Source organism: Microchirus variegatus (assembly GCF_963457635.1).
Source record: "Microchirus variegatus genome assembly, chromosome: 19".
NCBI classification, from domain to species: domain Eukaryota; kingdom Metazoa; phylum Chordata; class Actinopteri; order Pleuronectiformes; family Soleidae; genus Microchirus; species Microchirus variegatus.
This window is the reverse complement of record NC_139820.1, coordinates 5,333,348-5,572,428: the sequence shown is the minus strand read 5'-3', so window position 1 is coordinate 5,572,428 and position 239,081 is coordinate 5,333,348. Positions and strand designations below refer to the sequence as shown.

At 42.1% G+C, this 239,081-nt stretch overlaps 16 protein-coding genes across 22 annotated transcripts in view; 7 read left to right on the top strand and 9 right to left on the bottom strand.

The window, feature by feature from the left end:
• Positions 1-38,543: 38,543 nt before the first annotated feature.
• On the bottom strand, positions 38,544-42,162 carry rps15a (ribosomal protein S15a). The gene is made up of 5 exons (XM_083905860.1): positions 42,127-42,162; positions 41,129-41,266; positions 40,945-41,024; positions 40,045-40,130; positions 38,544-38,671 (listed from the first exon to the last, which is right to left on the bottom strand). The coding sequence occupies exons 2-5, from the start codon at positions 41,259-41,261 to the stop codon at positions 38,578-38,580; spliced, it is 393 nt and encodes a 130-aa protein (XP_083761986.1). The 5' UTR covers positions 41,262-41,266; positions 42,127-42,162; the 3' UTR covers positions 38,544-38,577.
• Positions 42,163-43,146: 984 nt separating this feature from the next.
• Positions 43,147-49,187, bottom strand: notum2 (notum pectinacetylesterase 2; the record flags this gene model as incomplete). The annotated part of the gene is made up of 12 exons (XM_083906454.1): positions 43,147-44,242; positions 44,493-44,540; positions 45,073-45,220; positions 45,305-45,405; positions 45,488-45,676; positions 46,007-46,109; positions 46,609-46,724; positions 47,022-47,082; positions 47,191-47,286; positions 47,735-47,787; positions 47,893-48,032; positions 49,002-49,187. The coding sequence occupies 12 exons, from the start codon at positions 49,185-49,187 to the stop codon at positions 43,933-43,935; spliced, it is 1,551 nt and encodes a 516-aa protein (XP_083762580.1). The 3' UTR covers positions 43,147-43,932.
• An 8,473-nt stretch (positions 49,188-57,660) lies between these two features.
• On the bottom strand, positions 57,661-61,277 carry coq7 (coenzyme Q7 homolog, ubiquinone (yeast)). Of its 2 annotated transcripts, none has more exons than XM_083906410.1 (6): positions 61,127-61,277; positions 59,914-60,092; positions 59,634-59,748; positions 59,344-59,483; positions 58,949-59,017; positions 57,661-58,711 (listed from the first exon to the last, which is right to left on the bottom strand). In XM_083906410.1, the coding sequence occupies exons 1-6, from the start codon at positions 61,209-61,211 to the stop codon at positions 58,634-58,636; spliced, it is 666 nt and encodes a 221-aa protein (XP_083762536.1). In that variant the 5' UTR covers positions 61,212-61,277; the 3' UTR covers positions 57,661-58,633. The 2 variants fall into 2 exon arrangements, with proteins under 2 accessions (XP_083762536.1, XP_083762537.1); XM_083906411.1 differs by lacking the exon at positions 61,127-61,277 and adding an exon at positions 60,691-60,823.
• Positions 61,278-78,645: 17,368 nt separating this feature from the next.
• abcc6a (ATP-binding cassette, sub-family C (CFTR/MRP), member 6a) lies at positions 78,646-108,990 on the top strand (the record flags this gene model as incomplete). The annotated part of the gene is made up of 31 exons (XM_083906331.1): positions 78,646-78,687; positions 83,313-83,489; positions 83,591-83,716; positions 88,009-88,146; positions 91,230-91,352; positions 92,765-92,826; positions 92,963-93,094; positions 94,484-94,690; positions 97,023-97,200; positions 97,425-97,586; positions 97,674-97,766; positions 98,270-98,473; positions 98,756-98,902; positions 99,533-99,620; positions 100,178-100,247; positions 100,330-100,456; positions 100,544-100,720; positions 101,667-101,834; positions 102,066-102,249; positions 102,338-102,422; positions 102,525-102,642; positions 103,540-103,747; positions 104,560-104,870; positions 105,136-105,335; positions 105,504-105,630; positions 106,479-106,580; positions 106,688-106,834; positions 106,915-107,073; positions 107,344-107,510; positions 107,613-107,807; positions 108,868-108,990. The coding sequence occupies 31 exons, from the start codon at positions 78,646-78,648 to the stop codon at positions 108,974-108,976; spliced, it is 4,533 nt and encodes a 1,510-aa protein (XP_083762457.1). The 3' UTR covers positions 108,977-108,990.
• A 1,508-nt stretch (positions 108,991-110,498) lies between these two features.
• On the top strand, positions 110,499-112,105 carry cep20 (centrosomal protein 20; the record flags this gene model as incomplete). The annotated part of the gene is made up of 4 exons (XM_083905642.1): positions 110,499-110,526; positions 111,217-111,414; positions 111,630-111,714; positions 111,970-112,105. The coding sequence occupies 4 exons, from the start codon at positions 110,499-110,501 to the stop codon at positions 112,103-112,105; spliced, it is 447 nt and encodes a 148-aa protein (XP_083761768.1).
• Positions 112,106-117,289: 5,184 nt separating this feature from the next.
• LOC310941178 (myosin-11-like) lies at positions 117,290-143,483 on the top strand. Its single transcript, XM_083906302.1, has 41 exons — positions 117,290-117,399; positions 121,187-121,551; positions 122,027-122,183; positions 125,489-125,516; positions 129,130-129,229; positions 131,529-131,621; positions 131,726-131,789; positions 132,324-132,422; positions 132,533-132,676; positions 132,764-132,859; positions 132,946-133,064; positions 133,222-133,374; positions 133,460-133,633; positions 133,758-133,931; positions 134,261-134,375; positions 134,524-134,717; positions 135,118-135,239; positions 135,326-135,395; positions 135,493-135,653; positions 135,798-135,906; positions 136,015-136,146; positions 136,235-136,441; positions 136,590-136,727; positions 136,851-136,974; positions 137,088-137,259; positions 137,388-137,600; positions 137,702-137,846; positions 137,944-138,150; positions 138,256-138,360; positions 138,452-138,604; positions 138,689-138,937; positions 139,107-139,319; positions 139,399-139,611; positions 139,715-139,876; positions 140,059-140,187; positions 140,269-140,357; positions 140,436-140,559; positions 140,644-140,852; positions 141,070-141,178; positions 141,494-141,666; positions 142,597-143,483. The coding sequence occupies exons 2-41, from the start codon at positions 121,210-121,212 to the stop codon at positions 142,724-142,726; spliced, it is 5,910 nt and encodes a 1,969-aa protein (XP_083762428.1). The 5' UTR covers positions 117,290-117,399; positions 121,187-121,209; the 3' UTR covers positions 142,727-143,483.
• A 1,213-nt stretch (positions 143,484-144,696) lies between these two features.
• LOC310941192 (nuclear distribution protein nudE homolog 1-like) lies at positions 144,697-148,352 on the bottom strand (the record flags this gene model as incomplete). The annotated part of the gene is made up of 8 exons (XM_083906318.1): positions 144,697-145,685; positions 145,793-145,947; positions 146,496-146,581; positions 146,670-146,846; positions 147,059-147,195; positions 147,290-147,438; positions 147,808-147,961; positions 148,267-148,352. The coding sequence occupies 8 exons, from the start codon at positions 148,350-148,352 to the stop codon at positions 145,592-145,594; spliced, it is 1,038 nt and encodes a 345-aa protein (XP_083762444.1). The 3' UTR covers positions 144,697-145,591.
• A 1,845-nt stretch (positions 148,353-150,197) lies between these two features.
• On the bottom strand, positions 150,198-153,957 carry LOC310941194 (pannexin-1-like; the record flags this gene model as incomplete). The annotated part of the gene is made up of 5 exons (XM_083906320.1): positions 150,198-150,347; positions 151,075-151,576; positions 152,112-152,305; positions 152,407-152,528; positions 153,777-153,957. The coding sequence occupies 5 exons, from the start codon at positions 153,955-153,957 to the stop codon at positions 150,198-150,200; spliced, it is 1,149 nt and encodes a 382-aa protein (XP_083762446.1).
• A 931-nt stretch (positions 153,958-154,888) lies between these two features.
• marf1 (meiosis regulator and mRNA stability factor 1) lies at positions 154,889-169,529 on the top strand. Its single transcript, XM_083906469.1, has 27 exons — positions 154,889-154,983; positions 155,440-155,650; positions 156,076-156,951; positions 157,166-157,319; positions 157,473-157,687; positions 157,767-157,884; positions 157,976-158,148; positions 158,437-158,952; positions 159,789-159,943; positions 160,031-160,192; positions 160,364-160,550; positions 160,708-160,886; positions 161,021-161,101; positions 161,275-161,514; positions 161,661-161,780; positions 161,951-162,129; positions 162,391-162,611; positions 162,698-162,840; positions 162,936-163,069; positions 163,165-163,367; positions 163,637-163,864; positions 164,496-164,735; positions 164,822-165,058; positions 165,182-165,242; positions 165,342-165,446; positions 165,908-166,075; positions 166,963-169,529. Exons 2-27 carry the CDS (start codon positions 155,495-155,497, stop codon positions 167,160-167,162), a joined length of 5,451 nt encoding a protein of 1,816 aa, XP_083762595.1. The 5' UTR covers positions 154,889-154,983; positions 155,440-155,494; the 3' UTR covers positions 167,163-169,529.
• A 1,537-nt stretch (positions 169,530-171,066) lies between these two features.
• On the bottom strand, positions 171,067-181,594 carry bmerb1 (bMERB domain containing 1; the record flags this gene model as incomplete). Its single annotated transcript, XM_083905773.1, has 6 exons — positions 181,485-181,594; positions 176,070-176,190; positions 173,981-174,054; positions 171,843-171,957; positions 171,274-171,356; positions 171,067-171,185 (listed from the first exon to the last, which is right to left on the bottom strand). Exons 1-6 carry the CDS (start codon positions 181,570-181,572, stop codon positions 171,067-171,069), a joined length of 600 nt encoding a protein of 199 aa, XP_083761899.1. The 5' UTR covers positions 181,573-181,594.
• A 2,691-nt stretch (positions 181,595-184,285) lies between these two features.
• On the bottom strand, positions 184,286-186,226 carry LOC310940650 (mpv17-like protein; the record flags this gene model as incomplete). Its single annotated transcript, XM_083905639.1, has 4 exons — positions 184,286-184,525; positions 184,668-184,697; positions 185,209-185,279; positions 185,935-186,226. 4 exons carry the CDS (start codon positions 186,224-186,226, stop codon positions 184,286-184,288), a joined length of 633 nt encoding a protein of 210 aa, XP_083761765.1.
• A 1,796-nt stretch (positions 186,227-188,022) lies between these two features.
• On the top strand, positions 188,023-208,054 carry LOC310940948 (uncharacterized protein). Of its 6 annotated transcripts, XM_083906010.1 has the most exons (26): positions 188,023-188,156; positions 189,464-189,586; positions 196,276-197,965; positions 199,520-199,581; positions 199,783-199,812; positions 199,898-200,094; positions 200,484-200,564; positions 200,884-201,068; positions 201,277-201,489; positions 201,655-201,753; positions 202,183-202,214; positions 202,324-202,370; positions 202,558-202,589; positions 202,704-202,823; positions 202,924-203,055; positions 203,178-203,219; positions 203,443-203,580; positions 203,808-203,972; positions 204,100-204,771; positions 204,874-205,329; positions 205,422-205,622; positions 206,051-206,309; positions 206,559-206,849; positions 206,988-207,101; positions 207,196-207,317; positions 207,787-208,054. In XM_083906010.1, the coding sequence occupies exons 2-26, from the start codon at positions 189,519-189,521 to the stop codon at positions 207,850-207,852; spliced, it is 5,514 nt and encodes a 1,837-aa protein (XP_083762136.1). In that variant the 5' UTR covers positions 188,023-188,156; positions 189,464-189,518; the 3' UTR covers positions 207,853-208,054. The 6 variants fall into 6 exon arrangements, 5 of the variants coding, with proteins under 5 accessions (XP_083762136.1, XP_083762137.1, XP_083762135.1 ...); XR_014593081.1 differs by lacking the exon at positions 188,023-188,156 and having other exon boundaries at positions 189,349-189,586; positions 207,196-207,666; XM_083906011.1 differs by lacking the exon at positions 188,023-188,156 and having other exon boundaries at positions 189,349-189,586; positions 206,565-206,849.
• A 3,894-nt stretch (positions 208,055-211,948) lies between these two features.
• On the top strand, positions 211,949-217,524 carry LOC310940649 (E3 ubiquitin-protein ligase TRIM21-like; the record flags this gene model as incomplete). The annotated part of the gene is made up of 10 exons (XM_083905638.1): positions 211,949-212,394; positions 213,178-213,358; positions 214,252-214,347; positions 214,932-215,021; positions 215,130-215,273; positions 215,365-215,512; positions 215,861-215,905; positions 215,994-216,020; positions 216,122-216,297; positions 217,037-217,524. The coding sequence occupies 10 exons, from the start codon at positions 211,949-211,951 to the stop codon at positions 217,403-217,405; spliced, it is 1,722 nt and encodes a 573-aa protein (XP_083761764.1). The 3' UTR covers positions 217,406-217,524.
• A 5,401-nt stretch (positions 217,525-222,925) lies between these two features.
• LOC310940648 (adipose-secreted signaling protein-like) lies at positions 222,926-225,328 on the bottom strand (the record flags this gene model as incomplete). Its single annotated transcript, XM_083905637.1, has 5 exons — positions 222,926-223,011; positions 223,227-223,349; positions 224,538-224,691; positions 224,773-224,909; positions 225,310-225,328. The coding sequence occupies 5 exons, from the start codon at positions 225,326-225,328 to the stop codon at positions 222,926-222,928; spliced, it is 519 nt and encodes a 172-aa protein (XP_083761763.1).
• Positions 225,329-229,985: 4,657 nt separating this feature from the next.
• Positions 229,986-235,296, bottom strand: tesk1a (testis associated actin remodelling kinase 1a; the record flags this gene model as incomplete). The annotated part of the gene is made up of 10 exons (XM_083905735.1): positions 229,986-231,157; positions 232,317-232,413; positions 232,546-232,632; positions 232,922-233,005; positions 233,127-233,217; positions 233,416-233,498; positions 233,700-233,846; positions 233,973-234,021; positions 234,338-234,459; positions 235,087-235,296. The coding sequence occupies 10 exons, from the start codon at positions 235,294-235,296 to the stop codon at positions 229,986-229,988; spliced, it is 2,142 nt and encodes a 713-aa protein (XP_083761861.1).
• A 3,698-nt stretch (positions 235,297-238,994) lies between these two features.
• tmx2b (thioredoxin-related transmembrane protein 2b) overlaps positions 238,995-239,081 on the top strand; it is a gene marked incomplete at both ends in the record, with an annotated part of 2,009 nt that continues 1,922 nt past the window's right edge. Inside the window, one exon of the mRNA XM_083906209.1 lies at positions 238,995-239,081. This exon is cut by the window's right edge and continues 102 nt beyond it. Coding sequence (XP_083762335.1) covers positions 238,995-239,081 — 87 coding nt within the window.

Sequence of the window (239,081 nt, the reverse complement as noted above, 5' to 3'; positions counted from 1 at the left end):
TCACTGTATTTATTGTTTTTCTTATCGTGGCTGAGTTTTACTGTGATCAAATTCTTTCGAACATCTATTTTGCTGCCGAATTAATTATAAAAGTCAGCTTTTAAAGCCCCTGCGCGCGGGGGGGCAGCAGAGAGCAAGATCTGCTGCATTAAGGCCTTAGCTGGAAGACGCGACTTTGACTTTTTTACGTCGACAAAGAACAAAATGAGCTGATATCTGTGTGTTCACGTGAATCCTGACAGTCGGATAGAAACGTTGTTTTGATACTTCTCAAATACGCTGAGAAACAACAACAATCGCAGTGTTATTAAAGCCACTTTTCTTCAAATATCCAGAGTTTCCTGATAGGTCACTGACTCCGTTTGTAAATTAGTCGAACTAAATCAGTAACAGCACAACTTCATTGAGTTCAGTCAGTAACAGATTGCGACGCGTCGCCATCTGCTGCCCGTCACGTGTCGTAAATGTGGGAAAAGAAGAAGGAAAATGCAAAATACAGAGGCCTTGTTTTCCAGCGTCATTACAAATATTTAGATAATAACAGAAAACTAAGTCACATTCATTGTCCTAGAGTCAGTATTTTAAGACGTAAAAAACATAGCTTAGTTTTCTTTTATCGAACCCAGATGTTGCGACAGGCGATTTAAAAGACAAAGATAGAACAGCTTTTTATTTTTCTTGGTTTGTTTGTTTGTTTGTTTGCTTGTTTTTTTTTTACCAAACTGCCTCAAACTTGAAACATCAATCTCAAGCTGACCTTAAAATTCCCATCCTTGAATTCAGTGTCATTTTTTTTTTTTATTATTATTATTATTATTTACCTTTTTCTTTATGTTGTACATAATTCTACAAGAAGTCTCAAAAAAAAAAAAAAAAAAGTACGGTATGAATGGAGTCCACGAGTCGCTATTTATTTCTAAGTTTATATTAATACTGATATTTTTAGTCAGTGACTAAATAACTGCGACGCTGCTTTGGCAGCATGATAAATATTTTTTTGTAACGAGAAGCCGCCTTTATTTACAAAGGCCAACAAAACCCCAAACTTATAACACACCTTTCTATGGCGCCGCACCTACGTGTTTGTCAGTGTCGTCCTGTCTGAATAGATGAGGTTTCTTACACGGAAGCCGCTCTGTCCTGAGGTCAGAGGTCAGATACAGAAAAAAACAAACAAGACAATGTTGGAATTGAAGGAGAATCTGTGTGGTTTTTTTTTTTATTATTATTATTTTTCCGATCTTTTTTTGTTGTTGTTTTTTCAGTTCCCGTTTGAGAATGATAAGTGGTCGTGATCTTCATGCTGTGACAATAATGTATAAATAAAAGTGAGTATTATTATATTGTGACTTGACTGCTAAAATACATCGGGTTTTTTTTTTTCTGCCATCAAGACAATCTGTGGACATTTCGAGTGCGTGCGTACGCGTTGGACATTTTGTCTTTGGGTTTTGAAATAAGGTTTATCCAAAGCCAATTAGGACTTCAATCTGCGATCGTCAACATTGTTTATCCATCACTCCGGCTGAGTGGCTGGTTTTTTTTTTTTTTTCGGGCTAATTAGGAGACATTACTGCTCATTAATGTCAAGTTCACCTTCCCTCTCTGTCGGATGTGTCCATTATAAACACTATCACTCATCGCCTCGGGGAAAGAAATCACTGTTTCCTGGGCCGAGGCTGTAAAGGACCATGTTGTTGTTTTTTGAAAAAACTTTTAACTTAAAGTGCCACCGTGCTCTCGATAATTACTTCGGTGACAGTTCAGAAAAAAACAAAAATAAATAAATGTAACTCAATGTGAAAGTCATATTTTGTAACTAAATGGTTAACAAATGAAGATGTACATAGGTATTTTGTATTGAGATATTGTTTAAAAAAGGTATTGTACGTGTAAATACAGACGTGGAAACAAAAAAAATAATGAATTATGAAGAGTTTTTAAAAATGTCAACGATTTGGGCACAAAATGAATCGATGGTTGTGTGTTTTCTAATCAAAGTGCATAAACCTGTTTTAGTGTTTTTTCCGGACGACGAGCCGTCGTCCCGTTTGCCTCAGAGAGAATCACACGCCAGATTGTTGTTGTTCTTGCTGGAATGTATTGTTGAGCAACTGTTGCACAAGTTTCTCTGACTGATGTTACCCCCCATCACCCCCCCATCACCATCACCACCCCTTCATTATCTCTCTTTTCTTTTCTGGGGAGGCTCTGTGTGCCTTAGATGACTTTTAGAACCTTCTCTGCCCATTAAAGAAAAAGAAGAAAAGACTTATTTTGTAACTTGTTTTGACATTACGTGAAGAATACCGCGAGTCTGTCAAGTGATTCACTGGTACCCGCAACACCAAAAAGATGTCTGCTGTTGTGTATATATATCATCAGGCCTTTTGTTGTTATCGGCTTTTATGTTTTGTTTTTTTTTGTTGTTGTTTTTTCATCCCTTTGTGGGATTTGTTTTGTTGTACTTGACTGGCTTGTTTTTCTTCTCTTCTCTGACTGCTTTTTTTGGAAATAAAATGACATGGAAAAACTGCTCATGTCGACTCGTGTCTTGTGCGGCAGTTATGAAGGTTGTCATTATGCTGTTGCTGCTTATTGAAATACAAGTGGCAGGGCAGATAATTACATTTTATGCTTTCAGTATGGGACACATTTGCATTCACTCTTCTTACTTTATCATTATAGTTCCGTTTTGCCAACTTTGTCTCACAATAACGAGTGTGAATCCAATGCAGGGCCCAAGAACCACCAGAGAGGAAGAGTGCCAGGCTGGCTACAAGGCACTACCAGGTTGGAAGAATTAAAAAGTCCTACAGCCTGAGTACCAGGGGCACCAGGTTGGAGAAAATGACACAGTCCTACAGCTTAGGTACCAGGGGCAAGAAGTTGGAAAAATAACCAATTCCTACAGCCTGAGTACCAGGGGCACCAGGTTGGGAAAATGACAGCATCCTACAGCCTGGGAACCAGGAGCAAGAAGTTGGAAAAATGACAAATTCCTACAGCATGACTACCAGGGGCACCAGGTTGGAAACATTACAGAGTCCTACAGCCTGGATACCAGGGTCTCCAGGTTGGGAAGATGACAGAGTCCTGCAGCCCGAGTACCAGGTTAGGAAAATGAAAAAGTCCTACAGCCTGAGTACCAGGGGCACCAGGTTGGGAAAATGACAGCATCCTACAGCCTGGGAACCAGGGGCAAGAAGTTGGAAAAATGACAGTTCTACAGCTTGGATACCAGGGGCACCAGGTTGGAAAAATGAAAAAGTCCTACAGCCTGAGTACCAGGGGCACCAGGTTGGAAACATGACAGCATCCTACAGCCTGGGAACCAGGGGCAAGAAGTTGGAAAAATTACAGAGTCCTACAGCCTGGATACCAGGGGAACCAGGTTGGACTTGTTCCCTTGATATAAATTACTACATTTTAAGCTGAAGACATGTTTTAAAGTTAGGTTGAGGTTAGAATTAGGATTAGGCCAGTCATAATTATGGTTACAGTTGGGGTAAGTCTCCAGGAAATGAATGTAAGTCAATGCAATGTCCTCTGAAGTCATGGAAACCAGGTTTGTGTGTGTTTCAGGCAGCATTATAGTGTTTGGCAGACCTTAATTAAAGGAGCACCATGGTGCCAACAGATTTACTGTCCCCTAAGACTTGTAACATGCAACCTAATCAGTCCTGGCTTACAGTGTTCATTTATGTGTGTGTGCATTACAGTATGTTTCCTGAATAAGCAAACATGAGAATCACTCGGTGAGAAAACGACATGCAGGTTTTACGCTAACACACGTGGGAACAGTATGTGTATAAAGGTGGTTGACGGGGAGAAATGTGCAGCCATGTGCTGCTCAATTTCCCATTAGCGGATATATTGTGTTTGTTCAACCACAGTGCGACGTAAAAAAAATAAAAAAATAAAAAAAATAATGATAATTGAAAGCCATCCCGCTGTTGTTGTGACTCAAATTAATGGCACATGAAACACTCGTATGATTATTTTCAGCCTTTTAATTCTCACTCTCTGACACACATGCGACTTCATTAATTAACACGTTTGAAACAAAGGCTAAAACAGCGCTGATCGTGTGCCTCGCTTCATCAACTGTAAGAACAGCGATTTTCCTTTTTTAACCATTGATTGCGTTATCAGCCTCATTATAGCCAACTAATCACTTTCTGTTTGGCGACCTGCACGATTTACACCTACATTACATAATTGCAGTATGTATTTACATTACTGTTAATGGGTGACTCTAAAATAATAATAACGATCAAGTGACATCGAGTAACTCCCTAACTTTCAGATTTTCAAGGTGTTTTCTATTCAAGTGAATTCTCCCCACTCACTCTTGGATGAAACCAAAGCTGGAGTTACAGATTACTGTTCTACTGATGCCAGACATCAGCTAATTCAATTTATGCATTCATGATAATAGCAAAGAGGTTGATTTTAAGGCTTTGGAGGATGCAGCTAACAGAACTTAGCTCTGTTCTGCACATGGAGAAAATCTGATATATGATATGAACGATATTAGGAACCAGACTTGGCTGGCATTTTTATACCATCTTGCCCAGTTTAATGTGGACCCTGTGCAGTGATGAGATCCATAGTGGGCCACCCACCTCTTCCTGGAGAATAGGAGATTGTGTTTAAATTTAGAACACTTGTGTTGTCAGCAGTATATCTATATCTCTTGGACTATAGGCCCTTGTTTGTTTTGCATTGGTTTTATTTTCACTTGTACTGTTATCTCGTATGTTACTGTACTACTTTGGAAAAAGACTTCTGTAGCACACAAATGTGTATGTTTTGGTGTTTCAATAGGATTTGTTGCCGAAAGTACAAACTATCACCGCTTGAAAGGTTAATTCAAGACTATTGAAGAAATCCAGTTATTAAAGGTCCAATGTAATGCCAATTTAATGCTTAATATCCCTCACTTCACCCACCCTTTACCCTTCCAAGTGTGTTGGAAGACCTATGAAACATTCCATTATAGCACCAAAAACAAAACTTGTAATAATGAGCTGACCCTCTGAGTAAACCCGAATGCCGTTTAAAACAACACAATATCCAAAGCCTGTGGTTGAGATTTGAGCTGTGCTTGATAATCGATACTTGACGATAGTTTGCATTGAGAGAAAACAGGGATGACTTTCACTTGTTATCCAAAAGGCTCAAAGTGAAGTGTCAATTCAAAAAAGCGTAAAACGTCCATCTGGCCGCTAACGCCAGGCAGCTTTCCAACGCACAGGTGGTCGATTTTTGATGTTTGTCCACGTTTGATGCGTCAGTTACCCGTTCCTGGGTCCAAACCATCTTCAATAAAAACTATTTTGGGACATAATTACATCTACTGGATGGTTTTTGCTCATTATTTGATGACAGTAACATACTGTAAATACATGAAGAACAGCTCCAAACTCCAATCTTGAATTCCTGTCTCAGTTTCCAAAAACAGGCAAAAAAACGGAACTGATGCACAGGCGTTTTTCCCCATTTTCTCCCTCCCTGGTGATAAAGACGCTGATTCGCCAGCTTTGTGCATATTTTGCATAAACACTGAAGTTTCCGCTTCACGAAATGAAGTTCACTCCAGTTAACTGTTGACTCAATCTATACTATACTATACTTTGTCATCAATAATTGGGCAAACAACATCATACTATACTATATTCTCCAACCTTTTTTGAAAAAAGAAATTTAGTCCAAAATTTGACAAAAACGCCATATTATACTATGTCGTCCAAAATCTGACAATTTTTTTGAAAACCATTTTTTTGGTCCAAAACTTGACAAAAACATCATACTATACCATGTAGTACATCACACTATACTATACTATGTCGTCCAAAATCTGACAATTTTTTTGAAAAAGAAATTGGTCCAAAATTTGACAAAAAACGTCATACTATACTATGCCGTCCAAAATCTGAAAAATTTTTTGAAAAACATTTTTTTGGTCCAAAACTTGACAAAAACGTCATACTATACTATGTAGTACATCATACTATACTATACTATGTCGTCCAAAATGTGACCATTTTTTGAAAAACATTTTTTGGTCCAAAACTTGACAAAAACATCATACTATGCTATGTAGTACGTCATACTATACTATGTCTCCAAAATGTGACCATTTAAAAAGAAAAAAATTTGGTCCAAAATTTGACAAAAACGACATCCTATACTATGTCGTCCAAAATCTGACAATTTTTTTGAAAAACGTTTTTTTGGTCCAAAACTTGACAAAAACGTCGTACTATACTATGTAGTACATCATACTATACTATGTCTCCAAAATGTGGCCATTTTTGGAGAAAAAAAATGTGGTCCAAAATTTGACAAAAACGACATACTATACTATGTCGTCCAAAATCTGACAATTTTTTTGAAAAACTTTTTTTGGTCCAAAACTTGACAAAAACGTCATACTATACTATGTAGTATGTCATACTATACTATGTCTTCAAAATGTGGCAATTTTTGGAGAAAAATAAATTGGTCCAAAATTTGACAAAAACGATATACTATACTATGTCTTTAAAATGTGGCAATTTTTGGAGAAAAAAAGAATTTGGTCCAAAATTTGACAAAAACGACATACTATACTATGTCGTCCAAAATATGACAATTTTTTTGAAAAACGTTTTTTGGTCCAAAACTGGACATAAACGTCATACTATACTATGTAGTATGTCATACTATACTATGTCTTCAAAATGTGGCAATTTTTGGAGAAAAAAATTTGGTCCAAAATTTGACAAAAACGACATACTATACTATGTCGTCCAAAATCTGACAATTTTTTTGAAAAACGTTTTTTTGGTCCAAAACTGGACATAAACGTCATACCATACTATGTAGTACGTCATACTATACTATGTCTCCAAAATGTGGCCAATTTTGGAGAATAAAATTTGGTCCAAAATTTGACAAAAACGACATACTATACTATGTCGTCCAAAATCTTACAATTTTTTTGAAAAACATTTTTTGGTCCAAAACTTGACAAAAACGTCGTGCTATACTATGTAGTACGTCACACTATACTATGTCTCCAACATGTGGCCATTTTCGGAGAAAAAAAATGTGGTCCAAAATTTGACAAAAACGACATACTATACTATGTTGTCCAAAATCTGACAAATTTTTGGAAAAACGTTTTTTTGGTCCAAAACTTGACAAAAACGTTGTACTATACTATGTAGTACATCATACTATACTATTTCTCCAAAATGTGGCCATTTTTGGAGAAAAAAAATGTGGTCCAAAATTTGACAAAAACGACATACTATACTATGTCGTCCAAAATCGGACAATTTTTTTGAAAAACGTTTTTTTGTCCAAAACTTGACAAAAACGTCATACTATACTATGCAGTACGTCATACTATACTATGTCTCCAACATGTGGCCATTTTTGGAGAAAAAAAATATGTTCCAAAATTTGACAAAAACTACATACTATACTATGTCGTCCAAAATCTGAAATTTTTTTTGAAAAACGTTTTTTTGGTCCAAAACTTGACAAAAACGTCATACTATACTATGTAGTACGTCATACTATACTATGTCTCCAAAATGTGACCATTTAAAAAGAAAAAAAATTGGTCCAAAATTTGACAAAAACGTCATACTATACTATGTCGTCCAAAATCTGACAATTTTTTTGAAAAACATTTGTTTGGTCCAAAACTTGACAAAAATGACATACTATACTATGTCTTTGACCTCAATGTCATACTACACTATTTCGTCACAAATCTGACCATTTTTTTGAAAAAGAAATGTTGGTCCAAAATTTGACAAAAACGACATACTATACTATATCCTCCAAAATTGGGGAATATATTTTTTGGGCGTTTTTGACTTTTTAATGGATAGTACAGTGGAGAGAGACAGGAAGCAGAGAGGTGGGGAATTACATACAGTAAAGAACGCCTGGTGTGGGATTTGAACCAGGGTCACCTGCAGTGAGGACTACAGCCTCAAAACCGAAGATGGTTGGGTGCTCTACCATCTGAGCTAAACACAAATTCAGCCTATGTCATCGACCTCATACTCAAACTACACGACACACAAAATGTTACCATTTTTAAAAAAAAAAAATGTTGGTCCAAAATTTGACAAAAACAACATACTATACTATGTCGTCCAAAATCTGAAAAATTTTTTGAAAAACATTTTTTTGGTCCAAAACTTGACAAAAACGTCATACTATACTATGTAGTACATCATACTATACTATACTATGTCGTCCAAAATGTGACCATTTTTTGAAAAACATTTTTTGGTCCAAAACTTGACAAAAACATCATACTATGCTATGTAGTACGTCATACTATACTATGTCTCCAAAATGTGACCATTTAAAAAGAAAAAAATTTGGTCCAAAATTTGACAAAAACGACATCCTATACTATGTCGTCCAAAATCTGACAATTTTTTTGAAAAACGTTTTTTTGGTCCAAAACTTGACAAAAACGTCGTACTATACTATGTAGTACATCATACTATACTATGTCTCCAAAATGTGGCCATTTTTGGAGAAAAAAAATGTGGTCCAAAATTTGACAAAAACGACATACTATACTATGTCGTCCAAAATCTGACAATTTTTTTGAAAAACTTTTTTTGGTCCAAAACTTGACAAAAACGTCATACTATACTATGTAGTATGTCATACTATACTATGTCTTCAAAATGTGGCAATTTTTGGAGAAAAATAAATTGGTCCAAAATTTGACAAAAACGATATACTATACTATGTCTTTAAAATGTGGCAATTTTTGGAGAAAAAAAGAATTTGGTCCAAAATTTGACAAAAACGACATACTATACTATGTCGTCCAAAATATGACAATTTTTTTGAAAAACGTTTTTTGGTCCAAAACTGGACATAAACGTCATACTATACTATGTAGTATGTCATACTATACTATGTCTTCAAAATGTGGCAATTTTTGGAGAAAAAAATTTGGTCCAAAATTTGACAAAAACGACATACTATACTATGTCGTCCAAAATCTGACAATTTTTTTGAAAAACGTTTTTTTGGTCCAAAACTGGACATAAACGTCATACCATACTATGTAGTACGTCATACTATACTATGTCTCCAAAATGTGGCCAATTTTGGAGAATAAAATTTGGTCCAAAATTTGACAAAAACGACATACTATACTATGTCGTCCAAAATCTGACAATTTTTTTGAAAAACATTTTTTGGTCCAAAACTTGACAAAAACGTCGTGCTATACTATGTAGTACGTCACACTATACTATGTCTCCAACATGTGGCCATTTTCGGAGAAAAAAAATGTGGTCCAAAATTTGACAAAAACGACATACTATACTATGTTGTCCAAAATCTGACAAATTTTTGGAAAAACGTTTTTTTGGTCCAAAACTTGACAAAAACGTTGTACTATACTATGTAGTACATCATACTATACTATTTCTCCAAAATGTGGCCATTTTTGGAGAAAAAAAATGTGGTCCAAAATTTGACAAAAACGACATACTATACTATGTCGTCCAAAATCGGACAATTTTTTTGAAAAACGTTTTTTTGTCCAAAACTTGACAAAAACGTCATACTATACTATGCAGTACGTCATACTATACTATGTCTCCAACATGTGGCCATTTTTGGAGAAAAAAAATATGTTCCAAAATTTGACAAAAACTACATACTATACTATGTCGTCCAAAATCTGAAATTTTTTTTGAAAAACGTTTTTTTGGTCCAAAACTTGACAAAAACGTCATACTATACTATGTAGTACGTCATACTATACTATGTCTCCAAAATGTGACCATTTAAAAAGAAAAAAAATTGGTCCAAAATTTGACAAAAACGTCATACTATACTATGTCGTCCAAAATCTGACAATTTTTTTGAAAAACATTTGTTTGGTCCAAAACTTGACAAAAATGACATACTATACTATGTCTTTGACCTCAATGTCATACTACACTATTTCGTCACAAATCTGACCATTTTTTTGAAAAAGAAATGTTGGTCCAAAATTTGACAAAAACGACATACTATACTATATCCTCCAAAATTGGGGAATATATTTTTTGGGCGTTTTTGACTTTTTAATGGATAGTACAGTGGAGAGAGACAGGAAGCAGAGAGGTGGGGAATTACATACAGTAAAGAACGCCTGGTGTGGGATTTGAACCAGGGTCACCTGCAGTGAGGACTACAGCCTCAAAACCGAAGATGGTTGGGTGCTCTACCATCTGAGCTAAACACAAATTCAGCCTATGTCATCGACCTCATACTCAAACTACACGACACACAAAATGTTACCATTTTTAAAAAAAAAAAATGTTGGTCCAAAATTTGACAAAAACAACATACTATACTATGTCGTCCAAAATCTGAAACATTTTTTGAAAAACATATTTTTGGTCCAAAACGTGACAAAAACGTCATACTATACTATGTAGTACATCATACTATACCATGTCATCCAAAAACTGACAATTTTTTGAAAAAAAAATGTTGGTCCAAAATTTGACAAAAACGTCATACTATACTATGTCGTCCAAAATCAGAAAATTTGAAAAAATAAAAATAAAAATTTGCCCAAACTGTGAACAAAACGTCATACTATACTATGTCGTTGACCTCAATGTCATACTACACTATTTCATCCAAAATGTGACCATTTTTTGAAAAAAAAAATTTGGTCCAAAATTTCACAAAAACAACATACTATACTATGTCTTCCAAAATCTGAAACATTTTTTGAAAATCAATTTTTTGTGACACACCAGGGCCAACGAAACGCTCAGGCGGAGATGAGAATCGATCTAGTTGGCGGGAGGGGAAACTACCATTTGAAGCCACTCAAAGATTTAAATGAAATGGAAATTGCTGGACTTCGATCACCAGCTGGCTTATAATGACACTTAACTCTCCCATCATCTGTCCAGAGGGCAGAATAATGCCGTCATCCTTCAAGGCCAGCGTGATCCTGCTACTGTGTGGAGAGTGGCACGTCAGCCCTGGACGCGAGGAAAAACATCCATAAAAGTCAAATACGATTTGAAGAACGTCCGCTCTCCGATGCAACCTCTACTCCCAAGCCAGTATTTTTCTAGCCAGGCACATGATGCTTGTTAGCTGGAGTAGGTGCTAAATATTTCAGTAACAGAGCACAGACAGTGACATGAGAGGAGCGAATGCAGCAGGGGCTCGGTGTGAGATGTTGTGGGAGCTGCAATGGGGGGTGACAGGTCTGTGCAGGTGTTACATGAGGAAGTGTCTGAAAACATCAGCAAGCGGACAGATAGCAACGCCGGGAAAACTTTGAGCGCGAGAAGTGGAGCCAAGGCCGAGTGATAATAGAGGCTGAGGGGGAAAGGCGTCCGTCGAGCCTCCACTCACACACCTGCTCGTACAAGGTGAACGTGAGCAGGAGCGAGGCAGGAAGAGACAACTTGACCACGGGCGAAAAATAACCAGCTGAGAATGGTCTAAGTTCACACACACACACACACACATACACCGTGTTCATACATTTATGTATGAAGAGGAAGAAGAAAAGGAATGGCAAGTGTCTGCAGAGATCTGCCTTGCATCAAGCAGACATGAAATACATATAAGAAAAACAGGAGGGCATAAAAAAAAAGAAGGAAACACAAGCAACTGCTATTTGATATCATGCAGGCCAGTCGTGCATTTCAAAATCAGGGAAAATCCAGTGGGAAAAACCAACTGGCAGTTAAGTTTGCTCAGGCGGAATCTTTCACCTGTGGCAGGGCTGCATGCACCAGAAATCTGTCCCACGTGGAGTAAAGTTCACATATTGTCACATGTAGAAAAAGAAACTGAACAAAATCCACCGCACAATATACTGTCATACTGACAAACGAGCTGTTGGCATTGAACCCACAACCAGCTCATTTTTAACTTTTTTTAACAGTGTCACCATAGGGATTATTAAGCTGAGAAATGTCAGTAAACATATTCGACAGAGGTGGAAATAGTACTGAAATATTCTACTCAAGTAAAAGTACAACTATTTTGATCACATTTCCTTATTACATTACCCGTCATTCACCTGTCCTCACCATTCACCTGTCCACATCATTCACCTGTCCTCGTCGTTCACCTGTCCTCACCGTTCACCTCAGTCACCTGTCCTCTTCATTCACCTGTCCACATCATTCACCTGTCCTCGTCGTTCACCTGTCCTCACCGTTCACCTCAGTCACCTGTCCTCTTCATTCACCTGTCCACATCATTCACCTGTCCTCATCATTCACCTGTCCTCATCATTCACCTGTCCTCATCATTCACCTGTCCACATCATTCACCTGTCCACATCATTCACCTGTCCTCATCATTCACCTCATTCACTCGTCCACATAATTCACCTGTCCTCATCATTCACCTGTCCTCCTCATTCACCTGTCCACATCATTCACCTGTCCACATCATTCACCTATCACTCACTGCCAAATTTCCCGGTGTGTGAATTTAAAAATGTTTTATGTCCAAGTGTTACCGTCAGTGTTACGAGAGTTATATCAGTTTTCTTGGGTTTGGTTCTTGTGGGAGAACTCTCTCTGGGAGAACTCTCAGCCTCGTCCTCTGTTCAAAGTGAGTCACAGAAACGTCTCCGTTTGAAGGGCTAAATTATGGGGGCAATGAGTGAAATGGGATTGAGCCATGGACGCTCGGAAATGACTAAGCATTTGACAGCGAGTGCGTGGCACGGTGCCTCTTAAGTCGTTTCCGGATCACGGTGTTGTTACAGTCTCCAGATTTGAAGAGGGGGGGGTGTGTTCTCACCAAATTGTTGTTTCTGTTGACTTAAATGATCAAGGTGAAAAGACTTATGTCAAGTATGTGTTTGGATTAGTCACATTTTTCAGCCCGGAGGTTGCACATGTAGAGCTTGTTGTTTCTCACAGAGATGAGAATGGAATTGGCGGAAAGCAGAAGAAAAATGCTACGTGAAATAGTCCTTTAAGTCGAAACTGGTTAAAGAGTTAGAGTCAGTATCTGAAAGACAAGAAGTATCACACAGTTCTTAAAGGAAAACATGACAGCAGTCTTTCAGGGTCATGATTCATCTTTTCCTTAAGTCTGAATGTCCAGTCGTAATTACTGATTAATTTGCTTTTTTAACAAGTCTTACCTCATGTAGCCTAAATTACAGTGTGGCACATTAGAGGCTCTAAATCAGAGACAGCAGCTGTGGCTGGAGGCTTTGCGTCTCTGTTTGTCTGGTTGTCTGATTCTTTCCTTTGAAACTTGGTTAACCCTTTAACACCGAGCGCATCGAAGACGGCTTGTTTGCGTTACCGTAATTACGCGACGGTTTATGCTATCGTAAAAATTCAAACAATTTCTGAAAGCTGAGAAGTTGGAAGTCAAAGTCAACGTGTGGTTATTACGGTAATTACACTCACGCCGTTGCAAGAAGCTGGCGAATCAGCGTCTTTGTCACCAGAGAGGAGAGTTTCCAGTTTTTGTCCTGTTTTTGGACATTGAGACAAAAACCCAAACAAATGTCATTTTTAAATGTTTTATGTACTAATTTAACACTCAAAATCTGATGTTTTTCTTCATTTAAATTGTTAAGACACTATTTTAACATGCAGTACATTGTAAATAACTGCCAGATATTGAGAGTTATTCTGGAAAAATGGGGCAGAAGCACATTTTAAGGCTTAAGTGTTGAAGGGTTAACATTCACATGGACTTAAGGGTGAACTGGTGGTCAAAGGTCAAAGATATAGGCCACATATAAGGTCAAGGTTTCTTATCCCACTTAACACTGCATATGGTGATGTCTTTCCAATGTGTTTCACAACACACCAAAATGTAGACATTATAGTACGTCCATCTGTTGCTAAAAGGCACCTAAATTAAATGTATATATACACCTGTTACGGAGACAAACAACAGGATTTATCTCAAAAACAAAACAGTCTTTTTTTCCCCCTTTGCTCTGTTGAATTAACATAGTGGGATTATTCAGTCTCGGCCTAACACGGCCATTGATCCACTCAAGGCAAAGAGCCCGAGGTCGATTTTAAAATGCTGATCAGCTGTGTGTTTGAGTTAAGATGTGCAAGTGGAAATAAGTCAGGAGCGAGCGAACGGACGGAGACTGAGAAGGAGACAAAGGACAGTGTGTGTGTGTGTATGTGTGTGTGTGTGTGTGTGTGTGTGTGTAGGAGCTGAGAAAGAGACAGAGACAAGGAGACAGCTCCCAGCAGAACTCTAAAACAACAGCATGTCTCGCTGACGGATGGTGCGCAGAGGCCGAATGTCCAGCCATGCAAGCAGCCCATTCCCTCCTGAACAGCCTCTGAATAGGATCCCCATCAGTGGTGCAAGAAAGAAAAGAAGGCTTGGAGGGGGGGGTGGGGGTGAAGGACAGCCAACGAGGAGAGAAAAGGGTACTAGAGGAATAGGTGAGTGAAGAGATGGCATGATAGAGAAGGCGTAGATCAGCGAGGAAGAAAGGCGAGAGGGAAGGAGGCGAGGTGAATCAGAGAGGAGGCTGTAGGGAGATTTGAAAAGGGCAGTTAAGCCGACTTCCTCAATTATTCATTTAGGAATCAATGCAACCCCCGTGCAGCAGCGAGGGAGGTAAAAGACAGAGGAGGAGGAGGAGGGGAACGGGGATGGTAAAATTGGGAGTGATTTGGTTTTTAATTTGTGATCACTTATTCAGGATTAGGATGCTACTAAATGATGTGCTTTTACTGTATTTAGACCTGAGGGTATGATGAGGCAGAAGGACGTGGATGTTGTGTCCTCAGAGGTCGGACTGTCCTCGCTACTGTTTTTACTACAAAGATGACGAGAATTAAGACTGTAGTTGTGCAGTCATTGACAAACTGAGTGACTTTGAAATCTGAAAAGTCATCTGAGGTCAACACCCAAACATTAAATCACCAATATATTCTTGTTTTCACTTCGCGTGCAAATGCTGAAACATTAGGCCTTTGTTCGCCGACACGTTGACATGACATACTCACACTAGGCCCACCTGCAGTACCATCACAGAACCACTAGGGGCCACAGGCTACACTTTGGGGATAAAAACCATCGGCGAATTAGTTCCCACAATGCTACGATCTCCATTCTCTCTGATTTTCAAAATGGGTTGTGTTCAGATCTCGTGTCACCTGGTGACATTCCCGCACTGCACACAGGAAGTGAGAGGCAACATTGTGCCTATAAAGCGGGAAAGCTGCAAACAGATTTTGACACAAACACAAAGAAGCGCCCACGAAAAATGCATCAAGAAACCCAGTCTTGCAACAGTTGCTGCTGCTGCTGATAGTATTGCTTGACAGAGCCAAATATATGTAGTTTGCAGCGTACAAATGATGCTTCATCCTTTCTGTTCACAAAGACTAAAAAAGAGGCGGAATAATAACAGGAATAGCAAACGACAGAAGTTGCAGACGGCAGCTTTAACCCTTTAAGGTACTACTTAACCGTTTGGTCGAAACACACTTTAAGTCACTATATCTCATTGAAAAATGCATCAAGCTGAATGTTGTACTTAATGAATTACGCAAACCAGGTTTATTATGAACAGACGTCTCAACCGTTTGGTAGAGGCCTGTGTCTGAAATACTGTAGGGTGTAATTTAAACATAAATAAGTAAATAAAATAAAATAATAAAAAATGCAAAGAAATCATTTTTCCTTTTCCCTTGGTGCGTACCCTAAAGGGTTAAAGTGACAGCGTGGACCTCACATGAGCAAATGCCTTCTGTGGATTAGGGAGAGAATAAAGAAGAAATAAAAGCAGCTGTAAAAATAACAATAAATACACATCGCGGATTTATCTTCCAGGAGTGAGCTTGTTTTTCAAGTGCAGCTGTTAAACTGCAAGGCTAGGAGAAAATCTGACTGACATGGCAAGAAAAAAAAAAAAAATGCACATAAGTGAGGGGCGAGGGCTTTTTGTTTGTGATCAGATCTGCCCATTAAACCTGCCTGACTTATCCTCCTCTCCCCTCCAAACTTTTCCTTTATGTGCCAGGGCCGGCGGGAGCGAGGGATAGATTCTCTTAAATGTCACGAAGACTGATGGTGGGTGTGTCAAAGTGTGGTGACATTACTGCCTCCACTCTCCCTCTTCCTAAGTCAGGCTTGTCTGCCTCCTGCACTGACATTTCACCAGCCGTGTTTACGCGGGACTCGCCGGCCGAAATGTCACTCGGAGATTTATGGCGGTGAACACCGGCTGCTCGAGCGGAGAGAAGCCGCGTGTGCGACCAGGTAGAGGAAAGCGTCGCGCACATGAATTTGAGCGCTCATCGGCTTTCCATCTTCTCACTTTACTTCTTTTTTCCACATCTCCCTCTTTCCCCTGATTTCTACTGTCATCTTCTCTCTACTGTGAAATGCCTTTCCTTTATTTCTTTTTTTCAAAGACACCGATTCTCTCTTCCATTTTTCGTTTACATGTGCTCCTCCTCTCTCGTCTGCTGCCTATTTAATTATTCAAACTTGACGGAAAAATTTGCATTCCCGCGTTAATTCCCCTAATTAAGAGATAAGGCTGGAAATATTCTTTATTTTTTTTCTTATTACAACAGAATCCCATAAAAAGGCTTTTAGTGCTTTCAAATCTCCCATCTCGGCTTCTTTTTATGTCTTTGTTTATGTCTTGCACGTGCACACCGACAAGCACGTGCACGTGCATCTTCCTCCTGATCCAGTGAGATAAATGATCCTCTTTATGGAGAAAATAGGGTTAAATAAAACATACACATGCTAAAGCAGATTCCTGTGGTTGCTTTTGGTTCACCAGTATTAATTAATACACTTAGAACACAGAGCTGCTTTTTCCACTACTATGTTAAAAGGTCCAGTATATAGAGAGACTATAAGAATATTGCAATATATAGTGGATTATATTTTTCATTTTCACCAGCTATATAAACAGACCCAAGCAAAAAGTACTTTTAATGTTTAAAATTGGATTGAATTTGTGAAATAAAATTTAAAAAATACATCTAGTGCTGGAGACGGTTAGCGCACGTTAACGCACGGCGTGTTTCCATGACGACTGACTGGAAAAAGACGCGTGTGACGTTATGTTTACGTGTTGCGACACCAGAGTCCAGGTACCGTTTACCAGTTAGCTCCGTTAGCTGCATTAGCTCCTTTTAGCGAGCCTACAGTCGAACTGGAGCGGTCTGATTATTAAAGGAAAAGAGCAGAGCTACAAATAGCCAACGTATCTGTGTACTGCTTATGTGTGCCTATGTTTTTAAAGTTTAGCGTTACTTTAGAGACTCATTTTAACAATTTGGAGTCACGTAAAAAAAAGAAAAAGACTTGTGTGACGTCATGTTTACATGCCGTGGCAGCGGAGTCCAGGCACCGCTTACCAATTGGCTCCGTTGGCTCCGTTAGCTGCGTTAGCTGCGTTAGCTCCTTTAGCACCGTTAGCTAGCCTGCAGTCTAACTGGAGCGCTACAAATAACCAGCGTACCTGTGTACTGCGTATGCAAAAAAAATAAAAAATATGTTTTAAAGCCTGAATATGTGACCTTTAAACACACACCCCAGGATGTCCATATAAGGAGTGCATGTGCATTATTCACACTGCAATTAACCACGGGTGCAGCTGTGTGCACTAAGGGTTAAATTCACTGATCGTGAGAAGTTTCTCTCAATTTAAATTCTTCAATTGAGTCATTGTTGACTTGAGAAAGCACAGATCGTCGCCAAGAAAAAGAGTTATTCTGCTCACAAACCGACAGATAAACATATGCTGAAAACATAGCGGGGGCTACAAATCTGTCTCCTCCGTTTCATATTTTTTCACTTCCTTTTTTTTTTTTTTTTTTTACATCGTTAACCTATTCCTGTATTTTCCAGCTTCCTCTCGTCTCTGCCTTGTTTTGAGTAATGAAAGTAAAGCTGTGACAACAGCTTATCTCGCATCACAGTTACCCGGTAGGTTTGATTTATTCCCCCTGGGGGGAGAAACACAAACCATATGACAGCGGAATCTAAAGCTCGCGCGTGCAATACATCTTCACTTTCTGTTTTTAAACCTCCTCCTCTTCAAAAGGCTCTGTGTGCAAAATGAGATGCCGTGAGCAGCAGCCAGAGGGGAGGGAGGGGGGGGGGGGGGGAGGCATAAGAGAACACACAAGTGCACAACTTTTCACATGGTTCAATGTCATGGACGTTTACCGCCATAAGTCTGCGCGGTGATTTCCTGCAGGACACCAAATCACATCTCAAGGGTATTGTTTTTATGGGTTTTATGGGTCGAATGAAAAACGTCCTCTCCACCCTGCTGCACCCCCCCCCACCCCCATGCATGTCATGTGTGACCCACATAACAGTTAAAAGGCACAACAGCCGCAGCGCCGCCCCCTGCGAGCTCAGTGTTTGTACACACATCATATGTCATGACACAGTGAGTGTCATCGTCGCACGGCGGGGACATTAACTCCCCTCTGCCGCAGCAGCGCCGCTGTATAATGTGTGGGATGTATAATTCCTCAGCCTCCCGCGCCAAACGCCAACCTCCGCGCGATCTCTCAGTGTGAACGAGTGATCTGTCAGGCTGGCAGGGTGGCGAAAAAAAAACTAAAAAAAAAAAAGGGCAGTTATGATGTAATGAGCGGCGTCTCAGCGACAACGAACGTGTGACTCAGCTTTCACCTTTAAAAAGGAGCTGGGAATGAACCTTGACTTTGTGATTTCGTTCAATTGTTGATAGTCCTGCAGTAGCCAATTAGCTATTCTTAGCGTTATACAGTAAAATAAAAGGCAACTGCAGCTGTGAAAACACTGTGCACCAGCCTGCTGCCTGGATGTGCACACCAATCATATGCTAAATGAGTCTAATGGATATTGGCTTTAATTGATTATCTGTAATAGTGCTTCCCAACTTGTGGGCTGCGGCCCACTGCTGGGCCTTAGAGGTACTGCAACAGAATTATTAGTCATCGTTACAAATACACTACCATTGTAGTGTATTCAACTGTACAATTTATTTGGCGTTTTCCATTAAAAGTCAGACTTTTATTCATCAAAAAAGTTGCAAAATGAATAGAAAATATAGTCAAGACATTGACAAGATCAGAAATAATGATTTTTTATGCAAAATAATAATTTTGCTTTTTCGTCAAAGAACCAGCAAAACTGTTTTCAGCTTTGTTAACATAATCGCACAAGGGTTTTCGAAGAGAAACACTGGAAATGGGCCTCTATACGCCTATGTACATATTCCATTAAAAACCAGACGTTTGCAGCTAGAATAGTCGTTTACCACATTAACAATGTATAGAGTGTATTTCTGATTCATTTAATGTTATATTCATTGAAAAAAAAAGTGTTTTTCCTTCAAAAAGAAGGACATTCCTAAGTGCCCACAAATTTTTAAACGGTAGTGTATGTAGTGGGGTAAAGGATGTGAGTCACTGTTACCGTCATCTCGTCAGTTTAATCATTTGGTCGCTAAGAAATCTCAAATGGCACAGATGGTGCCAAAACTGTGCCAAATAGGAAAACGCCTCTGCATCTCTTTACTAAAACCTCTGTAATTTTGCTCTGCTTTACTTAAGCAGCATCAGACTTTGCATAGATAATGCCCACGTGCTGTTACACGATTTCCTTGAGTTTTTAAGCTCTTACTGCATATTTTTAAAGGTGATATTTACTTTAAAATGCAATGTTTTTTTAGGCGAGGAAAAAAATATTTTATTTATGCTGGGTTCCATCTGCATTTATCTTTATTTTGATACCAAGATAATTCACACAGAGTTTGCAGAGATAGGGTCAGGGATGAAGCGGTGAATAGGGATGTTTAAGTGTCAGACTGAAGTCTTTTATTGCCAAAATGACCCTACAGCTGACTTGCAGTGTATTTTTTTTTCTAAAAAGCTCCATCACCAGGTCATCTCTGTACAAACTTCATATCTTCATTCAGCCCTGTGAGACCTCCTCCTCTTCCCTCCCTGTCAAGCCTGGCTCCACCAGTCTTAAAGTCGCCGCTGCTCCCCAGGCTCACAGGCCCAGTCACTTGTGATGAATGTGGAACAGGACCGAGCCCAGGCTCCTGCCATTACCCTGTGACAATTTATTACCCTTTATCTGCGGGCACAATTAACCCAGGCCCAGGAAATGGGGACTTATCAGTCCTTCATTACCAGGACCTGCACATGTTCCCATCCCTCTCTGTCACCTGGCATGTGTGCGTGCACACCCACACACACACACACATATGCTTTAACTTCTATGTTTATGAGGACACTTGTTCACTCATTGACTTAATTCAATTCCTATTGCTCACCATCGAATCCTACCTTCAATGTCTACATTGTCAACCAAGTAAAACAGCGGAAAAGGGGATCAGGAAAATGATAAAATATTACTTTTAGCATCAATTAGTAGAGCAAAAACAATCCTAGGTTCCAGCTGAGGATAATAATAATAATAATAATCATTAAGAGTTCAAATTTTGCTTTAAAAGAAAATAATATAGCAGTCATTTAGGAATAGAGGCAAATATAAGATACTATAGAATGTTGACTTCATGCTTCCACCTTCAGGTGTCCACATCACGGCAGTGACATGATCTGTAGGAGCACCTCTGTGTGAATAATAGGACTAATCTGTCCGCATTATCCAAGCATGTCTGAGGTAAAGCCTCCTTATGTGCATCCCATCATCAACACAATAGCCCAGTATGTACACCACAGGCCAGGTTCCCATTCAGGCTTATTCAAAGTTAATCAGTGCCAGCCCTATGAGCAATTGTCGCTGGCACCGGCAGCACCTGGCAACCGCTGACATTTGAAACTGTGCTGCTGCAATGCAAACATGGAGGATCAGTGTCTAAAAAAAAAAAAATAGCTACAGTCAATCAGGTCCGAGGTGAGCGAGCTCTCCTGCAGCCTTGGCCCCGGCCGGGGCCTCAGTGGAAGGCCAGGTCTCTGCAGTCACATAAACTGCTGCTAGTAAATATTATATAAGAGTATGAAGGTGGCTAATGAATGCAGGCTGTGTACAGTCGAGCGAGAGCTGCAGGACGATGACAGCCAGGCTTAATGGCACAGACATTTAAGCAGCGCTGTTGTGTATTGGTGAGAGTGGGTGTAAGTTTTGGGAGGAATTCTTCATTTTGCAGCCTTTCAGGCTCACAAATTCAGAACTGAATGTGTTACATAAACAAGAAAAGTTTGAAATAAAATCAGTCTGCCCTTTGCTCTCAGAATATTTCAGTATTTTTGACATCGGCCACAAACTTCTCCCTATATCCATCCTGAAATCTGTAGCTCTATCTCCAATTTTTACAAGTCCTCTCAAAAAGAGTTGGAGCTGAACCTTACTTTGTAACAAGTTAAAGTTTAAGACTACTTTTTATCGTTTGGCTTGATTTAATCATTGCTTTCCTTCTTCTTTCATTCAAATTGGTGAAAATTGGTTTAAAGTCAGTACTAAAATAAGGGAAAAAACATAAAAGTGATGCAAAATGGCTCAGTAGGTGTACTTGCGGCATACTGAGGACAAGCGAGATTTGTTAACCAACAAAGTGAGGTCATTTTCACGGAGTGAGGACATTTTGGCCGGTCCTCACTTTGAAATCACTTCCTTAGGTTGCTATACTCGATTTGTCAAAAAAAAAAAAATCTGATTTTGGACGACATAGTATATAGTATGACGTTTTTGTCAAATTTTGGACCAAAAATTTTGGCTAATTTTTTTTTTTCAAATTTTGGGTAATTTTTTTCTTTCAAATTCTGGGTCAAATTTTTTTTTCACATTTTGGGAAAAAACTTTTTCAAATTTTGGGTCAAAATTTTTTTTTTCAAATTTTGGACGACAGTATATATGATGTTTTTGTCAAATTTTGGACCAAAAATTTTGGGTCAAATTATTTTGGTCAAATTTTGGACGACATAGTATAGTAGTTTTTGTCAAATTTTGGACCAAAATTTATTTGTCAAATTTTGGACCAAAATTTATTTGTCAATGATTTTTTCAAATTTTGGACGACAAAGTATAGTATGACGTTTTTTTTGTCAAATTTTGGACCAAAAATTACAAAAAAAGTTTTCCAGCCCTTTTTGCTCTGGGGCTCCACCTGCAGACATTTTGCGGTACTGCACCCAGTAGTTCTTTATAGATATCATTCATGAAGTAGATATTTGTAATTGTGTTGATTTATAAAGTGGAAATGCTGGTCCTCAGTATGCAGCAAGTACAAGTATGTGTGTGTGTGTGTGTGTGTGTGTGTGTGTGTGTGTGTGTGTGTGTGTGTGTGTGTGTGTGTGCGAGCCGACTCTGGAGATGCAGTCACTGGAAGCAGAGAAGAATCGGGGAAAAGCCAAAAGACTCCTGCTGCTGCTGCTGCAGTCAGATAACAACTGAAACAAATAGAGCCGCTTACACGTCCCTCCTGAGTTTCCCCTCTGTGTCGCATATTCAGCCGTACACAAAAATCTACAAATGTTTCACCTGATGCCTCAAATTGACCACATGTCTTCTTCCCTTAAAAAAAGGGAATAATCAATCCAGTGAAAACGGTGCCACGGGGTTTTCCTGCTCGTATCTGTTGGCTGCAGACAGACAAGGATCTAAGAGAGCAGAGCAGGCAGTCGTTTTGGATTAAAGGGACGAATTCAACAAGGAGTGCGTTCATCCCCCTAAAGGAGCTGCTGCAGCATGTTATTCTAACACATATGTTTTCTCAAAGACTCCGTGTGTGAATGTAAGTTCTGAGCACACAGAGAAAAAACGCCTTCATAATAGAAAACGCGCCGTTCCCCCCATCCACAGCACGCTTTGACAATCTGGTGTCTTGACGAAACACAAAAGCAAGGATCTTAAAGCTCGTAACTCCATCTCCCAGAGGCGCGCCACTAAAACTGCAACAGCTTGTGTGTAACTTGGTTGTCTTGCCAGGAGAAGAGAAGGTAAAAAAAAAAAAAAGAAGGGGGGGGATCAAGGCGCGCCGGAGGCAAAGTGCCCAAACAAACGTCCACTGGCAGGCGACGCTTTCTTTACAACCTACAAACTGCATCTTTAAGCAAAGATTAGTTTAAGGATTACAGGGCCGGATGCTTTTAGCTCCTTGAGAGAGCGCTCAGCCTCTCTCCTCAGAGAGCTCTCCTCACTCCCTCTTCACTCATCCTTTCTGCTCATTAAAAGGAATGGAGATGTGTGATAGAGCAGGATGGGACAGAAGGCGAGAGAGGGTGACAGAGAGAGAATTAGATTCTCTGACACCCCGCTAATTGAGTGATCGCCTCTGTGCTTGGCCCAGCCTGCCAAGTTTTAATTAGCAACTAATCAAATCAATACGGAGGCCGCCAAGCAAGAGGGGAAGGCACCTAGACTGTGGGACGGCTGCCTGGATCACAGCTGCCCGCTGACCTTTTGGACGCAGTGGTGGGGTTTTTCAAAGCTGTAAGCGATGAGGGTCAGCGGTGCTGATGGTGGGCAGATCTTTAAGAGAGAGGAGGGATGAAGGGATTCTGAGACGGACGAGGTACTGATGTACCTGGGACCATGTGACCTGTGCTCACCTGGTGACTCCCACGTGCGGACATAAATACCGAAGGGACTTTATAGAGAGAGTTTTGTCGGAAAAACAAACAAACTCCTGCTTGAAGCCTTCAGAATTGCAATTTCAGTGACGCCATGATGATGATTTTTGAGATTGGAAATGGCCACGTTTTCTCATCTATTTTCTTCTAAATGGGAATGTCAATTATAAAAGTGACAACGCGTGCTACTGAAGAAGGCCTGAAACTATTGATTGATACCATTAAAGCTCACATAGAGTGGTCCTATCGCACATATAACTCATATAACTCACATATTATGTGAGTTATAGAGGTCTACTTGCATACATTAAAGGTGCACTATGTAATAAATCTAAAGCAACTGATCGTAAAATCCTCCTAATACGTCACAGAGACTCAGGAATAATGTTCATATAACAAACTGAACTCACCAACAACAACAGTACAGACAAAATATTTGCATTAAAAAAATATATTGCAGACTGCAAATCATGTTTATGTTTTGAAATCATGTTTTGGCATGTGGCGCCACCTACTGCCGTCTACCAATCATTGCAGTCAGTAGAGTCTCAGCTGCCGAGCAACCACGGGTTGCCAGTTACAGTGCGTCTAAACTACAATGGAGGAGAAAACGAAACCTAAAAGACCTCAGTATTTTGAATTTGAGTGTAGTAACCCGTTTTGGCCACATTCTTACATATGATGCCTTTAACTTGTTTTTATAGTCAAAAATCTCCTTGTTGCTGCAATCGAGCCGATAGAAATCTCTCCTCACTGAAGCTCTCATCAGCCGCGTCGTTTCAGACCGAAATCTCACCCCCTGAACACAGAACTATGTTGTGATTGGCGCAGCTCCCCCCTCTGGATCGGAGGATGCACTGCTACTCATTATCAAAACATGTTTTAAAATGGCTTCGTCACGACTCCCCGCCACAGTTACGACATTTGACCCAACGTCTTCCAATGTTAGAAACCAAGTGAGAAGTAGACTCATTTTCCCCGTTTTACTCAAACTGAGCTTTGTCTTCAAAAAAACAGCAGTCGCCCCCTGGTGGCTAACATCCTACTTCCTGGAACTTCACTTTTCAAACCGGAAGACCGTGTCCATTTTTATATACAATCAATAGTCATTTGAAAAATAATTAGTTTGACATGGAGAGGCGGGGGAAAGTAATTATTAACAGAGCGTCTTAGCGATTTTATGCAGATGATACGCGTGTAAATATTCCGTCATATCCTGTTTACAAGTAGTTTTACGTGGATTTTTAACCACAACTATTCGATGAATCTCTACATAGTCAAAACTGCCAGTATCTCAGTGACTATTTAATTCAATGTTAAAGTTGAAATATCGCAGTAAAAAGACCTTTGCCAATAAAGTGTCTCATTGTTATGTACATTAATGACATGTGCAAACACACACACACACACCTTCCGCCCCTCCCACAGACACACACCTACCCTCCAGCAAGCCCTTGAAAAGTGTTAATTACAGAGAAACCTGATGTGATGTGACATTTTCACACACACACACACACACACACACACGCTGCAGATGAAAGGCAGAGCCACGTCTGCGCTCTCATCTGCCGTCGCGAAAGCTGTCGACACATATTCTGACCTTCCCTGGAGGCGTCCAGCTGGGTCTGACGTCTTCTAGAGAGCCCCAGGTCCCCCTCAGCTCCTGCAGATGCTTCTTCTCTGGCTCTGTGTCTACACACACACACACACACACACACACACAAAACATAAACACTCAAATGCACACTCTTAAAGAAAAAAAACTCAAACATTTACATTTGCCCCAGAACTACTTTGAGTAACATCCTCTGGTTTTTTTCCCCACTTTTGTGTACACATGATGTCAACACGGGCCCTCGGGCCACGAGTGTGGTCCGCTCACGTTAAAGCACCACTATGTAAGTTCTGTCGCCAAAACTCTAGCTAGCATAAATAACCGCCTTCACCCTCTTTAATAAGTGAGGAGCGCACAGGACGGGCTGATAGTTTTAAAGCCGTTACAAAAAGAAGAACAAGAACAAGTGAGTGACAGAGAGGCTGTCTGCACGAGAATGCATTTTTTTTTTATAGGTGCTTCATGGTATTTTCAGTCAAGGAGGCGGGGAAGTGACACCAGGCTTATCCTACTCCTCAGATTAGCCTGAAGAGCTACTGTTTAACATTGTCTCACTGTCTCTCTTTGCTAGCGTAGCCACCGTCTTCCCTCTTTGTACATTTTGTGACACGATGAAAGTGCTGGCTACGTCGAAAGTCGTTAAACACAAATAACGGGCATTTCTTGTTAGCATCTGCATCTCTTGTGGAAACATCTTCGAGGAAGAAACCGTCGTTGGACACAACGCTAACGACGAAAACCGAAGTTAGCGCTGAAACTCGCCAAGTTGCGTACGACGTGTCGCGAAACCCACACAAGAAGACGGTTTCTCTTCTCTGTAGACGTACAGCTCCACTCGCGAGTGTCCACGCACAAAAAAGTCTGGTCGCTGGTAAGTAACGTGACGTCATTCGGAGAATCGACGCTGATTGGCCGTCGTCGCGTCAGCGACATTGTGCAATTTGTGCTCAATTTTGTCACGTCGCTGCACCCCAATCGTGTCGATCCAGGCCTGGCTAACGCGAATATCGCGCCTGTGTATGCAAAGTTGTCGCGCGACAAACACAAAACCGTACCGAGAAGCACAGACGATGAGAGCACTGCACGTAAAGTCGTATAAACTCGTCGCATGAAAAGTTACGCACTACAGCTTTAAATTTGAGCTAGGCACTAGGTTAACGCACGTTAACCTATGACCATGACGACTGACCCGGAAAAAGACACACGCGACACCATGTTTACGTGCCGACACCGGAGTCCAGGCACCGTTTACCAGTTAGCTCCGTTAGCTGCATTAGCACATTTAGCGCCGTTAGCGCGCCTACAGTCGAACTGGAGCGGTCTGTCTATTAAACGAAAAGAGCAGCGCTACAAATAACCAGCGTACCTGTGTATGTGTGCCTCTGTTTTTAAAGTGTAGCGTTACTTTAGAGACTCATTTTAACAATCGAAAGTCACGTAAACATGACGTCACACGCATCTTTTTCAGGTCAGTCGTCATGGAAACGCGTCATGCATTAACGTCATCTCGCCCAGCACTACTTTAGATACAAAGTAGAGTATCGAAAAGTCTCGTCCTTGAACACCAAAATCAATGTCACTGCAGGATTACGCTTAAATAAAAGCATCGAGGAGTTTGAAAAGGATGCGACGAGCACAAAGTTAAAACCCAAGATAACAGCGAGGTAACACAAGCTCAAAAATAATTCCCTTTTGGAAAACAAAAGGTGCAGAATATTCTTCTGCCGTGGCTCTGAATCATCATCATCGCTTGGAGCTATGCTGAAACTATTTCCATATTTAGTAAATATATACAGTATATATATATATATATATATACATATACATATATATACTGATTTACTTCGATAAATATTCCCATCATCTTTGCAAAGAAAAAAAAATAAAGCTATTTTCAGGGGGGCATAATAGAAAGTGCATTATTTTCCCACATGCAGAGAGGACGCAGCCTTAAAGAGGAAGATTCACCACCTGTAAACGATAAACTGACTCGCGTGTGGGCAGATGGAGCCTGAAGAGTGTTTGTGAATTATACGACGCAGGGAGAAGGAGCTGCAGGGAACAACTGGAACTCTGTGTATTTCTTTTTTATTTACGATTATCGAATCAGATGTGACGCACGGACACGTGAATCCGTCCTGATACACAGAGGCGATTCTAGAGTCTGTAGGGGCCCCTAAGCAAAAATTCCAAAGGGGCCTTTCCAACCAAATTAATGAAATAACATGGAAAAACCTTGTAATTAAAAAGTATGTGAAAATATACATGTAAAGAACAATAAAATACTGTAAATAGCTTTTAAAAAACTATATAAACTTGGTAAAAAAAAAAAATACACTGTAAAGAACCCACATTATAAAACAATATAAATATATAGAACAATAAAATACTATAAATAACTGAAGAAAAAAGACAAGATATGCATTACACTGTAAATAATCCTCTTCATTTTCCAACTTGCAGAACGATAACTTCACACAGGTTAAAGTGAGGTTTTCTTTAGGGAGGTTTTCCTACTGAGATGTCATTGCAAATCGCCTATTGTTTTTTAAGGGGGACGGGGAGGCGGCTGCTCACTGTACATTTCAGTAAAAACAGCCCTCAGGCCCCGATTGTTGGGGCCCCCCTATCAGCTCTGGGCCCCCAAGCAGTTGCCTGCCTTGCCTGTTCACTATAGCTGCGCCTCTGCTGACACAATAGAAATGATGAGGTTTTAGCTCAAGAATATCTCTGCATTTAGCACCGTCCATCTTTCCCTCAACTCTGACCAGTTTTCCCAGTCCTGGCTGCAGTAAAACAACAATTTTAGCACCTTGCTCCATACATTTTGGGAGCCTTTTTCTCAAAACACTCTAAACCAGGGTTACCTTAGCTGCTTCTCTGATGAACGCCGCCGCCCTCCTCCTCCTCGCGCGGTCCGTGAGTTTTGGTAGACGTCCGTCTCTTGGCAGGTTTGCCGTTGTGCCATGTTTCTTCCCATTTAGGTGCTTTCCTGGCTTCTCGACAACATTGTTCCTTCCTTGTCACAGTGTTTGGTTAGTGGTTAGTGGAGCCTGGAGCTGCTGCTGCTGCTGCTGCAGCCTCTGGGAGCCTGTTCCAAAACAGGTGTGCATCACGTCGACACTCAGATTGCACACACAGGTGGACGTCATTTCGCTAATTGTTCGACTGCTGGAGGGAATTGGTTGCACCAATGATGACAGATGCAGATGCAAATCTTCATTTTTTTATTTCTAAAAGATAGTTTTATGTATATATTTTCTCTCATCCATCACAGATTTTTAAAAAACATTGAATTAAAGGCTGTAATGTAACAAAATAGATTTGAAAAAAGAAGAAAAGTACTTGTATATACAGACGTTTGTCTTATCTCCTTTTTTCAACACAACCTATAGACAATCTGATGAAAAATATATGTATTTTTTTTTTTTTCATTTTCACCAACTATATAAACACACCTGAGCAAAATGAGTACTCAAATAGTTTAAAAATCAGATTGGATTTGGGAAATACGCAACTTTATATCGCTGCTAAAAATGCGATATAAAAATTAATCATGACTTTGACTCAACAAACACATCAGAAGACGAAGGAATAACATCATATAAAGCCTGAATATGTGACTCTATGAACACACACACACACACACACACACACACACAGGAGGCTGTGCTAAGGGTTAATGACAAAAAAAAGACTAATATAGATAATAAAATGATACCTTTTTGTGTTTAAATGTTAAATGCACATTAGCATCATCACATTAGAGCTTAATTGGCTTAAATCTGGTGGCAGGATGGATTTTACCCTTTAAGGTACGCACCAAGAAAAAAGCAAAGGAAAAATTATTTTTATTTTTTATTATTTTATTTACTTATGATAACAATAACAACAATCAATATATATATATATATATATATATATATTTTATTTTATTTTTTTAATTAGCCCCTACTGTATTTCAGATACAGGCCTCTACCAAACGGTTGAGACGTCTGTTCATAATAAACCTGGTTTGCATAATTCATAAAGTACAACATTCACAACAACATTATAATTTAGTGTTTATTGAGTTCAGCTTGATGCATTTTTCAATGAGATATAGTGACTTAAAGTGTGCTCGACCAAACGGTTGAGTTGCACCTTAAAGGGTTAATCTGTTCATTTCTTTATATTTATTATCGGACTGTTTTAACCTTAAGTAGCGCTACATGCTCGCTCATTGTTAATTATTCAGGCCTGAGCGGTAATCACAATCTTTCGCTGTGATTTCCAGCGTGGGGGCAGACCGTACATCATCGTCCACATCAGGGACCCGAACGGCGCCATAATGTTCAAGGTGATCTATAGCGGACAAATGAGAGGCCTAATTAATAACGGCGGCCTCTCGCCGGCGCCTCGTGGCCTCCCCCTGTTATTGTATGTGCTTTAGCAGCTTGCGTTCATCGCCTGCTAATTAACCCGTTGCTTAACATACAGATGGAGGAGGAGGAGGAGGGAGGGGGGTCGACGATGGAAGCGATGGCGACTGAGACCCCCAAGGAAGAGTGGTGTCCTTGGGGGACAGCTGGGGCGACTGCCCGGGCCAGAATGGGCTGGACCATAAATTCGCCGCCTCCTAACTATCTCATTCATCACACACACACACACACACACACACACATATAACAGACTCATGTGCACCACTGCTCCTGTACCTCGCCGGGTTTTTTTTTCGTCCTAGTAAATAAAGCGTGCAGACAGAGATAGGACAGAGAGTGCAAAAAACATGAGATAAGTGTATCAGTGAAATGACCGTATGACAATGCACAGCCCTCTATTTCTCCTTGGAATGGGTGAATTCATTTGTACAACAGGGTGAGGACAATAGTTCCTCTCTCTCTCTCTTTCTTCAAAAGATGCATTTCCACATCGTCCTCTCTCTCTCTCTCTCTCTCTCAGCTGGTCACCATTAATTTCAGGATTTCCTCTGGTCTTTGTAGATACGGGGGTCTGCTGGAGCCGGGGGTTTGGTTTGGTTCGGGTGGTGGAATAAATCACACGGCTGCTGCTGCAATGCAGAATATGATCTCATGCAACGGCCCGGCATGGCGACATAAACAACATGTGTTAGTGTTGTAGCAGAGACTTGCAGTTATACACTGATGCACAGCACGGGGGGGGGGGGGGGGGGGTTTGTTCCTGGACGTCCCCCAAAAAGACATTTCTTCACATTATGGGAAAAACGTTACATGAGTACATTCTGTACTGAGTGCATCAAAGAACTATGGTGGCCTTTGCATACTTTAAAGCAGTCAAACATTCTTCCTCCTCCTTAGTCGGGTTTCTGTGGATGGAGATTGAGTTGTAAAGCTTTCGCCTCGAAATGGGAAACACATGTGGAACTAGATATATAAAGGGCTTTTTTTTTAGGGTCTATGAAAACCAATCAATGTGTCGTTGAAAGCTATAATACACAAATGTATGGACAGTATTTTTCATTTCGGACAATAAAGCCTCCTTTTTTGAGTGTTTTTACAGAAAAAATTATATATTTTTTTTTAGCTCAAACCAGTCGCTTTTTGTGGCTAAAACTAACCCACATTCATAACCAGGAAATGGTTCATCAACCTCACTTCAGCCAGAAGAACATGAACCTTGAGAGCTGTGACGGTTCAGTGCAGTAAACAATAAAACAAGTTATGGCTTCTCATTTTTTTTTCTTTCTTCTTTCTTGTCTTTACACACCTGTTGATTTGCACCTTTTTTCCTGTTTCCATTCCAAGCTAAATGTTGTTTGTAGCTGTCATCACGTTTATTTTTGGAGACAGTGGCGCCATCTAAATGACAGGAGGAGGAGGAGGAGGAGGAGGAGGAGGTGGAGGTGTCAGAGCTGAAGATGCTGAGATGTTCTTTGGCTGCGACCAGCGAAAAAAGCTCAAGGTTGAACGGTTTTGGAGCTGCCGGACGGGAGGAGGAAGAGGAAGAGGAAGACCACCAGAGAAGGTTCATGGGTGTTGCGATGGAGGACATGAGGACAGATGGTGTAACTGAAGAGGACACACGGGACAGGGCAAGATGGAGGCTGATTTTTTTCCACGATATGAAGGGAACTCCTTAATTTTTTTCATAAAGCTTTCTCTTTTTTTCACCTATAACTTCAAATTAAAGTTCTCTCAAGTATTTATGTTGTATACAGTAATGGTATATTCAATTTCTCTGTCTCAGAGCTACAGCTGCACATCACCCTATACCTGCCCAACACAGAATACCAGGTCCTTTTGTGTGTTATGTATTTGTATATTGTGTATTGAAAACACCGCCTGGAAAGGAAGACACTTTGTCTATTGGAGGAATGCGAAAGGGGAGTTGCTCAGGTATAAATGTGGAGGGCTCGCGATGCTTCACTCCTCTGAAGATTCACCTTTTCCGAAACGAAAATAAAAACTTGTCGGCCGGCAGAAGTCCTCTATTTCACTCTTCACCGCAGCAGCAGAGAATTTCCACAACAACACGTGCACACGTCACGTCCGTAACCTCCAAAAAACAACTCTCCAGGTCCGTTGTCCGAGCAGACTTGCTTCAGAGAACCTGATGTGTACATTTAACTTTCATTCATTTTTTACACATCTCCGCTCAATTTTCTAATCGTTCCTTTGCGTGTGTGGGTTTTTTTTTTTTATTGCCCTCATTTAGCTCTGACCCGTTAAGTGATTTCAGAGACAGAGGACGAGCAAAAAAAAAAAAAAAAGAAATATCTTTCTTTTGAATGAATCTTCAAAAAAAACATTTTTTTTACTTCTTCTGCTGCATTTCCAATATTAATTCTGTTATCTGTGAATCAATCATAATTAGTCCTGCTGCAAGCCAAACGACCTGGACTGAATGCAATATGAGGAGGAAGGAGGAGGAGGAGGAGGAGGGAGTGGCATATAGACATGTTTCTACTGCCCTCAAGTGTTCACAACAGGAACAACAACACGTCCATTTCCACAAAGAGCCACTTGTTAATTGATTTTTTCTCTGTTTCTCTGTTATTTAATACATTTAAATGAAAACATAATAATGTTTAAATGACTTATATGACATTAAAATGCCTAAATAGTTACACAGTAACTGTGTAACTACATGTAGAGACAAACAACCATCAGCTCACACCAATATGGGCAATTTTAGGGAGGAAACAGAGATTTAAGGAAGCTAAATGGAACTCAGCCTTTATGAATTTGACTATTAACGTGGGATTTCCCTACTGTGTGACCTGTCACATTGGCTGCTATGCAAAGGGTCCATTTAGTGACTGATGTGTGCGTGGACATTTTAAGGTGGTTTCCTGTGGGGGTGACCAAGTCTGAAGAGTTTTTTTTATGATTGAATTATGAATATACAACCGTCTGCTACATTAGCATTAGTCCCAGACTGATCAGCGTTGGATAAATTGTCTTATATTGTACTGTGTATGTAAGCGTTTAATGAAGTGGACACTTAATGTAGTGTAAATGTCACTGGTGATAACTCTTTTCACGCGGGGTGGGTACAAAGCTGCTTCAGAGTTGTAAAAGAAGAATCTGCTCGGCTCCAAAACAAGTTATATATACACGTTACGGAGGCAAAAGCAACACTGCGCTAGTAAAGCCAGATGGTTTTAAACAGGTCGGACTATGACGGAAAACACAAAGTGAATTGTACTGCCTCAAAAACCTGGTTATATGGCAGTTTGACAGGATAAAAGCCTCTTCTAGTCCCCACCCGTACCTGCCCTGCCCCGCTCAGTCAGGTCTGATAGTTTTGCTTGACAGAGCTTGTTTCAAGGACACAGCGGCTTTAAATACATGAAAACAAAAAAAAAAACTTGTTCTCAGGCTATGGAAACCAAACATGTTTTGATTTTAAATCTATTACACTCATACATAATTCAATTTATGCAAATTAGGCGTCTGCTAGGCTCCAAAACAAGTTATATATACGTACGGAGGCAAAAGCAACACCGCGCTAGTAAAGCCAGACGGTTGTTAACAGGTCGGACTATGACTGAAAACACAAAGTGAATTGTACTGCACCCAAAAAATGGTTTTATGTGTGACAGGATAAAATTCTCTACAAACACCCGCTCAGGCAGGTCTGATAGTTTTGCTTGACAGAGCTTGTTTCAAGGACACAGCAGCTTATAATACATAAAAAAAAATTCTCAGGCTATGGATTTTTCTATTTTTGATTTTAAATCGATTATACGCATACTTGAACAGACTCACACACTGAGTCAGGTCTGATAGTTTTGCTTGACAGAGCTCATTTCAAGCAGCTTTCAATGCATTAAAAAAAAACATTGTCTCAGGCTATGGATTTTTCTCTCTTTTTTTCATTTTAAATCGATTATACGCATACTTGAGGGGAAGTTAATTCAATTTATGCTAATTAGACCCCTTAAATGTCACACACTGAATCTATAAGAGCAGGATCTGTATTTATTTCATCAGCTAAGTAGAAATATTGGTTGTGGAATGTCATGTTGTCGTCGCTGTCTGTCAAAAACTAACTGAACTGATTCTAAACACAGAGTTAAGACACATCTATTCATTTCTCTCTCTCTCTCTGCGCCTCTGGCTCTCTCTGTCATGGCGGGCCAAACAGCGGCGTCTTTTTCGCTTCAGTATTAATGAATTCTGTTTGTTTTTTTTCTGGGGAGCAGCGGAGGGGAGCGTCTCCTCTTCCCCGCCACAGTTGGGGCTTTCAAAGTCTTCGGGGAGGATCCAGCATCCAGCAGCTGACATATGGTGTGAGCTGGAGGAGGAACATGTTTGGAGGCCGCGAAAGGCTGCGGACGACCGCGCGTGTGTTGTGTCTTCAAGTCTTCAAACAGACTGAGAGAAAGAGGTGTGGACGGGCCACGGTGGCCTTGCACATCCTCCTCCAGACATTTTTCCAGTCTAATGGCAGATTGACGCAGAAGTCGGGTTTAATAATCAACCCTTAAAGCTCACACGGCACGGATCTGTGCCGCAGGTGCACCCCTGGTAAACTGCTGCGGGAATAATACACAACTCCTTATATGGACATCCTGGGGGTGGGTGTCCTTATAGGTCACATATTCAGGCTTTTAGTCATTATATAAAGTAGCAACAATTGTGTAGAAGTCACAAAATTAGTTTTTCTTTTCTTTTTGTTGATAAAACGAAGCCGAGTGAGCTTTGAATTGCGCCGTATTTCCGTATTTCACAAATTCAACCCGTGTACTCTTTGCTCAGGTGTGTTGGTGAAAACGAAAGACATTTTCCTCAGATTGCGGAGGTTGTGCTGAAAAAAAAGGATATAAACAGTGGTGTAGTCTACGTGATATGCAGTTACATGGCGTATACCCACTACAAAAAGCTCGGGATTTCGGTATAACCACTTAAAAATGGGCATTCATACGTATCAACTCTGTTTTTTTGACAGAAATTATACTCATGGTATTTGTTTTTGCAAATAAAGACCAGAGATGAGAGACGTTTTTCATTAAAAACACTAAATATAGTCAAATTCATCATGTGCATGCTCTTTTTGTAGGTTATTGCACATACTATATACCCACTACAGTAGACCACACTACACCACTGCATATAAGACACTCTATATTACACATTCTTATAGCCTATATATATATATATATAATGTACATTTTAACACAGAAATTGAAAAAAGCAGCTGAAACACCATAAGTCAAATATCATAAGCTGCTTAAACACCAAATAAGAACTCTCTCTGCTTCTGCAGTTCCTGCAGGAGTTTTACATTTTTCAATAAATATCACACAGTAAAAGCGTTGTTTTTCTTTTTTTTTACACCAAATACTTTCAAGCTTGACTACTTTTTCCCATTTGGGCGCTCGGACGCCGACGTATTAGATTCCCTTTATGTTGTCGAGCGGGTGATATTTAACTCACTTTGGTCATAGGTTTACGGGGAAATGGGAACATTTGAGAATTAGTGACATTTTATGGTGAGGCCGCAGGGTGCCATCAGGGAAATCTGGTGGCCTTCAAGTACCAGAAAAGAAGTAAAACGCTCTTTTTCAAGTCTTCCAATATCTGTGCTAGGCTCAAAATGCCAACTTTGTCCGGGCTGAAGGATATCTGCATCCCGTAAAGCAATGACCTTGCCTAAATAAAGCTGTCTTGCATAACTTTTAAAAGTAAATAATTGTCTATTACATTCATACAATGCTGATTAAGCACGACTCTCTCTGTGTTTCTCAGTATCGCTATGTTTAGATGTTGTCGGAGGCAAAAGGCAACACTGCGCTAGTAAAGCCAGACGGCTGTAAACAGGTCGGAGTATGACTGAGAACACAAAGTGAATCGTACTGCCTCAAAAATCTGGTTCTATGGCAGTTTGACAGGATAAAAGCCTCTTCTAGTCCCCACCCGTCCCTGCCCCGCTCAGTCAGGACTGATAGTTTTGCTTGACAGAGCTCGTTTTAACGACACAGCGCCTCTCAGGTTATGGAAATCAAACATGTTTTGATTTTAAATCGATTATAAGCATACAAAATTTAATTTATGCAAATAAGGCATCTGTTGGGCTCCAAAACATACGTTATATATACGTAGACGGCTGTAAACGGGTCGGACTATGACTTGTATTGCCCCAAAAATTGGTTTGACAGATTAAAATCCTCTATAAACACACACTCAGTCAGGTCTGATAGTTTTGCTTGACAGAGCTTGTTTCAAGGACACAATGGCTTTAAATGAATACAAAAAAAAGCATTTTCTCAGGCTATGGAAACCAAACATGTTTTGATTTTAAATTGATTATACACATACATAACTCAATGTATGCAAATAAGGCATCTGCTGGGCTCCAAAACGTACGCTATATATACGTACGGAGGCAAAAGCAACAATGCGCTAGTAAAGCCAGACGGCTGTTAACGGGTCGGACTATGACTTAAAACACAACGTGAATTGTACTGTCCCAAAAACTGGTTTTATGGCAGTTCAGTCACACACTCAGTCAGGTCTGATAGTTTTGCTTGACAGAGCTTGTTTCAAGGACACAGCGGCTTTAAATGCATAAAAAAATGAATTTTCTCAGGCTATGGAAACCAAGCATGTTTTGATTATAAATCGATTAAAAGCATACTTGAGGGGATGTTAATTCAATTTATGCAAATTAGGCGAGCTTAAATGTCACACACTGAATCTATAAGAGCAGGATCTTTATTTCTTTCATCAACTAAGTAGAAATATTAGTTGTGGTTCCCTCCATCAGGAATTGTCATGTTGTCGAAAACGAACTGAACTGATTCTAAGCGCAGTGTTTTGTTCGATTTCTTCTTCTAAACGCGCTCCTCTTCTCTTCTCTTTTCACGTCACAGTTTTGAAGAGCAGTGAAATTGAATTTACCGGATTAACCCAAACAAAAACAACAACAACAACAACAACAAAAAAGTCGACGTATTGATCGTTCTGCATTCCTGCCCTGACATTTCAAAGTTTCTTGTGGCATTTCATACCTGAATGTTTAAAAAACAAAAACGGAGTAACCCACTTATCCAGATTAGCCGTAAGAAATGCAATCACTTATCTTACCCTTGAAGGAGTTTTTAAATGCCACCAACACCAGGAATTCGACCTGAAAAGGTGATTTTCATACATTTTCTCCTCAGGGCTGAGTTTTCCTCCTGTAGTCTAATCACACGTCAGCTCAAGTCTTCTTTTAAATCACTTTTTTCCACATTTGGAGAATCATAAGTGGCAAAAAAGACAAAGTGGTAGATATGCAAGTTGCTGAGATGCAAGTATCGCTCTTTTGGAGGCACAAGTAATGTCAAACTGTTTACACGCCTTTTGCTTTTAATGGTCAAAAGACTTTCTACAAGAAAGTTGAAAGTTACAATCCTGCAGCCTCTCGGTGTTCTGGCCTCTCTCTCGCTCGCTGTACTTCATAATACAACAGCACCATAAGAGTTTTGCTTCTTCCTTTACAAGGCGTTGCTTAAGTGCTGTGAAGCCATGAGGGAAGCAATCAGTCTGAGCCTCCGGGGGGGGGGGGGGGGGTGGGCCCGAGGAGCACTTGGACAGAGCTATTGCATTAGCAGACTGTTACCTCCCCCTCTTCAGAGTCTGAGCAAGGTCAGGAGCCGGACTCCAGAGAGGGACGTGGACTCAGCAAAACAACACTCAGGAGCACAGGAAAGGTCACAGTGCTGAGAAGATTGCAGCAGCAGAAAGCGCCGGCTTTTTACAAGCACCGGGACGTCATGTAGCAGGCTCTTAATAGCCACCGGGGACACAGCGAGAACGCGGATGAGCATCTTTGAGGTTTGTCTGAGGTTAGAGCACAGCGTTTGTGCACCGTCAGGTAGACAATCTGGAACTCGTGATTTCATTTTAACGGTGCCGCCGTTGAGGTTATGCTTACAAATGGCTGCCAATCACGGGTCCACTCCTGTGTGACGTGCTCTATCGTCAATTTCCCTCTAAATGGGAACATAATGGGCATCTTCTTCTGTTGAAGAAGAGCTGAAATGAGTGAGACAAAATGCATTTAAACCATCCTTTAGGAGGAAGTTATGGCTAAAAACTACATCTTTACCTTAACATGAGACATAATTCTGTTTTTTGCTGCACCTTTCCCTCATTAGCATCGATCTCTAAATCCAGACCTGGGCTGATGATCGGACACCCTTGGCTGTCCCTGTCCGGCTCACTTAAGGTTAACTGGAAATGAGAAAATTAACGTAATTCAGTTGCATGCTTTTATTTTGAAGGCGACTTTTCTTTTTTCTTGTAGTTTTACCTGAGAAAAACAGCAAGTGGATGAAGACCGATGGCTCTCTTCAGTTTCACACGAAACTTTTCCTTTCCAGCCAACACGATTACATCATTTGTGCAGATCTGTCAGCCGCTCGCCCTCGCCTGCCAATCACCCGTTCCATCACATGCTTTTAGCTTTTCCCCCTTTTCTCACATCTGGTGATGGAGCTGAACTGAACTCGCTGAACTGTCACGTTTATTATAGACCACTTTGCTTCATGATACGGAGGATGATCACCATGGAAACAGCCCAGACACTGGCGAACTGCGCAGGAACGAATGGGTTGATTGATATTATGGGCTTTACATGTGTCAAGACACCACGATCGCATCATTAGACACCAACAACCAGGATAGGACAACACACCTCACAGTTGGAAACACTGTTCATAAAGAGGCTTTTCTGCTCAGGACAGTTGAAAAGAGTAACAGTAGGCTTTTTAAAATCAGATTTCCCCCCACACTAGACATGTAAACCCCATGAAATCAGCTCTTTTAAAAAGCAATGTTGCTACAGGCACATGTCGATGTGAAATAAGTAAACAGCAGACAGGCAGCTTTCCCTCTGGTTGATTTTTTATTTGCAGTTCTTTACATTTTAGAAAAAGAATCCAAGGATTTTGCCTCCTGTATGTTTCCGTCTGGCCTCTTCGTGGTCCATGATGCCAGCTGAGGTGGTCAGCACAATGTATCTGCGGAGAGAGAGAGAGAGATCAATGCATTACACTTACAGCTCAGTGCATCGCTATTCATGACAGCATCAATAGTGCAGCACAGGAACGGACAAAAGAAAAACTTTAGAGCAAAACTCTACAAAGTAAAGCGTGAACAAAGACGAGACATTAATGACCAAGCAAATTCCATTATGCCAAGCAGTGATGGACTCGACCTTTACGTGGCCTTACCAGCTTTCTCTGCTACAAGCTACAAAATCAAAAACTGCTCTTTATGAATACAAATTATACTTTAGAAAAAGGATTCACACACAAACAAGTGAAATATTTCACCACAACAAACTTCTTCATTCCAAACCTTTTTGATAACAGAAAGTGGCCATGTTCAGTTTCAGAACGGACATTTAAATACAAGGTTCAAGTCGACTTAAATGTTGATAAATTACTATTAATCTGAACCACATAATGATTCTTCAAACCACAATTATGCTACTGTGCATCCTCAATGTTTTACAAAACCAAACCATAGTGTTTCTATTAACAGTATGTTCTCCACAGACAAAAACATACAGAAATCCGTTATAAAGCTCATGCTTTGTCAAATAAGCCTGGACTATGGACGATAAAGCTCATCGTAATACAAATATCCACATCAGCAATGCAAATTACCAGCGACAGCTGTCATAAATGTCAGAATGTTGATTTTCTTTTTTTAAAAGTTGTAATAAGGATTTTAAACTACACTAATCTAAAAATTAAAAAATTCAACACAATCAGAATATCAGATTTCAAACAGTGTTTCAGCAACACACTAAAAGATTGATATAATGAACTTGTATCGTAATATATCACAAATATTAGTTGTTGAATTACTGCCCAGCCCTAATAAATCAAACCCTCCTGTACGCGGCAGTGGTCTTGTGTTCAGCTTCAGAAAAACCACAGATTCCATCTGTCTCTCAAACTTTAACAAGGAGCCCATTTGTATTCAAGTGAACCAAGCAGACACTCAATATTTTATCTAAGACAACGTGAAGGCGAGGAGAGAATCATAACTTATCAGAAGATGGCTTTGTCCAGCACATCAACACCACTGCACCACCAAGACACAAAACTGCAAATGTTAAATCTCATCAGCTCACCATTTTACACAACTCTCCTGATTAAAAATAAATGAATATTGATCAGGTTTCCCACATCAACCATACTGGAGGCCTAAGCAATAAAAGCTGATCATACCCTCTCTCGCAGAAGAAAGCTTCAAAACACTAGACTTGTAGTCTATTTAAAACCAGAGCCCACAAGCTTCACTGTAGGCCTTTATCTCAATTCTCATTAGTATCACAGTGACATTTCAGCTTCATTACAGATCTGGTGGACAAGATTCTCACCCAAACTGTCTTGAGGGCAACAGGTTGTTCTGCCACTTCTCCAGGTCCTTGAGCTGGAGATCAAAACGTGGACTGATCACACCACACTAAAGGAGGGAGAGGAAAAAAAGAGACTGGTTTATGCTTCAGAATTATACACAAGGCACCAAACAGACATGGGATGAATGATATAAAACGTGCAGTTGGCTTTGAAATATCCCCTTAAATTCACTCAGCATAAATGCATTTACAAGCATGTACAAATGTATTCACATCAGTCCTCAGTGATCTGATCACAGCCAGATCATGACAAGCACAGGTCTGAATATTGAGTCATTTGCAGTCGGGCTGAAACATTTAACAGGTTTGAATGTTTTCTGATTTTTCAGCTTGTTAAATGAGAATATTTATTAAAACTGAATAATTTAGATTTGAGGACAAAGGATGTGTGAGAACATCCTTTTCAGGTTTGATGTTCAGATTTGAGCTCCTGTTTACTTTTCATCTCCCTCACATGCAGATGCACACCGACACAACACCCCAAAAGCAGACCCCATCATTACTTAAAAACATAACTTCTTTCTCACAGACAGAGCATAGAAAAGCATACTCAGGACCTACTTCAGAAAGACTACTTTATTAATCCCTTTAAGGGGTTCCCTTGGGTAGGTAAAAATTCAATGCTGGGTTCCAACAGGTCTACTTGGCCCATTTGGAGGATGGATTTTAATGCCAGGGTTTTCCCAACTAGGCTTTAAATTTGACATTTCCACAGAAACGGGGGTGTGCAGCTCATGCTGTAGAGTACTAGCATTTAATGGTGTATACAAGCAGATAAATAACATGGTACAAGTGCACAGACACAGCCATCATCATGCTTTGCACATGCATCATACAGCAGGTTGTTTGGCGGGACCTTACCTTGTTCAGCCTGCCTGTGAGATTGACGACAATTTTTCCGGCTCTGTGGTCATCGATGATCTCAAACTCACCAATGTAACCTGAGGGGTGCAAGTGAAACACAAGATGAATCAATAATCTGGATTTGATGCCACATCACTTCTCAAGCACATGGGGACATATTATCCCACTTGTGGCAACTTACCGTGCTTCATCATGACGGTGAGGAAGCGCACAATAACCTTGGAGCAGGGCCTGATGAGGACCTGGCGTTTCCCACGCTTCTCAGCATTGTTGATGCATTTCAGAGCATCTGCGAGAACGTTCATGCGCACCATGATGCCTGTGGACACGAAGACACGAGCATTAAGTGTCAATGTGTGGTATATAGACCATTAGACCATAAGCCGACAGAGAATTAACCAGCTTTTAATTAATTTCAGCATACATCACAGATCATCTGAACTATCACACCTAAACATTACGACACTTGTGACCATAACAATTTATACCTGAGAACAGCTAACTCCGGGTAGGACCCAAGTTTAAAACATAATGACCAACACAGTGGAGATAAAGGCGCATAGACTAGGGCACAACCTAGTCAGTTAGCACACATCAAGCTAGCATTCATACAATTCGCCAGGTTATCATATAACACAAACAATGGTTAGCAACATAGCATACAATATAGCACGTAGGTTAAAAATTCTGACGATACAAGCGAACAGTACACACAGCAGACGGCGCTGCTTTACTCGAGTTTCCCCCACAAAAAGCATGGTCCACAGGAGAGTAGCTACCTAGCATAGCCGGCTGTATTAGCACAGTGTACGTATTCAACGGTAGAAACCATGGTAGAAACTGGACCGAGTGCGACAAAATGTGTAGCTCACGAACATTAACTGAGATTTTAGAGTTTGTATTTTTTTATTACGGTGAAAACTAGGTTCCCGTGTATGTGAAGCTAACGGCACATCAACGCGCCTCGAAAGCACAGACTCCCAGGGCCGGACACAGGGATCGTCCGGTGGGCTTTCAGACTAACCTGTGCCCAATATCTTCCACAAACCGAGACGATACTCGTCTCAAAATGTTACTATGGTGTTTCGCTTCAAGATGACCACATAAACGGGACATTTGACAGTTAGATGCTTCAGATACTTTAAAGATTGAAGGTGGCAGCAGAAAGAGACATCTTACCGGTTCTGCAATATGGCGGAAAGAGGAAGTAGAAAAAAGCTGCAATGCAATATGGGTAAAAAAAAATCGAAGATCTTTTCACGTAAGGATGGCCCACGCCTGCGCGAAAACAATGTCATTTATATCCTGCAAAATAACACCATTGTTGTGCCAATGTAAATGTACACTGATAGTATTTAATTAGCGTGTTTGTTTGGCTTTTATCAGACAGTTAATGTTAAGATATAGTTAAAATATGCGCTTTTATTCAAGCACATTTATGGATACTGTGTTGTTAGGTCACTTTTAAAGAATATCTTATTTTAACAACATACTATAACATACATTATTCACAATCCTACTGTCATACTATACACTAATCTCAGTCCAAAAGGAGTCATTTATATATATATTGAATTATATATACTACATTATGCATGAGCTTCATAATAACAGCCATAATAATATGGTACATTTGTCACAAAAGAACCAAAGAAAAGGTTTCAATTGATTTAAATCTAAGAAGTGGAAGTCTTATATTAATAATAAAAGTCAAGCCGGATAATGTTTGTCTTCATCATCAATAAACCTTTTTAAAAAATTACAAGCATAATAGTTTCATGAGGAATAAGAAAGCAAATTCCAAGAGATGGAGATGGAAAGGAAGGAGAATAAATAATAGATTCACTCTAAAAGAGAGCAGTTAATGAAACTTAACACAAACAAAATCATTGTTTCATAATAAAGAAAGGCCAGGACAATAATCAGACTTGTCATATTTTTATTTCCCATTTTTTTCAACATGTGCACCAACTCAATATTAGTTAAATATGTATTATACGACATAGTTATTACAGTAGATGGAAGAAATAAAGATATACAGTAGCTGTACCTGACAAAATATGACCAAAAGCTGGATTTAAATGCTAATAAAGAGGAATTGCAATACATATAGTCTGTATCATGTCTTCTTGTGTCACTAGAGACACAAATCATAACAGCTGAGTGGTGAATTACCACAGGGTTTTTGTAAAAAAAAAAAAAAAAAAGGTAATACTGGCAGTTTCTTAATAAATGTATTTGTCATATATTGTCCTGTGCAAGTTATTTTAACGGGACAGAGATCATCTACTGGTTTAGACAACAATACATCAAATATATTAATCACAAGTGTGACAGATTAGTGTGCATGCATGTGTGTGTGCAAAATATATACTGTATATACTGTAATTAGCATCAGAAGCTAAAGACTAAAACTTATTCATAATCAGTGTCTTTTGGAGCATGTGTGCAAAGGTTAGTGTTTTCGCTATCGTATCAAAATAATGCAGTTTAGGTACAAAGAATAAACTATCTTCCTTGAAAGCCATTTTAAATACTAACAGCTGTAGTGTATCGTGTACAACTGTGGCATCTTGCACAAGCAGCAACAGTCATAACTCTGCTACTGTGATCTGAAGTTGAATTTTCATGTTGATGAAAAGATGGCGATGGACAGTGTCCAGCCACGCCGACTAAAATGTAAACCTCTTCCACCCGGTACAACTGAAACAGATTTACTCTGGGACCAAATCTCTTTCCTCCGGTGTCCAGCAGAGGGAGCGCAAAACCACTCGGAACACAGACACAGTGACACACCCACCAGCCACCAATTGAACAGACACATGGAGCATAATGGAATGCTGAGCAGCACGAGACATAGTAACCAGATTCCTGTACTATTTCTATGGTTACATCAAAATTTCAACACACTCTTTTCCCCTCGGTTAAGCCTGCACGTGGCTTCCTCTAAAGCTGCTCGCCACTTCTTTCTTTTTTTCCCCTGCTTTAGCCACCGTTGCTGACAATGCTGACAAGAGAATCTTCATCTTCATCTCCCTGGTGATCCAAGCCCAGCCTCTGCGGGTCAAGGCCCATGGCTACAAGCATCTGGAGCAATGTAAGCTTCTGCTGGGTGGCCTGGTCCACCAAGGCCGGGCAGGTGGGGTTGCACTGGGGCCACTGGCAGGTGTCGACCAGGTGGAAAGGGCAACCTTTGGCGGGGGTCCTGTTGTTGCGCGTCGCCTCCAGACTCCGGTCCCAGCAGTGCAGCGCCCGTGGCAGAGAGGTGCCTTTCACTTGAAAGGTCATCCAGTTACTGGAAGAACAAAAAAGACGGACCAAGTCATTGTAATCAGCCATGTCAAAGTCTGAAAACAAGGTCTGTACTTTGTTTTGGACATTTTTTGGGGTGTCAGCTCCCAAAACTACAACAGTAAAATCAGTAAATACACTTATACAATGATCTATTAATGTCCACGTGTGCAGAAAAAGAATGAGTATGTTCAAGGGGTACCGAGGGGTTAGGTTAGGGAAAGTGTGAACTAGTATTTGGTATCAGTTCTTACCTTTTAGTCAACACAGTGTGGGAGAGGCAAGATGGAGCGAATACAGCCCTGCAAAAAGACACACAGAAGAATAAAGTCAACTTCAGTTGTGCATTTTAGAGTTTTCTTCATTTTTTTCATGTCTATCATAAACAACCTTAACTAACAAACCTACGCACCAAAATGTGCTCATTGAAACCCGTTCACGTCACTGTTTTTGATGCATCACGACAAAAACAATGTCAATTTAAGGGTTAAAAAGTTTTAAATTCATTTTTACGAGCAATATTTTGGTGGTCTAGGTGTGTTAACGTGAGTATTTTATAAATTATGACGCTGCAAAAATACTGCATGTAAACAAATGTTTCTGCTAATCTTATATGTTAATCTTAATACCAGGCTGCAATAATCAAACCAAAAATAATCCAGTTTGCATGAAGTATATTGAAAATGAATTGTGTGTTTTAAGACCATAAAATGAAGCTGCAGCATAGCAAAAACTTGACAATTTAAGGGTTAAAAAACCCAATCCAATCCTAAAACCAAGTTTGATAGGCTTACAAAACAACAAAAACGGTGTTGCCATGAGACTCGAACTCACGTCACATCTCTCAGGGAGTTTTTCAGCTCCCTGCCCAGGTTCTGGATGTACTGCCACTGCTCCTCAGACAGACTCTGTCCTCCGACGTAGATGTTCTCCACCCTCAGCTGCTCCTCATCGAACAGCCACTGCACGACAAACAGAGGGGCTACAAGAAACACAACAGAGGTTAGCATTAAAGCTGCAACTGTCTGTTTCAACTTAGCAAGCTTAGGTACAAACCATCACTCACAGGTCAAAGTAGAGAAGAGTTTGTGTCCAAAGAAGCACTGCCACTCCTCTCCTCTCTTATGGAGCTGCCGACACCTATCGGGCACAACCCCATTCCACAGCCTGACAAATAAAATAGTACAGTAAAAGAGTTTATTTCAAATTCTACATCTGGAAAATATGTGAGTGATTCTGATCAAATTACCTGAGTCCTATCTTGATGGCATCTTCAGGCGAGCAGGAAACAGTCTCCGGACAGTTTGGTGACCTCTGCTGCTTGCTCTCGATGAACCAGCCCGAGTCCACGAGGCCTCGGACCTGAGCCTCTGCACCAAGCTGCTCCAGCTGACTGGCCACCCTCTCGATGTTCAGCAAGACACCTGTGCCACCAGCGCTTCACGGAGGAGCCAAAAACATCAATAAATAGTTTGGCTTTAAGAGAGATGTTTATGTTCGGGGTGTTAGAATGACACGCATGCCCGCGGATTCTGTTTTAGGACCATGCTGCTAACCTGGGAGGAATGTTCACCATTACAGGGGCAAGGCTCTTTAATAAACATTATGTCATTGCTCACAGTCGACTATAAATTATTCCTCTTCATTGTTGACAAGAGGGCGCACTCGAAATAGAGCTTCGTCTGCTTCACATTAGCCGTGGAGATGGTCCAGATGGGACAGAGGTCGCAGGCTCTCGTCCAAAGAGCTGCAGTCAGCGTAAACTCACCTGGTGCCAGACAGCATTACAACCTTGGCCTGCTTGATTCCTTTGGGGATGAGGTCTTTGATGACCTCGCGGATGATCAGGGATCCCATGAAGGTGTACTCGGCTAATAACAACAACAACAACAACAACAACAACACAACATGGTGAGCGTCACATGTGTAAAAGTTTAATCTGTTGTGTTTTTGTGCGTCCAAGAGAGGCACAGGTCAAATCCTGGCACCAGTAGGAGTTGACAGCTGATAACAACAACAGGGCTTTTCAATTTTCAGGGCTTATGCAACTTTTTGCATAACTAATTTGACTACTGTTTTAAAGTCTAATTGTTCTCAATAGTTGTCCATACATGCTAAAACAGAGGGGGCAGAAAATACACCTAGACCTTATGTGTGACCTCACTAAAAATATGGTTGCTGCATATTCACTAGCTTATTTTTGATGGAAAAGCCCTTTTTCGAATGAATCTAACATTACATTAATCAGAAATACACTCTATACATTGTTAATGTGGTAAACGACTATTCTAGCTGCAAACGTCTGGTTTTTAATGGAATATGTACATAGGTGTATAGAGGCCCATTTCCAGCAAGAAAGAAGAAACTTACTTGCATTATTTACATTCCTCTCTCGTTCTTTTTCTCTGCCTTGTCGCGCCCGCGGAGGATTGGTTGGCGCTGGTCCAGTGCCGCTCCATACATCGCTGGAACAGTACGGGATGAATCTGAGGAAGACGTTCACGTTTGTTAAAAGTAAATATTTTTGTCCTTAAAAAAAAAGAAAAGGAAGAAAAGGCTGCAAGTACGCTTCCTCTGTCAAATATTGGAAAACTATGCATGAGCCCAGACGAAGCAGAGCTGAGGCAGCAAAACCCCTGAGTGCAGTAAACTGAGCAAGGCTGGATTCTGTTGCTTATGAACTCAACTTACAATCTATTACATCTTATGTATTGTTTCTTAATTAAAAGATGATGTCAGCCATAACAATAATTGGACACTTGAAGAAACAAACAGGTACTTACACAATGTTGGCGTTATACCAGTGTGGGTTTACCTCCACTTGAGAGGACAGGATTCCAGTCCCTGCAAACCACAGATCAGAAAAATGTCCCCCTGTCTTTATTAAAGGTTACTTAAAGAATAATGGGAACATGTAAGGTATGCATTTTAAAGCATGGCCGCCTGACCTACCTCTTTTTGTCTGGGGCCACCCTGATGAGCTCATGAGTCGTGGGATATTTTGGTACCTGGAATCGCAGGTCTCTTTGCTGTAGCAGCACCAGCCGCCTAAAAATAATGGAAGACTAATATTAGACTTTCACATCCGGCACAGCAAGGGAGACACTCGTTAGACGATCATCAAGGCCTGCGAGGAATGAAGAGGGAAAGCAGCCCCGGGCTGCTAACAAGACTATACATTCACTCAAAGTTGCATGGACCAAAAAGCTCCGACTCTCAGCTTTTGCAAAGTGCTTCCCCTTACAAACACGATAGAGTAAAATGGTTTTTGCACACTCCATTCAGAATTCTTTCTGAAGTCAAGGAGGAGAGCAGTTCAGATAAATTACACCCACTCCAGATCTCTAAGTGACAGGCAGCTACTAAAAAGGCGAAAAACAGAAGATGACATCCCCATCAAAATTCCAATGGAAATGGGGGTGGGAGGGGTTGTCACGCCAAAACAAGCTGACCTTTAGGGATCAAAATTAATCATTTGGGCGTTTGAAATTCTCACCTTCCAGAAATAACAACCATCGGCGGCTTCCTCTGAACTCCTTGAGGTAAAACCTTTAGGACCACAAATAAACATGAATGAGGAGATGGTGAAACACTCTAAAAATCTCTATTATGACAAATATAGCAGGAGCAATTATAACATCCAGAACATCTCACCCAGCTGCTGTTCCATCGTTACACGTAACCTGGCTGTTTTTGAGGAAGTGCAGCCTCATGTCGTCTGTCTGCTGCACAGCTGCTCGAGCTCCTGCAGCACCCTCCCGTCCTGCTTCAGCGGTGCCTCCAGAGCTTCTTGTGTTTCCAGTTCCTCCTGTGCCACCAGCACCTCTTGTGCTTCCACTGCCTCCAGCACCTCCAGTACCCCCAGCACCTCCAATGCCTCTTGTGCTTCCACTGCCCCCAGCACCTCCAGTTCCTCCTGTGCCTCTTGTGTTTCCGATGCCTCCAGCACCTCCAGTTCCTCCCGTACCTCCAGCACCTCCTGTGCCTCTTGTGCTTCCACTACCTACAGAACCTCCAGTACTCCCAGTTCCTCCTGTACCCCCAGCACCTCCTGTGCCTCTTGTGCTTCCACTACCTACAGAACCTCCAGTACTCCCAGTTCCTCCTGTACCCCCAGCACCTCCTGTGCCTCTTGTGCTTCCACTACCTCCAGCACCTCCAGAGCCTCTTGTGCTTCCACTGTCTCCAGCACCTCCAGAGCCTCTTGTGCTTACACTGTCTCCAGCACCTCCAGTGCCTCTTGTGCTTCCAGAGCCTCCAGCACCTCCATTTCCTCCAGTCACTCCAGTGCCTCTTGTGTTTCCACTGCCTCCAGCACCTCCTGTGCCTCTTGTGCTTCCACTACCTCCAGAACCTCCAGTACTCCCAGTTCCTCCTGTACCTCCAGCACCTCCAGAGCCTCTTGTGCTTCCACTGTCTCCAGCACTTCCATTTCCTCCGGTTCCTCTTGTGCTTCCACTGTCTCCAGCGCCTCCAGTGCCTCTTGAGCTTCCAGCACCTCCAGTTCCTCCAGTACTCCCAGTTCCTCCTGTACCTCCAGCACCTCCTGTGCCTCTTGTGCTTCCACTACCTCCAGAACCTCCAGCACTCCCAGTTCCTCCTGTACCTCCAGCACCTCCAGAGCCTCTTGTGCTTCCACTGTCTCCAGCACTTCCATTTCCTCCGGTTCCTCTTGTGCTTCCACTGTCTCCAGCACCTCCAGTGCCTCTTGAGCTTCCAGCACCTCCAGTTCCTCCAGTCCCTCCAGTCCCTCTCGTGCCTACGGTGCCCTCATTGCTTCTTGTGCTTCCAGGAGTCAGATCCACCACAGGAGCTGACTGGCTCACATCAACTCCTTGGGTCCCACCAGACTTCTTTGTGGACTTACCACCTGCTTTAGCATTACGGTTGTTCTGACAACAGATTCCCCCAAGCAGGAGCAAGAAAGCAATGTGGCCCAGTAACTTCATGTCTGTGGCAACATGAGAAGAATAATTTATTACTTACACTACATTTGGATTTGTATGCACATGCAAACCATTAAAAACGTGCTTTATTTTTTAATCTCATTACCCATAACTTGTGGACAAAAATAAATAAATAAATCACCTTTTGACCCAGACATGAACTTACCTCTCTAAGAAGAACCAGCTCTTGTTGCGGAGGCACCTCTGGATTCAGGCAGATGCTGAGGAAGGAGTGGAAAAGTTCAATGTGCACTTGTCAGGTGTGAGTGGAGGATGCCAGTCATGAGCAGGGATGCAGTCTTGACCAGGTTTTGATGAAGGCTGCAAATCCGCCGTGTGCTTTATAGTGCCACCATATATGGATCAGATTTCCTCCTGTTTTCACGTGCAGCTCCTGCCAAGCTCTTAGATAAAACTGCTGACGACACACCACGAGGGGAGGTACTGGAAGGCCAGTGGCGAGGAGAAAAGATAACACACACGTCTCTTCAACATATTTCAAGTCATTGCACACACCCACCACCTGGCACATTTTCATCTGACCACTGCTCTTCTTCCCCGATCCCATTCTTCTCTCCCTCCCACCCACCGTCCACCGCTGATTGCCAGAGTTTTGATTTAAATATCTACATGGCTAGCATAACTGCGTAGTCCGTTTGTGTGCCATGTGACCCAGAGGTCACTGGAGCACACACCACGAACACAAGAGCACCTCAAATTCCTGCATGGTCAACAATTTAGTGGGCGCTGTCATGACACACAAAACTTCTTTTAAATCAATATTATTTGTTATATTAAGAAAGAAATCTAACCAAATAAAAGCTCCTAGCATTGATGATCTGTGTTCATCTATGGGAGAATGACCATGACATGACAAGTAGTATTTTTTAGGCAAATTCTGTTGCCTTCTTTGAATGGATTCTGTTAAAATTCCCATGACTGTAATCAATACAATTAGGACCAATCTAACTCTTAAAAATCAAAGAAATTACCTCTTTCTCTAACTAGTTTCTCTTCCAACTATGGCAGCAGAAATATCTTTCCATATTTTTGTAATTGCTTTATGTGGATAATACATTAGATACTTGCTGGTACGTGTATTTAATATTTCACTGACAAATTTCAATCCGCCTGTAACACATTATATAAAAACCTTTGTAAAACTCAAACTCATACATACATAGGTTACATTCAAGCAAATATTGTTAAACAGTGTGCAGTCGCCTCCACAGATAAACATTTGAATATTAAAAATGTTGCCATTATATCTAAGAGAAAACACGCAGGTAAGATCATTCCCATCCAAGAGATTGATTGGTTTCATGCAGGGTGTAAGGTGTCTTTACCTACAGTCGCTTCCCCTTCCAGGTCGTCCGCTGCACACTTCTAAATGGCAGGTTGGGTTGGTTTTGCCTTTGGTGAAGAAAGATGCCGAGTATTTGAAACTGATCTGCGACTGTCCCCCCTGGGATGGTTGAAGGGTGACGTAGCACCGATCCCTGAAAGATCATGAGCCCCCCCGGGCTCTAAAATTCTCATCGATGAAATGCACACCATCCCGACGTGTCAATCACAGCCAATAATGATCACTTGGGAGGCCCAAGGCTGCACAAGAGCTGTGGTGAGCTGCTAAAACTGAAAGGGCTGCAGGAGATCTGAGCATGAGCGATACACAGACGGAGAAAATATCCAATATAGAAGAAAAATAACAGATACAATAAAGGTAATATAGTTTAAAGTATAAGGATAGTTCAATAAGACCAAAGATGAACTCTTGTTTATCTCATTTAACATAATCACACTGTGACTGTAATCGGCGCCTCACCATTTACAGACTTACAACCAAGGCAGACAGATTTATCAAGTATTGTCTCATTGCTTTGGCCGGGGGTAAATGGTATTTTTGTCCCATTTTCAAGCATTTCATGCTATTTTAACTACTTTCAAGTATGGCCAGAAAGAAAACAAAGCTACTCGAAAATATGCCTGTAAGATTGTATGCACCTACGCGCAATAAAAATGTACCCTAAGGACATCACTATACTGAATTTGATCTACTGAGCTGAACCATTTTTCATTCCTTCAGTTGTCTCGAAGCATGCACACCACCATCTGTCTTCCCAGAAATCAATGCAACAATCTGTTTAACAGATACCTCAAATACCTGAAAAACCAAAGAAGTTGCCGTAAATCTATCAGTGATTCGCCTGAATGTCACGGACAGACAGACGGCATCGCTGCTATTTTGTTTTTCTTTGATATGGGATTGGACAGAATGATTCGTTTCTCAGAGCAGGCTTCAGATCAATGGATTTAAACTGAATTTCTCTTCTACATCTCGAGTGATTCAACTACCAGGACCAGTACTGGGACAAACATGGTCCCTGTCAGCATCCATAGACACACTTCCCCAACACACACACAATAAGCCTGGAGTCTTTTACCTTTGTCTCTTAACTTTTGAAAAAAACAAACATTTTGCACACACGAGGTTCATATGTTGAACTTCACCCTGACAGGAGCAACAGTTTGACCCCTTGTGCAGCATAGGACGCATTCTTTCTCCCCCTTGTGTTGTTATTTTTCACAGCCAACCTCCAAGGTCAGGACACCTAAAGCTCGGGGGGTCCAGGCACTTTGTCTGCTGAGCATGTGTGTCATCGCCGGCCTCGATATCTGAAGGCCCCGGCCACAAGCTCGAATATTTGTCGGCTGATAGCTTCAAAGAACAACGAGCCAGAGGCGGCAGTCATATGCTGAATTCTTATGTCCTCACCGCAGTGCAGAGAAGGTTGTGACCCGCAGGTAGTAACTTCAAAACCCAACCACATGATCCACTGAAACCACAGGGTGCTCCAATCCAAACCAACTACAAACCAACTGTACACAAGTGTTGCATCAAAACCAAACAAGAAAACCTTCGACTAAAATCGTCATCCATCCTCAATCAAGCCTCCTCTTGCCACGTTCCGTGTAACGCGATAATCTGCAAACGGCATCACTCTGAATCTACGTTGTCACCAACAGTGGAGGGGGATAGCTGGGGTTAGAGGCTCATGATAAATACCCGATAAGAGTGACATTTGTACAAGCCACATGAAAACGAGCCTTAGATGACACGCGACGTGGTCAGAGGCGCGATGCCAGAGCTTGCCTTTCAGTCTTTGAGGGCGACAGACGATGGTCTTAGCAGGATCAGGGCTAAGCCCCATGCAGGGGAAGAGTGGAGGTGGAGTGGTCCATGCTATCCCTACAACCAGGTGTTAAGAGACCTTGCATGGAAACCTTTTGCAAACTGTCGATGCATCAAAGTGATGAATGGACGAGGCGTCAATAGCAGGGATTCAAGGCGACGGATTACGGGGTGATGTAACGGCCATAGAAGAGGATGGGTGACAAGTGAATAGGTTTTGGATGCTGTGAGAAACTACAGCTCTTCTGACCGACATACCGACATGCCAGACGCATCTTCATCCATCAGTGACCCGAAAAGCATCACATCACAAAAATATCAGTCACAAGTTTGCACGAACGAGTCAAACATCTCCACGGAGCGTACCTAACTTACTAATGAGTTTTATTGGTCTTCATACTGTCCTCTTACCTAAGTGGGCCACCTGCTTTGTTTTGTTTTTTGGATGCGGTGGGGGCAACATACAGTGTGCTTGACTGAACTGTATCTTTTGGGCTCATGACACAGTGAAGCAGCAACGTGGCCTTGGAGTCCTGCCGGACGAACCACCGGGCCTGTCAGTGCAGTGATGGATACCAGCCGAGGAGGGGTCGCACCGTTCTCATCTACGGCACGCGTCTGTAGGTCCTTCACCGACAGGCTGCCCCGCCCCCCTTTCACATTTAGTCAGATTTTTGCTCAACTTTGCAGATATTTTGTGCATCATAACGACATTCCTGTCGTCAACAAGGACCATAGGCCTGCAGGATGAAAGGCTTACCTCACTGAGGTGACCACAGCACAGTAGCTTGGACGAATGAAAAACTCTTTCCTCATGGTGGCACTAAACAAGAGAGGAACTCATGGTCAGTGGTCCATTAAAAGTCACACTTTTATTCATCAAAAGAGTTTCAAAATGAATAGAAAATATAGTAAACTATATTATATTAAACTATAGAAGAACAGAGAGATGGTTGCTGGAAATGGGCCTTTATACACCTATGTACAAATTCCGTTAAAAACCAGATATTTGCAGCAAGAATAGTCGTTTACCACATTAACAATGTATAGAGTGTGTTTCTGATTCATTTAATGTTATATTCATTGAAAAAAATAAGGACATTTCTCAGTGACCCAAAACTTACGGTAGTGTAGATGTTTCATGCTGAGGAACCTTCCTCGAAGACTGACCTTGGCGTGTTTTTTTTCTTTCTCCACAGCAGTTGGTCGATGGCACAGTGTGACAGGTCCGTGAATCATAGATTCCAGCTGGAGTGATGTCAGCTCTTTGCATCATGTGTTGTCACTTCACACCGTTGAGACATGTGGACACGTGGTCACAACTCTTGTCAGGCCCACCCTGGTCACCCAAACGATTTTAATCACCGGTTTGAACAGCGTGCACAATCTTTACATCTTTCACCACAGCCATTTAGCATTCACACACACTCTACGTGTGTATTCATATAGGAAAAATCAATCAATAATGACCAAACTACAGTTGAGGTTTATATAACCTAGCCACTAATGGCAATCTAGAGCATATGGTGACATCACTTATGTATGTACTGTATGTATGCATGCATGTATACATATGTATGTGTATGTATAGACTCACGACAGGACAGTAAAATGTTTACTGTTTACTATTTATAGAGTTGCCTGTCTGAGTGTGGCTTGCCATAGCACTTGTTTGTGAGTAGTTGACCCGGATAACCGGAGATCACATACTGTATATGAAAAGCTCAACTGAGTCACGTCAGCTAATAAAAGTTCCCCTCACTTCTGGGAACCCCCTTGTTAAAGCATCAAGGATGCATACTCTGATAAGTATGTGCAATCCGTTACATGAAATATAAGGTGACGTGACAGTGAGGGCCCCCTTTGCACGACGGCCATTTTGACATGCTTAAGTGAGCCAACACTGAAACTGAGGCCTCGTGGGTATTGTTCCTAAAAGAAGAAGCTATGTTTTCAAAAAAATACCTGCCCTAGTGTGGACTGAGCCTGAGATGGCTAAATTCCTACCGCTAACTGTCAAAAGCGCTGCTGTGCTAAAGGCCCTTTAGCATCAGTGTTAGCTTAAATCTCAAGCAGTCATTGTGTTAAAGGGAATACATTTAAGTATGAACTGCACAAAGATTAATAGTTTTGTGTCCTCAATGTAAAAGTGAAGAATACTATGGAGGTTTTTTTGTCACTGGGCCTTCAGGGGATCATCCCTATAATCTGGGTAGGGTTAGGGTTAGGTTTAGGGTAAGGGTTAGGGTAAGCATATGGATATTGTCCCCAGCACTTTTCAGAGTAAACTGTCAATATTATAGGCCTAATGAAATTAAAGTTAATTAAATGAAATCATCAAAAGGCATAGACCAATTATGGTGGAAATTATGGTGGGAAAAAAATAATCCCTATATATTATTGGACCCGTTAAGGAAAAGCGGGGAACATAGGACCCGGGGAACATAGGTCCCGGGGAACATAGGTACGCTCCCGCCTTCAGTGCTTCTTCTGTCGCCAACAATTTTGGCGGGAGGTGTAAGTTTTTGTGCAAACAGTGTGTCCAAAAACGACACTAAAGTTGATGGTTCATGTTACAGTTCACATCTGGTGCCCCCAAAAGGACTTCTTCTTATATATCATGACAGAACTGTGGGTGTTTCTATAAAGGAATCCATCATTCTGGAGTGCATTTACAAAAAAAAACGAAAAGAAAATGAAATGAATGCCATCATACTTGAATCAATATCTGCTCATTCCTGTTGTGTTTTTTTTTTTTTCAATGCTACAGATGGAGCTCATGCTGCTGCCTATTACTTACTATAAATCCCACAAAAGCCTGGTGACTGACAGTCTGAGTAAATCCAAGCCAAGAAGCAAGACAATCTGTATCCGAAAGCTTTTATGACTTATAAGGAGTCGTATTGTTTGCACTGCTCGAAATTTACAACCGCGATTGTTCACGGCTCGCAAGACAGTCCTCGTTGAGTTAAGTTTTATTGCCTTCCTCAAATTCCTGTTGCCAATATCTCAGTCAGTGTTTCAGCAGATTCCTCTGGACATTCTGAGAAACCTAAACAATTCACATGAAATCCTCCCGACAGCCATAGATGGACACAGAATCGAGCTGTCTTATGTAGTGCAAATGTATTAAGGTATTAAGTACTAGTTAAAGGGCATCTTTTGTTTATAGACATGCACGGTAGTTCATTTAGATGTGGAGCTGGTGCTTTATAGTCATTAAAAGTGGCACATTTTTATTCACTGGTATAACATCTTCACCTAAGATGGTGCTACAAACGGAGCTGGGCATTTGTTTATTTAAACAGCTGCACCTTACTATAAAGCTGTCAGCACCATTAATCTTGGGCTGAGATAATGAATGATGCTCCGTCTTTGATTTGCCAAGCTGTGCACGGTATTGTGTTGCGTAAGCATAAAAAAATACGAGCCAGAGTTTACGAGTGACTATGAAAGAGAGTTTAATGCCTTTTTGTCCTTGTCAAATCATATCAAAAATATTCAATGAGGGATCATATGGGTAACAATGAATGTCCTCATTGTACAAATACGAAAATAAAAGGGTTTACATACACACTAGAAATCCAGTTAAACATATTCAACATCATAACAAACATGGCGGGAAGGGAAGGCGGCTTAAATTGGACACTAAAGAAGAGCCTATTTTTAAGAAACGGAGGCCATACGGCACATTAACCCCGGAGGTCAAGTCTGATGTACGAAACCCGCCTCAGCTAAAATAACTGCTCTGACCTCATGCTGGGGGAAAATAGATCACAGAGCCCGTGAAACCGAGTAACCGCCTCACCTCCGCGAGTCGCTTGTGGCGCGGACACTGATCTATGGATGAGTGACAATTCAAAGGGAACACCTGAGTACGAGTGTGAAGGAAAACACCGGGGCGAATGCAGAGGGCATGAGAGGACGCCGAGCTTTGTGTAACGTAAGCAATGTAAAAAAAAAAAATAGTAATGTTTTCTTGATCCACTGGTTCATTGTTTTAAATGACAACATTTGACTTAAAGGGTATCTGCAGAGAAGCCAAAGGTGTATTTAAACAAGACCAGGACTTGACAGCCATCATATTACAGTGTTTTGAGCTTAAAGGGGGAATTATAACATGCTCACAATGATGATTCTACCCAAAAACACCCATTTAGGGAGTAGCTTTAGAAGAATTGTTTCAATCCACCCAACTTATGATGGGTGGACTAATCTACAATTAGTAGAAATAAACAACATAAATAACCATTGGAAAAGTTCGTTTCTGCAACCTGTGATATTAATATGAATAGAAAAGACATTTTACATGTGTTTTTATTGTAAGTTATTTGGTGAATGAGTCTCTGCAAATAACTGGTATAATATTGTATACACTTTTCTACATCCCCATAACTGCCTGCAAGAGCCAGGAGCCAGATTACCATCAAAGGATTTCATTGAAGTCCTATATCAGCTCCTGCCACTGACCATTAATCTCGACACCATCATGTCCCCGGTGCGTGAAAAGGGCTTCAGTGTGTGTGTAAAGGAGACACCGACGGGACTCAATGTACACGGAGCACACACTGATACTGAGGGGGAATGAACACTTTGCTCACCCTGCTGAAAGGCCTAATAGATTAGGGGCCCCGGGGACAAGCCTCTTGTCAGTCCTTCTTTCCCGATGACCTAATGTACCCAGAACAGCTGTGCGAGGGCGCTTAGCAGTTAGGCCAGAATGACAAGTCATTACTCAGCGTGATATACGAACTACTACATGTGAAACGAGAGAGTTTGTTGAAGGGTATGATGGCATGTCCGTGCTAGTATCAATATGTGCTTATCGTGTGCATATCGGGTATTTACCTCACACACAAAGCCCGAGCGCTCGTCAGATCGTTAACTGCAGGTAAACGTCGTCCCTTCCTGCATGTGAAGGCACAGGAAACAGATTTTTTTTTTTTAAGATTGTAAAATGTAAAGTAACAGGATTAGAAATGCTGTGAAATCATTTTATAAGCAGTTGTTCAATTAAGACCGACATTAATTGAAGGTCCAGCGTGTGACATTTAAGAGGTTTTATTGGCAGATATAGAACATACTGACCATATGTTTGTATGTGTATAATCACTCAAAAATTGTTAATTTCTTGTCTTGGTAAATTTATAAACATACACTACCATTCAAAAGTTTGGCGTCACTTAGAAATGTCCTTATTTTTTAAGGAAAAGCAATTTTTTTCAATGAATGTAACATTAAATTAATCAGAAATACACTCTATACATTGGTAATGTGGTAAACGACTATTCTAGCTGCAAATGTCTGGTTTTTAATGGAATATGTACACAGGTGTATAGAGGCCCATTTCCAGTGTTCTAATGGTACATTGTGTTTGCTCATCGCGTCAGAAGGCTATTGGATTATTAGAAAACCCTTGAAAACCCTTGTGCAATCATGTGAGCACAGCTGAAAACAGTTTTGCTGGTTCTTTGACGAAAGGGCAAAATGATGATTTTTATTATTTCTAATCTTGTCAATGTCTTGACTATATTTTCTATTCATTTTGCAACTCTTTGAGAAATAAAAGTGTGACTTTTAATGGAAAACACAAAAAAATTGTATAGGTGACCCCAAACTTCTGAACGGTAGTGCACATGGGCTTTTCCTGCAGTTGTAGCCTCCACTCGCCGCAAAACAGCTACTGAAATAGTTTTAAAAGGATAATATTTACGGTTTTTCATGTAGCCAGATCCAGCCTAGACAAGAAATGGGTCAGATGTCAATGCAATGAACACTCAAATCTGTTAACATGGTTTCCCTCCACAGTCCAAATACATGGAGATTTCGAGGTAAATTGGACACTCTAAATTGACTGTAGGTGTGTGAGTGGATGGTTGTTTCTCTCTATGTGGCCCTGTGATGGCGAGCTGTCCAGGGAGTGACCCCGACTATCATCCTATGTCAGCTAAGATTGGCACAGCACCTCCCGCGACCCTCATGTGGAGGATAAAGAGGTAGAAAATGGATGGATGGATATGGATGCACTATGTCGCTTGGGAAAGTATAGTATCTACACTCACCAAGATGCGTCTTGTGATTCAGGAAAGGTAGCGTCCTCCATCAACTTAATCAGCCCTTGAATTACACTGTATACCGTTTACTGTCTACAATCCTTTTTTTTTGATCTGGCAAAGGTACAAAGAAACACAATCCAATGAAAGCATTTACAACAACAAGTCAACAAACATTTGAAAAAGTTTACTTTTCGACATAATTAGAGACGTTTCGAAGCGTATATTGCAGCTTTGCAGCCCAGCTGTATCGCATTTTTTAGTAGCCAGTATCCAGGTAGCTGCAAAGAAAAAGAACAAAGAAAGTTTTTCTAAGTGATCTCATTGCAAACACTTATTTTGGCATAGTTTGATTGAAGATTTCTGTGAAAAGCATTTGTGGGGTCTGTAAAGCGAATGTTTCTCTTCTCATTCCCTCGATGCTTAGAAAATTAAATGAACGAACGGCATGAAAGCCAAAAACATCTGTAAACAAACACATATTAACCATGCAAGATAAAAGCTAAATATATACTTACTGATTCAGCATCATGCTCCAGGCCTGTATCATGATGCTCCATCTCATCGTCTCTGAATTCTTTTATAACCTATTGAAATAAACCCAAGGATATTCATAAAAAAAAAAAAAAATCTTATTCAAATGCAATTTCAGCAGTGACCTATGAAATGTGCTGGTGGCTGGTTACACGGAGTAAAATCTTGGAATTTATTTCAATTCATCAATAAGCTTTGACTATGTAGTCCCATTAAATAATTGAGCCATTATATTTCACAGGGAATTACAAAATTACTAAAAGTCATACATAAAAAATTGGAATGGTAGTCTTCTGGGTTCCTCCTGAAGCCAAGAAAATGTGAATACATCTTACCACTCACACCCTGGAATCAAATGTGTGTGGGGTCGTCAACTTACGTTTAAAAGTTCAGTATATCTCTCTGGATCCTTCTCCATCAAAGCTCTTATCTGACTGTTGTAGTGCTCCGAGATGCTTTCCTCCACTGCCACAGTGCAGGCCATGGCCCCCTCTTTCCCCAGCAGTGCAGTGGCCGCCCCTAGTGGATATTTCAAGTTGTAATATGTGGATGCAACATGACGACAACTCTGTCAGTATCAGAATATCACCATTCAAGCAAAGTCAACATTTAAAACAGATAAGATACTATTAAACTTTACTGTGTGTACCAATGAAGGATTGTACCAACCTAATGCAAACCCAGCAACATTCCAGAGGGGTAACAACGCAGTGGGCCGAACACGGTTTTCAGCCATAATTTCTGTGAATTTCCCAAGGTGTTGCTTTTCTTGATCCCACATTTCCTACAGAAAACACAGAACGCAGAGCACGCAAGAGTCACACTTGAGAAAGATCTTTAGCACTCAAACATTACTAAAATAATTGTATTTTGAAAAACTAACTCCACAAAGTTGTATATAGTGTGTGTAACTGTTGTCTGGTGCAGGTCACACTAACTGAGGCCAAACCTGGATGAGAGGTCCACTCCCAGTTCGACCCAACACTGCCATCTGTCCGGCATAGATGCGGTTAGCACCATATTCACCGGCGTGGTCCACGCGAATCATTCGGTCGAGCATCTCCTTCTCCTCACTGTCCCGCGGGGGCGGGAGAACGCTGTAAGCACGCAAGCTCTGCCGCATGGGTGCTGTTCAACCACAGGAAGACAAATAATGGAACGTGAGTGCCACAGGTGTGGATTAGGATGGTGTTACCTTCAATCCACTTAAGTATTGACATTTATGTGCAGTGCAGTCACACATCTTTTACGCCCATTCACATGAGGAACTTGAGGTCAAGTGTCTTGCCCAGGGACACATTGGCATGGAATCAAACCCACAAACTTTCAGTTGAAGGACAGCTCCTCCACTACTCAGTCACCACATTTTATGATAAGAACAATAACCTTGTGTCATCCACACAGGGTGGAGAAGGGAAATAAAACATCTCTAGATTGCTCATCAGTCACCTATGTTTATTTTATCTATGACAAGACAATGTCAAATTCTCCAAAGCACATTAGCACACTACATGTATACTGCTGATATAAGACACTCTATATATCGCTATAAATAAATAGGTATCTATACAATATATAATATATGTATTATGTATATATAGTACTAATGGTACTGTTACAGTGTTAGGAGATTTGACAGCCATAACCCTTGGGGGCTGCGGTGTGGAGGCATCTTGTGTTTGGTGGCGGCAAATAAGCTCAGGGAGAGCCGATTTTGTAAACATACCTGTCCCTGGCTTCCAAATTTGACATATCCCGATAAATATCCCGGTAAATTCCACATCCTTTTCGGGATATTAACATCTTTTTTCTTTATTTATTTCTGTTTCTTCTCCTCGTTCGACTTGCTGTTTGTTGACATTCGCGAAGCCACCAACATGACCGCCACGTCCCAGAATGCAACGCGGTGCCCAAGCCCATTCTATTAGCCTTTGCATATTCGTTTTAATTAGACCTGGCAACCCTACTCTGAGGCCATAAAAGGACCCGAGAACCGTGAGTTTGGAACACATATATGTACATATATAAAACACACAAAGTTGGCTGACAACGCTGTTATGAAACGTTGCCTCCCCACCCCACCCCCCGTTAGCCTTGTTTTAACTTTGAGTGTTTTTAGCATTTTAGCTACTCGAGTACGTGACACGTTTACAGCACCTTACCTCTGCATTTTAAACACTGACGAGTCACCGCAGAGCCGACAACGTGTGGCCACTCGAACAACGCTGTGTGCGCGGCTCTGTGCATGGTCGAACAGTTTATAATTAAACTACCAGCGTGGGAAAAAAGTATCAAACTGTCTTTGAATGTCAGTAAGTGGACGTGGCGCAGGCGTATGACGTAGACCCCGGAAGCCCCTCCCTTGGCCTGTCCCCCATGTGACGTACGTGTGTCACATGATCACCCCTACTTCCTGATTGGTTTGGGCACTCGCGCGTCAATATTCAAACTAAATCAAACAAAATCCTACATGTAAAATTTATTTTATGCTGTTTACTCAATTTATTTTTCTGCTTTATATTTGTTTTTATGACTTAGAGTTATGAGTTATTTTATTCATAGTCTTTTTGTTTGTTGAAGAGCTGTTTTATTAGTGTTCATCATAGATAATAATAATAATAATAATATACATTATTTGATTTAATGTGTCTATTAATAACACTGATAATACTAATGTTGTATTGCTGGGCACTTTGAGCTGTATTTTATCAATGGGAGGTGATATAAATAAAAGTATTATTATATTATTAATGGGGTTTTTTGATCTATGGGAAGACTTACATTTGTGAATAATAAATATCCCAGATTAATTCCCTGTAGTCCAAAAAACGATTATTAATAAATTACTAAGTTAATTAATAACTCGCTTTTTTTCATCCTTAAAATTAGATTTCTGGTCATTTTAGCTTTTTAAATGTGAATATTTTCTGGTTTCTTTGCTTCAGATAACAAAGAAATCATTAAAAGTGAATTGTTTTGTTTGTGGACATTTGAGAATATCATAATTTCCGGGTTTGACAAACATTTTTTAACGTTTTCTGATCTTTCATGGATCAAACGATTACTGGATTAATCGAGAAAATGATTGATTATAGAAACAATCTGTGAACGGCAAACATAGTTGTCAGTCTGTAGATCCATAGATTGTCCCTAGATGGCAGCACAGATACATATATTAATGTAAGACAGAGCCTTTCAAATTCATCAGCCTTTACAAGGTCAATAAGTCAGTGGAGTCAAAATGATGTAGCCTTTCACGTGTGTTGTACAAACACTGGGTGAAGAATGGATTGGAGCTGTTTTGCATCTTAAAAATGAGTGGGTCAATGTCACAGCATCCTTTCACTGGGCAAACACGAGAGCACAAACAAGCCCACACTTAACTGGCAGTTTGGAGGCCACGCAGGTCACCTGGCCTACACATCTCTGGTCTGCGGGAGGAAACAAAGCATTTAAAGAATTAAAGTAAATACAGACAATCATCCTGTGGCCAGACACTTGCTGCGTTTCTGTGTCGAGGCGAATCACGAGTGCGTCCTTTTGTTTGTGCTTGTTGTTATGTAAGAGCTCGAGCTCCACAATAAGGAAATGAAGCAATCGAGGAGGTTTGCTCCTGATGGTCAACAGATGGCAGAGTTGCACAGATTAAATATATCTCGTAAACACCAGCAGGTCCCAGTTTTTATTCACTCTGTTGTGAGTGTTGAGGCACAGTGATGCTCCAAACAACAACTGGATTCCACAGCTTATGTTTATATTTGTATTCACCCTTTGTTTGTTTTCTCCTTACAGCATTTTCAGTAATACCTATATAATGACAGTCTTTGGAAGAAAACTAACAAGTCTTTCTGCAAAGCACATAAAAACGGTGCAGGGACGCAGGAATGCGCGGAATGATGGGGTTGACTGCTGCGCTGCACCGACGGTCACGAGTAAACAAGGCCGGGGAACGGTGAATGGCGGGGTGTGTCGGTCGTGTCTGTGTGTGTGTTTGCGGTGAGACACCGGTTTTTGTGTTTCCTTATCTGTCCGTCTGACTGCGGGTGGCTAGGCACGTGCGGCTGCACATGGGGAAATAAGGGTTGTGGTGCTTTGGCCTCTAGAGGTCAGATTAACAGCAGCGTATCAAGCACCCCCCCCCCCCCCAAATTAGCAAACACAATGTACCATTAGGACACTGGGAATGGGCATCTATACACCTATGTACATATTCCATTAAAAAGTGTATTTCTGATTCATTTAATGTTATATTTATTGAAAGTGCTTTTCCTTCAAAAACAAGGACATTTCTTAGTGACCCCAAACTTTTGAACGGTAGTGTACATTTGCATCTAACATGCAGAAATGTGCATGTAATAAACTGACACAATGTCACATAGGGACATTTTAAAGCTCCAGTATGTAACATTCTATTCTATCTATACATCTATTGAGCGATTTTGAATAATCTATCCCACAAGCATTAGCCTTATAGATGCAACTGATATGAGGGGACTGCTTTACTTGCTCCAAACAGACTTGTGTCTTACTACACAAACAACCCGAAGCACAAAGAAGAAAGAGGAGATGATAAGGAGAGTGGACAGAGTTGTGGAAGATTGTTTTTGACATCCTTTGCGGTGTGTGAAGGCCACCACAGTTCCTCTGCAGAGAGTCCTCTGTTTTGTTTGTCTCGCCGTTAGATTCAATTTAATTCTTACACAGTGGACCTTTAAAGATGATATTTACTGCAGCGTTTTCACCATTTGTTATCATTTTATTATTGTAGGTGTAAGGTGCATTATGTAATAAATCTAAAGCAACTGGCCTTAAAATCCTCCTAATATGCCACAGAGACTCAGGAATAATGTTCATATAACAAACTGAACTCACCAACAACAACAGTACAGACAAAATATTTGCATTAAAAAATATATTTTGCAGACTGCAAATCATGTTTACGTTTTGAAATCATGTTTTGGCATGTGGCGCCACCTACCGCCGTCTACCAATCATTGCAGTCAGTAGAGTCTCAGCTGCCGAGCAATCACGGGTTGCCAGTTATGTCAGAAAACGAAACCTCGGTATTTTGAATTTGAATGTAGTAACCGTTTTTGGCCACATTCTTACATATGGCACCTTTAAATGCACCTTGTCTTGCCTTATATACTTCCACAAAGCGGATAGAGTTACAGTTCTAGCTGATAGAACTCCTCATAGAACCTAACTTGACGCATTATTCAGCATCTGGGGGCAGTGGCTGTTACCCCTGCAGAAGTGAGGGGGTCAATGGGTTTCTGCCAGAAAGTTCTAATCCAGACTTGTTTCATTGTGATGCCAGGTCCTCTATGTTTCCTCGAGCCTGTTTCTGATGTTTGTCCACAGACTGGAGTGTGTCTGACACACTTGAGCCACATGGCTGGAGGATTTTGTGGGGAAGAAAACACGATCCTTTTCACACAAATGCTTTTCAAAGGGCGCTTTTTATGGAGCCGTCTGACAGGTGCACCATTCCAACAGCAAAGAACAAGAGAAAGTATGTGTTTTCTTGCTCTTCAGTGTTACTGTGACTCACGAGCGGATTGAAGAGCAAACCACAGAGCTGGAGAAAGTGCTGGAGAACGGCTTGTACGTGTGTGTCGGTGTACCTGCACATGTGTCTGACTGTGTTTGTGCAGACGTCCGTAGACGTGAGAGCGAGTCTGCACAGCCTCGCTCAGAGGCGCTGGTCAGGCGGTGCATAGCTGTGGTGGGACTCGGCCCGAGCACCTCGAGACGACAGCGAGTGAGTCAACAGTGTCTGCTCCGACCGGGGGAAAGACGTGATGAGTCCCGTCTCGTTTGGTTCTGACTGGCATGGTGGGACTCAGTGTGTGTGTGTGTGTGAGGACCAATGACATATAAACAGGAAGCAAGGACATTTTTTAGGGTTGAGACCATGGTTTTATTATGTTTATGTTCAGGGTTTGGGTTCGGTGTTTAATTGTGATGTTAAAGTTAGGGTAAGGTGTGCGTGTGTTGGTATATGTACACCATTTACCCACAGACATGTGTCAGTGTCTGCACTTAGACACATCCTTTACGCAAAAGTACACACACAAAGCAGTAAATTTGGTCATTTGGTATTTGGAGGTTTTACATGATATTTTGCTCAGGGGTCAACGTCTGCATCATCTCAAACTGTAACCTTTAAATGTCCTATTTTCTTGTATGTCTATCATTGCGAGGACCATACTACTTATAAGCCATAGGGCGTGAGGACATTTTGGGAAAGTAAGGACATTTTTGGCTCGTTCCTTGCGTTCTGTCATCACCTTTTTCAGGGTTAAGACTTGGTTTTATTGTTAGGTTTAGAATTTATGCAGGTGCATGTATTTTATACTCAACTACTACTACAACTACTCAATAAGAGCTGTATTTCTATCATGGTATGGTACGGTTTGGTATGGTAAAGCCCTGGGTTTATCTCGACTGAGAGCAATACCTCTACTTGGTATGCGGGGTGTGATGACAACGAACGACGTCATTTAATACAACACAACAGACAACAAAGGAGGACACCCAGCAGCTCTTTTTTATTTATGTATTTATTAAATAAATAAAGTTTGGTGAAAAATCATGTTAAGTGACATTTAAAGGGGTAGGACAACAACTGTAACCAATACCCACTCAATTAATACACCAGTAAACTCAATCAAATGTCAAATATGCACCATTAAGGAGGTTTGATTGGCAGAAAATGAATATACTACCCATATATACAGTATGTTTGCATCAGTCTACAATCTAGAATCTAAGCAAGGGTCACAATTTTGCACTGCCATTGTTTTTACAGCCACTTTTGTGTGCATTTTTGGAAGCTATACCCAAAAAAACAAAAATTGTTGGAGGGGCACTACATATATATATATATATATATATATATATGGGTGTGTTTGTGTAAATAGCTACGTTTGACAACTGTGTTATTAAAATTATGTTGAGCAGCACTCCGACGGCACTATAATGGTTTCCGTTCACTGTGCCGTTCAATGCTCCATTTATAAATATTATATAGCCTCCCCATTTAAACCATTCACAGTCACAGCTGGGAGTTGGGCGCGTATCCGCGGGGGCAAATTCTCCTCGCATGTAAACGAAAAAAAAAAAATAGGCTCCACGCACTCCACCACATCCATGTGTTTTTGGGCCGTAAAGGGAAGGAAATGCGCAAGGACACGGGACAGAACAGTGGGCCCCCAGTTCATATGGCGGTTTAAGTAGCGGTGGTCATACATTAAGATTCCCTTATGTACTGTACTGTTTGTGCTGACATGTATGTTTTAAGTCTCATACTCCTGCTATTTCACTTAACCAAGCCTTGAGCGACAACAACAAAAAAAAAACCCTCCATAACCATCCAAATGTTACCCTGTAAAATTCTGACTCTCTCCGTGTCAGCATCTATGATCAGCTACAGGAAAATGACATTAACAGCCTGTCGAGTTGCATGTCACTTTGGTTTTATTTTTTATGACCTTGGCTGATATTCACAAAAAAATTGGTGGGGCCGCACTTGACAATATAAATTCTTTAACTGTATTGCATTCCCCTTAAAAACAACACTTATTCATCCCACTTTTTGGCAAAAAAAAAAAAAAAAACGTAGGCCGAGAGAGAGCGAAATTAAAGTTATGCAACATTGTTTAAAAAAGCCAACCGTTTTTATGGTTTGGTGGTATCCCTCTGGAACAGGCGCGATGACTCGTAAAATAGGACAAAACAAAAGGTTCATTTTGCTGATTTAAGTCTCCTAAAAGTCGCCACTTTTATAGACGGCTGTACACGAAGACGAAAAAACCAGAGCAAAGCGATCCCTCTTCCGTTATTGAATTGTTTACACTCGGAAAAAAAAATCTATCCTGTGCGTGGTGCAGACCTAGTTAAATCACACTCTAAAAACCGCCTGTTTTCATGGACGTTGGAGAGTGTATTTAGCCGCGTCTGGTACAAGTTAAATGGCCCTTGTTTGTCTGGCACTTTTCCCCCTCAGTGATATATATTTTTTTTTTTTTTACACCAAACGGAAAGAAGATAATGTTTATATCTGTACCCGCTGTGGGGGAGCTAAAAAGTCTGCGTGTTCAGACAATACTCGTAATCTTTTTTTTAAATAAACCTGTCAGATTTAAAAACTACTAATTATGATGGGAAGCTAAAACATATGCATGGCAAACCAACACCAGACTGCAAAAAGTGTGTTAAACCCCACGCTGCTTATATACTGTACATCTGCAAATAGATTCTTGTTTTTAGCAAGGTTGCGTTACAACAGTGTTATCACTGTGTTGATGATGTTGAGGGCATATGCAGTATATATATATATATATATATATATTGATTTACATGCATTTGCAAGTCATATTTCAAGCTCAATATACCTACTATTCCCCTCAATACAAGACAGACCTGTCTTTAGTTTGAATTAGCCAAAAAGGATATGATGGATGGAGGGTCTATGGGTCATTAAAGGATAATCTGCAAATTTCGCCACCCCTGGAGATGCACCCACACGTCAAAATTACCCAAATAAGGGCACAAGGGTTCATTATACCAAGGAGCAAGAGGCGTGGTTCCATTCAACAATAATCTTTATACCACTTTGCACAAGACGGAGAACACCACCACCACCACCACCACCCAAAAGGAGCCTCAACCACCTTAGGCTCTCAGCTCCTGGGAAAACCAGTAAGTCTGACCAGTAAAGGATGCAAAATACCCAAAACGTCAATCAGTTACACAAAGAAACATCCCGGAGGTGACTAACCAGGCAAGTAAATGTGGCAAACCATGACCAAATTCCATCTACTCCGTTATTATAATATTATAAAACCTAATCATTTGGTCATGTTCACAAAACAGATTGTATATCTGTGGGGCAAAGCAAGTTATATACTTTAAATCACTTTAGGCTAGCATCGGTGAATTCAATTTGACGCGGGCGGCTAAGGGTAGCCAGTGGCGCCCAATGACTAGATCACGGCATATTATGCTACATCGGTGTTGTAAAGCTTCAACTGCAGTTGCAAACATCTGGAGAACATACACTCTTAGAAATAAAAGTGCTAAGTAGAACCATATAAGGTTCTTCGGCTTGTCTCTCGTAGGAGAACCCTTTTTGGCTCCAGGTAGAACCTTTGTATACAGGTTCTACCTGGAACCCTTTCCGAGGGTTCCACCAAGAACCCTTTTTAAAACCCTTTATTCAGGAAAGGGGTTTTAAAGGGTTCTCTGGATCAAAATGGTTCTTACTGGAACCATTAGTGTTACCAAGAACCCTTGAAAAACCCTTTCTTCTGGAAAGGGTTTTTCAGAAGCAAATGGTTCCAGGTAGAACCTCAGCCCTTGTAGAAGGACCCTCCAGAAGACAGATCTGGAGGGCCAATGGGTCAGCATGGACCACACATTTGGCCACAGTGGGCTGGTGCTGGTCCATGACCTGCCTTTTGGGGACCCCTGTGATGAAGGTTTGAGAATGAAGTATCACAGCTTTCTCATTTAGACAGAGGCAGATACCTGGAGGGAATGGATGGACTGTGTGGAGTTCAAACCAGCAGGCCTTTATTTGTGAATGCTGTCATTTAACCATCATCTCCTGTCAGCCACAGGATACGGCTCACTTTGCTCCCGAGCTTTGCTTTTTCCTGTATGGTTGTTTCCGGAAGTCATGTCTGTGCTCTCTGATTTACAGAGCGCAAACTGTTGGTTACAGACAAATGGCCCTGCAATGAGATGTCTAAAGGTGAGTGCCACTTTTGAGCTTTGCATACATACATTTTCTCAACTGATTCTTTTTTTCTCTGCGCATAATTAAAAGCATAAAGATGAAGTATGTAATATCGTTTGAGTTTGTTATGTCGTTTTTTTGTTGCTGTTTGCCGGGATGATAGCCATTAACTGTCTTTGTTTCCGTCATTGTAAAACACCCTTGACTCAAATACAGCTGGTTGCAGTCAAGCAGACCCAAAATATAAAGAAAACCAGGACCGAGGCTGTGGCTGTGGCTGCATTCTGCGGTAATCAAGAACATAAAAATATGATATGACGACAGCAGCCAGCGGTCGAAAAAATTCTACTGGTCATCTCTTCATTATTTCACCACATTGTACTCATCTCATTTGTTTTCCAGCCGGAAAAAGACAATGTTTTTACAGCACAAAAGGGAGTGGATGATTCCCAATAAATGTCACAGCCGCAGCTGCAGCCACCCCCTCAGTTTTTGTTTTCTCTATTTTTAGAGCGAGAGACTCGGGCCCACAGTCCTCAAGTGAAAGGCAAGTGGAATTGTTTTTTGTTGATGCTTTGTCTTCCCACTTCAGTGTGGTGACTCGCGATGAGCTGTTGGGCCTCCATACGTCACGAGAGACCGGGCTGAGTGGGCGTCAGGCTCCAGGCTCCATTAAGGGAGGGTGCCACTCATCCAGGTTATGGGGCAACTGGTGACGAGGAAGTGTCCCATGGATTTCCTCTCGCCGGCTATTTCAGGGCTGCAGCAGGTCTGTTTTCAGTTTAGAGAGAAGCCACAATATCCTATTAAGAATTGTTAAAAGTAATTGGGCAGTGTTGACTAAGAGAGTCCTCCTGGTTACACTTAAGATCCTAAGGCTCTACAGATAGTTGGATGGATGGATGGCTACCCACTGGCCCACTGATCTAAGGTTGGACTTACCCCTTCGACTTATCCCTATTATTTTCAAAAGCTAGAGATGATTTTGTGTAGAAAATCCCAGTAGATCAACAGTTTTTTGAAATCCCCAGAACGGCACATCTGACACCAACACTCAAAGTCACTTTAATCACTTTTCTTCAAAGTTCTGATGCTCGGTTTGAACTTCAACATTCATCTTGTCTTGTCTTTTCATGACATTTGTCTACACTCCCTGAAAGCAATGAGTCGCTGTCATGCGATTATATGTCTAGATATTTGCGTTAAACAAGCAGTTTATTGAACTGTGAGTGTCCAGTTGAATTGAATCGAGTCATTTGTTGATAGACTTTGTAGAGTCTCGGACACAATGGAGGGGAGGTAATATCAAAGCAGAGGGCTTCTGCTTCTGCAGCAACAAGGAAAACCCGTTCAAATTCCAGACACTGGTGGTGATGGTGGATGGTGATCAGATGGAACTGTTGACGGATGCAGAATGATGAACCCTGTTGGGTGCTAAACTCTAGCAGGTGGATTCAAGGTAGGCCAAGGCCTCGAATCTTGCGGTAAGGGTAGGTAGGTAGGTAGGTAGGTAGGTAGGTAGGTAGGTAGGTAGGTAGGTAGGTAGGTAGGTAGGTAGGTAGGTAGGTAGGTAGGTAGGTAGGTAGGTAGCATGGTTGGTTGGTCGGTATGTAGGTAGGTAGATAGGTAGTTAGATAGGTAGGTAGATAGATAGGTCGGTCGGTATGTAGGTAGGTAGATAGGTAGGTAGATAGATAGGTCGGTCGGTATGTAGGTAGGTAGATAGGTAGGTAGATAGATAGGTCGGTCGGTATGTAGGTAGGTCGGTAGGTTGGTAGGTAGGTAGGTAGGTAGGTAGGTAGGTAGGTAGGTAGGTAGGTAGGTAGGTAGGTAGGTAGGTAGGTAGGTAGGTAGGTAGGTAGGTAGGTCGGTCGGTCGGTCGGTTGGTCGGTAGGTAGGTAGGTTGGTCGGTATGTAGATATGTAGGTAGGTAAGTAGATAGGTCGGTATGTAGAAAGGTAGGTAGGTTGGTCAGTATGTAGATAGATAGATAGATAGATAGATAGATAGATGGATGGATGGATGGATGGATGGATGGATGGATGGATGGATGGATGGATGGATGGATGGATGGATGGATGGATAGATAGATAGATAGATAGATAGATAGATAGATAGATAGATAGATAGATAGATAGATAGATAGATAGATAGATAGATAGATAGATAGATAGGTATGTAGGTAGCTAGGTAGATAGGTCGGTCGGTCGGTACGTAGGTAGGTAGGTAGATAGGTTTGTAGATAGGTTTGTAGGTCGGTCGGTCATAGGTATTTTGCATGTTCGAACAATACTCATCAAGACACATAGATAGATAGATAGATAGATAGATAGAGAGAGAGACAGACAGACAGACAGACAGACAGACAGACAGACAGACAGATCGATGCATCGATAGATATTACAGCAGTAGATGGAGGGTTAACAATGCTGGAACCTCCTGGCTCACTGCTTTGCGTCTCCACTTTGTTTAGAGCTCTATTTGGACTGTGGCTGGTTTAGCTGTGAGGCACAGTTATGTCAGATCCAACCAAGAACTCACCACTGGCTGACACATAAAGTACAGCTACCCAGTGTTGTGCCTGTGGCTTGAATTTCAGTCACTAAAAATATGCCAGATTATTCTAAAAGAGTGCGAATGTGTGGGTGCTTATAATCTATTGTGATCGCATTTGCAGATTCAGTGAAATGGCGACTTTCCGACGTGTAATAATAGCGTTTTATGTGCTGCATTTCTTTTGTAAACAGAATATTTGGATTCATTAATGGTTATGCACCTGCTAAACATGTTATAATACATGTACCTTTTAAATTCTGTTTCAGTGACCGCAGCAGTGGCACATTTACTCAACATATTTAACTTTTATTATTAAAATGAAAAGGTATTTGTAAATGATCGGCCATTTTTTTCATAATCACACAACCAAGTGCAACAAATTTTGGAAAGGCGATGGAATTTACACTGTTTTAGAGTTTTGGCCGTGATCGTGTGTGCGGTTTTCCTCTGAAGTGTAATCACAGCACAGTCTCATTCAGACACCTTCCCGTTCCAGGCCTGCTGGGAAAGAGATGGCAAGCCATTTAGTGTCTGAGGAGAAAAAGAACATCTTTACTCTGTCTGAGGTTTGCAGATGTCTGGTTTAGATTAAAAAAGAAAAGAAAAGGCTGGGGGGAGGGGGGAGAAGAAGCTTTGGCCCTCATCACAATTACCTTCCTAATTCTAAAATGAGTCCACATCACAATCACTTTGTCATCATGTTTGCAAGACGTTGGTTGAGGTCAAGTTTGGAGCTTTTTGGGGGAAATTAACTTAATTGTTTTCTTGCACAGTTACACATTCCTGTCTGCGACATTTAGCTTCATTTATTTAAAACAGAAACAGAATTATTATGTGCACAAAATGATTGCTGACTAGCAGAGATTAGTGAGTAAAGGATAGAGGATACAGGCTAGAGGTGTGTTTTTAGTAATTTCGACAGATAAATGTGTTATTCGATCATCAGACAGTGGATCTGACACACGACAGAGGACGTTGGGATTGAAAAAGAATCAATAAAATTGAAGTTTAATGAGTAAAAGATCTGAAAAGAAATCAAAATAAACAAATATATAATATATAAAAATGCTCAAATTTAATATGACTATGACTATGATTTCAAGTTTATTCTTCATTTGACCAAGTGGGGAGGAAAAATGGGAGAAGTCTCCAGGAAATAAGACCTGGTTTTTGGGTTAGGGTTAGAATTTGGTTTATGTTAGGGTAAGAGTTCAGATTAGGCACTTATTTTTGTGACGGTTAAGGTTATGTTAAAGGTGCATTATGTAATAAATCTAAATCAACTGGCCATAAAATCCTCCTAATATGTCACAGAGACTCAGGAATGACGTACAACAGTACAGCCAAAATATTTGCATTAAAAAAAATCTTTTGCAGACTGCAAATCATGTTTATGTTTTGAAATGATGTTTTGGCATGTGGCGCCACCTACCGCCGTCTACCAGTCATTGCAGACAGTAGAGTCTCAGCTGCCGAGCAACCACGGGTTGCCAGTTACGTCAAAAAACGAAACCTAAAAGACCTCGGTATTTTGAATTTGAATGTAGTAACCGTTTTTTAGAATGTGAATTAAACAAACACAGTATTTCAGAGTGGGAAAAAAATGGGTGAAACCACCCTTTAAGTTTAGAGTAAGACTCCAGGAAATGAGAGGGGAAAGGGGTTTTAGGGACCTGGTTTTAGGGTTAGGGTTAGCATTAAGTTTATGTTAGGGTAAGGGTCCTCACTAAGATATAAAAACAAATCTTTGTGTGTGTGTGTGTGTGATTTATGTCACATTAAGTACACTATATCTGGAAGACTTATGAATGAGTAGCTCCTCAGCAGGTGCCAAGGCAGCTTGGGTGATAAATAGTTTTAGGCCCCTATCACTCACAGAGCCTTGTGAGACAAGTCTAGACACACACACACACACACACACACACACACACACACACACACACACATGCTGTTTCACTCTCGTCATATCAGCGTGCACACACAGTGCCCACAGGAAGCAGGTCAGAGTCAGAGCTCAGTCTTAACCAGAGAACAGATTAAGATGGCACTGCGGAGAAAAGCGGAAGCCGGAGCCCAGTTTATAATTGCTTGCGTAGGCTGACACATGAATTTACAGGCTGCTCCGGGGCTGTGCTATTCATTTAAGACTGCTTATTTAAGAGCCGAGAGAGAGAGAGAGAGAGAGAGAGAGAAAACACACAGAACTGACCTTTTTTCTTCACTTGTTTCTTAATCTGCGTTCAGGCCCCTCCCTTTGCTTTTTTTTTTTTTTTTTTTTTTTTCCTGTTGCTAAATTTGTCTCCCCCCTCGCTCAAACGTAAAGGAGCCAAAATGACACCATTATTTTGACTAGACTGTTTTTCCTCCCAGGGAGAGGAGTCAGAGGAAGTGTAGGTGACCTAGACTGGTTAACCACCGCGCGACCACGGATAGGCTGGGACACTGCCACCCCCGCAGCCACCCTCTGCATCCACCGCCCGCCCGGTCCACATTACTACTACAACTACACGCCATGACCGCGAAAGTGGCCCCATTCCAGTGCCAGGGTCCATGCTGGGTACGCCGTCTCTCTCTCTCTCCCCATTGATATAAACAGTCTGCAGTCCGGCCATCGGCTGGCACGGGGCTGGATTTGGTCGTATTTACAGGCCAGACGTTGATTTGTTTGTTTGTTGACCCATCTTGGGTCTGGGCCAGCGATTTGCACAGTTCCTGCTCTTCGCTGCATGCGCGCAAAGTCTGCAAAATGTGTTGTTTTGTTGTGCTACTTCCTCCCCCTCTCCGTGCATTGCAACACCTCCAACCTCAAGCTCCCTCCTCTGGTTCAGATCAGCTGAGGAGTCTTGGCACGAACGCCGCGACGAAGGTTTATTCTGGACGCAACAGGGGAGATTTTAAATAATCTCTAAAAAAAAAAAAAAAAAAAAGCCACAGAATGTATGAGCGCATACAGACTTTCTGGACAACATTTGCAAAGCATCCAACACAGCACTTAACCCAAGGTGGTATGGGGAGGGGGGGGGGGCACAGTTCACAGGGCCCCCCCTCTTTAAAACCCATTAAAATGTCCTCTTCCAGGCAAGCACCAGATGTTGATTAGAAAACACACAAACACAGAGATTCAAGCATGGACGCTGTGGATAATATTTAAATGCATGAGCTTCACACTCCAACGATGCACTCGACCGCTCGCGTTATATCACCTGTGGTGTTCCGGACCATTTCTCGGGCTGTGGAACTCTCTGAGACATAACTCAACAGAGTCGGTCAGCGTTCAGACCGTGCTTTGTTTGCTTTGTTAAGATCTGTCTGACTGCTACATTAGACTTTTGTTTTTCGCTCATTTGTTTTTCTCGCGAATAAGGCTGAGGCCAGCAGAATAAACTTGTGGGGACAGAAAACAGCCCATTTTGAACTTTCTGACCTGGAAGAAAAAAAGGCCTCACATCAAAATATTTACCTCTAACCAGTCATTCTGACCACAATTATAGTTTCAGTGCCCTGCTTTTTGTGTCACCTCCAATTACACCTGAAAACAATGGCCTTTTTTTCACTTTTAAATAGTGCTGGGTACATTAACGGCGTCAACGCTGACGCACGGCGCGTTTCCGCGACGACTGACCGGAAAAAAGACGTGCGTGACGTCATGTTTACGTGCCGCGGCACCGGAGTCCAGGCACCGTTTACCAGTTAGCTCCTTTTAGCGCCGTTAGCGTGCCTACCAACTGGAGTGGTCTGTTTATTCAACGAAAAGAGCAGCGCTACAAATAACCAGCGTACCTGTGTCGGACGCGTATTTTTCCGGTCAGTCGTCATGGAAACGCGTCATGCGCTAACGTTGATGCCGTTAACGTGCCCAGCACGGGACATATTATGCAATATCAACTTTTTCATCATTTAAATCCTTATATTTGGGACTCTGGAGGCCCTGTCAGTCGCCAAAGTGTGAAAAAAGATGACTCACTCATGTTTTTGTGGTCCTCCTCGGTCTAAGTACAGGTGATAAAACACGCGATGTTGACGTCACAATGGGCTAACTTTCTGGAATTGTTTGTCTCGCGGAGCTCCGCTTTGTCCGTAAAACACGCGAGAGAGCTGGCGAGGGGGAACGGTATCCGAAAACAGGAAGTCCGCGAAAAGTTCTATTCTTGGCTCCACAGTGCAGCACAGAGTGCTACACAAACTTCCAGCCTCAGAGGATTTATCTGTCCAGTGAATACATGTTTTATATGACGGGAATGTGCCTGCTAGAGCCTGCAAATGATCACTTTTCCAAATGCTAACTACTGTTAGCTCCCAGTAGCCTGTGTGGCTGATGTCATTTCCTGTTCCTTAAGTTTTGTTTTACTTTTTTTTTTAAGGTGGACCTAAAGAGATACTACTAAAGCGAGCGTTGTGAACAGAGCTGTTTTGGCAGGGTGATTGAACTGCTGTGGTGCTTCATTCTTATGGTATTTTGACCAAATCACAGACACCAGGGAACTAGTGTAACTTGGAGAAATAGGGTATAATATGTCCCCTTTAAATCAACTTGTTTTAGTCACATAATCCTCAACTTTTTGCACCAAAAGGTCTAAAGTGCCTGAATAAAAACACTCGAGAGCCTGGAAGAGAGACATCAAACGATGACTCACTTTTTTTTTTATAAAGAATAATAATCCTCATATTTGCACATGGCGCGACACTGGTGGTGGTCTGCGGAACTTTCCATGTTTCTTCTCTGCGGTGGTGACGATGATGGCAGCGAACGGTGTTAGTCCCAGTCAGTCGAGAAAGACGGTGTCATACTTTCCCCCCGCGCAGCTGCTGCTGCTGTCTTTCTTGACCAGAGTGACCATCAACAGCAGATTTTTTGTTTTTTATCCTTCCAATAGTTCTGGAGGTCACTGTTATAGTTGTTTAACAGTGGCATTAACTCCATTAACAATTAATAATTGATTAAATGTCACTCGGAGACACAGTCGAGTGGCTGTTTTCATATTTTCCACTTACAATGCAAGTTTCAGTTCACTACGATGACTAATTAACCAATCCGTTGAGTTTTCTACCCATATCAGCAAGTTGGTGATGTAATACTTGTGAAATGCATGTGATTTTGTGTGTGTGTGTGTCATGCTGTGCGTGACTGCACCTTTTCCATCAGCCATATCAGTGGAACATAACCCCGGACTGAATTTGTTACTCGTCCAAAAGTTAGTTAGTGTCATAGTCCAGCTGCAAAAGCATGTTTGGTATGTGAAGACGATCAGTAAATATGCCACAGAACAGTGAAGACAGTCCTGAAAGGCTGTTTTTGTCTTGTGGAATTTCAGTTTTAAGACTTTTTAAGGCTCTATACTGAGTTTATTATGATAAAACCATGGCATTTATCTTCTATTTACCTTCCATTTATCCATAATGCTTTCCCAGGCATACAGTTAAAGACTAACTTGGGTTATCTTGAAACTGTTAAACCTCTGGTGACAAACTCCACGTATATATATATACATTATAATGGGACTTTAAGTATATCAAGAGTGATTTAAGTGATTTTTTTCCCATGCAATTTCATGCTGTTTGACTGTGATTTTTCCACTAAAAATCACTGAATGTTTCTTGAAACAAAAACGTGTCTTTCTGAGGCTGAATAATGCCTGGATATTTTGTCTTAATATGCTGCAATGAATAAAAGTATTAGCATTAGCCACATTAGCGTGCTGAGTTAAAACCATGGCAATAATCTTCTATTTACCTTCCATTTATCCATAATGACGTAGACAGTAAGTATACTGCGATGAATAAAAGTATTAGCATTAGCCACATTAGCATGCTGAGTTAAAATCACGGCATTAATCTTCTATTTACCTTCCATTTATCCATAATGACGTATACAGTAAGTATACTGCGATGAATAAAAGTATTAGCATTAGCTACATTAGCATGCTGAGTTCCTCGGTCATCAACAATGTTAAGGGGGTCCCCAGATGGCACCAGGGTTAGGGTTAGGGTTTGAAGATTAACTTGTGGAATTACAGTTTTAAGATTTCAAGACGACATTTTATAAGACAAGGAGTTTGTTATCATAAAACCATGGCTTCTATTTACCTTCCATGTATCCATAATGAGGTATACAGTAAGTATACATTACACTCTTAAAAAATGAAAAGTGCTAAGTATGAACCATATAAGGTTCTTTGGCTTGTCCTCACAGGAGAACCCTTTTTGGCTCCAGGTAGAACCTTTTTATTAAGGGGTTTTAAAGGGTTCTCTGGATCAAAATGGTTCTTACTGGAACCATTAGTGTTACCAAGAACCCTTGGAAAATCCTTTCTTCTGGGAAGGGTTTTTCAGAAGCAAATGGTTCCAGGTAGAACCTCAGCCCTTGTAGAAGGACCCTTTTGGAACCCTTATTTCTAACTGTTAAACCTCTTGTTAGAAACTTGGTGGTCTTATAACCTGACCACATGACCCCCCCCCCACACACACACATACGACTGTGATTCACACCTTGACTTAGATGAAAGTGAAGCCCTCAGATCCAATCACAGACCCGTTTTCCAGCAAGGTGTGAACGGAACAGTCGCACGTGACGTGGCCGTGATCGGATCAGCGAAGTTAGCACCAAACAACCTGCATTGTTTGACCTGACGACTCAATCAGAGCCTAAATATCTGGAGTTTCTCGGCCAGCCAGTTCAGCGAGTGAAGAAGCCCGAAGCATGAAAGGTGGAAATATCATGAAGACAAGTCAAGGAAGTCGTTAGATAGAAGGTATTTCTGTGCACAAACGTGTGCTTGGACAACTGCTGGTGTGGGTAAGAGGGGGGATTTGCAAAAAAACAAAAAATAGGAGGTAACTGGCAGGGACTGAGAGTGGGAGGAGTGAGTCTGGGGTGAGGGACTGTCATCCCATTGAGGGGAGTAGCTGGTGTTTTGATTGAAATCCAGTAGATGTGGGAGAAAGAGAGAGAGAGAGGGGAGAGAGAGAGAGAAATATTTCCACCCACCCAACAAGGAGACACACTCATAAACAGCAAGCAGACACAGAGTCAGAAAGACACAGGATCTCAGGGCAGCAGCAGTTCAAGCAAGAGAGAGGCAAACACACACACACAGAGAGTTTCATTGAGAGAAGATGTTTTATTAAAGGGAAAGGATAAGTCACACACACACACACGAGCTAATAAACACTGAGACAGAGACGTAGGGAGCAGCTGAACTTTAGCCGGGACAGGAGAAGGGATATAATAGGGACACTGTACACACACACACATACATATACATACACACACACTGGTGCTGGTGCCGAGTGTGTGTGTGCTACTCGGCGTAAGACGCAGGGCTGTTCAGTCCCAACAAGTGGAGCATCTGGGAGGAAGCAGCGGCAGCAGCAAGCGAGTGGATGGATGCCTTCTGCAGACTCAGCGGCCTGGACCCACTATGGGTGAGTTTGTGATGTGTTCACTGACCCTGGAAACACTTTTTTTTAAGTATATATATTGCACATGTGCATGTGTGTGTTCCCCACCCTGTTATAATGAGATGTTAAGTATATGGATGAAGTGATATTTTTCATGTAATTTCATGCTTTTTTGACATTTCTTGTATAGTGAAATGTGCACTGGAGATATTATCCGTTTTAGTTAGAAAAAGTATTAGCATTAGCCACATTAGCATGCTGGGTACCTCGGTCATCAACTATGCCAGGCTCCCCAAATAGCTCCAGCTAGGGGTGTGACAATTAACAGTATTTATTTTGTCAGTAAAATATACAAATATATTCATATGTGGAGCACTGTTGAAAGAACTAGAGGCAGATTCCCTTCTATGTTTGATGTCTTTTTAGGTGTCTTATGAGGTGTTGCCTGTCTAAAAATCTATATATCTGTATGCACCACAATCCTGTTTCTTAACTCTTCATGTTCAATTTTAGTCCCTCTATTTGGCTTTAGACACTTAAGACATCACAAATCTGTCCAAAAGCATTTTAGTTCCTAAGTAACACAGTGACAGCTACTGAAATGTGCCATTAACATGAAAGTGTAGTGTTTTTAGCAGTGATAGAGTTGCCCTTAAAAGCTACTTGAACTATATTAAATCATGTTGTATGAAAATGAAATGCACCGCAATGAAGGGTCATTGCAGAAGGAAGGTGTTAGCTTGGATATGGAAGCACATTTAAAGGTGCATTATGTAATAAATCTAAAGCAACTGGCCATAAAATCCTCCTAATATGTCACAGAGACTCAGGAATAATGTTCATATAACAAACTGAACTCACCAACAACAACAGTACAGACAAAATATTTGCATGAAAAGAAATATTTTGCAGACTGCAAATCATGTTTATGTTTTGAAATCATGTTTTGGCATGTGGCGTCACCTAGCACAGTCTACCAATCATTGCAGTCAATAGAGTCTCAGCTGCAGAGCAACCACGGGTTGCCAGTTACGTCAGAAAACGAAACCTAAAAGACCTCGGTATTTTGAATTTGAATGTAGTAACCGTTTTTGGCCACATTCTTACATATGGCACCTTTAAGTCAGATGCATATTTTATAGGTTGCTGTTTGTCTTAAATATCCGTTATTCTCTGGATTGTTTAAATATATTAATACACTGAAAACCAGTTCTCAGTCATCCAGGGCATAGGTCGTTTTCAGGAGTTCACTGTGGGCAAATGAACTGGCTGGAGTTCATCCGAGAGGTTAGTCCAAGTCCAGTTGGCTACCATTAACTACACGCCGTAAATGTAAACATAATGATTTAAATCCAGCCAATGACCTACATTTTCTGCCCACCAGGTAGTTGCACTGTGGGGAGGGGTCTTAAAAAGGGCTGAGCGTGCAAGGCCACACAAAAACAAACAATTCGCGACCTTTATGATTAAGGTCTTAAGCTAAAAACAAAAGCAACACGGTGATCACAATCTGCAAAATGTTGTTCACGATAACAGCAGCACCAATTTAAACGTAGTTATGATTATTAGAATAAAAAATAAGCAATGCGCCCAACATCCACAGCACACCAGCAGCAGCATCCTTGGCTTTTCCGTGAAATCTTGCAAAAGCCATTTGCAGGATTTCACGTAGTAAACAGTGGCTCGTGTGTGTCACCGCGTTCAGAGAACACTAAATGGGACTCTGTACCTTCGCTGTGGGCCAGAGTTGCATGCGTTTACCGTCACCGCGCTTTGTGAGTCAGCAGCGCTGCGAAACGCCGCGTCACACTCCCTCGCTGAGCTGCCGCCGCTGCCGCTGCCGCTGCTGCTGCTGCTGTTGTTGCACATCGGTCTTGCATATTAGCAAATTTCCACATGGCTGCGATCCAGCTGGAAAGCCCAAATTATTGGATGCACTAAAAACTTGCCTTCCAGCCCCAAAACACCCCCCCTTTTCCTCTCTCCCTCTGTTTCTCATTACAGCACTTTCTCTGTTTGTGCCCCTGCAAAATACTCAGTCAGCCACCAGCCTTTGTTGAGAAAGCTTGGAGGAGACGATCGTTTTCTAAGAAGTGCACGTGTAAAGCTATGGAACATCCATGACTTTGGCTGCAAAGCTGTCAGTCATTAAACGCTGCATAGTTTTGCAAAAACATCACTACTCGCTCATTAGTCAGAGCAGTGGGGGGGGTTTGAAGTACGGAAGCGCGGCGCGCACACGACGAGGAGTAAACAACAACACATTTACCTTTTAGTGTCGTCTCGCCACTTACTAACATACAAGTGCAAGTGCAAGTCTCACGGCCTAATGGAAAACTTCGAATCGAATCGAATCAGTTTTATTTGTGTAGTGTCGACTCACATCCTGCATTATTTCAAGGCACTTAAGGCCAAAACTTAACCGCGTTATATGGAGAGGAAAAAAACCCAGTGATTCTCACAGCGAGCGACTCACTTTTAACCCTTTAAGGTACGACTCAACCGTTTGGTCGAACCACACTTTAAGTCACTATATCTCATCGAAAAATGCATCGAGCTGAACTCAATTCATGTGACTTGTTCTGAATGTTGTACTTTATAAATTATGCAAACCAGGTTTATTATGAACAGACATCTCAACCGTTTGGTAGAGGCCTGTATCTAAAATACTATAGGGGCTAATTTAAAAAAAATAATATATATATATATATATATATATAAGAAAGAAACAAAGAGCAGATGTATAAGAGTCATATTTAGCAACGGGATGAAAAGCCAATACTCCGTATATCGCAACTCTCTCCTCCCGATTTCACATCGCTGTGTTTGTCAGGTAAAAATAGACAACTGTTGGCATCCGCGAGCGTACCGTAACCACGTCAGCCGAGGGTGAGAAACAGGATAAGCTCTGAGCAAAACCTACAAGGGAAGAAAAGGCCTGTGTGTGTGTGTGACAAACTGGACTTTAAAGCGTTCATCTGCCTGCCATCGACCGCAGGAGTCAGAAGGGTCCGCGAAAAGTGGCCTCCCACTCACTGCTTCTCAAGAAATGTATCACGCGTCGTACGCAAGCACGTGCAAAATGGCCAGCTTTTTTGGACGCAAGATTTACAAAGTTTTGATACCTGAGGGCCAATTTCGGAACCCAACATTGGACTGAGGAGCCGCCAAAGGAAAAAAAAAGGAAAAAAAACAGGAAGAAATCCCATTTGTACTAATTGTAATGACCAGATTGCAGTTCTACAGTTTAGCGTTAAGTAATATAAGCCTTAATATAATAACGCTTTATAATTTACTGGGTAATTACCCAGTATTTTGGCCATTGTTCTTACCTTCTAATTACAGGTTAATACCAAGTAACACATTTCTGTTACCATATATTTACTGGGTGAATAGCTAGTAATTGGGGGCTGTAGCTACCTGCTTATTACCAGCTTATAACCCAATAATACACTAAAACTCACCATATAGTAACCAGGTAAATACCCAGTATTTTTGTTTACACGTATTGGTCGGTACCCAGTAATGTCCAATAAACATTTAACAAGCTTAGTACCTCCTGGATTAAAACTATCAACTGTAATTCACTGCGGGCCGCCAGAAATGTTTCTGCGGGCCGCCGTTGGCCCCCGGGCCCCACTTTGAGAACCAATGATTTACACAATATAGCTTGTTTTGTTGGATCTAAGAGCGGCAGTCGTCGACGGTGAATCTATATCAGTCACTGAGACGTCGGTCGACTATAGCTTTAAACCACTTCCTGTGGTGACTCCGCAGGGCAGCCTTGTTAGCGCAGCCAGACACCCTGGCCCTCATTAGACCAGCGAGAGGTGGTAAACAAGAGAAGCAAGACAACAACAAGTCGCTTAAGTTTTCTCTTTTTTTAAAGCGGACCTAGACGGGATGTTCTATAAACACTGTTAAAACAATGTTTTGATAATGAGTAGCAGTGCATCCACCGTTCCAGAGGGGGGAGCCGCGCTTCTGAGAGCTGGCGTGCTAATTACGTCACTTCCAGGTACCTGGCCAATCACAAGACAGTTGAGAAGGCTCTACGCTGGCTGGCCAATCACAACACAGTCTGTCTTCTGGGGGGTGAGATTTCAGTCTGAAACACCGCGGCTGAGGAGAGCGTCAGTAAGGAGAGATTTCTATCGGCTCGTTTACAGCAACTAGGAGGTTTTTGACCATAAAAACAAGTTAATGTATGTAAGTAGACCTCAATAACTAACATATATGTGCCACAGGACCACTCTGTGTGAGCTTTAAGTGACAGACAACCATTCCATTCCTGGTCCTCCTGCTGCTGCTGTTACATTATCCCAAACTTTTGGCAGCGACGCGCCTCGAACCTCATTAGCCGTCACTGTTTATAGGCTTCATTATTAGTGCGATCCTTCACCTCTGAGTTTTATGAGACAACAGTTTACATTGTCCTACTGGTTTTTTAGGAAACAAGCCAGACACATGGTCAGAGAAAATCAAGCTTCCAAGGATTGGGATACAGACGCATTTTATATAAACTTGCTGCGGTTTCACTTGCCACTGCCTTGACAGATGAATCATGGGACGTGCACCAAGTCTTGATTGATACAAAAACTCACTTTGACCTCCCTTTCCTCGGGGTTTTTATTTTCCGTCTGTCGCAGGACTGGAACCGTACGTGGTACACGGCCAACCCAGACCTGACCCAGTGTTTCCAGAACACCGTGCTGGTGTGGGTACCCTGCATCTACCTGTGGCTGCTGGCCCCTTTCTACTGCCTCCACCTCTACTGCCACGACCGCGGTCGAATCCGGATGTCCTGCCTTTGCTATATCAAGATGGTGAGACACAAAAACAGATAAAACCTCCACTAACTAAGGTCCTCAAGGAGGCAGAACGTGTGTCTCTAATGAAGCTTGTGTTAATGTCCTGTCCTGCTCAGATGCTGGGTTTCCTGTTGTCCTCCTTTGGCTTCGTGGAGTTCTTCTATATCCTGCTGGAGAGGAGGCAGGAGATCGAGCAGCACATGGTCTTCCTGCTCAGTCCCATCGTGCGCACTCTGACTGTGGTAAATACCTTGGTTCCTTACGCTACCCATACATATATATCTGTGTAGATACTGTTCTATTATCTAGGGCTGGGCATCAGCCTCTCAAAAAACACAACACAGACAGATTCTAGCTGCAAACGTCTGTTTTTTAATGGAATATGTACATCGGTGTATAGAGGCCCATTTCCAGTGTTCTAATGGTACATTGTGTTTGCTAATGGTGTTAAAAGGCTATTGCATGATTAGAAAACCCTTGCGCAATGATGCTAGCACAGCTGAAAACAGTTTGGCTAGCTCTTTGACGAAAGGGAAAAATTATTATTTGGATTTAAAAATCATCATTTCTATGTGTCGACTATATTTTCTATTCATTTTGCAACTCTTTTGATGAATAAAAGTGTGACTTTTAATGGAAAACACAACAAAAATTGTATAGGTGACCGTAGTGTAAAGCTAGGTAGTTAGCTAGCGATGTAAAAGGCTTATTCTAAGGCTATGAAAACTACTTTAAAGCGATTATACACTTCTAAAAGTTTAAACTCATGGGTGGTATCTTCAAATGTTGGTAATAAACCCTCCAAAATATCAAATATGGACCTTTGCTCAAGATTGTGTGTGAACTATTCATCCGTGCCATTGATTTTCTGCTCACGTGCTAATGTGCAGACACATGAAAGCATATATAGCATATGTATGTTGGCCAGACACTGAGGCGCAAAAGATGCATAACGGGGGGGGGGGGTAGATTTATAGTGTTGCAGGCAACGCAAATATTACAGCGCCGTGAAAACACGGCCTCTATTTAGCCATCACTCACCGTGTGAGTACAGCGTGTGTGTTTATGTATGTGTGGTGACATCTATGACTATTTGATGTGGACCTCAGTGTACTGCAGCGCTCAAGTCCAATGAAAATGCAATTGTTTGGCGCTATTGCAATTTGTCATATAAACCATAATATTTCTGTTTTTTTTTTTTGTTCCATCTGAAACGCATCACGGCCTATTCTTTTGTTTAATTACGCCCACATCACACGTTAGCGTTTGTCGAAGTTTGGTTCAAGTTCATCTGAATCGCTTCCAATATTTTGGCTCTGCAAAAACACACATACACAAAGCCACAGAATACAAAAGTGATGACTCGCAATCGTAGCGTATGTTTAGCGTAATTACACAGAAAGATTGGGTCTTTGTACTGTAGGTGCTGCAACAGGTGTGCCGCTGCTGGACGGGTAGATTTCGACGCCAGCTCCTTCTTGAGCGCCATTGTTCTGACCAAAACTGTATTTATAGGTGCTGAGATGTTTAATTGCAATGCTGTATAGAAAGGAAAGACGGTTTAGAGCTACTCAAACATAACCCATAAAGGAGGAACAGCTCAAAAATGGTTTGGTCCAAATCAGTGACTGCTCAGGTCTTTCATTTTTACAATTGTTGTTTGTCTTTTCTCCCTCCAAAAGTCTCGAATCAAACCCTGATGGCCGTGTAGTGGGCCACAGATCGTTATTTAGCTTGTGTTGATGGAAACGGTCCCCGAATGTTTCTCAGACCGTCAATTCCACTCTGTGTATGGGGCAAACAGAGGGAGGGTTTGCAGCTCACAACATGGGTGGCACGATCAGCTCAAAATGCTGTTTACGCTGCTGCACACGAGCGATAAAAGCATTACAATGCGACTCAAGGCTGCGCTGACCCAGATAGGGAGGATCCGGCGGAGCCGACCCACAGAGAGCCGAGCAGGCGTTCCCTCACAAAGCTTCCTCTCTCTGCAGCCTCATACAGCTCCTGCAGTCAGACAGCCTTGCCCACCTGCGGTCTTTTTCAGACTCTTGGGTAAACACCAGCACGTTTTAGGGTGAGACGCCACATTTTAAAAAAAAAAAAGAAAAAAAATTATTTTAAGGGCATCATTTATCATAGGTGGCAAGACATGCCACATCTATCTTTAATCAAGGATATCGTTTTCTCCCACATCGCCCTCCGTGGTGAACATTGCGCTCGTGTTTTGTAGCTTGTTTTGTTGCTAATACATTATTTTTTTGTGCCTGGGTCACTCAGGCCACAAATGCATCACGACCGCTCGCGATGAAAGCGCTTCAAAGCACAGCCAGGACACTGACTATAATCAGCAATAACATTGCGTAAAGCTGCCCCATTCACTGCACTCTCCCTATTTAATTAGAAGGCAAGGGTTCTGATTTGGGGCTTAGCGATGGACTTGGTTCCACCCCACTGACTGCGCTGATGGTTTATAAAATAAGAGGGATTTTTGCTGTTAGATACTTTGTTTGTTTACTGGGATTCCCCGTAGGAGCAGATACATTTGGTTATGAAACACATTTGAAACTCAGCCTCATCCTCATCGGGTCAGGACGTAAAGAACCAGCTTTCAGAAACAGGAAGTTCCTGCTTTTAATGTGAAAATCTGACAGGATAATAATCATAAATAGTGTATACACCCACAGTTTTGTACATTACATTAGCTTTTAATGTTTGATGTCAAAAATATTGAAAATCCTGTCTTAACCCAGTGTTTTTTTACTTAAAACATTAACGCTGTTATTCAAAAAAGTATGTCTATGGAGCTGTCTTTCTACACTCTTAGAAATAAAAATGATAAAAAGAACCATATAAGGTTCTTCGGCTTGTCCTCATAGGAGAACCCTTTTTGGTTCCAACTGGAACCCTAGTGTTACCAAGAACCCTTTAAAAACCCTTTATTCAGGAAAGTGGTTTTAAAGGGTTCTCTGGATCAAAATTGTTCTTACTGGAACCATTAGTGTTAAAAGTGTGTTATGTAATAAATCTCAAGCAACTGACCATAAAATCCTAAAATATGTCACAGAGACTCAGGATTAATGTTCATATAACAAACTGAACTCGTGGCGCCACCTACCGCCGTCTACCAATCATTGCAGTCAGTAGAGTCTCAGCTGCCGAGCAACCACGGGTTGCCAGTTAAGTTTGAGCTACAATGAAAACAAAACCTAAAAGACCTCTGTATTTTGAATTTGAGTGTAGTAACCGTTTTTGGCCACATTCTTACATATGGCGCCTTTAACCATTGTTGGAAAAACAAATGGTTCCAGGTAGAACCTCAGCCCTTGGAGAAGAACACTTTTGGAGCCCTTATTTCTAAGAGTGTACACGTCGTCTTGGTTTGGTGGCCTGCAACCTTAACGTTAACCTTTGACCTCCTATTGAGTTGCAGCAGCTATCTGCCCACCACCTAATGGCTGACGTAGAGCTTTTAGGAGTGAACGAGACAGATATTTTTGTCGTTTTAGGGAAGCAAAACAGACCAAACATTGCTCATCATATCAACCCTAAATACTGGGTTTGAGGAAAAACAAGTCAATCAAGTATTAAAGAAAACAAATAAGCTGTTTCTATGTAAACACTAGCCTGGAAAAGTCAATTATTTGACACAAAAAAGGTCCTGTGCTTGGAGTTGTGCATGTTCTCCCACTGTTCACATCCTGTTTGAACATCCAAGTGAGGTAGACTAAAGGCTCTAAATTCCTCATATGTATGACTGTAAGTGGCTGTCTATCTGCATTCACGCTTCAATGGACAGGACAGGCAAGAGTCAAGGGAAATTGAGTGCACGAAAACAAAAACACTACACAGTCACACATCTGCCCGTACGGTGATTCAGGTTGTTAGCGGGGGGGAAAAAAAAACCCTATATAATTATGAGACCACTGTAGTTTATAACAGGACACAACCAGCCTCCTCCGCCACTGTGACGTCTCACTTGGCCAGCAACCATTTATAATGTCTGAATGACAGATCTGGGTCTTCGCTAATGACAGACAGATAAATGTCCGCCAACACTGAAACTCTCTAGAGTCTCTATACATTTTCGACCTCAAGAGCGCGTGTCCAGCTCATGCAGCATAACATACTAGTACATATCCACTTTTCTTTGGCGATAATTTGCCAGATCGCATGTGTGTGTGCCCACGGCCAGGGGGGAAATCCCAAAAAACAAAGTGCGTTCCTTAAAACCACCATCTGCTCCATTAGCTTATATCCGACTCTGTCCTCCACGCTTGGTTGAAAATCACTGGCAGTTAAGTTAAAGCTACTGCACCATGGGAAATACACACACACACAAAAAAACATTTTTGGTTTGAATTTACTTTAAAAAAAAACAAAAAAAACTATGACTTGGAAATTGTGATTTCCTGCCCTAGTGTTTTGGCACTCTTGCTCTCTCTGGCTTCGAGATGGATTTATTTCCTCTCCCGCGCAATAACAAGCACACATGTGAATTCTCAGATGATGTTTTTTTTCTGTCTCTTTCTAGATCCTGGCGTTGTGCATCATCCAGTTGGAGAGAGTAAGGGGCTGCCGCTCCTCAGTGTTCCTCTTCCTGTTCTGGGTCTTGGCCGTCGTGTGCTCCCTGGTGCCTCTCCGGGCGAAAATCCAGCTGGCTATGGACGAGGTAAATAATTAGCTTGTTGATTAAAGGAGCCATATTGTACCCTATTATAACCTAGTTCCCTGGTGTCCTAATGAACATGTCTGTGACACGCTTTGGTCAAAATACCTTAAAGGTGTATTATAACAACAACATTACAGCCAAAATATTTGCATTAAAAAAAATCATTTGCAGACTGCAAATCATATAATTAATCAGTAGAGTATCAGCTGCCGAGCAACCACGGGTTGCCAGTTACGTCAGAAAAACGAAACCTAAAAGACCTCTGTATTTTGAATTTGAATGTAGTAACCGTTTTTGGCCACATTCTTACATATGGCACCTGCCAAAACAGCGCTGCTCCGAACGCTCGCTTTTGAGCGCCTGTCTCTTTAAATGCAAATGAGACACAGGAAGCTGCGTCAGCGTCACTGAGGCTGCGGCAGCTAACAGCAGTTAGCATTTGGAAAAGCCATCATTTGCCGACTCTGGCCGGCACATTGCCGTCGTATATACAACGTAAATCCTCTGAGGCTGGAAGTTTGTGTAGAACTCTGTGCTGCACTGTGCAGCCTAGAATAGAACACTATAGACAACAATTCCAGGAATGTGTCATTGTGACGTAGCAATGAGCGCGGAATCAACATTTGCGGACCACAAAAACATAACTGAGTCATCTTTTTGCCTTCTCAAAGGGCCTCCAGAGTCCCAAATATAAGTATTGAAATGATTTAAAAAGCTGATTTTGCATGATATGTCTCCTGGCAGACATGGAGGGTGTTTGTCTGAACCCGTTGAACCCTTGGGATATCTAATCAAGTCCACTCTTTGCCCAAAGTCTAGACACAAGGAGCATAAACTTCAGATATCCATGTGTCAGCAAAGAGTTTCTATTTCATCCCCCAATTTTGACCAAGTAACCCTAAAGTTAACCAAGTGTTGGAGGATGACACTGCCAATTCTGGTCAAGCCTGTGTGTGTTTAAGTGTGCCGCTTTCTTCCTGTGTCTCCTGTCAGACACTGCAATCATTGTTGTTGCATGGGATAAGTTTCTATTTAGGTGCGCAGAGCTGTGGGGCAGTCACATAGTTTCTATTTAGGTGCGCAGAGCTGTGGGGCAGTCACATTTGCATTTCTATAAAAACACACACACACACACACATCCATATTTCTGTTTTATCGTCCCCAGTGTGACATTCCCACACTGCTTGGGGGGAGAGTAATGATGGCCCTGGGATAACTGCTGGTGAGACACAGCAGCCCAGGGTCAGACCAGAGGAACGTCAGCGCTGTGTTTATGGGCCTTCACTGCTGTAAACACAGCCAGATGGAAATCTATGCATCCACACACACAACGCGAGACGACCCCATTATACACGTTTATCGTCATAAATGTGTAAGCCTTTCATGTCGTCCCATAGGCGATGACAGGCGATCATCCAGTCGACGGAATGCAGTGTCGCAATGTCACATGACTGATGAATGATAATAATCCCAAAAAACGAGAACTAAGAAGAAGTAGCTAAAATCAAAGCAAGGGTGTTTTGTGATTTCCTCAAAATGCATTTCCTGTGTGGAAACATGCTCGTGTGCTTTCCTGGAAAGGAAAGTGACGCCGCCGTTCTCTTGTCTGGACAGTAAATAGAAGTTAATTACTTCTGTACGAACAAAGAACATCATTAAAAGTTACTTAAACCATCCTTTATGAACACAAGCACTTAATATCTTGGGTTTTTTTGTATTAATTGGGAAAATGTACGCTCGTCATATAACCCTGGGTCAAGCGAGGATTGGCCATGGAGACCGTGAAGGTGCGGTATATTAAATTTTTTGGACAATGACCTTAAAATATTGTGCTGCGATGCAGGTTTTTTCACGTGGATTAAAGGTGCCATATGTAAGAATGTGGACAAAAACGGTTACTACATTCAAAATACAGAGGTCTTTTAGGTTTCGTTTTCTGACGTAACTGGCAACCCGTGGTTGCTCGGCAGCTGAGACTCTACTGACTGCAATGACTGGTAGACGGCGGTAGGTGGCGCCACATGACGCCAAAACATGATTTGCAGTCTGCAAAATATTTATTTTCATGCGAATATTTTGTCTGTACTGTTGTTGTTGGTGAGTTCAGTTTGTTATATGAACATTATTCCTGAGTCTCTGTGACATATTAGGAGGAATTTACGGCCAGTTGCTTTAGATGCACCTTTAAGTTTTTAGTGCAGGGAGCGGTGGGTTGTGTTAGAGAAGCAGCTGAACCTGTTGGTGCTTAAATATGTAGAGCGCTGCTGTGAAAGTGTTAGGTCTATCAATCGTCTCCTCTCACACTTGCCCCATAAGAAGGCAAAAAAAATGTATTGTGGTTTTCTGCCTTTATGTGTCTGGCTTACAGTGAAAGAAATACACAGATTTTTACTGATTCATATTCGAAATATTCTAAAGGACGTTTTCACGTTGCAGTGTCGATGGCTGGAGTTGACAGAGTTCATGTTTGTGGACCCTTGGCCATTCTTAGTCGCTTTGACCTACATTTTTTCCCACCCCGGGGGCCCTGTTTGGCGCCTTCCTATCGCGGCTTTCTAAGCAGAGATCGCCGCAGTTTTCGCAGAAAGTCATTTAAGTGTTTACCGTGGCGTGGTGTTTTTTTTTTTGTTTTTTTTTGCCGTCGTGAATACCCATACTGCACTGGCTGTGGCGGTGGTGTTGACCCAGTAGTAAACAATGCCTCTGCCAGCCGCCGCAGTTTCTGTACGTCAAGAATAACAACGCCAGTCCCAAGAAAATGTCCCCCCCGCAAGAGTCACTGAGCGGTTAATATCACAGCAGGCTGCCTTGGTTGAAAGTAAGGGTGCTTGTTTGTGAAACCACAATCTTCCTATTTGCAGATACGGGCCACGCTTAGCGTGACTGAGAGGCCGCTTCATTTATATAGAGCACACCGTTAAAGATGTTGGATTTAGCCTAAAAGCCTACAGGGGAAAACACATACAGTATAGTGAACCTGGTGATCTGGTGTCAACCTCTTCTGGCCCGTTTTTTTAAGTAAAACCCTAAACTCTGTGCCGTAACCGCCACACTCTTTGTGCTTTCCTTGTCTTTTTCCTCAGGGCATTACCTCCGACATTGTGCGATACCTCGCCTTCTTCTCCTACTTCGCAATCCAGCTGGCCCAGCTCATCCTGTGCTGTTTTGCTGACCAGCCACCAGTGGGGAAAACCGTCTTGGAAAAGGTAGGCAAAAAAAAAAAAAAAAAGACGTCCAATAACCCACGGACAGAAAATCCCTGAGCGACTGTCGTGTGGTTTTTTTCGTCATGTGTTTCGATGTGATTCACCTCCCTCCCTCACTCCCTCCTTCCTCCTCCCTCACTGTCCTTTCACTTCTTTGGCTTCCTGTGTGAGAAGTTGTTCTCCTGCATACCATCCACACAACTCACTCTCTTCAGCGTTGGTTAACACCGTGACCGCTGCTCTGGCCGCACGATGGCAGAGCCATTAAAGTGATAGTTTCGGAATTTTGGACATAAGACCTATTTTCCAACTCAGCCGGTGTGATGGAGACGCCTGGAGACGTTTTCAAGAAATTTCATTCAGTTCTTCTAGTTGCCGAGTTCGCTGGTGCTATGGCTAGCGCAAGTCAATGGTACCTGCTAGCATGGCATTAGAAACACTCATACCAACGCCACAGTGCACCCGAGGCAAATCAATTGTAACGGCAGAATATTGATGTACATATCTGTGTTGATAGAATGTTTGAAATGAAACCAACCTTGCAATTCTCTCTGTTGAGAAAGTAGTCCCTCAAAAATGTATGCGTTTTGTTTCAAATATTGTTCTATCAACACATATATGTACATCAATAGTCTGAAATTTCTTGAAAACATCTCCAAAGGTCTCCATCACACCGGCTGAGTTGGAAAATAGGTCTTATGGCCAAAATTTTAATTAATATTTATCTCAAAACACACGCCTGGGAAAACAGGAAGCTGTGGCACGTGAATGTAAATGAGCCTCGAATCAATCAAGCATATGGTGTGATGTAATATTTCCCTGGCGATAAACAAAATAACTGGAAAAGTCCCTCACTAAGTCTTGGCGGGCGGCGCGGAGGCTTGAGGGCGCACAAGCCGCAGTCTGGAGCGGCCGGGGACACACCCAATCGGTCGCTCCTTGTTGTGTGTCTTCCTCCTCTTCCTCCACCCCACGCTCTTTGGTTAGACTTACTCACAGGAAGAGAGGAAGGCGAGAAGGACGAGCAGCGAGAGCGCTGGTGATGAAGAGAGCAAAAACACCCGCCACGGTGAGGGGGCGGCAGGGTGGAGGGAAGCCGCGGAGGACAAACCCTCTGTGTCTGTGCAGCACTTTCTGGCGATGGTTTGTGATGACACATTTCCGCTCTGTCTGCACCAGACCTCAAAACGTCACCTTTCGCCCTCGCGCCGAACACTGAACTCTATTTATTCCGACCTGTGGGAGTTCACGGCCTCTGTCGGCCACAATGGGACCACCTGACTCTGCACACATAGTTGCACATCGTAAGCACGCCATGAAATGACGGCCTTTGCTACGTCTTTTCTGGAAAATCCTGTAAAGATTTACTGCGACAAAAACACAGTCACTCTCTTGTCTTTAATCTCTTGCAGAATCCTTGTCCCGTGAAAGACGCTTCTTTCCTGTCAAAGATTCTCTTCTGGTGGTTCACCGGGTAAGATGGTTCTTCGAAACCCCGTCATTTCTTTGGCCTCGGGCCTCATTACAGCAACAGTTTGTACTTGTTTACGATAATATGTGTGTTCTGTTGACGATCTGCGTGAGTGAATCATCTCTCGCTGCTTCCACAGCCTTGTTGTGAAAGGCTATCGCACGCCGCTGGCAGCCGAGGACCTGTGGACCCTGAGGGAGGAAGACACGTCGCACAAAATCATGTCGGAGCTTCAGCAGGACTGGACTGCCGAGTGTGCCAAACTTCAAAAGTGAGAACCACCGATAAGTCATGCTTAATGGTTAACAGATTTCCCACATCTTTAAGGTCTGCCACACTAACTATGGATCCAAAAACACGGGATTCTGTTTGGCCAGATTTGGTTTTCTGTTTTCCCCTCGATCTAGTAAAAGATGTGGTATGGGATAATGGTCTGTTGCTCCATGATGAAATCATGGATTTTTTTTGTTTTTGGATGGAAAAGTTCAAAGGTTTGGGGTCACCTATACAATTTTATGGTGTTTTCCATTAAAAGTCACACTTTTATTCATCAAAAGAGTTGCAAAATTAGTAGAAAATATAGTCAAGACATTGACAAGATGAGAAATAATTATTTTGCCTTTTCGTCAAAGAACCAGCAAAACTGTTTTCAGCTGTGCTAACATCATCGCACAAGGGTTTTCTAATCATCCGATAGCCTTCTAACACGATTAGCAAACACAATATACTATTAGAACACTGGAGAGATGGTTGCTGGAGATGGGCCTCTATACACCTATGTACATATTCCATTGAAAACCAGCTAGAATAGTCGTTTACCACATTAACAATGTATGTAGTGTATTTCTGATTCATTTAATGTTATGTTCATTGAAAAAAAGTGCTTTTCCTTCAAAAATAAAGAAATTTCTAAGTGACCCCCAAACTTTTGAACGGTAGTGTATGTTTTGGTACGCTGCGCCACCTACTGCCGCCCCAACTGACAACAACAGAGTCACCACAGAGTGTCACAAATGCTGGAAATTAGCAAACATAAAGTGCCCCAGAACCCCTCTCAAAAATATCTCAACCACGAGTGAAGCGGAGAGGACGTTGACGACAGAAGTTTTACTAACTAACAGAGTTTCCCTAGGACGTATAATATTCCATAATATCCCCTCTAATATCGTCTGTAAATAGCTGCCATAGACGTGTAACATGAACGTGTGGCGGCGGACACCGGCTGCGACATTAACATCTCGCGTGCTCAATTAATGACCCAAACGGAGCGCGGATTCTCCATGATTGCGGTTAAACTGAAATTACGCCACGCCTCATTGCCAGAAGTTACCGAAAAATAGGGTCCAAAAAGAGCCGCTCGGGGACGACCAGTGCCATAATGTCAAGACAAGAACCCTGTGTCAATTTTCAAAGCGTGTTAGCATAAGCCAGTGCTTTGAAGCTGTGTTGTGAAATCCAATTACTGTGTCGCTGAATAATGTCTTTCACTGCTGTTGGCAAACTCTTCAGTCCATCAGTAATGGCACACGTTCAAACCCTTTTTTTGTGCGTGCGCTACAGTCTGTTTTACATTAAGGACAAGAAAGAGCATCTCTGACACAGATGTCTAGATGATTCTAAGTGTGTGTGTGTGTGTGCGTTTTTTTCTCTCACTTTGCAGGCAGGAGAAGGCCCTGGCATCGGGCGCGGCGCTGGGGAGCCGACTGCCAGACCAGGCTCAGCTCCTCAGGAAGCTGCAGAAGGAGCAAAGCTCGGGCTTCTTCCTGCTCAGGACGCTGGCGAAAAAGTTCGGTCCGTACTTCCTGACCGGCACCTTGTGCATCATACTGCACGACGCGTTCATGTTCGCCATCCCCCAGGTGCTCAGGTAAGACGGAAGTTAAAGTGCATTGAAAACAAAGTGCTGTACAAACGATACACATAAATTACATGAAGTAACACTTGATTACACCATGATTGGGGAGCACATATTCACAATTAAAGGTGCCATATGTAAGAATGTGGCCAAAAACGGTTACTACATTCAAATTCAAAATACCCAGGTCTTTTAGGTTTCATTTTCTGACGTAACTGGCAACCCGTGGTTGCTCGGCAGCTGAGACTCTACTGACTGCAATGATTGGTAGACGGCGGTAGGTGGCGCCACATGGCAAAAAAACATGATTTCAAAACATAAACATGATTTGCAGTCTGCAAAATGTTTTTTTTTAATGCAAATATTTTGGCTGATTGTTTGTTATATGAACATTATTCCTGAGTCTCTGTGACATATTAGGAGGATTTTATGGCACCTTATATGCAACTTTAAAGCAGCATAGACCTATTTTTAAGACCAACTAATCACTCGTGGGGCCACATAAAATGACTTGGCGTGCCACAGCTGGCCCCCGGGCCTTGAGTTTGACGCATGTGACTTAGTCAGTGGTGAATATGTGTTTCCCTAATCTAAAGTGTGACCTAAAACGGTTATAGAAACACAGCTCCTTAGAAGCAGGTTTATTGCAAGTAACTCATTATATTCAGTGGTCAGGCTAAAATGACCTGAGTTTAAACGCACGCACGCTATCGTGTCAACGGGCAGATTTAAGTGAGAGATTTATATTTTCCTGGTATGATAATTAAAGAAACACGGGGTGAAGAAAGTTGCGGTAAGACAGAAATGCCACAGTCCAGATAGAGCGATATTGCCACCGTCAGCACCACTCGAGCGATCACCTTCGTCGTTCTAATTTTGAATGATTTGTCGTACACCGACGACCAAAACAACCGACCAAACGAAAACAGAAGCTGGCAGCGGTGAAAACAGGTCACGACTGACCCGCCACCCTCCACGCCATCGTCCCACTGGCCAGACTGGAATGTTGTTGTTGATGCACAGCACAGAATCAGTGGAAGTGTTAATTATGGTCGTGGAGCTGTGAGCAAGAAAAAGTCGACGAGACCACAGCGTTCTGTGTGTGTGTGTGGGGGGTGGAGAGTAGACGAGAGGAGGCTCTAAATGGCAGAAATGCAATTGGACCACAATAAGAGAGCCGCAGGCCAAGTGTGAGGGCAGCGCGGCCACAGCCGGAGCTCTCGTTGCGCAACCTCCGAGCGACAGCGCTCCGTGCCGACCAGTCAGCCAGCAGCCACAAGGCAGCGCTCAAGGCCGCTGGCTTAGGACACACAATCAGAGTCAGATAATACCAGCCTGAATGAGAATGAAAAAAAAACAAACAAAAAAAACATGGTGAAAGAAGTTGTTTTGATTCTGTATCATTTGTGACTTTCCAAGGAAAATCCCATCGGATGAAGGGTTCTGATATATAGTCAGATAGAGGTGGAAGGAGCACTTTACTACACTCTTAGATATAAAAGTGCTCAGTAGAACCATGTAAGGTTCTTCGGCTTGTCCTCATAGGAGAACCCTTTTTGGAGGATTCCACCAAGAACCCTTTTAAAACCATTTATTCAGGAAAGGGGTTTTAAAGGGTTCTCTGGATCAAAATGGTTCTTCTGGAACTATTAGTGTTACCAAGAACCCTTGAAAAACCCTTTCTTCTGGAAAATGTTTTTTCAGAAGCAAATGGTACCGGGAAGAACATCAGCCCTTGTAGAAGGACCCTTTTGGAACCCTTATTTCTAAGAGTATCTTTTTTAATTAAATTCAAATAAAAATTAACTTTTTTTTTTTAAATCTTATATATACATATATGTATATTCCAGTTATTCAGATATGCCAAATTGCTGTGTTCAAAAGGTTCAATTCATTTCTGTCCATTCATCTTAATGCCTTTTTTAAATATTATGTCTCACACTCGATAAATGAGGGTCCGAGATTTATTTTTATGTGCTTAAATGTGTTACAACAGTCAGGAACTCTCATCATAATTAAACCATTTATTGCCACAAATTGAAATGCACTTAGACTTTAAGTCGATGGCCTCCTCTTCTTAGACGCTCCCTGAAATAAGCCCAAACGTGTTGTTTAATGCAGGGAAACGACGTACAATTTAACATATGGTTTAAATATCTGAGCGGGATTTTGATGGCGGTGTGAGGCAGCATTGGTGTAGCAAGAAATTAGTGAGAGTGACTTAAACAAACGGCATTTTCCTCCTCAAAGAGTATAATCAGTGATACTTAAGTGCACTAAATGAAAAAAGTATGTGTAACAGAGTGATGATCTAACCCTCTACTTGTCTTACTCCACCTCACAGTCTCCTCCTGGGCTTCATCAGAGACGAGGACGCTCCGCTGTGGAAAGGCTACTTCTACGCCACCCTCATGTTCCTGCTCTCGTGCCTGCAGTCCCTCTTCCACCATCAGTACATGTACACTTGCTTCACAGTGGGAATGCGAGTGAAGACGGCTGTGATGGGCCTGGTTTACAGGAAGGTGGGTCCGTTGTCCGCGGAGGTCTGACCTCCAGATACGACATGAATTATCGCCTTAAAACAACAACAAAAAAGCCCCGCTTTGCTTCCAGACTGCACTACAGCGTGATGATTAACAGCTCTCTTACCTAAGAGGAGTGATCGTCTGAGGGTGTAAAAATTATATTGCAGACAATGCACTGAGGTCTGAACGCCTTTGTCTTTTTTTTTTCGTCGTCACTCCAGTCGTTGGTGATTAACAGCGCGGCCAGAAGGACTTGCACCGTGGGCGAGATTGTGAATCTGGTTTCTGCAGACACTCAGAAACTCATGGACTTTGTGGTCTACTTCAACGCTGTCTGGCTGGCGCCCATCGAGATTGCACTTTGTCTCTTCTTCCTCTGGCAGGTACGTCAGATGCTGCACGAATGGGAGGTGCACGATTTGCTCGAAACCGCCCCTCGCAATATTTTTGTATCCTTTTCTTTCACTCAGCACCTCGGCCCGTCAGCTTTGGCAGGGATCACCACCGTCATCTTCATCTTTCCACTCAACGGATTCATAGCCAAGAAAAGAAGCAAGCTGCAGGTAAACGGCTCTTACAGAGATCCTTTCACGACATCTGGCGTGTCAGGGTCAGGGACGCCACAGCTGGTTTAGATAGTGGCTAAAGAGCCGTGTGTGTGTGTGTGTGTGTGGGTGTTTGGCCTGGATGGTACATTCCCTCTCTCTCTCTCTTGTCCTTTTGATGTCTAGCCCCATATAACGTGTTTGGAAAAACAATGACAGGAAAGGGTGGGCAGTCGGAAGACATCGTTTTGTTTTGTTTTTTTTCTTCCACTTTGCTGGAAAAACAACAGACGGGCTCTGTAAATTTGGACGCCAAATTGAATCGAACGTAGGCTTCATTGGAGCGACCGCATTCCTTGGCCCTTTGTAGTTTCCTCGTCATAAAAGTCACGACCGGCAAATAAATCCTTCGAGCTCTGTGATGTTCGGGGGGAAAAAAAAGCCGTGACAAGAGCAGAAGATGTTCACATTATGTACACGGCGGCATGTCAATAATAAAAGTGCTTTTGTCTGGTCAACAGGAGATCCAAATGACGTTCATGGACGGCCGCATCAGACTCATGAACGAGATCCTCAACGGCATTAAGATCTTGAAGTTTTACGCTTGGGAGAAAGCCTTCCTGGAGCAGGTGCTGGGCTACAGGGAGAAGGAGCTCAAGGCCCTCAAAAAGTCTCAGATCCTTTATTCCATTTCCATTGCATCCTTCCATTCCTCCTCTTTCCTGGTGAGAGCACTCAACAAATGAAAAAGCTCCTAATAAAACTGACTAAGTTCATTGAAAAGAGGCTGGAGATGTTTGTCTTTACTCCACGAAAAAAGCTAAAACCAACACTTAATTGATTCTGCTAACAAGTGTGTGTACCCAAAGCCTGATATAGCTGTCGTTTTTTTGGGTCTTCGGTAATTAGAAACATTTAAATTTAACTCCAGCCTCGTCCTTGAAATTGTGCCCGTAAACATCCGTCCGCCACAAAACAACAACTTTTTTTTTTTTACGGCCCCGAAGATCGCCTTTGCCATGTTTGGAGTCTACGTGATGCTGGACGAGAGGAACGTCCTGGACGCACAGAAGGTGTTTGTCTCCATGGCGCTCATCAACATCCTGAAAACCCCACTCAGCCAACTGCCTTTCGCAATCAGCACAACCATGCAGGTGAGTGACACCGAAAACGCAGTTATGTGCTATATGCTATACACTGCCGTTCAAAAGTTTGGGGTCACTTAGAAATGTCCTTATTTTTTGAAGGAAAAGCGCTTTTTTTCAATGACTATAACATTAAATGAATCAGAAATACACTCTATACATTGTTGATGTGGTAAACGACTATTCTAGCTGCAAATGTCGGGTTTTTAAGGGTTAGGGTTAGGGTTAGGATTAGGGGTTAGGGTTAGGGGTTAGGGTAAGTACATGTGTACATAGGTGTATAGAGGCCCATTACCAGCAACCATCTCTCCAGTGTTCTAATGGTACATTGTGTTTGCTAATTACGTTAGAAGGCTATTGGATGATTTGAAAACCCTTGAAAACCCTTGTGCAATGATGTAAGCACAGCTGAAAACAGTTTTGCTGGTTCTTCTTCTAATCTTGTCAATGTCTTGACGATACTTTCGATTTATTTTGCAACTCTTTTGACGAAAAAAAAGTGCGACTTTTAATGGAAAACACCCAAAAAATTGTATAGGTGACCCCAAACTTTTGAACTTCTAATGTTCTTCCATATTTCCTCCATCCATTTCCTGCCATCCGCGGCTCAGTTAACCGACGTCTGACCCTTGTTTTCAGGCTGTGGTTTCTCTGAGACGTCTGGGAAAGTACCTGTGCGCCGAGGAACTCAAAGTGGACAACGTCTCAAAGGCTTCGTTGAGTGCTGGTAGGAGCTCCATACGGGAATAAACCACTATAGCGTAGTTGTTTAGCGCCGCCCATTTACACCGTTTTGGTTCCAAGTATTTCCCGAACTGAAATCACAGGCTGTCATGATCAATACGAGCAGAACTCCAGATTTTATTGTTTATATCTGCGGCGCACCACCCGCTTGTATGGATCATGTGCACTGTCACTTCCTGGGTCCCGGCCCGACATGGTAGACATGGTAATTACGGGATGTTCCCGTTTAGCGGTCGAACGTAAATCGCAGCGCGAACTCAGACATGTGATTTATAGGGAGAAATAAAGCACTCGCTGCGCTCCTTTGTCTGTAATCTGTCAACACTTCCTCAGACAGCTCGTGAAAAACGCAACAGCTCTGTAATTTGTATGATTAAGCAAATTCGCTTGTAATTACGCCCCAGACGGCACGCTGACGAGTCACTTCAAGGGCGAATCTTGTTTTGAAAGTTTGTTTGTCGCGTTGCAAAGAACATATCCTGCGTTCAGTGTTTATTGCAGGTTTGGTGTACGTCACTCATGCCTTTGTTCCTTGTTTAGAGGCGGAAGAAGTGATGATAGACAACGGCACTTTCAGCTGGTCTGCAGAGGGACCGCCGTGTCTTAAAAGGTATGATAAAGATCATAAAAAAAAACACAAATCAACCAAACAAGGGGACACGTCACTGGATAATTCATGTCTTCGTCGACAGGATCAGCATCCGTGTGCCACGAGGTTCCCTCGTCGCTGTGGTGGGACACGTGGGCAGCGGGAAGTCCTCGCTGTTGTCCGCCATGCTCGGCGAAACGGAAAAAAGAAGCGGTCAAGTCGTCGTCAAGGTGCTGAGCTCGAGTTCCTGAGAAATGTGTCACGGTTTGTGGGTTAAACTAGATCAATACCGACACCTGTCTTCCCGTCTTCCGCAGGGCTCTGTGGCGTACGTGCCGCAGCAGGCGTGGATCCAGAACGCCACGGTCCAGGACAACGTGGTGTTTGGCCGCGAGAAGATGAAAACGTGGTACCACCGCGTGCTGGAGGCCTGCGCGCTGCTGCCCGATCTGGACATTCTTCCTGCCGGAGATGCTACGGAAATTGGAGAGAAGGTATGGACTTTAAAAGTGAGGTGCATGAACTTTGAGTAAAAACACATTTTGGAGCATTGCAGTAGAGCAAGGAAAATCTATCACAAGTGGAAAGAAGCACATAAATTTTGGTTTTGACTTAAAAGAAGACTTAATGTACCTCTTGGAAACATTCTTTTGAAAAACCATGGGAAAATCCAATTAGCCCATTTTAAAGATGGCCGCCATTTCCAACAGTCTTTTACATCAGAATTTCATTTCCTGGGCCGGTTTCAGTGATTTTGGTGTCAAATGATAGGTAAAATCTGTAATTAATAAATCAGAAATCCATCCATCAGAAATTCCGCCATTTACTCAAGTAATGTACAAAATATGCACAAACACATGTTCTAACCAATTATAACCTGAACATCAGAATCAATGGACATTTTTCACATTCACATCTATAATGCGAATACACCGTAACATTCTCCATATGCATATTTTGTACATTAATTTAGACAATAGTCAAAGTAAATGTCAGAAAGCGATATAAAAAGGATTAGAATTACAATTTTTACCTATCATTTGACCCCAAAATCACTGAAATCGACCCAGGAAATGAAATTCTGAAATTCTAACCCTAACCCTAACCCCATACAAAACGGTTGGAAATGGGATTTTTCAAAAGAACGACCCAAGAGGTACATTTTGGTGCTTCTTCGTTGTTTTTTTTGCTAATCTGCTCTACTATTACAACCATACGAGCACATGAGATCTAAGTATGACTAAAAACTGTTTGATGGACTCCATCAGCAGTCCATCAAACTGCTGATGGACATCAAACTGTCCATCAGCAGTTTGATGGACCGTCTTTCCTTACACAAACACCAAACAGAGGAACAATAAAGACATAAACAACAAAAATCACTCAATCGTGGACTCCATAACGTGAGCTTTGTCTAAATAATAATCCTGATCACCGTAGGGCCTGAACCTCTCGGGTGGCCAGAAGCAGAGAGTGAGCCTGGCTCGGGCCGTCTACAGGAAGGCTGACGTGTATCTGCTGGACGATCCGCTGTCCGCCGTTGACGCCCATGTGGGTCAACACATCTTTGACAAAGTCATTGGACCTAAAGGAGTCCTCAGAGACAAGGTAATATTATACATTATAAGTCTCTCGCACTGTGCAAGTCTCAGCTGCAAAGAGTCAAAACACGTTTTTTTTTTTACGACACCTCAACCGCTTACTATTGTTATCGTCATACGGGGGAAACCACCTCATTGCTGAAACTTTTTTTATTTTTTTTAAGAAAGCCTCAAGTTAGTGTCGGATTGCGCTTACGTGCTATTTTTTCCCCCCCGACTTGTGTGGCTTGCTGTGCAGACCCGCATCCTGGTGACCCACGGGATGAGCTTCCTGCCACAGGCTGACCTCATTCTGGTGCTGGTGGATGGAGAAATCACAGAGAGCGGCTCCTACCAGGAGCTTCTCAACCGCCACGGTGCCTTCGCTGACTTTATCCACACGTTTGCCAACAGCGAGCGCAAAGAGAGCGCTATACAGAGAGGTGAGCGGACACTCCTGTTGTGTCAGTTATCAAAAACAATTAAAGAGCGCTGTCATGTGGAATTAACGTGGTATAACTTTTCTTGTAGCCGGTTCCAGAAGGTCCAACGCTCGTCTCAGCATGGTGGATTTCCTGCCGTTCTCCAGAGACCTGTCACAGGAGCAGCTCATTGGGTACAGAGTAATAAAGAGTGGCATAAAGAGCATGTGTGGGGGATCTTCGGGGATCTATTTTATGACACTGATGACACTTTTTGGCATCATCATGATCTACAGGGGTGACAGCACCAGTACCAACCTGCAGAACATGGAGCCCATGCCTGAAACGGACCCGGAGCAGGTTCCAGAGGACTTGGGCAAGCTGACGGTGGTCGACAAGGCGCGAACTGGAAAAGTGAGTCGGAGAAAATTTCAACTTTTTACTCCACAGACACAGATAGGGACTTAAAGGTGCCATATGTAAGAATGTGGCCCAAAACGGTTACTACATTCAAATTCAAAATACAGAGGTCTTTTTGGTTTCGTTTTCTGACGTAACTGGCAACCCGTGGTTGCTCGGGCAGCTGAGACTCTACTGACTGCAATGATTGGTAGACGGCGGTAGGTGGCGCCACATGCCAAAACATGATTTCAAAACATAAACATGATTTGCAGTCTGCAAAAAAAATTTTTGTCTGTACTGTTGTTGTTGGTGAGTTCAGTTTGTTATATGAACATTATTCCTGAGTCTCTGTGACATATTAGGAGGATTTTATGGCCAGTTGCTTTAGATTTATTACATAATGCACATTTAAATCTGTAGTGCGTAACTTATTAATAATCAACAAATGTCCAAACCATTGTCAAATGACTTCACACGTTGTCGATTAAGCTCCACTCGACTCGCTCTGGTTTCTCGGTACAGTGGTGTTTCGTGTTGGCCTGTGACATTCCTGCGTTGCGCACAGGAAGTGATTTGACTCTGTCAAGACAAGATGGCAGCAACAACAACAACATTTTGCTAGATTCTTGGCCCCCGCCCTCCTGCCCCTGTTGAATACATGGCTGTTAAATACACACAAGCACTTACCTCAGACAGGTCTGATGGTATTGCTTGACAAAAACCTGTTTCCAACATCACCGGAAGCAAATCACCAAAGGTTATGCACTAGAATGTTTACGTGGTGGAGACCAAAACGGAGCTAAAATAAGAAGTTGATGGAATTTAAATGTCATTAAAGGTGATTAATATCACTTTTTTGTGTTAGATTCCTTGAGACTGACTTGTATTTCTGTGTTTTGTCTTCCAAAGGTGCGCTTGGCGATGTACAAGAAGTACTTCAAGACCATCGGCTTGGCCTTCATCATCTCCATCGTCTTCCTGTACGCCTTTCAGCAGGGCGCCTCCTTAGTCTACAACTACTGGCTCAGCATGTGGGCTGACGACCCCATCGTCAACGGCACCCAGATTGATACGGACCTGAAACTGACTGTGTTTGGGGCTCTGGGCTTTGCACAAGGTCAGTTATATATCATATAATAAGACACTACACTCTTAGAAATAAGGGTTCCAAAAGGGTCCTTCTACAAGGGCTGAGGTTCTACCTGGAACCATTTGCTTCTGAAAAACCCTTTCCCGTAGAAAGGGTTTTTCAAGGGTTCTTGGTAACATTAATGGTTCCAGTAAGAGTCATTTTGATCCAGAGAACCCTTTAAAACCCCTTTCCTGAATAAAGGGTTTTAAAAGGGTTCTTGGTGGAACCCTCCAAAAGGGTTGTGAAGTAGAGCCTTATATGGTTCTACTTAGCTAAGAGAGTACACTCTTAGAAATAAAAGTGCTAATTAGAACCATATAAGGTTCTTCGGCTTGTCCTCATAGGAGAACCCATTTTGGCTCCAGGTAGAACCTTTTTATCAAGGTTCTACCTGGAACCCTTTTGGAAGGTTCCACCAAAACCCTTTTAAAACCCTTCATTCAGGAAAGGGGTTCTTCAAAGATACACTACACTCTTAGAAATAAGGGTTCCAAAAGGGTCCTTCTAAAAGGGTTGAGGTTCTACCTGGAACCATTTGCTTCTGAAAAACCCTTTCCCCGAAGAAAGGGTTTTTCAAGGGTTTTTGGTAACACTAATGGTTCCAGTAAGAACCATTTTGATCCAGAGAACCCTTTAAAACCCCTTTCCTGAATAAAGGGTTTTAAAAGGGTTCCAGGTGGAACCCTCCAAAAGGGTTCTCCTATGAGGACAAGCCAAAGAACCTTATATGGTTCTACTTAGCACTTCAAAAGTCTTTGAACAGTCCACCGTGGAACAAATCTCTCTCCTCTGTCCAGGTGTCGCCATCTTTGGCACGACGGTCGCCATCTCCATCTGCGGCATCGTCGCCTCTCGCCAGCTGCACGTGGACCTGCTGATGAACGTGCTGCGGTCGCCCATGTCCTTCTTTGAGTGCACGCCCAGCGGCAACCTGCTCAACCGCTTCGCCAAGGAGATCGACGCCATCGACTGCATGGTGCCCGACGGTCTGAAAATGATGCTGAGCTACGTCTTCAAGCTCATGGAGGTGTGCATCATCGTGCTGATGGCGACGCCGTTCGCAGCCGCCATCATCCTGCCTCTCGCTTTCCTCTACGCCTGTGTCCAGGTACATTTAAAAATTATTTTTCTTCTCTGAGCACATTCTTTGAAGCAATAGCAGGGTTTCATTACTGTATGTTAGTGGAAAACGCTCTGGGCTCCAAAACCAACCCTGCTGATTCTGCGTTTCACTTGTATTTGATTCCCCCGTACCTGCTGACAATCCATGTTACACACGCTCACCGTGAATTATGGGAATGCCCTCAGATTTCCCCTTTTTTTTCGAATTGGCCATTAAAGCCGGTGTTTTATTTTTCCACTGTGGGCCACAGAGCTTCTACGTCGCCACATCCTGTCAGCTGCGCAGGCTGGAGGCTGTGAGCCGCTCGCCCATTTACACCCACTTCAATGAGACGGTGCAGGGCGCTGGCGTCATCCGGGCCTTCGGGGAGCAGTCCAGGTTCATTCAGCAGGCCAACAAGAGGGTCGACTTCAATCAGACTTCTTATTTCCCCCGATTTGTGGCCACCCGGTGAGATGATATATCATAATTACTTGTCGTCAATGATCTATTCACTCATTATTTATTGCACCAGTGACTGCTTTATGGTCCACGATTATGTCTGCCTTGCCTGTAATGAGGACACATTTTTTTTTCAAAGTTGCCAGGCTACAGCTTTAAGCAATGTTACATTCACAGGTGGCTGGCAGTCAACCTGGAGTTTGTGGGTAATGGCGTGGTCTTAGCGGCTGGCATTCTGTCCGTGATGGGGAAAAACACGCTGAGCCCCGGCATCGTTGGACTGGCCGTGTCGCATTCCCTCCAGGTAAGAAGCTCGAAAAAAGCGCCCCAGTTATACACTACACTCTTAGAAATAAAAGTGCTAAGTAGAACCATATAAGGTTCTTCGGCTTGTCCTCATAGGAGAACCCCTTTTTAGCACCAGGTAAAACCTTTTTGTAAAGGTTCCACCTGGAACCCTTTTGGAGGGTTCCACCAAGAACCCTTTTTAAAACCCTTTACTCATTAAAGGGGTTTTAAAGGGTTCAAAATGGTTCTTACTGGAACCATTAGTGTTACCAAGAACCCTTGAAAAATATTTTTCAGAAGCAAATGGTTCCAGGTAGAACCTCAGCCCTTGTAGAAGGACCCTTTTGGAACCCTTATTTCTAAGAGTGTGCCGTTCAAAAGTTTGGGGTCACCTATACAATTTTTTATGGTGTTTTCCATTAAAAGTCACACTTTTATTCATCAAAAGAGTTGCAGAATGAGTAGAAAACATAGCGAAGACATTAGAAATAATGATTTTTATTCAAAATTATCATCAAAAACCAGCTAAACTGTTTTCAGCTGTGCTAATATCATTGCACAGGGGTTTTCAAGGGATTTTCTAATCAGCCAATAGCCTTCTAACGCGATTTGCAAACACAATGTACCATGGTTGCTGGAAATGGGCCTCTATACACCTATGTACATATGTACTTACCTTAACCCCTAATCCTAACCCTAGCCCTAACCCTCACCCTTAAAAACCAGACGTTTGCAGCTAGAATAGTCGTTTACCACATTAACAATGTATAGAGTGTATTAAAAAGTGCTTTTCTAAGTGACCCCAAACGTTTGAACGGTAGTGTATAGTATAAAACGTGAAGCTAATTGCCTTGGATTTTGCAGGTGACTGGGATCTTGAGCTGGATCGTAAGATCCTGGACCGATGTGGAAAATAACATCGTTTCTGTGGAGAGAGTGAGTGAGTACGCTGACACCGCTAAAGAGGTGAGTGTTCTCCTGACACACACACACACACACACACACACACACACACACACACACACACACACTGTTTTTGTTCTTTTCTTAGTCTTTGTTATTGTCTCGTTCAGGCCAGTTGGAACACTGAAGGCAGCTCCCTGCCTCTGGCCTGGCCTCAGAGAGGAACGATAGAGTTTCAGAACTACGGGCTGCAGTATCGTAAAGGCCTGGAGTTGGCTCTGAAAGGCATCACCTTGGATATTCACGAACGAGAGAAGGTGAGTTCTTTGGTGTGATTCTCAGATCTTATTTCTGAATCTGAATCATGTTATCACCACGTACGATCCCTTTTTCACAGGTCGGAATTGTAGGTCGAACAGGAGCCGGGAAGTCCTCGCTTGCCCTCGGAATCTTCAGGATCTTAGAGGCGGCAAAGGGGAAGATCTTCGTAGACGGCGTCAACATCGAGGAAATCGGACTCCATGACCTGAGATCGCGCATTACGATCATTCCTCAGGTATGACAGTCTCGCAATAACAGAAGCTAAGCTCTGGCTTTCCTCACATAAACTGTTTCTATTCCAATATAAAACTACAGAAGGCATTTCAGAGAGCGCTAACCTCCGCCAAGGTTGCTCAATTTCCCACATGATCTACAAGTCTGTCCTTTATTTTTTGTGTTACAACGTATAATTATTGGTGGAGGGGATTAGTAAAATGTAAATAAAGTGTATTAACCACTCTGGAAGGTCAGTATTAAATATCAGCTGCTGTCCTCTCTCTCCCAGGACCCCGTGTTGTTCTCAGGCTCCCTCCGGATGAACCTTGACCCCTTCGACACCTACACGGACGAGGAGGTGTGGAGCTCTCTGGAGCTGGCTCACCTCAAGAACTTTGTCTCCAATCTGCCCGACAAACTCAGCCACGAGTGTTCAGAGGGAGGAGAAAACCTCAGGTACACACAAGTGTGCCGAGTTATCGATATCAACACCTTATCTGTGTCTTATCTGTGATTCTAAAACCCTCTCTATCTCTTACTCTCCTTTTGTCGGAATAGTCTGGGTCAGCGTCAGCTCGTGTGCTTGGCCAGAGCCTTGCTGAGGAAAACCAAGATCCTGGTCCTGGATGAGGCGACGGCAGCTGTGGACCTGGAGACAGACACGCTCATCCAGTCCACAATCCGCACACAGTTTGAAGACTGCACCGTCCTGACCATCGCTCACCGCCTTAACACCATCATGGACTACACCAGGTATGTCATAGGTTAGATATACACTACCGTTCAAAAGTTTGGGGTCACTTAGAAATGTCCTTATTTTTGAAGGAAAGCACTTTTTTCAATGAATATAACATTAAATGAATCAGAAATACACTCTATACATTGTTAATGTGGTAAACGACTATTCTAGCTGCAAACGTTTGGTTTTTAATGGAATATGTACATAGGTGTATAGAGGCCCATTTCCATCAACCATCTCTCCAGTGTTCTAATGGTACATTGTGTTTGCTAATAGCGTTAGAAGGCTATTGGATGATTAGAAAACCCTTGAAAACCCTTGTGCAATGATGTTAGCACAGCTGAAAACAGTTTTGCTGGTTCTTTGACGAAAGAGCAAAATGATTATTTGGAATAAAATCATTATTTCTAATCTTGTCAATGTCTTGACTATATTTTCTACTCATTTTGCAACTCTTTTGATGAATGAAAGTGTGACTTTTAATGGAAAACACAAAAAAAACATTATATATATAGGTGACCCCAAACTTTTGAACGCTACGCTCTGAGAAATAAGGGTTCCAAAAGGGTTCTTCTACAAGGGCTGAGGTTCTACCTGGAACCATTTGCTTCTGAAAAACCCTTTCCCAAAGAACGGGTTTTTTCAAGGGTTCTTGGTAACACTAATGGTTGGTTCCAAGAACCATTTTGATCCAGAGAACCCTTTAAAGCCCCTTTCCTGAATTAAGGGTTTTAAAAGGGTTCTTGGTGGAACCCTCCAAAAGGATAACTGTTCTACCTGGAGCCAAAACGGGTTCTCCTATGAAGACAACCCAAAAGAACCTTATATGGTTCTACTTAGAACCCTTATTTCTAAAAGTGTAGAGTATCTTTGAAGAAAGAATGCCTTTCCTCTCCTGATTCTGAAGGAATGCGGGAAAAAAATTCCCAGACAAAATACAATTACAGTCTTAAGAAATAACATCTTAATTGCCTTATGAGACACTTTACAGACAAAACACAATTATAGTCTTAAGAAATCGCAGCTTATAAGAGAACAATCAAACATTTAAAAAACACTTTCTTTTATCCACAGAGTGATCGTGATGGACAGAGGCCACATTACCGAGATGGACACTCCCGCCAACCTCATCGCACAACGGGGACAGTTCTACCGGATGTGCCGGGAGGCCGGGCTGGTCTAGGCTCTCTCTCTCTCTCTCTCCGGGCCTCGTACCTTTTTGGCGCGCAGACGTCAGCACCTTATTCGTTTGCGGCTCCATCGGGCCGTTTTTCCAAGATTTTATGGCAGCTCAGATCTTCCTCTCCGGGAGGGCATTGTCGACGAATCTCAAGATGCAGCTGCTGACACCGTCCCTACAGAATATAACACACACACACACACACAGAGAGAAATGCTGTCTAAAGTCAGGAAAAGACATTGTTAACCTCAGATGATGAACATTTAAAAAGAAAACTACAGTCAACTGTAGACTCTCCAAGCTTTAAATATTGTATATATAGTCGTAGTGGAGTCACTTTATTCCGTGAAAAGTCAAAGGCTGGAATGAAAGAGGATTTCCATTCTCTTTTTGAATGGGAGCGATACTATTTTTGTAGTTTTTCTAAGTGTTTATAAGCACATGGCATATTTTTTTAATGTTCTCTCAGGCTTAAATGTTGTTGTTTACTTTTTTTTAGCCTCGCGTACCAATAAAGAGGCGACTTTTGTAATTGTAAATCTATCTATCGTTGCCTTCTCGTCCCAGAAACTGGGGCAGAAGCCACGCTTGACACACTAACCTTCAAAAGGTTGACCCTGGCAAATGCAGGGCCTTCAAAATCTGAGCGCGGCGCTGGCCAATTTGGAGTTTTTATATGTTAGAGGCGAGGAGGACAACACTGAAGTGAGCCAAAGCATAAGTCCAACTATGTTGTGGCTGTTGTTTATTTCTGTAAAAGTAAACATATAAAAAAAAGTGAACAGAGACCTCACTGGTCAGATTTAACCTGACGCCAGTATTGAAAAACCACCACGAAATGAAGAGAATGTCTCTTCAAAACAATGGTGATAAATCTTTTGTGGGATTATCTCGGTGCCTCCACCACACAAATTCAGGCCATATGGACGGAGAGGAGATAAAATCACTACGTTGGTGCTGACACGACAGACTGTATATAGTCCACATTGACCGTTACTCTCAAATTCAAAGAAAGAACCCTATGAACTTTTCAAAGAGAAGAGGCATTTGCTGTTTTTGTCTTACTGGTTTAGACAAATATATTCTAAGAGAAACCCGATGGTTTATTTATGTCATATGACAAAATATAAAGTTTTCTTAACATTCTGAGGATTGTATTATATTTATACTTTTTTTTATAGCTAGCTTTTTATTTTTCACTGACCTTTTACTGTTCATGTACTGTCTTGTTACATACATCATGCTGGATAAATAAAATATATTTGGATCTATGCTGGGATTTGTGTTTTTGTAAGGAAATTATTAGAAGTAGAAATTAGAATCCCCCATAATTATTTAAAAAAAGAAAAATGTGTTGCTCTAAATAATCAAATTAATTATTTGGAGGAAAAAAAAGTATTATCATCATCATCATTTGTCTTATCATCCCTACAGTAAACATACCAGTTAGTTGTAGTTACTACACCCGGCCAGTAGGTGGCAGTAGCTCCATGTGTCAGAGTGTCGTTTGTTTACACTTGTTGCAATGGCGACCACCTCTGAACTCAAATGTGGTAAGAACTCAATATGTTTCTTAATTCTTTTGTTATACTGTATACTACAATCCTAAGTAAACAAACGAAAGACTACGTAATTGCATACGAGAGTCCAGAACTATTAATAATCGTGTTTAGGCAAAGGTTTATCTTAACCGCAACGACAAGACGTCCTCATTTGCGAGTCCCCATTCAAAAACGTTGTAATTCGGGAATCCAGAGTAGCCTTTTAGCGTGAGCTAAACGTGCTTTCGCGAATATGTCACCGATTTCGTTGTTAGCAAACTCTACATTTAAACTCGGCGCAGCTATAACCCGTCTGCGAAGCGGAAAAGTGTATGAAGTTGTGGCTTTCCCAGTTTCCAGCTGTTAGCATTCGCTAGCTAACGTTAGCTGATGTTCACGGTAGTTAGCTTGTTGACTTTTTGCCGGTGTCGATTTTGAAACTCAAAACAAAAACAAATAAGCAACACATGTATGCCGAATTGCACAAAGGTCTTCATTAATGCCACTGATAGTAGGAAGCATGTTTGAAAAGCTATACAACTGTTTTATTTACTAAAGTTTGTTTTAAATTGGCAAGTTATTGAGTGGAGTTTGACGTATGTTTTGAAAAAGCGATTTGGACATCAGGGTAAACATGAGGTACAGTTAGACCACCAACATTTCATATAAATCTACAAATGAGTTGAATATGTGTGTTTTTAGCGTTGAGGGATACACTGGAGTCCCGCGGTGTCCTGGGCCAGCTGAAGGCTCGTATCCGGGCGGAAGTGTTCAGCGCCCTGGATGACCAGCGTGAACCACGGCCACCGCTGTCCCACGAAAACCTGATCATCAACGAGCTAATCCGGGAGTACCTGGACTTCAACAAGTACAAGTACACGTCGTCAGTACTGACAGCAGGTGGGTGGAAATGAATAAGTGCAACCAGTGTTTTTATATGATCACAATGCGTTTGTACAACGGTTTTGTTTACTGTCTTGACTTAACACAGGATTTCCAGTTAGTACTTGGGTGTAATCCATTTTTATTTTATTTTTTAAAATCTGTCATTGATTACAAAGCGTTGCAACACATCTTCCAGTCACTGAGTGTACTTGTACTGTTTGTTTCCTCAGAGTCAGACCAGCCAGAAGCTTCCTTGGACAGACAGTTCTTGGCCAATGAGCTGAACGTCACAGAAGATGCAAGCTCCAAATCTGTGTAAGACATAAAAAAGCTATTGTGTGGGCAATAACTGTATGGAACACTCTGATCTCTATTGGAAAAACCCCACAATTGCTGGTGAAAACTTGAAAATTAAAAATAGTTTATCACAGTTTACGTTCAAGAACAGCTACTGCTGTTTAAGCATTGTGCAGCTCCAAGTTCCTGGGCGAGTAATGCTTTGTTAAAAGGACAAATACACAACGTATACCTTACCAAAGCTGATTGTTATCCTCACATTTTATTTCCCAGGCCTCTTCTCTACGGCCTAGTGTCCCACTTCCTGAACAGCAGCGACAATCGAGGGAAGGTATTTCTGCGAGGTTCCTCTCTGCCGACGGGTCCCGCTGCCAGCAACACAGTACCAGGACCTGGACCCGATGCCTAAGACCCTGCACTGTGCAGTGCACTGAATACTGGAATAGCTTGGACTTTAAATGCTATGACTCTCCAGTGTATGAAACTAACTGAAATGTTGCACCATGTTGTGTGGACTTTCATGTTCATGCAGTAATGTACAGTAAGTACAGAAAGCATTTCTATATTGTTTTTAATGCATAATGGATTTTGGCTTTATTCACACTGAAAGTTAAGGTTCCTTTATGTTTTGTCTATTTTACTGTGAAATATTTTTGGTGCTTGAATTGTGTCTTTGAATTCTTTTTTAACAAAATAAATGTTTTATATTTATGCAATACACTGGTGCAGTTGATGTTGGGTAACACAAGGTGGCAGTGCGTCCCCTTTCCTTTCAGACAAACATAAACACACACTGACTGGTGCTTCTTCACTCCTGTAACAGTCAAATATGTCGTGATTATTTAGATGCATAACTCGCACATTTCTCTCCCTAAATGCAGCATCTCTCCTGCTCGTCTCTGCCACCTCGGAGCTGAGGCTGAGAATTCCCAAAATCGCTGCCCTTATTTAGTCAGAGGCCACATAGAGTCCCAGTGTCATAATTAAATCATATTAACGAGGCCTTTTTCATTGATTTCAGCAGGTCGTAAACTAACATGTCATATTAAAAAGCAGCCGCCACCACCGCACGCACACCAGACCCCGCACTGACACGTAAACATGTCCTGCAACAAGCCCATACTTTTTTTTTTTGCATCTCACTTCCTGTCTCACCATTTAAGGGAACTTGACATTCTTATCTCACGCCACTTCAAGGCCCAAGTTTCTGGTACTGATCTACTGATTCAGCTGTTTGTCTGCAGCGTATCACCGCTTCTTCCATCTCTATCTCTAAGTATTTACAGCTCTAAAGGTGTATTTATCCCATTTCCTCTAAAAAAAAAATAACACTAGCCATCAATCTGAATTATTGCTGCCATGAAAACTGATTTACCCTTAAAGGGTTGCGGCCCTGAGATGCCAAGTTTATTGGCACCGTGTGAGCGCTCTCTTGAAAATGGCTATATAAGCGGAGGAAGTTGGAACAATGGCACACGATTGCTGAATTGGCCTGAGTTGGCCTCGTCGTAATAGGTAGCATTTCTCCTGCACAATATTAATTAGCTGTGTGTACAATAGGCAGCTGTATAAATAGTACTTTTTAAAAAGTAAAGGGTCTTTTTGACTGCAGCAGAGTGAGCTGACATTTGCCCCCAGGCTGGAATTAGAAAGCAATGGCATTCCACGAGGGTCAAACATATCTATAAACATATTTTCTCTCTAATAGATGGCCATGTATGGACATGAGAGTGAGGAAAAACATTCAAATTAAAAAACATTTGTCTTAGAGATCTCTACAGTTTTAAGTGTATAACACAATGTATGTGCAGAAGTGTCAGCCACAGTGAGGAGAGGTTCATTTGTGAATACATTTACATTTATTCCTGCAGCGTGATCCACGTGAGCTCCAGGGCGAGTGACACTGACCACCACCTCTACCCCCTGCCTTGGAGCTCCAGGACTGGGGGCGGGAGATGGTGGTGGTTGTCCCCGCTCTGGAGCTCCAAGGCGGGGGGTAGGTGATGGTCAATGTCCCCGCTCTGGAGCTCCAGGACTGGGGGCTGGAGGTGGTGGTCAGTGTTACTCGCCCTGGAGCTCTCGTGGACCAGCCTTGGGGCTGTAGGTTCTCCCTGCTATAGAGCTCCAGGGCGGGGGGTAGGTGGTGGTCAGTTTCCCCGCTCTGGAGCTCCAGGACTTGGGGCTGTAGGTGGTGGTGGTTGTCCCCATTCTGGAGCTATCAGAGCAGGGGGTAAGTGGTGGTCAGTGTCCCCGCTCTGGAGCTCCAGGACTGGAGGCGGTAGGTGGTGGTGGTTGTCCCCACTCTGGAGCTCCAGGGCAGGGGGTAAGTGGTGGTCAGTGTCCCCGCTCTGGAGCTCCAGGACTGGAGGCGGTAGGTGGTGGTGGTTGTCCCCTCTCTGGAGCTCCAAGGCGGGGGGTAGGTGGTGGTCATTGTCCCTGCTCTGGAGCTCCAGGGTGGGGAGTAGGTGGTGGTCAGTGGTAGTAGTTGTTGTAGTAGTAGTAGATGTTGTTGTTGTGTGTTAAGTTTTGGGGAAATAGGAAAGTTAAAATAAGGTAAAACAGTCAATATTAGTGTCAATAGTGTGTAAAATGTTTAAAAAAAGTTGAAAAAAGTAAGGTAAAAGAAACATTCCTCTTTTTTTCCCCTGGAATTCTCTGCATCATTTATCAGGCTATTTCACCCAGCTCTGAAACCAATTCCTAAAATAACAGGCCCTGTGTCCATGCTGGCTCTCTCTCTCTCTCTCTCTGCTCCCTTTGAATGAGTTCTTCGGCCAAAAACTTATTGAGTACAAACTAATTTTGTCGGCACACGATGCATGCATTACATCATCATCATCATCATTATTATTAAATCATTATTATAATTATAACACAAGTAAGCATTCACACTCAAACTATTTCTAGGGTTTACAGAGAATGTTCTTAAGAGAGAAAGAGAGAAAAATAAACAGTAAAAGTGCTTTATTGATGCAGAAGACCATCACTGAACAGCCAGCACTCAGCAGAAGATCACAGCAGGTGCCACTTAATGAGCTTTCCTGTGTATATACAGTAAGTGACTGAGGGAATGTATATACTACGACAAGGAATCGCACATTTGATGATGAAATCTGAAATACTGCATTGATTACTTCCTAATTCAACAATTTATATTCAAATTGCTCCAAACGGAGACGCGTGAGGAAAATATGAAGAGCCTCTGCCGTGCACTGATAAGCTATAAAACCGTTTTTGTCTCTGCTTTAAATTATAAGGGTCATTTCCATAGAAGCAACTGTGTTTGTTTGAACAATTGCATTTGCGGCTGGACCATATTTAGTCACGGGGGCTGCGGCTGCGCTCCACTTTGATAGTAAGACAGAGCGCTGGCCAAGGATTCCGTCCAGACCCACGTTCCTTATATGGCACATACTGCAACCTCTCTGTTCAATGTATCTGCTGCTCTCCTCCTCCTCCTCTTCATTTTCTTCTTCATTAGCCTCCTCTGCGTTCCCTCTCACCCTGTGTCCGCCACGCCACATTTTATTATTATTATTGTGTGCAAACACCAGATTGTATGAATTGTGCCTTTTTGGGATTTTGACGCAAACTGAAGGCGACATCAAGAGATGTTGCACTGCAGTTTGTGTTGGTTTTTGGTTTGTCACCAAGTCTCTCCCTCTTTCCCTCACACACACACACACACACACACACAGTCTGTGTCTCTGGCACAAAACAGACTCACTAACTCTCGGCTTGATTTACTGGAGCAAACAGAGCGGTGTCCTTATATAGGAAGTTTCATCAGAAAGAAGCTGTTAACAGGGCATGGATGCAGCCAGAGAGGAGGGTTGGAGCTGATAGTGGAATGCGATATGTGTAGTGATAGAAGACACTTTAGTCGGATGTACACACACAGAAAGAAACATTCATTATGAGTTATTTGTATAGAGTGTGTGTGTGTGTGTTGGGGGGGGGGGGGGGCTCTGTTACAGTAACAGGAGATTCCAGTGCAGCTTGTTTGCCTTATGAGGAGTGATTGCATAATTCAACCCCACATGCTGCCTTTTTAGTTATGTTAAGTTATTTTTTAAGCCAATTTTTTTTTTTTTTACCTGAGATGTTGTGTAAACCAAGTGATCCAGAGCACGTCACTATACATCACATGTGTCAAACTCAAGGCCCGGGGGCCAGATGTGGCCCGCCGTGTCATTTTATGTGGCCCCGCGAGTGATTAATTGGTCTTAAAAAATCTGTGTTAAAATAGGTCTATGCTGCTTTAAGGCATGTGTTGACCATAAACTACATTTCCCACAATGCATGGCGATTTGCGTTACCCGCAAAGTGACGGCACCGCCACTAAATCGCAGCGTGTCATTGTATATGCCTCATGCGACGAGTGAAATTGAACAAGTAATAAATACAGACAGTTATTTAGCAATATGTCGCTAAATATGTTACCTTTATTTTACATTATATTTGGTTACATTTAGCTACATTTATTCTGTATGACAGTTACATCTGGCCCTTTGAGGGTAACCATTATGCTGATGAGGCCCTCAGTGAAAATGAGTTTGACACCCCTATAGTATAGATGCTCATAATGTATGACAAGGAGCCATAATAATACCTCGTACCTTAAAGGGTTAAAATAATAATAATACATTACTAAACAAAATAAGGTGAAGTAATACTACTACTTTCGAAGGAGAAACATGTAATAAGTAACTCAAAACACATTTACATTTACGCCTCATCTACCCATCACCAAGTATTTATGTATTTTACACATGCATAACTCCAGGATACAAGAATATGTCTGGTTTTAAACACATTTTCATTACCGTCCTGGATTAAACTGCTGTTCTTCATCCTTATATTTATTTAAAATGTGTATTTTGGATGTTCTCTTAAACTGATGCATGTGTTTTTTTTTACTCTGCTTTAATTCGTCTGGGGATGCAGCAACAGACACTTAATAACATGGAAGTGTGAGTGAATGGGTGTGATTGCAGAACTGTATATAACAGTTATATATATATAATATAAATAGAGACTATTTATCATTAATCATCCAGACCTTTGCAGAGAATATTATTTCTGGTCTGTCACAGTAAGGACGTCTTGTACGCGCTGACTCGGCCAGTGTCACGCTGACATGCTTTAGCACAGGTCTTAGTGATCACATTTAAGTAGTCAGGACACTCTGATGTCTGTCAGCACGGTGGTATAAACAAGAACATGTGCGTAAACCTTTAAAATGAACTGTATACTCTTACTAATATAGTAAAGTAGTAATAATAAAGTGCATTTTTTACCATGTGGCTCATATAAAACTGTCTGTTAAAGTCATATATAATGACACACTCACTGGCCACTTTATTAGGTACACCTGTTCTAACAGGTTGGTCTGTCAATTTCAGGAACTGCTAAATCATTATAATTTATGTACCTTTATTCATGTTCCTGTGTTTTTTTTTATCAGTCCTCTCTCTCATCACTGCGCATGCTCACTGGCTCCAGATGCTGGAGGAGGAGGAGGGAGGGCCCGCTGGTGCAGCTCCACCCCGGCGCCCAGTGTGCAGTTTAAATGGTACGGCTGTCAAGTGGACGGGGGGTCATTTGGACTGTTCGTTTTTGGAGTACACCTCGTCGACGTCGGCCGCTCCAAAGCCAAACTTTCCAAAGTTTTCCCCTGAAAGTCACATTTCTTCACAGGATGTAAGTATATGTCTGTGTTGTTGTTGTTGTTGTTGTTGTTGTTACTCTGCGGGTTTTCTGGAAGTGCGCTGATGCTGTGGTGCACTTGTCATCCCTGGTGTTCACTTTTACTCCGTCCGTCTGAGGACCAGGACGGTTTGTGACTGTACCTCCTTTTTCTTTGTTAAATTTATACACGAGAACAGTAATAATGTATAAGGTAAACAAAACAACGAATATTAATTATTTGTCTGTGTTATTTAGAAAGTTCTAGAGCTTAGTTGAGAAGTTCATATTGTTAACTGCGTCACTTTTTAGGGTTACCTTGGGGGACGACGGCGACATTTTGGCTCTTACTGTGTAGAATACGTGTTTTTTTGCTAAATAATGATGCCAATCCTCGCTTTTTATGTATAGCACGCTATTGAAAAAGATGAAATACACAATATATTGTAATTGTACTTGGCAAAAAGCATTCGGACATTCATGTACACGTACATACATGCTAATTAATGCATATCATGAATACACCTGGCTTTTTAGGGTTACCTTGGGGTACGACGACGACATTTTGGCTCTTACTGTGTAGAATACGTGTTGTTTGGCTAAATAATTATGCTAATTCTCGCTTTTTATGTACAGCACGCTATTAAAAAAGATGAAATACACAATATATTGTACTTGTACTAGGCAAAAAGCATTCGAACTGCTATGTACACGTATAAACATGCTAATTTATGAATGTCATGAATACACCTAGCATAACAGACCGTTTCCACAGCACATTATTTGTTTGACATTCCAAATATACAGCAGTAGGTCAAACCCAGGTTTTACAAATAACATTAATTATGCTTTTACTCCACATTTAAGAGACGTCCAGGGTCATGCTATTTTTCCAATAAAGTGCTTGATACGTAATTATACTGTATGATCATTAGCATTGCTAAAACAACAAAACTAATGGTGGTCTTAGACTTTTGCATAGTATTCTACGTTGTAAACGTAACAAAAAATGTATAGATAAAGCATTAAAGTAGGTATCAACAGTACAACATACTGCAACAGCTTTACACAGAATAAGGAATAACATATTAGAATGTAAACTATATGCTTTTATATATGTATTAAAGTGCACTAGGTAATGCACTGTTTATACGCTCTATTAATGACTGTATTGTGGACACACACTGCAGTTGTACAGTAGTAAAAGAAGTAAAGGGAAGTTCAAGTGAGGTTTTGGATATCTGCAGAGAAACCGGCAGTGGAGCTCTGGGAGTTTCCTGTTTTCCATATATGGTCATATAAAAAGACATGTCCATCAACTGTGGTGACCATTGTGGCTAAAGTGAGAAGTGGTTGACACACATTACAAGAAAAATACACTAGTTATGCTGCTACAGTTTACAGAGTCAGATATGACAGTATCTGTGTTACATTTTACAGTGTATACACGCTCACCTTTACATATAATGTGTTCTTTACAAAGTGTCCCATTATGTGATTGGCTGCAGGTTAACAGGTGTACCTAATAGTGTACGTTATATTAATATTTTTGCTTGTGCACATTGGATACTCGTGTATTAGTCTCATTTAACTTGACACTGACCTTTCCAGTTGATAAATGATCCATGATTGCTCATCGCACCATAAACGGATGGCAAAACACAAAAAGTCTTAAAGACTAAACTCTGGCTTGACTGCACAGGCACACAGTGCAGTTGCTGGCATGTTTTCTGAGCACAACCATTCCCAATATGGGACGAATCAAAGTGTTGTCATAAGTCTATTTTAGTCAGCATGATTTGATTATTTTAATGCTCTGGTCCTAATAATCTCATGGGGCATGAAACTCGATATGTGCCATGGTTATTAACAAAATGAAGAACAGGAGGAATAATTATGTGAAACAGCTCGGAAAGGAAATGAGGCCCTGCAGGTCATCGTGTTGTCTCCAAAGTGACATGTCCATCCACTTCCATGTTGTTGTCCTTTATCCTGTAGACCTCCTAAGTGTTGTACTCAGTTTTACTACATCATATAATAATGATCTGAAAAGTAATGCTGGTGTAGCTTAACATAGGTAAATACTGCTCTAAAAGAAGCAGGTCAGTGAGTGTGTGTTCCTGTGTTGTGACTCAGAATTAATCTTTTTAGTGTGATGCCTGTGACCACCTCACCACCCACCAACGCCACCTGAAATTTCCAGTATATGACTTATCTTCTTTTCCTGTCAACCCCCTTTCAGACACCAGAGTACAAGCCTGTGTTGACACGGGGGTCAAAGTTAAAGGGGGATGATGAAGAGGACCTCGACTAGCAGCACTTATTCTAACAGGGAGGGGCGTGTCAGGAAAAGTTTGCTTTTATCTGCTGTCATAATCTGGCCATCAAAGTATCAGCTGGTCCCTTCCTCGTTCCCTCCCTGGAATGCTTGTTTCGCTGGACTCCAGCAGCACCAGCTTTGCAGTTTTTTGGCAAAAACGACAAGCTTCTGTTTCCGGGTCCTCTGGTAGTTTCTGTGGGGGTTTGGTTTGGCCGGTCCTTTGGGTGCACTTTTAGAGTTTCTCAGGAGGCTCAGTGGCTTTTTTACATATTTCCCACTCTATTAAAGTGTGTGCCAGGACGGTGGAGACTCAGCAGTTCAGAGGCAGATACACCTCATAACATTTTTATAGTTTTATTAGACTGAGTTGCTGAGGGACATAGTGTGTGGGACATGGTGCTGCCATGCTGCTGTATTTCTAATATCTGTGCTTATCCCTCAAAGTCCCAGACACTTGTTCCTATTTTGGCCAACGGCTTTAAAAATGAATGCCACCATGAGCCAGTGTGAAGCATGACTGTTAAAGCTCTGGGCCGCCTCAGTCCCTCTGCCTCACTGTTATCATATCGAAGTAAACGACAAAGCCAACAAGAGACATACTATTCCCTATATGGGCTTTGTTTGGAAGTTCTCTTGCCTCGCTGTTTAGGTCTACAGAAAAGAGTCCTGCTCCAGACGAGGGGTCCATATATGGTCATCACAGCACGAGACTAAGCCTCCCTGCACACACACGCAGGGAGAGGAAGATGTGGGGGGAATGGATGTCGTCAATTAAGCATCGTTTTAACGATTGAGTAGAACGACATTGGACATTAGAGGTGTGTGGATTCTGCAGATGCTGCAGGTGGAGTGGCTGACATCTTTGTTCCTAGTTTAGCTATATATCAATTTACCAGGCTCAGTATTTCGATCTAATTGAGGGAGCGATTTGTTTGTGTGTTTCCCTGGTAGAGTGTGTGAAAAAGTGTGGGGTTGAGAGGGGGTGGAGGTCTGTGAGAAGAAGTGCACTCTGGGACTCCCCAGTGGATGAAACACATTAACTCTTCGAGGCGAAACCAGATGCAGGAGAAATGTTTTGGAGCATGTGTCTCCTCTAACTAGGGAGAGTCATCATTTGCTGCCATGTTTACGGCTAAATATCTTGGGGAAGTTAATCTAAGTGTATTTGTTTCTGCCAAATATTGCAGTTGCAAGATAGTTTTGCTGCACTTCAATTGTCACTGCACACATATCTTTTAATTATCATATTCTGTGTGCACAAGTTGTTGTCTTTTAATCTAAAGGAAAATATTTTTTACGCATATAATAAAGTTTAAATTGTGACATTTCCATTGTCCATTAGTAGTATTGTACAACTGCATATTACACTGTGGCGATTCTTCCTGCCTTACTTTGTTCCCATTTACCTCCTTCATTACATCCTTACTCCCTTCTTACTCCCTTTCATGGTCACTCATCCACCTCTTTTGTTCCCTTCAACAGTTGGCCCTCCACCTTAAACCAAGATGTCCAAGAAGGCCCCGAGTGAGGATGAGAAATTCCTCTATGTTGACAAAGACCTCCTGAACAGCCCCATGGCACAGGCCGACTGGTCGGCCAAGAAGCTGGTGTGGATCCCGTCGGAGAAGCATGGCTTCGAGGCAGCGAGCATCAAGGAGGAGCGCGGTGACGAGGTGCTTGTGGAGCTGGCCGACAGCGCCAAGAAACTGACCGTCAACAAGGACGACATCCAGAAGATGAACCCTCCCAAGTTCAGCAAGGTGGAGGACATGGCGGAACTCACCTGCTTGAACGAGGCCTCAGTGCTGCACAACATCCGCGAGAGATACTTCTCTGGCCTTATTTATGTGAGTTTACACCAACAGCATGACAACACTCACTGAATTGAAACATTAACTACACAGATGGATCTAGGGCCTAATTCTGAAATAGTTATTATACTTATACTAGGGATAGTTCAGTTTTATCGCCATCAGTGAGTTCAAATGTGTTATCTTATAACTTCACTGTTTGGAATCCTTCATTCAAATGAATTTAGGTTATGCAAAGTTACCAAATACGGCAGCAGTAGACAAACAACTCCTGTGATCACTCAAGCTAAAAATTGTGATTTTCTCAATGGTCTTTGGTGCAGGAGAGTGAGTGGTTCTCCAAGCTTCAGTTTCCAGCGTGTTGAAGTTTTTAAGTGGCTAAAATCAGTTTTTCCCTTTTCCTGAACGGAATTATTCCTATAAATACTAATTCATGTTCTAACATGAGTGGATTTTAACGACATTTCAACCTGTATTACTCTTCTTCGTTCTCGTAATCTCTTTTCCTCAGACGTACTCTGGCCTGTTCTGCGTGGTGGTGAACCCCTATAAAATGCTGCCCATCTACTCCGAGAAGATCATTGACATGTACAAAGGAAAGAAAAGACATGAAGTGCCCCCTCATATCTACTCCATCACTGACAACGCCTACAGAAACATGATGCAAGGTAGGACTTTTTAACTGTTCTCAGGTTCCCTTGTGTGACGTGACGTGGACAAGAAAATGAATCGTCAACATTATGCACTTCTTTATTTTGGTCACTAAGTGGCTGTGAGTGTTTGTCTAACCCATTACTTGCTGTAATAAGCTACAGGAAACCATCAGATAAAATTAATGAATCAACCTGACATGACAAAGCTACACAAGAGCTTGTATAGAACTCTAGCTGCAGTAAAATCAGGATATACTTGGACATACTTCATTCAATATATGGATTCCCTGCTAATGCTTGTCTGCTGGGACAAGCTTTGACTTAACATTGCATGGAAACATGCAGACTGTTGTGCCTCATACATAATAATGCAAAGTATTTGAGCCGTCAAAGGTTTTTCGAGTGATTAGTGTCGAGTTGAAATGTTTGGTTGTGAGCTGTGGTATCAGCTGTCAAAAGTGGAGCTTTCCTCTCTCGGTGATGACAGCTCACAGCTTTGTTCACTGAGTGGTTGATAAAAACTACAAATTGCTCAGTGTTGTCAGTTTCAGATGCAGAAGTGTGTTTGTCCATAAATGTGACTTGTGTAAGCGTGGAAATGTTGATAAAAATATGAAAGAGGACTTTTTTACGGACAGCTTTGGAGTCAGTGTCTCATGGAGGTGGCGATAGTCGTGCTTATAGTAAATGGTGCTCAGCTAACCCTGCAGTGGTGCGACTTCAGAGCGGCCGCTTTCCCATAGAATCTGTTTCTTGTGCGTCCAAGGGGTCATGCCCACTGGACTCAATGTTGACGTGAGGATGTCCTCTCAGAGGAGTTGACATCTGGATTAAGAGCTGGGTGGAGGCCAGTGAAACATTTCCTGTTGTAGCAACGCCAGCCCCCTTCCCATTTAAATCATCCAGCTCTTTTTTATTTTCCGTTTAGTCAATTTATATAAGAGTTTTGCTTAGGTTAAAATAAAAGGGATTTAAACTATTTTCCAATGAAACAGGATGTTTGGACAAAACTTGAAGTAATTGTTAGGAAGTCGGGCTCAAGAAAAAGTGCCATGCTATGGCTGCAGAGAGAGAGAGATTTAGAACAGACTGAGGATGCTGTAAATACCAGCCAAACTAACAATGGTTAAGCTGAAGCTTTTAAAGGCATAACGATGCATCAATCAAAAATCTATAATCAAAATACTACTAATATTGTCACCTCCTGTTTTTTTTTTTTTTTTTTTTTGAATACACTAGAATACTAATACAAAAGAATCTGATTAGCAGCATCTGATCTGGCAGCTCTGCGACATGACCAAATTATGCGAAAAGAAAACAAATGCATACCTTTGGATTTTAGTGGTTTACGTCTGTGATTCTCACTTAAGGAAAGCAGCTGTCCATAAAATGTGTACATTTGGAGGATTTCACTTGGCTGAGACACAGGAAATTACTGTATTTTTATAACCACAGCAATTTTGTGTAAATACGGGGTCATAAGTAAACACGAAGAGCCAGGATATGGAGTGGTGTTTGCAAGGCTGTTTGGATTGCTCTTCTCCGTCACATCGTCAGCTGCAACTTCAAGACCAGGCTCTGTTAATAAGAAAATCCACACACTTGTTTTCAACCCGGGACACTGTGTGCACAAGACAAGAGTGTGTTTTTATTTGGGACTAAACAAGACAAGGCGTTTTCTGCGGTTCATGATATATGAAATGACAGCTGGCATTTTACCTCACGGACCACCCAATCGGATTCAAGCTGCTGTGCGAGTACAGCAAAGGGAGCAGCAGCACAAACAGTGACCGCACAGTCATTTAGCTGCACAATTAATCGCTAAATCAAAATCACAATAAGACCAATATAAATGTGGCTGGCCTGGGAACTGTTATTGTTGATGCATTAGAGGGATTTCCCATGAAGCCTTGAGTGATTAATGATGCGGCGTGTTTTACACACAGTGACGCTGAATGAACAGTTCCCCCGTTTGAGTGGAAGTTGTGCAAGTCCAGATAACTTAGAGGCGTTTTCCATGCAGTCTTGCCTGAGATTTCGTCCCCTTCACCCTTTGATGTCCCTGAGATAAAAATGTCAAACACCCAAGCAGCAAGCGACGGTTCTCTCCCAGTGTATGAAATATACTTTGGGAGCATTTTGGATCCCTACCATGGCATTTTTGTCAATTATCATTCAGCAAGAGTTCTCCTCTGCACGATTTAAGACCACTTAGAATCAAATGTAATGCCAACTTCATAACCATAACAGTTTAAAGGACAAATAGGGAGCTAAAATACATTGAAATGTCACTATCTGGTCCATGAATAGTAACGTTTAGGGAGGTCCAGCAGCAGCGACTATTTCATCTGCCTGTTTCTACTTTTATATACAAACTGCTCTATGATTTGTGTGTAAGCTTGTCAGTAAAGTGTAGCACTCAACCTGCTGCTCAGGCATCTGTAGAAGGAAGGAGGGGGCACAAATTGTGTCTACAAAGGATGCCCAGCTGCAGCTTGCAGACGATTAATACCTATTTTAAGGGAGCATTAAAAGCCTTCGTCATGTGAATTTCAAGGGCAATTTCACATTGACCTTGTGACCTGTTGTCCTAAGGTTAGGGTTAGGGATAACTCTTTGTTTAGGCTGTCCAAATGAAAAGGAGTCATTGCAGTGTCCTTAAAAGGATAGCTGTGCGAATGTCTGTGCACACTTTACAATGCCTCACTATATTAAGATGAAGATGTGTTTGTGTTGTGTCTTTTTCCACTCTGTGTTCCGTCTTATTCTCACACTGGATCATGTGTGCAGCAGCGCAGGCTTTAAGATGTCATTTACTGCACTGCTGCAAAGTCGTCTTTTCATTCAGCAGTGCTCAGCAGCCCAGGATACAGTTACAAAATAGCCGTACATGGACTTTTTTTCTCTCAGGAGTATTTTTGGAGACAATATAATGAGTCATTGCTCAGCACATTCAGGATTGATTTTTCTATGGTTAGAAATCAAAAGGTTGTGGAGGTTTTTGTGTTTCTTTAGGCACTGGGGAGCTTTTGCAAATTAACTTTGAACTGAGTCCCAGCTGGTGTCTTAAGACTTACATCACAGTGATCTTTTTTTCATCTTAATAGGGTTTAATGTGCTGTTTTGAATTCCTGTACGTACGATATATCCTCAGCCAAACACAAAGAGGGGGAAAAACATGTATTGTACTTAAGTTATTGCAGATTTCTTTGGATTACCTCCTTATGTCTATGCTTTTGTAAACAGTTGTGACTCTTACTTACAGACTGTATATGCACACAAAGTCTTCTAACATGGCAACATGTCTTTGTCTTCCACAGATCGCGAGGACCAGTCCATTCTCTGCACGTAAGTGAACATCTAATACATCCAAAAACATCCATCACCCTGGACTGTCTCATTCATGTTCGAAGGCTGTGTGTGTGTGTGTGCGCGCATTTTGCTCATGTGAAAGAACAGTTACATAATGCTTGTATGTACACAGAGGTAAACTAATCAGATACACCACTGGTTTTCCCAATTTGTAATGGCAAGAAATAAATCACTGTTTAACAGTGAGGACGTTGGTGAGCGGTTTGCGTTGGTTTTGTCGTGTTTTTGCGCTGTGTAGTTGTGTTGTTGTGTTTAAATGTCCAGCTTGAATGTGTTCATGCTTTCACAGCGCTCCCTTGGGCCGCGGCCTCGCTTTCCTCACAGACTCTCAGTCAGGAAGTTTGCCCTGCATCCTGATGGGAGATCCAGATTAGCTCTCCCGAATGTTTGGGCTCCGTTGTGATTGTTTGTTTGTTTCAAGCTTATTCTTCAGAACTTTGACAAATGGCCTTCTTCTGTCAGGCAATACTAGGCCGATCTTTGAACTAGTCTGAACCCCAGTTTGACCTTGTAGGCTGTGCATTACTGCGTCTTTCCACTGAGTTACAGTATGTTCAACAAAAACCCTGGTTCCAATCAATCAATCGATGTTTATTTATAGAACCCTAGAGAGCATGTAAGCCTGTAAATATATATATCACATCACCATAATCCAACACAGACTTAATGCCATATAAAGACAAACAGGACTTGACCCTACACAAGTACAATTTGAATACAAAAACATTAAAAAGATAGCTGATAAACAACAGTGAAAGGAGGATAATGAAGGTCACTTTGAGTTGATAAAAAGGAAATGAGAGGAAGGGCTCTTCCTCTGTAAGACTCTTTTTATTCTAATATGTCCTATTTTTAGAAAAGTCTTTGATCACAAAATACATTTTCTCATGGTAATAAGGCTTAAACCTTACAATGTTATAAATGGCAGTATTTATCCCTGTGTGTGTGTGTGTGATAATTAACACAACAGATGTTTAAAGAACATGTACTGTGTAGCTGACTGTAGTGACTAAACTTTATTTACCGAGCTTCGTTTCATGACCTGGTAGAGCTGTGATGCAGTTGAGTTAATCCAAACTCTCTTTAAGAGCTCTGTTATAGCCAGACTCAGCCTCAGCAGGACTCTGGGTCCTTATAAGGCAGAAATGTTTCTGGTGCGATACATGGAATGTCATGTATGACATTCGCCCCCCCTGTGCGTGTGTGTATGTGGGTGTGTGTTGTGGACATTGTCAGTATTGTTTTTACAGCAGTTCATCACAGGGACCTTGCATCTTCATCGTGTGACCTTTAGGTTAAATATTTGCTAATGTGTTGTTATAGGAGTACATAGACTGAGCGAGTCCTTACAAGACATTTTAAAGCTGAACTGGATCGTGTGGATCAGCAATCAACGTTGCTCAAGGTGATGCCAAGGCTGTTTTAATAACCTGGCACTATGGAACATGATTGGTGTAAATTATAGTATGTATTCCAGGCACAGCTAGAGCATAGGAAAACAGTAAAACACACATTTTAAGTCCTTATGTTATCACAGAAATTACAGAATTAATCAGCTAATAATGATTCCATCCCCCTGGAATATAGGCAGGTACCTCAGCATGAGTATTTCTTGATTTGTTTATGTTTAAGTGTTTCTAAAAGAAGCTCTAAACAAAGCTTCCTAGTGTGACAGTACTGCAAATGAACTAATTGGCTAAGATAGAGTTTATTCGTGTGATTCTAGCAGTGACCATAGTCCTCAGACGTCCCATGGGAAATAACTGGGAGCCTACTTAGATCCATTCTCGACATGTTGACATTTCATCCCAGCAAGGGTCACCAGTTTCCTTTTTCTACTTTTCATTGCTTGCGTGTGTGAAAAACTGGACTTTGATTGAATTAATATATTTTTGGGTCATGATGAGGCAGGATGTCGCTGAAGAGAGCCGATGCATTGTCTGATGAGTGCTTGAATGTGTCTTAATGTCTCTTCTATAGCTTTGTCCTTGTGATGCATCACTGGATGTGTGGGAAACACAACTTGGAGCCACGCGTTGTGAAATGATTTGTTATTATTAAATAAATTATATTAGCATTTTTGTCCAAAAACAGAAGCAAAGTCATAATAGCCAAGGAGCACTTGATAGAAGATCTGAGGGATTAACTGTATTCTGTTGCCTACAGTAGGGCTCTGAATGTCGTGCATCCATACCAGACGTGAACTGGATGGAGTAATTAGATTCCTCTCAGAGCTGCCAAGCCCTAACAGAAAGAACATCCCATTCCTTTTATGGAGCCTGGTCTGAGGATGTGTCTGCTCACTGCACTCCGACAGCTCTGGTATCATTCAACGTTCTGTCTCGTCCAAAGTGTCTGTGATCGTTTTCCTGGAAAGAAAGGCCCTCGTGTTCTGGCTTCTGTTTGGAAATGTTTGAGTTAAAACTCTTTCAGATGTCTCGACGAGTGTCAGGTTCACGTGTCGCGTATATAACTCTGAACAATGATCTCGTAAATGTCGTCATTGTCTCCCGGGCTGCGTTAACACTGACGAACCACGACAGGAGGCGATGAGGTGATGAGTTTAAAGGACTAAATCAATATTTCCATTGTTGTTGTTACTGATTACTGTCATGTGTGTGTGGTAAATATTAATGTTTATGGCTCAGCGTACTGGAAACAGTTGGAAACACTTCGACCTAAACTTTAGCTGTCTCACTTTACAAAGGCTACTATAAAGATGAGGCAGGAAATGACCCAAGAAATCTTTAAAAGGAGAGAAATAGCATTTTACATTAAGAGATGAGAACATAGACCATATATAAATTAGAAGGAGGCTAGAAGTAGAAGTTGGCCACTAGGGGGCAAAAATATATATGGGAATATAGTCTAATTGTCTTATTCAATATAACATGATGTCAGCTTGGTAGATTATATTCCATTTAGAGGAAAATAGATATTAAAGCATTGCATTATTATATGAGTGGACACTTATTGATGACTGGCAGCTGGTATCGTCCATTAGGAGCCTGGTCTTATTACAAATCTGATGGCTTTAGCATATTATATACACCCTATTTCCTCAATCTCTTGTTCTCATCATCATAAAGAAGTAAAATCTTTAAAACAAAAAAAAAACTGCAGGACTTCCTGGAGCCAAAGTCATTTTTAGCGTGTACAATTAACCTCTGCATGTTATTGGACTGTGGGAGGAATCCCCCCAACACACACATTCATGGAGAAAACGTGCAGAAAGACCCTTGTTCTGACCAGGTCATGCAACAGCGCTAACCACTATCCCGTCATGTGATCCCTTAAATATTACATGACAGCAATAATTGAAACAATTCAAAAAGAAATGTATGGTAAGTAAGACATCCTATAATATGTAGGAGATGATCATAAGGTCAGTGAGTAGTGTACATGGTGAATAATAACACAATGCTATGTGTCAGGTGTTATCTCTGCTGCACATGATTCCCATTCAGTTAAGCCGGCTTGTTGAACTGCGAACAGAGAAACCTGTCACTTCTGATAATATTCTCATTCTTCCCTTCCACTGTCTCTCCTTTTCATCCTCTTTTCATTGTTTTCTTCTCCCCTTCTCTAGTGGGGAGTCTGGTGCTGGGAAGACAGAGAACACCAAGAAGGTCATCCAGTATCTGGCTGTCGTGGCCTCCTCACACAAAGGCAAAAAGGACAGCAGTGCTGTAAGTGTCCGTGTGAACTGTCCCCGTGTTTGTGTTCAAAGTTAGGATGTGCTAAACCAGTTCCCTCACTCTTGGATATATATATATATACAGTATCTGCCCAGTTTAATCCTGTATATTGCCATTTCCCTCCAAATAGCAACAATCAGGAGCACAGTTTGCCTACGTGAGTAAAGGGGAATGCCTCGCGTGTGTTTTCGTGTGGTGTTTGTGTGTGTGTTCCTTCATTAGGTCAGAAAAATGCATGAAGATGATATCACTTAATGACTCCCCCTCAAAAAACATTTGTAATGATTTTTGTCTTAGAACAAAGGTCAGGATCCCTGTTAAATTCAAGATGTTTGCCATAAATGTTTTCATTCCTGTATCTTGACCCAACCAGAACTGATTTAGACTGCATGACCATCATAGAACTGACTCGCAATCACTTTATTTTCAAACCTGTGAAATGCTGTAAAATGAGTTGCATACTCCCGAACAGGTTTACCGCGTTTATTTTGGGGCGTCTGTCCTCTTACGAACACCCTTTCACTGCCAGTGGAGACGCGGCTGAAGCCTCCCTGGCAGTGACAGCGTCTCTCACAGATCAACGAGCACAGTGTGAGCATGCCCATCTCCTGTTGTGGTCCCTCAAACACCAAAACCCCCCCTCCCTCCCCCGTTCTTCTCCTCATCCTCCCACCTGCCCAGTAGCCCTGACGGGGGGCACTGACTGTGTTGTGTTGTGTTGTGACGTTTATTGGACCTTGTTGTTTGCACGGTGTGGTATTTCTAAAAGAGAGTTTGTTGTTTCTTGATGGCTGAAAACGAGCTCAGAGGGCGTGCGGACGCCTCTTGACTAGATGTTGTTGGTTTGTGGTGTTGGTTTGGTACTAGAAGAATTATTTTATAGGTTATTTTGCTTTCTTTTTTTATTTTACCCTCACCTCTAAATGACCTCAAGGTTCCCAGTGACCTCGCCTGACCAAAAATAGCACTGGCTTGATCTCTTTTCCTCTGCTCTTACGTTCTCTCTCCTCCTCAGGCACTGCTTTGACTTTGAAAACAGAATCTGAAAAGAAGCCACTCCGCTCCGCTCCTCTTGCTGTTCCTTTATTTTCTTTCTTCAGTGCTCCGTTTGTCTTGTCTCTGTTCTTCCCTTTCTTTTTCCAGTGGCTTAAATAACAAAAGGACAACCCTCTCTCTGCTTTGCCAACCCTGAACTGCACCTCATCATCTGGTCTGTATCTTTCTGGTTTCACCATAATCTTTGAAAAAACTTAAAACCCTAAACATTTTTTGACAAATTGTGTTGGGAAAAAGAGAGGCCAAGGGAGATGCCTGTCCTGAATAATATATACATTAGTCATACTTCAAACATAACAGCATTTAAATGTGTTATATATCTTATCAAACAAATCTTTGTTGATTACAGACCGGGCTTTGTTTGACACGTCTTTCAAAAGACACAATAATCCATTACCATTCTTCATTGTTGTCGTCTCACATTGCCAAATTAAATCACAATATGATATGATATGATATGATAAAGCAGAACAGTTTGTGTAACTATGCGTTTGACAAAGAGACAAAACAGTAATATATACACTATTTACATAGATCAATTTCACACAATATACGCCAAAAAGTTACTAACCAAAAAAAGAAATAATCTGAGCCCCGAGGGCTTATTTCTGCCTCATCTTTGATCTCATTAAATCTCAGAGTTGCACTTTTCTGGCCTCCCCCTCGTGGCTTTAGCTCGTTGACAGTGATAGCTGCAGGGAGTGTTTTTAAAGTTATAGACGAGGTAAGGTAGAGGTCTGCAGCAGCACCTGACCTTGTTGCCAGGCTGACACAAACCCCTTTGATCAGGTGGATTAGCTCAACGCTCAGCGACGGACTGTCTGCCTCAGTTACTGACCGTCGCCCACTTCCACCCACCTGATTTACAGGCTCTGCAGTCATGATGGAAGAAAATCACATCTCCACAAGCCTGTTTGTGAATCTTAGTTCTTCTATACAAAGTCAAAAAGACTGTCAGGATTATTCAGAGGTTTTGTTACGATAGCATTACTGTGATGCCTCGTGTGGCCCGGCATAACCTCACTGTGATTATACTGTTACAGCTAACCATACATTTATTACTAAGGAGCTAATTAGGTCCCTTACCTGCTATTTTGATCATTTACTTGGTCTTTGGAGATGGTATTCTGGTAAAGACTTCCCTAAATCCTGTCCACTTTTAACCCACCAAACACCATCCACTGCACCCCCACCTAAAAGTAATGTTTCTGTGTGTCATTGCTTTTATCACTAGGGGGAGCTGGAGAAGCAGCTCCTGCAGGCCAATCCCATCCTGGAAGCCTTCGGAAATGCCAAGACCATCAAAAATGACAACTCCTCTAGATTTGTGAGTTTGCCATCAGTATATGAAGATATGTCTTGGTTGTTGTGGTTTAACTGGTATGTTGTGATTTCTGCACCCTGTGACATCATTCTTCATCCTTCTAACAGGGAAAATTCATCCGTATTAACTTTGATGTGACTGGCTACATTGTTGGAGCTAATATTGAGACATGTATCCTTTCAATTATTTTGTGGTTTTTGATGTGTTCATTTATTTCTATCTCAGTTTTTGGACTTTGTTTTTGAGTTTTAATTGAAAACTTAAGTTGTTTTTGAAGCTTTGATTTAGTGCCACATCTGAACCCATCTGGTGTTTGTTGTTTCTTAAAATTTAGATGTGGTTGTCGCTGCATTCGTGGACCATTAATATTCAGTTTTATTATTTCAGAAATCATCTTAACGAGGGAATACATCAACTCTAACATTTAAACACAGTAAATATCTGTGACCCATTTTTATTCCATCAATAATGTGATTTTATGAAATGCAAAATGCATGTATCTGCTACAACAGTAAAACCAGTTGCGATGTTTTAATATTGCAGCTGATAGATGTATGTTTTGATAGGTAATTTACCATGTTTTTGTTTTTTTCCCCCTGAGAGATGGTGACAGATCAGATCGTTATGGGGCTGAACAGCAGTGGTTTATTTAGCATGACTCTCAAAACACACAGTTTGTATTCTTTAACAGCTGACTGTTCTCAGATCTGCTGGAGAAGTCTCGCTGTATCAGACAGGCAAAGACAGAGAGAGCTTTTCACATATTCTACTACATGATTGCTGGAGCCCAAGACAAACTGCGAGGTGAGAACTAATAGTACAGTGCATATCATCACAGTCACATTAAACCATGGCATTTAAGTATAAGCTGACAAAAACATAACCACCTGTGTAACTCGGTGTTTTATCCTCAGAGGAGCTTCTCCTGGAGCCATTCAGTAATTATCGCTTCCTGAGTGCGGCTCACGTCCAGATCACTGGCCAGCAAGATGACGAGATGTATGAAGAGACCATGGAGGCCATGAGCATCATGGGCTTCAGTGACGAGGAGAGAATCGGTACCAGTGATACATCTCGTCTTATCTGTGCTTGTGGAGTCAGAAACCACTCCTGTCACTCTGAACTCTCACACCTCTCTGTTTCAGACATCCTCAAGGTTTGCTCCACGGTGATGCAGCTGGGAAACATTGAGTTCAAGAAAGAGAGGAACCAGGAGCAGGCCACTATGCCAGACAACACTGGTTGGACACCTTTTACCTCGCTTATATTAGAAAGAGAAAACGTATAATTTCAGTACCAACGCATTTCTTTGTTGTTGTCTCTCCAGCGGCTCAGAAGGTGTGTCATCTGCAGGGAATCAACGTGACAGACTTTACCCGCGCCATACTCACGCCTCGAATCAAAGTGGGCCGAGAGGTGGTGCAGAAGGCACAGACCAAGGAACAGGTAATATTATACAATTAGAGGATTGTGAACCATGAAAACAAAGAAACCAATTCTGGGCTTGGCAGAAATACTTACCTTCTTTACCTAATTAGAAGTGATACCTGAAAAGTCTACTTAATCGGGTATATTTCTGTTTCTGTGTGTATGAATTTGTCAGGCTGACTTTGCCACTGAAGCTCTGGCTAAGGCTGTGTTTGAACGGCTGTTTCGCTGGATTCTGTCCCGAGTCAACAAAGCCCTGGATAAGACTAAGCGTCAAGGAGCCTCCTTTCTGGGAATCCTCGACATTGCCGGCTTTGAGATCTTTGAGGTAAAGACAAAAAAACACAAAAAAACGTGTTCATATAGCTTTTGTATGTGCCTTAAGCTCTTGTTTGTTGTTGTCGATGTTGCAGGATAACTCCTTTGAGCAGCTGTGCATCAACTACACCAATGAGAAGCTACAGCAGCTCTTCAACCACACCATGTTCATCCTGGAGCAGGAGGAGTATCAGAGGGAGGGCATCGAGTGGCACTTCATCGACTTTGGCCTTGACCTGCAGCCTTGCATTGAGCTCATCGAGAGACCAGTGAGTGGCCTTTAGAGACTAATCACACAAAGTCCTGCTTCACTTATATATCTAAGCAAATTATGCATATTATGTAATATGGTATAATGTATTTTTTATAAATAACAGTTGTTTTCTGTTGTAGAATAACCCCCCTGGCATCTTGGCCCTGCTGGATGAGGAGTGCTGGTTCCCCAAAGCCACAGACATCTCCTTTGTGGAGAAACTCATGAATACACAAGGGAACCATATTAAATTTGCCAAACCTAAACAGCTCAAGGACAAGACGGAGTTCTCTGTTCTGCATTATGCTGGAAAAGTGAGTATAAAGTCCCTTATTCTTGTGTTGACTCGTCATTTGTGTAACATGAATAAAGGCTACTATTTCTGTGCTGATTGCTGACGTATTGTTAAAAATCACATTTGTGTTTATTTTCGCATTAAAAGATAGAATGACTCCTTCATTTTCAACAGACACAAATATACCTTCCGTGAGAATATGGAGAATTGCATTTCTGGGATTTATCTTCTTTTTAAATGTGATGTTTTTTGTAATCCTGAGGATTTTTCTCAGGATTAGACTGTGCAGACTGTGAAGCCCTTCAAGGCAAACTGTACAACTCATAAAACACGTGATGTCTTCTTTAGGTGGATTATAATGCCACTTCCTGGTTGACGAAGAATATGGATCCTCTGAATGACAACGTCACATCGCTGCTGAACAACTCCTCCAGTCAGTTTGTCCAAGACCTCTGGAAAGATGGTGAGATGTTTGGCTTTTTTTTGGTTTGGTCAAATATAGCTCACCTACAGTGGCTTAGATGTATGTTTTAAATAAGGTATTCATGCAGATTAGGTTAATTGGAAGACTAATCTATAGTTCCATAAACATGTCTTTTGTATATTTTCAGCGGACAGAGTGGTCGGTCTTGACACGCTCGCCAAGATGTCCGACACCTCGATGCCGAGCGGCTCAAAGACCAAGAAGGGAATGTTCCGCACAGTGGGACAGCTCTACAAGGAGTCTCTGGCCAAACTCATGACAACACTGCACAACACCCAGCCCAACTTTGTCAGATGCATCATCCCTAACCACGAGAAGAGGGTAAAGAGAAGTGACATTAACACTAGTGATGGTGTTGAATATAAAGTTATGGTCAATGATCTTCTAGTTTTGGCTCAAAGCTGCTTTACGTGACCGTTTTGCCCAATTACGAAGCAACTTGGGGTTAAGTTGCCCAAGGACGATTAGTGGAGCCTGGAATCAACAACTCGCTCTTTCACCTCTACCACTGAGCTACCATCGCCTCAAATATTGGTGTATGTTGTCAGTGGCAGATTGGGTACCTTTGCTCAGGGGCTCATTGTGTTACAAACCCAATCTCTTTCTCCTTCTGCCCAGTTGATTCCTTTTAAAAGAGGTAGCTGAGCTAGCCGGGCTGAGATCTCACCAGATCCCGTAAACTTAAATTGAATAAGCATGGTAAAACTCATACTCTTCTCAGTCAGGAAAGCTGGACGCCAATCTGGTCCTGGAGCAGCTGAGGTGCAACGGTGTGTTGGAGGGGATCAGGATCTGCCGACAAGGATTTCCTAACCGAATCGTCTTCCAGGAGTTCCGACAGCGGTGGGTGGGATCTCATGGCTCACTAAGCTTTTTTCTAAATCTAGTTCATAACATTGCAATAAAGACATTTTTCTTTCTCCTCACAGTTATGAGATCTTGGCTGCTAGCGCTATTCCCAAAGGTTTCATGGATGGCAAACAAGCCTGCTGCATCATGGTAAATTTACACTCGACTTTGTTGACCCCATATATGTACACATATTAAGTTAAACTGAGTCTCGTCTTACCCATGGAACTTCTGTCTCCTGTCATAGATCAAACATCTGGACCTGGACCCCAACCTGTACAGGATCGGACAGAGTAAGATCTTCTTCCGTACTGGAGTGTTGGCCCAGTTGGAGGAGGAGCGAGATATGAAGATCACCGTGATCATCATTGCTTTCCAGGCCCAGGCTAGAGGCTTCCTGGCCAGAAAGTATGAATGAGCTTCCTCACTCACACTGCACCCTTTGACAAAAATCTTATGTATTATACAGCTCAAAACTCCACTATATCAGGTCTAAAGGAAGGTTTATTTTCCAATTATATTATGTGTGATTTCTTGTACTTCCTTGTAAAGGGCATTCGCCAAGAGGCAGCAGCAGCTCACAGCCATGAAAGTGATCCAGAGGAACTGCGCCGCCTACCTCAAACTCAGGAACTGGCAGTGGTGGAGGCTCTTCACAAAGGTCCGCTGCTAACTCATCAAGATCACATATAACCTACAAGCAACACATATACATTTTCCTGGACTTGGATTTTGAAAACACGATGTTGCATGTTCTCTTGTACCACAGGTCAAGCCTTTGCTGCAAGTGACCCGACAGGAGGAGGAGATGGGGCTGAAGGAGGTCGAGTTGCAGAGAGCCAAAGAAGTCGCGACAAAGGTTGAGTCTGAGCTGAAGGAGATCAGCTTGAAACACACAACGGTAAAGAATGACATCTTCACATTTGTGCATTCACTGGACCTCACAGCCATTTAAGAAGAGAGAATATTGTAATGTCTGTGTGCTCCAGGTGTTGGAGGAGAGGAATGCGCTGCAGGAGCAGCTGCAGGCAGAAACAGAGCTGTACGCTGAAGCGGAGGAGATGAGGGTTCGTCTCGGTGCTAAGAAGCAGGAGTTGGAAGAGATCCTTCATGAGATGGAGGCGAGGCTCGATGAAGAAGAAGAACGTTCTCAGTCACTGCTGGTGGATAAGAAGAAAATGCAGCAGCAGATGCAGGTCTACACCTCTGCTTCCTGTCCTTTGTTTTCTTCTTAATTCTACTACTACTTTAATATAGTTTCTTATATTTTGACATTTATATGCTATACATACTCTGACAATCTGATGTAAGTTCAGTGACCGAGCACAAGTTCTCTTCCTGTAGGAATTGGAGGAACATTTGGAAGAGGAGGAAGACGCCCGGCAAAAGCTGCAGCTAGAGAAGGTGACCTGCGAGTCAAAGATCAAAAAGCTGGACGATGACATCCTGGTGATGGAGGACCACAACAACAAGCTGCTGAAGGTAAATACTGATTCTAAGGTTCAAAGGGTCCTTTATTGTCATTCTGAAAATTACAACATTGATTTCTGTGTCAAAAGACTGTGAAAGTGATGAACAGATGACCTACTTTCTGGTGTTTTGCAGGAACGGAAGCTGATGGAGGAGAGAATTGCAGATTTCAGTACCAATCTGGCTGAGGAGGAGGAAAAATCAAAGAACCTCACCAAACTGAAGAACAAACACGAGTCCATGATCTCTGAATTAGAGGGTGAGTGTAATCTTTATACACGCTCAAGTACTAAACATTGTCAAACACACACTGTGACAAGCAGAGCTGTGCTCAAACTATAACCTACTGTTATCCTTCTTCCATTATAATAGTCCGTTTAAAGAAAGAAGAAAAGAGCCGCCAGGAGCTGGACAAGGCCAAGCGGAAGTTGGAGGCGGAATCGAACGACATGCAAGAGCAGATAGCCGACCTCCAGTCTCAGATTGCGGACCTCAAAGCTCAGCTCGCCAAGAAGGAGGAGGAGTTACAGAATGCTTTGGCCAGGTACAATTACAAAAAAAATTCCCCCTCTCTGAGGACATAGTACACAACAACAGCTTTGTAGTTCTGTTTGTGACTTCAGTTATTCTCAGTACTTAATACTGTTTTTTATTGTTTTTTTTCTTTTTCAGGTTAGAAGATGAGACAGCCCAGAAGAACAATGCTCTGAAGAAGATCAGGGAACTGGAAGGACACATCTCTGACCTGCAAGAGGACCTTGACTCTGAGCGGGCGGCCAGAAACAAGGCAGAGAAGATCAAACGGGACCTTGGAGAGGAGCTGGAGGCCCTCAAGTCTGAGCTGGAGGACACCTTGGACACGACTGCCACCCAGCAAGAACTAAGGTTAACCATACAATACTTAGAAGTTAATACAAATATAAAGTTATATGTAAGAAGTGGATTTGTTTGACTATATCCACATAATTCTCACATCTTTTCTGCAGAGCCAAACGTGAACAGGAGGTGACGTCGCTGAAGAGAGCCATTGAGGAGGAGAACCGAACCCATGAAGCCCAGGTCCACGAAATGAGACAGAAACACACCCAGGCAGTGGAGGAACTCACAGAGCAGCTGGAGCAGTCCAAACGAGTAGGCCTGCTTTATCTAATACAGAAGAACTAAGTCAATTAGCTTCTTTGTTTCTGTTTCCTTTATCTGTGTCATTACTTTTTTCTCCTCTGCTCAGGTGAAGTCAAACCTGGAGAAGGCCAAACAAGGTCAGGAGAAGGAGATGTCCGAATTGACGATGGAGGTGCGCTCACTGTCCCAGGCCAAACAGGACGGGGAGAACAAGAGGAGGAAGCTGGAGGGTCAAGTGACCGATCTGCAGTCGCGCTTCAGCGACAGCGAGAAGCAGAAGGCTGAGCTGGGAGAGCGCTGCTCCAAGATCACTGTAAATATGTTCTCACAGTACAAAGACAGCAAAAATTCACATATGCATCCATGTGTGTGTGCTCAATATAAATGTCCAAGAAACATCATGTTCTCCTTGCTACAGATTGAACTGGACAGTGTGACAAACCTACTGAATGAAGCAGAAGGCAAGAACATCAAACTGAGCAAAGATATTGCAAGCGTAACCTCCCATCTCCAGGACACACAGGTAAGTGGGAGTTTACATATACTCATCCCCATTAAATATATTTGCTGTCAATAAGTTTAAATATAAACACTGACCTGGTGTGTTGCTACAGGAGTTGCTGGCTGAGGAGACACGTCAGAAGCTGCAGTTCTCCACAAAGCTCAGACAAGCCGAAGACGACAAGAACAGTTTGCAGGAGCAGCTTGAAGAGGAGGTGGAGGCCAAGAGGAATGTGGAGAGGGTGGTGTCAACCCTCAACGTCCAGGTCAGCAGTCAAAAAGGAGTCATTACTTGACCTTGAAGTGTGAACAGTTGGAAAGATAGTAACCCGTAACCTTACTTCCTACAGTTATCAGATGCCAAGAAGAAGATGGATGAGATGACCGGGAACATTGAGCTGCTTGAAGAGGGCAAGAAACGTCTGCAGAGAGATTTGGAGTCGGCCAACACCCAGTTTGAGGAGAAGGCCTCGGCGTACGACAAGTTGGAAAAGACCAAAAACCGCCTGCAGCAAGAGCTGGAGGACACGCTGATGGACCTGGACAACCAGAGACAGAACGTGTCAAATCTGGAGAAGAAGCAGAAGAAGTTTGACCAGGTCGGATCAATTATGCACGCCATAGCGTGAACTTGAGACTAAAATATAACGGGAAAGAATATTAATATAGATTACAAATGTGATTATATAATTAGTATAAGAGGTGCTTCTGATGTCACATTATTATAAATGTACATATACATATATATATGTGTTATTTGTTCTCCAGATGCTGGCTGAGGAGAAGAGTATCTCCAGCAAATATGCAGATGAGAGAGACCGAGCTGAAGCTGAGGCCAGAGAGAAGGAGACCAAAGCCCTGTCACTAGCGAGAGCTCTGGAAGAGGCCCAGGATGGCAGAGAGGAGCTGGAGAGAGCCAACAAGGCGCTGAGGGTGGAGATGGAGGACCTGATCAGCTCCAAGGATGATGTGGGGAAAAGTGTAAGTGCAGAAGAAGTCACACGCTGAAAGGCACGCCGTTTAATTCCAGTTAATTTCAAGGAAGAACCTTTGATGGCAGGTCCACGAGCTGGAGAAGTCCAAGCGTGGCCTGGATGCCCAGGTGGAGGAGATGAAGACTCAACTGGAGGAGCTGGAGGACGAGCTGCAGGCAGCTGAAGATGCCAAGCTCCGTTTGGAGGTCAACATGCAGGCCCTGAAGGCCCAGTTTGAGAGAGACCTGCAGGGACGCGACGAGATGGGAGAAGAGAAGAAGAGGCAGCTTGTCAAGCAGGTGAATAAAAACATCCCATCCTGGTGGATATGATCTGAATCTACTCTCACAGAATATCATTATCGTACTCACACAAAGAGTGGATGATCCTCACTGACCACAGGTCCGTGAGCTGGAGACAGAACTGGAGGACGAACGTAAGCAGAGGACACTTGCGACAGCAGCCAAGAAGAAGCTGGAGACGGACATTAAAGATCTGGAGGGACATATCGAGTCGGCCAACAAAGGACGAGATGAGGCCATCAAGCAGCTCCGCAAGTTACAGGTGAGATTAAAGGAATTGAATAAAGCCAGTTTATCTAAAACTAGTAGTTTGGATTCTGCATATCAATAATACAATACAGTATTTCTAGGTATTTAATTAGGGTAGTAACAGCTTCCAACTATGCTGATTGTCTCTGCTCTCCTCCTCATTTCTCTCTGACTCTTTTCCTGCTTCTCTTCCAGGGCCAGATGAAGGACTTCCAGAGGGAGCTGGAGGATGCTCGTGCTGCCAGGGAGGAGGTGCTGGCCACTGCAAAGGAGAGCGAGAAGAAGGCCAAGAGTCTGGAGGCTGAGCTGATGCAGCTACATGAAGTAAGTAACACGTTTGACTCCTAACAAGTCACAAACATGTTTGGTTGAGCAGATTTGTGATGTGATGAATTTGGTCTGAAGGACCTGGCTGCAGCAGAGCGGGCGAGGAAGCAGGCTGAAGCCGAAAGAGATGAGCTGTCTGATGAGCTGGCCAGCAACTCCTCTGGAAAGTGGGTAGCAAGTCCTTTCTTTTTGCCTTTGCGCGTACTTATGCAGACATGATTTAAACCGGTGAATGCTGTGTTTAGGTCAGCCTTGGCAGACGAGAAGCGCCGCTTGGAGGCAAAGATCTCCCAGCTGGAGGAGGAGCTGGAGGAGGAGCAGAGCAACATGGAGATCCTCAACGACAGGCTGAGGAAGAGCTCACAGCAGGTGACCGGAATGCTGCAGCCACATCCATCCCTCCTTTACTGCCTTCTCACTGTCATGCTAACAGCATTGTATCCCCATCCGCAGGTGGATCAGCTGACCAACGAGCTGCAGACGGAGCGCACCACCTCCCAGAAGAACGACAGCGCTCGGCAGCAGATGGAGCGCCAGAACAAGGAGCTGAAGGCCAAGCTCCAGGAGATGGAGAACCAGGTCAAATCCAAGTTCAAATCCTCCATCACCGGCTTGGAGGCTAAAGTGGCACAACTGGAGGAGCAGCTGGAGCAGGAGAACAGGTTGGGAACAGGGAAACCAGTTGTACTTACTGTGAACTGTATTCAAGGATCAGTTAAAGGCCCAGTGTGTAAGATTTACACAGAATTGCACCAAGAGGGACGTCGTTCTTCATAAAACAAGCTTGCACTTCAAAATAAAATACATTTCTGCTCCTTTATTACCATTTTATTTCAAAATTTCATGGTTCATGGTTGCTTCTGTCTTGGGTTTTCTCAGGGATAAACAGGTCACTGCCAAGAGTTTGCGCCAGAAGGACAAGAAGATGAAGGACCTGATTATTCAGGTGGAGGACGAGAGGAAACAGGCAGAGCAGTACAAGGACCAGGTACGCTCACTGTAGAAGAAGCAGTTTTGTTGTTTCATTATGTGACTGTCAGTGTGTATTTAGTGTTTGCCGTTTATTTGTTTTTCACTCCTGGTCCTGGGGAGCCACTGTCCTGCATGTTGAAGGTGTTTCCCTGCTGCAGCACACCTGATTCAAATAAATGGCTCGCTTCAGCAGAGCTCACTGATGATCTGAATCAGGTGTGTTTGAGCAGGGAAACACCTAAAACATGCAGGACAGTGGCTCCCCAGGACCAGGAGTGAGAAACCCTGCATAAGAAGTGAGCCTTGACATTTCCACCCATTTGTTCGCCAGGCGGAAAAGTCAAACACTCGCATGAAACAGCTGAAGCGGCAGCTGGAGGAGTCCGAGGAGGAGTCTCAGCGCGCTACAGCCGCGCGCAGGAAGCTGCAGCGCGAGCTGGACGAAGCCACGGAGGCGAACGACGCCATGGGCCGCGAGGTCAACTCTCTGAAGAGCAAACTCAGGTAGGACAGAGCACCAAGGAGTTTGTCTTCCTTCCTGTGTGACTTTCTGTCAATCTCTGTATTTCTTTATGTTTTGATGAACAACTGGAGTGTTTTATCTTTCTCTTTTTTTTATTCATCTGAAGCTACAGACACTGGACACTGCAGATTTAAACATATACTTCACACACTGGTAAAGTGAAGTTAGATTAGGATGTTAGTGAGAGATAAGGTCACTCTAATTTTTTTATTCATTTCATTGTTTACACAAAATTCCTCAGCTCCACTCTGATCACTGATTTTCTCCAAGTACCACCAGAGGACGCTCTGTGTGCCACAGTTTGAGAACCATGGATGTAAAGTATATTTTTAGCCTCATTAAGCACAAGCAAAAAACAATCATGTCCATCTCTATTCCAGAGGCAACCCTGAACCCAAGGAGTAACACAGCAGGTACCTCTGCACCCAAATGTGACCCCATCACCATTCTCTATCATAGCTTACATAACTTTCCATTCGCCAGTGCACACTCTTAACGCTCTCATCTCTGTCATCGAGGCCAACTGAGAGAAATATGGCTCATCCTCGGATACCAGAGGTTATCTTTCAGAGATAATCTTTCAGTGCCTAGTCTATTTACACATTTGGTTTCCATTAAATCTGTTTCCTGGTGGCCACATTTTTCTCAGTGCTTGGTTTAAATTGCCATAAACCATACTCATTTTTCCTGAGGGCAGGAGTTGAATGAGTTCCAAAGATAACCAGCGCGCTTGGCCCCGTAACCAAAGCACAGCCTGTACGTTCTCTATTTCATCAATGCTCCTTTGAGTGCAACACAAAGCTGGTTTTGTCATCATCAACAACAACAACAACAACAACACAAAACGTGTATATTCCAGCTCCGCTCGCTCACTGTGACAACATGTATGCTGTGTGTCTGTGGTGTCGTAGGCGCGGAAACGAGCCGTCCTTTAGCAGCGCTCCCAGGCGTATGGGTGGAGGCCGGAGGGTGGTGGAGGACGCCTCAGAGGAGGAGGGCGACTCTCAGAGCGACTACAATGGAACAAAGTCTGTGGAGTAAGGGACGTCCGAAACAAACAAAACAATCATCAGAATTAAGTCTGCCACTTCAGAATGACTTCAAAAGTCTGATATTCTATCTAGTTCTTCGCTATCACGTCAAACAAATATATATTTTTCCTGTCGTTTCCTGTCAGAATTGTACTGATCTGTCTTCTGTGTTTTTTTTAAGCACCTTTTTCTTTAACAAACCAATCAGGACTTCAGTATCAGCGATGGCAGTTGCTTTTGGAGGCTCTGGTGATGTGTGATTTGCGGTTTCCTTTTTTAATTTAGATTTTTTTTTATTTGACACTGTGTTTGTACTGCACTGAACGACTGATACTTTCTTATGCAAGGTTTTGTACACAAAATAGAATAGGTGCCTCTAATTACCACGCAAAGCTGCCGGGCAAAAACCTCAGGTCTCCACGACGAGTGACCTTAGATTTTAAAGGCATATGAGATAAAAAATGATGTAAATCTACAGATGTTAGATGTTGACTATGACCAGCGACTGTTGTCTTGTTGCCTGTGACTGCTGTTAGTGTTTCAGAGCGCCGGTGAAGTGGATTTATAGTCTTCTATATCCAGTCGGTGCTGTCACTTATATCCCCAAAGAACAGATTATATAGCCATTAAAACGTGTTATATGTGCACCTTTCCCCTGGCCAGATATGTTTAGATAATTTAGTTCACAAATAGCAGAATATCTACTATAAAATAATGAGCCAGGCGTCAGTATTAGTAGTTAGGAGCGCTCATTTACCTTTATCCAGATTTACTATACGTGTTCAAATAGCCCCGCCTCCCCGTCATCACCCTGAACTTTCTCTGACGTTATATGTAATCAACTGATGTTTACATGACACAATTCATATGTATTAATTTTTGAACCACCTGCACAAGAAATAAAGACATTAAAAAAAAGAAAGACGGAAGAAAAGCTCTTGATTTTCTACTTTTATTGTTTCTGAATTCTCACAACAGAACATGTTTGTTTGTTTTTTCTCTTCTGCTCAGTTATGTAGAAAAACAACTGCGAACTGTCAGGATTAAAGCTGGGTGTCAGCACCTCAGGCTCATACAGTCAAGTCCCAATACAGAAGAAGCAGTTGCAGAGGTGCTGTAAACTTACACACACAGTGCACAGTACACAGTGGTCAGAGATTACATTCACAGTTAGTTCAGGAAACGGTAGCAGACACTGCATTTCTCATTTGTATCTGGTTCATTCCTACACATAGGATTAGAGCTGAAACAATGCAGCTCTACATAGGGTGCAGTAACGCAGTGATGACTGTGGAGTAAATGTAATATTTAGATATGTACTGTAATATCTGCAGCTGGGTGACAGTAGTGATATTACAGAATAAACAGAAACATCTCAGGGGTGGAAAACACAGCTACTTCCCCAATAACCTCTCATCCTAAATGGCAGGAAACGTTCCTCAATATAGACTCTATATACCTTCAAATATAAGATGTACTGTGCTCATCTTTGACCTGCTCAAATCTATTTATTGCTTTGTAGTTTTCCCCCCTACTCCCCACTATAACTCTCTCCGTGGCAAACAGGAGGTCTCACTCTGTGATAACTATGACTATACATTCAGTAGTGCACGTAAGTCTACCAAAAAGTCAAATTAAAATAAATGATTAGTAACATGTTCTTGCCGACGTGATAGGTCAAACAGGTAGGTTTTGTAAACACAACGAGAGAAAGCACTCGGGGGGGGGGGGGAGGAGCACAGACCTCCGATCACTTTTGCTAGCATTTCAACCAAACTATACAGTGACGCAGACCTTTATTAAGCACTCGTACATGATTCTTTTCAGAGCAACGCTAACATTTTAGTAAATCATGCAATGGCTTGAAAAGAATCCTTGTCATTTCGTCCTTAGGCCGTAAAACCTCACAACATTTCATGAAAAATCTGAACTGTTTTCGAGTTGTGCTGCTCAGCAGAAATAGAACTTCCTTGGCAGAGGTAACAAAGCCTGTGCAGTGGCTATTCAACTCATTTGTGAAATTGCTTTAAACTAAGAAACCTGGTTGCTTTGGGCTTTTCATTTACGTTTCTACGAGTAAAACAAGGCGTGTGAACTGAACTGAGGTAACATGAACGTAAAAAGAAGGCAGCCATGGCTAAAACCACTACATTTTCTGTAACAGTGGAGAACTGAGTCATGAAACTTTATGAAAATAAACAAACGGTAAATAAACGGTCTCTCGCTCCAGTAGCAGCCTTTGAGTAAGAAGTGAATTGATGCCTTTGTGGATTTGAAATAAAAGCTTTAAGTTTTAGGAACGAGGAAGAAAAAAAACATGTTTTTTTCCTATTTATCACAACTTTGATTTGGTCATAAACAGCATTTTCTCATTGGTGGTTTTGGTCTCTATACCACAATCAATTCAGGCTGTAATTTGGCTCAAGTGCAATAGCCACTAAGCGTAAACGTGTTTTTCCCAGGAACAACAACGTCCCAAAATCCCTGTTGTGCTTGACGATCCCATCGCTGAAACGATTCTTTCTCAGATGCTACGCGCGACAGTGTCCGAGATGAAGTAGAAGCAGTTCAAGAATCCGCAGTTTTCCCGCTTCTTACATTCCTCAATGTTACACAAGCTGCAGGCAGCGCTGCGTCCAATGATAGACGTGACGGCGTGATGCTAGCCCGAGGCAGCAGACGTCGTCCATGCATTGATTAGTTGTGGGGGCACAGAGAGAAAGAGCAGAGAGTGGCTTTTCCTGTACAGAGTTCAGCAGGCACGTGGCAACAAGGAACGATGCAGTAGCTCAACTTCACATTCCCACTGGTGTCAGAGGAGGAGGAGGAGTTATTAAGGTCTAATAGGAGGAGGGCGACTCGTCTTCTTCTCGTTTCATAGCAGGATCTTGACTCCTCCCTGTGGAGATTGAGCACCCTGGGAGGACCCTCTTGGAAGAGCTGGTCCAAACTCCAACCGCTTCACTAAGCTGCAAGACAAAAAATACTTATTAGCCACAATAACATGGACACCAGCAATAGAATTAAATACTCTACATGCAAATAAATCAAGTGGGAGTGTGAGGTGACGACTCACCTGTCGTACTGAGGAGGCGGGCTCATGCTGGCGACTGGAACCTCAGGTAGAGCTTCTAAACCCGAAGGACTCCCAGGACCGGCTTGAAGCGCCGGTCTGCTGGCAGGCGTGTCGTATACAAAGTCTCGACAGGACGCCAATTTGGACTCCAGATTCTGGCAGGGTTTTAAAAATGATATATTAGTGCTTATACGCTACTGTTCAAAAGTTTGGGGTCACTTTGAAATGTCCTTATTTTTGAAGGAAAAGCTCTTTTTTTCAATGAATATAACATTAAATGAATCAGAAATACACTCTATACATAGCTGCAAACGTCTGTTTTTAATGGAATATGTACATAGGTGAATAGAGGCCCATTTCCAGCAACCATCTCTCCAGTGTTCTAATGGTACATTGTGTTTGCTAATCGCGTTAGAAGGCTATTGGATGATTAGAAAACCCTTGTGCAATTATGCTCGCACAGCTGAAAACGGCTTTATTTTGAATAATAACCATTATTTTTAATCTTGTCTATGTCTTGACTATATTTTCTATTAATTTTGCAACTCTTTTAATGAATAAAAGTGTGACTTTTAATGGAAAACACAAAGAAATTAAAGTATAGGTGACCCCAAACTTTTGAACGGTAGTGTACAAAGAAAACAGACCTGTAATCATACTGTTAAACACTATAACTGTTTTTATATATAATTAAATCTCTTACTCCAACTTTTCTCAGCAGCTCCCCTACGATGTTGAGTGCAGATATTCTGGCAGACGTAGTGAGAGGAGTCCCCGTTAGACCATCACCTGAAATAAAACACTTTTAGTTTATTATGTTTATATTTAATTAACAGAGTAGTTGAGAGTATTTCATAAAAACTTTCTCTCTATTCACCTCGTCGGATACTGGAAGAAGGGGGTGTGACAAACGAGCTGAGAGGTTTGGAGGGCGTTGCGGGGTAGGGTGGATTAGCAGCCGAGGGCAGATCTGTTCGGTCCGCGTCTCGGTCTTTGCCGAGGCTGCTGGACGGACGCCTATCCTTCTGACGCACAGCCAGCTCCTGGCGGAGGTCTGCCACGAAAGCAGAGAAAACAGAGTCAGCTGTGAGTCAGCTTCTCACAAGTGCCGCGAAAGCACACACTAATCACTTACTTGCCATTAGGCTTATGGAGCTTATGTTTGAAAGTTGCGCAATCAACAAATAAAACTAATATATAATCAAAAAATAAAGAACAAAATAAAGTACATCTAATAAAATATCCACATGTTTGTGAAGTGTATACCTCTGGCCTCATCCTTGAGCCTCTGAACAGACTCGAGCAGGTTCTCCTTCTCATCCAGCTCGCTTTCAAGAAAGGCATTCCTCTCGATAACGTGGTTCATCCGCTGCTCAAAGTCCTCCAGAGACATGATGGTGGCCCTGAAACAAAAACACAAACAGTTAACCAAATTAAGCTCTTCCTGAATTAGTAATTAGCAATTTGTCAAGTTACATCAGTAGCTACAACTCGTACCTTTTGGTCCTCTCCAGGTCGTCATTGGACTGCTCCAGCTCTCTAATGTATTTCTGCAGGTGGTCTTTCACTGCAGTGGTTTCGACCAGATCCTCCTCCAAGGTTGAGATGTGCCGCAAAGCATCCGAATGCTGGGTGTCAAATTTTTCCTGCATATACAGTAACACACAGGAAGGAATTAAATGATCTCAACGCCAGTGCAGCTCCCAGCACATCTTCTTCATATGAGGATTTTATTTATTTTTTGCATTCTTGAAACATGAGCTGTGGCTAAATTCCTGTTTCCCAGCAACCTTCACACTATCTGCACAATCTTGCATTAATTTTCGAGTAATGTTCTCTTTCCCAGTGGACCACAGTTCCAAAATAGCAATCAGCTGATTAAAGCTAGGCAGCAATTTTCCTTGTGATGACAATGATACGCTGTATTTTGTGGTTGGCTAGTAGCTTGAAGCCTGGTGCAGTATTGTCGCCTGAGTGCTGTCCTGGTCAGTCTACATATAAATGATATGCGATACCTTTATGTTTTCCAGTTCCATGCGTAGCCGGTTGTTGTCGAAGCGCAGATCTTTGTTGCGACCCTCACACTGTTTCAGTTCCGCTTCCAGTTCCGCTTCATAGTCTCGACTCATCTGCTGAAACTCCTGGAGCTCCTCCTGTGCCTCGTCAGCTCTGAGGATAAAACAGCAAAAGATTCCATGGACCGACATTCATACACTCAGTCACAAGCCAAGAATGGTGATTGAAGTGACTCTAAACTAGGAATAGCTTATTTCCACACACAACCATATCTTATGTTTGTAAGGAATATTCTAAAGAGAATGATCAGAGGGGCTACATGGGCAGACGCCCACTCCATTCGGTACACACAATACTTAAAGATATGGCCAATGAGTGTATATGTAATAATATTTACTGATTGAATGTACCTGGTTCATGTATACTGCAATAGTGTGTTGCTCTTATTATACCGTTACCTTTGCTGATGTCCCTCTGCCTGCTCCTTCCAGAAGAACAGCTCCTCTTGTAGAGATGCGAACTTGTGTGTTGATGGCTCTACCATGTCTGCTCAGGATGATGGGAATGGGATATCTAACTACAACATAAACAGGTTTTTTTTTTTTTTAAATAAGAGCCACAGAGCTCACCTCACAATTCACAACACAAAAGTATTAGTGTCAGCGAGAGCTAACTAGGTTAGCTTAAAATAAGCCACCGCCGCCCTGTTGAAATCTTTTTTAAGGCTTATGTGTGTTTCAAGCTAGGAACACACAGCGTAAACGGCAGAGGCGTTGCTCATCTTCGTGAGCTAATGGCGGTGTCAGAAGAAACCACACAAAACTTCACAGAACAGCTACATTCCGTCAGTCTGTTCATGCTAAGCTAACGTAGCTCGCTAATCGACTTGGTACCAAAACAACGCGAAATTTACAACCAAGCAGACTCACCCGCACACAGCGAGACGATTAAAACATACTCCTGGTGATAATGTGGTTTATTTCTAGGTTTGGATATACTGTTTTAGGTGGAGTAACAAGACGTTTTGTCACCGAACTAGACTTTGAAAAAAAAAAACTAATCTCTGATTATGTTTCACGACCAGTTAACGACAATACGCGACACTCTCTTCCAACCAAATACAAACGAGCGTTCGGTTCTCGGACGCCATTGGTCGAAACGGATGACGCGTGCACGTCACTGTCCAATCATATCACTCGGCGAACATTGGGGAGGCGAAAGGCGGAGGAGACAACACTTTCCGCCCCCTACTGTTGTATTGTTGTACTGCAGTTACTGGATATTTCCCACAGGTGGACAGAACAGTAGAGGTATATTACGGTGGCCTGGAAGTGTTTCACACTTTTTAATACTGATTTGGACTTCCAGGCCACCATAGAATATACATGCAATGAGACATAAAATTAAACAAAATGTATTTTTTTTGTTTTTGTTTTAAATTAATGGAACACTCACAAAAGCCAGATTAGACAAAATACAGCACTCGTTTTACATCACATTGTATGTATATGAAGTTTAACAGAGTGAAACTTAAAGGAGTTAAGATGTCTAACGAATTGTGTTTTATTATTTGTGTGCATGTTTTTGAATGTTTCTCCTATTATCTGTAAAAAAATGTTATGTAAATGTGCTTTACTGTTATCATGTGTGCAATAATTTTGGTATCTAAGGGTTGGTAATGAAATGAAACACAATATAAGTGAGAAAAAAAGAACATTCTTTATTTGTATTGGGCCTGGAAGGCAACTGATTCAAGTTTCATGTACAATGTAGAGATTCTATCAGTTTTGGACAAGCCAGGGTATTGCTTTACTTTCAATATGCACATACTGTACAGTATACACTGCTGTTGTTTACATGACATTTACAGGTAAATAATCACATGCTTCACAGTCCGGACCAATCACTACATCTTATCCCATATATAAAGTGTAAACACATGTAGGCCCAGTGTTCGGCAGAGGGAGGCTCTTGCACCTGAAAAGCTAGTGTTATTACAAAAGAACGTGGCTTATACAGTAAATAATGACGGGAAGGCATTTCAGATTTCAGATCCTGAGAAAAGTAACATTTACAATAGAAAAAAACTTATGACCTATGTCTAAGTTACTGAGAAATCCATAAAACCTAACCTAAAGTGAAGAAAAATCTTAAAATCCAACCCTTAATTGGGAGAAAAACCCCAAAACCCCACCCTCCCACCATGTTTCAAGAAAATTAATTCAGCATAGGTCTTGCATAATTGGCATCGACTGTAGGAGGTAAATGTTTGTTTTGATCAAACACCACAGAGTGTGTGAATGAGGGTAAACCATTTGAGTTACACTTTGGTATAACTACACTATCAGCAAATAAAACTAACACGGCTAATTGCACCTTGGACGACGGATTATTCCTCAGGCTTGTCCGTGTTTTTCTTGTCCTTGCGTGCGCACGCCTTCTTGCAGTCTATGACATCGGTCTTCACCTGACCCAGAGACTGCAGCAGGCACATGGTGTCAAGGCCTTCGTCGCCCGCCTCTTGCAGTAGCTCGAGCACCTGCGGATAAAATTGCGTAAAACATCCCTTTTAAATTAAAAGCAACAGCAACATGCAAAAAACATTGCTATAAGACTTTTTGGTCCTCCCTGTTGAATTGTCTGTGTTCCACCTGTGTCTTGTTTGTCTCACCTGTGTTTTCCCTGGTGTATTTAGTCTCTGTGGTAGCTGGTGTCTGGGTTAGTTAGCATGGCGTTTAGCTAGCTTCCTTTTAACAGGATGTTTTCTTGAATTTGACTTTGAGAAGCACCTGTTATATTAAAGATTGCACATTTACTGCAAATTTAGTGTTAAAAACCCTAAAAGTGCATTATGTAATAAATCTAAAGCAACTGGCCATAAAATCCTCTTAATATGTCACAGAGACTCAGGAATAATGTTCATATAACAAACTGAACTCACCAACAACAACAGTACAGCCAAAATATTTGCATACATTTTTTTTTTTTGCAGACTGCAAATCATGTTTATGTTTTGAAATCATGTTTTGGCATGTGGCGCCACCTACCGCCGTCTACCAATCATTGCAGTCAGTAGAATCTCAGCTGCCGAGCAGACACGGGTTGCCAGTTACGTCAGAAAAACTAAAAGACCTCGGTATTTTGAATTTGAATGTAGTAACCGTTTTTGGCCACATTCTTACGTATGGCACCTTTAATGCTATCAATAATAGTGAAGCACAGGTGAAACAAATTCAGCTTCAGGCCGCCAGTGACTTGTGACCCACCTGCAGACACTTGTAAGATTTGAGTGCACTCAGGTTCTCGCACAGGAACAGCAGATAGATGCTGAGGTCGTTGTAGAACGGCGTGACCGCGCCCAAAGAACCGAACCCGGGCAGTATCTCGTACGGCCGCAGGAAGCTCGTGCTCTGACGCGACGGCCCAAGAGCGGCGTACACCACCAGCGGCGCGAGGAGCACGTACACCACCAGGTTGATGTAGCTGAGCAGCCTGAAGACGCCCACGGCCACCAGCTTGCACTGGACGGCGGACGGCACCGCGCTGTCGTTCTTCAGCACTCCCGTGCGCAGGTTGCAGGGAAACTCGTCGGTGAAGGAGGCCAGCTGGATGTAATAGCCGAGGTAGATGCAGGCCAGCAGGAGGGTCAGCAGGGTCAGGCCTCGGCACACCAGGTACTTGACCACGAGGCAGCGGAAGAAACGCTTGGTCTTCAGATACTGCTCAACCAAAGGGTATTTGAAGCAGCTCTCGGTCAGGTCCAAAGCACTGCGACATAAAACCAATGAGAGAAGGTTTTTAGGTTGGATCAGGACCACTTTACCCCAAAAAACATGCAGTTTTTCACTTGTTTCCAGAGATGAATGTGTTATTCGATCATCAGACATTGTATCTGGGATACATGTCTCATCCCCACATCAACACTGTGTAGAATTCACTGTGTAGAACATTGGTTCTCAAAGTGCAGCCCGGGGGCCAATGGCGGCCCGCAGAAACATTTCTGGCGGCCCGCAATGAATAACAGTTGACAGTTTTAATCCAGGAGCTACTAAGCTTGTTAAATGTTAATGGGACATTACTTGATACAGACCAATAAGTGTAAACTATAACTGCAATCGGGTCATTAAAATTATTACAAATGGGATTTATTTCTGTTTTCTTTTCCTTTGGCGGCCCTCAGTCCAACGTTGGGTTCCTAAATTGGCCCTCAGGTATCAAAACTTTGAGAACCCCTGGTGTAGAAGAGCTGAAATCAAAGCATGCTTTTCAAAATAAGAGCATAATTGGAGGTTGGGGGCTCTACCTCTGCGTGTCCTCCGGTGCGTCTTTGCTGGACGCCAGGTTCTTCGCCAGCTTGATGGAGCGATTGTAAAAGCGGTCCAGCTCCTCCATGATGAAGTTGAGGTCAGAGGAGAGGTGCGGCGCCGCGGTGAAACGCCAGAACAGCGCTGGGATGTACATGAGGATGGCCAGTAAGAGCAGGATGTATGGGAAGAACTGATGGAGAGGAGAGGAGAGGACGGAAAATAATAACACACTTTTACAAACATTGTCTCCGCAGAATCACGAATGCAGCGGGTGTTAGCCCCGGTGCGTACCTTGTGCAGCCACAGTGGGGAACTGTTAGCCTGTTGCTGCACCGCGGCCCAGCAGAACGAGTCCACGTACGCAGCCTGCCTCCACGAGAAGTTTGTGGGAGCGAAGCAGCTGATCTGGGTACCTGGATGATGGAGAGTGTTTGTGGGTTACATTATATAGGGGGGGTACAAAGGGAAATCCACTCAGGCCGTGCACAGTGACCCAGATAGATAATAATACACCAGACTGTGAAGATGATATAGATTTGTTAAACAAAGCTGATGGAGCTGCACTAAAGAGGGAATTATGTTGATTTAACTTCAGCGCGTCACCTTCTGTTGTTGACATGTGTGACACCATGTGTCCATATGGCACCGGTTTATCTACAACGGCTTTATTTTGTCACAACCTGGGAAGAATATAGAGGCAGCACACACGGTTTAGTGCAATTATTTGTGAAGCCTCCATAGTTTGCATCAAATGAAGTAGCTTAACTTTAGATTTAGTTGTGTTTATACTATACTATGCCATACTATTATATACTCATGGAAGAGGTCCTAGAACCTGAATTACCTGGAAAAGTATGTTTTAGTACTTTAAAAACATTTGGTATTTTACTTTTAAAATACATTTTCCTGTACTTTTTTGCGTGTCTTCATAGCACTGACTTATATACATGTATAAGGGCTTGATTTACAAACAAGGATGGATTACTGAACCCAGGGGCCCAAGTGCTCTGGGGGCCCTGGAGCCAAATAACACTGGTTATTTTATATAACATATCTTAAACAGGGCCCCTCTGTTATTCGCCCCTGATATATTGAAAGGGGCCCCTCAGCCAAATAACACTGGTTATTATTTGATGTCTTTTCCAGTGTGTGTGCACCAAGGGGCCCCATTGGCTCCTAATCCGTCCCAGTGTAGGAGAGTTTGTCTGTCAGTGTGTGTGTGTGTGTGTATGAAGCTTCCCAAAGTTTCCCTCATCATCCATAGTCCATCACAGGGCCGGCCCAAGGCATAAGTGGACTAATAAGCAGCTGCTTAGGGCCCCGTGACCACTAGTGTATTCATATTCGTGACAGAGTAGAATAAGTAGAATACCTTTAGTATCGTAGGTGTGTGAATGATTAATAATCATTATTATTGGCAGTAACAGAGGGCCCCTAAATGTAATTTTGCTTAGGGCCCCATGGAGGCTTGGGCCGGCCCTGATCCATCATCATCACATACAGCAGCAGCACATGCATCATCTGACTCACTCCTCTGGGAGGGTGGAGACTTGAGCCACACCTTCTCTCTCACACACACATGAATATCACTTCATGTCTAAAAGAGTGAATAGTGATTTTTTTTAAATTATTATTATAATATGCTAATGAAGTTTGCTCACCCACTGACACCTCCTGCGCGAAAGCGAGCGAGATGAGAAACAAAGGCAGCCCCACCGCCAGGAACGTCACTATCTTGTCCACGGCCAGCTCCAGACGCAGCCCTTTATACTTGGTCTCCTCGGGCTCCTTCAACAAAAAGTCGGAGAAAACGTACTCCGTGGCGACGTGAGCGATCGCCATGACGGACGGGGAGGGGGAACAAAAAAACGCCGGTGTTGTCCTTTAATAATCACCTGAGCCGGTTGCTCTCTCTCTTTTGTAGTTTTTGAAAAGAGAAATCCGAGGTTTGAATTAATGACAGAGGGGAAAACTCTGAAGAATAAAGAGTGAAATCCTGAGGCGTTAATGTTCACGCATCTCTTCATTCACGGCTCAGACCTGCAGTCCGTTAACTGTAACACCAGACATCACAGAGACACCGCGGCTGACTGCCACTAGAGGGCGACAATGAGTCGTGCATTACACCTGCCACTATTCATTCATTATTTGATTTTAATATGGTGTTACATATAAATATAACAACCTGATTTTACATTAATAGATGTGTTTAAGGACAAAGAAAATGCTTTGTTTTTTACTTTAAAAATATCCATGTATTAGTTTATTTTTATTTTTATTTTTATTTTCTACAGCAGAGTAACTTAAATTGGTTTGTTTAGGACTAACATTTATGTATGGACACACTTTGGGATGTAACAAATAGTTGATATGACTTTATTCTGCCTCAGATTTGCGTTCAACAAGTATTTGTTGTTGTCTGTCAATTAAGAGGATAAACCACAGTTAACTGGCTTATTAAAATTAACTACTTTTTCTAATTACATGTTATTTCATTTCATTTCATTTCATTTTATTTTATTTTATTTTATTTTATTTTATTTTATTTTATTTTATTTTATTTTATTTTATTTTATTTTATTTTATTTTATTTTATTTTATTTTATTTTATTTTATTTTATTTTATTTTATTTTAAATAACTCGGGGCAACACCCCAAAACAGGTAGGTGGCGATAACGCGTCGTAACGCAGGTTGCAACGCAACATTGAACGGGAGCGAAGAAGAATGCCTTATTGATAAGTTTGCGACACCTGGGGAGGCTTTACGGCAGACGCAAGTTACTAAACAGTGGGGGGTTTTGTCGGGGGTAAAATAGAAAGGAAGGATTTTTCCCTTGAGGAAAATGTGAAAGACAAGACTTTCTCAGGTAGATAAGTCAACTGTTGCTGTGGAATTGTCGCCATTTCAAAGGGAACTGATGTTCGTATACATGTGGGAGCATCTTTTTTCCTGCTAAACATGATAGTTAATATTCATGTTGCCATTCGTTAGCGATACACGCGCCATTAGCTCCGTCCAAACACTTCACTTTAAATTAGCTGAATTCAGTAGCGGCCTCAAGCTAGTTGACAAAAGCTAATTGTTTCGCCTGTAGCAATAGTTAGCATGGCGTTTAGCTAGCTTCCTGTTAACAGGACGGTTTGTTGACACATAATTACTCGCGTTTCGGACAGTCGAGACTTTCTAAGTTTGTTCATGTTATGACGCGTTTCCTTTATTTACTTATGAGGCTCACCTGTGCTATCGTAAATGAGTCATTCGGGACTTTACTTTACTCGAAACTACCCAGTGTTGACTGATTACTTTCGTTTCTTCTTAAAAGGAAAGCATGAAAGAGAAGAGAGGGCACAGTATGTTGAAAGATCACTCTGGGTTGAATGATGGAAGGACTGGGAAAGGAGAGATCCGTTTGCAGCGCTAATCCCTTCCCATGGCTCAGTCACCCCAAAACAGAGGCCTCAACCCTGCTGTGGAAACTCAAAGACTGCTTCTCCACCACCGAAACAACTGCCCCTCATCACACAGATAAACAAGTAGGTGTATTTAACTGTTGTTAGTATTGTACACATGCAGACGTGTTTGGGAGTGGAAGGGGAATTTGAGTCAGTGTGTTTGCTGATAAATAATTACTTACAGTATGTCAGAATGGATTTGTGTTCATTGTGTCAATATTTGCAATGGTTCAGATGCCTCTTTGACTCCATAACTGGGTTTTATAAACAATAGACTTGCTTACTAGCACAATGTTGCCGTTTCTTTTGTTTGTTTTGTCATTTCAAAAAAATCACTTTCTGTGCACAGGCCAGGATATAAACACAGCCTATACAGACCGTTACGTGGAGCTGAGGTGTTTCATCTGCATTTTTGTATACTCGTTTGACAGTGATTTGAATGCAACAGGCATGTGTTTATATTTATAAGTAGTGCTCTACAGTTCATTTCCCGGTTTGTTTTCCAGAACAATTACATGGAGAGCAGAAAGGCTGTGCTGGAATTGAAAGATGTCCCTCCACCACCACCGCACCATACTTCCTCCCAATCGTCCCAGCCCTTCCCTCTGGCCCCTCTCCCTTTGCCTCATCCCTGCTTGCCTCCTCCACCACAGCTTACACAAGGCTCCCACCAACAGCAACCATCACACCAGCAACAAGAGAGTGGTAGCCCCAAAGTAAGCATTTGCACTCAATGTCACTATTGCACCACAGATGGAAAGCGGTTAATAGATGGTGGCGGTTTTGATGGTAGCAATAGCAACGTTGTCTCCCTCTACATTCCCCCACGATCTCTGGGAGCAACCATCAGCGACAGCAGTATTAGCAGATCTGGACCTTGCACTGTTGCCTCATCTGTTCATCAGTATGAAAGTACCCTGAGTTTTGGACGTAGAGGTGACGCTCTTGATCCATTGCTCCGCCTCGGTTACAAACCTCAGCTGTCCTCCACTGTTGCTACTTCTCAGCCCATTTCTTCACACCCCAACCTCCCCTGTTGCTCAGGGCTTCCTTACACCTGTCCAGCTTTACCTCTTCCATGCAGTCAGTCCAGCTTGTTCCCCTCCTCAGCCCCTTTGGCTTCCTCTCTTCCCTCTGTCTCCTCTTTCACTGCTCCGGTGCACGGCTCTTGCCTGGCCTCTTCTGGCTACTACACCTGTGGTGTGGCCTGCAGCCCGTCAGCCAGAAGATCCCAGAGAAGTACACTTGGTGACCACCCAACCCCTACCACCATCACTACTACAACCACCTCAGCACACTTCTACTCTAAGCCTATGCACCTAAATGTAGAACGCACGGTTTGTGTGAAGGGGGCGCACTACTGTCAGGAGTGCTTTTTGAAGGTTGGTAGAGCTTTTTATTATTCACTCGGTACTTAAACATGTTGTTAGGAATAAATTAAATATTGTGTTAGCCCCACTGCTTGGGCTTGTATTCTAGGACGAGTACAGTGGTCTAATTGAGCTACAGCTGTACTTGTATTTGCATACCATGACTTGCCACTGATGTGATCGTTTCTTTTTTATCCGACTGTTGTATTCATTTTCCTGTTTCCAGCCAATGAATGGTCTGGTATCAGAGTCAGATAAGGCATGGCCCAATGTTCCCGTCCCCCGCACGGCACCCATCCCGATCCCTATTTGCAATGGCTGTGGCACCTCCTCTGATGGCATGATGCTCATGCAGTCGACCAAGACTGGCCAGAAGTATGGTCAGTGGGATCAATAATTCAATGTTGAATCCTAGCATATACACTGGCATTAGAGCTGCAACTAATGATTATTTTCTCGATTTAATCGTTTGGTCCATAAAATGTTAGTTGGTTAGTTAATATTGGCTCTTGTTTTCTAATCATTCGTGTCAGGTTCACCAGAGAATAATGGCCCTGAGAACATCCCACCAGTTGGGGTCTTCTGGGACATTGAGAACTGCAGTGTTCCCAGTGGTCGCTCTGCTGGAGCTGTGGTCCAGCGTATTCGCAGCCGTTTCTTCCAGGGTCACCGCGAGGCAGAATTTATTTGCGTCTGTGATATCAGCAAAGAGTGCAAAGCTGTCATTCAGGAGCTCAACAACTGCCAGGTACTTTGAATGACGTCTAATGTCGGACAATTCTGTCCCGGTTGCACGGACAGATGACGAGTATCTCTCAAACTTTCAGGTTACTGTTGCACATATCAACGCCACAGCCAAGAACGCTGCCGATGACAAACTTCGCCAGAGCCTTCGACGCTTTGCTGAAACCCACACTGCACCGGCAACTGTCGTATTAGTATCTTGTAAGTTCACTTGATCTGAATCAGCTCCACTCTTGCTGCACAAAATTAGTTTTTTTGCCTTAACAAAGTGTGATCTTTTCCTCGTCAACAGCGGATGTAAACTTTGCGAGCGAGTTGAGTGACCTGCGTCACCGCCATGGGTTCAAGGTAATCCTGGTCCATGGCAATCATACATCTCCAGCTCTACTGCAGCATGCCCACCACCATGTGGCCTTTCAAGAAATCACAGCTGATCTGCCGCCACGAATGCTTGTCAAAGCACAGGTAGGCTTTAAAAAATGCCTTATTTAGACTTACTGTTTTGATCTTATTGTGTAGTAAATGAGGTAAGTTCATGCTGACAAAAGTAGCCAAACAGAATCTCACTTGAGTGTGGACCAAGAAGGCAGCGAGTGAGGCAGTTAGAATGTATATTTAGTCATATTCAATTTTGTTTTAGGGGTTATTACCATCTAGAGCACATGCAGCCTTTCTCCAAACTGCTGTAATCTTTTTGTAAGTGTAAATCATACAAACCAGACAGCCACGCTGTCTCTTCCTCCCCTCCCTCAGCCCAGTTTCAACCTCCTCTATGTGCACAACCTCCCTGTCAACTGTGACAAGAGCCTGCGGAACGCTGTGAAGCTCAGGCTCCGCCGCCTGTCTGACAACTGTGGCGGCAAGGTGCTGGGCATCGCCCAGGGCACAGCAGTACTCCGGTTTGGCAACCCAGAGGCGGCTGCGCGCGCACGCAAACGAATGGAAAATGAGGATGTGTTTGGCCACCGAATCAGCCTCTCCTTCTCCCCGCGGCCCAGAGACGATGCTAGTCCCGAGCCTCAGTCTCAGCCCCATCCCTTGCCTCGGGCTCTGCCCCAACCCTCACAGTCCCAGGATTCAGTGTTCCCCCCGCCCCCGTCCATATCCTCCTTCACATTTCTGCCCCTGGAGAAGCCCAGGTCACCCAGGAAGCCACGGCACCGAACAACCCGCCTATGCCGCACCCCTGGCCCGGTGCCTGAAAGGCCCTACAGCCCCAGGAGGGGGTGCAGTGGGCCTCCCGGTGGCGCTCCAGCCAAGCCCCATCAGGTCAGCAGTCTCGCCAGTGCCTGCTTCCCCTTAACCTCCGCTGCCCTCTGTGCTTGTCTGGGCTGCTTTGTAATTGCAGTAGCTTTTTCCGCCAGTGTCCTAACTGCCGCCTTGACACTAACCGCCTGTAGCAGCTTGCTTCATCTGTCTGCCTGTGCTAGCATGTAGCATGTGTCTGTCGTTGGTAGTGCTTCATGTGTCTGCTGTTGTCATGCATGTTAAGTTCTGTCATCATTAATTTACATTACTTTCTTCTGACTGATCAATATCTTAATGCTGATGTAGTGATTTGTGCAAGTTGCCTCTTCCTTTGTTTTGTCCAAACTCTGCTTCATGCTTTAATGTATTTATTTTTTCTGACCTTGGCATGTGCAGCTCATGCCAAGGTCAGAGTACTGTTCTCTCCTGGAGTAACTTGGCTTTTTCCTTGCTTGATTTTGACCAAACAGTCTAGGATTCGGAACACCATCAACGTCAAATCGTTCCTTCCTATTAGCTGCTTAAACCAAAACATATTCTTCTTGATGGAGATAATGTCATGATGCATACACGTCACACTAGAACTGAAGCACACTAAATATTGTGCTAGTATTTGTCAGTTACAGCAGCAACAGATCTCTCGCAAATCTAAATGATATCCAGCTGGAATTGTATTCCTAGTTTTATTAAAATGTGCCCCGCTTGTCATACTGAAGAAAAAGCATTTGTCTCCCATAACTTTTTCCATTAAGCTTTTTTTTCATCTGCACTAACAAGTTTAACTAATCGATTCAGCCTCGCCTCACATACATGACATGCAAACAAACATTAACCTTTTTGGTGTCCGTCTGATCCAGGAGCTGGGTAGTGTGGATGGCAAGCCCAGAATGGGCTTTCATCAGCTGGATAAAGGGCGCGCTGCTTCTTCCTCTCCACACGGCACCACTGAGACTGCGTCCACGGGGCAGCTGTCCAAACCTGGCCTCGCTGGAGAATCCATGTACAGGAGGAGGTACACATGATGGGGTCTGATCATCAAGCAGTGTGAAAGAGACAAATTTGTCTTACGTATGTTTTTTTTTTTAATCTCTCCATGAAGACGAGAGGGCTCTAATCCTCGCAGTGGGACCGAATCTCCTGTAGAACAAGGCGACAGGAATTCGGGGGAGTTCCAGATCAGCACCCCTTCAGCTTTCAGCAAGCTGAACCTGCACAGGAGCTTCAGTCCTCTCGTCCTCTCCCAGGGCTCCTGGTCGTCCAGGTGACTTGTACCCCGTGGTCTTAAATCCTGGGTTTAAATGGGTGATGGCATGTAAATCTCAGGTCTCCCTTCTAATTTTAGTGTGAAACAAGGCTAGACCCTCATTTTGATAAAGTTTTACTACTGTACATTTCACATTTTAAATATGCAATTTCCTTTCTCTAAATTCAGGAGCGCATCCCCCTCCTTGTCCAGTCGCTCCTCTCCTATTCTCGCTGCCTCTCGTAGCCCGAGTCTTGAAGGCCAACCCGAGCCGTTCTCCGAGGGGGCAGAGGTCCAGGTGGGCAACCTGGACTACCGAATGTCCCGCAAGGACCTCCAGCAGACACTGCATGACACCTTCTCTCGATATGGACGGGTGAGTTATGTTATAGAGGAGCAAATACGTCAAACATTATTAGAAAATGTGTTTTTATTTTATACTCGAATCTATTTTTGAATAGTTGAGGGCTGATGCTGCCTTGAAATGAGTCCTCCATGTCCCAAAACATCTTGGTATGACTTGTTTTGTCTAGGTCAAAGCTGTAGATCTCAGTCCTCACACCGACTATCAGCTGAAGGCCACCGTTCACATGTTGTCCCTGCAGCAGGCCATCAGCGCCGTCAGCGGCCTGCATCGCTACAAGATTGGAGGCAAACGCATCCAGGTGTCTCTGATCACTGGTGGCAGCAGCAAATCTCTTGCCTTGCTCAGGTTCTTTGCTCATTTACAATTTGTGTTTGTTGACTTGCATTGCAGGATTGGCTAATTATAATCATCGCTTGCTGCTTTTTCAAAGGTTCCTGTAGTAACTTTTTATCTGGTTTTATTGTTTGGTCACTTAACAGCACAGAGATCATCACTATACTTCAGGATGCTCCTGCCAGTTGTCTTCCCCTCTTCAAGTTCAATGAAATCTACGAGAAAAAGTAAGTCACTGATATATAACTTACTTCATTAATGCTTTTTCGGTCAATTTAAAAAAAAAATTATTCGGTTCAGCCCTACATGAAATGTTGACCATGTTCCCATTGTGTATATACTCTTAATTGAAAGTGTATATTCTTTATTCTAAGTACATACTCTTCTATCCCATCTCCAGATATTCCCGTAAGCTGGTTGTTGGGGATCTGTACAGACTGCCAGAGTTGGTGGCTGTACGGGAACAGGGAGGCTCCAGACTCGTGTGCCTTCTGCCCAGCGGCCAAATCCGCCAGAGCCCCCTTGGATCTTCTCAGTCCCAGGAGGGCTCCTCTTCTGCCAGTGGAAGCCCTGTGGTGTTCGAGGAGCTCGAGTACCATGAACCTATTTGCAGACAACACTACACACGGCAGGACTTCAGGTACCACCTTCCTTCTTCTCCTTCCATGGAGTCTAACCGCAGCTTTCATCCATGATGTTGCCATCTTCACCCTCTCCTCATTCTCATATCCTGCCATTTTTCAAAATATACACTCATACCTGTTTATCGTTTATCTCTTTTTGCAGTGAGGCTGACTTTGACCCAGACTCCTATCAAATCCCATTTATTGTGATGTCTCTGAGCACTTTAGCCTCTGAGGTCCACAGTTTGCTCCAGTCACATGAAGGAACCCTTCCACTCCTCAGGTGACAGCCTAAATTCATGTTTAAACTTTAAAAATATATATATATATATATATATATATATATATATATATATATATATATATATATATATATATATATATATATATATATATATAACCACATTATGTTTTCCTTCATTATAAATAAATCCAATTTATTTTCCTATTCAGTTTTCCAGATTGTTATGCGGCAAAATTTAGTCCACTGCAACTCGGCAGTGAGACACTGGAGGGCGGTGTTTCCCTGGAGCACCTGATCACCTGTGTCCCCAGCATCACGATAGTCACAGCTCAGAACGGCTTCAAAGTCATCAAGTGGATCCACAACAAACCACCAGCACCAAACTCTGGTAAGAACATTTACATATGACACAGATTAATAAAGTTGATTTGCTGCACCATTATGGTTACAGTCATATCTGTCTGATATATATTGTATTTCAGGGCTGCAACTATTCATTATTTTGTAATCTGTTAATTTCCTCGGTTAATCCAGTAGTTTGTTTTCAGAAAATTCCAGAAAATAAGAAAAATAAAAACTGGACTTTATCTCAAATGTCTTGTTTTTGTCCACACACCAAAATTATTCTGTATTATTTTTATTCCTACAGAGCCATGGATTCAGCGCTGCAAAAGTCCAGTGGGCAACCCCCAACTCATTCAATTCAGCCGAGAGATTATTGACCTCTTGAAGAGTCAGTCGTCGTGCATCATGCCCATCAGCAAGTTCATACCCTCGTACCACCATCACTTCGCCAAACAGTGCCGCGTCTCTGACTATGGTTACTCCAAACTGCTGGAGCTGCTGGAGGCTGTGCCACACGTTCTGCAGGTAGTCATCAGGAAAACCACATAATTGCAAACTACAATTTGTTCTTTTGTTTATGTGGGTTTTTTTTTGTTTTGTTTTACCTACAGATCTTGGGCATGGGTACAAAGCGTTTACTGACGCTGACCCATCGAGCTCAAGTGAAACGCTTCACCCAAGACCTCCTCAAACTGCTCAAATTTCAAGCTAGCAAACAAGTGGCGATCAAGGACTTCATGCAGGCGTACCACTGGTCAGTTATGGATTATGCTTTTCCATTGTTTTGTGGAGTATGTCGATCATCAGTGTTTTTGGTCACTTAATTAATTTTCTTCCTTTTTGCACCAGGTGCTTCTCCAGAGACTGGAGGGTTATTGACTATGGTGTATGTGATCTGATGGATCTGCTGTCTGAGATCCCTGAAACCACCATCACCATAACACAACAGGCCACAGACACGGTCATCTCTGTTCCCAAGAGAGGTTCGCTGGCTGTTAAAGCTTGTCATTAAAATCAACAAAAATCAAAGCTGAGATGTGTTTATCTCATAGTGTAATTCCACGTGTTTTGTCTTCAGAGCGCACCATGGACGAGATGGAGCGCACCAAGCAGTTTGCTAAAGAGGTGGTGGACCTTCTCCGTCACCAGCCTCACTGCCGAATGCCCTTCAGTAAGTTCATCCCCACCTATCACCACCACTTCGGACGTCAGTGCAAACTCAGCTACTATGGATTCACCAAGCTCATGGAACTTTTTGAAGCGATCCCTGACGTACTGATGGTGAGTAATGAAGATGTTTGTAGCCTCGCCTCTCAGTTTCACACGCTGAAATGAAGTATCAGTTAGCTGGCAGTGGGTGACTCCACATGGCTGCACCAAAATAGATCGTCTTGGACTGTGATTTTTCCTAAAACTGATTCAGTTTAAAATAAAATTGCCTTTAGTTAAATGAATATTGATTTTTGAAGTCATGCCCTGCTAAACTGGGTCATTGAATCCTTTTTCACTTCTATAGAAATTCACATATTATGTCCCCCTGTCTGTGTCAGGTGTTGGAGTGTGGCGAGGAGAAAGTGTTAACGCTGACAGAAGTGGAGCGTATCAAGGCCTTAGCAGCTCAGCTGGTCAAGTTGCTGCGGGCTCAGAAGAACTCCAGCCTTCCCGTCAGCCAGCTACTCACCGAATACAGCAAGACCTTTGGTTACGGCCTGCGCCTGCAGGACTACGACGCCAGCTCCCTGCCTGCACTGCTGATCAAACTCTGCCATGTTGTCAAGGTAGGGAACTCCTCCAGGTTCTCAGGGCTATATTTTCTATTCATTTTGCAACTCTTTGGATGAATAAAAGAGTGACTTTTAATGGAAAACACAAAAAAATTATATAGGTGACCCCAAACTTTTGTGTGGTAGTGTGTGTATATAAACCTCTTTCCTTTTCCTTAATTAATTTGGACATTTGGATGCTAATTAAACTATAATATTGCCATCTGGAGCAAACATCTGTGCAATCACGGAGTAAAGAGATGAACAAATCCTGCAGTTCACTTGCACAGTCACTGAATACGGCTTAAATATAACATTTTTCAGTGATGAAAATATCTTCCTCTCATGCAGGCACATATTCTATGTGTTGATTTCTTGTGGTTTGCAGTGAAGTTGGAGTGTGCAAGTGTATCTTGTTGTTTCCCTGACAACTGCCAGCTGAGGCATTGTCTGCTTTGGCCATTGCTCTTCACTGTTGGCAGCCACTAGCTCTGTGTGTCCTGTCCCTTTTTGTAGAGAAGTGTAATTAAAAGTCAAACTACCCTCTGGCTACTCTGGCTACTCTGGCTGTGTAGATGGTGATGAAAGTTACCCATCTCGACATAAACGGTGGATAAATACACATCCGCTTTCTTCCATTTCCAAGGTGGTGGACGGCTCAGAGGGTAGGGAAGTGCAGTTGATAAACAGGAAGTCTCTTCGCTCGCTAACGTCCCAGCTACTGGCCCTGCTCATGTCCCAAGAGGAGGAGCAGGTGACCAGGGGTATGATGGTGGAAGAGTTAAGTCACCATTACCTGACGGCCCACGGAGTCCACCTCAACCCATGTGAATATGGGTTCCTCTCCCTCAGCGAGTTACTCAAGAGTTTGCCTTACCTTGTGGAGGTGAGCGAGAACCTTTTTGATTTGGTCTTACAATGTTCTTCATGAAAGCTTGTAAGTTCACTGTTATTTGTTGTTGTTTTTTCCAGCTCTGCCAGGAGGAAATTGACGAGAACAGTGCCACCGGTCATGGTGAAGAGCGTGTGAGGCTGACCAAGCTTTACCAGTTTGCCCGCAACGTCCGCGCCCTGCTCCACACCTACCATTACAACCAGATCTTCCTCACCGAGTTTCAGGGAGCTTACACTAAGTTCGCGAGCTGCAGCCTCGAACCGCGTTGCCACGGCTACATCGGCATCGACGAGCTGCTCAGTGCCATACCACAGGTGAGGGGAGAATCTATTTTTACAACATTTTTCCTCTCATGCTCGGCACGTTGTCAATGGTGTTTGTTCACAGATGAGATTTAAGAGTGGATTTTAACTAATACTTTCTCATTGTCTCATCAGGTGGTTTGGATCAAAGGTCATGGTCACAAGAGGATTATCGTTTTGAAGAACGATATGAAAGGTATATTATATGTTCTTTTTTACTTAATAAAAGTCAAGTTAAGGAAGTGATTTTTGAGATGATGCTGGATCTCTGTGTGTGTGTCCGTTTTGTGTTTAGCAAGGGCATGCTCTTCAGTTCCCAGCAGCCCACAGCCAGATGAGAACACAGAAGGTCTGAGAGAAAGCCCCATTAGCAATCCCATGTCTGGATCCCAGAGTCCAGGTAAATCAGTGTTTTGTTGACTTGCATATTTCAGGTTTTATGTTGTTATTATAATAATACAGACCTGTAATAAAGCACCATCTTATAGTCCCAATTTTTAGATAAAGAAACCCTAAATAACAATAATAGGGCCAAATATTCTCTGTCCATTAATGTTTCACTGGCGTCCTGCACTTGGAGACATTACCTAATTTTGCACATCCCCATAGACGGTTAAATTAAACATAAGAGCCTCAAAGCTGGTTGGAGCCCACTCTTTGTTTATCGGTCATAATGGTTATTAAAAATGTTCAAGTGACATTTAAAAAGAAATCCAAAGGATGTAATGGATAAATTGTCTTATTTACCTCAGTGGTGTCATGTCTGACATTTGATATTTGAAATGGCAGCTCTACACTCACTGTTTTTTATATTTACTATCAAAGAAGTGACATTTCTGGTTTTGGATTTCCTCCTTTCAGATAGTGTTGGAGCCACAGAGTCAGAGTTGCTGTGTCTGACCTCTCCGGTGGACCTGCTGTGTGGTCCTGTGCCGTCCTGCTTACCGTCGCCTCAGCTCCACCCTGACCCTGTCCTCCTCCTGCAGGCAGACCTGATTCACTTTGAGGAGAGAACTCCACCTCCAGCTGGTCAGTTTTAAACTTCCGGGTCTTCAAAGTGTTTTAATGATGCGTTTAATTTGCTGTGTACAAATAATGTCACATGGTATCTGGGGAAGAATAATAATGGGAGTGTATCACTGTATAGTTTCCCCTCCACCTCTACAGACAGGTGTGGCGTGTTTATGTCTGTATGTTACGCCACGCCAGGGCACTCTGTTGTCCTATTGGTCAATGTCCAGGAGCAAATTCTTACCGTGCTAGTCTCCTTGTCAGGGTGTGGGCGGAGCATCTTGGGTGCCATTCATCTGTTCACAGTGGTTTGAATGTAGCAGACATTTGTTTACATTTAAAATAGTGCTGGGGCGGCTTCAACGGTGGTTAGAGCACGCCACGTTTCCATGACAACTGACCGGAAAAAGACATGCGTGATGTCATGTTTACATGCCGCGTCACCGGAGTCCAGGCACTGTTTAACGGTTAGCTCCGTTAGCGCCTTTATGCGCTGTCAGCTTACCTATAGTCGAACTAGGGCGGTCTGTTTATTAAACGAAAAAGAGCAGCGCTACAAATAACTAGCACACCTGTGTACTGCGTATGTGTACCTCTGTTTTTAAAGTTTAGCGTTACTTTAGAGACTCATTATAACCATTCGGGAGTCACGTAAACACGACGTCACGCGCGCCTTTTTCTGGGCAATCGTCATGGAAACGCGACATGCGCTAACGTTAACGCGCCCAGCACTAATTTAAAAGTTACTCCAAAGAAACTCCACTTTCAAATTTTCAAAAGATGTGAGACGAGAGAGGACAGAAATAACATCTTAATTACTTCTTGACACTCTCAGTTGCACCTCTTCTTCTGTTTTGGAGGCGTGAGCTCAGGGTGTAACTGTGATAGTTTTATTTTTTTTTCAGACAACGACGAAGCCGAGGTGGCGGCAGCTGCAGCAACAGTCACCGACGCCGCGGCTGATCCACCCGAGGCGTGCGGCAGAGCGGAACCTTCACCGGCCCCCGACGTGAAGACCTCCTTGTCCGCGGACAGTCCTGGCAGAAGAGCGGCGCGCAGCAGGTTCAAGCTGGCGGCCAACTTCTCTTTCACAACAGGCCTCTGATCCGGTGTCACACACACACACACACACATTTCCAGCCCCATGCACACACAAAACAATATTAAATCACTCACAGTGTAACTCTAAGTAGAAGAGTTGACCAGCTACACTAAACAAAACTACAGCTCTCTGCATCCACACCGTTCCATCACCCATCCACCATCTTTTTCCTTCGGTGTGTTCCTCACTCACCAAACTTGTGAGTTTTCCTTTTTGCAGACTTTCTGCAAGTCCTTTTAATTTACCAAATTTCACCCACCATAACATGAATGTTTGATTTCATTCGTCGTGCGAGAAGTTGAGTTTAAGAAAAAAAAAAAAAAAAAATCTGTTATTGTGCATCTTCAGTTTAGTCAGATAAACATTTGCTGGCTCGCAGACGAGGAATGGATCTTGAGTTAGTTGTCACTGTTTTTGTCGTTAACCGTTAACAATGGGAGGAAAAGGTCGATATACTTGACCCTGTATGTTCTAAATGAATTCACGTAAACTGACCTCTGAAGGTTTAAGCCGCTTTGTTAATGAACCACACTGAGAAACCTTCGCTGTGTCCTCAGAAACAAGAAAGATTTAATTTCCCCCCTCCCCCCTCCCCCCTCCCCCACTCATTTTTGAACAAATTTCAAATATTTGGAGGTTTTAGTTTGTAGCTTAACCCCAGACACGGTCATCCAAACTGGCGACGAAGCCCCCTGCCAGTTTCGTTCTTTTTAGTCTCGTCTTGAGCGGACGATTAACTGCGTACGCCGCTCGAGAGGTCGCTTCTCTTTGAGGTACGTTCTCATCTTTTTTGTCTCTGTTGAAAAGTAGCCTAAGGACAGTGTTTTCAGTTCCTTTTTTATGTCACGCAGAGCATTCAGGAGACTGTTTGGTTGGTTTTTGCCTGAACGTGTGGCGGTTATTCATTCATTCATGAAACTGTAAGCAAACGGTCCCACTTAACAGTTTCGGTTGAAATTGCAGCGATTTTTCTCGTACTTCTCTCTCTCCAAGGCCACGAATGAAGAAAGTCTGAAAGTGAAAATGTGGCTCTTGCTTTACTCCAGCTGTGTGTCGGGCGCGTGCTTCGGCAGCAGGAAGCGACTCACTACAGCCAGCAGCCCAGTGTGTGTGTTTGTGTTCATATTTTGTCTCTGTGTGTGTGTGTGTGCGGTTTACACTGGAGTCGGTGGTGTGAAATGTGCATGTGTTGTGCATAAATGAGTTTTATGCATGGTGTAAGCCCAGGAGGAGCAGATGGACGGGGTATGGATCATACCGAGGCTTTCTTTAAGATCGCTCTTTTTATTTTTCCACCATGTTTTAAGGATCTTAGAGTCGGCGTCACCCTCTGCGCTCGCCACACAAAGGCTCAGGGTTTTTCTTATATGAACCTTGTTGCCGACAGGTGGCATTTGAGTTGTTGTTGTTGTTGTTGATGAAGGGGAGCAGATAAGCACTCCTGAGATTCTTTCCTTTTCTGATTTCTAATGATGATGTGAATGGTTGTGAGTGGGAAAGGGGGAGGCGATGGGCTGTTTTGTGGAGCAGCATGGCGGCTCTGAGGAGCCTCCTGATCGGACTGTGACGTACGCTCAGAGGACCCGCTGTGGCTCTCTGGAATCTGCCGGGCTTTTACAATGGCTTGTATTTGCCGCGGTGCCAAAGGAATCGCCGTCGTGCCCCCTCCTTCTCATCCCTTATATCCTACGTAGAGGAGTTTTTACTTGCTAATGTGTGTGTGTGTTGGGTTTTCCCCTCAGTTTTCCTCCTGTCTCATGTGTTTACAAAGACTGCTGGCTGCTCTAAGTGCCACCATCTGATGTCGGCTGTCCGCGAAGCTTAGCTGCGACCGTGACCCGCGTGCTGTTGAAGGAAAGAATGGGTAAGAATGGGCCCATTCAGTCTGTTTTCAGTGTTCTCACATTGAATGCCTGACGCACCAGTCTCGTTGTTTTTAAATGATGCCGTACTGCCTGTCTGGAAGCCTCTTTAATTAGGATATAATTGTTAATTTGGAGAAATTGATGATAAATGCTCACAAGAAATTATAAAAGCATTAAGTTATTGTGTATTTCGGGTCAAACGTAGCACTCCCGTTAAAGTACTGCAGTGACAACTAACTCATGTGTTTGTTTTAGCTTCTCTTGTTGCTCGGTTACATCAGTGAGAAGCTACTGTACCTGTCAAAATATGCACTTCTGCATAGTTTTGGTTCATGAAATTCATGTGTTGTTTTTTTCCGTTTTGGTGAGGGTTCAAAATAACAGTGTCTTTTCTGTTTTTACATGACACTTGCAGAGTCCTGCTCTGAAACTCCTGTCGTGTAATAACATTGTGTTTTCCTGCTCTATTCACCCCCCCACCCTCCCCATCCCCCACTGTTTTATTGGCTCACCACAACCAAAGTCGGCGTTAACCGTTGTAACATTGAAGGGACCAACAAAGATTTATGTTAATAAATTTCACAAGCATCACGTCTGTTTCGTGTTTCAACTTTTTTTGTGCACAGGCGAAACATTCAGACGAGGGAGTTCCTGAAAGATGCTCTTTATTTAAACATGTATGTACAGGTAGAATTATCAGCTTATCGTCCGCATACGCATCAACATTAGGACTCTCGGAAATGTACGACTACAGAACGCTAAATTACCAGAGAGGGAAGCTAAGGACACTCTGCTTGACGTGTGAGTAACTAAAGTCCTAAATACACACTCAAACACACACACACATACACCATGTTTTCGAAGGCATTTACAAGGGAGCTGCATTCACTTCCTGATGTTTCATCATTTAAAAACGCACGACTTAATTCAGAGGATGCAAGTTTCCGTAATAACAAGAATGAAACATGTAAAACCACCACTGATCATAATGTCCCAGTCGCTGACTGATGAGATGATGATGATGATGATGATGATGATATGATTTAAAAGCCCAGTGTGTAACATTTAGAAAGGTTTAATGGACAATTGAACCCGTTTAATGTCTCTAATTCTTACACACTGGACCTTTTAAATTGACTAATGAATTAAAAAATATAATAATCATCTCCCCACGTGTATTTAAATGGGTGGTTAAAGCGTTACGAGTGGAAACACTGCTAGAAAAATGGCTCATATGAGGTCTTGCATTACCGTTGCTATAATAGGCCTTTTACAGGGAGTAATGTAAAAGTTTGTACACGTGTTGAATGAAGCGATACAAAAATGATCTTTTTAAGTTTATATTATTGTCTGTAACACTGACGTTGGCCACAGGTTGTTTAAAGTCATCGCCTCGGAGTGGGACCCAAACGCTTCCACCACAGTTTACATTGTTCACGATGACATCTGGCAGCCATGTTGTTTTGTCTTAAACCACGTGGTCCCTTCCACCGGGCGAAGCGTGAGAAAAACTTACGTGAACGTAGTTTTTGTTGTGATTTAAAAGATCAGACGTGACGTGTTGGAGATGAGGATGCACATTTGTTTTGTTCCTGTCAGACAGAGACGCCCAGATGTTACACTACGATTTCTTTGGTGGATATTGTGCTTGTGATTCTCGGACATACGTGAACTCTTGTATTCGGTGTCTTCCTAATTATTATTATTATTATCCTTATAGTTGGGGATGATGAACCAGTTTCCAAATGTCGTGTTTGCTCTTTGTACCATAAACTGCTTTAATTACAAACCTGACTCCTCCTGAGCAAGGTTGTTATAGTTAAACGAAAATTAACAAAAACTAAAATTGGAAAAAAACACTAGTAAAAAGTTAAGTTTTAAAACGAACGACTCATTTTAAAAACAAAAAGTCAAAACTGAGTAAAAACTAAACCTAAAGAAAAATCCAAAACTATGATCTGAGCTAAACTGGGGGTTCTCTGAGTGACAGGAAGTGATGTATGTCAAGTGATGTGATGTGATGCACTCGTGGTTGTCCCCGGTTACATGACGACACACTGCGTGGCGCCGCAGCAGTCCTTAATGATGGCCACTCCTGACTTGGTGATGGACGGCTTGTTGGGCGGCGGCTCCAGGATCTGTCTCTTGGGCTTTGGAGGATCTTTTGGAGGAAAGTTATCACAAGATATCACATAATGAGACACTTTGAACGTTTGTTTGTGTGTTTGTTTGTTAAATCTCCTGCTCACTTTGTGCAGCTTTGAGCTTCATCTCCAGAGGCAGCAGCTTCAGCGTGAGAAACTCGGCCATCTCCTTGTCCTCCTCTCGCTCCCTGAGGTAAACAAACCATGACACCTTTGTCAATAAATCACTTCATATATATGTATATCTATATGTATGTGTATGTGCATATATATATATACATATATATATATGTATGTGTGTACATATATATATATATATATACACAAACATACATATATATTTACATACATATATGTGTCTATATGTATATGTGTGTGTGTATATATATGTGTGTATGTGTGAATATGTGCATATATATATATACACACATATACGTGTATATACGTATATATCTACATTAAAAACTATATAGTGACTTAGAGGGACGTAAAAATAACATTGATTGATTGTACTCAATTATTGATTATTTCCATCACTTGATATCCTGAATCTTATCCTCATGTCACACACACACACACTGTCCCTGGTCTTAATTCATGTCCACATTCCCCCCCCACACACACACACACACAGATTTAATCTAATAATTCTCCTTCCTGTCGTGTCGTCCCACCTTAATCTCTCCACCTCTGCGTCGTCCACCAGGAAATCTCTCTTCTGCACCAGTTTGTGGATCTTCAGGATCAGCTCCTCTTCTCGCTGCTTGTTCTTCTTTGTCTTTTCTTTCTCTGGCGGGAAACAAAATCATGAAATGAGTCGGTTACTAATTATTCACTTTAAGAGAGTTTTGTTTTGTTTGTTTATTCATTTAATTTGACCAATTTTGAGTTTCAATTGCTGTTATTCAATGGTTATATTTGATCAGTCAATATTTTACTTGTGTAAACCATGAATTCAGGCTCTATTATAGTAATATTATAGCTAATTATTCAGTTTTAATGATTTCTTTGTTAAATGGAGCAACAGAAATACTGAAAATATCACATTTAAGAAGTTGTGATTTAATTATCAAAAGAATATAATTTAGTAACAGATTCTCAATCATAATAAAGTCTGCGACGGTCCGTTGAGAAACAGACGGCCGGTTGAGTCAAGCCACAAACAGACGCTTCGTTGTTCCCACTCATGTGTAATTTATAAGAAAATAAGACGCTGACTTATTCATGCACAGAACGCCAGAAAAAGCTCTTCGTCTTTGGCTCGTTATTTAGAGAAGACGTTTTAAATTCGCGCAAACGGAGCGTCCACTCTGCCTCCTGCAGCCTTCACGCTCCACAGCGCAGTCAGACACGGATGTAAAAAGATATAAAAAGACCAAACACACACACACACAGTCACAGAAACAGCTTGTGACTGCAAACATCAGCTCTTTTCACTCGTCTGGATGTAAAATGGAGCTCCAGTGTGAATCCCCTCAGGGGGAGAAAGACATATGGACACACATTGTACTGAGTGTGAAGTAATGGGATGCCAGAACCTCCAGTGATGGGAATGTCAACCAGGGGTTGTTTGTGTTGCTCAGTGTGTGAGAATAACACATTACACATTTAAACGTGATGGCTTTGTGTTATTCCTGTTATTCCAGCAACTTAAAACTTAATTATAAAACATATTTATTTATTCTTATTTATTTCCTTTCACAGCCCACCTGCAGTCCTGACACGACCCACGTTTTTGGAATTGCTGATCTAGAGAAACCGGATATTCATCTATCGTCTCCACGAGAGGTATTTACTGCTATTTTATTTTAGTTTTTTAGTTTTATTTCCACGCAATGAGTCAGTATCATAGATTGCATATAAAAAAAACAACATAGACCTCTGATACTATACAGTATGTCACATATACACAACCGTTTAAAGTCACACTTTTATTCATCAATGGAGTTGCAAAATGAGTCAGAGGATCATAATGTGAGCAGTTTATTTCCTGTGTGCGTGCGTGTGTGTGTTTGTTCTTGTCTTTCTATGTGGACCACCCCCTGGAAAACCACCTTTATTGTGGGGACATTTTTTTCTTATGGGGACATTATGCCCGGTCCTGAACGTGGTCCCCACAATGTGCTACAAACGTATGTGTGTGCGCTCTCGTCTTTCTATGCTTGTGTGGACCACGCCCTGGCAAAACATCTTATTTATGGGGACATTTTTCATTGTGGGGACATTATGCCCGGTCTCAAACGTGGTCCCCACAATGTGCTACAAACGTATGTGTGTGTGTGTGTGTGTGTCTGTGTGTTCTCATCTTTCTATGCTGCTGGGGACCACACCCTGGCAAAACGCCTTTTTGTGGGGACATTATGCGTGGTCCCCACAATGTGCTACAAACATGTAGGTGTGTGTGTGTGCTCTCGTCTTTCTATACATGTGTGGACCACCCCCTTGGCAAAACACCTTTTTGTGTGGACTTATTTCCTTGTGGGGACATTATGCCCGGTCCCGACCGTGGTCCCCACAATGTGATAAAGACGTGCGTGTGTGTATGCTCTCGTCTTTCTATGCTTGTGTGGACCACATTCTGGCAAACACCTTTTTTGTGGGGACATTATGCCCGGTCCCGAATGTGGTCCGTGGTATAGACATATACCATGGTATAGTGTGTGTGTCCCCACAATATACACCTTCTGGCAAAACACCTTTTTTGTAGGGACATTTTTCCTTGTGGGGACATTATGACGTGTCCCGGATGTGGGTCCCCACAATGTGAAAAAGACATGTAGATGTGTGTGTGTGTGTGTGTGTGTGTGTGTACCTGGTACAGCGACAATCTGCCTCAGATCCTGCTTTAAACTCATGATGTCTTTGCAGAGCTGGATGTCATCCATCCTGAAGAAGTGACAGAGACATAGAGTAAAACCACTGGTTTCTATCAGATTAGATGAGCTGCTTCCACTTTAAAACTGAAATGATGTCGTTAGAGTTTTTCAGTTGCATCACATAGAGGGGGAAAAAAAACAGATGGAACAGAAAACTCACTTATCAAAAACCATTTCTCGTCCAAAAAAAAAACAACCTGGCCTGTGACGTATGCAGTGTCATAAATCAGGAGAAGTCGATCTGCTCTGCTCTCTGACCTCCTGCAGCCCTGACACCTCCCTCTCTCCGTCTCTGCAGAGCAGTGACAGCCACCACAGCTTTAATTCTCCCTGTGACGGATCACGTCCATGACTCATCCACAGCCTCCCTCCCTCCCTCCCTCCACCTCCTCCTCCCCTCGTGCTGCCTTGCGTTTCACAGTCTCCGTGCTATATCTGTGGATTCCAGCAGCTTCTGCACTCTGACTCTCCATCTGCTCGTCAACGCGCGCGTTTTCATGCTCGTCTTGAGTCACGCAGAGCGCAGATGAAGCCATTTCAGTGGGCGTGCGAGCCGACGACGACGACGTTATAAACAGAGAGTCGCACAAGTCTCGTCCCACACAGCAACTGTCACAGTGCAGATGTGAGGAGGGGAATGAAGCCATGAAACACACACTGTTCATTTTTGATATTGTGGTGAGTCATTTATAAGAGCAATGACATATAAATATCCTGATACACTACCGTTCAAAAGTTTGGGCTCACTTAGAAATGTCCTTATTTTTGAAGGAAAAGCACTTTTTTCCCATATTATAGCCTATTTCTCCCAGTTAACCTAGTTGTCTGGTGTCCTAATGTTTTGGTCAAAATACCATAAGCATGAAGCACCATAGCAGTTCAATCAGCCTGTCAAAACAGCCCTGTTCAGAAAGCTCTGTTTAGTAGTATCTCTTTAGGTCCACCTTAAAGGTCCACCTTAAAAAAAAGTAAAATGAAACTTTAAGGGACAGTAAATGACATCAGCCACAGAGGCTACTGGGAGCTAACAGGAGTTAGCATTTGCAAATGTGATCATTTAGCAGCTCTAGCAGGCACATTGTCGTCATATATAACATGTATCCACTGGACAGATGAATCCTCTGAGGCTGGAAGTTTGTGTAGAACTCTGTGCTGCACCGTGGAGCCAAGAATATAACTTTTCGCTGACTTTTTTCGCGGTTTTCAGATGCCGTTGCCTTCGCCTTTCCAGGAGTTCCAGGAACTTAGCCCAATGAGCGCGGAAGTCAACATCGCGTGTTTTATCTCCCGCACTTAGACAGAGGAGGACCACAAAAACATGAGTGAGTCATCTTTTTTTCACACTCCAGAGTCCCAAATATAAGGATTTAAATGATTAAAAAGTTGATTTTGCATAATATGGGCACATTAAATGAATCAGAAATACACTCTGTACATTGTTAATGTGGTAAACGACTATTCTAGCTGCAAACGTCTGGTTTTTAATGGACTATGTACATATGTGTATAGAGGCCCAGTTGCCCATAATTATCATTTTTAAATGGAAATCTAAGCTGCGCAGGAGTGAAAAAAAATGAAAAGAAAAACAGCTGTCGATTCAATAGATAATACATTATAAAAACTAAGCTGCAGGCCATACAACATCTCCCCGAGGGCCGTGATTGGCCCGCAGGCCGTAGATTTAAGGCAGCTGTGATGTTTCAGTGGTTTCTGGGATCAGACTGAGGAGATAAAAACCTTGAAGCTATTATTGATAAGGAGACAAATGACCCGTCGACAAGCTCCGGTGGACGGATTGGACTGAACTGTCAGAACTGTCCACTCCACGTCACAAAGAGACAAAACACTCGTGCGCCTTCACAGTGCGTCATCACAGAGTCATGGCAACAGGGTTGGGACTTCATTATCTGCTCAAGGATGATGATGGCGGCAGGCAGCAGGGATTGCTGTGACACCGCTGTGTGTGTGTGTCAAACGTCACATTGCGTTACACAAACGCACACATAAAAAAAAAAAAAGACTCACATGAAGCGCAGCTCCGACTCCCGGCGCACCAGGACCTCCCTCAGGCGCTGGATGCGGGTCATCTCCACTTCGATCTCCTCTGGAGACATGGTGCTCTCTGCCATGGACACATCTGAGTGACCTGACACACACACACACACACACACACACACACACACACACACACACACACACACACACAGACGGCAGTAATTAATAAGGAGGAATTAAAGAGTCAGGAGGGGAAACGGGAGGCTTTAAACTCACATCTAAACTCTTATTTTAATGAGACCACAAGGACAGCTCTGCTCTGAACTCTGCTCAAACATCTAAAGCTTAGTCAGTGGTTTATAACGGACAACTCCAACTATTATACGCAAGCGATCAGAGGAGAACAAGTTTATAGTTGAGGTCCTTCTGGGTCTCTCAGATCACAATCAAATTACTGTTGGACTCTCTTGTATTTTCTTGTTTTTCTGCTTTTTACAGACCTAAAATTGACAAATATGTCTTGTTTTGGGGGATATTGCCTGAAAAAACACTATATAAAAATGTATAATTGTGCTTGTGAATTTTTCTTTAACATTATACACGTGGGCCAAAAACATTTTTTCCAAGAAATTGTCAAATTTTGGACCAACATTTTTTTTTTCAAAAAAATTGGCAAATCTGGGACGACATAATATAGTAGAAGGTTTTTGTCAAATTTGGGGCCAAATTTTATTGTTTTCAAAAAAATGGTCACACTTTGGACGACATACTATAGTATGACTTTTTTTTGTCAAATTAAATGTCAAATTTTAGACAACATAGTATAGTATGATGTTTTTGTTCAATTCTGGGCCACAAGTTTTTTTCAGGCATTTGTTTCTTTGTCTTCTTATTCATAACTATATATTATATTATATATTATTTTATATTATATTAAGCATAACTTTATTAGGTCACAACACAAGACCACACGGGCATTGTAAAACCTGGGAAACGAGCAATTTAATGTTGCACTCTCTTGTATTTTCTAGACCTAAAATAGACAAATATTTGAGGTTATTTCCTGAAAAACACTATATACAAATATAGTAATGTATAGCAGCTTGTGTTCTTTAAGAGCTGAAACTGTAAAAGAACGACTGAGCTCTATTTAAGTTGTGTTTTCGAAAAATAAGAGCTTCCTCTTACAATTACATAAGACTTCTAATTTATTCAGGCCATTTTTTTTAATTCTGGCACTTATAATATTTGAAAATGTCCACTTTTTGGCTGTGCCTGTCGCCTCTGATGTGTTGGTTTGACAGCAGCCGAGCACACAGTGTTCAGACAGAAAGCAGCGTGTACTGTATGTGATTTTTGAAGATTCTGGTCACAGCTGCATCACGGGAACACAGGCTTCAATCAGCGATGGTGAGAAAATAGTTGTTGTTTTTCTTCCTGAAATATAATGTATTAAGAAAGTGGAGTGTGTTTTCTTGCTGATGTGGATCAGTGGTTTCCACCTGAGCTGGACCACAGACCTCAAAACTCTCAGACACCACGGTCTGATCGATGCTCTGACCACTGCTAATGCTGCCGCATCAGAACTGACCCCGGACCAGCATCTCACACTGTATAGTGAACATTATGCACAGTTTAACATTAAATTAGTCAGAATAAGGGTCAATTAATTTTTTGTTTTTTGTTTTTTTTATAATCCACTTCCACTGAAAATGTTTAATCCTGAGAACACAGAGCTTTTAGGCTGCTTTAAACGTATATACAGAGACTATAAGACAAAAGAAATTGGAAAAACGTCACAAAAATAGAAAAAGGGTCTATTTTGTGACTTCTGCACAATTATCACTACTAAATATGTGATAATTTGTCTCAACAACACATAAGAAGGCAATTTTGTAAAGCCTGAAGACTTATAAACATACAGGATCCCCCAGGATGTCCATATAAGGATTTGTGTATTATTCCCACTGCATTTTTTATCGATTTCATGTTTTATTTTGTCATCAGAACTGTTGCCGCTTTTCCACTACATGGTCCTGGCATGACTCGCCTCAGCGCTACAGGGTTTGGTTGGTTTTCCATTACAATACAGTACCGCCTCAACGTGGGCGGGGCCATCACAACAGTGATTTAGTTTTATATACGCGACACAAACACACAAAACTAGTTTTTTTCAGTGTAACTGAATCATTAGAATCAGTTCGTTTAAAAAGATTTGGCCATAACTTCCTGTATGCATGTCGCTAATATTGAGATTTTAAGACATTTCCTTTGCTAAATGTTGGCGATTAACGCACGTTTTCAGGATATTTAAGTCTTTTTAACTGATCTACAGTTCGTCACGTATAGTATCGGCTCAGCTTCCAGGTTCTATCACTAATGGAAAAGCAAAAAAAACATGCCGTGCAGAGGCCAGTCGAGTTGGGACCGACGCTAAATATTGAGATTAGAGACATTTTGCTGCTAAATGTTGGAGATTAACGCACGTTTTTAAGGTTTTCAAGTCTTTTTTTTTAACTGATCTACAGTCCGGCATTTGATTCTTGTCGGACGTCCCGCTCGTGACTCTTCCGGTGACGACACCCTCCCACTGACCAATCAGCAGTCTGACGATGCCACGTTTTAGTATCGGCTCAGTTCGCTTGGAACCTCGTCAGAGCAGGTACTAAAAAAAGTAGCAGGTACTGTCGCTAATGCAAAGGTGGGGCGAGTCGTGCAGGGACCGTGTTGTGGAAAAGCACCAAAAAAACCCTCTAATTTCTTGCATCTTCCACACCTGTGCTGATCATTTGCCCCGCCCTAATTAGCCACACCTGTGTCCTGTTAACCCTCCTTCTCTTGTGTATTTAAGCAGTATTTTTTGTTTTGTTTTTCTTCCTTTTAATAGTTGCTAGTGTGCGACCCGGTTTTGTCCTTAAGGATTCAGCCCTTTGCCTGAGGGTTTATTGGTCTCCTTTTCCATGTAAGTATTAAACCAACCTTTGAATTCACGAAAAATAATGTGCAGTTTGCAGAATATGTCGGAAAAATCTTAATTCATGAGTTAGAATGAGGTCATGTAGAATAAGGTGTTAATACGTGCTTAATATTTACTAATAAAGGGCTAGTATGCGACTGTGTCATATGTGTTACCTGACGTTGTGTGTTCTAGTCGTCTTTTGATCCTTAAACAAGAATCAGACCCATAGCGATTGTCGTATACGCTCCTTTGTACAAAACGCCGAGTGCACAAGCCTAAAAAAAGCTCAGCGTAAACAAACTATTTAAATCTATATAACTCAAACGCACGTATACAAGTGCTCCTCAGCTCTTCATCCCACTGCTGCAGCACAAACTGCAGTCTGTGTTTGTGGTACTTTTGCTGAGCTGACTCACCACAGCAGACACAAGTCTGCACAGGAGGAAGGGGGGGGGGGGTGTTTCGAGCATCGCTAAAGTTGACGCGTTTTTCGGGCAGACACCGATTCAAACAGCAAACGCACTCTCCATCCTTTCTTATTTGACTTTGCACACACTCTTTAGACCAAGTCCAGTATTAAAACTGGCAACATGACAGCATCACACACACACACACACACACACACACACACACACACACACACACACACGTAGAAAAACAGCTTTGATGCTTGGGAGGGCGTGGGAGCGTGTGTTTGACGTCTAATGCTGTGCAAACACACACACACACACACACATTGATGATGATGATGATGCCTCTGAACTTCCCGCCTCCTCTTCAAAAAAAAAAAAAAAATACTGTAAGCAGGAAAAACAAAGTGCAAAGAAAACACATTTGAGGTTTTGCCATCTTTTTACCTCTTGTCTTGTTTTCTAGTTGTGGAACACACACACACACACACACACACACACACACACACACACACACACACACACACACACACACACACAGGGGAGAGGGAATGAAACGTGTGTCTAAAAATAACCTCTGCGTTCTATTCTGACTTCTGTACTTATGAAAGTCGGTTCAATTAATGCTCCTCGACTCGAGTGCAGAATATAAAATCCTTTAAACTGTCTCTCAAATATCAGGACTGAGTATTGATTGAAGCCGATGACCTGGATGTGAGCTCACTGAGGCTCTGCGTCAGCTCAAATTCTCAGTATTCCACGATGCTGTCACTCTCTACTCAAGTCGCTTTGCTTCTTTTAGACAATTGTACAAATAATTGTGTTTACAGCTTGTTGTGATGTCAACTAAAGGTGCGGTGTGTAAGATTTAGCGACATCTGATGGTGAGACGGAGGATTCCTGAAGCCAAATAATCCTTAGTTATGTTACTTACTCCTTATATTTGAAAGGGGCCCCTCTGTCAAATAACACTGGTTATTATGGGATGTCTTTATAAGGGTTCGACGCTGTGTTATCGAAGGTTAAAGGTGCCATATGTAAGAATGTGGCCAAAAAAACGGTCACTACATTCAAATTCAAAATGCCGAGGTCTTTTAGGTTTGGTTTTCTGACGTAAACTGGCAACCCATGGTTGCTTGGCAGCTGAGACTCTACTGACTGCAATGATTGGTAGACGGCGGTAGGTGGCGCCACATGCCAAAACATGATTTCTGTCAGTTGACAGAAATGACAGTCTGACAGTCTGCAAAATATTTTTTTTTAATGCAAATATTTTGTCTGTACTGTTGTTGTTGGAGAGTTCAGTTTGTTATATGAACATTATTCCTGAGTCTCTGTGACATATTAGGAGGATTTTATGGCCAGTTGCTTTAGATTTATTACATAATGCACCTTTAAGTTATATGATGTCTGTCTCGGGCCAATCAATCTTATTATTAGGTCATTGGTTGACATAAAATTCAAGGACTTTTCAAGCACAGATTCCCTCACATTCAAGGACGGGAAATGTGCCGACACGGCACAAGTTTTGCGCCCGCTGGCTCATAATTCCTCCCAGATCATACGTACGGGTAGAATTTCAGCCAGTAAACCGTACTAAATGTTACGTACTGGTGCTTTAAAGCCTTTTTAATCCAACTGAAGAAACATGTGCATGTTAGTTTGTTTACTCTCTGTGTGGAAACAACAACAACAAAAAACCCTTTATCTGTTGTGTGTTGATTATCTGTGTCTGAATATAGTCTGAATGAGTCTCCTCCTCGTGCCTCTGCGTCAGGCAGCGGCGCAAATCTCAGCCAAAAAAAATACCGCACAAGTTTGGAAAAGGGCTGCGCTTTTTGCGCTTTTGGCTCCGTGTCCAGTCCACACTGTCTCGGGGTAAATAACGGGCCCTTTGCCTCCACTGATGCTGCTGATGATGATAACACCCCAAACCGTTCTGAGTCACGCGTTAACCGCTTCAGCGCCGCCGGTTTCCACAGGGTCAAACACATGCTTGACACCCCGAACACTTATCCCACATGATGTAAATATGTACACATCCATATAAATACGCGCTATGCTGCGCGCGCTCACCTTTGTCCGTGGTCCACGCCGTTTCCGACACGGCGCCGTAGCTCCGGAGCGCGCGCTCGCTGTCCGAAATGGATTTCTTCATTTCCATGTCGGTGAGAGATCAGAAAACGGGAGGAGGAAGAGAAGGAAGAGGAAGAAGAGGAGAGTCCTGCAGCTAAAAAATGCACACGGCTCCTCTCAGTGTGTGTGTGCGCGTGTGTGCGTGTTGTGCGTGCGCGCGCGCTACTCTATTTCACCCGGTGACAAGGCTCCAGCGACCCCGAGGCGTTGAGCATCTTTATTCAAGCTTTTATCCAAGTCAGACGTGTGGAGATGTGGAGAGGAGAGAGGATGCAGGACGCATGCGCACTGTGAGAGAGGACATTAAGGAGGGAGGAGACTCCCAGTGACGTCAGGGTGACGTTGGAGATGAAAGAAATGGATGCTTTTGTGCAGGCAACAAAAGTTTATAGTTTATGGGGTGAATCTCTGCTGAGGTCAAAGGTCAAGTCAAAATGGCAGACACTTCATTAAAGTGGAATTATGCTGGATATTTTTATCCTAATTTAACAGCGTTGGGGTCATTGTGATGGTTAAATATTATTCTATTTAACCAGAAAAAAGACCTTCCCCCCACTGTCTGTTATGCTGGGCATATACACTGTACGATGTTTTCAACTGTACGACATATCGGACTCACGTATCCGGAACTAACCGGAAGAAGAAGAACCAGGAAGTGCAGAGACGTGCACTCACTGAGAATGTTACGACGGAGTAATGCACTGCGTTGGCAATTTGCGCCATTTTGTGCTTTTATTCTGCTTTTTTTTAACAGATATCATGAACAAAAACGTCACTTTTTTTCCCCCGTTGTTGCGATCATCGTAACTTCAAAGACGCTCCTTATCTCATGTACGCTACATGATGCACAAACGCACGATTAAGGCCCTTTTTACACGAAGATGCTCGCGGGTAAAAATGACAAAATATTTTATCGGAAGTGCCTTTCGTGCTCAGATCTCTACTCGGATCCGTTTACGTCGCCACTTTTGCGTCTTTTGTTCAGACCGTCGTCACTTTAACGTAGCCTAAGCCGATCGCAAAAATAGTCAAAAATCGTCTCAAAATTAGCCAAAAATCGCACAGTGTAAACCGGCCCTTTAGTGGAACACTAGCCTTGTAAGATTAGATGTGACTGCGTTAAAAACAGATGTCAATTAATGAACACACATAACAACACATGATATTTAAATGAATTGACCTTTAATTTACAATATCTACAGCAGATGAAAATAATCAGGCGGTCAATTAACGAGAAAGAGGAACTCTGATACGACAATAATATTAAAGTACTGTACAGTGATGTATTATTATTATACAGTGATAGTTTAGTTGCAGAAAAAACTACAATAAATGCAAGTGAAAAATGTACAAATTGTGAACGTTTGAATGTGAATGATCTACCTGAGAAGACGAGACTATAAGAGTTTATACACTGAGCTAAAATTGACCTCCATGTTTAAGCCCTTGGTGCTGCTAATGTCACACTTTCACACAGCAGTAAAACAATGTTTTTTTTATTAGCAGCAAACTGTTATTTTAAATAAAAAAAGTGAATGTATAGAAAGTCAGGAACCATGTTCCACGTTCAAGTAAACGAATGTCTCAAACAAACACAGCACAGTATTAAAATGTGAATAGATGTAAAACTGTGGGTTCATTATGGTCCTTATGCATACAAAAAAAAACAACCTAATAATAAACATATTTATGACGTAATACGTGTGATTATCGGTATTGAAGCGATGTGTATTTGGCACTTCCTGTACCGGAGTGGACAGCTGTCAGAGACGAGGCTCTGCAGCTGCTGCACAGAACAGTCAAAGCACTCCTGCTAAACAGAGACACATTTGTCTGTCCGTCACGTTTATTTGGCCCGTGTTGAATGAAAGTAAACATCTCATGGCTGTAGCAGTTAGCTGCCTCTCTGTGTAGTTGTTAACCACAGCTGTTTTCATTTAGTGGTAGAATCAGAGGACTCTAGAACATCAACTGTACACTCTTATATCTGAATATTTTATAGATCAAAAGTACTTCAAATTACGTGACATTGTATAGTCATAGATGTGAGGTCTACGACTTTTACTTTAAAGGTGCCATATGTAAGAATGTGGCCAAAAACAGTTACTACATTCAAGTTCAAAATACCGAGGTCTTTCAGGTTTCGTTTTCTGACGTAACTGGCAACCCGTGGTTGCTCGGCAGCTGAGACTCTACTGACTGCAATGATTGGTAGACTGTGGTAGGTGGCGCCACATGCCAAAACATGATTTGCAGTCTGCAAAATATTTTTTTTTAAATGCAAATATTTTGTCTGTACTGTTGTTGTTGGCGAGTTCAGTTTGTTATATGAACATTATTCCTGAGTCTCTGTGACATATTAGGAGGATTTTACGGCCAGTTGCTTTAGATTTATTACACAATGCACCTTTAAAGTGCCTTAGCTGCTGTAACATAGTCAATGTACCATGTTGTGGCTCTAATAAAGGACTATCTTGTCTAATCCCAGCCCTAATCTGGTGTCTCTGGGGAGGAAGACGAGGCGGGACAATGCTCTCCAGTATTTTTATCCTGGATTGCAGTACCCCTTTTAAACTCTAGTTGCATATGTCACATCATTATAATTTACATAAATACATTCCCAAACAACCACTTTTAATCTAATCCCAGTAGGATCTTAAACTCGACCCGTGCCACTGCTGGTGCATCATCGACCACCGACTTTTTTTTAGTTAGTCCCTACATTAAAATCAGTACAGTTTTCACTTCTGAGCAGATTTAGACGCTTCTGCTCCACCTTTCAGAGCCTCTACCTTGACCTCAGCGTCCTCCTCTGAGCGCTCGGGTTGTTTCTCCTTCGGGGAGAGGATCCAGGCCAGAGCGGCCGCGGCCGTGCCATCGCCGCTCTGCTGCGAGAAGCACAGGAAGATGGCCCAGACGAAGGCGCAGCAGCCGGTGAAAGTGGTCCGCACGTACAGAGGCACCAGGGCAAAGTTCAGGAACTGCGGGACACAGATAGAGATTGGGGCGTCAGTGCATGCCTTTCTCAGAACGCGTCATGTTTCGTCAGATTTTCCTCACAGCAGATAGCTCACCAAACGTCAAGAACGGTCATTTATTGACCGCGGGGATGTTAATGTTTACCTGCATGAATGGCCAGAACATCAGCCCCGTCTGCACAGAGAGCGAGAGACAAACAGAAAGACACCAGTTTTAAACTTTAAAAACCAAACTGTATAGAAACCCTCTTACAGAAAACCAACAAATTCACCCAATTTATAAGCACTAGCACTTTAAGGATCTGGTTGATTCGTGTACAGAGTTAGAAACTAACAACTCCCAGACGGTGTCCGAGGGGAGTCCCTGTAATCGAATTGGGATATTGTTTAAATTAGTCCCTATTAAGACAAAATATAACTTCATTTAAATAAGTTAATATATGGAAAAACTTCGACCAAGTTTCAGAGGTGGATTAAAGTACAAAAAACACAACACAGCTGCTGCTGTTCCCTGCACCGTGCAGCTCCAAGTGTCAGAGAAAGCAGAAGCGACACAAAGCTTTTGTTTAACTCGAGTCATTTTGCTGTTATATATTATATGGAACGTGTCACATGTTCATCACGGCTCAGTCGGTGGTACATTTTAGTGACAAGAGGTTGAAGATAATAATGCTGCTGCTGCTCACCTTGTATGTATTGAGGAATTTTGCTCTCCAGTCTTCAAAGATGTCCTCCTTGCCCTCCAGGAGACTGACACCTGGGTGACATGAAGGAATTATAATATTAAGTGGAAGTATTATGTGTGTGTGTGGGGGGGGATGTGTGTATATATATATATATATATATTTGTGTGTGTGTGTGTATATATCTACATGTAAATATAGATATCTCTCTAAGTTAATATATGGAAAAACTTAGACCAAGTTTCAGAGGTGGATTAAAGTACAAATAACACAACACAGCTTCTGCTGTTCCCTGCACCGTGCAGCTCCAAGTGTCCTGGATACAGTCTGATCAAAAGAACGCAACCTCATAAGAAGAATATATGTAACGTGTATATATATATGTATACACATATATGTATACATATATATATACATATATATGTATATGTATATGTATATGTATATATATATATGTATATGTATACAGACTTTATTAGGTACACACCCTGCCTGTAACTTTTTATAAAAAACGTGTCTTTCATGTGACCTCTGTTGGTCAAGGTTTGTTGGTTTGTGGTCACACAATGAACAACAGCTGATAGTTACACCACGTGACCGGGGTCGCGCGAGGGCACACGAGGGGTCACGTTACAAATTGACAGATATGTGATATGTGTAAGAGCTGAGTTAACCGTTTACTGTCCACACACACACACACGGTGTCCACACACACACACACACACTGACCTGTGTAGAAAACACTGGTGGCCAGCGGCGCTGCAGTGGTCTGGTCCAGCAGCAGCTTCCTCATCACCATCGCGGCGGAGTTGCCCGGGAACTTCCGCTCGAGCAGGCGCATCCAGAAGAAATTGAAGTTGCCATGGAAACTGAACGCGACCACGGCCACGTTCCTGGTGTGCGTCCAGTCCACGGTGTCCCTGCGCGAGACCCACTGGTGCACAAAGTCCCCGCCGGCGAACAGACATCCGTACATGGTGACGTTGGTGAACCACGGGAACCGACGAAACGCCTTTTGCATGGTTGTTGTTTTTTTTACAGATGATTAAAAACGCAAAAATAACCAGTTAGTGACTAATGCTTGTGTTGTAGCGTCCAAATAAATAAATAAATGGGCGTTTTTTTCATCTAAATAAACCGCGATTATTCTACCTGATGATAATAATAATAATGAAAGTCTAACGTAAGACACATTTGACGCTTACATGTCGAGTGTAACCAGACATCAGCGACACAACACTGTGTGACAGCTACCGGCTCCGTCCAGCGTAAAATCACTACGCCCAGTGTTTTTACGTACGCACAAAAACTCAAATGAAAGGCGGAGCAACGCCGACAACAACCGTGGATCTATTATAACAACTGAGATTCGTACATTGATTGATTTATTTGTGATATTAAAGCTCCAGTCTGTATCTTATCTCCTTTCTTTTTTAGTTTCGATATCTCACTGCTTCGCTTATGTTTCAGAGAACCAGGGTCAGTTTAATTTCAAAATAAAAGTGATGGGTGTTGACTTTTCAAAATAAGAGCCCCCTTGAAATAGAATAAAAAGGAAACTACTACAAAAAAAATCCTCTCTACACACTCCCCACTTATGTAGTAACACATACGTATTTTAATTTCTAATATTATTTTTTATTTTGGCCCATTTTTATTTAAATAATACACATTTTATTCAGCGATAATTCATCTGGGACACAGTGTGTGTAAAATAAATAAACATAATGATATATAAATAATAATATATATATATATATATTTTTTTTACACAAAAGGCAGATTGAAGATGCTGCTCAGAGACATAAAAAACAATAAACAAAACAGGAAAACAGAAACAAGACAGCATACAAAGAGATTAGATTAGGATTAGGTAAATAAATCAGACAATTTTCTTTAATTTCTCATCAAACTTCATGGGGAGAAAAAAAAAATTAGAGAGCTGTTTTTGAACAATGTTTAAAACAGTGTTACAGTGTCACTCTCCTTTTATTCTGCTGTGGCTGTGGCGCCCCCTGCTGGTGACACTGGAACACTAACACTGTGTCACAGTAGCAATGAAACAAAAACACTGGTGAAGTGTTGAAAATCAAAACGACCGTAGATTAAAGTATGCTGAATACTTGACTTCAGATTTACAGTTACATTAAAGGGCCAGTGCGTGACATTTAGGAGCTAAATCAATAAAGTTATGCTGTATTTTTTTACACGTAACAGTCATATTTTTGTACTTTCTTTCAAAAAAATGAAAGCAACACAAAACAAAGTTAGCTCGGCTTAATCCCTTATCCTCGTTTCATGCAGCAGGCCCCAGATTGAGCTCCAGCAGAACGACAGACTATGGCTCCACGTCTACGCTGATGACTCCCTGCTGTATTTGTCTTGTAAACCATGTGATTATGATGTGAATATCTTCTCTGTGGAGCCGTCCAGCTTTCAGCTTAACACCTTGGACACTGGCGGACTGGCAACGACTCTATCGTATCACTTGTGTCCTACATTCTCCTGTCCCCGGGGGGTTGTTGTTACCTTCACCAGCCTGCCTAAAATACACAAAAATGTCTTCTTCTTCTTCTTCTTCTTTGGTTTCACGTCGCCCCTCTATTCTCTGACATCATTCCAAAGTCATCCCGTCTCGTTGTCCCCCTGCCCGTGACAAGTCCACCTCTGAATCAGCAGACTGATGTAATCGGAGTCCCTGGGGCTCGTGACATGTGACCCAGCAATTCATACCGAGGACTATCCCTGGATGCCCCACCAAGCCCCCCCACACTATTCCAAAAAGAGAGATAAATATCATTTAAATGCTCAGGAGTTCAAAGTGAGATTTGCTGTGATCCAGAGAGTCCACTCAGGCAAAAGTGAGGCCTGACGCACTTTGACCACGATTTTTTTGTCTCTGCATATTTCAACAAAAACGCGCCAGAGTCGAGTTGCGTCTAACGTTGTATGTAAGTGTTTGGACTATTTGTGTGGCATGTGTTTCAGACCGCTCATAAAAATTCCAGACACTGGTCTAAAGTATCTGTGTGATACAAGGAGAAGGCCTGATGCTGTGCGTGTGTGTGTATGCGTTATTACTTGTGTACACATCTTTGTGAGGACCAAACACTTTGAAAACAACTAAAACCCTTGGTTTTAGTCGTTTAAGGGTAAGAATTAGGTTATTATTGGGGTTGATTGTTAAGATTAGGGTAAGGATAAGAGGCAAATGCACTTGTATGTCTTTGTGAGGTCCAAAAGAAATTATCTTTAAAAAGGGTTAGGACCTGGTTTATGTGGTTTTAGGGTTAGAATTAGATTAAAGGGTTAAGATTAGGCATTTATTTTTGTTTGTTAAGGTAAGGGTAAGGGGCGAGTGTATTTGTATTTATATTTTTGTGAGCACATTTTGTCTGTGCGCAACAATTTTAAAGGCCTGTTTGAGGGTTAAGACCTGGTTTAAGTGGTTTTAGGGTTATAATTAGGCATTTAGTTTAGATAGCTAAGGTGAGGTTAAGGAAATAGCCCAGAGTTCTCTGAAACACGTGTTGAAAGAAAAGTTTAGGTCAAGTGTACTTGTATTTAGATCTTTCTGAGGCCCCAAAAAACCTAAAAACCTATTTTTATGGGTACATTTTGTCTTGGTGCCACAATTTTAAAGGGCTTTTTGAGGGTTAAGACCTGGTTTAACCCTTTAAGGTACGCACCAAGATTTTTTTTTTATTTTTTTATTTTTATTATTTTATTTTGTTTACTTATGATAACCATAATGACAATCAATATATATATATTTTTTTGTTGATGTTTTTTTGTTTTTTTTATTAGACCCTACAGTATGTCAGATACAGACCTCTACCAAACGGATGAGACGTCTGTTCATAATAAGCCTGGTTTGCATAATTCATAAAGTACAACATTCACAACAAGTCACATTTAGTGTTAGTGAGTTCAGCTTGATGCATATTTCAATGAAATATAGTGACTTAAAGTGTGGTCGACCAAATGGTTGAGGAGTACCTTAAAGGGTTAAGTGGTTTTAGTGTTAGAATTAAGGTTAGAGATAAGGCATGTGTGTGTGTGCGTGTGTGTGTGTGTGTGTGTGTAATGTCAGAGAGGGAGGTGTTGAAAACGAGAACAGCGAGCCACACCAGAACACTTCCAACTCTGTCAGCTCCACATGGTTCAGCTTCTTTTCTCTGCACAAAACTCCACAGTTGTCGTCCTTGAATGCATCTCTCCAGCTGTTTTTTTTTTTTTTATCTCCGCTGTGATTTAGACGTTGAATCGCCAGATATTCAGAGGGAGATCTGGGTCTGAGGAGAGATCTGGAGATGCTGAAGACAAACAAGAAGAGGCGAGAACACGGGAGCGGCGCTTTCCTCAACAAGGACGCTCCTTAGTGAGTAAAAAGAATAAATAAATGTGGGTTAGGGTTAGGGTTAGAGTTAGGGTTGTTCTGAAGTGAACTGATGTGTTTATTTAATGAAAATCCTTCATGTAAAAACACCAGTTTGGAATTATGCTTTATTATCCGGTCACTGCACACGTTTAAAGGGTCAGTCCAGCTTCTTTTTTTTTTTTTTCCCCATGTGTTGGTATATGAGATACTGAGTGTCAGTATCTCAACTCTGTCAACACCAAGAAGCAGCCAGAATCACAGACACTCGCCAAATACAAATTTAGTAAGACTCACTTAATAAAATCTGCACCCACTTAAGGCTACGATATCATAAGAACATGGCTCCTCGCGTTCACATTGGAGCTGCTTTGCAACAAATCCCATAGAGAAAATCAGTCATTTTACATCACAGGAGAGAGTTGTTGATGAAGTTCAAGTGTCTTATTTTTTTTGTCAATTCTGAGTTTGAAATCCTTTGTTTAGATTTACCTCAGTGACAGAAACATAAAAAAAACAAGGCAGTAGTAGACAATCAGCTCTTAAAATCACTGATTTTCCCTATGGACTTTGGTGTGGGAGTTAAACACTCTGCAAAATGATGTGGCAAACATATTATTAAGCAGGTGTATCTGTATTTATTAGGTGTTTCAACTTAAAAAGTGTATTTTTATAACCACTATGACTTGTATAGACTCATAGTCTACGCCATGTTGGCAGGAAACGCTTGTGAAAAACACAAAGCACCAGTGCTGGTTTCCAACTTTTAAGAGTTCACAGTGCACTTTAACCCTTTAAGGTACGACTCAACCATTTGGTTGACCACACTTTAAGTCACTATATCTCATTGAAAAATGTTGTACTTTATGAATTATGCAAAAATATAATATATATATATATATATATGTTGATTGTCTTTATAAAATAATAAAAAACGCAAAGAAAATGTTTTTCCTTTGCTTTTTTCGTGGTGTGTAACTTAAAGGGTTAAATCCACAAGAGATCAAGCAAATATATAGCAGAACCTGAAAGATTGAATGTATTTGATCCTTTTACTGCCCCCTGGTGCTATTTCACGTATAAGTATGGAGACAGACCTACAGCATTTCAACAAAACGCATAGATATTCCAATAAAAGCACATAAAATCATCTTCAATTTTTAAGGAAAACAGCCGATGAGGAGTTTCCTGACATATTACCTGGCTGGAACACATTTATGTACTTCTAAATCTATAAATGCGAACATTGCCGTTTCCTGCCAAAATGGCGTCGTTTTGGTTGACGTCCTGTCCATGTTGTTACATGTTCTGTTTGTGGGTGGTTTTGTCCACTGTGTCATTTTTCATTTAAGTGCAGACAGCTGTGATCTGGACAGCTTATCCCATGATCCTGCACGCTTGTCAGCATGTGTTAAATTTCACTCCACCACACACACGCGGCTTTAATGGCAACACACACGTGTCTGGTTGTGAGTTAGTTAGAATTAAAGTCAAAATAGTAACGCTCCGGACTAAAATTCGAACGTCTAACACATGTGTGTTGCCTCTAATAAGCCAAAACGTGATGACATGCGTTTCCTGTAGTGAGGAATAGTCGCACAGCTGCATGTGGCGCCAACACGGCCAACCTCAACCCAACTGTCACTGTTTACTCCCTTCAGCCATGTTTTCAAGAGCCAAAGTGGATGATGCCAAACTGTAGATCAGATCAGATAAAAAAGACGTAAAGATTCTGAAAACCTGCGTTAATCTCTGACGTTTAGCAAATTAAATGTCTGAAATCTTGAGTTTGGTGTATTTAGCACCCACACTTGCGCAGTGCCCGTAGGAAGTATGTATTCCTATAGTGGGAGCTGAAGAAGATTTTTCAGTTATGGTAATGCGTGAGAAGGAAGGTAAAGGATGACATAATACAAACGCTGTGCAACCTCCTTCAGCACAACACAAATGTTTTCACTTTCAATTAGCATTAGCGTAGCCGAATGTTGTGACTGTCAGCCATGCCAGTGACCCTACACTAATGCAAATCGTAGTCTTGCTACCTTTGCTTACCTTTGGAAACAGGCTTGCCAAGTTAGCTGCAAAGTAGTAGCAATGCTAATGCAAAAATAAATATGTGCTTGCGTATTGGTGAATGGACACAAATGTCTCACCCACCGTGAGGACAGCCTCTTCGCTCCCACCTCCCCGCTCCAGACAGCGCAGCCGCTGCTGATGAGCCGCTGCCTGCCTGGTGTTAGCGTGATAAATCAGCGAAAGTGCAGCGTGATTAATCCGTGAAAATTAAAATTGCTCCAAAAAAATGTGAAAAACTAGGACGCACACCATCGGGCCATGCTCAACCCATATCCAAAGTCTTAGGGTGATCTGACTCACGGTCAGCGAGATATGCCTGTCACAGACAGACACAACTTGCTTTATAGATAGATTATACTAGAGCTGTATAATGGAAAATCACCAATACTTCACAACTGAGGCTTCACAACTTGTGCTGTGCTCCATTACTTGATCAAACACTCCCTCAAAACCAGCTTGCCCACCCCCCTCCTCTCTAAATTAACTGTTTGCATGACCGTGTGGCCTTAGCTCTTCACAGAAGCACAAGCTGTAAAACAGGCTATAAATCACGCAGTGATACATTGACACAACCGACGCCGGAGTCTTTGACATAATTTGACCTTAAGGAGTGAGGGACTGTGAAGAATTTAGATGCTTGGCTTTTTTTAGAATGTGCAGCTCATGTGTTTGTTCATGAATTTGTTCTAAAACCAGCATAGCACGCCACCTGTCTCTATAATGTAAAACCAATGCAGCTGCAACACAACAGACTAACAACTATTATTTCTTAAATAAAGATTGACTGTGTCCCAGTGCACAAAGCAAGGACTATAAAGACATGGTTTGACTTTGAGTTTGGTGTAGAAGAACTTGACTGACCCCACACAGAACCCTGACCTCAACCCCATCGAGCACCTTTGGGATGAACTGGAACAGAGATTGTGAGCCAGGCTTCCTCATCCAACAACAGTGCCTGACCTCATAAATGCTCTACAGAATGAATGAATGGACACGATCTATACGTTCTATACACATCCAGAAAGATCTTCTGGATTCAGTGGATCAACATGTTAAAATAAATAACTCAGGTGCCAGTATGTACAACACAAAGTGTTTAAGCCTTGGTAGAGATCTGCGCTGGTGTTGCCTTCAGGATCCTTTGTCAACAAATCAGAGCCTGATTTCACCCTTTAGCCACATCACCCCACACTCGGCACAGACCTGCCTGCATCTATAGTTACAGTGATCATCAGACATGCCGCTGTCCTGCCAGAAAATCCACCAGGAGCAGTTTCACATAGTCAAATAAAAGATGATAGCAGTGATTTGAATGAAAGGTGCGCTGGGGCGACATGTGCTGCTGCGTTCATCGAGTTAAAAATAACAAGTTCACCGCTCTAAATTATCTACTATCGTTAAACCTGACACTCTCCTTTGACTGATTGATTACTGATAGGAATATATACGTGTGATGTCATGTTATAATCGATGTCACATGTGTTTACAACATGGGCATACGATAAAAAAGGTTTCTGGAGTTTAACTGATAAACTAAGACTTTATTGTCATTATTATTAAATGTTAATCCAGCATCAGATTATCATGGGCACAATAACAACAAACAGGCCTCATATTTCTTTCATAACTAATGTCTTCATAATCAGATTATCCAAGAACAGTAGCCTTAAATTAAACTTAAATGTCCAATTTGTAAATAAAAGGACACTAAATTCAATAACCAGCAATATGGCACTGAGGTCACTTTAAATATTAAAGCTAAAACGTAAAAAACATTTTGCAATACAAAAACGTTTCTCTTGTGATATTTAAAACAATTTCTCGTAATAATTCAATTAATGTATATCCATATTTTTTTACAATAATCCCACATCTGTTGCAACACATAAGTGGATGAGATGCAGTTACGTCTCAGAACCGTTGGGAGGCAGCAAAGTGCTACCTGCAAACCGTGTCTGCACCGCCGGAAGTGAAGAATTATTAGTTTGCTGATGGCGGATTTCGGGCGCAGCATCAGCCGCGTTCTGTTTCTCCGCTGCCGCAGAGCTACCTTCTCGAAATTTGTGACGACGTGCGGGAAAGGAACGACGACGAGCCCCGTCGAGTCTCCGTGAAAAGGTATTTATTGAACGTTGGGAAGCGCAGAGGCACGGTTTGTATGCTAACGGTGGCTAGCTAACGTCGACTCGGCTGCGAAAACACCCAAAATGGCTGTCATGTGTGGGAGGCCCCGTGTTTGTCGCTCAATATTATTATTGTTATTATTATTATTATTAGCAGTAGTTGTAGTATCATTATTATGTAATTGTTAGTTTACAAATACAGCACCATTGCTGTCATTATAATACGTATACAGAACAGGTTCGTACATCGTCAGTGGCGCTCTCGTCACGTGAGGCTTTATCATTTCAGTCAAAAAATTTTGTTTTTCTGACTATTTTCTTTCTAGTTTCCAGAAGCTTAAATAGGTGAAAACATAAACTAGTGCATGTATAGGTAGACCTCACTACTGCACTGTTTCCATTCCTGGTTTCATTAGGAATATCTTGTTCCACTTGTGTCAATAAAAGATAATTGAAGTAAATACATGTGATTATTACATTACAGATGATGCTCGATACATCGCTTTATAATCCAATTGTGAGACACTTATATATGTTCATTTATTAGTACACGTTATTTAATGATAATAATATTTTTAAAGTAGATTTTAATGGTTGCTGTCATTCTTTAGAGGCTATTGCAATATTTTTGAAGTGTCAGACAGGTTGCTTTGCCTTCCTTTGCCATTTATTTGTATGCTATGTGTCACATTTGTGTTCTTCTGTTATTACAGAGTATTTGAGTTTGAGTATTTAGCCTCCCTAACCTCTTCAGTTAACCATTCACAAATGGTGTTTTTTAATATTTTGTGTTGGTATGAAGTTGCCCTGTGTACATGTTTCATCCAATCCCGAACAACTATAATTGTTCAGAGTTTTAAAACGATATGATGTGTGCGATTCATGGTTGGTTCACGATACAATGGTTCTGTGATAGTCAATCTATTGAAAGATGAGGAGACGTGACGTAGCGATGCCCAGGGTTTGTATATAAAAATATTGATTGCTGGCATATTGATTATTGTATTGCACGAGAAAGGACAGCGATATATATGACCAAATCAATATTTTCACCCACCCCTAATCAACAGTGCTGCTTGCATTAGTGCAGTGTTTCTCCTGGTCCAACACACCTGATTCAAATTGTCACATAATCAGCAAGTCCTGCAGAAGCCCGGTAACGACCCATTTATTGGAATCAGGTGTGTTGGAACAGGAAAACACCATAGGAAAGCTTATGCACGACTTCTGCTGGATCCTAAGGGGTGGATTTTGAATCCATAATTTCAGTTCAAGTGTGAACTTTACACCCGTTCACACGTTTGAAAACATGAAATTTTGACAGCCCTACTTGGCATATGCATTTGAAGACAGGAGCATCTTCCTGATGATATGATTTTCATGATTTACACTATTTAAATGGATAGAATAAAATGTACAATTCCTAGTCTCAGATTAGCATCCATAGCACCCACCAATATCTTGCATGTCAAGATATTGAAGGAATATCTATAAATTGTAATGTGATTACATTGTTCCCATTAAGTTTTTATAATGGGAAGAATTTGATCACATGGCAGAAATAAAGGGAAACAAGAGCAGCATCAAGATATTTTAAGTCGGCACAGGAAGTCAATGAGTATTTTTTGAATGTTTGTGTGAATGGTATTTTATGTGAATTTGGTGATGTGATCAATCGGATTTATAAAATGGGCAATATTGACCAATTTAGTCAGTTTGTAATTGTTGGAAACAAGTAAAGGGACATTCTCAGAGATAAGGATATTTGTATTGAACATAAGCTATAGCCGTAATTTCCCATTTACACAACTTACAGCCAGAGATGGGCATTTCAAGCAAACATTCTATTTGCATTTAAAACTATGGCACATGAGAGCTAGTGCAAGTAATGCAGGGTTTCACAATATGTTGAGCAAAGAGGAGCAGCCAATTGTGTGTAGTCGCGTAATGGAAAAGTTGTATTTTTTTCTTTGCATTCTATTTTGATCAGTGTTTTGAGTATCACATCTCATATCTAGTTTTGGCGTACAGGTCAACATTCAGGCCGTTAAATAGAAAATTGCAATGTATCTCTAATTACCACTTGGCATAAAGAACCCAATTAAAGGATAGTAAGTATTTTTGTAACTTTTTCAAGCATAACTAAACAGTTTATTTTCTATAATGTCAAGTCTTCAGTATCACATCCCCGTAGTTTAAATCCATGTTTGCTGTTTGGGTATTTCATGATTTTCATTGTTGTTGCTTGGTGTTACTTTGCTTTGCCTCCCTGAAAGTAAAGCATGATGGGAAAACTTGACGGCGGCAAGAGAAGAAGACTCAAAGCTGACCGAGTTTCTTTATGCTTTGACAAATTTTTAAAGGAAGAAACTACACACAGAATGAATTGCATAAAGATGTTTTCGGAAAAGGACTTCAACTGAAAAGCCGCTTTTGGAATAAAAGTAAAGCTTGCTCATCTTTAATAGTATATTTCTGCTTTCCACCTCACAGCCTCGCTGTGCACACAGACACGTATTCGCACCTCGCTCCTACGCTTCACTTGGAACCCAGCACAACCTTCTCCATTGCCAACATCAGCAGAGGGACCAATTTCATATTTGGACCTGGAGCTGGTGCTGCTGCAGTAACCGCTCTCCATTTGGCCCAGATTGAGACTCGGGCCCGAATTGCTCTCCAGCAGCTTGCCTCTCTTGCAACTCTAACTGTTGACAGCTGGCGTCACAACAATAACAGTTTTGGGGTGGCAATACCTCATCAACTGGCCCTACTGAGTCTTCTCAATAGACGAGAGGTGTCAGCTACTGGGTTTCACTTGGATATAAACAACAAAACCCACGAATCTAAAAGACTAAATTTTCCCGCAGCCATGTACCACCACCACTCCCATCACTCAAATGGGCCCAGGCCTCACCATCAGCCACATTCAAATCAGAATCAGAATCCTTCTGATATGATGACACAAATGGGTTTTCAATTTCCGCGTCCCACACAGCTCCCGGATGAGCTAGAGTCTGCCCTGGCTATCCGTGGTGCCAGAGACATGGACCACCGCCTCATCGACCACATGAACCCATCAAGCCAACACCAGAGCCATGGCTCAGGTCCTGGGATCAGTCAACATGGAACCTATGGCTCTGCACCACTCACCTCTGATAATCAGCCTGGCCACCATCAAGGTGCAGACTGGTCAAACTACCAACCTCCATCAAAACTCTTTGCTACTTCCACACGTGGTTCAAGTCAACAGACATCACGACACCCGGGGCCTCAGCAGCAACCTGGGGGCAGTCACACTGGATCAAGCATATCAGGCTGGAGTGCCAATGTGAGTGACTCACCGTCGCACCAAGGCCAACACCGTCAAGGTGTTAGAAGTGGTGGTGGGGGAGATGGTCACGGTTTGTACACTCCAGAGAGTGCAGGAAGCATTTTGGCTAGTTTTGGACTTTCAAACGAGGACTTGGAAGTGCTGAGTCACTACCCTGATGACCAGCTAACCCCAGATACTTTACCTTTCATATTGCGTGACATCCAAATCAACAAGTCGGGCAAGCAAAAACCTGTGGCTTCTTCTTCCTCATCGCAGTTCTCGCGCAGTATCCATGATATGCCTCCTTCTCGCTCTTCGCCAGTGGCCCATTCACGCTCCCCAGATGTGCCTAGCCTTCTAACTGTTACACAGACGGCAGGTAAAGTCATTGACTATGGTCATGCCAGCCGGGCAAAGGACGAAGGTAGTACAAGAGAAACGTTCAAACGAGAGCAGCTCTCCAATGAAAGGACAGTTAAAATGTTCCCAAAAGTGGATAAAACTGAACGGCGACAAGCTCACTTGGATCAAACTGAATCTAGCAAACATGGAGACCGGGACTATCGCAGGGCAAGCACGGAACATCACAAGAGCAGCCGATCACCCGTGAGAGAATTGCCACCACCGTCCAAATCTCGCAATCTAGACAGAGATTACAGGCATGAAGGCCCCAAACCAAGGCCAACATCTGAAACTCGGAGTGACGATTCCTCAAGACGGTCTGTCTCGTCTTCGTCTGGCACTAAACCACATGGCAACAGCAGCAAGAAGTTACCGACTCCCACCATGATAGGTGATTTCTCTGCCGTGTCTCCAAAAGTGTATCCCCACACCTGCTCCCTGTGCCACAATCAGTGTGATCAGGAAAAGGTGAGTGTCAACATATGCTGTTTGCTGAGAAAAATGCGTTCACGTGTTGAAATAGTTTGTAATCTTTCTTTACCGGACAGGTGTCAAGATCAGTGATTCTGATGGTATTAAATTCAGCTGGTTGGTAATTCCCCGGTGAAAATTAATCTTAAATTGGTACTTTACTGCACTTCTGAACCTAAAACACCTGTGTGGTATATGCAAAATGATGGGCACCAAAGTAATTATAGTAATAGCTTAATTTGTTTTTATAAATGTTGAGGTGTGCCACATAATTGCAAAACAGAATATTTCCAGGCTCATGCTTAAGAGTTGGCAATGACTGTAGGTTACCAAAACTTTTGCATATGATCTCTGTATATTTTTGCAAGATCTCAGAAGGCAGACGCACCTGGCCTTGCTGTGCGTTGGATGGACTCTGCTGTTGTTCAGTCATTTACAGTACCATCACCTGGTGGACTGGAGTGGACGAGCTTGGCGTGGTGTGGATCGTTCCCACAATGTTATGCTTATTTGCAACCAGCAGTCTTCAGGAAACTTTTAGTTTCTTGGACTTAAAGTTCCTGGGTCTTAAAGGTCCTGAAAACACAGCTCGAGATCTCTTTTGAAATTCCCATAAAATGTACAGCAAAACAAAACTTAAAAAACATGCTGAATTTGATTGGGCTGGATTGAAAGATAAAATAAAAATGTAGACCAGTCTTATGTTAATCATTAAAAATTATCAAATTGGTCCTGATATGTCTTTTATATTGAATTTGAGGGTATAACAACAGATTGGTAATGTATAAGGATGACATCCATGGTACATTGATGAATAATGATTATTCATCATTATTGGAAATGGTAATTTAAAAAACAGACCAGAGAGACTTATCAGGGTTTAATCTTTTAAGTTAATCACTGTGGAATAACCTCCATTCATCCAGAGAATCCAGGGAGTGTCATGTGTTCACCAATGGTGTTATGATTGACAAAGTAAGTTCAGTAAGATTTGAAATGGTTTGCACTGTGTTTCAGCGCCATCACAGTAACAATACAATATATTGTAGATGAGCTTGGCTGTCCTGATTTCTCCACCATGCCAAGTGTGGGACCTACAGAAGCAGTTTGTCCAAACATTTCAATCTTGTATCTCAACATAACGTTAAGTGGTGACAATTTAAGGTTGTAACTCTAGAACCTTCAATTTCAATTATTTTAGACTTGAATTGTGACACATCGCAGGCTGTTAGAAGTGCCACGGGCAATTGATAATGGATCATGGTGTACTAAGCAAATGTCTTTGGCCTCCTGACACTACTTGGTAAATTATGTTAACAGCATTTGTAGTAAAAAAGGAAAGAATGTAGTGTCTCTTCCATTGAGGTAAAGTAAATCCAAGTCAACAAAACGACAACATTTCACTTGAGCGAGTCTCGGAAAACAAGTGCCTCCACTTGGCTCGTCTTTTATCAGTAGTAAATGTGAGGTTTGTGTAAGCGTTGTTTTTTTTTGCTTTTTGACTTATCTGATGTCTGACATCTTCCTTTTCTATTTGTCATTTTTCTTCAGGACTGGCTTGATCACATTAACACCGTTAACCACACTGCTGCCTGCAGAGACCTGCGCAACAAGTGAGGAAACATTTCATGCGCTGCTAAAGCGAACCGTTACACCGTTTTTGACAAGTGCCTTTGTCATCCTATTCACTTTCCTTTTAGTGTAAATGCAGAGAGTGGTCTGAAATCAGCCTCGCAAACTTTATCAGAACATGTTAAATGTTGGTGAAGCAGTTTTGTATCATGACATGCTAACATATGTTTGTGTCTCTGAAGGTACCCTTCCTGGAAACCCAATATTCCAAGGTCAGTTTTGTCCGTCCACTGGTCGCTGAAAATCAAGTCTGTCGTCTAATTTCGCTGTTTTGTTAAATATTGTATTTTCGTTCAGGCAAAGTGAACAGTATGGCAGCCAGGCTCCCCGGGATCCCAAACATCTGTCTCCATCCCACTCTGTATCCCGATCCCTCTCTGGCTCTCCGGGCCCAAGTCCTCCCCATGGAAAACGCAGAGTGGGCCCCCAGGCCATGGGGCCACATGGAAAACCGTTCTCACCCCATCGTCTGCCTCGCTACCAACAGTATCCAGGTAGACCTCATACCAGAGAAAACGCAACATTTGTAGTCGGAACTCGGAGGTCAGATTTCCAACTTGGAGCAACCTCGCCAACTGCCACCATACAAAGACCTCTAGCTTTACCATTAATAGCACTAAACAGTGATGTTGTATCTTAATGCACTTTCTGACTTAATATCACAGTTATTCATAGAAATTATCTGTTTATTTATCACTTAAAATTACAGATTTGTATTCTTCCAAGGCAGAAATTCAGTTTAAATGTCCTGGTTCAGAAACATTTTTAATACACGTAGGTTATTAATAGTAGTTGCAGCCCTAATGACCAAGAAATGGGTAAATGGCTCAGTATAGTATGTCTACTTCAAAACTAACCCAGTATCTTTCTTTGCTCTCCTAAGACCATAGGTTGGCGAACCAAAACCCCCGTCGCCCCTTCTCCAGAGAGCATCGTCCTGAGAGGAGGGACAGGGAGTCATCAGGTCAGTCAGACAGTGTGTATGTTCTTCTTCCACTCAGAAGGGTGTGCAGTGTTTATGATGGACTGATGGTACGTTCCAGTTGTACTCTGAATTTCCATGTCGGAAAGTCGGCACAACCTCACAAACACGACATAAGATGACTTGTACTGTTAATCACGCTTATGTTACATTTGTTTTACTTTAAATCAGTCGTACGTGGATTTTTTTTCTTCCTGAAAACATGTTGCGACAGTGTTTGTGTGTGCAAAATACTGTGACGAGTGTTATTGATTGAGCGATTAATGTTTCCCCCCCCCCCCCCCCACTTCTCAACTGTCAGGCTTTTCTGTCCGGAGTGGTTTGAAGCGTCCACATGGAGATTCAACGAAGTTCTTCTCTGACGCCACTCAACGTCCATCATCCTTTAAAGAGGGTGACCACTCCAAACCAATAAAGTCCTCCAAAAAAGGGCCCACGGGGTTGTTCAAGGTCAACAAAAGTGCAAACGCAAAAGCTTCTGATGCAGTGAGTTTTCCTTCTTTTTTTATGTGTATTAGAAATGTTTTCTAGTGGAAGTTGACAGCTAAATGATGATGTATACTTATACTAATTTTTGTTCAGTCCCAAAATGTTTTTGTTGGAACTGAATGTCTCGAGTTCGCTCAAGACATTAATTCGCTCAAACTTGTTTCTTTGTCCCCCTTTAACTAACTACTTTTCTTTCTGTATCCAGCCTGTTAAACCTTCACCTGCCAAAAAGAAGAAGAAAACAGTGACTCCAATCCTTAAGGACCCCATTGGAGAGCGTTTGGTTTATCTCACAGGCATTCCAAACGATGCCACGGAGCAGGAAGTTACCGACTTGGTCAGCTCCTTTGGCACGATCAACAACGTGATCCTCATGCCCTGCTCCGAGGAAGAGACTGAGAAGCCTGAAGGACAAAAGGTACTTTTTTTTAATCATGAAATTAAATTATATTTAAAGCTGTGTGTAGATCTACCAAGGGGGTTTCCTGGTTCAATGTTGCAGTTGTTTTGTATCTGTAAGTTTGCGTGTTTTATGATCCACCTCATCACTTTTTATTCCTCCTCTTCCCCCGCCCTGTCGCAGGCGTCTGTGTGCATGATGAAGGCAGAAGATGCCCAGGCGCTGGCCAACTCCCCAAATCTCTCCATCAGGGAGCAGCAAATCACTGCGTCCACAGCCAAGGTACCGTTCTGGAAACAAGCATGTGATGATTGTGACATATTCCGACATAAAGCCAATATGAAGAAGCTTCCACTTGAACATTGTCTAGATTGTTCATCCATCTGTTAAATCTGTCCAGCTGGTAATGGTATGACTGGGCATATTTACTTTTTAATGGTACTAGTCAGTGGAGCACCGACTTGGGATGGGTACAAAAAGCCCAGTGTTAAACTGGGTCCGGGGCTTGAAATATGGTGTTGGAAAAATTACGCTTCTCTATGATGGATTTAAATCATTCCCAATCCTGAAGAGAGATGACACATTTTTCTCTCCTAAAAAGGTGACAAAAATAACCAATAAGAGTATACGTTGGCAGTGTTGATTCAGTTCCTCTTTGAGATCATGTGTATTCATGTGTGTTATTTCCACACTCTATTTTCTTTTTTTTAGAAACCTGAAGGAGAGAAGTCTTCTGATGCCAGGTTTGTCACAGTTATCTTCACCTTTATTTTTGAATGTACTGTTCACTCGCATTGCCAACTTCAAATCTGCTCTGGCTCCACTCAACTATAAATAAATCTGACTTCACAGCAAACCTGCTTCAGGACAGAAGACGACTGCTGCTGGTGAAGATGCTGGTAGGACGACTAGACTTTAGTTTACAATGCTCATTGTATAGTAACAATATCATGATTGATTAATCTAAGGGTTATTTGTTTTTATTTGTTATTATAAGTGGAAATGGCCTCGGCACGTTTAGTAGTATGTGATTTCATGTATGTGGTTTCTTGTCTCAGCTCTTTTCTTGTCTTTCTCTCGCTGCAGGAGTTGAGGCTGACCAGAAGAGTTCAGATGAGGTACGTGACCCCAAAAAAATAAATGAAGTAAATTTATATTCAGAGGCAGATGTCTGTGAAAATGGCCTTGAATCTCTTATGAGGTGTTTTCTCCGTTTTCATCATCTCCTACAGAAAGCACTAGTGCTGATCACTGGACTCCCTGAGAGCGGCTGGTCAGAGAGTGACGTCGTCCAGCTGATCGAGCCTTTTGGAACTCCATCTGACATCATCGTGACTTCACAGATTGGAAAGGTCGGCAACATACGGCCCTGGGGGCCAGATGTGGCCCACAAACTCGGATTATGTCGGCAGCAGAATATTTAAATGGAACGCTTTCCGTCCTGTATTGTAGGCGCTGGTGTCTGTGTCCAACGTGGATGTTGCTGAAGAAATCGTCAAAGTCAACTCCGTCACCCCTGCAAAGGTCAAAGACTCTGAGCTGAAGATGATCCGTGTGACACAGCACGTTGGCCTCAAAACACCGGTGAGCTCTCGAAGTCCTTGAAAAGTCCTTGAATTTGATGTCAACAAAGGTGTGGGAACCCTGTCTAGTATCCTATAATTTTATATAATGTTGTTCTTTAACTATGTTTTTGGTGAATACAGGTGGCGCTCTACAATCTGCTGATGGGATCATCAGACACTATAGTGAGTATTTTTACACTTTGTTTGGTGTATTATTTAACAGGATATTCTTTAGTATTGACAGTGATTAAGTGATTGAAGAACATGCACATCTCCTTGAAGCAGAAGGGCGACAGCAGCAAAAGACGGCACTGGACACTGAATTACCTTCACATTATGTTATATTAAGTTAAGCTTCAAACCTTGTGAAACCAATAAGTGACCAAATGCTCATCTGAATCCTCAGGAAAGTTCTGATCCAGTCAGCTGGGGCATCCTGTTGGTGATCAGGAATGTCCCCAACTCGTCCTCATGCTCCTCTGAGGTCCAGAAACTGGTGCGGCGCTTTGGCACCGTCATCAAGACCCTCGTGCTCAACAACATGGTGAGGCCTCTTGGTCATGTGTTTGTCGGAATATTCCCATTTCATATATTAAATATGTTTTACCCTAAAGCACTGAAAGCTAAATTAACATAAATTCAATTGTCAGAATTTTCATTTGTTTTGTCTAGTTTTAAATAATTTATCTAAATATCTCATATCTGTTATTTAAGCCAGTAAAGTCTCTCTCAGTGTCTGTTGTCGTCTTGCTTCTCTCTCTCTCTGCTCAGGTCATCTGTGAGATGGCTACTGGCGCCATGGCCTCTTCTGTTAACAAGCGCTTCCATATGTTCCCGTGCATCATCCAGAACAACCCTCTGTTCTTCTCCCGCAAATCTGACCCCAAGACGGTCACTCAGACCAAAGTCATGAGTGCTCACCCGGACACACCGGAGGTCTGTAACCTGTAATTCATTGTCCTCTTCACACTTTATATACTGTATGTTAGAAAATAGAGACTGTAAACATTAAAAAAAAAACTTGATGTGACATGGGTCATTATCTTCTTGTGTCTGATCATAGGCTACACCTGCAAACGGTAAAGGCAGCCACACAGCAACAGCAGCAGCCGCCGCTGCTGATGAAGAGCAAACGCAAACACTTGTAGAGAAGCCAGAGTGTCCTACAGAGGGACTGGAAAAAAATGCTGTCGAGACGGCTGAGGTGGTGGAGAGCCAGGAGGAGAAAATGGCCGGTGGAGAAGAATCCGTAGAAGAAAATGGATGCACAGATGAAATCCAAAAAGACGAGGTCGCCATTGTTGTTTCTGACCTTTCAGCTGAACCCGACACCAAACCAGAAGAAGTCATGGATACAAACCAGAGTGAAATGTCTGCTGTTGAAGCGGCTGTTGAAGATGCTGATGAAGTTCCTGCTGAAACTGCTGCTGAAACTGCTGTTGAATCCGCTGTTGAAGCCGCTGCTGAAGCCGCTGCTGAAACTGCTGTTGAAGCCGCTGTTGAAACTGCGGTTGAAACTGCGGTTGAAACTGCTGTTGAAGTTGCTGTTGAAGCTGCTGAGGACAAAGAAGAAGACAATATAGAAATTAGTGTTCCTAAAACAGGAAAAGATGACAAAGAAGTTTGTGCGCCTGAAACGGGAGAAGAAAATCCCCCGGCTGGTGAGAAGACAGATTCACCGAGCTCTGATGGCAAAGCGGCTTCAAAAGATTTAGCTGTGCCAGAGATGCCCAAGGTAGAATATAACCACAACAGTCTGTGTCATTGTCTTGTCTTGTTTAGCTGCACTGCTGAGTTCTGACATCTCTCTCTCTGTGATCCCTGCTTCTTTCACCAGGTTACTCAAGCAATGGTCAACGCGTTGCTCGTGGAGTGTCGGACTAGAATCCCCCAGCAAGCCGAGGACACAACAGCTACCACGTGTGCAGAAAAGGAGGAAGAGCAGCCTAAGGAGGAGCAGAGTAAAAAAGCAGCTCCCCCAGAGACAAAGATCTGCACAGAGGAGGAGGAGAAGAAGAAGAAGCAGGAGAGGAAAGAGAGGGACGTGAGGAAGGCCAAAGAGAGGAAGGAGAGGGAGAGGAAACCCTGGGAGAGGGAGGACAGGAGCAGGCGGGAGAGGGAGTCAGAAGACCGAGGCAAGAGAGACAGAGAGAGGAGGGAAAAAGAGAGGCGGGGGAGAAAGAGAGGACATGAAGGCGTGTCGGCATCGAAGTCGTCTTCCAGGTCAGAGGGATTCAGGCAGAGCTCGCACAGGGATGACCGTTGCACTAACTCTGAGGAGGAGAGCAAGATGGTGAGAAGATGCACCTGCGTCAATAAAAAGTTAAACTTCTTTAATCCCAATCCATTTTCCCTAATCCGCTTTGTACCCTGTCATGAGACCAGGTGGACGAAGAAGACGACTTCCCGTTCAACCTGAGTGACTTTGTGACCGTGGATGAAGTTGGAGACATCTGTGACGTCCCCGAATTCCCTAGTTCTCCATCTGCGGTTGTTCCCATGGAAACGACGGAGGCAGAGGAAGATGCTGCCACATCTGTCCAACAGGAAGATGCTGCCACATCTGTCCAACAGGAAGCTGCACCGGTAAACTGGAGTTTAGAACAGACAGCCACTGTTTACAATTTAAATACTTCCTGCTCGCATGTTTCATCTTGCATTTCTTAAAATAACTAGTGAAATAAGTGTAATCAATCAAATTTGAAGCAAATATAAACACACACACATCCATACCAAGTGACTTGCTGATGAATATTTATTCAAAGAAATCATTAAAACTGATTAATTTGGATTTTTGGACAAATCATTTTGAGGTTGAGAGGAGACACTCAACACTTTCTGACATTTCATGGACATGGACATGTCCTTTCTGTGTGTGAGAAACTAGTCTTAGGAGTAAGTTTGAGCTTTGCAGCTGTCATCGGAAACCATAATTTACCAACCGTGACCTGCAGCCCTGTTTGTGAATTTCCTCAATGTTATAGTTTTTTATGTTTTTTTTTCCCCACTCGTAGGACACGTCCATAGAGGTGAGCACAGAAACCACAGTGGCGGCTGCCACGGTGACTCCAGTGGACGAGTCCGAGTCTGCAGCCGAGTGTTCAGACAGTTCAGCGCCGTCTTTGTTGCCGCCCGCTGACGTCTTCGCGGCCGATGACCCGGTTACCACTGATGACGCCGCTGCGGCTGCAGTGCCGTCCGACTCGGGGGCCGTGCTCGACGATTCTCCTCCCACTCAAACATCTGAGCCGACGTGTCAACAAGAAGCACCTGGTAAATTTCATGACTTCTGCAAACACAAATGAAGTCCACTAAGTTCTTGCTGCCACCTTGTGGTAATAGATGCAGCACACGTTAGGTAGTCAAGGGGGGTAAAAATATTTGTTTTTAAAAATGCACTAATTGATTGTGTGTATTTTCGATATAGATAAATACATTTAATTGTCTCTCCCAATCAGTGATAGAAATGTTGCTTTTCATGATCAAGCAAATCATCAAATACTCACTTGTTCTCCGTCTTAGAAACAGCGTTAGCCACAGAGAGCGAACAGCCTCCTGTTCCCGCCTCTGCAGCTTCAGTGAACCCACCTGACTCTCCTGAGCCTTCATCAACCAGCCAAGCAGACGTGACTGCACACACTGACGAGAAGGAGGAGAAAGAGAAAGAGGAGAAGAAGGAGGAGAAAGAAGAGAGTGCTGTTGGTGTCAGCCAGGCTCAGCAGGACAAGGTGTTAGCCGAGTCGAATAAACCACAAGAAGAGGAGAAGATGCACAAGCAGGAGACAGAAGCTGCTCCTGTAGAGACAGAGACGGGTAAATGTTTGATTTGGTTTCCTTTTCTGATGCAGCAGCAGTTTAGTGATCTGTCGTTTGTCAAATTTCAGTCTAAATTGTCTGATGATAAATATCTGATGCTGACTTTCAGTTAAAAAGTGTGTCCGTCTTTCCCAGGAAAGCACAAGAATTCTACGGACACCACACACACACAGGAGCAGAGTGAGGAGAAGACGATTCAGACCGTCATCCACGACTCCCTCCCTCCATTTGACCCAAAGAACCCTGTTGGTATGAGACTTTTGTCTTTAAGCGTGTGCTGTCCTGTTGTGTTGTGATGTTGTCGAGCAGCTGAGGATATCTGTGCGCTTCTGTGTCTTTGCAGGTCTGGAGTTCTTGGTCCCAAAGACGGGTTTCTTCTGTAAGCCGTGTAATCGATTCTTCAGCGGATCAAAAGAAGCAGAACTCAGCCACTGTAAAACTGTCAAACACTACGACAACCTGAAGGTAGGAGTTAACACGGCCTCCTGCGCTATATTCACACTCTCGCTCACAAGCACTTATCCTTGAGTTAATCTCCAACATTTAGCAAAGGAAATGTCTAAAATGGAGTCTGTGCTCCGATCATGGAGGAAGTACTGAGCAAATATTTTTAAATTCACTATTCTTATGTTCTTATGATTTAGTTACACTGAAAACGACTGCTTTACAAGTCACTGGTAAAACGGAAGTCACGGCAGTTTCGTGCAGCCGTGCGGACTTGGCCATCCCCAAATGGTTTCACCCCACTTCACACCTTGACCCATGTGACTTTAACGACTCGCCTGGTACTCAGGGGGGATACCATGACCCTAAGGTGCCACAGAGGGTTTAAACACTTAGAGGAACATTCATGGATGTGGGAGAAATGAAGCTTTGACACAATCCAATCCATGCAGAATCTGTTTTCATATATTTTTCCTTTATTTTCTTGTAGAAATACTTGGAGACGATGAAGAAGACGACGGCGAAAGTGACCGTCAAACGGACTGACGCCAGCTGAATGAAAACCCCTGACTGAATAAGTTCATTCCTCTTCTGTTTCTCTCTCTCAAAGGTCCAGAATCTCACACCGGTGTCGAGTCCTGTATCCATTTTATCAAAATATACTGATTTCATTTTTTTTTTTTTTCATGTACATTGAGTAGAAATGAGTGGAGCTGCAGTGAGAGACCGCAGTCCAGTCAATAAAATGTCTTCAATTATCAAAATGTTTGTTTTGTTTTTCTAATCAGGATTGAGCCATTAATGAGCCAATTATGTCCTTTTTTTTTTTTTTTTTTTTTAAATCAATTCAGTGGAACCTTATTTATTTAGACATGTCCTGTTTCATGTATTTAATGTTTAGTTTATATATATTACGATACTCAAGGAGTTGTTATTAAAGCCTGAGCGAGAAAGCCAGGGCATTTATTCTTCAGATTATTATTATATGCGTGGTTTTGCGGCCATCTTTGAGGGGGTTAAGCTTCAACTCAACAGGAAGTTGGCCATTTTGAAAATGGTGTGTCCATTTTGGACATTAGCACCCTATGTAAATGAGAGGACTCGTCCGAGCGCGTTTGTCGTAGCGACATAAAAAACATGCCGAAGAGTTGTCGAAAGATTCAAAAAGCCGTGGCCATGGCAACCATCAGCGTTTTGGTGAAACAGGAAGTGCCCTACTAAACTTTGTACGTGAACACATCTATGGACACAAACTTGACCCAACAGGAAGTCAGCTGTTTTAAATTAACTTCCTTTAGCATTTCGCCGCAAAACAACTGTCATGAAAGTGATTATTTTGTGATGGTTGACTTGTTTTATGTCTTGTGTACGTTTAGTTTTTGCTCTGAAGTGATTTCAGTGCCTGTGCCGGTGTGTGAAGTGAAGACTGGAGAGTTCCAGTGAGAGTGTGTGTTTAATGAAAGCTGCACCTGTCGAGCAGGTTGGGTTGGATGAACTTTGCGGTTGGAGGGGGGGGAGTCGAGAGGGAGGGGTTAACAGCAGCTCTGTGGCATAAGAAAAGAAAAAAAAAGTAGGAGGAATGTGAGAACAGAAGCAGACGTGGATTAACAGTGGAAGACGAGACAGACGGAGCTCCGAACAGGTAAGACATGGCAATCAAACACGTTTAATTCTACTGTTTCCACATGTTTGAGTGCAGCACAAGCTTAAATGTCATAGTCATAATGGGAGATAAATGACATCCGTTTAGAATCACAGCAGGTTTAGGTGTTTGTCACATTATCGTGAAGGAGAAACCACTGTTGAAGCCTTCAGGGTTTGTCAAGTGTCCACTTTAGTCAGTGTTTGCACACTGATTTAACCAGTAAACGTATAATCTAAATCTGTAAAAGGTTGTTTTATGAGCGCAGGTTGGTTTTAGGGAATAATTACATCCATTATGACGCAAAACAATTGTTCCCATAAAGGTTAAATACACATGCTTTGGACAGAAATGTAAATATAATGAATTTGTCCTGCAATCAACATTATTTTTATAAATGTTGGTTTACAAAAATTGAATTGTTCTCGCATCAAAATATCAGAATAATTATGTGTTTTTTAATTATTATTTTGTTGTTTGGAGAAAAGAAAGCAGACAATCACAATTATTTAAAACAAAAAAAATAATTGTTGCAGCTGACAGACTAATTTGAAAAAAAAAAAGTTTAAAGGATTTTGTTTAGCTTTTATTGAAATGTCAGAATTTTTTTTATAGTTAAAACTCCCATTAAATTGTATTCAATTCACTAGTTTGACTGAAATCCAACAGTTGTTTTTTTACATCGTTTCTCACTTCAAATGTAAAAATATATATAATAAATATTAAAATATACTTAAATTATACCGTTCTCTTACTTATAAAGGGATTTAATGTGAATAAAATGATGGTATACGGTTTGATCAGCGGCACATGTTTACTTTGTAACATTAGTTTCCTCATGTGAAACCTAACACTTGACCAAGTAATCAGTAATTATGAGCAACAACAGTGCGCTTGTTTTTTTTGTTGTTTTTTTTTTTAATATACCTTGTGTGTCATTGTGTCACTATGTGATCCTGGTAACACCTGCTCAAGCAGGAAGTGCCACACAGGCGGTTTCTCGTTTGGCAGGTGCTTCTTTAAGAACAATTTAATCAGCTTAAAAGGCGCAGCGACGTCAAAGATACATTCACAAATATCGTACTGAGCTGAAAATTACTCCCTCGAGTGTCGTGTAGTTATGTAATAATGCAGTGATGACAATGAACGAGAGCTGCAGGGTTAGTGCGTCGATCGTAGACGGGATATTAAAGTGGATGTAGTGTGGACGTGAGCTGAAAACGCAGAGAAACGCACGTTAAAAAAGTATCAACAGTGTTTTTTGTCACAATTTTAGCTTCACATCCGCCCCAGTAACGCTAAGGTAAAAGACGGATAAACAACATATAACTTACTAGGGAGCGGCAATAGTAATACAGCTCTAGCTCAAGTGACCCAGTTAGACCACGGGCCTTACGACATGGAGTTAGCATGTTCTCCTCGTGTGTGTTGAGTATAAAGTTACATAAGCTGTAATTTTGAGATGTGTTGATTTGTAGAGCTCCAGTTTACCCCTTTTACCAACTTTATAATTGTGACTGATTAGCTAATTACAGTTTATGAGTTATTCATCTCCAACCCTCGAGGAGATTCTGATGTTCCGCTTGTGTTGACATTGCGATGACGTGTGAGCACGCACAAAGTTAGCCTTTGTTTTCTTACTCGCTGCGTCATTTGTGCCGTCTGGCGTTTACTCAAACACAAACTGGAATCGAGCGGCGTGCGTTTTCCAGGTCGGATAACTTCCTGGTTTACTTTCTGATGTCACTTGGAAGAATGTCGAAACACCGATTTGCCGTGTGCGACGTTGCGTCACGCCAATTTTTTCACTGTAGTCCAAATATTTAAAGTCAAGCAGCTGAAGTCATTAATGCGAATTATAATTATATATATATATATATATATATATATAATATTTGAAGCTGCAAAAATGGAAAGTTGAGTCTACGACATGTGTACTTTTCCACACAATCGGCTCCATCTCACTGTTTGTCTATTATTCCAGCTATGCTCAGTATGTTCCGCTCATTTACTCCCTTTACTTTAGCGACAGAAAACTGGCTCTACCTGTTCACTGTGTGTGTGTGTGTGTGTGTGTGTGCGCTTGCCTTTGTAATCTTTTCGAGGGCCTTTTCTTATATTAACGCTGACTTTTTTTTATTAGGTACCATTGTCCCAAACCTGGTCCTAACGATTCAAAACCTCATTTCTGAGGCTCTGGTTGAGGAGAAAGTATTAAGGATTAAGGTGTAAATTGTGGTTAGGTTAAGATTTGGGCTACCCAGAGCTTAACATTACGGTTAAGGATGAGGATTTGATTAAATCTTATTGCTGTTGGCAGCCTGTCATACCAGGTATTAGCATCTGTCGTCAGTCACGTTTACATGCAGGTTAAAGGTCAGATTGTAGTCAGACTCGGACAATTATTCAGTTTATTTTGAATGTCATATGAACAGCTTAGTCCGACTAAAATCCAGCTTAGTCAGACTAACATACCTGGATTCATAGTCCGATTATTGGACTGTAGTTGGACCAAAATGTCCTCCCAAGTTTTTGGAAGTACAAGGACGCGACGTATGGGGTGTAAGGTCATCTCTGAATGTGTGTCGAATGACGAGACACATGTAGGTCACATGTGGGTGTGTCCACACTCGAATTTAGAGGTGTCCACTTGTGACTGGATCCTTCAGGACGGACGTCAACACCTAAACGGGGTCATCATGTGCAGGGATGTGCTCGTTGAGCCTTGACGACACATTTTGAGGTTGGATTGCAAATGTGTCGTCGGTGTGTTCTGGGTGGATTTACACAAACACACACAGAAGAAAAAATACAAACAGGTGGTTTCGTAACATCTGGGAATTCAGGCTTGGGTGGAACTTTGAGATACAGGTTTGTTTTTAACCACGAGGAGGTCATTTTGAGAACCCTCTCGGACAACCGAACCTCCAAAATAAGTCTAAAATCACATGATTAACCTTCTTCCCTTGTACCATTGTCAAATTGTAGTGTGTAGCGTGGGACGACTGTGATGGCGCTGCCTGCGGCTTTTCTCTCCGAGGACCAGTTCACCTGCTCCATCTGTCTGGACGTCTTCAACAACCCGGTGTCGACGCCGTGCGGCCACAGCTTCTGCAAGTCCTGCATCTCCTCCTACTGGGGCGGATTGGGAGGAACCGCCAAGAACTACCAGTGTCCGCTCTGCAAGGAGTCGTTCCGGAAGATACCGGAGCTCCACATCAACCACACGCTGAGGGACATCACCGAACGCTTCAAGGAGGTGACCAAAGATCCTCCGTCCCAGAAGACGGGAGAGATGCCGGAGGGCATTTTTACCGAGATGATGACGCGGTTTCAGAAGTTCCATCCCGGCGAGTCTCAGCAACAGAGTCAGGAAAGAGGCCGAGCTAAACTGGCCTTGCACTCTCAGAGCGTGGACCACGAGCACCCACCTCCTCCGTATTCATCCTCCCGCAGGTAAAACACTACATATTATAGCAGTAAATTTGTGATAGGGTTGTAATTTTAGCATGTTCTCCCCGTGTGTGCATGGGTTTTCTCCGGGTTTTCCGGCTTCCTCCTACAGTCCAAAAAAATGCGATATGGGGATTAGGTGAATTGGTCACTCTAAATTGACCGTAGGTGTGAGAGTGTGAGTGAATGGTTGTTTGTCTCTATATGTGGCCCTGTGATGGACTGGGGAACTGTCCAGGGTGTACCCCGCCTATCGGCCAATGTCAGCTGAGATAGGCACAGCACCCCCCGCAACCCTCTGGTGGAGGATAAAACGGTAGATGATGGGTGGATGGATGTCATTTTAAAGGCTTTTGATACCAAATACATGGACTTCAATACCTATTCCTGAACCCTCACTCCTCTTCTACAGCTTTAGCCTCCATATTCAGGTCGTGGCGCTGGTTCCAATCTCAGCTGACATGCAGAGCGAAATGCAGGGTACACCCTAGACAGGTCGCCATTCCATCACAGGGCCACATATAGAGACAAACAACCATGCACTTTCACAGCCAATGTCCAAATGAGCTAATCCCCAAATCTGCATGTTTTTGGACTTTTGGAGAAACTGGAGGAAACCCATGAAGAAAGGTCCCACAAAGGGAAGTGTGCTAACAACACCAGCCCATTCCTGAACCCCTTTTTGATAAATTATGAAGGTCTCGACAAACCGTTAACAGCGTGCAAGTGTCGCTTTTCTAAGTTCAAACCAACAGATTTAAAAAAAAATTCTGTGTGACATCGCAGGCACAGTTCCAGTGGTCTCGGCGACCCCGCCTCTCACCTGCCTCCGTGTCCCCTTCACCTGCGAGGCCTGGAGTTTTTCTGCCACGACGACAACACCTGCGTGTGCAGCGTCTGCGCCGAGACACCAGAGCACAGAGGTCACACCATCGTCCCTGCCAAGAAGGAGTGGCTCATCAAGAAGGTGTGTGTGCGTGAATGAATTATATCACGAGCTGGGCGGCCATTTTGGACCACCAATTTAGCCCAAAATGGACAAACCTTACATATTTTGAGTTTTGATGCGGACTAAAGATAGTTTCTCCAACACGTGGAAGAGATTATACACTTAATTTGTACCAATGAAACCTCCTAAGTGTTAGACACTGGAACCTTCACGTCCACAAAACCCTTTATTTCACCATTAGACCGCCTTTTCCAACTGGAAAACCTAAAACTTTATAAACCTGCACCAAAAGTCCATTGAGAAAATCAACGATTTCACACCATGGTGTACAGGAGCTGTCGGTCCACTGCTGCCACCATTTCTTTCTAAGTTCAAATGTCTTATTTTGTGACTTTGGTGGTTGAAAATCCTATTTTTGGGTTTTTGAGAGAAATGTTTGTAATGTTCAGTTTCTGGTCAGAAGATTAGCGGAATAAAGTCTTAAAACCTTGTTTTATTCAGCCACCGTACTGTTCAGTTTAGGTGCCATATGTAAGAATGTGGCCAAAAACAGTTACTACATTCAAATTCAAAATGCCGAGGTCTTTTAGGTTTGGTTTTCTGACGTAAACTGGCAACCCGTGGTTGCTCGGCAGCTGAGACTCTACTGACTGCAATGATTGGATAGACGGCGGTAGGTGGCGCCACATGCCAAAACATGATTTCAAAACATAAACATGATTTGCAGTCTGCAAAATATTTTTTTTAATGCAAATATTTTGTCTGTACTGTTGTTGTTGGTGAGTTCAGTTTGTTATATGAACATTATTCCTGAGTCTCTGTGACATATTAGGAGGATTTTATGGCCAGTTGCTTTGGATTTATTACATAATGCACCTTTAACTTACACCTGGTATATCTGTTTTCTCCAGTCCCAGTTGGGAATTGAAGAGCTGGAGCTGAAGGATCTCATCTGTGTGAGAGAGCGGAAAGTGGAGGAAATACAGACCTCCTTACAACAGATAAAGGTGAGTTCTCAGCCCGGTCAGGACCCTCTAAATGACTTATGGCACTTTCATATTTCGTTTTAACAGACATGCATGTAATCACGGATATCATTTTAATCATTTAATTCACTCGACAAAATTCACACCATATGCCATCAACGTACTACATCTGGGACTTGAGAAAAGACATTTTAAAAGGTTTATAAATGAGCGATTTTAGCTTGTGGGACACAAGTTTGTGTCTCTAAGATAAATCCAATCAAAGGATTTCAAAGACAGAAATGACAAAAAACAACACATTTGAATGAACCGAGGAAGGCAGCAGTGGATCGACTATTTCTGTTTGCTGTGGTGTAAAATCAGTGTTTTTCTCCATGGGCTTTGGTGCAGGGAGAGTGAGCTGTTTACAAAGCGACACAAACGTCCTGTCCAGGAGTCAATGAGGACACAAGTGTGGTTGTTGTTCAGCTGTGGAAAAATTCTGGTTTATGTTTACGAAGATTTGTGTGATTGTAGAAATATTTTTGTGTGCGACGGGTATAAATCTGAGTTGTCATCTGCATAACAAGAGATAATATCAGTACCTGTGTCGCTGTTATTTCAAGGCCGCTGCAGCGAGAGAAACGGACGCAACGGTTTGCGCGTTTTCCAAACTGATCGCCACCATTGAGCGCTGTCAAGTCGAAGTCCTGGAGGTAAACCACACGGACACTGGACACATGGAGATGTTTTTTGTTTTGTCATAAAAGTCGGCGTATTCTTTATCTGGAGTAACATTCCACCTCCTTCACGTTCACTTTCAGATGATAGAGATGAATCACCGAGCGTCGGAACACAGAGCTCAGACTCTGCTCAAAGAGCTGGAGGAGGAGATCGCCGAGCTGAAGAGACGCAGCAACGTGCTGAGTCACCTGGCCGTGTCCGAGGATTACGTCCTCTTTCTCAAGGTACGAAGACGTCAACGTGGGCGACGATGGACGGACGGATGTGTTTCTGTCAGCTGTTTTTCGCGTGACCTTTCTCTGTCCTCGTCCGCAGACGTTCGCTGCTCTGTCCGCTCCTCTTCAAACCAAAGACTGGTCCAGTGTCTCCGTGTCGCCTGAGCTGCACTCGGGTGTGATCGTCAAGGCCGTCGATTCAGTGGTGGAGAGATTTCAGGAGGAGATTAAGAGGCTGCCGGAAATCTGTAAGTCCTCATGTGGAATTGATCCATTTTTAAGTGGTAATTTAGTTTGATTATTGTATGAAATATTGACACAAACTGAAGTCAATGGTGACTGAGCATTTTGCGCCCCCTTCTGGACACTAGACAGGCATTAGATTTTATCCATACATGTGTGAAAGTGGTTTCTCAAAGGCTCTCTCTGAAAACATGGACTGAACATAAGGCTCTGGACTTTGGTGCAGGAAGTGAGAGGTTTACAATGTGGCACAAATTTCAGTTTCCAGTCGGAAAAAAAAGGTGTTTCATAGTAACAGCAACAAAGTCCTGATAGAGCTCCTTTTATTAAATGCAGTTGTCTCTTCTTAACAGACAAGAGAACCACAGTGGAACACTCTGTGCCCAGACCAAACACAAGTATGAATCCCTCTCATTAAATGTGTTCAAATACATGCAAAAATATGTGAAACTATGGATTAAAATGTGACTTTTTTTGTCCCTGCAGAGACGAGGAGGGTTCAGGAATATGCAGGTAAGGAATATAAACTAACTTTTCCATCGCTGTAGTTTGTCGTCATTTTGAAAACCGCCAACCATCACGTATCACGATCTCTCTCTCTCTCTCTCTGACAGCCGACATCACTCTCGATCCCAACACCGCACACCCACGTCTCTCCATATCAGCAGATCTGAGGCAGGTTCACTGCGGTGACCGACATCAGCAGGTGACGGAGAATCCGGACCGCTTTGACCGGGTGGTTTGTGTTCTGGCTCGACAAGGCTTCAGCTCGGGACGACATTACTGGGAGGTAAACATCCACAAATGCGCAAAATATACAACAAAACTAACCCAAAAAACATCCATAAACACAAAATATACAACAAAACTAACCCAAAAAACATCCATAAACACAAAATATACAACAAAACTAACCCAAAAAACTCCCACCAATGCAAAATATACAACAAAACTAACCTAAAAAACTTCCACAAACGCAAAATATACAACAAAACTAACCCAAAAAACATCCATAAACACAAAATATACAACAAAACTAACCCAAAAAACTCCCACCAATGCAAAATATACAACAAAACTAACCTAAAAAACTTCCACAAACGCAAAATATACAACAAAACTAACTCATAAAACTCCCACAAACGCAAAAAATATACAACAAAACTAACCCAAAAAACTCCCACAAATGTCCACAAATGCCGCGACACCGGAGTCCAGGCACCGTTTACCAGTTAGCTCCGTTAGCTGCATTAGCTCCTCTAGCGCCGTTAGCACGCCTACAGTCAAACCAGAGTGGTCTGTTTATTAAATAACCAGCATACCTGTGTACTGCGTATGTGTGCGTCTGTTTTTAAAGTTTAGAGCTACTTTAGGCACTCATTTTAACAATCGGGAGTTACGTAAACATGACGTTTGACAGCACTACAAAATATACAACAAAACTAACCCAAAGAACATCCACAAACGCAAAATATACAACAAGACAAAAAATCTAACCAAGGAAACTGTTCCATGCTCTTTTCTTAAAGGTGGATGTCGGAGGAAAGACGGACTGGGACCTGGGCGTGGCCAGCTGGTCTGTCCATCGGAAGGGCAAAATCACCGTAAGCCCCGCCCACGGCTACTGGTTCCTGAGCCTGCGCGATCGCACCGAGTACGCGTTCCGAACAGAACCCTCCACCAGCATCAGCGTCAACCTCCGGCCGGCGAGGATCGGGATCTACGTGGACTGCGATAAGGGGGTGGTGTCCTTCTACAACGTGGAGGCCAAGATGCTCATTTACACGTTCACGGACAGATTTCCCGACACCGTTCATCCGTTCTTCAGCCCCTGCACCAACAAGTCGGGAAGGAACGAGGCTCCGCTCATCATCTGTCCCGTTTCTATGGGAGACTGACGTGAGCGGACATTTAGAGGGCATTTAATGTCTGAAGCCTTTATTTTTTTTTTTGCCAAAAGAACGTTTTTATTTGTAATTAAGTTCATCCAGAGAAGTTGACAGTTCTGTGCAAAAGTCTTAGGCCACAGTGAGATTTGTTGTTTTTTAGCTAAAAGAAATATTGGAGCTGTTTGTCGTTATGAAAAACTATATATACATATGTACATATATATACATATGTATATATATGTATATATATATATACATACATATATATGTATATATATACATACATATATATGTGTATATATATACACATATATATATATATTAAACCTTAAACTAAGACTTTTGCTCAGACTGTAAATCACTAACTGTCAACTAACACGTTACTTGTGCTGCGTTCAAGTAGAACTCGTAATCACGCCATACAAATATCGTAAAACAACGGTGTTTCCCCAAACCCTTTTGTACAAATGCGACAACTGCTAAATGTGTAAATTTTGTAAAATATAATGTTTGCTTTTTTTGAATAGGAAAAACCAGTAAAAGTGTTTCATGAGATGTTTCTTTGATAAATGCATCAAACATATCATATATATTTGTTTTATTCAATAAATCTTGAGTAAAAAGATGGGTAATAATACATTTTTTGAATTCTTTATTTTTTTTGGTGACCCCAAAAATAAGTATCTCCAAAAGTCCAGTCAGTGAAATAAAGATACTATTATAACCTATTAATCTATTATATTATATTATATTATATTATTATAAAGTATTTAACTATAAGTAGATTTTTGAAATTGTAGTAGAATTTGGATTAGATTATAAACAGATTTTTGGAACGATGAGTAGATTTTTGAATTATAGTAGATTTTTGAATTATGAGTAGATTTTGATGATGCTTTGTTCTCCTGCACTTTGACTTTAACATGTTTGCAATGATGTGCGCCCTCTACTGGTATGTAGAGGTGACAGCCACAGAAATGACATGGTCTGTACAATCTGGAAATAAACCTGGAAGTCAGAAAGTTTTTGGACGTCGAGTATGACGTTTTTGTCAAATTATAGACGGCAGTATAATATAACGTTTTCGTCAAATTTTGGACAACATACAACCTATGACTTTTTTGCCAAATTTTGGACCAAATTTTTTTTCTCCAAAAATTGTCACATTTTGGACGACATAGTATAGTATGATGTACAACATAGTATAGTATGATGTTTTTGTCAAGTTTTAGACCAAAAAAATGTTCTTCAAAAAAAATTTTCAGATTTTGGACGACATAGTATGTCGTTTTTGTCAAATTTCGGACCAAATTTTTTTTTCAAAAAATTGTCAGATTTTGGACGACATAGTATAGTATCGCTTGTTTTGAGTCCACAAGGTGGCAAGGTTTGTCCCAGTCAGGCATTTAGACCGGTCCACCACAGATGCTGGTTTGGTTTAATGAGGTTTTGACTGTTTGCATTAAAAAAAGCAGATTATCAACGTCTGCTTCATCACGTAATTGAACACCTATACCAATATGACAAGCGGATAAATCAAATAAAACAAAACCGGAAAATTTCTCGTCAGGTCATATAGCTCTATGAGTTTGTCACTGCCTCATGGAGCGGGAGTCCGTGGTTCGATTCCTGAGAAGCCCAGATTGATAGTTTTGTTTTTTGAAACTTCAGATTCTGATGAACACCTGACAAAAGAATCCGGGGAGTTTTGAAAAAAAATTTGCAAAAATTTTAGCTAAATCTTTTTGCAAGTGCTCAAAAAATTTTGAAAAACTCTGACCAAAACAGAAAAGATAAGATTACCAAAAATGTCATTGTAAGTATATGGACAAATAGCTCAGACTGTTGGCAGATGACTTGTGTCCCTGAGGTTATGAGTTCAAATCCCACAGTCATGCTTTCTTTTAGTTTCAGATTCAATGTAAAAACAGTCAAAAGTCGCCGAAAATATAGACAAATGTCAGAACCAGTAGTTCAGTTGGTAAGAACGCTGCTCTCAGGTGCTGAGGTTGTGGGTTCGATTCTTACGAAGAACTTAATTTTTTAAAGTCCAACATGCAAATTGAGATTGAAAGGGGACGAAAAGCCCTGTATATTTCAGGAATCGGTGGCGTAGCGGTGTTGTACTCACCCAAGATTGGGGTTAGTGCTCGGTTCACAAGGTCGTGAGTTCGGTTCCGCGTCGGTTGCGTTGCGTGTCAGGTTTGCGCGTCAGTTCACTGGTGTGGGGTTTGTGTGTAGTGGTGATGGGTCACTGGTGTGGGGGTGAAATGTGTGTGTGTGTGTGTGTGGTGGTGGTGGTGTGTCACTGGTGTGTGGGATGAAGTGTGGTGGTGACGGTGGCTGTAGGAATGGAATGGCAGTGGTGATGGTTGCCAGGTTGGGGTTCACAAAATCTGGTTCAGGTGATTTTTTTTTTGATTTTTTTTGGTCAGGGTTGCCAGGTTGGTTTTCCACAATGGCTGGGGCTGCGTATAGTGCGAGGGTTGCCAGGTTGGGTTTCCACCCATCCGGGGCTGCGCGCAGTGCGAGGGTTGCCAGGTTGGGTTTCCACCACGGCTGGGGCTGCGTGCAGTGCGAGGGTTGCCAGGTTGGGTTTCCACCACGGCTGGGGCTGCGCGCAGTGCGAGGGTTGCCAGGTTGGGTTTCCACCACGGCTGGGGCTGCGCACAGCGCGAGGGTTGCCAGGTTGGGTTTCCACCGCGGCTGGGGCTGCGTACAGTGCGAGGGTTGCCAGGTTGGGTTTCCACATTGGGTCCCGTAACGTTTTGGGCCACGTTTGTGGAACCAAAACCACCGGACTGGTACGACCCAGCAGTTGTGGAACTGAACCTGCGGGACTGGCCCAAAACCCACCATTGTGGCAGGTCCAGCAAGTTCGGTTCCACAACTGCGGGGTCGTTCCGGTCCAGAGGCTTTGGTTCCACAACCCGCGACATTGTTCCAGTCCACAACATGGCGGTCCCTGGCTCCCTAGAGGTGGTAAAGGGTTTGGAGGCATTTTTTTCTGTTCACTAAAATTAGGTTTTTGGGTCCAGGTGTTTGTTTAGTAACTGCTGCTTAAACATGATCAGCACATGACGAATGTGTGAGCGTCACTAGTTTAGCTCCTCCTCTTCCAGGAAGTGCACAGGTTGGAGGAACTCCTACTCTATAAACAGAGAGACGAGGCTTTCGCCTGCAAACATTTCACTTGTTAAACAAAGTGTCCAATGTGTTATGTGTCTGTTTACTTGTTTACTTTAAAGTAGTTACTTGGTTTTTATTTCTTATTCACTTGAAACATTAGATTTATTATGTAACCTAACTCAATAGTGAATTTAGTTTGAACAATCTTACGTCCACAACAGTATCAATGCGTCCTACAATCACAACAACATACTAGACTAAGACATTTTATGTTTTGTCAACATTCTTTTTATTGTTTTCACAACATAACAAAGGAAGCACAATCATAAGCATCGAACAAACATGTTCATTTATATCCTGTTCTCGGTTGGGGATCTGGTTAATGAGTCAATTGTCTTAATAAAAGAGAAAAAAAGTTGTATAAAGATGCATCTGTGTTGTATTATTCACTGGCAAGGGTAACTATTTACATGTCTACTGGAACTTCCATCATATGTATCTCATCACTTCCTGTTTTTTAGCAAATAAATGGATCCCAAATCTGGTAAAAAGAATTATGTCGTCACTATTGGTCTTCTGATGTTTTTCCATGAAAGGCCCATCATTCTTTTTGCCAATAATATAAACCTAAAACTAAAATTTTTTTAGATTTTGGACGACATAGTATAGTATGTTGTTTTTGTCAAATTTTGGACCAAATTTTTTTTCCACAAAATTGTCACATTTTGGACAACATGGTATAGTATGATGTACTACATAGTAGTATGATGTTTTTGTCAAGTTTTTAGACCAAAAAAATGTTCTTCAAAAAAATTGTCAGATTTAGGACGACATAGTATATAGCAGGGGTCACCAACGTGGTGCCCACGGGCACCTGGTAGCCCGCAGGCAGCCAATAAGGTGCCCGCGGGCTCACTTCACTTCACCTCACTTGCATGTATCCGTATGATCGCTCAGTAAAATATCTTATGATATTGTTTATAAAAACTGGTTATCGTTAGGAGTAAGCACTGGAATGAATGTGTATGCAGTTGAATGCATAATATTAATCATTTAAATGGTAAACAAACAAAAAAAAATGTTAATGTGGTAGCCCTCCATATTATTTTTTACCCGTCAGGTAGCTCTCTGTCTCAAAAAGGTTGGTGACCCCTGGTATATAGTATGTCATTTTTGTCAAATTTTGGACCAAATTTTTTTTTCCAAAAAATGGTCAGATTTGTGACGAAATAGTGTAGTATGACATTGAGGTCATACTCAATGTCGGCTAGCTTTTTCCTCCCATTATAGCAGCCGTCGATGATGAAGTTGAAATCCTCGTTGAAATTGAAACCACGCAAACGAACGCACACGACGGAGAGTTTTAGCTTGGTTTTTGGAATGGGACACGGCGACTCAGTCATTCATTTTCACAAATGTGTCCAATAAATCTCTGCATGAACCCGGAGAAACCTGCGCACCCTGTGGTGTAGTGGTACATACAGCGCTAGCCACTGCTCCACCGCGTGGCCGCCAGATTTGACAAGTACACAATTCAACATGGAGACATTTGATGATCATTGATACATTTTTAATCCTGAATTGTGTATGTGTGAGTGTGTACCTGGTATTCCTTATGTTGTGGGGACCTACATGTGTACATGTGCTCAGGTGTGTTCATATAGTTGGTGAAAATGAACAAATAAATAATAATAATAATAATAAAAAACTGATAAAAGACACTATATATATATTGCACATTTTTATAGACTCTGTCTGTATATATACTATACTGGTATAGTGAATTTAGAGATAAGGTGACTCTTATCATTATTATTATTTTGTTATTTGTTTTATTTTTACGCACTTTTTTTTTAACGCAGATTTTTAAACTATAAGTAGAATTTGGAATTATAGTAGAATTTGGAATTATAAGTAGATTTTTGAATTATAAGAAGATTTTGGAAATATAAGTAGATTTTGGAATTGTAAGTATTTTTTTTAACTATAGTAGATTTTTGAATTATAAGTAGATTTTTGAACTATAGTAGACTTTGGAATTATAAGTAGAATTTGGAATTATAAGTAGATTTTAAAACTATAGTAGATTTTTGAACTATAAGTAGAATTTGGAATTATAAGTAGATTTTAAAACTATAGTAGATTTTTGAACTATAAGTAGAATTTGGAATTCTAAGTAGATTTTGTAATTATAATTATTATAATTATTATGAAAAATAGTCACAATAAATGTAAATAATAATAATAATAATAATATTCAGCCTTTCTGTAAACTGTTTGGCCAGCTGGTGATATCTACCCTTTACTGAGAACTCTTTGACATTTCGTTTTAATCCTGTAAATATTTCCTAGCAATCATAAAGACACACAGTCAGAGCGACATCAGTGTGAATCTTATCGTCATTTCCTCTTTCGATCGCTACTGTGCTTCCTCGCACCCAGACATCGAACCCCCTCCAGCAGCATGGGAGTCCCATGATGAGGGTCTGGATACAGAAGAAGAGGAAGAAGAAGAAGAAAGAAAAGAGAAAGAGATTCAAACTGGAAAAATAAAGAGAAACCGACTGAGGTATCCTAAGAAAATGAGCGCGTTTGTCTTTTCACAAGAAAGTGAGCCTAGTTATCTCGAGATAATGCATTCATTTATCCTCGAGTGTGTGATGCAGAAGTCTGAAAAGAGCTGTTTTCCGTTTGAACTTACCGATGATTTTGGCCTGGAGTCTGATCTTCAGACTGGTCTCTTTTTTCCCTTTGGTTACCAGCGTCACGTCCTCCTGCAGCACCCCCTCCTGGTGAGTCCTGTACTCACATGTTACCTTCACTCCTGCTGAGGGAAAAGACGACTCATCAGTTTCTATAATGACAACCTCTGATATTGTTCTTTGTATATTAATACTCAAAGTTTTGAAAATACTTGTAGTAAAAGGACTTTATCGGATTTTTCAGCTTCTTAAATGTGAATATATTTCTGGTTTCTTTGCTTCATAAAACAAAGAAAACATTAAAAACAAAAGGTTTGCTTGATTGATCTGATTATGAAAATAATCGTTCACAGACCAGAAGGGATGAAGGTCTTCTTAGTTTAATAATTATTTATTACTTATGTCATTGCCACGAAAATGATAGCTCAAGATAATGCATTAATTTAAGTAGTTTATCACAAAAAGCCTTGTCATCTCGAGTTAATGCATTAACTCATGTCATTATCAAGAAAGAAACCTTGTTTTCTCGAGATAATACATTCGTTTACGTCGTTTTCACAAAGAAAAAGCCTATTTTTCTTGAGATAATGCATTAACTTATGTCGTTATCTCGAAGAAAAAGCCTAGTTGTCGTAAGATAATGCATTAATTTATGACGTTATCACGAAGAAAAAGCCTATTTTTCTTGAGATAATGCATTAATTTATGTCGTTATCGTGAAGAAAAAGCCCTGTTTTCTTGAGATAATTCATTAATTTATGTCGTTATCGCAAAGAAAAAGCCTAGTTTTCTTGAGATAATGCATTCATTTATGTCGTTATCGTGAAGGAAAAGCCTTGTTTTCTTGAGATAATGCATTAATTTATGCAGCTATCGCAGAAAAAAAAAGCCTAGTTGTCTCTAGATAATGCATTCATTTATGACGTTATCGCGAAGAAAAAGCCTATTTTTCTTGAGATAATGCATCAATTTGTCGCTATCGCAAAGAAAAAGTCAAGTTGTCGCAAGATAATGCTTTAATTTATGTCGCTATCACAAAGAAAAAGCCTAGTTTTTTCGAGATAATGCATTAATTGATGTCGTTATCCCAAAGAAAAAGCCTTGATGTCTTGTGGTGGTCTTCTTAGACTTCATAGAAAGCTACAGCTCCAAAATGTGAAACATGGGCATTGGTTCAAACCGATTAATCGAGTAATGGTTTCAGCCCTAGAAGGCCACCGTAGATCACACTTCCCTGATGTCCTCTGTTCGTCATTAGATGACAGGTATTCTCACACACTGGACGTTTGTTCAAAGAGACGTGGTCTTACCTTCCAGTGAGGAGACGATACGTTGGACCCTGAGGTTGGGTGACTTTCGGCTCGGGGAACAGGAGGGGAGACAGGTAAGATCTTTGCCTAGCGTTGGCGCATCTGGGACACTGAAGATGATCTCATAACAGTTGTGGCTCTTCAGGAAACCCACCTGAGACAGAAAGACAGATAGATATGTTTATGTGTTTATGTGTATGAAGGAGCTCTCATGACTTAACACACACACACAAACCTTGACCAAGTAGCTTCCGTCCTTCTCTGGAACAGCAATGAGAGTCGATTGGTTTGAGGGATCGTCTTTCCGTTTCGGAGACCCCGGTAGCTCGTGGTCGTCAGGGAAATGCACCCCGCCCGCTTTGGACGTAGAGCCTGGAGTTGAGACCAAATAAAAAATAATTATCCACAATCAGGACAATCACAGTCATGGAGACACGCTGAAAAGTGGCCACAACGCTCCAACGGTACCAGGTTTAATTTTAGTCCTGTAAAGTAGGAAACTGAAGACGTGAACAAAGAACCGATGCAAAAGCCCACAATAACCTACTGATGTGACAATTGTTAATAACAATTTTTGACTAATTTTCAGAACCAAAGTGTCACTTTTTAAAATCCTCACACTGAATCTCATAGACAAAACTGCTGTGTCTCTGTGAGCTAAAAATGCTGATTTTCTCTATAGACTTTGGTGTTGGGAGAGTGAGTGGATTACAAACTACAGTTTCCTGTGAGAAAAAAACACTCACAACTCACAAGCAATATAAAAACACACCTTTTCTTCCTGTTTCCATGGTGATATGTTTAGTTGGGAGGTGTCAGACAATATACTGAAGTGTCATCACTGACCTGAATGTGGAGCGAGAGAAAGGACAAACATGCTTTTACTCAGGAATTATGTTCATTTAAGTCACAATACGATATAATCCCGACATTTAAGTCACAATACGACATAATCACGATATTTAAGTAACAATATGATATAATCACGACATTTAAGTCACAATACGACAAAATCACAATATTTATGTCACAATACGATATATTCACGACATTTAAGTCACAATACGACATAATCATGATATTTAAGTCACAATACGATGTAATCATGATATTGTCACAATACAATATAATATAATCACGATATTTAAGTCACAATACGATATAATCACAACATTTAAGTCACGATACGAAATAATCACGATATTAAGTCACAATACAATATTATCACAATAATTTAAGTCACAATACAATATAATCAGATTTAAGTCACAATACGATATAATCACGATATTTAAGTCGCGATACAATATTGTCACGATAATTTAAGCCACAATACAATATTATCGGGACAATTTAAGTCACAATACAATATTATCACGACAATTTAAGTCACAATACAATATTATCACGACAATTTAAGTCACGATACAATATTATCACGATAATTAAGCTACAATACAGTTTAAATACGATAATTAGGTCACAATACGATATTATTAAATCATATTGCGATACGTCACTAGTTTGTGTGTTACGGTGAGGAGGAGCCGAATCGAACTGTATGATGGACCGTATGAGGAAAAGCTCAATAGTTTCTGTTCTCAGGCCAAACAACAAAAAATCACCCAAAGTTACGCACTGCAGCTTGAATTACATAATTTGTTGTTGTTGTGTCATTTGTAGTTAGATTTTATAAAATGGAGATTAAAAAAACCGGGGGAAAAAACCACATTATATAGCAAACAAACAAACTGACATCACGAGATATGAATTTTAAACATTGTCATGAGCCACAGAGGGAAAAAAAGAGATATATATTTAACTTACAGCACGGTGTAGCTAATAACGTGGCCGGTGCTCCTCCCTCATCGTGTCCGGGGTGAAAAACGACTCACGACAATCAAAGAAAATGGACGTGCACCTGTCAATCACAGACCACGCCCATCCAGCCACGGTCACGATCCGCGACCGGAAATCAATGACGCAGCAGATTTTTTTTATAAAACTGCAGCTGTAACGATGACGATGATGATGAGGAGGATGATGGTGGTGTTGGTGATGACGATGATGAAGGCGCGGTTGTCTCCCTGCGGTGAGTGTGGCTGTCCCGCTACACTTATGTATGGCGTGTGAACAGTGCCTGCCAACGCGTGTGTGTGCGCGTACCATGAACTGAGCCGGTGTCCAATGAGGGAAGAGGAAAAGTGTGACACACGTGACGTCACGATCCTCGGTTTGACCTCAGAAAAGACAATTTCAGTAAAAAAAAAAATTAATCAATTAATTAATTAATTAATTAAATGCACCTAAATGTATAATAAGGTTTCGATAGTGACTTTATTTAAGAGAAAAAATAAAAACATACAATAACATAATAATTATAATATAACTCATTTATAAATATATATATTTTGCATTACATGTATTTAATACAAATGATGCTTTGCATATAAAATACAAATACTTGTTTATTTATTTGGTTTGTATTTACTTACTGTTAATATGAACACTAGTGCAATTTACAGCAATTATCTATTTTAATTAAATTTAATTTCAACACAACATAAATTTGGATACGATATCACTATGTTTAAGGATATAATATTATTGCAATATACAAGTGACAATACGATATTATCACAATATTGCAAAATACCGAGTAAACGGGCACATACTGAACAGATGCTGCACTAGCGACAACAAACAACCAGAAAACAGAACGAGTACAACCATATTTGTCTTTATTTATTACCAGATTACTTCACACGGGTTTCTACGTGTATCGAAGAACAAAACACTGAAATAAAGTGAGAACCGCGGTTTAACATGAGACAAAATGACGGGGTAAAAAAAGGTTATTCGTCACTCAAACGCACGCACACACACACACACAGTGTGTGGAATGATCTGTACAAGAGGAAATGATGCAAGTGAAGGGAAAACTACGTTTGTTGAGCAAGAAGCAACAATAAAAGCACCAGTAGCACAGATTTTAAATTTAACATAAGCCTGGTGTTTTAATGCAAAACGCTCCCAAAAAAATCTGAAGTGCAAAATAAAATAATTCACATGACGAGCACCCTTCAAATCCCTGAAAATTAAAGATATCAGTGTTTTTCTCTCTCTCTCTCTCACACACACACACACACACACACACACACATACACACACAAAGGTCAGCTGCTATAAAAATGTCCATAAATAAGTGTAAATAAATATAAAGGTCAGTAAATCTTTATTAATTTTTATAAATATGAAGTGTATCTAACATTACTTCAGTTTCAGCAGAGTCAGAAAAGTGCTGACTCGGCACGCGCGTGGTTTACGGACCTGCAGTCACGCCGAGCCTCAGAAGTAAAACCACATTCACGCCTGTCGCTTCCTGTCGTCCGACCACAGACCGCGTGTGAAACGTGGACGTCGTCTTCCGTAAAAGTTCGCGATATTGAAAAATATCGTCAGAAATGTACACATCTTCACTGTCATTTTAGTGCAAAATAAATAAAAAATAATAATAAAAAAATACTATTACGACAGAATTTAGTCGTAATGCTAATTTTGTATTGTTCTCAAATAACTGATGTGTCTTTTGGTTTGGATATACACTTGTTTTTGTGCGAGTAATTGTGCTTCTCTTTCCAGTTTAACAATTTACTGAGCAGCCACCAGGGGGCGACATTTCCTCGCCGAGTTTTTGTATGAATCGCTAGTTTCAGCTCGTCTACAATCGCAAATCACGTTGAATTATGTCAGTTTGGAGGGGAAAAAGACTATAAAGTGCGACACATGAGAGTGATTGACAGCTGGTATCGTCCAATAGGAGCAGGAGACGTCTGCGAAAAATTTTTTGGTTTGTTTTGAAACCCGGAAGACTTCGCACACGTTTTACATTCGGTCTATGTTTGGACCTGCAGAGAGACACCACAGCCTCCAGGGCTAACATGCTAATCAAAACATCTTAAATTTTCCTCCATAAAAGGGAGGGACAGTGGATTATAAAATGTCCTCCCCCTCACCACAGTAAAAAAGTACTTTTAGAGATTAAAGGAAAGGAAAAAAATCCCTGTTTATTACTGTATGTTATATATTAGTAAACTTGGGTCCTAGCTTTGTCACGTTTGCTGTCGTTTATATTAAAAGATGCAGTGTGTAAGAACTAGTGACATCTAATGGTGAGACTGTAGAGTGCAACAGGCGGAAACGATGGTGGCCTTTGCAGACCAAAAAGGATAGAAATCACAAGTTTGTAAAAATATCTTATTCTAAAGCCACTAAAACCAAATAGTTGTTATTCTGAAGCAATTATACATGTAAACAAACATACTTATGAGTATTATATTCAATTTAAACCCTCCTAAATGTTACACACTGCTCCTTTAAATAAACATTAGTTTTTAAGTTAGTTTGACAAACCATGTTTACCATCTTTAGCTTGGCGGGGTTTCCTGCGCCTAACATGACGACAAAAATAAGACCCAAGTTTTCAATACATCGGAGGTATATTATAAAGGGATAGTTCATGTTTTTTGAAGGGTGGTTGTATGAGGCACTGACTTCCTGAGCCGTGAAGTATAGTTTTGAGCAGATTTTCTCACTTTGGCCCTGTAGTGTTGCTAATCATGAAATAAACACAGAATAAATCTTATTCTTTACTTACATGTGAAATGTTCACTGACATATTTATTCATCATTACAGTGCGACTACCATTATACAGATGTTGAGATCGTGACAATTGAACTTTGTTTAACCATAAACTGAATATTAGTTTCAGCTTAAATATGTGATTTTGAGCAATCGCCTCACTCTTCACCAAAGAAAATCTGCGTTTTTAGCCTCGCAGTCACACAGGAGCTGCTGGTCTTCTGCTGCTTGTTTTGTGTCATTTAGGTAAATCCAAATAAAGGATTGCAAACAAAAAAAAAAAATAGAAAATAGTGATTGGGGCAGCAGTCGATCAACTATTCCTGTGTGCTGTGATGTAAAATCGCTGATTTTCTCTATGGACTTTGGTGCAGCAGGAGGAGATGAAAACTCCACACATTTAAGTTGAGAAACGAATAAAAGTTACATTTTACAATCTCAACAGCGGCGTAATGAATATGTACCTGTTCCTCATACAACCTCATTAAAAAAAAAACACCCTGTATCTAGTCTCCTTATAGTGCATGGCTAATTCAGCACAGAGGAAACAGTTGGGTTTGGTTCAACAAAGAGAAAATTGCTCTGTTTTGAGTGGGTTTAGCATCTTTTCAAACCAGTCTGGTTCAGCTGTTTGCTCCACTTTACTTCACACCACCACATTCTTCACCATCTCAGTGATGTGCTGCGTTTCACTCTTCCAGCCCACCAGGTGGCACTCTAACCTTGTGTCGGGGGTGACTGTACTTGGTGCTGGTCACAAATTCAGAACCGAAATCTCTCTCGCTCTCTTTTTTTCCTGTGCAGGCTTAAGTCTGTGCCTCGGGCAGGGAGCGGCCCGGCTCTCGCGGCACCGATGACGCGTCGACCGCGAGGCCGTTTGTGCCGCGGCACAGCAGAGCTTTGCTTGCAGTGGCAGCGGCGGTCGACGACAAAGCGCCGCCACCCGTGATGGTGCCGTTGAGGTTGCGGTAGTGCCGCTGCCGCGGTAACGAGGCCCTCCGTAGCGGGGTGGGCACGGCCGCTGAGCCGCGGAGGCACAATGAGGGGAAACTCAGACCCACCAGGCAGCAGCTCGGACAGGAAATGACATCATCCTGCTCTGCGGGTCCACCACTCGGGTCAGAGGACAGATACTGGGCGCCACTGTAACCGTTACCCCGGCCTCCCATGCCCCTCTGCACCTGCTGTCCAATCACAAGCCCTGAACCGTTGTTGTTATCCACTCGCAGTAGTGGGGGAAAGAAGGGCGGTCCATTTGAGACAGGAAGTTGCCAACCATTGGTCCGTAAAGAGGAGGAGGTGGACAGAGGTCTACCAGGTGTAGAGTCCAGGATTCCCTCTGCTGCCTCTGGAGACTTGGAGCAGTCCATGGGTTCCGTTAGACGTACGTTCTCCTCTTCCTCCTCCAGTCGCTCCAGAGAAACCAACTCAACAGAAAGTCCTGAATCCTCCTCCCCCCTCTCCTCCTCCTCCTTTAACAACCTTCTCCTCTCAGTTATGTCCACATTTTCTTCTCGAAACCTTTCATGCACCTTCTCAAACATGTCCACGGTCCCCACCACTCTGAAGTCTTCGCCCTCCTTTGTCTCCGTGTCTCTTGGCGGCGAGGCCGTCGACCGGCCGAGCTCCGGGGTGCAGGGGAGCGACTGGCACCTCCTGTGCGGCGCTCGAATTCCCTGCGTGCCTCCGAGCAGGTGTGGCGAGGAGCACGGGTCACGTGGGGCAGGGAGCGTGAAGGTAAGGGAGATGACCGACTTGCTGGGCGTGTCCAAGAGTTTGCACCGTCCCCCGTTCAAGTCCTGCCTCAGAGAGAAGGGGTTGACCCGCGCGGGCGTCCCCAGCAGAGGAGGGGTCAGCACTGCCGGGGGCAACACGTCCGACTGGCTCCGCGCCAGGCCAAGCTGTTGTTTACTGGAGTCGCTGAGTCGACAGGGAGAACTACGGCGTCGGTACGGACTGACGTCTGCTGACACCGGATCTGAGTGAGAGAGAAAAACGGAAAACATAAAACCCCTCTGTAATGTTTCTTCTTCTTTTATTAATGAATGTAGTACTGATTTACCAAAAAAATCAGACAACAAATTGCGTGTTTATGAGGAATCTGTCTTTGATAAAACACAAGCAGTGACGCCAACTTAGCGACTTCCAGCTTTTCAGACGCCCTAGAGTCGTGGGGTTCTGCCGTATGAGCGAGCTGCGTCTGGCTCTGTTCACCGTGTGCGGTGTGCAGACCAATCGCTAATCTGTACCGTTCATCACTTGCCTTTTTTTCCAGTATCCAGGATTAAAATGTTTATCCACTAGGGGCAGACTAGATCTACTCATTCCTGACTGAAAATGGACCTTCCTTCCTGAGTCTGTTGTACCTTCTGTGAGAAAGAAAAATGAGAAATTCTTCATGAGCAGTCGGGGAAACTTATCCGGGGCTAGCCACTTTTAGCAATACCAGTCGATGACGACGGCGCTCTACGCGGCATCTTGCTTAGCAACAAAATGTCTATGTTTAAAATAGTGCTGGGCATGTCAATGTTAACGCACATTAGCGCATGGCGCGTTTCCATGACGACTGATCGGAAAAAGACGTGCATGACATCATGTTTTTACGTGACTCCGAGTCTCTAAAGTAACGCTAAACTTTAAAAACAGAGGCACACATACGCAGGCCACAGGTACGCTGGTTATTTTTAGCGCTGCTCTCGTTTAAAAACAGACCGCTTCAGTTCGACTGTAGATGCGCTAACGACGGAAGGAGCTAACGCAGCTAACGGAGCTAGCACTAGTTTAAAAAATAGTGAACGACTGATTTACTGTGAAACAAATACGACACAGAAGTTCAGACCCTGCAAATTCCGAGTTCTGCCTACAAATGCAACACGGCGGCATAAACAACTTCACTGTTTTGTTTGTTAGTGTAAACAATGGCAGAAATGGGTATACTGCCCCCAGCACTTCCTGTAGTACACTGCAGTTATTGAACATAGCTTGTCAGAGCTTGTCGGTTACAGCCTGACTGTAATTCCCCCCCAAAAAACAACAAAGTATTAAAATGAACCTCAACAATCAACAATTATTCTAATGACCCTGCGTAATGCAGCATTTATTTAAAAAATCCAAACTCGTTGGATCCCTGTATTCACCCAATGCAATGGACTTAGTCTGCGTCTCTTCTCCCATGTTCATGCTCTCCAGCGTGAGGACAATGTCAGCGAATGTGGGACGCCGCACTGCGCTCATCTGCAAACGCAAGAGGGGAAAAAAAGATTGGCATAAGACAACTTAGTAATAAGACAGAAAGTGATCTACATCAGTATTCTTAAACTTCAGGGTTAAGACCTGGTTTTAGGGCGTGTCTGTGTGTGTGCTTACATTACAGCAGGTGAAAGCGAGGCTAAAGAACTCAGGAGGACAATCTCCGACCATGTTCTCGAACGCGTCCACATCCAGACCAAAGTCCTACAAAGCACGTACAACAACAAATACAGCAATTAAAACCAAACATATAAGAAATAACAGCATTTAAACACACCGGTTTTTCTAAGGATTAGGGCTATTTTGATTATTAATTAATCAGATTGAGTGTTTTTACAAATAACTAAAGCAAGCTTTCTGACATTTAAGCCTCTTAAATGTGGACATTTTCTAGTTTATTTCGCTTTGAGTCATTGTGAAAATAGATGAATCTATTATGAAAGAAAATCTATACAAATCCTTATCTACAGCCCAAAGATGAACAGATTCTTACCTCAGTCCTGGGTAAGAAGTCAGGATCAGCTTCAATGCGGGCGATGATCTCACAGAGGATGATACCGAACGCAAACACGTCCACCTGAACACACGAGAGAGCAAACATGTCAACTCTGTCCTGACTGAAACCAGCTCTCGTTAAGTGTCCGAATGTTGCACAGAGAGTTCTTTTAATCTCTGCTGCTTCTTCTCATCTCATTTACCTTCTCGTCGTACAGCTCTCCCCTCAGAACCTCGGGCGCCATCCAGTACGGAGAACCCACGATGGCCAGAGGCTGCTTCGGCAAACCATCACTGTGAGAAAACAACAAAAACAAAGCGTTAAATGACTCCTGAACATCTTATCATAGGGCTGGGTATTCACAAACGTGTGTGTTTGAGCCCACAGTGCAACAGTCGTACGAGACGAATCAAAACTGAACCTTAAAAACGTAATATTCAGCCTAGAAGTGCATCGCACAGTTTGAATCAGATGATGAAGATCACACTGACCTGTAATCTGGGATTTTCTCTGCCAGACCGAAGTCTCCGACGACGGCGAAGAACGTGCCGTTATCACAGCGAACCAGACAGTTCTACAAAACGGAAACAGGAAAAAACAGGTTAGCGCGAGTTAGCAAGTTAGTAATGCAACATAGCATAGATCTACTATAATTAATCAAGGTCCAGTGACATCTAAGTGTATAAACCTACTAAAGTGCAGTATATTCCATTTCTGAGAATAAATCCTCCTTAAAGTCACACACTGAACCTTGGGGGGGAGATGAATTCATTACCTTGGAGGTGAGGTCTCTGTGGAAGACGCCCTTGCTGTGCAGGTACTGCAGGCCTCGGGCGATGTCCAGAGACAGACGGATCCTGACGCTCCACGACAGGTACAGGTCACTGTCCAGCAGCTGCTCCAGGTTTCCTCCGTTTATATACTAGAGCGACAACAACAGAGCAGAGCCAAACTGTTAGTTGTTGCGCCATGAACAGACCGTAAACACAACTAAAGATTATTTTCATCATCGATTAATCTGTTAATTCGTATTTTAGTTTTATTTTACCTCAGTCAGAGCGTGGAGTTGACCTTCATGAACACAAACCCCAAGAAACCTGAAGAGAGAAGATACAGTCTTTTAATTAAGTTAAACATTGAGCTTTTACCAGAAATTCTAGATCTGATTTGAAAGGTCAAAAAGATTGTCTACTTGTTTGAAAAATACAAATATAAGCGTACAGGTGTATTTTTTATGTCAGGCATATTAGATATCTACAAAACTGCATCCCTAGTTTTGATATAGAACGACATATAGTAGTTCACAATAAAAAAACATATTTATGGTACAAATACATCAATAAATAACAAAAAAACAGACAGAAATTAGTAAGTATAACTTTGTAAGTATAAGTATAACTTTGACGTACGTACCTGAGAATGTTGGGGTGACAGAGCCTGTTCAGGAGCTGCACCTCTCGCAGCATGTTTGCCTTGTTGCTCTCCAGCTTGTTCATCTTCAGCGCCATCACCTGCCCTGTGATCCGATGCTGCACCTGCACGACAAACAAACAGAAGGAGAACTGTCACTTTTTAATCCAGAATTCGGAAATCCGGGTTAGAAGCACACACCGTCTGAAGTCATTAACGTGTCGTCCAACAGAGGGCACTGTGAGCACAGCCTGCTAAAGTAGATCTATGACCAAGTCTGGACAGGTCAGTGACGGAAGAGTTCAGCCTATGTCTCGACTCCGCCAGTGTGTGTGCGTGTGTGTGTGTGTGTGTGTATTAATAGTGGGGCACTAATAGGCTTTCTGGATTTCCCGTCGCTCGCTCTGATCTGCAACAAATCCACGGAGCCATTTACCGAAGCGGCGGCTGACCGTCTGCACGCACACATACTGTATGTACACACACAATCATGTAATACAATACAACGTAAACAGCGTGACAGTGAAATAATATATGGCTGCGTTCACACTCTACGCTGCCAGTGACCCAATTCTGATTTACGTTTCCTCCCATGTGGCACAAATCAAAGAAAAATGTAGATTCAATGACCGATAACAGATGTTAAGCTGTATTATTTATCATTAAACTGTCTCCCCGCTGCATCTGTCATACACGAACAGCAAACTCTACCAGGAGTTTCAACACGTTCTTCACCAGACAAGTCCACGTACCTTGAAGACCTCTGAGAAGAAGCCCGAGCCAATCTTCTCACAGAAGAAGTCGTCGATGCGGGCCAGGCTGGACACGGCGCTCCTCAGGGCTCGGTACGACGACGGTCGGATCCGGTTGGGAGCGTGGACGCTGTGGAGCGGCGGCTCATCCGGGCCGCAGTGAATACCGTCTGCATCGCAGAAGCAGCACTCGCTGTGGTGGTAGTCCATGGTGGTGACGTTGACGCTTCAGTTACTCTGTGTTTCCCACCCACAGGAACCAAAAAAAAGCGTCTGTTAGATTATAGGAGTCCTGAGGAACGATGTGAGGGTGGCGCCCACCATCATTCTATCACAATAATTGGATACGAAAGGTTTCCCCCAGAGCGAGGATCGAGCACTATCTTGTCCAGCTAATGCGACACTAAGAGAGTCCACACGTCCATCTCGACTCCAACAGAAGGTTTGGAGAATTCCGAAGCGAGCGTAGATGTTTCAGCATCTCTGTATGCTAGGAGCCTCGGTTACCTCCAACATCTCCTCGTGTGGACGGAGCTGTGAAGACGGACGGCGCTGCAGCCGTACAAAGATGCCTGTGTGAGAATGTCACAGTGTTATTATGGAGATTTGGTGGGAAACAGAAAAAAACACAACAGCTAGCTGGTCAACGATGTTGTGAGTTTCGTAAAATATCGCCAGAATAAATGTAATTTCTGCCGCAATGGTGAGTCTTTTTCGACCCAAACAAGAAGAGAGGCACACGTGTGTAGCTTTTGTTAGATTAGATACTCAACTGTGGGGACTCTCACAATATGGCAATAATTATTGAATCATCAATAATATCACAATATCTTAATAAACATTGTACTTTACAACAAATATTGTACTGTCAATACTACCAAAATATCAAAAAGATACTGTACTGTGAATACTATCACAATATATGTTGAACCATCAATAATAGCACAATCACAATATGCAATAAACATCGCGATACTAGTACTAAAACACAACAAATATTTTCCTGTGGACACTATTATAATAGCACAATAAATTCGTTTATCTTGTACAATGACAAAAAAAAATGCATTATTTTCTAAAAAAATTTTAAAAAACACTGTCAGAATATCGTACTAAGCATCGTGATATTTTGATATCGTTAAATCCCTGCTGGACATTAGCCGGCTGACAGTAAAGCCTGTAGCCATGAGGCCACAGGGAAAACACTGAGCCATAACATGGACCTCAAACGCCCAGCTAACAAATCACTACCACCGGGCCTCATTCAGCCATGTTTCCCAGCTTTACGAACAACCGCGCCGTGTACATATTTACCGCAGCGAGGCTGAATAAACCGGACATAACTCCGTATTTCTCCGGACCAACAGGCTACAACCGGCCGGTGGCTAGTGTTGATAACAGGAGCTGTCAATGACGAGCGGCACTGCACAGATGGAGACGACGACTCACCTCTCCCTCTCTCCCCACGTCGGTCTACAGGGGGGAACCTTCGAGGCGCTCCGCCCGCTGCAGTTGACCTGGAGGCGGGTACGGGGCTCAGGTGTCTGCCGCTGATAATCCCGTCTGGGTTCCTGTTTCACCACGGGAGCCGTTACCTGGGGCCGAGTACCGACTCTGGCTGACACAGTTGTGACGACGACGACGACGACACAGCGCCAACACTTCCTGTTTGGTCTTTCACAACAAAAGTCGAGTATCGCCTCGCAGAGCTGGTGGGTAGCGATAAAACGTCCGGTTAGAACTTTCACAATGAAATGAAAGTACCGACCCAAAAATGCACAGCGCGGACGACACAATAAAGGTCACGAGCAAACGCAAATAACCTCTCTTCTCTGGTCCCAAACTGTCCAACGGTTCTGGGTGGCTTATCTAAGGCAAGTGTCCTTTGATGACTTTGATGTCAAAGCCACCAAAGTAAGTATCAAAGTATAGTTATATTCCTTTGATGTAAAAATGTTGGCAAAGTACATTAATACACAAATACACATTTATGGAGTCACCACCCATCTTTATTGTGCTTTTCAGTTGGTCCTGTAAATACCTCAAGTTCACAATTAAAAAATCATACAATATTATAGATCAATAGGCGATAAAAACTACTATATAATTTTTTTTAGTAGTCCGCTATGTATACATGCATGTATTTTACTTTATTTCAAATAAATAATAAGACAAAATAAACACTGCTAAAAGAAGGTGCCAGGTCTTATATAATCAGTACTTATATCATTATTATTTATTATTTTTATTGTTATCATGAATTTGTTTATGATTTAGCCTTTTATTACTTTTGTTTTGAAATAAAGTAACTTCCTGTACGTCTCCACTAACTCGAGTTTGACACTCGATCTGATCTGGAATCAGCTTCTCTGAGGTTCATACCAACAACCAATCCAGCATCAGCTGATGAACCGGAAGTGGTGGCACACACATTTTTTTTGATGAGCTCACACATGAGGACAAATAAGCAGTAATATTTCTACGAAATAATAACAATAAAAACAACAATGTACCCATGTGATGGTAAAAACAACTGAGCATATATATCAGATCATTTTGTGATAAATAATAAAAAATAGATAAAGGGGGAGGAGAATTTTAATGTGATGGTCCATCATCACCCCTCCCCTCCTCTTCCTGTTGTGAGCCACTGACACTCATTTCCTGTGCACGTTGGAAGAAGTGATGATGGAGCTGAGCCGCAGATGGACAAATAAATAAATAATGTTGATATTTCTCCTTTAATTGTCAGAAGATTAGTCTTAAATATATTAACTATTTTGTGTAAGGATATCAGGGATATCTGTGGAAACTGCTACAATGACCGAATATTAACGTCAAACTATTTTATATTTATCTATAATTTAAAATAAAAAAAATAAGCTAAAGTGAGGTCAGTGTTTACAGTGAGGATGACATCATGGCTCGGTTTCATTTGGAGGTGCAACACTTCCCCCCCACGTTGTGTTAATCTGTGTTGATATTGATGTTGTGAAAATACATGGGTGGATTTTTTTTTATTTTATGGCTTTTTATTCATATCCTCCGCTAACCCCTCCCATCTCCCCGACCGCGTCATGAAACTACGGTGGCCTTTGCATATCAGAAATGATGTTGTTGTTCGTCATTTGTGTAGAAACTTGCACTTTGAAAACGCAAACCTCAAAACATTCTGGTTAGTTTGTCCATTTCAGCTACTGTAGAAACAATGGCGGCACAAAATGGCGGCTAATGCAAGGCCCTTGCCCAAAGTACGGATGAAAGGCGTTTTCCTGAAGACCAAACGATATACATTAAAGTCATTATACACTTTATTCCAATAAACACAAATTGCTACATACTGGACCTTTAAATTTGCCACTAAACAGGATGTATTTGTCTGATACTACAGTTAATATTAAATAACAACCTTTACTACGCAAGGAACTTTAGATAACCTGAATAACGAGCCGTTATAAGCCACACGGGATTCGTCCTCGTTGACCTTTCCGCCCCTTTAAGTGATTCTTTCCTCGCATTTTTTGTGTGCCTGCAGCACAAAAGCTATAAAGATTAACCTGCGCGGGAAGTTTCGTCTCCGAATTTTAAAATAAAATAAAATATATATAATATATAACATTATATATATTATATTTCGGTGACACGAGTTAAGACCAAATGTATTTAATTCACATTTTAATTAACATTTATTTTAAATACATATATGACACTATTTGTTGCAAGTACGGCGTCTGCTGTGTCACTACGAAGACTTTTATTTTTTAGTCAAACAGGAAGTGGAATATCTGTGCTCGTTTGAGCAGCGAGCTGTACCGAGCATTAAGCTAGCTACGTTAAGCTAACCGCAGCATCATCACCATTCCCCCCGTGATTCTTGGGGTTCACCTTGCGTTTTATCAAACGAACAAATGGCTCTGCTAACGCCGCTGTTCGCCTTCTTGTATCACCTGCCGCAGGTGTACAAATGGCTGCTAAAGCCGTATTATTTAGTGTCC

Coding starts and splice junctions, on each gene's coding strand:
- rps15a (XM_083905860.1), bottom strand. CDS start 41,261: ATGGTGCGCATGAACGTTCTCGCAGATGCTCTGAAATGCATCAACAAT. Junction 41,025..41,128: donor CACCGTCATGATGAAGCACG/GTAAGTTGCCAC, acceptor TGCACCCCTCAG/GTTACATTGGTGAGTTTGAG. Junction 38,672..40,044: donor TTGCCCTCAAGACAGTTTGG/GTGAGAATCTTG, acceptor CTCTCTCCGCAG/ATACATTGTGCTGACCACCT.
- coq7 (XM_083906410.1), bottom strand. CDS start 61,211: ATGCACAGAGCCGCGCACACAGCGTTGTTCGAGTGGCCACACGTTGTC. Junction 60,093..61,126: donor TCAGTGTTTAAAATGCAGAG/GTAAGGTGCTGT, acceptor GTGGTTGAACAG/CACCCATGCGGCAGAGCTTG. Junction 59,018..59,343: donor GATATACTGAACTTTTAAAC/GTAAGTTGACGA, acceptor TTATTTCAATAG/GTTATAAAAGAATTCAGAGA.
- LOC310941178 (XM_083906302.1), top strand. CDS start 121,210: ATGTCCAAGAAGGCCCCGAGTGAGGATGAGAAATTCCTCTATGTTGAC. Junction 129,230..131,528: donor GCAAAAAGGACAGCAGTGCT/GTAAGTGTCCGT, acceptor TTTTATCACTAG/GGGGAGCTGGAGAAGCAGCT. Junction 136,975..137,087: donor CATGATCTCTGAATTAGAGG/GTGAGTGTAATC, acceptor CCATTATAATAG/TCCGTTTAAAGAAAGAAGAA.
- marf1 (XM_083906469.1), top strand. CDS start 155,495: ATGATGGAAGGACTGGGAAAGGAGAGATCCGTTTGCAGCGCTAATCCC. Junction 158,953..159,788: donor CTCCAGCCAAGCCCCATCAG/GTCAGCAGTCTC, acceptor CGTCTGATCCAG/GAGCTGGGTAGTGTGGATGG. Junction 160,193..160,363: donor CAGGGCTCCTGGTCGTCCAG/GTGACTTGTACC, acceptor CTCTAAATTCAG/GAGCGCATCCCCCTCCTTGT.
- LOC310940948 (XM_083906010.1), top strand. CDS start 189,519: ATGCTGAAGACAAACAAGAAGAGGCGAGAACACGGGAGCGGCGCTTTC. Junction 203,220..203,442: donor TGGGATCATCAGACACTATA/GTGAGTATTTTT, acceptor CTGAATCCTCAG/GAAAGTTCTGATCCAGTCAG. Junction 204,772..204,873: donor CTGTGCCAGAGATGCCCAAG/GTAGAATATAAC, acceptor TTCTTTCACCAG/GTTACTCAAGCAATGGTCAA.